General features: G+C 44.9%; 1 protein-coding gene across 1 annotated transcript; it reads left to right on the forward strand.

Moving 5' to 3' along the window:
* The first annotated feature begins 7,176 nt into the window (after positions 1–7,176).
* Positions 7,177–158,007, forward strand: TMEM242 (transmembrane protein 242). Its single transcript, XM_073673352.1, has 4 exons — positions 7,177–7,349; positions 44,084–44,184; positions 76,163–76,300; positions 157,618–158,007. The coding sequence occupies exons 1-4, from the start codon at positions 7,250–7,252 to the stop codon at positions 157,729–157,731; spliced, it is 453 nt and encodes a 150-aa protein (XP_073529453.1). The 5' UTR covers positions 7,177–7,249; the 3' UTR covers positions 157,732–158,007.
* The last annotated feature ends 130,351 nt before the right edge of the window (positions 158,008–288,358 follow it).

The following is a 288,358-nucleotide window of genomic DNA, read 5'->3' on the forward strand; positions in this document are numbered from 1 at the left end:
CTAACCTGCCTGTTCATGTATTCCCCGGTGTGGGTCAACAGCAGTGTCTGGGGTCTGACCTGGAGTCGCACCTGGTCCCTCTGCTCGGTTCCTCCCTGGTGCACGGCGTCGTAGCCGTCGTGCGACCTGGGTCGGATCGGGTTGATACTTAGTTACGCCCCTCCAGGCACTCTCTGGTTCATGGCACAGTGGGATCACTAATCATGCACACGCCAGTCAGTCCGGACGTGTGCATAACACCAGGCATTTCTCAGTACTGCCTGGACCTTCAGCAATAGGGTTCCCCAATCTGGGCTGAAAATCATGGACATGTCAGCATGTGGAGCACACAGACACACAATCCCACAATCCGTGGAAACACACTGGCATGTGCACAGACCCATTCGTTTGTCAGTTTCTCCAGTACGTGTGGAAACTGTCACCACACGTATTGGAAACACGGACGTGTGAAAGAGCACTAAGTCAGTGTCTGAAAGAGGAAGAAGCACTGGCTCCAAGTGAAAACTTTCTGGTAATGCCCACTTGGACTTAATTTTTTTAACCGTTTAGATGCCAAACACTTTGATAAAAAGGAGAGCCAAAATTAGAAAAAAAAAGTTTGATTCTGCTCTGCAGCCACTGTTGCACTGAATGTCCAGTTCAACATAAAAAATTTGGTGAAAAGTCCTCTTTAAATTGCGCTGTCAGTCAGTGACAGTGGAAGTAAAATGCCAATGGGCTGTTGTGGCAGCTGGGGGCCTTCTAAAGGACAATATGGCTGCCATTTTAGTCCTCCATTTTGACTATATACATCAATACAATAGTCATATGGACACTAAAAATGATATAAAAAATATAGTGTTATGATATATGATCACACCCCCCCCCCCCCCGCTTTTTGACAAAAAGAAAAAAAATCCAAAAATAACACAGTTGAAACCAGAAGTTTACATACACTATATAAAGAGACACAGATGCATGTTTTTCTCAATATCTGACATGAAATCAGACTAAACCCTTCCCGTTTTAGGTCAATTAGGATTACCATCATTTTTAATATTTGTCAAATGTAAGAATAATGAGAGAGATAGAATGTTTTAAGGTATTTTTATTACTTACTGCAAAGTCAAAAGTTTACATACACTAAAATTACTATGCCTTTAAACAATTGTGGACTGCCCATATGATGATGTCGTGTGTTTGGAAGCTTCTGATAGTTTTTTTTTTTGCAACATCTGAGTTAATTAGAGACACACCTGTGGATTTATTTTAATGCACACCTGAAACACATTGCTTCTTTGTGCAGCATCATGGGAAATTCTAAAGAAATCAGCCAAGATATCAGGAAGATAATTGTGGACTTGCACAAGTCTGGCTCATCCTTGGGTACAATTTCAAGATACCTGAAGGTGCCTCATTCATCTTTACAAACAATAATAATAATCTTTTTACTTAAATAGCGCCAACATATTCTGCAGCGCTTTACAATTCAGACAATTTACAGACATTATCGGCACTGTCCCCATTGGGGCTCCCAATTTATATTTCCTATCAGTATGTCTTTGGAGTGTGGGAGGAAATCAAAGGAAACCCACACAAACATGGGGAGAACATACAAACTCCTTGCAGATGTTGTCCTTGGTGGGATTTGAACCCAGGACCCCAGAGCTAGAAGGCTGCAGTGCTAACCACTGAGCCTCCGAGCTACAAGTACAAACAAGATGGGAATGTTCAGCCATCATACCGCTCAGGAAGGAGATGGGTTCTGTGTCCCAGAGATGAACGTGTTTTGGTCCGACATGTGCATATCAACCCAAGGACAAAAACAAAAGACCTTGTGAAGATGATGGCGGAAGCTGGTAAGATTGTGTCAATATCCACAGTGAATTGAGTACTGTATCAACATGGGCTAAAAGGCCACTCTGCCAGGAAGAACCCATTACTTCAAAACACAAAACATAAAAAAGCAAGATTAACGTTGGCAAATGCACACAGGAACAAAGACCTTAATTTTTGGAAACATGTCCTGTGGTCTGATGAAACTAAAATTTAAATTTTTGTGCATATTGACCATCTCTACGTTTGGAGGAAAAAGGGAGAAGCTTGGAAGCCTAAGAATACCATCCCAACTGTGAAACACTGGGGTAGCAGCATTATGTTGTGGGGTTGTTTTGCTGCAGGAGGGACTGATGCACTTCACAAAATAGATGGCATCATGACAAAAGAAGATTATGTGGCAATACTGAAGCAACATCTCAAGACATCAGCCAGAAAGTTAAAGCTTGGGCGGAAATGGGTCTTCCAAATGGACAATGACCGGAAGCATACTGCCAAAATGGTAAAGTGGCTTAAGGATAACAAAGTCAATGTTTTGGAGTGGCCATCACAAAGCCCTGATCTCATTCCTATTGAAAATTTATGGGGAAAGCTGAAAAGGCAGGTGCGAGCAAGGCGACCTACAAACCTGGATCACTTACACCAGTTTTGTCAAGAGGAATGGGCCCAAATTCCGACCAACTATTGTGAGAAGCTTGTGGAAGGATATCCCAAATGTTTGACCCAAGTCATTCAATTTAAGAGCAATGGTACCAATTACTAATGAAATGTATGTAAACTTTTGACTTTGCAGTAAGTAATAAAAATGCCTTAAAACACTCTCTCTCTCTCATTATTCTGGCATTTGGCAAATATTAAAAATTATTGTAATCCTAATTGACCTAAAATGGGATAGGTTTATTATTATTATAGTTATTGAAAAAAACATGCATATGGGTCTTTTTATATAGTGTTTGTAAACTTCTGGTTTCAACTGTATCTGGCACTGTTGCATCCGTAAAAAGTCCCATCTCTGAAATTATAAAATTAACCAGTATCATTTTCAGTGAATAGTTACCGCATTTTTCGGACTATAAGACGCACCGGACCATAAGACGCACCCCAAATTTTTGGGTGGAAAATAGGAAAAAAAATAATTTTTATAAGATGGGGTCCGTCTTATAGTCTGAATAGGTACGGTATCTTACCTGGGGGGTGGTGGAGCGGGGGTCACAGGAGACAGGGTCCTTTAGGAAACCGGCCCGGAGGAAGTGGAGGAATGTTGCGGACACTGGATACATGAAGCTGGTGCTCCAGCAGCTGTGAGTTGCAGTGGTAGTGCAGCAGGATCGCAGGTCCCTCTGTTCCCTACCTCAATAACCCGGCGGAGGCAGCAGAAGAGGTGAAATGCTGTGGGGCTGGAGTCTGACTGGGGCCTGTCACCTGCTGGGGCCCTGTCTCCTGCTGGGGCCTGTTAGAAGTCTGGGGCCTGTCAGAAGTCTGAGGCCCTGTCACCTGCTGGGGCCTGTCAGAAGTCTGGGGCCCTGTTACCTGCTGGGGCCCTGTCACCTGCTGGGGCCCTGTCTCCTGCTGGGGCCTGTCAGAAGTCTGGGGCCCTGTCACCTACTGCGGCCCTGTCACCTGCTAGGGCCGGTCAGAAGTCGGGGGCCCTGTCACCTGCTGGGGCCTTGTCTCCTGCTGGGGTCTGTCACCAGCTCGGGCCTGTCAGAAGGCTGGGGCCCTGTCTCCTGGCTTTAAGCGGCGTCCGGCGGTGAGGCAGAGGAGCCGGGGCCTGTGCCGGGCTGTGAGCGGCATCCGGCGGTGAGGCAGAGGAGCGTGTGCAGCTCCTGGTGGCCGCGGCCATCTTCCTGAGGCCATGAACTACAGGAAAATGGCCGCCGAAGCTCCCGGTCGGCGCAGTTAAGCTACTGGTACATTATATTAGGCCTCAATGAGATGTCTTGAAATTTTCTCGTACGCAAAAAAGCGATCCAAGTTTCATCAGTGCTTGGGATCAGGTTTTCATCACAGTTCGGTCATTTTCAGTTTTTATCAGTTGTCACATTTTCTCTCAAATGAAAAAAATAAGATGGAGGTGTCTCCTATCAAGCAGCCCATGAGACACACACAGATTTTTTTTTTCATGGATTTGCATTAGTGAGATTGATCAGAGACTCGGGTAAAAATCAGACGTCTCATATTTTACGTGAACTAAATGGTCTGAAAAAATACCCAGACATGTGAACAGTGCCATAGACTGCAGTAGATACAATTTCTGGCTGTGGTAAATTAGGCTATGTGCACACAGTGCATTTTTTCCGTGTGGAAATGGGCCAAAAACGATAGGGAATCCTTGTGCCAGCTAATGCAATGACAATCCTGAAGTGCTGTACATGATCAGGAATTTTCCTGTGAGGATTGTCATTGGGTTTAAATCTGCAGCATGTCTTGTACGTTTTTCACCCATTGACTTGAATTGAGTCAGTCAAATCCGCAGCAAAAACGCAGGTATAAAAATATTTGCAGATTTGCTGTGAATTTTGCAGCATATTTGACTGACTCAATTGAAGTCAATGGGTCAAAAACGTGGCAAAAACGTACAAAGAACTGACAGTGGGTGACAGACATCGGCTGATGAGAGACTCCTCCTCCCATCAGCAGCTGTCAGTAGTGAGAGGAGCTGCGGCTGATGGAAGCTGTCATCAGCCGGAGTCTGTGCTTGCAGAGAAATAAAAAAAGTTAAGATAAATGAATGTTAAAATAAAAAGACATTATACTCAACTATCCGCCTAATCCCGAGTGTCCCACAGCGATCCGATCACTCGGCAGCACTCTATACAGTGACAGGAGCGCAATTGCTTCCGGCAGTGTACAGCGCTGAGCTGCCGGGAGAGTTCATCAGCTAGCGATCTCCGGTGACCTCATTTACTGCGCTGATTCTGCATGAGAAAATTCTGTGGGCTGTTATTAATAGCAAGAGAACATTTTTTGGCTCATGGCCCCTTCCCTGGCTAGTAATATCAGCCCCCAGTGTTTGGCTTTCCCTCTGCTGGTTATGAAAATGACGTGGGAGTCCAAGCCATTTTTTTAAATTTTAGGCTATGTGCCCACGATCTGGATGTAGCAGCGCTTTGGACGCAGCATATTTTTGCTGCGTCCAAAACGCTGCATTCATTGAACGCAGGTAAATCCGCATGTGTTCACTGAACCACGCGGATTCACAGCATTTAATACATTCTAGTGGTCAAATTTCTGTTGCAGAGACTAGCGATTACTCAAGGAAAATTGACATGATGTGGTCCTGAATGACACTCCGCATGCTGGTGTCCGCAGGTGACCCGCAGCCTCAGATGAACGCATAGTGGACATGGGATTTCTAGAAATCCCATCCAGTACGCTGTAACTTCTGGCCGCTGCGGGTTTGACGCTGCATAAATATGCGTCAAACCCGCAGCATTTCCTGATCGTGGGCACGTAACCAAACTCACCCGCAGCATGTCAATTTCTGTAGCGGACACGCTAGTCTGCATTGCAGGTTTTAACCGATTGAAATATTGATATATGCAACGTACTGTACATGTACTGACATAACAAGTGGGGCATTAGGAGTAATGGGATTAGGTGTTGCTGACACCTAACCCTAGCTTTTCTAATTGCTGACACATAACCCTAGCTTTAATAATGAAGAGGTGTCAGCCAGACACCTTCATTACTAAACCTGTAAAGAGTTAAATAAACACACACACTGAGAATAAAACAGACATTCTTTAATCACTTAAATTAACCAATATACTCACCCCAGGTCCAATGGTAATCCAAGGGTTAAAGCGATGTCCCATGTTTCTTTTTTTCAAATATCTTTATTTAGCTCCAAAACACATTCATTGCTGAACAAAAACGCATCAGAAACTTGGCAAAACTCACATTTTTGCTGCCAAGAGATGTAGAAACCTTCCAGAGCTTTCCGCAATTATATACAAAACGCGCAGCCATAGCCTAATGTCTGAACCAGGTCTTAGGCTGCGTGCCCACGTTGCGGATTACAAGCGTTTTTGCTGCGGATTTTCCGCAGCGGAAACGCTTGTGAAACGCTAGGTAATCCGCACCCCATGGTCCCCAAGGGGATTCCGCATGTTCTATGCACATGCTGCGGATTTTTCCGCAGCGTTTATGCTGCGTACAAAAATCCGCAGCATGTCATTTAATTTTGCGGAAGCGCAGCGGAACTCCCGCCATTGACTTGCATTGAGACGCACAGAAACCGCGACTGTACATTTTTACAAGCGGCTTCTATGCGTCTCTATGTGCGGATGGTACCCAGTTCTGGAGGAGAGGAGACTCTCATCCAGACCTGGGTACCATTGTACCTGTAAAAAAAGAATAAAATAACAAATAAAGTTTATATTCACCTGTCCGGCGGCTTCTCTCAGAATGCCGGCATCGCTTGAGGACCTGCGGTGACGTCACAGTCATGTGACCGCAGGCCCTTCACCGCTGTGTCTCGCGATATGCCGGCAGCCGGGAACCAGACAGGAACGAGCGCTGCTGCACACACCGGGGCCTCGTGGGTGAGTATAGCTTTATTTGTTTTCATTTTTATGGTTCACACTGTATAAATCCATGCTGTTTGCATGGATTTATACAGTGTGACCTAGTTGTCAAGCACTTTCCAAGTGACGCTATCGCCTGGAAAGCGCTTGTCAATCTGCATGTGGAAACGCATGTGAATCCGCATGTGGATCCGCATGTATTCTGCAGGAAAAACGCATGTACAATCTGCATGCGTTTTTTCTGCCAGGGAGATGCAGAAATGCTGCTGAAAATTTCTGCTTCATTTCTGCAAGTCCTCTCCCGGAAAAACACATGCGGAATTCCGCACGCGTTTATCGCGCATTTTTCGCGCGTTTATCACGCGTTTTCCACATGCGGAGTTGCCTTGCGTTTTTTATGCATTGGACAAAGGCAATTCCGCTTGCGGAAACGCAAAATTAATTGACATGCTGCGGATTTTTGAACGCGGCATAAACGCTGCGGAAAAATCCGCAGCATGTGCATAGAACTTGCGGAATCCCATTGGGGACCATGGGGTGCGGGTTACCAAGCGTTTTACAAGCGTTTATGCTGCGGAAAATCTGCATCAAAAACGCTTGAAAAACGCTACGTGGGCACACAGCCTTTGTGCATGTTTAGCCCACAGGACTGCCGCAAAGCCTTTCATTCTTTGTAGTAGGGAAACATATCTTTTCACAAATACAAATCCCGCTACAATCTCCACGTTAGACCTGGCCAAATGATTTCCTCCCCTAAACGAGAGATGAGCCCCTGGAGAGTGGGCTGGTCAGGGAAGCAGCGCCGCTGAGCCCACTGTGCCTCTCGCTTCAGTGTCCTATCCTGTGAGGCGGGCGCAGTACAGGAAGAGGCGGACATGTGCACCTAATCTGCTGCTCAGGCTAAAATGGAGGCACAGGGAGGTGTGCAGGCGGAGGGGAAGCGCCGGGACTCAGGCTCTGAGCAACCGGCTGACGAGCGAGAAGAGAAGCAGCAGCTCATTAGAGGTGCGCGCTCGGGGGTCCTGCGTGCGCTGTCCGGGGGAATACATGTGACCGGAGGGGCAGTGTCACACGTGACCTGCCAGTCGGCTGCTAATTATGGTGTGTGAGACAGCTCCCAGTACAGCTGACATGACGGTGTGGGCTGGAGCTGCCGACGTGTCACACAGTGTAACCTGGGAGCGGAGGCTGAATTTCTAATAGTGTGGCAGTGAGACATAATATGGCTGACAAGCACCACTGTACAGAACATTACACACTTCTGTCATTGGCCATTCTGATTGCCCACCCCAGGAGGCTTCTGTCAGCACCCACCCCAGCGGCCAGGCTCGCCATCCCCCAATGGTGTTTTCCTGCAAGTTGTTTTAGTGCCACAGCGCTGTGTACGTCACCTTTACTAAATACACCTGTACACCTGTCCATAATATCCGGCTGTAGCTTTTTGAGCAAAACTCAAAGGCAGTGAGAAATGGCAGGAAACCACAGCCAGCTGCCGTGTGTGAGTTCACCAAACGGCCTCCCGTAGCTCCGAGTACAGGGGACAGTGGCACTGCGCCACTCCACCCCAGCTGGCATTTACTCCTAACATATAGTAGGACTTTGGTTGGGCTACCACAGATTTAGATGTTGATGACTTGTCCAACCCTTCTTCCTTATTCCAGGGATGCACAACCTGCAGCCTAGGGGCCCCACATGGCCCATAATGTCTTTCTGTGTGGACCCAGCCATCTGGTCATAGATTTGTTTGTTTGCATGTGGCAGCCTATATGTAGAGTAACTTCTATATCAAGGTAAAATGGCACACAATCTTCTAGGTGTCACCCATAAATATTACAAGAATAGGGACAATTCTCGTAATATTTATGACACTCCAGAAAGATGTGCAACAAATAAAAGGTGGTTGTCTATGTATATGGCTTCAGTTTTAGTTAATGATCATTAAAAGGGCTGTGTACTGCTTGGACGCCTTCTGAATCCCTGTTTCCCTCCAGTTAAATAAAACTTGTACTCCCCTCCGGTGCCGTTCCAGGGGTGTTGGCTCTAACTCTCGGGGATCACACGACATCATGTCATGCAATCCCTGCGGCCAATCATCTCTCGCTTCACTCTCTTCTTCTTTGAACAAATCAAGACATCCAGAGGAAGTGAAAGAAGAGCCCCAGCTTTCCCTTCCTCCAGATGTCAATTACGTCCATAGGAGAGAAGCCAGCGCTGATTGGCCACAGGGATCGCTTGACATAACAATGTTATGCAAGCCTCGGGAGAGACAGTGCCGCTGGAACGGCACTGGAGGTGAGTAAAAGTGTAATTATTTTACTGGGGGTAAACATAGGGATACAGAAGGGGTTGTCTCAGTAGTGGACAGCCCCTTTAAATTTATAACTTGGAGTGTCACATACAACCATGACTTCCTCCTTTATGGACTGTAAACTCCGCAAGATGGGGACCTGATAATCTGTCTCCAGAGCTTATTTTAAGGGCATGCTCACATATTCTTTAATGCAAGAGGATCTGGCCGATTATACTAATGACACTCTGCTCAAACTTTGTCATTTTGAGCTGAGTGTCATATTAGTGTTATCCAATTCTCTCGCATGAGAGAATCGTCGCAGTACAGATGCGGAGAAGATGGATAACTTAAAGGGAAGGTACCATCAAGAATTTTTTTTTTTCACCAATTAAAAAAATGTAAAGTATTAATGTTTTGATTTTTTTCAAATATTATCATTTGTTTTTAATGAAGTAAAATATGAAAAATAATTTAAAAAGTTTTGGCATTTCCACTTTTAAACACTAGGGGGAGCAGCTGCTGAACTTTGCCATGAAAACCTCATGTCCAACTAGCTCACATTACTACTTCAGTAAATTGGGGCTGAATCTGCTCTCATGGGTGTGACGTCGCTTCCTCTCCTCCCCTTCTGGGTGTTTGTAACAGGATAAGAGAGGATAAAGTTTAGGATCACAGTGCGGAGCCATTTTGTTGGTGACTGCCAGTGATACTGACAAGTACAGTGTCACCGAGTTGATGCTGCTCGCTGTTTCATAAACTGGGGTTAGATACATGGAGTGTATCACACACTGGGATTATTCACAGCACATGATAAGCTGCAAATATCTAAATACTGAGCTCAGTATATTGTATCGCATGATGGGATTAGATACACCGGTCTAAGGAGTATCGCACATGATGACGGGATTAGATACACCGGTCTAAGGAGTATCGTGCATGATGATGGGATTAGATACACTGGTCTAAGGAGTATCGCACATGATGACGGGATTAGATACACCAGTCTAAGGAGTATCACACATGTTGACGGGATTAGATACACCGGTCTAAGGAGTATCGCACATGATGACAGGATTAGATACACCGGTCTAAGGAGTATCGCACATGATGACGGGATTAGATATACCGGTCTGGGGAGTATCGCACATGATGACGGGATTAGATATACCGGTCTGTGGAGTATCGCCCATGATGATGGGATTAAATACATCGGCCGGGGGAGTATTGCACAGGCTGGGATTAGATACACTGTCCTGGGAAATATTGCACATGATGACAGGATTAGATACACCGCTCTGGGGAGTATCACACATGATGACGGGATTAGATACACCGGTCTGAGGAGTATTGCACAGGCTGGGATTAGATACACCGATCTGGGGAGTATCGCATATGACGGTATTAGATACACCGGTCTGGGGAGTATCACACATGACGGGATTAGATACACCGGTCTAAGAAGTATCGCACATGATGATGGGATTAGATATACCGGTCTAAGGAGTATCGCACATGATGATGGGATTAGATACAACAGTCTGGGGAGTATCACACATGATGATGGGATTAGATACACCAGTCTGGTTAGTATCGCACAGGCTAGGATTAGATACACCAGTCTGGGGAGTATAGCACATGATGATGGGATTAGATACACTGCTCTGGGGAGTATCACACATGTTGACGGAATTAGATACACCAGTCTGGGGAGTATTGCACAGGCTGAGACTAGATACACAGGGCTGGGGAGTATCGCACATGATGATGGGATTAGATACACCAGTCTGGGGAGTATCGCACAGGCTAGGATTAGACATGTGGTGGGCCACTGGGTAGGCGCCAGATGTTGCAGAAGGGCCAGCTGGGGTGTGTAGTCTCACTAGCAGAAGATAATGATGCCACGGTAGCTGAAGTGGGTCCCTTCTCATGACCACTACAATTTCAAAAGCGGGATGTGGCACTTGTGGATGGTATAGGACCCCCCGGGGGCACTCCTGTAGCGGTGGTGTCTGGGTGCAGGTTTTGGAGTGCCTGTGATGTTTGTGCAATCTCAAGCAGCTAGACACGCAGGTGAACTTGTAAACATAACAATTTTACTGAATGAGGTAACAGGGTACAGTCTCTCTTAAAGGCAAAGTTCACAGTATATTGTGCATATGAAAGTTATGGTTTTCTCATGAGACAAGCATTGTTATGGCCTCTCGGGGCAGCTGGAGCACAGTTCTCTTCACTTGCTTGTACAGGAAATGCTATACACAGTCCAGGCAATATTACACTGATGCAGGGACCTTCACAGATTAGCTCTCTGTGGAAACACACTAAAGTGTGGATGCACTCACAGTTTTTATCCCACCGTTCCCTCTTGCAGGGGGTAGGTTTAAACAAAGTTGGTGGCGTGGCAGCCACGTAGATCTGGTCCTGGCTAGATGCGATCAGGATAACCAGAGAGCAGGAGAGTCCATGTACAGCATTCGCTCTCCTGATGGGAAGACACTTCACTCTATTTGTGAAGGAGATTATGTGAGGAAAAATGTCCCCTCAGCGTAGACTGGCATTGAAAACTCTCCTCTGAGAGAATAATGTCTCTCCTCAATCTTCCTGAGGCAGCAGGAATCGCCCACAACTGATTTTTACCAGCGTTCAGTCAGAGTCAGAGCCCTGAACTGGGAGACTCCTCCCAGCCATTGCTATGGCCACCACTTGTTGTGAGGAGAATAATCATTACTTCATATACACACATTGGCCAGCAGATGGCAGGAAAGTACAATTTACAATGCAATGTATTATATCCTCTAACTCAGTACACACAATAGAACAAATCTAATACAACACAACAACTTTCTCATTTAGCAGTAGTAGAACGGGTACCGGGATGCCAGGATACAGCGGGCTGGGGAGTATCGTACAGGCTGGTATTAGATACACCGGGCTGGGGAGTATTGCACAGGCTGGGATTAGATACAGCGAGCTGGTTAATTGGGACTTTCCCAGCTTAAAAATACCAGCCCGCAGCCGCATCAAAAATATCGTATCACATTAGATGCGTCAATTCTGGCTCTTTGCCTGCCTCTTCCCGATTGCCCTGGTGCAGTAGCAATCGGGGTAATGGTAGATAGGGTTGATGACAGCTGTGAATTGTCAAAAATCACATCTGGCATCAAGACCTGTGGCTAGTAACGGAGAGGTGTCTATCAGACACCCCCATTACTAACACAGAAAGAAAAAAAAAATCCACACAGAAAAATAAATTTTACTTGAATAAGACTCCCGACACTTTCCCAGGTTCACCAATTTATTTTTGAAAAATAAAAACCCAAGCAGGTCCATTGTAGTCCATGGCGTTCCCACGACGATCCCCGTATCCGACGTCCAAAGGCTATGGAGCTTTGTTCAGAGAACGACGCTCCGTAGCAGCAGCCACTCCGGGACCCGCTGCTCTCCGCAAGACCCGGCGGCTGTGATGAGCAGTGACTTCAGTACCTGCACCGATCATCAAAGTCGCCGAGCCCACAATCTAATGGCCCCATGTAGTGCCCCACAGTCTTATGGCCCCATGTGGTACCCCACATTCTAATGGCCCCATGTGGTGCCCAACAGTCTAATGGCCCCATGTGGTGCCCCACAATCTAATGGCTCCATATAGTGAACCATACTATAATGGCCCCATACTATAATGTGCCCCACATATTGCTCCACACTATAATGGCCCCATATAAGGCACCACAGTAGAATGTGCACCCTGGTGTATATGGCCCCCCATCATCAGCGTCCTCCTCCCGGCGTGTATGGCCCCCCATCATCAGCCTCCTCCTCCTGGTGTGTGTGGCCCCCCCATCATCCTCCTCCTCCTCCTCTTGGGGTGTATGGCCCCCATCATCATCCTCCTCCACCCGGGGTGTATGGCCCCCCATCATCATCATCCTCCTCCTGGCGTGTATGGCCCCCCATCCTCATCCTCCTCCCGGCGTGTATGGCCCCCCCATCATCATCCTCCTCCCGGTGTGTATGGCCCCCCATCATCATCATCCTCCTCCTGGTGTGTATGGCCCCCCATCATCATCCTCCTCCCTGCATGTATGGCCCCCCATCATCATCATCCTCCTCCCTGCGTGTATGGCCTCCCATCATCATCATCATCCTTTTCCCTGCATGTATGGCCCACCATCATCATAATCTTCCCAGCATGTATGGCCCCCCATCGTCATCCTCCTCCCGGCGTGTATGGCCCCTCATCGTCCTCCTCCCGGTGTGTATGGCCCCCCATCATCATCCTCCTCCTCCCGGCGTGTGTGGCCTCCCATCATCATCATCCTCCTCCCAACGTATATGGCCCCCATCATCATCCTCCTCCCAGCGTGTATGGCCCCCCCATCATCATCCTCCTCCCTGCGTGTATGGCCCCCCCATCATCATCCTCCCTGCGTGTATGGCCCCCCATCAGCATCCTCCTCCTTGCGTGTATGGCCCCCCATCGTCATCCTCCTCCTTACGTGTATGGCCCCCCATCCTCCTTGCGTGTATGGCCCCCCATCATCATCCTCCTCCTTGCGTGTATGGCCCCCCATCCTCATCCTCCTCCTTGCGTGTATGGCCCCCCATCATCATCCTCCTCCTTGCGTGTATGGCTCCCCATCATCATCCTCCTCCTTGCGTGTATGGCCCCCCATCATCATCCTCCTCCTTGCGTGTATGGCCCGCCCATCATCCTCCTCCCTGTGTATGGACCCCCCATCATCATCCTCCTCCCTGCGTGTATGGCCCCCCATCATCATCCTCCACCCCCCCTCTCTGGAGTGTATGGCTTCATGTATTCAATAAATAAATAAAAAAAAACTCTTGTACTTACCTTCCCGGCTCTCCCACAGAGCACTGCGTCCTGTTCAGTGTGTTCAGGGCACAGCAGATAGATGATCTCCCAGCTGTGCCCTGAACAGGTCGGCGGTGATAGCAGCCTGCAGTGTAACACTGACAGGCTGAGATCACCGCCGTTACCGTACAGTGGTGGCCAAAAGTATTGGCACCCTTGCAATTCTGTCAGATAATACTCAGTTTCTTCCTGAAAATGATTGCAATCACAAATTCTTTGGTATTATTATCTTCATTTAATTTGCTTGCAAGGAAAAAACACAAAAGAGAATGAAGAAAAAACACAAAAGAGAATGAAGCAAAAATCAAATCATTGATCATTTCACACAAAACTCCAAAAATGGGCCAGACAAAAGTATTGGCACCCTCAGCCTAATACTTGGTTGCACAACCTTTAGCCAAAATAACTGCGAACAACCGCTTCCGGTAACCATCAATGAGTTTCTTACAATGCTCTGCTGGAATTGTAGACCATTCTTCTTTGGCAAACTGCTCCAGGTCTCTGATATTTGAAGGGTGCCTTCTCCAAACTGCCATTTTGAGATCTCTTCACAGGTGTTCTATGGGATTCAGGTCTGCACTCATTGCTGGCCACCTTAGAAGTCTCCAGTGCTTTCTCTCAAACCATTTTATAGTGCTTTTGGAAGTGTGTTTTGGGTCATTGTCCTGCTGGAAGACCCATGACCTCTGAGGGAGACCCAGCTTTCTCACACTGGGCCCTACATTATGCTGCAAAATGTGTTGGTAGTCTTCAGACTTCATAATGCCATGCACACGGTCAAGCAGTCCAGTGCCAGAGGCTGCAAAGCAACCCCAAAACATCAGGGAACCCCCGCCATGTTTGACTGTAGGGACCGTGTTCTTTTCTTTGAATGCCTCTTTTTTTTTCCTGTACACTCTATGTTGATGCTTTTCCCCAAAAAGCTCTACTTTTGTCTCATCTGACCAGAGAACATTCTTCCAAAATGTTTTAGGCTTTCTCAGGTAAGTTTTGGCAAACTCCAGCCTGGCTTTTTTATGTCTCGGGGTAAGAAGTGGGGTCTTCCTGGGTATCCTACCATACAGTCCCTTTTCATTCAGACGCCGACGGATAGTACAGGTTGACACTGCTGTACCCTCGGACTGCAGGGCAGCTTGAACTTGTTTGGATGTTAGTCGAGGTTCTTTATCCACCATCCGCACAATCTTGCGTTGAAATCTCTCATCAATTTTTCTTTTCCGTCCACATCTAGGGAAGTTAGCCACAGTGCCATGGGCTTTAAACTTCTTGATGACACTGCGCACGGAAGACACAGGAACATTCAGGTCTTTGGAGATGGACTTGTAGCCTTGAGATTGCTCATGCTTCCTCACAATTTGGTTTCTCAAGTCCTCAGACAGTTCTTTGGTCTTCTTTCTTTTCTCCATGCTCAATGTGGTACACACAAGGACACAGGACAGAGGTTGAGTCAACTTTAATCCATGTTAACTGGCTGCAAGTGTGATTTAGTTATTGCCAACACCTGTTAGGTGCCACAGGTAAGTTATAGGTGCTGTTAATTACACGAATTAGAGAAGCATCACATGATTTTTCAAACAGTGCCAATACTTTTGTCCACCCCCTTTTTTAGGCTTGGTGTGGAATTATATCCAATTTGGCTTTAGGACAATTCTTTTTGTGTTTTTTCATTGAAGACAAATTAAATGCAGATAATAATACCAAAGAATTTGTGATTGCAATCATTTTCAGGAAGAAACTGAGTATTATCTGACAGAATTGCAGGGGTGCCAATACTTTTGGCCACCACTGTACATACTCACCCCGCACCTCCGCTGACCGACCACACATTGCTATGCCCAGGGGCTGCTGTAAGTGAGGGTGTAAGTGTCCTTCTCAGACACTTACACCCCCACCAAATGAATATGGCATCCCCCAGTGGCTGAAATAAAAATTTAGAAATAAAAAAATAATTAAGTGGTGCATTTAATTTTGTATTAAAAATAATTAATTACCGTATTTTTCGGACTATAAGACGCACCGGACCATAAGACGCACCTAGGTTTTAGAGGAGGAAAATAAAAAAAATAAAAATGTAAAAAAAAAATGTGGTCATGATGCACTTTTAAGGGGGAGGGGGTCTTCTGCTGACACTGGTATAGGGGTAATGTCCCCCAATTCTGACAATATCCCCCATCCTGATATATAATGCCACCCCCTTTCTTTTATATGTGTCCCCATCCCCATCCTGGTATGCCTGGCATCCCTCCATCCTGGCACCCCTCATCCTTATCCTGGTATGCATGGCACCCCTCATACCTATCCTGATATGCATGGCACCCATCATCCCTGTCCTGGTATGCATGGCACCCCTCATCCCTGTCCTGGTATGCATGGCACCCCTCATCCCTGTCCTGGTATGCATGGCACCCCTCATCCCTGTTCTGGTATGCATGGCATTCCTCATCCCTGTCCTGGTATGCATGGCACCCCTCATCGCTGTCCTGGTATGCATAGCACCCCTCATCCCTGTCCTATTATGCTGGGCACCCCTAATCCCTGTCCTGTTATGCATGGCACCCCTCATCCCTGTCCTGGTATGCATGGCACCCCTCATCCCTGTCCTGGTATGCATGGCACCCATCATCCCTGTCCTGATATGCTTGGCACCCCTCATCCCTGTCCTGGTATGCATGGCACCCCTAATCCCTGTCCTAGTATGCATGGCACCCCTAATCCCTGTCCTGGTATGCATGGCACCGCTAATCCCCATCAGGCTGCACATTAAAAAAAAATAAACACTCCTACTCACCTTTCTTCTCTCCTCCAGCGCTGCGTCCTGTCTGCCTGCACTGATCTCTCCATGTGAGCCGCGCATGACGTCACTGCCATGCGCGGCTCACAAGGAGAGATCAGCTGCTGGAAGTCACTGCTCCCCACGCCGGGACTGATCGGGGAGCAGTGACTTCACTCTCCTTCATAGCCGGCACACAGCGGAGCCGCCCTGCGGCTGCTGCTGCCGGCTATCTCCTGTGCCCACTCATTAAAGGGCATGAATATTCACCCCCTCCCCACGCCCATATTCATGCCCTTTAATGAGCGGGCACAGGAGATAGCCCGCAGCGCGGCTACACTGTATACCGCTATTAAGGAGCATGAATATTCAGTGCTCCCCACACCCCATGGGCGTGGGGAGCACTGAATATTCATTTTCTTTAGCAGCAGGGACGGTGTAGGCTGCAGTAGGCGGCTTCTGCCTCCTGTGCCCCGCCCCTCCACCGATACCGCTCCCCCCACACCCCACATAAATATACACCCCCCCCAACATTCGGACCATAAGATGCACTCCCCATTTTCCTCCAAAATTTTGGAGGAAAAAAGTGCGTCTTATGGTCCGAAAAATACGGTATATAATCAATAATTAATACAAACTTAAAAATCGTGGCACCTTCCCTTTAATTTCTCCATCTTCCCCATTGTCTCTGTGTGCGTACATCGGACTGCACTCCAATGTTTTACACGCACCCATAGATTTGTACGTGTGCTCGTGGTCTGATGTGCGGAGAAAAAAAATCGCAGATCTGCACTGCCCCATAAAATAACATTGAGCTGAGTGCATTGGGCTGATAAAACATTGTAGGCGTAGCACTCGTCCGAGATATACGCTAGTTTGAGCGAGCTCTAAATGAAAGGGAACGTTACCAGTGTGAGATATATAATGACTGACAGTCTGCTCTCCTGACCTACATGTCTCACACTGGTAATGCCTCTTTCATTTAAAATAAGTTCTGGGGGCAAATTCTCATGGAGATCATTGTCTGCCCCATAGCCTGGAACAGCTCATTTACATACAAGATAATGTGGATTTATCTTGAATAAAACATCAGGTCACAGGTATTAAGGCAGGGGTCTCAAACTCGGCTGGGTATATGGGCCGCACATGGAAGAAATTTGAATTTGGGGGGCCGCATTCTTTGCCGGTCAAAGTGACAATTTTAGTCTTACCATTTTGTTTTGTATACACCGTCTGAACATTTTTGCTGTGTTTAATTTATTTATAGCTTGGGTCGGTACAGATGTGGCAATAATAACACTTTTTGTGTTTAGTTTTTATATAAAACAGCATTTTTGGTGGCAAAATATTTTTTCATGCTTTATTTTTAATTTTTTTTTTTTTAATTTTTACAATTTTGTTTCCTCCAATTGGCCACATACAGTAATATTGTTTTACAATTAACACCATATAGTAATTCTGGCAAACCTCTAGTAATGTGCCCCATTCTGGTGGTCCCAATCTTGTAGTAATGTGCCCCATCCTTGTGGTCCCAATCTTGTAGTAATGTGCCCCATCCTGATCCCCACCTTGTAGTAATATGCCCCATTTTGGTGGTCCCCATCTTGCAGTAATATGCCCCATCCTGGTGGTCCCCATCTTGCTGTAATATGCCCCATCCAGGTGGTCCCCATCTTGCAGTAATGTGCCCCCTCCTGGAGGTCCCCATCTTGCAGTAATGTGCCCCAGCCTGGTGGTCCCCATCTTGTAGTAATATGCCCCATCCTGGTGGTCCCCATCTTGTAGTTATGCCCCCTCCTGGTGGTCCCCATCTTGCAGTAATGTGCCCCCTCCTGGTGGTCCCCATCTTGTAGTAATATGCCCCATCCTGGTGGTCCCCATCTTGGAGTAATGTGCCCCCTCCTGGTGGTCCCCATCTTGGAGTAATGTGCCCCATCCTGGTGGTCCCCATCTTGTAGTAATGTGCCCCATCCTGATCCCCACCTTGTAGTAGTGTGCCTGTCCTAGTGGTCCCCATCTTGCAGTAATGTGCCCCATCCTGATCCCCACCTTGTAGTAATATGCCCCATTTTGGTGGTCCCCATCTTGCAGTAATATGCCCCATCCTTGTGGTCCGCATCTTGCAGTAAAGTGCCCCCTCATGGTGGTCCCGATCTTGCAGTAATGTGCCCCCTCCTGGTGGTCCCCATCTTGTTGTAATATGTCCCATCCTGGTTGTCCCCATCTTGCAGTAATGTGCCCCCTCCTGGTGGTCCCCATCTTGTAGTAATATGCCCCATTTTGGTGGTCCCCATCTTGCAGTAATATGCCCCATCCTGGTGGTCCCCATCTTGCAGTAATGTGCCCCCTCCTGGAGGTCCCCATCTTGCAGTAATGTGCCCCAGCCTGGTGGTCCCCATCTTGTAGTAATATGCCCCATCCTGGTGGTCCCCATCTTGTAGTAATATGCCCCATCCTGGTGGTCCCCATCTTGCTGTAATGTGCCCCCTCCTGGTGGCCCCCATCTTGCAGTAATGTGCCCCATCCTGATCCCCACCTTGTTGTAATATGCCCCATTTTGGTGGTCCCCATCTTGCAGTAATATGCCCTATCCTGGTGGTCCCCATCTTGTAGTAATGTGCCCCATCCTGGTGGTCCCCATCTTGCAGTAATGTGCCCCATCCTGGTCCTCACCTTGTAGTAATATGCCCCATCCTGGTGGTCCCCATCTTGTTGTAATATGCCCCTTCCTGGTGGTCCCTATCTTGTAGTATTATGACCCATCCTGGTGGTCCCCATCTTGGAGTAATGTGCCCCATCCTGGTGGTCCCCATCTTGTACTAATGTGCCCCATCTTGGTGGTCCCCATCTTGCAGTAATGTGCCCCTCCTGATCCCCACCTTGTAGTAATTGCCCCATCCTGGTGGTCCCCATCTTGCAGTAATATGCCCCATCCTGGTGGTCCCCATCTTGCAGTAACATGCCCCATCCTGGTGGTCCCCATCTTGCAGTAATATGCCCCATTCTGGTGATCCCCATCTTGCAGTAATATGCCCCCTCCTGGTGGTCCCCAGCTTGCAGTAATGTGCCCCCTCCTGGTGGTCCCCATTTTGCAGTAATATGCCCCCTCCTGGTGGTCCCCATTTTGCAGTAATATGCCCCCTCCTGGTGGTCCCCATCTTGCAGTAATATGCCCCATCCTAGTGGTTCCCATCTTGCAGTAATATGCCCCATTCTGGTGGTCCCCATCTTGCAGTAATGTGCCCCCTCCTGGTGGTCCCCATCTTGCAGTAATATGCCCCATCCTGGTGGTTCACATCTTACAGTAATATGCCCCATTCTGGTGGTCCCCATCTTGCAGTAATGTGCCCCCTTCTGGTGGTCCCCATCTTGCAGTAATGTGCCCCCTCCTGGTGGTCCCCATTTTGCAGTAATGTGCCCCCTCCTGGTGGTCCCCATTTTGCAGTAATATGCCCCCTCCTGGTGGTCCCCATCTTTCAGTAATATGCCCCATGCTGGTGGTCCCCATCTTACAGTAATATGCCCCATGCTGGTGGTCCCAATCTTGCAATAATATGCCCCATCCTGGTCGCCATCTTTCAGTAATATGCCCCATGCTGGTGGTCCCCATCTTGTAGTAATATGCCCCATGCTGGTGGTCCCCATCTTGCAGTAATATGCTCCATCTTGGTGGTCCCTATCTTGCCGTAATGTCCCCCATCCGGTAGTAATGCCCCATTCAGGTCCCTATCTGGTAGAATTGTCCCCTGTGCTGTTCTTCACACACATAAAAAAGCAAAAAAAAGATTCCTCTCACCTGTCCTCCGTTCCCTCGGCTTCCTTTCTGCACATGCAGCCCGCAGGCACAGACCCCTTGATGATCCCGACCTGGTCCAGGAGGAGCCACCGACAGCAGCGCTTCATTGCCGCGCAGAGACCATCTCCCAGCACAGCATTTCCAATGCTAGCCGCCGGCCAATCAGACAAGCAGCTGACATCTGCGCATGGCTGTGACGTCATATGACGCTGCGCTGGGATGCAGATATCAGCTGCTGGCCTCTGATTGGCTGGTGGCTAGCATTGGAAATGCTGTGCTGGGAGACTGTCTGTGCGCGGCAATGCAGGGCTGCTGACGGCGGCTCCTCCTGGACCAGGTCAAGGGGTCTGTGCCTGCGAGCCTCATAAAGCAGCCTCAGGGGCCGCATGCGGGCCGCATGTTCGAGACCTCTGTATTAAGGTATAATTTTATTCAGTTTCCTATGACCATATAGACTGCTTAGGATGGTTGATCCTACTGACAGATTCCCTTTAAAAGGAGGGAGGCGCTGCTACCAAAAGTGCTGTTTGCAGTAAGTGATCAGCAACCCGTGCTCACTGCTCTTCAGTAGCAGTTGTAGTGTTCCAACCAGGGGTTCTTGAGAATAGGATAAAATAAATTATTAAAGGAAATGTCATAGATTATTTCCTAAATACTTTAATCAGCAAATCAAAATTTTTTTTTTTTAGCGAGGTAATCACTATAGAATTAAAATGGTCACCATCTTGATGCACAGATAGAAAGCTGACCTAAAATGTTAGGGTTGGGGCCTCTGAGCAGGTTCAGAAGAAAGTCTCAGCCTCACCCCTTCATGTGTATGAAGAATTACTTCCAGCAGTGGTTGTTAGGAGATACCAAGGGTGCTAAGGTAAGAGGAGGCTGCTTACATTGCTGTCCAATTTTTCTGTCTGATCTAATAGTTGAGATATCAGGGGAGCTGAAGTAACAAGAGGCTGGTCATACTGCTGTCTGCCATGGGGCTGCTTCATTAAGGTGCTTACACCAGAAATCGTCCATAAACACCTTGATAAGTCACAATGTATTTGCGCAACACAGCAGTTGCCCATTCTCGGCCAGCAATTTCAATATGGGCATAGTATGGGTGGGACAAGGATAGGGTGTGGTTACACTAATACGTGAAATTCATCATAAACTACGACTCACTCCAGAAATGTATGCCAGCCCCCAGTGGCGTCGCACGCTGAGTATCAGACGCGCCTGATTCATTAAGCAGTGCATGCCGCTTAACGAATCAGGTCAGTGTACTGCATTGAGCGCTTCATTAAAGGGGCTGTCCGGTCAAAAGTGCTAAGTCACTCTGTGTGACTGCTGACTTATGAATCCCTCCAGCGCCGGTATGAGACCCGGTAATTGTATTGTGTGTATGTGTGATACATACCCCTGGCCAGTGGGCGTGGCCTCAATTTCCCTACACTTGTATTGAGCGAGGCCTTCTAGTCGGACATGCCCACTGGCCGTCCACGTCACTAGACAGGGCGTGGCCTCGCTTAATACAAGTGTATGGAGAGAGGTGGAGCTGTATGGCCTGGGTGTGTATAACACATACATACCCTCTGTTACCAGGTCTCGCCCCACACAGTGCCTGCGCTGGGGGTATTTATAAGTCTGCAGTCACTTATCACTTTTACAGTACCAGCAAAGTCTATGAGATTCCAGAAATCTCATGCACACACCTTGGTTTTTGTGTCATCAGTGTTTTGTGCTTTGCATGTTTTTTTTTGCAGTATAGAACATGTCACTTCTTTCAGCGTTTTTCACCCATTGGAAATAATAGATGTTGAAAAAAACGCATAAAAAAACGCAGGTATCAGGTTTTGGAGCGTTTTTGTGCCAAAACCTGATGGAATAGCATGAGATTTTTTTTTTCACTGAACTTTATGTACATGCATAAAGAGACAGAAGGACAGTGAAAAAAATGCTGCAAAAGCAAGCAAAATCCTGAACAAACCTTCCTGGAAAGAGATCAGGTTTTGCTGCAGGAAAAAAAAGCTGAAAAATATCTAGTGTGAACATAGCCTAAAACTGATACAAAGGAAAGCAGAAGGACCCCATTGATTATTATGGGGTGCATTGGGGTTCCGCTATATTTCTGTATTTATTATGTAAGTAATAGAGCATCACACAGAAGTTTATTTTCAATAATAAAATTGACACATAACAGAACCCAGTTCCTATTAGATGACCATACTCAATATAGCTCTCCCAGCTATCACATACACAACCTACAATATTAGGAGCGCTTTGCAAGTTTCGTAAAAAAAATATTTTTATTAATCACAGATTATTAAAAATAACATATAAAACATCACAGAACAGAGGACCACACTCATGATTGATGACTCAGGAAATATTAAATACTCATTAGAATACAAAAATGTATAAACTGTTGTTGATGTCAGGAAACCCCAATTCACATGGAGTATGTAAGGAATCAATAGGAACAGATTGATTATCAACGTAATCTATGATTGTGGACCCCAAAAGTCCTACAAAATGTATAGCTCTATGGTTTAAGCTAAAGCAGTATAAACAACTAAAGCAATGTTGCATCACAGAAAAACATCCTATTGGGAATACAGCTAGTAAATTGTGTATCCATGACAAGACAAGTGGCAATGCAAGTAACCATATAAAATATGCAACAGAGAGTCAAGAAAACCTGTATGAGGGCCGTAGGAATTGACTCTCAGTTGTTTATACTTCTTTAGCTTAAACCAATGAGCTATACATTTTGTAGGACTTTTGCGGTCCACAATCATAGATTACCTTTATGTTCAATCTGTTCCTATACCTGTAGACTGTGAGCCCTCGCGGGCAGGGTCCTCGCTCCTCCTGTACCAGTCGCCGACTTGTATTCAAATTTATTTTAATTGTTTGTGCTATGTATATCCCTTTCACATCTAAAGCGCCATGGAATGAATGGCGCTATAATAATAATAATAAATAATAATATTGATTCCATACATACTCCATGTGAATAGGGGTTTCCTGACATCAGCAACAGTTTATACATTTTTGTATTCTAATGAGTATTTAATATGTGTGTGGTCCTCTGTTCTGTGTGATGTTCTTTGTTATTTTTAATAATCTGTGATTAATAAAAATTATTTTTTTACTAAACTTGCAAAGCACTCCTAATATTGTAGGTTGTGTACATAACAGAATTCAGATGCACCCCAAAATAATCAATAGCACTCCACGGTTTCCATTTATGTTAGTTATTTGACTATTCGACTGAAAACATTCTGTTTGCTTCTAAAAAGAGAGCAAAAAGAATTTACATATGTAGGTGCGAATGCGATCTAACAATGATCATCCCCTTACATTCATGTTTTTTACTAACACGATGCACAAAGTGGAAAGGATTTACAATACAATGCACTTTTTTTCAACATATTGTGTTTACCTTTGCATTTTGTTTTAGTTCTGTTGCTGCCTATAATCACTGTTAAAGGGAATCGCAGGTTTCTATTGCGCAGGCGCCGGAAAGTGACAGTGACTCCCCGGCGCCTGCGCAATAGAACCCTGCGGCGCAGAGCACAGAGAGACGGGGCCGGGATGAGGCAAAGCACGCTCTATGTGACCGGAGCTTTCCGTATGCCCGGAAGTCAGGGAGCACAGTGCACGTCACAGGACCTGTCACAGGGCCCTGTGATGTGCAGGGGAGGGGGGATATATGATAATTAAGCAGGGAGGCGGAGATTTAGGGGAATAGTAAGGAGATAGGCGGGGATAGCTTGGCAGATTGAGGACTTCTTATCAGATGCGATCGATCAATGAGTATATCATGATATTCTTAGAAAAAAAGTATTGATTTATTCTTAGATTGTCCATTAAAAAGAATGATTGCTGTAGTTACATAAAATAGTTAAATAATTACAAAGTGATTGTCCCTTTGTCCATAATTAGCTTAATAGTTGAGATTCACCCATCTTTTCTTGGGATTCTGAATGGTTGATTGCGCCTGTCTGTGTCCAGCACGTGTGTCAGGATGACACCATGTGTCCGGTTAAAGCACGTGTCTCTTTGGGTCTACATCGGCAGCTGTTTCCTTCACACATAGATCCTTGTCCAGTGTCCTGAGAAATGGCAAAAGCGGCCCCCCCTGTCTCTAATATGGGTTATATAGGCCGTTCATACCAGCTGTTCTTTTACTTATGGTACTAACTAAAAATACACAAATAGCGCATGTCATCTAGAAACCCTAGCATGATGGCTAATGCAGTCTTATGCAATATATGGTACAGAATTCAGAATAAAATGAATATCCATAATTAATATTTAACAATTCCCCCTTTTGAGGATGACAGACATCAACTGAAATCCAACAAAGTAGATAGGTTCATCATTAGGATAACAGGATCATTTTTCTTTTCTTCTTCCTTGGCAATATCATTTAATGTCCATAATAATATTAATAATAATAATAGTAATAATAATATCAATATTGGATTATTGTAAGGCTGTGTGCCCACTATGCGTTTAATCGTTTCCGCAGCGGCAATTCTGCCGCAGAAACGCTTAAAAAACGCTTGGTAGAAGGTCTGCAATGTTCCCCAATGACAATCCGCATGTGCTGTGCACATGCTGCGGAAATTTCCGCTGCGGATTATCATTGCGGAAAAAAACACAGCACTACCAATTATTTTGCGAAAGCGCGGCGATTTTGCCGCCATTGACTTGCATTGAATCGCTTAATATCCGCATGACTACATGTGCACATGCGGATATTAAGCAATTCAATGTGCGGATGGTACCTGGGTCTGGAGAAGAGGAGACTCTCCTCCAGACCCGGGTACCATAGTACCTGTAAAAAAAAGAATTTAAAATAAAAAAATACATTAGACTTACCTTCTGATGGCCCCCGGTCTCCATAGCGATGCTTCCTAGCTCCCCAGCAGCTCGCGATAATCTAAAAGGACCTTTAGTCATGTGATGGGTCACGCGACCTCTGACGTTGGCGGTCGCATGACCTGTCACATGACTAAATTGACGTCATGGAAGGTCCTTTTACACCACCGCGCGACATTGGGGAGACCGCGGACGCATCAGATAAGGAGACCGTGGGCCATCGAAGGTGAGTATAATTTTTATTTTTTACCATTTTTATTCTTTTTTTTAACTAACTTGGTCACACTATATTAAATCCATGCCGGTTGCATGGATTTATATAGTGTGACCAAGTTGTCAAGCACTTTTCAAGTGATGCTAAAATCGCTTGAAAAGCGCTTGACAACCCGCTTGTGAAATCACATGCTAAAAACGCTTCACATCCGTATGTTCCTGGCTGAAAAACGCATGTAAAATCCGCATGTACAATCCGCATGCGTTTTTTCTGCCAGGGAGTTGCAGAAATGCTCAGGAAAAATGCAGAGCATTTCTGCATCGTGGGCACATAGCCTTACTTGTATTCAATAGCATAATGATGTAAATTCATGTTATGGTAAGCCGTGACTAATATTCATTTAACATGTATAATTATACTTCCCTAAATCTAAATCGAAGTAATCACGTGTCCAATAGTCATCATCTGATGTCATCGGGTCTCCATCTCCTCTTCTTCTTGGTTCTTTTAAAACACAGTCTTTAGATGAAAATTCCTTTGAAATAAATTATAGCGTGTAGATATTATACAGTCCATAAACTGTACTCTTTATTAGAAGTCCATTGATGAAATGAAGCTTTAATATCTGTGCAGTGTCACCTGGACATACGTTGGATTGTCTTTGGATAATTCTGGAATCCTCCGTGTCATCCGCCCTGGTCTCGTGTCTCTTTTGGAACAGATGTGACGTCTTTGGTCAGCAAAGCAAGGGTTAACTTGACACTTGCCTGCTTTATATAGCACCATAACCAGTACTTAATCCTTAATGTACAGGACACATATGTCAGGTATTATCTATTCACTGGCTTTCATTGAAGCGTTGCAGGTGATAAGAAAAACACTGGAACGTGATGAAAACTTGAACACAACCCAGTTCATTTAGGATCATTGTCCTCTGTTGTCGTGGTTATCAGTGGTGTGAATGTATTGTATTTGACACAGTCTAGTATAACACTCAGGATTCACAACTTCTTTACTTTCTGGACTTAGTCTTCCTTAAACCTTAAAACTATGTTCTGAGACTTCCGGATATCGGTTGCTTCTTCTTGTAACTTTTGAGAATCTCTTTGATTTATAAATATGAAAAGTCTTTATTAAGATTGAATTCATAATTGCGATGTCTTGATTGAAGTCTTCATTCCCTAATCTGATACCAAATCTGGCAATTTTCCTAACTTATAATATCACAGCGTACCATAGCAATCAGTAATATCCATCTAATTATTATCAAAATATTAAAATAAATTATGTTTGGAATAATAAAACAATAATAGATAGTAATTCATTTTTAATCAAGTTCTTCATGTGATAGAATATTTATATGTTATAGGTGTAATTACCTTTCCCAACCCATAGGTGTCAAGTGTGTTTTGAAACAAGTGTTTATATCTTTATTAAACCAATAATACCAAAGAATGTATACTCAGATACCAAAATGAATAAATATATGAATGCAAGAATGACTTGTTGTGTTTACAAAATTGAAACATTTTTCTTCTTATATTGGAACCATATCATTATATTTAATAAAGCAATATTCTTATACTACACATTACTTTATTAAATATTAATGTGTTTTCTCAATTGAGATATTGAACTGAAATAAAATTAAAAAATGAGAATTAAAAATGAAAAATGGAAAAATAAGAAGAAAATAAGAAGAAAATGTAAAAATGAAAAATAAAATTAAGACTAAAAAATAATAATAATAATAATAATAATAATACCTTTATATGTTAATGACAAATGCAGAGTAATTATATTCTCCATAAAAATACCCTTATATTTCCATTATCTGGATGATTTCATATATGTCATAACCTTGTATTACCAAAAATGATTAAATGATGCAACTTTGCATGTGATACCCTTCTTAATTATACCATTGTACCTTATTAACCCCTTTACAACCCAAGGTGGTTTGCACGTTAATGACCAGGCCAATTTTTACAATTCAGACCACTGTCACTTTGTGAGGTAATTACTCTGGAACGCTTCAACGGATACCCCTGATTCTGAGATTGTTTTTTCGTGACATATTGTACTTCATGATTGTGGTAAAATTTCTTCGATATCACTTGCATTTATTTGTGAAAAAATGGAAATTTGGCGAAAATTTTGTAAATTTAGCAATTTTCAAAATTTTAATTTTTATGCCCTTAAATCAGAGAGATATGTCACACAAAATAGTTAATAAATAACATTTCCCACATGTCTACTTTACATCAGCACAATTTTGGAACCAAAATTTTTTTTTGTTAGGGAGCTATAAGGGTTAAAAGTTGACCAGCGATTTCTCATTTTTCCAACAAAATTTACAAAACCATTTTTCTAGGGACCACATCACATTTGAAGTCACTTTGAGAGGTCTTTATGACAGAAAATACCCCAAAGTGACACCATTCTAAAAACTGCCCCCCTCAATGTGCTCAAAACCACATTCAAGAACTTTATTAACCCTTCAGGTGCTTCACAGGAATTTTTGGAATGTGGAAGAAAAAAATGAACATTTAACTTTTTTCACAAAAATGTTACTTTAGACCCAATTTTTTTTATTTTCGCAAGGGTAACAGGAAAAAATGGACCCCAAAATTTGTTGTGCAATTTCCCCTGGGCACGCAGATACCCCATATGTGGGGAAAAAACACTGTTTGGGCGCACGGCATGGCTCGGAAGGGAAGGAGCGCCATTTGAATTTTCGATTGGAAAATTTGCTTGAATAATTAGCGGACGCCATGTTGCGTTTGGAGAGCCCCTGATGTGCCTAAACAGTGGAAACCCCCCAGAAGTGACCCCATTTTGGAAACTAGACCCTCCTGGGAACTTATCTAGATGGGTGGTGAGCATTTTGAACCCCCAGGTGCTTCACAAATTAATCCGTAAAAATGAAAAAGTATTTATTTTTCCAGTTTTTCATTTTTACGAATCAATTTGTGAAGCACCTGGGGGTTCCAAGTGCTCACTATGCATCTAGATAGGTGCCTTGGGGGGTCTAGTTTCCAAAATGGGGTCACTTGTGGGGGAGCTCCAATGTTTAGGCACACAGGGGCTCTCCAAACGCGACATGGTGTCCGCTAACAAATTGAATGGAAAATCGGCTCAAATTGTTAGCGGACACCATGTTGCTTTTGGAGAGCCCCTGTGTGGCTAAACATTGGAGCTCTCCCACAAGTGACCCCATTTTGGAAACTAGACCCCCCAAGGCACCTATCTAGATGCATAGTGAGCACTTGGAACCCCCAGGTGCTTCACAAATTAATCCGTAAAAATAAAAAAGTGTTTTTTTTCTCACTTTTTAATTTTTACGAATCAATTTGTGAAGCACTTGGGGGTTCCAAGTGCTCACTATGCATCTAGATAGGTGCCTTGGGGGGTCTAGTTTCCAAAATGGGGTCACTTGTGGGGGTGCTCCAATGTTTAGGCACACAGGGGCTCTCCAAACGTGACATGGTGTCTGCTAACAAATTGGAACCATGTCGCGTTTGGAGAGCCCCTGTGTGTCTAAACATTGGAGCTCCCCCATAAGTGACCCCATTTTGGAAACTAGACCTCCCAAGGCACCTATCTAGATGCTTAGTGAGCACTTGGAACCCCTAGATGCTTCACAAATTGATTCGTAAAAATTAAAAAGTATTTTTTTTCCACTTTTTCATTTTTACGAATCAATTTGTGAAGCACCTGGGGGTTCCAAGTGCTCACTATGCATCTAGATAGGTGCCTTGGGTGGTCTAGTTTCCAAAATGGGTTCACTTGTGGGGGAGCTCCATTGTTTAGGCACACAGGGGCTCTCCAAATGCAACATGGTGTCCGCTAACAATTTGAGCCGATTTTCCATTCAATGTGCTAGCGGACACCATGTCGCGTTTGGAGAGCCCCTGATGTGCCTAAACAGTGGAAACCCCCCACAAGTGACCCCATTTTGGAAACTAGACCCCTCAAGGATTTTATCAAGGGGTATAGTGAACATTTTGAACCCAGAGGTACGACAGAGAATTTGATAACATTAGGTCATCATATTGAATAAGTTGTCATTAGTCTTGAGCGCAAGTGCTTGCTACTTGAGTTTGCATCGGGTACTCACGTATGCACCATGTACTGCGTGTGCTCGAGTGACATGCTCGAGTCCCTGCCCCGCATGTTTCACGGTTATTAGACACCCAAAAAAAACCATGCAGGGATCGCTCATGCATGGCAGGCAATCCCAGCAAAGTTTTTTTGGCCGCGAAGCATATGGGGCGGAGACTCGAGCATGTCACTCAAATACCCACGATACTCAATGCATACCAGAGCACCCGATGCAAACTCAAGTAGCGAGCACTTGCGCTCAACACTAGTTGCCATATCGTCATCTTTTTTTCTTACTTTTGAAAAAAATCCCAACCCCAACCCTAACCCCAACCCCAGCCCTAACCCTAGCCCAACCCTAACCCTAGCACAACCCTAACCCTAGCACAACCCTAACCCGAGAGTTTATTTTTTACGCCGTTCCTCGTGCGGTATAAGTGATTAGACGACTTTATTCTTCGGGTCGGTGCGACTACAGCGATACCAGAATCATATGGGGTTTTTATGATTGACAGCTGTCACACACTAAAAGACTCATTTTTTGTAAAATCTAGTTTTTGCATCGCCATATTTTGAGAGCTATAATTTTTCCATGTTTTGGCAGACAGAGTCATGTGATGGCTTGTTTTTTGCTGGATGAGTTGACGTTGTTATTGGTGCCATTTTCAGGAACGTGACATTTTTTGATCGCTTTCTATTCCGATTTTTGGGAGGCAGAATAAACAAAAACCAACAGTTCAGGAATTGTTTTTTTTTTTTTTTTATTCTGTTCCACGTGTGGTAAAATTGATAAGGTAGCTTTATTCTTTGGGTCAGTACGTTTACAGCGGTACCACATTTATATTGTTTTTCTATGTTTTGGCGCTTTTACATAATAAAAGCTATTTTATAGAAAAAAATATATTTTTGCATTGCTTTATTCTGAGAGCTATAACTTTTTGATTTTTCGGATGATGAAGCTGTATGGCAGCTTGTTTTCAACGGTAGCATTTTTATTTATATTCGTCTTTTTGATCGTGTGTTATTCCATTTTTTGTTTTTCGGTATGATGATAAACCATTGTTTTTTGCTTCGTTTTTTATTTTTATTTTTTACCGTGTTCACTGAAGGGGTTAACTAGTGGGACAGTTTTATAGGCCAGGTCGTTCCGGACGCCGCGATACCAAATATATGTACTTTTATTGTTTGTTTGCTTTTTTTCATAGTAATATTTATTGATGGGTACATTATATTTTTATTTTTGGTGGATTATTTTTTTTATTTTTTTTTTCAATTTCTGGGATTTTTTTTACTTTTTTACTTTGTCCCACTCTGGGACTTTAACTTTTTTTATTCTGATCGCCTGCACAGCATAGGGATGGAGCACCATCCCTGTGCTATGCAGGCAGTCAGCGCTGCACAGTGAGAACAGTGTGTGGTCGTGCACTGCGCATGACCAAACAATGTTCCTGCTGCCTGGTGACCCGGATGTTGTCATGACGACATCGGGTCATCATGGCAACACCCGGGAAGCCGCGGCAGACAGCGCTGGAGGCCGGAAGAGGAGGTGAGTATACCGATCACCTCCCCTTGCCACCGCAATGCTGCGATCGACTTCTATCGCAGCATTGCAGGGGTTAATGTGCTGGGAGCGGTGCGGGACCGCTCCCTGCACATAGTACCGGGTGACAGCTGTGACAATCAGCTGACACCCGGCGGCGATCGCGCCCGTACAGCCTGTGTGCGTGCGCGATTGTAATGACGTACTAATACGGGTCAGGCTCTTAAAGACCAGGGCACTGACGCGTATTAATACGTCATGGGCTGTAAAGGGGTTAATATTCCTTCATTAAAATGTGTGAAAAATTAGTATTGATCAAAAGTGATTATGTAATCAGGATCACACATTTTTTCCCCCTTAATGCCAAAAAATATTATTTTATAAAATAATTTATATATCAGAACCAAATTAAAAGTAATTATTCTTCTATAAATATTTTGCATAAATTTCATATCAATTTGTTGATTATATTTGTCTGAAGATGTATGTACTCATCTCGGTAACCATAAAAAAATAATAACCTTGAATACTAAAAAATATAATTTGGAAAAATTATTCAAAATGTAAATTTTCTTTATAAACCATTTTGATGTGTGGTGAAATATACTTTATGTAGATAATACTTAATGATGTATCATATTATTCTCAGAATTAAATGTATTTTGTAACTTCACATAAAGAAATGTTTTTTTTTCAAACATACATGAGGCCTCTGTCACACAAATCACACTTAGCAGCTGCTCATTTATTTCATCTGTCATTTCACTCCGACATTCACAGATTTGTTGAACCATACATTCCACATACAAAGGTATGAATACATATATATATTTAACCCAGAATTATTGTAGCCTAATTATCAATGCTCATTGTTAACTATTAAGTTTAATATCTTAATATTTCTTTGAATATTCCCCAAGTACATATAATATAATATAATATTTTTCTGAAATTTAAGACGCTTGAAAAAAATGCTCTTGACTTGCAAAAATAGAAATGTCTTAGATTCTTTTTTTACCGGCTACCAGGTTTAAATTACACCAACTAAAGATAGGATGAATGGAATCCATATCATTTGCTCAAAGTTCAAAGGCTGCAGCTGTCACATGTCATGCTTTATAAAGCAGAAACACTTCATGCACAGAAAATATTAGCAGCACAAAATAATTAATAAGTGTTACACATAATATAGTACAACTAGTCATATTGTTATTATGTTAAAATGTTATACACATAAAATCATGCATTTTTTTTCAACTTCCTGTGTGAATAAAGAAATAAATCCATTTTAGAGTTGTTTGATCAGATCCTGCTTTGGAATGAAAACTGTAAGGAAACATAAAAGATAAGTTTAAATATCCAATTCATACAGAAACAGAATTATTTAACTATCTTATACATATATTGGTTCTAATGTAATTCTAAATATTGCTACTTTAATTTATATATGAGTTTCTAATTTATAATTTCATTTTTAATTATTACTATAATATATAAATACAATTATACACAATCTCTACTGTATACAAGTGTGTATATATATATATATAAATCTACAAAACCTATATAACTTCACAATTTTACTGTATAAAATAATAAATAATTATCGATACATTTTTTTCTATAGTTTTTTCTTAGCCACTCCCTAAACCAAATCGTATGTATCTGTCAACAATCTCCAGAAAAGCTGTATTTAGAAAAGACATTTTTCTATCCTTCAAAAGCTCAAATAATTGCCTGTTTTCAGTCTACATTCCATGCTGTCACTGTGAGCTGGTCTCACCTGCCTCTGTCCATCAATTTCAGCCATTTTGTTTTTTAGAGAGAAGTCACAGTTTTGAATTTTTAACTATTTCTGTGAAGAAATTGACTTTTGAATAATCTGATATGGCTTATAACATATATGAAATCTTCTACGTACTTCATAGATTTCATTTCGAGGATGACTCCGTTTGGGAGATTTTGATACTCGCTTTTGTTAAGATTTCACCTTATCTGGTTTTACAAATTTAGCTTGATTTATTTTCTTTTCACAATTTTCATGTTTTCTAACAAAATCAAGCAACTGCGCACATTTAAATAAAGATACTTTTTGTGACTTTTTGTAACTCGAGATACTGGATTTAAGAATTTGAATTTTTGTACAAAAGTTGTTATCATTTGTTTTAATTTTCCATTTTTGATGAGAGCTTTGTACAACCGTTCAAATATGGACATGAATGTGTATGTACATTCTTTCCTACCAATCCTTAATTTTTGCAGATCATCTATGTCGGGGAAATCCTTTGTTGCACAATAAATCAAATGATTTAATCTGTCCGAATAATTTTTCCATTCATTAGGAGAGTCATTTTCACAGGGCATTAAAATTAAACGTCTGCAAATTGTTACAGGAATCCACATTTTAAATAGTTGATTCCTCTCCTTATTGGATAAATCAAACTTATTAGCAAAGCTCTCAAATATCTCTGAATTTCAATAGACATGGATTTTGACATCATATTTTGGCATGATTTTGTATAATTTCAGCAGATTTTTCCTAACTGTAATTTGAAGTTGGGCCCCTGTAGCTTCTAAATTCTCTGCTATTTTTAGTGGCCTTTGAAGGTCCGTTCCTACTACTTCACTCATGTCTCCTCCCAAATCATTTAATATGTCAGTTTCTCGTATGTCAATCATGTCTCCGCCCATGTCAGTTTTGTATGTCCGTCTCTTCGTCAGACCCAAGGTCATCTGTTACAGACACCTGTCTCAAATATTGCTCAATTTCCAAATCACAGTCAGAATCAGTATCACCATTTGACACTATTTCTACACAATTGGCCTGCTTAGACTTCTCTAACACAATACTATGAAATACATCAACCAACTGTAGGATATTTCTCAATTTTTCTTTGTCTCTATGAAAACTTAGAATCTAACTGTAAATTCTCCAATTCACATTATCTATATAAGCTAAGTCACAAAACATCTAAGTCAGTTTCGTCAGTTACTTTGAATTTAAGCTTACTTTGTTTATATCCATATTTTGCTTACCTTCGGATTTCTCAGCTTTGGTGATCATCACCAGTTCGTCTGATTCTGATCCTTGTAGTACTTCTGGTGCCTGTCAATCCATCTGGAGAATATATCAGTCCTTAATCTGTAGGTTCTTTCTGATTCTTGAAGTTAGTGGATTTCCTGACACTTGAACAACAGCTGTTCACCTCGTCTCTTCCCCCTTTGTTCAAGAAGGAAATTCACTTGAAAACACGAAAAATCAGGACTGGATGCTCGCCAATGTAAAAAAATACTTATTTCCTTATATTTTTCTATCGAGGACTTCTTATCAGATGCGATCGATCAATGAGTATATCATGATATTCTTATAAAAAATGTATAGATTTATTTTTAGATTGTCCATTAACCCCTTTACAACCAAGGTGGTTTGCACATTAATGACCAGGCCAATTTTTACAATTCTGACCACTGTCACTTTATGAGGTAATTACTCTGGAACGCTTCAACGGATCCCCCTGATTCTGAGTTTGTTTTTTCATGACATATTGTACTTCATGATGGTGGTAAAATTTCTTCGATATCACTTGCGTTTATTTGTGAAAAAAATGGAAATTTGGCAAAAATTTAGAAAATTTTGCAATTTTCAAAATTTTAATTTTTATGCCCTTAAATCAGAGAGATATGTCACACAAAATAATTAATAAATACCATTTCCCACATGTCTACTTTACATCAGCACAATTTTGGAACCAACATTTTTTTTTATTGGGGAGCTATAAGGGTTAAAAGTTGACCAGCTATTTCTCATTTTTCCAACAAAATTAACAAAACCATTTTTTTAGGGACCACATCATATTTAAAGTCACTTTGAGGGGTCTTTATGACAAAAAATACCCAAAAGTGACACCATTCTAAAAACTGCACCCCTCAAGGTGCTCAAAACCACATTCAAGAATTTTATTAACCCTTCAGGTGCTTCACAGGAATTTTTGGAATGTGGAAGAAAAAAATGAACATTTAACTTTTTTTCACAAAAAGGTTACTTTAGACCCAATTTTTTTATTTTCGCACTGGTAACCGGAAAAAATGGACCCCAAAATTTGTTGTGCAATTTTCCTTGGGTACGCAGATACCCCATATGTAGGGAAAAAACACTGTTTGGGCGCACGGCAGGGTTCGGAAGGGAAGGAGCGCCATTTGACTTTTTGAATTTATAATTTGCTTGAATAATTAGCGGACGCCATGTTGCATTTGGGGAGCCGCTGATGTGCCTAAACAGTGGAACCCCCCACAAGTGACACCATTTTGGAAACTAGACCCCTCAGAGAACTTATCTAGATGTGTGGTGAGCACCTTGAACCCCCAGGTGCTTCACAGAAGTTTATAACATTGAGCCGTAAAAATAAAATTTTCACATTTTTCCCACAAAAATGTTTTTCAGCCCCCACTTTTGCATTTTCATAAGGGTAACAGGAGAAATTGCACCATGCAGTTTATTGTGCAATTTCTCCTGAGTAAGCAGATACCCCATATGTGGGGGAAAACCACTGTTTGGGTGCACGGCAGGGTTCGGAAGGGAAGGAGTGCCATTTGACTTTTTAAATGTAACATTTGCTTGAATAATTAGCGGATGCCATGCTGCATTTGGGGAGCCCCTGATGTGCCTAAACAGTGGAAACCCCCCACAAGTGACACCATTTTGGAAACTAGACCCCTCAGGGAACTTATCTAGATGTGTGGTGAGCACCTTGAACCCCCAAGTCCTTAACAGAAGTTTATAACATGGAGCTGTGAAAATAAAAAAATCTAACTTTTTCCACAAAAATAATGTTTTAGCCCCAATTTTTTTATTTTCACAAGGGTAAGATGTGAAAATGGACCCCAAAAACTTTTGTGCAATTTCTCCTGAGTACGCCAATACCCCATATGTGGGGATAATACAGTGTTTGGGCGCATGGCAGAGTTCAGAGGGGAAGGAGCACTTTGTGACTTTTTGAACGCAAAATCGGCTGGAATCGAGAGCGGACGCCATGTCGCGTTTGGAGAGCCCCTGATGTGCCTAAATAGTGGAAACCCCCCACAAGTGATCCCATTTTGGAAACTACACCCCTCAAGGATTTTATCAAGGGGTATAGTGAACATTTTAAACCCAGAGGTACGACACAGAATTTGATAACATTAGGTCATATTAAATAAGTTGTCATTTGTCTTGAGCGCAAGTGCTCGCTACTTGAGTTTGCATCGGGTACTCAGGTATGCACCATGTATCACGGGTGATCAAGTGAAATGCTCGATTCCCCGCCCGCATGTTTCACGGTTATTAGACTCCCCAAAAAACATGCGGGGATCGCTCGTGCATGGCAGACAATCCCCGCAAGGTTATTTGGCCGCGAAACATATGGGGCGGAGACTTGAGCACCCGCGATACTCAATGCATACCCGAGCACCCGATGCAAACTCAAGTAGCGAACACTTGCGTTCAACACTAGTTGCCATATCGTCATCTTTTTTTTTTTTTTTACTTTTGAAAAAAACCCCAACCCTACCCCAACCCTAACCCTACCCTAGCCCAACACTAACCCCAACCCTAACGTTAGCACAACCCTAACCCCAACCCCAGCCCTAGCATTTATTTCTTATGCCGTTCCTAGTGCGGTATAAGTGATTAGATGACTTTATTCTTCAGGTCGGTGCGACTACAGAGATTCCAGAATCATATCGGGTTTTTATGATTGACAGCTGTCACACACTAAAAGACACATATTTTGTAAAATCTAGTTTTTGCATCGCCATAATTTGAGAGCTATATTTTTTCCATATTTTGGCCGACAGAGTCATGTGACGGCTTGTTTTTTGCGGGATGAGTTGACATTTTTATTGGTGTAATTTTCAGGCATGTGACGTTTTTTGATCGCTTTCTATTCCAGCTTTTGGGAGGCAGAATAAACAAAAAACAATAATTCAGGAATTGTTTTATTTATTTATTTTTTATTCTACTCCGCATGTGGTAAAATTGGTAAGGCAGCTTTATTCTTCGGGTCGGTACATTTACAGCGGTACCACATTTATATAGTTTTTCTATGTTTTGGCGCTTTTACACAATAAAAGCTATTTTATAGAAAAATTATTTTTTTGCATCACTTTATTCTGAGAGCTATAACTTTTTGATTTTTCGGATGATGGAGCTGTATGGTTGCTTGTTTTTTGCGAGACAAGATGACGTTTCCAGCGGTACCATTTTTATTTATATTCGTCTTTTTTATCGCGTATTATTCCATTTTTTGTTTGGCCGTATGATGATAAAGCATTGTTTTTTGCTTCGTTTTAAATTTTTTTTTTTAATCGTGTTTACTGAAGGGATTAACTAGTGGGACAATTTTATAGCTCAGGTCGTTCCGGACGCGGCTATACCAAATATGTGTACTTTTATTGTTTGTTTTTTTTCCCATAATATTATTTATTGATGGGTACATTATATTTTTATTTTTGGTGGATTATATTTTTATTTATTTATTTTTTATATTTTTTTCACTTTCTTACAGTTTTTTTACTTCTTTACTTTGTCCCACTATGGGACTTTCATTTTTTTCATTCTGATCGCCTGCATAGCATAGGAATGGAGCACCATCCCTGTGCCATGCAGGCAGTCAGCGCTGCACAGTGAGAAGATTGTTTGGTCATGCACTGCGCATGACCAAAAAATCTTCCTGCTGTCTGGTTACCCGGATGTTGTCATGACGACATCGGGTCGTCATGGTAACACCTGGGAAGCCGCGGCAGACAGCGCTGGAGGCCGGAAGAGGAGGTGAGTATTGCGAGCACCTCCCCTTAGCCACCGCAATGCTGCGATCGACTTCGATCGCAGCATTGCGGGGGTTAATGTGCCGGGAGCGGTGCGGGACCGCTCCCTGCATATAGTATCGGGTGTCAGCTGTGACAATCAGCTGACACCCAACGGCGATCGCGCCCGCACAGCCTGTGTGCGCGTGCGATCGCCATGATGTACTAATTTGGGTCAGGCTCTTAAGTCCCAGGGCACAGATGCATATTAGTACGTCATGGGCTTTAAAGGGGTTAAAAATAATGATTGCAGTAGTTACATAAAATAATTAAATAATTACAAAGTGATTGTCCATTTGTCCATAATTAGCTTAATAGTTGAGATTCACCCATCTTTTCTTGGGATCCTGAATGGTAGATTGCGCCTGTCTGTGTCCAGCACATGTGTCAGGATGACACCATGTGTCCAGGTAAAGCACATTTCTCTTTGGGCCTACATCGGCAGCTGTTTCCTTAACACATAGATCCTCGTCCAGTGTCCTGTGAAATGGCAAGAGCAACCCCCCCCCCCGTCTCTAGCATGGGTTATATAGGCCGTTCATACCAGCTGTTCGTCTACTTATGGTACTAACTAAAAATACACAAATAGCGCATGTCATCTAGAGACCCTAGCATGATGGCTGATGCACTCTTATGCAATATATGGTACAGAATTCAGAATAAAATGAATATCTAATTAATGTTTAACAAGTGTACACATGCAGAAAAAACACTGCGGTAAATAAACAGCATTTTGCACGTGTAAACTACTAGCTTAAGGCTATGTGTGCACGTTGAGATTTTATTGCAGAAATTTTTACAAGGTTTCTGCATCTCTTGGCCTCAAAAATGCTGCAGAAAAAAAAAGTGTTTTTGATGCATTTTTGCACAGCAATGAATGCTTTTTGGAGCTAAGTAAAGATATTTGAAAAAATTAACACGGGAAATCGCTTTAACCCTTGGATTACTGGGGTAAGTATATTGGTTAATTTAAGTGATTAACCTCTCTACCCCTCAAGGCTGTTTGCACGTTAATAATAAGTCCAATTTTTACAATTCTGACCACTGTCACTTTGAGGGGGAACTCTGGAACGCTTCAACGGATCCCACTGATTCTGAGATTTTTTTCGTGACATATTGTACTTCATGATAAAGTGCAGTCCTTAAAAGTGACACAGTGCAGTGACCAATATGCACGACAGGCAAAAAGTGAATGCCAAGCCGATATGCAAACACAGCTAAGGAGGAGGTATCCTGATCAATAAACAAAACACCCCAACTGCCTGATTATCCTGGTTATGTGTTTACTAAGAGGAACACTAATGACCACGATGTGGTCACTGAATCACTAATATATACAATTGCGGGATACATATGAGGAGTGTATCATTCTTGTCTAACACAATCAAGATTGTAAGCGAGATAACAGATAAGATTAGAGGTAACCGTATGTATTCCCATGTATACAATGTTAGGTATACAATGTTATAGTTATAACCCCCATGGTGTCAGGTCCTCCTGTTCAGACACTATATAAAAGAAGCCAGCAAATGATGGCATAACGCCTAACCACTTAGGCAATGTGAATATGAATAAGGGAACACTCCTATATACACAATCATAGATAAATACAAACAAATCCCTGTCTGGGGTTAACGGTCAGATAATCACCGTGCTGTACGCAACAGCTACAACTTAGTCATGCTCAAATCGGATAAAATATAAGATAGCCCAGGTTACTTATCACTTTTTTTCCACAAAAATGATCTTTTAGCCCCAATTTTTTATTTTCACAAGGGTAACAGGAGAAATTGGACCCCAAAAGTTGTTGTGCAATTTCTCCTGAGTATGATCATACCCCATATGTGCGGGAAAACCATTGTTTGGGCGTACGTCAGGGCTCGGAAGGGAAGGAGTGATGGTTCGGATTGCAGACTTTGATGGAATGGTCTGCGGGCGTCATGTCACATTTGCGGAGCCCCTGATGTGCCTAAACAGTGGAACTGCCCAACAAGTGCCCCCTTTTTGGAAACTATACCCGCGCAATGAATTTATCTAGATGTGTGGTGATCAGCTTGAACCCCTAGGTGCTTCACAGAAAATTATAACGTTGACTTGTGAAAATAAAAAATATCACATTTTTCCACAAAAATGTTTTTAGCCCCAAAAAAAATATTTTCACAAGGGCAACAGGAAATAAATAGTCCTCCTTAAAGCATATAGAAATCAGCCTATAAGTAGTTCTGAGATAACATAATTACCCAGGGTCAGGATTGGTAACCGGAAGAACACCCCTAACGCGCCTTTCGCGTCTGGCTTCTTTGGAGGAGTTTCCGCTACAGAAATTGACATGCTGTGGGTGAGTTTACGCAGCGTGAAAAACAAGCACAGTGGGCATGGGATTTCTTATAAATGAAATAAAATGAAGAATTAAATAAAAAAATTGTGTGGGCTCCAGTGTCATTTTCATAACCAGCAGAGAGAAAGCTGACCTTTGGGAGCTGATCTTGGTAGCCGGGTAAGGGGCCATTAGGCCAACATTTTCATGGCTATTAATAACAGCTCACAGGTGTTTGATTAGCGTTTACTGGCTAGATTACAAGGGGGACCCCAGAAAAAAATTGATTTAGGGTCTCCCTATAATATCTAACTAGCGAAGGCTAAACAGACAGCTATCAGCTGATATTAATAGCCAAGCCAGGGAAGGGGCCATGGATACTGGCCCCCTCAGAGGCTAATAATATCAGCCCTCAGCAGCCGCAGAAATGGCACATCCATAAGGTGTGCCGAATCTGGAGCTTAGCCTCGCTTTTCCCACTTGCCCGTGTGCGGTGGCAAGTGGGGTAATAGGGTTGGGGTTAATGCCAGCTTTGTATTGGCAGTTGACATGAAGCCCAGGCTAGTAATGGAAAATGTCTATAAGACACCCCCATTACTAACCCCATAGTAAAGGTTTGGAAATAAACACATGGCCTGAAAAAAATCCTTTATTTGAAATAAAACTTCACACAGTTTTAATCAGTTATTTAACAATAAAAAACACAGTATACTCACCTAACACCTAATCCGCTGAAGCCATTGTCCCCTGTTAAAAAAACAGAAAATTTTATAAGCAACAAAAATACCTAACGCCCATTCCATTTGAAGCCATTTTCACCTTTAGGATTGTCCTTGTATTAGCTGGCACAATGATTCCCTAGCGTTTTTGGCCCAATTCCGCTCAGAGAAAATGCACTATGTACACACAGCCTAAAACTTCACTTTCTCATTCTTGCTGCTACTGAAAAGGTATTGTTGAGTTCCTGTTATGAATGGAGTTATGAATTATATCAATCAAAGGCTTAGGTCATTTTAACACTGGCATCGCCCCCCTATGTGAGCAGGTAACTGCAGCTTGCAATCCCCAGGTAGATCACACATTGTGTGTGTATATAGATTAATTAGCAACTAGCTGTTAATTCAAGGTAACTATTTGGTCCAGCAGATGTTTCCCACATGCTTCCTTGATAGGTTCTAAACCAAAGCTTTTATGCCAGTATTCTAACAGAAAAATCTTTGAAAATTTGCAGAATTTTGCCATAACTTGAGGGTGTGCTAAAATGTAGCTACTTTTGGCATTCTCATGCCTTTTTCTCTCATCTCCAACAAAGTAAACGGAATGGGGTCATGGCAACTGATGCTCTTCAAATTCATGACAAATAGTGGCAATTGCTACTCCACAAATCTTATTCTAGCAGGAACGTAGGATTTGTGGCGAGTTGCACATTGAGTTGTACACCACTCGTCCGATGCGCCTGATGCAGCACATCTCCTCAAGACCGGCGTGAATAATGGCGATCTTGATGAATTGGGCCCTATGGCTCCATAGCTACATGGGGTTCTCCTGTCTTAAGGAAAAAACAATATTTCGCTGTTATCTTTATTATACAGTTAGGTCCATATATATTTGGACAGAGACAAAATTTTTCTAATTTTGGTTCTATACATTACCACAATGAATTTTAAACTAAACAATTCAGATGCTGTTGAAGTTCAGACTGTCAGCTTTCATTTGAGGGTATCCACATTAAAATTGGATGAAGGGTTTAGGAGTTTCAGCTCCTTAACATGTGCCACACTGTTTTTAAGGGGACCAAAAGTAATTGGACAATTTACTCCAAAGCTATTTCATGGACAGGTGTGGTCAATGCCTTCGTTATGTCATTCTCAATTAAGCAGATAAAAGGCCTGTAGTTGATTTGAGGTGTGGTGCTTGCATTTGAAAGGTTTTGCTGTGAAGTAAACATGCGGTCAAAGGAGATCTCCATGCAGGTGAAGCAAGCCATCCTTAAGCTGCAAAAACAGAAAAAACCCATCCGAGAAATTGCTACAATATTAGAAGTGGCAAAATCTACAGTTTGGTACATCCTGAGAAAGAAAGAAAGCACTGGTGAACTCATCAATGCAAAAAGACCTGGGCGCCCACGGAAGACAACAGTGGTGGATGATCGCAGAATAATCTCCATGGTGAAGAAAAACGCCTTCACAACAGCCAACCAAGTGAACAACACTGTCCAGGAGGTAGGCATATCAATATCCAAATCTACCATAAAGAGAAGACTGCATGAAAGTAAATACAGAGGGTTCACTGCACGGTGCAAGCCACTCATAAGCATCAAGAATAAAAAGGCTAGACTGGACTTTGCTAAAAAACATCTAAAAAAGCCAGCACAGTTCTGGAAGAACATTCTTTGGACAGATGAAACCAAGATCATCCTCTACCAGAATGATGGAAAGAGAAAAGTATGGCGAAGGCATGGTACAGCTCATGATCCAAAGCATACTACATCATCTGTAAAACACGGGGGATGCAGTGTGATGGCTTGGGCATGCATGGCTGCCAGTGGCACTGGGTCACTAGTGTTTATTGATGATGTGACACAGGACAGAATCAGCCGAATGAATTCTGATGTATTCAGAGCCATACTGTGTGCTCAGATCCAGCCAAATGCAGCCAAACTGATTGGTCGTCGTTTCATACTACAGATGGACAATGACCCAAAACATAAAGCCAAAGCAACTCAGGAGTTTATTAAAGCAAAGAATTTGAATATTCTTGAATGGCCAAGTCAGTCACCTGATCTCAACCCAATTGAGCATGCATTTCACTTGTTAAAGACTAAACTTCAGACAGAAAGGTCAACAAACAAACGGCAACTGAAAACCACGGCAGTGAAGGCCTGGCTGAGCATCAAAAAGGAGAAAACACAGGGTCTGGTGATGTCCATGAGTTCAAGACTTCAGACAATCATTGCCAACAAAGGGTTTTCAACCAAGTACTAGAAATGAACATTTTATTTACAATTATTTAATCTGTCCAATTACTCTTGGTCCCTTTAAAAACAGGGTGGCACATGTTAAGGAGCTGAAACTCCTAAACCCTTCATCCAATTTTAATGTGGATACCCTCAAATGAAAGCTGAAAGTCTGAACTTCAACTGCATCTGAATTGTTTTGTTTAAAATTCATTGTGGTAATGTCTAGAACCAAAATTAGAAAAATGTTGTCTCTGTCCAAATATATATGGACCTAACTGTAATTCGAGTTTGACACAACCCATGGATATATCCATGATCAGGGAACATATTGGCATGTGTGAATAAAATCACCGAAGTGCTGGTAGCTGGCAACCCACGGGAACACTATCTCCCCGAATGATGGATATATAATAATCATGTTTGATAGAATTCCCCTTTGCAGTAGTATCCGAGGCATGTGCTATGCGAGTGGTGTTCGTGAACATCTTGTATTTCACACTTTTTTGCTTGGTCAATACTGCTGTCAAAATGATGGAATTTTTTTTTTAATCTATCTGATGCAAAAAAGTTGAGAGTTGGCCATGTAATGTTCATTCATATGTTGGTGTTAGATTTTGTTATGTCCTAGTGCAAGTGCAGATAAGAAACTTTGTAATCTATCTAATTCATGAAAAATTCGTTTTACCCCTCCTAGACTGATCATTTAATTAAAAGTCACTGGTAAAATCAGTAAATAATGACAACGGAAGGGCGGAAGAGTTAGAAGCAGACACCAACAAGTTTTGTGTAAGGTCACTTGAAAAGTCCGCTACAATTTAAATGGGGCCTGTCATCTCAGGAAAACTTTATTTAGCTGCAGATATAGGGTTTATCTGCAGGTGTTATAATGCTTCCCGGAAATCTTTCTGACATTATAGTGAGTGATGACTGTAGCCACTCTGTGCATGCCCCCTAGACTGAAAGCCGGCGACTCACGAGAAGAAATAAGTTAAGTTTCTCCCGTTACCCGCACTTTCAGGAAGGCAGCCGGACAGCATTGTAATGCTATTTACCTATAGATTAAACCTATATCTGAATGTAAATAGTGCTTTCCAAGGTGACAGGTTCCTTTTCAAACGGTTATTATTTAAAAATTAATATTTTAACCTAACTTCTATGTGTATCCATCAGGTGGAATTTTTCTTGGGACAGTTGCAACAGCAGGGATGTTTGCAGGTTTTGGTACAGCATTGTCCCTTGCGAAGAAGAGGAGTCCCAATTGGTTTAATAAGGTGAGTGATACTCAATTCAATAATTTCCTCATCTATGTTTCTATATGCAACTGATTAAAGAGTAACTGTTGTTTTAGGAGAACATGCAGCAGCAAGCCTACATTTCACTCTTCTCCACCTCCTCTCTGTAAAACTCTATATGAAAGTCTGTATTCACTAGAGACAAATTTTACCCGTGAATTGATACTGAGAATGAAATGTCAGTTCAGAAAGAGAAAGAAGCAGATTTCTTTGATAAGAAATATTGCATAGCTTCATATTTTCACACATACTATTAATTTATTAAAAAAAATTAAAACAATGGTTACTCTTTAACCCCTTCATGACCTATGTATAGGTACGTCATGGGTCGTGTCCTTGCATTTGACAGCTGATTTAATCAGCTGTTATGTGCCCCTAACTGCCATGGGTGGATTCGCAATCCACCTGTGGCTGTTAACATGTAAATCTCTGACAGTGGCATTTAACTCGCGCTTGCAGGAAGCGCTTCACAAACCCCACCTATCTGCACGTGGGGTGTCGATGGGTTGGCATGACAACCGGGGGTCTGCAGAAGACCCCCATGCTTGTCATTACAGGCAGGGAATTTAGATAGAACCACCAGCAGTTGTGTCAACCGGAAGTACGGGGGACCTGATAGGTTCCCTATGGGTGCAGATTTTTCCCTACTCATTAGTATGAGTGAAATCTGCAGCAAAAATGCTGAAAGAATTGAAATGCTGCAGATTTAAATCTGCTGCAAATCTGCAAGGAAAAAATAAGCAACGTGTGCATGAGACTTCAGGAATTCATTTTGCTGGCACTGGGTTTTGTGACAAATCTGTGCAGAAAAAAACACGAGAAAACTCCCAACATGTGCACTAACCCTTAGGCTGTATGCACACTTGTTTGTTGTAGATATATCTGTGGCACGCCAGGGGTCTGGTCTCCACAATAATAGCAATATTATGTCTGAGAGCAGGTGGGAGGTCTCTTGGTCAGGGATCTTATGCATGCCACACCTCCTGCCCAGTCCTGGGAGGGGAAGAACTTCCCCTATATAAACCTGGGGCTGAGGCAGGGTTAGAGTCAGACAGAACAAGAGTAGAGAAGAGAAGCAGCATAGGAAGAAACAACAGGAGCTCTGTGGGAGCAGTGCTACAAGGAGTCAGGGGCTGGCAGCTGCAGAGCTCGCCCTGACTGAGAAGTATCACTGGACCCGGAGTCCGAGGCTGTGGGGACTAATCTCTACCCAGCAGCAGAAACCGACCGGCAGGGGATTGCAGGTCCTCTGGCCCAGAAACCTGAAGGCACGGTCACACGCGTGGGACCAGCACCGCCATCGTGGAGCGGAAGCCATTAGAAGGCCCCGAGTCACCGGCCATACGGGTGAGCACCACACGGTACACTCAGGGACGTGGGCTACTTTTACCCGCCTCTAGCAAGGTAGCCAGAAGAGTACAGTTAGTTGGGAAGGCCTACAACTCCGCCTGGCCAGGGGAGATCCCATCTGCTCAAGGACTGACCAGGTCCCGATCGCTAGCAAGTACTCCGGGAGGGTCTATCTTTGTCACCAGTAAAGACCCTGAACTACACCGCATCGTCTCTGAGTGGTTCCTGCTACCCCCATCATCCACGTCGGCTGCCCTGAGGCCATACCCCTCCCGTTGGGGGTTATACCATCCACGCTGCACCATCCTTCCACCGGCCTCAGCGGTCTGCCCTGCAGCGGCAGCTCCATAGCTGCATTCAACGGGTGGCGTAGTCATCCACCATCTACTGCTAATAGACTGCCACTTAGTCTGACTCCCTGGGCACGGACCGGGTCACCGCCACGAGACTACTACCCCCATCTGATCCGGCTCCGGGTAGGCTCCCGCGTGCGCAACGCTGCGCGACTCAGGCCCAGGGGCGCGTCATATCATTGTTTTTTTTTCTTTTTTAATAAGGACCTTTTACTGGATTTAATAATTTAAACTGAGCATCTCATCCAATTGGCGCTGCTCCTCTGATTCTGGAACAGTATTTCTTTTGTGCCCCTATGTTCCAAAGTTATGCCCCCTGGTGGTAATGATGGAATTTGCTCTTCAACAACTGGGTGTATACCTTAGGCATGGCCATGTTCTGGCTGGCCAGCATCAGAGGAGAAAATGGAAACACCCACAGAGAAGTTCTGTGGTATATGTCCTGTTGATTTAAGAGAATATTTGCACTATTATTACTTGGGGGGGCTATAACTTTGGAACAGAGGGGCACAGAAGAAAAAAGAAAATCAGAGGCTGAGTGGCAAGTGGAGAAGGTACTCAGTTACAGTTTTTTTTATTTTTGAAAGTAAAATAAAGTTTAAAAATAATTTTTTTAAGAGGAAATTTGATCAAATTTTTATGTTGTCATGTTGAACGGGACATACGATGTAATAGTACCTGCAGAGCACCGTAATTGTTTTTTAATTTTTTTTTTTTATTTTTCTTTTGCCTCTGTATTGCGAAGAAATTGGCAGCCAAAGTATTTGACACCTATTACGTACCTGTCCTGGATCCGTGCTTTGCTTCTTTCACCCCAGTCTGCTAAATTTTGTAGTGCTCCATAACAGGTTTTGCAGATGGCCCGGCATGCCCCATGTGAGCAGCAGCCTGCGCCTATATAAGGCTCACTGAGACTTATCCTTGTGTCTTAGCATTGCATTAAGACTTCTGTGTTGCTGGCCCTTGGTTTCCTGCACTCCGCTTGCCTACCTGCGGTTTCCTGACGTCTTCTGCCTGTTTGTCTGCGGTTTCCTGGACCTTCCGTCTGCCTGCGATTTCCTACATCCTGCCTACCTGTCTGTGGTTTCCTGTCCCTCGGCTTCCACGCGTCTCTACCTAGCTGCTGCACCAACGCACATGTGCCCACCCGGACCTTGGGCTTGGTGGATTCACCTCACCTAGTGAGCCTAACAGAATACCAAGACCATGGATCCCAAAGGTGCAGCAACAACAACACTGTTGCCATGGGATACGGATGACTTACCTGAAATTGTGCTGCAAGTCAACGGGAGCTTGTCCACGTGTCAGGATTCCTTTTGTCCTTCTACAGTTTAACCCTAGTGACTGGTATTATTCACCTTAATAATTGTGCTGCAATTTCACTCCTTACTGCTGCTGTTGTGTTCTGCAATTGCCCTTTACTAAGATGGCAGATTCTGAACCTGTGGAATCCATCATGTTTCCTGTTTGGGCCTACTTAAAGCCACATGGATCTCTCACTCATTGCTTCAGTATTGGGTCTAGCCGTTAGTCTAGTTCCAGTCTCCAGCTCCTGAACTTTCTTACCCAGATTGTTCTCATTTATCTCTGGATTGTTTTCTTACAACCCTTTGGTATCTCCAAGAACATCTATTACCACTTGCTGATCCTGCAGTGCTACTCCAGTATCTTAACACCAGGCTGTATGTGGGATCTCACAGCCCGTGTGGACGCTCTGTCCCAGATTCCTGCAGCTTCACCACCAGCTTTTCAACACTTGCAGCAGCTTAGTGCCTACTTGCAACACTCTGCTTGGAGACATCTCCACATTTGTCCACTCCTGCATGTTTTGATGGCGACATTAAGGTCTGCCGGGGCTTTGTGAATCAGTGCACTGTTCACTTTGAGCTGTGTCCCCAGCATTTTTTTCGGACCGATCCAAAGTGGCCTACTTTTTTTTTTTTGTTGTCTGATGATGCTTTGCCATAGGCTGGGTCATGTTTACTCAACTGCCGATTCCATTCTGTTTCTCAGATAAGGGACTTGCTCTGTGGGACATAATGCCATCCAGTTCCACACCCTGTCTACTGGATTGAAAATGACGCTCTCCTGGCCTTCTTCTACGCCAGCCTGTCCAGTCGTGTCAAGGATGAACTTGCGGTTAGAGACTTGCCATCTTCACTTGACAAATCAATTTCCCTCGCTATTTGTGTGGACTTAAGTTTTAAAGAAAAGTCTAGGGAGAAAACTATGGATTCTGATATATTTCTCCCCCAAGAGAATCTTTAGCTTTCCCTTCTAGACTGGCTGCACAGGAACCTATGGAGATCAGTCAGATTGACTCCAGCTGAATAATCACGACGAATTTTCACCAGTATTGTGGTGAATGGGATCATTATCACTTCAACTGTTCCAAATTGAAGGCCAAACAGGGAGAACCTGCTATCCTAGGCAAAGGAGGTATTGCTCTAGGATTAACTCTTTCCTCCACTAAAAATAAATTACTCCTGCGTATGACAAGCACTTATTGATTTGAGCAGCTGAGAATTTTATGGACTTCTCTCTGGCTGAAAGGCTGAAAATCTATTTGGTTTCTTTGCAGTCACTCCAGAAGCTAACCTCTGTGAATGGCTCTAGAATTCTAGGTGGTCGTATCCAATTCCGGACAGTGAAGGTAATGCTCCAGATTGGTGCACTACACATGGAGGACATTTCTTTTTTAGTTTTACCACTCTCTGATGTACCGGTTCTTTTGGGACTTCTGTGGATACGGCTTCATGCTCTGGTCATTGACTGGTGGTCTACCCGGATCGCCCAGCGGAGTCCATCTTGCTTTTGCAATTTTCTCTAAACTCTACCTCAACCTCCTCCTGTAAAACTCTGCTCAGCATCTACTGCGTCCGTAACTACTAATGTTCCTGCCTCCTACCAGGACTCCACAGATGTCTTCTCCGGGCATGGGGCCAAAGAGAACCGTAGGGAAGACATGACTGAGCCTGAGTGTGTCCTTGCTTCTACAGTTATGGACTCATATGGGAGGGGAAATAAGATGCTGTTAAAGGGCAAAAAAAAAAACTCTTTAAATCTTTTTCCTTAACGAGTGTGAACGAGCTGAGTGTGACTGGAGCGTAAGTGCAAACGGAAGTAAGTGTATGACTTGTGATTCACTAACTTTGGATTCAGGGAGTTTGGAAGGGAGGAATTTGGACTGAATTGCTGTCTGTATTTTATTAATTCTTTACATTTATTTTTACTTACCATTTCTGTCTAGTGCAATACCCATTATTAAATGAGCTTCATTATTGACAATGCTATCCTGTGTACTTCTTGCCACATGTATGCATACTGCTGTGCGAGATGTGTGCGTTTGGAAGCCCAGGTACTAGATCTAAATGAGCAACTGGCAACACTGAGATCCATAGACAATATGGAAAGGAGTCTGCTGCTCACTGAGCAGCTGCTCACTGGGGTAGATGTGGGGGAGGGTGGTAGTAGGGAGCTGCAGGACAGTGAGGCAGTTAGCTGGGTGACAGTTAGAAGGGGGGGTAGAGGGAAGAGTGCCAGGGAGGCTAGTCCTGATCTGGAACACCCCAATAAGTTTGCAAAGTTGGCAGATGAGGGGGGATGTCAGTACAGGGGTAGCACTGCTGCAGCAAGGCATGTCCTCTGAAAGCCGGAGGAGTGTCAGCTCCAGTAAGGGGGGAAATAGGAGAGCAGGGCAGGCCAGGCAGGTGCTGGTAGTGGGGCACTGAATTATTAGGGGAACAGATAGGGCAATCTGTCACAAAGACAGGGATCGTCGAACAGTGTGCTGCCTACCTGGCGCTCGAGTCTGGCATATCGCTGATCGGGTTGACATTACTGGGAGGGGCTGGTGAGAACCCAACGGTCATGGTGCACATTGGCACAAATGACAAAGTAAGAGGTAGGTGGAAGGTCCTTAAAGATGATTACAGGGAATTAGGCTGCAAGCTTAAAGCAAGGACCTCCAAGGTGGTATTCTCTGAAATGCTGCCTGTACCACATGCCACGCCAGAGAGGCAACGGAGATTAGGGAGATAAATAAGTGGCTCAGGAATTGGTGTAGGAAGGAGGGGTTTGGGTTCCTGGAGAACTGGGCTGACTTCTCAGTTGGTTACAGGTTCTTCTCTAGGGACGGGCTGCACCTCAATGGGGCGGGTGCAGCTGTGCTGGGGGAGAAAATGGCAAGAAGGTTGGAGGAGTGTTTAAACTGGGGATTGTGGGGGAGGGTATTCATTTTATAGGTGGGGAAGATAGTGCAGATAGTGACCTGGGCACAAATAAAGAAATTGGGGGTGGGGTTAGAACAGTCAATATAGTAAGAAGGAATAGAGGTACATAAAATACATGTACACTAATGCAGCCTCTCAAACAAAATGGAGGAATTAGAATTAATTTTGTTGGAAAATAATTATGACATAGCTGAACGAGAGCCATGACTGGGCAGTTAATTTACAGGGCTATAGTCTGTTCAGAAATGACCATACAAACAAGCGAGGGGGGGGGGGGGGGTTTGTGTTTATATGTAAAATCATCCTTAACCCCTTTACCCCCCCAAGGTGATTTGCATGTTAATGACCAGGACAATTTTTACAATTCTAAAAAGAAAAAGGGAAAGGGCGCATGTGTAGACACACAGGGCTGTTTGTATAAATTAAAAGTGCCAGTGCACTCACCTATAATGGTTGTGTACGTCTACACAACCAAGATTAAGCATGTAGTTGGAAAGGGCTCTGGGTCGCCTCTCACTGTTTGTAATGCCGTCCTGTCAGTGTTTATGTCGCAACTCCGTGCTCCTCGGATGGTCACACGATCCTGCCGGACCGGATACCACATCACCGCAAGTTTTTACAATTCTGACCACTGTCAATTTATGTGGTAATTACTCTGGAACGCTTCAACTGATCCCCCTGATTCTGAGATTGTTTTTTCGTGACATATTGTACTTCATGATTGTGGTAAAATTTCTTCGATATCACTTGCGTTTATTTGTGTAAAAAATGGAAATTTGGTAAAAATGTTGAAAATTTAGCAATTTTCAAAATTTTAATTTTTATACCCTTAAATCAGAGAGATATGTCACACAAAATAGTTAATAAATAACATTTCCCACATGTCTACTTTACACCAGCACAATTTTGGATCCAATTTTTTTTTTTTATTATGGAGCTATAAGGGTTAAAATTGACCAGCGATTTCTCATTTTTTCAACAAAATTTACAAAACCATTTTTTTAGGGACCACATCACATTTGAAGTCACTTTGAGGGGTCTTTACGGCAGAAAATACCCAAAAGTGACACCATTCTAAAAACTGCACCCCTCAAGGTGCTCAAAACCACATTCAAGAACTTTATTAACCCTTCATGTGCTTCACAGGAATTTTTGGAATGTGGAAGAAAAAAATGAACATTTAACATTTTTCACAAAATGTTACTTTAGACCCAATTTTTTAAATATTTTTGCAGGGGTAACAGGAAAAATAGACCCCAAAATTTGTTGTGCAATTTCCCCTGAGTGCGCAAATACCCCATATGTGGGGAAAAACCACTGTTTGGGTGCATGGCAGGGTTCGGAAGGGTAGGAGCGCCATTTGACTTTTTGAATGTAAAATTTGCTTGAATAATTAGCGAATGCCATGTTGCGTTTGGGGAGCCCCTGATGTACCTAAACAGTGGAAACCCCCCATAAGTGACACCATTTTGGAAACTATACCCTTCAGGGAACTTATCTAGATGTGTGATGAGCACCTTGAACCCCTTGGTGCTTCACAGAAGTTTATAACATTGAGCCGTAAAAATAAAATTTTCACATTTTTCCTACAAAAATGTTTTTCTGCCCACAATTTAGCATTTTCATAAGGGTAACAGGAGAAATTGCACCATGCAGTTTGTTGTGTAATTTCTCCTGAGTAAGCAGATACCCCATATGTGGGGGAAAACCACTGTTTGGGTGCACGGCAGGGTTCGGAAGGGAAGGAGCGCCATTTGACTTTTTGATTGTAAAATTTGCTTGAATAATTAGCGGGTGCCATGTTGCGTTTGGAGAGCCCCTGATGTGCCTAAACAGTGGAAACACCCCATAAGTGACACCATTTTAGAAACTAGAGCCCTCAGGGAACTTATCTAGATGTGCGGTGAGCACCTTGAACCCCCAGGTGCTTCACAGAAGATTATAACATGGAGCCGTGAAAATAAAATTTTCACATTTTTCCCACAAAAATGTTTTTCAGGCCTCAGTTTTGCATTTTCATAAGGGTAACAGGAGAAATTGCACCATGCAACTTGTTGTGCAATCTCTCCTGAGTAAGCCGATATCCCATATGTGGGGGAAAATCACTGCTTGGGCATACGGCAGGGTTCGGAAGGGAAGGAGCACCATTTGACTTTTTGAATGTAAAATTTGCTTGAATAATTAGAGGATGTGTCCCTGATGTGCCTAAACAGTGGAAACCCCCCACAAGTGACACCATTTTGGAAACTAGACCCCTCAAGGATTTTATCAAGGGGTATAGTGAGCATTTTAAATCCAGAGGTACGACACAGAATTTGATAACATTAGGTCATATTGAATAAGTTGTCATTTGTCTTGAGCGCAAGTGCTCGCTACTTGAGTTTGCATCGGGTACTCAGGTATGCACCATGTATCGTGGGTGCTCGAGTGACATGCTCGAGTCCCTGCGCACATGTTTCACGGTTATCAGACACCCCAAAAAAAAAACATGTGGGAATCGTTCGTGCATGGCAGGCAATCCCCGCAAGGTTTTTTTGGCCACGAAGCATATGGGTTGGAGACTCGAGCATGTCACTTGAGTACACGCGATACTCCGTGTATACCCAAGCACCCGATGCAAACTCATGTAGCGAGCATTTGTGCTCAACACTAGTCGCCGTATCGTCATCTTTTTTTTTTACTTTTGAAAAAAATCCTAACCCTAGCCCAACCCTAACCCAACCCTAACCCCAACCCTAACCCTAACCCCAACCCTAACCCCAACCCTAACCCAACCCTAACCCCAACTCTAACCCTAGCACAACCCTAGCCCTAACCCTAGAGTTTATTTTTTACGCCGTTCCTCGTGCGGTATAAGTGAGTAGGCGACTTTATTCTTCGGGTCGGTGTGATTACAGAGATACTAGAATCATATCAGGTTTTTATGATTGACAGCTGTCACACATTAAAAGACGCATTTTTTTGTAAAATCTAGTTTTTGCATTGCCATATTTTGAGAGCTATAATTTTTCCATATTTTTTCGGCTTGTTTTTTGCGGGATGAGTTGACGTTTTTATTGGTGCCATTTTCAGGCACGTGACATTTTTTGATCGCTTTCTATTCCGATTTTTGGGAGGCAGAATAAACAAAAAACAAAAATTCAGGATTTTTTTAATTTTTTTTTTATTCTGTTCCGCGTGTGGTAAAATTGATAATGCAGTGTTATTCTTCGGGTCAGTACGTTTACAGCGGTACCACATTTATATCGTTTTCTATGTTTTGGTGCTTTTACACAATAAAAGCTATTTTATAGAAAAAATTTTTTTTTGCATCGCTTTATTCTGAGAGCTATAACTTTTTTATTTGTCGGCTGATAGAGCTGTATGGCAGCTTGTTTTTTGCGGGACGAGATGACATTTTCAGCAGTACCATTTTTATTTATATTCGTCTTTTTGATCACGTGTTATTCCATTTTTTGTTTGGTGGTATGATGATAAAGCATTCTTTTTTGCTTCTTTTTTTTTTACCGTGTTCACTAAAGGGGTTAACTAGTTTTGTAGGTCAGGTCGTTCCGGACGCGGCGATACCAAATATGTGTACTTTTATTGTTTTTTTTTATTTTTTATTTTTTCATAATAATATTTATTGATGGGTACATTATATTTTTATTTTTGATGGATGATTTATTTTTATTTTTTATTTTTTTTACAATTTTTTACTTTTATTCTTTGTCCCACTATGGGACTTCCACTTTTTTTATTCTGGTCGCCTGTATAGCATAAGGATGGAGCACCCTCCCTGTGCTATACAGGCTGTCAGCGCTGCAGATGCAGAAGATACTTTGGTCATGCACTGCGCATGACCAAAGTATCTTCCTGCTGTCTGGTGACCCGGATGTTGTCATGACGAGAGCGGGTCGTCATGGCAACATTCGGGAAGCCGCAGCAGACAGCTTTGGACGCCGGCAGGAGAGGTGAGTATCGCGATCACCTCCCCTTGCCCCCGCAATGCTGCGATCTACTTCGATCGCAGCATTGCGGGGGTTAATGTGCTGGGAGCGATGCGGGACCGCTCCCAGCACATAGCACGGGGTGTCAGCTGTGATAATCAGCTGACACCCAGCGGCGACCGCGCCCGCACAGCCTGTGTGTGGGCGCCATTGCCATAACGTACTATTCCGTACCTGACTCTTAAGTCCCAGGGCACAGGTACTTATTAGTACGTCTTTGTCTTTAAAGGGGTTAAAATGAGAATATATGTGAATCTAATGAGAATATAGAGTTCTTGTGGGTGGAGATAAGGGGAGGGGGAAAATATCATAAATTACTGATAGGGGTTTGTTATAAGTCTCCAAAAATAATGGAAGCAGCGGAGAATATCCTCATAAAGCAAATAGATGAAGCAGCGATTCAAGGAGAAGTCATTATTATGGGGGACTTCAACTACACTGAAATACATTCGGGAACAGAAACCTGTAGTTCCTGCAAAGGTAATAGGTTTTTGACAACTATGAGAGACAATTACCTTTCACAACTGGTTCAGGACCCAACAAGAAGGGGGACACTGCTAGACCTAATATTAACCAATATTCCAGACCGCATATCAAATATACGAGTTGGGGGTCACTTGGGTAATGGTGATCACAAAATAATAAGTTTTCATGTAACCTTTAATAAGATGTGTAGTAGAGGGGTTACAAGGACACTAAACTTCAGGAAGGCAAATTTCCAACGGTTGAGAGATGATCTTAGTGCAATAAACTCATAGCACAGGAGCATTTCTCCTGCATACAGGCGATCTGCTCGTCGCCTGTATGCTGTAGAAACGATCAGGAAACTGTAAATAAAAAAAAATATAAAAGTTTAAATTGCCCCCCTTTCGCCCCATTCAAAATAGAGTAATAAAAAAAAAATCCCACATCCATGTATTTGGTATCTCCACGTTCAGAATCACCCAAACTATAATATAAAAAAAGAATTAATTCGATCGGTAAACACCGTAACGAGAAAAAAATTCTAAACGCTAGAATTACGTTTTTTTTGGGTGTCGAAACATTGCAATAAAATGCAATAACGGGCGATCAAAACATCGGATTTTTCCCAAAATGGTATCAATAAAAACGTGAGCTCGGCATGCAAAAAATAATCCCTCACCCGGCCCCAGATCACGAAAAATGGAGACGCTACGTGTCTCGGAAAATGCCGCCATTTTTTTTTTCCTATCAAACTTTGGATTTTTTTTTTCACCACTTAAATAAAAAATGACTTATACATGTTTAGTGTCTACGAACTCGTAATGACCTGGAGAATAATAATAGCAGGTCAGTTTTAGCATTCAGTGAACGTGGTAAAAAAAAAACAAAAAAAACAACAACTGTGGAATTGCATTTTTTTTTTTCAATTTCACCGCAGTTGGATTTTTTTCCCCGTTTTCCAGTACACGATATGGTAAAACCAGTGATGGCGTTTAAAAGTACAACTCCTCCCGCAAAAAATAATTCCTCACAAGGCCATATTGACCAAAAAATAAAAAGGCTATGGCTCTGGGAAGAAGGGGAGCAAAACGAAAACACAAAAACGGAGAAACCCAAGTCCTTAAGGGGTTAAAAGAGGCATAGATGCTCATGAATCCAAAGGCGGTGAAGGTAGAGATATATGTCCGCGCCGCTGAAAAATCATCAAATCAGGAACATATAATAAAATCCTTGTTTATTGGTAAATGCCTACGCGTTTCTGGGTGTTCCACACCCCTTCGTCAGGGCCCAACAGATATAGATACAGATACAGGACGATTTTATTATATGTTCCTGATTTGATGATTTTTCAGCGGTGCGGACGTATATTTCTACCTTCACTGCCTTTGGATTTATTCTGGTCCTGTGAGACACCTATTGGAGATCCGCTGCAGCTGCATTTTATATGTTATGGTAGTTGTGTCCTCACACAACCAAACCAGGTGAGAACCACCTTTTTACTATTATTCCCTATGTCTACAGGTGTAACCCGATTGGGCTTTGCGCTCTCTCTCTCTTTGTATTTATAGATGCTCATGAGGAGAAGATAATTTTACCTCTATACAAGTCATTAGTGCGACCACAATTAGAATACTGTGTACAGTTCTGGTCTCCGGTGTGTAAGAAAGACATAGCTAAACTAGAGCGGGTGCAGAGAAGAGCGACCAAGGTTATTAGAGGACTGGGGGGTCTGCAATACCAAGACAGGTTATTACACTTGGGGTTATTTACTGTGGAAAAAAGAAGGCTTAGGGGTGATCTTATTACTATGTACAAGTATATGAGGGGACAGTACAAAGACCTTTCTACTCATCTTTTTACTCTGAGGCCTGAGACGGGGACAAGGGGGCATATTCTACGTCTGGAGGAAAGAAGGTTTAATCATAATCACAGACGCGGATTCTTTACTGTAAGAGCAGTGAGACTATGGAGCTCTCTGCCGCATGATGTTGTAATGAGCGATTCACTACTAAAATTTAAGAAGGACCTGGATGCCTTTCTTGAAAAGTATAATATTACAGGTTATATATACTAGATTCCTTGATAGGGCGTTGATCCAGAAAAGTAGTCTGATTGCCGTATGGCAGGGGTCCTCAAACTTTTTAAACAAGGGGCCAGTTCACTGTCCCTCAGACCATTGGAGGGCCGGAATATAATTTTTTAAAAAAAACTATGAACAAATTCCTATGCACACTGCACATATCTAATTTTGACGTAAAAAAACAATACAGGAACAAATGCAATATTTAAAATGAAGAACAAGTAAAGTTAAATCAACCGGTATTTCAATAGGCAGCATAGGTCCCCAATAGGCAGGTAAATATCCCCAATAGGCAGCATAGGTCCTCAATAGGCAGCATAGGTCCCCAATAGGCAGGTAAATGTCCCCAATAGGCAGCATAGGTCCTCAATAGGCAGCATAGGTCCCCAATAGGCAGGTAAATGTCCCCAATAGGCAGCATAGGTCCTCAATAGGCAGGTAAATGTCCCCAATAGGCTGCATAGGTCCCCAATAGGCAGGTAAATGTCTCCAATAGGCAGCATAGGTGCTCAATGGGCAGGTAAATGTCCCCAATAGGCAGGTAAATGTCCCCAATAGGCAGGTAAATGTCCCCAATAGGCAGGTAAATGTCTACAATAGGCAGCATAGGTCCTCAATAGGCAGCATAGGTCCCCAATAGGCAGGTAAATGTCCCCAATAGGCAGCATAGGTCCTCAATAGGCAGGTAAATGTCCACAATAGGCAGCATAGGTCCCCAATAGTCAGGTAAATGTCCCCAATAGGCAGCATAGGTCCTCAATGGGCAGGTAAATGTCCCCAATAGGCAGCATAGGTCCCCAATAGGCAGGTAAATGTCCCAAATAGGCAGGTAAATGTCCCCAATAGGCAGCATAGGTCCTCAATGGGGAAGTAAATGTCCCCAATAGGCAGCATAGGTCCTCAATGGGGAGGTAAATGTCCCCAATAGGCAGCATAGGTCCTCAATAGGCAGGCTGTTTCCCCCTTATAATGCCCTATACAGGCTGTTCCCCCTTATAATGCCCTATGCAGGCTGTTCCCCCTTATAATGCCACATGCAGGCTGTTCCCCCCCTTATAATGCCCCATGCTGGATGTCACCCCCCATATAATGCCCCATGCAGGATGTCCCTTTCTCCCACCATATAATGCCCTATGCAAGATATCACTCCCCTGTCTTTATAATGCCTCATGCAGGATGTCACCCCCCCATATAATGCCCCATGCAGGATATCACTCCCCTGTCTTTATAATGCCCCATTCAGGATGTCACCCCCCATATAATGCCCCATGCTGGATGTCACCAGCCCCCCATATAATGCCCCATGCATGATATCACTCCCCTGTCTTTATAATGCCTCATGCAGGATGTCACCCCCCCATATAATGCCCCATGCAGGATATCACTCCCCTGTCTTTATAATGCCCCATTCAGGATGTCACCCCCCCATATAATGCCCCATGCTGGATGTCACCAGCCCCCCATATAATGCCCCATGCATGATATCACTCCCCTGTCTTTATAATGCCTCATGCAGGATGTCACCCCCCCATATAATGCCCCATGCAGGATATCACTCCCCTGTCTTTATAATGCCCCATTCAGGATGTCACCCCCCATATAATGCCCCATGCTGGATGTCACCCCCCATATAATGCCCTATGCAGCATGTCACCCACCCAATATAATGCCCCATTCAGGATGTCAGCCCCCCCCCATATAATGCCCCATGCTGGATATCACTCCCCTGTCTTTATAATGCCCCATTCAGGATGTCACCCCCCCATATAATGCCCCATGCTGGATGTCACATCCCATATAATGCCCCATGCAGCATGTCACCCCCCCATATAATGCCCCATTCAGGATGTCACCCCCCCATATAATACACCATGCAGGCTATCACCCCCCTCTCTTTATAATGCCCCATGCAGCATGTCACTCCCCCATATTATGCCCCATGCAGGATGTCACCCCTAATATTATGCCCCATGCCTCAATACATAAAAAAAAAAAAAATAAATAAATACTCACCTCACTTCTCACCTGCTGCCGCTGCTCGGGTCCGGACTCCAGCGTTGCCGGCGTCTTCCCGCTCTGCACTGCCTGTGACGGCTCAGGGGAGGGCGCGGTGGAAAGACGTCACCGCACCCTCTGACCTGCATGATAATGCCCCGTCTCATGCTGCACATAACACATCTGCATCTCTGGCTGCTGTGGGCATAAAAGGGGACAAACTTATGGTGTGACCCCCATGCTCCCCTTACCTCAACCCCATTGAGAACCTCTGGAGCATCATCAAAAGGAGTGTCTATGATGGCGGGAGGCAGTTCACATCTAAGTAACAGCTCTGGGAGGGTATTCTGTCCTCATGCAAAACAACTGAAGCAGAAACCATCCAAAACCTGACAAATGCAATGGACGAGAGAGTTCAGAAGCTCCTTTCGAACAAGCGGTCCTATGTGCAAATGTAACATCACCTAGAATAAAGTTTTGAGTTGAAAACTGTTTGACTTCAGTTTGTAATAACCTGCTAATGCTTATAATTTCAAAAATGAACATTTTTTTGTTCTTTATTAAAATGAAAAGGTTGAAAACTCTGCTGTGCATAATAATTTGGAACATGCATTTTGAGTGCAGTTTGAGTGTTTTATTTGTTTAAAAATATACTGTTATCATAGGCAGTTTGTACAAAAACCTTTCAATTGTACTCTAATAGTTATTTGACTGGAAAATTACAATGACTGCAATTCATATAGGTAATTTGGGAAAATCTGAGAAAATATTATTTGCATAATAATTTGGAACACAGTGTAGATCTTGGACTAATAATAATTTCCACAATTGGATGTGTTTAAATAAAATGTTTCTGCTCTGAGATAATCTTATAAATGTCCCTGCTGTGTACTGTGTAATGGATGTGTCTGACTGTGTACAGGAACATGGTCTGATCATACCACATCTCCTGGGCAGGGGGGAGCAAAAGAGTATACAGACATTACAGCACGGGATTGCAGCTGATTCTTTTTGTGAGGTAAAACTTTTCACTTTCTATTTCTTTGAAGTAAAACATTGTTTTTAAACAATCATGTGTGATCCCCTGCTGTAATGTCTGTATATTCTTTTGCTTCTCCCCTGCCCAGGAGATGTGGAATGATCAGACCATGTGCTGTACACGGTCAGACAGAGCCATTACTCAGGGGCACATTTATAAGATTATCTCAGCACAGGGACATTTTATTTAAACACATCCAATTGTGGAACTTATTATTCAAAGATCTGTTATTGATTAAAATGAACTTTTGTTCGTGAGAAAACCCCATTAAGTCCAACAAAGAAAGTACAAAATTTGATTCAATTAGCCATTTACTGATAACTTTTATAATGCTTGCTTGTCGGTGCCAATTGCCCTGACAGGCCTGGGGTCTTTTATTAGACCCCTCTGCTACCATTGCCACCAATACTTCCCCAACCTCCTCCCTTATTGACTATATCATTTAGGGGGTTAATGACGTTACATCTAGTGGTGGTCACATTAGTCTATGGTCGGTGAATGGGAAGCACAAGGAGAGGAGCAGCAGGGAATTAGAGCAGTATATTTTTATTATTCTTTTACAACATCACTTGACTATCCGGATCTTAGATCTTTTTCAGTGCGGCCCGGGGTCATTTTTTCATTCATTCATTCCTTTGGCTTGCATAGAGTAAGTGGCTTCCAGTCCATGGTGAAGACGCTGTGATCTGTATATTCATAGGGAGGGTCATGTGGTTCCGCTGAGGCTTGGAACAAAGCTGGTAATCACAGAATGCAGCAACCTAAGACAACTAACAAGTATGTACAGGACCTACATGATAATCAGAGAAAAGTATAAAACCTTTTCAGAGTGATGTTTTAAAAATTATTTCATCTGAAAAAATACCCAAATCAGATGCTGCAACTGTAGTTTAATAATTATTTATTTTTATCTTAGAATAATATTCTCATGTTTTTATGATTGCATTGGCTGTGTGTGCACATAACAAAACATGCAGTTACTGTATATCCACGGTCATCTATGCATTAGATTCTCAGAAAGTGATTGTAACTGTCAGCCTCATCAATAAAAGCAAGTGTACAGTTTTACCATCTGTTTCCAAGAAGTAACCAATAAGGCTATGGTACTTTTTACAACTGTATGGCTATTTTTTAACGTTTTAGGTGCAATAACCTTCAATTACTTCCTAGAGACTTGTGTAAACTCTGTTTTAACATGTAGCAGATTAGATTGTAAAGCTCATCAATATTTGTGTATTCCCTCTAGGGATTTTTATTTAGGCCTTATACATGATGTCATAGCTTCTGGTAGTTTCTTGTGCAGCTTTGTTCAGATGTCTCATTGATGTCTCATTGTTGAACAGTCGGACCAACTTTTGACATGTTTTCAGGGCTGCCATCAGGGCTTTACTGCCTTTACTTCTGTTTGGCGCCCGGTGAGTAGAAGTACAGAAGAGGGGCCCGGCTAGTCAAGGCCCCCCCTCTTGTGTTTCTGCTCACCGGGCCCCAGGGTGTAACAAAGTGCTGTGCACCGGGGCGGCGCACACATTGGTGCTGGGGGCTTTCCCGGAGTACCACGGCCGTCAAAGTACCTGAACGGCTACGCAGCTCCAGCTACCTCTGCCTTTTCTGGACATCTGTTTAGGTGATGGCGCGTACTCGATGACATCATCGCATACGCGCAGTCATGTACGCGCGCCACTGGCCCTTGTCAGGACAGCAGAAGCGGAGCTGCGCCTGCAGGGGAACGTAAGTCAGGTAAGTATGAAAAACTTTTTTTCTTTATAAAATGAATTGAATGGGTGATGGGGGGAGGGGGGCTGCAAATGATGAAGTGGGGGCGAGAGGGGGACTGCAAATGATGAATGGGGGAGGTGGGACTGCAAATGATGAAGTGAGTGAGGGATGGGGACTGCAAATGATAAATTGAGGGGGGAACTGCAAATGATGACGTGAGGGGGGGACTGCAAATGATGAAGTGAGTGGGGGACTGCACATGATGAAATGAGGGGGAGACTTCAAATAATGAAGTAAGGGGGGAGAGGGAGACTGCAAATGAGGAAGGGGAGGGGAATGGCAAATGATGAAGGGGACTGCAAATGATGATGAAGTGAGGAGAAGAGGGGGGCTGCAAATGATGAAGGGAGTGGAACTACAAATAATGAATGGGGAGGGGGACTGCAAATGATGAAGTGAGTGGGGGAGGGGGACTGCACATGATGAAGGGGGAGGGTGAGACGGGACTGCAAATGATGAAGCGAGAGTGTGAGGGGAACTGCAAATGATGAAGGAGGAGGAAGACTGTAAATGATGAACTAAGGGGGGGTGGGGACTGCAATTGAATTGAAGGTGGGGGGGTGAGGGGAGAGCAAAGGACGACTTGAAGCGGCTGGGGGAAAGCAAATAATGATGAATTTTGAGGGTGGGGGATTAAATGATGTATTGAGACTGGTGGATGGGGGACAGTAAATGATTATGAATTGAAGGTAGGGGAGAGCAAATGATGATGAATCGGGGTTGGGAAGCAAATAATGATAAATTGAAGATGGGGTAGAGTAAATGATGTCTTGAATGTGGGGGGAAGCAGTTAATAATGAAATGAAGGTGGGGTGGGAGAGAGCGAATATGACATAATGAATTGGTGTGGAGGGGGGGCATGTCAATATAATGAATCGGGAATGCGGGAGGTACAGAGTGGGGGGCGTTGAGGATGATAGAGTGTGACTGGTAATGAATTGGGGGAAAGAGTACAGGTACTAATAAATGTATATATTTACTGGGTGGGCAAAGTGGCTATTTATAGTTAGTGGGGGCGCACTGGTGGTTTACAATTTATATTTGGAATGGTGGATTCCATAATAACTAATTATATATTAATGCATGTCTATATTCAGCTCTGTAGAAGAAGGGGGAAAAAGTGGGGAATGTGATCTGGAAGCAGTGTTCTAGATAACTGTGTGTTATTTTCTGCAGAGACGAGTCCTGACTGGAAGAAGTGATGGCGGTCTGTGAAAAATCCCTGGCAGCGTGCTGGCATGGCTTACCATCTCCCACCATGCAAGACCGCCAACTTACCTACCAGTCCAGGCTGCACACTTTGCTCCATTACTTGCTGTGTGCATGTCTCTTGTCTGATTGCTTAGGGCGGCAGCGCTGTTGCTTCCTGTTTCTTAACGTTACAGCGTGCGCAGTCCTAATGCGTCCCCAGCCTATTGCTGTGAGTCACTGGATACTTAAACCCCCTCTACCCAGTAGGAGGTGCCTGAGCAACACTTTTTTTCAGTGTGCTCTGTGCAACTGAGTTGCCAGGTCCTGTCCTGTATCTTGTCTGTTTCCGCCACCCTGGGGGCTGTATACCCAGGCCTGTTACCTGTATCTGTGACTTCTAGTCTGTTTCCGCCACCCTGGGGGCTGCGTTCCCAGGCTCGTTCCTGGTTCAGTTCCTGTCTGAACTGTGTCCTAGCTCATTACCTGTTTGTTTCTATGTCCGAACCTTCCCTTTTCCTGCAGTGTCTGAACCTGCACCTAACTCCAACTCATTGTCTCTGTACTTCTGTTTGTGAGTTTTGTGTCCACTCGCTACTTCATTGCAAGTACCTTGTGTGCATCTGGTCCTACTTGTCTCATTTCCCTTCCTCCTTATCTACCTCCTGTGTTCTAGCTATCTTCCTGTGTTTCCCAGTCTGTTCCATGTGAACAGTGCCTTGTCATGTCTGCCTGTCCCTTCTGCTATGCTTGTCCACCGCACCTGCGGTTTTGCTCTGCTCGTCCACCGCACCTGCGGTTTTGCTCTGCTCTGCTTGTCCACCGCACCTGCGGTTTCGCTCTGCTCTTCTTGTCCACCGCACCTGCGGTTTCGCTCTGCTTGTGCACCGCACCTGCGGTTTTGCTCTGCTCTGCTTGTCCTCCGCACCTGCGGTTTCGCTCTGCTTTGCTTGTCCACCGCACCTGCAGTTTCACTCTGCTGTACTTGTCCACCGCACCTGAAGTTTCGCTCTACTTTGCTTGTCCACCGCACCTGCGGTTTCGCTCTGCTCTGCTTGTCCACCGCACCTGCGGTTTCGTTCTGCTCTGCTTGTCCTCCACACCTGCAGTTTTGCTTTGCTCTGCTTGTCCTCCGCACCTGCGGTTTCGCTCTGCTCTGCTTGTCCTCCGCACCTGCGGTTTTCCTCTGCTCTGCTTGTCCTCCTCACCTGCGGTTTCGCTCTGCTTGTCCTCCGCACCTGCGACTCTGTTCCTGTATCCTAGTCTGTACTAGTTCCTATCCAGCCTGCGTTCCTACCTGCCATTATCTCCCTGTCTGCATACCAGCCGTGTCTGCCAGTACCCGCCTGTCTGCATACCAGCTGTGTCTGCCAGTACCCGCCTGTCTGCATACCAGCCGTGTCTGCCAGTACCCACCTGTCTGCATACCAGCCGTGTTTGCCAGTACCCACCTGTCTGCATACCAGCCGTGTTTGCCAGTACCCACCTGTCTGCATACCTGCCGTGCCTGCTCGTTCCTGCCTTCGACGGTGTGGGTCAACAGCTGTGACCGGGGTCTGACCTGGAGTAGCACTTGGGCCACCTCCCACGTCCCTTCTCAGACCACGGATAAGCCGCCTTTTGTTCGTGGTCGGATCTGGCGAGGCCCCTAGTCACGACCCTCCAGGCACTCCTCTGTTCGTGGCCCAGTGGGACCACTAACCACACTCACGCCAGTCAGTCCGGGCGTGAGCGTAACAGTCTGCGCTGGAAGAAAATCGAAGATGAATATTTTCAACTAGAGACATCACTGGTGTTCACTGTATTACCTGTACACTGACACTTTACAGAGTTCCTGTGTATAATGGCACTTAGTATTGTGTTTTTTTTTAATAGTGATCAGTATTGTAATATTCAGTCACTATGTGGTGGCAATATGTGGTCTGGTCATGGTGTGGCAGTACAAACAGCTGTGAGCTGTTATTAATAGCCATGGAACATGTTTGCCTACTGGCATCTTCCTACAAAATTTCAGCTCTCAGCTGCCCCAGAAATTACATGAATGAGAATGCTAACGAGATTGGGTTTATGGCACTAGCTGACAACACACACACACACACACACACACACACACACACACACACACACACACACACACACACACACACACACACACACACACACACACACAGTAAAACACTTTATTTTTAATACAACAGACACATTCTTTAATCATCTAAATTAACCAATATACTCACCCCAGGTCTGCCGGTAATCCAAGGGTTAAAGTGATGTCCCACATTTCTTTTTTCAAATATCTTTATTTATCTCCAAAAAGCGTTCATTGATGTTTAAAACTCATAAAAAAGCGTCAAAAACGCAGGCAAAACATGCTTTTTTTCTGCAGCATTTTTCCTGCAAAGAGATGCAGAAATCTTAAGGAATTTTCTGCATTCAAATCCCGAATGTGTGCGCATAGCCTAAAAATGACACCCATAGTGTTCTCATTACTGCCTCTGGTCTGCAGAAACAGAAGTTTAATTTATTATGCTTGGGAAACTCCTGGAGTGGCTCAGTACACTATTCTATTCAATGGTTTTGCATGTACCCGCCTCCTTCAATGACGATTGACAGCACTGACTTGCCTGAGCCTTCTCTGCAAATATTGCTCACTCCCGGAAACCAGAGATGTCAGTCATTTGTGACTGCCAACCTAAAGGGCGGAACAGTCCGCTGAGTCTCTGTCATGGGTGTGTCAGGTGTTATAGACAGTTGCTCTGGATCTGGCTGTAGAAGGTCACTGCGCTTGGCATTGTAGACACCTTCTTAATACTTCTTCCTTTAAGAACCAGCGGTGAACTCCCTTCTTCTGTTAATTGACACACCCTTGCATGGGAGTTAAAAACTCTCAGTTTGCTGTTGGGAATCATCGGTGATACTTCTATGTACCTTTGTGCATGCTTGGATCACTAGCTGTTGGCTGTTTTCTTCTCTGGTGCCCTTGGAGGACAGTTGGGGTTACTCCTCTGGTGTCTGCTCAAGCTAAGTTTATCCCCTTTGTTTGTCTAACTTGTTGTCTTTAGTTTGTAATGGTGGCCTGACCAGTGCTCACCCCCTCCCCCTCTTTATCTAGGGCCAAGCTCTAGGTATATACAGGGTTTAGGATCCTGCTCGGCGATATGTGTGGAACCTATTTAGGGTCGGTAGAATAGGCAGGGTGATATTAGATCTGCCTAGGGGTCTCTACTCCCCCTTTCCCTAGTGTATGGGCTTCCTCCCCCTCTTCCCTCCGTGTTGAACTTAGTCTTTCCAACACCTCGCGCGACAGACTCCTGTCCACACCAAGGGTGCACCGAGTACATTAATTAGCATATTTGATTAAACTGCAATTTCTGCAGAATGGAGGCAGCAATTACAACATTAATAGTATGATTTTTATATGAGCTATATACCCTACAAGGTTATGTGCTTAACTTATATTGTCAATTTGGGCTGACAGGTCCCCTTTAGAGTAAGTGCTCACAGTATGTGCGCACAATCAGGATTTGAAGCAGAAATTTCATGAGAGTTTCTGCATCTCCTTGGCAGGAAAAATGCTGGGTGTTTTTAATGCGTTTTTGATGCGGTTTTTGAATCGTTTTTGTACATCAATGAATGCTTTTTGGAGCTAGTAAAGTTATTTGGTGGGACATTGCTTAAGGCCTTGGATTACCATAAGAACTGGGTGAGTATATTGGTTAATTCGAATGATTAAAGAATGTGTCTGTTGTATTTTAAATAAAGTGTTTGCACTGTGTCTGTTTGTATATTTAACTCTTTACTTTACTTTAATTAGCTTTGGTCATGAAAAGGTATGATTGACACCTTGTCATAACCAAACAAAAGAGCTGGGTGTCAGCTAGTCCCATTCACCCAATCTTCATTAGCATTGCTATTCATGTAATTTATGTGGCTGCTGTGAGCTGGTATTTTTAGTCTGGGAAGGTGCCCTTTGCAAACCTGGTCCCTGGCCATTAAATAACATCTCACAGCTGGTTCGTTAGCAGCTACATCCTTTCGATCAGCACTCAGCAGCACTTTGGGCGCAGCGCATTTTTGTTGCGTCCAAAAGCGGTGTTCTAATGCCGCACTTTTGTTGTCGGTACATGTGAATCCACCGCATATAATGACACTTCAATCAGTCAGAATCTGCAGTGGAGACTAGCTTGTCCGCTACAGAAATTGACATGCTGAGGGTGAGTTTGGGTGCGTTACCACGGTCAGGAGCTGCTGCAGGTTTGACAATGCATGTTTATACAGCGTCAAACCCGCAGCGTCCATATGTTACGGCATAGTGGATGGGATCTCAAGAAATCCCATGTCCGCTATGCTTGCATCTGAGGCTGCGGATCACCCGTGGACACTGACAAGCGGCGAGTCTTTCAGGACCGCAGCATGTCAAATTCTCCTGCAGAGTCGCTAGTCTCCTCAGCAGAAATTTGACCACTAGAATGTATAGAATGCGGTAAATCCACATGGTTCATTGAACACATGTGGATTTACCTGCGTTCAATAGAATGCAACGTTTTGGACTCAGCAAAAAATATGCGTCCAAAGCGTTTCTATGTCTGGATCGTGGGTACAGAGCCTAAAATTAAAAAAAAAAATGGCGTGGGCTCCCACGTCATTTTTATAACCAGCAGAGGGAAAGCCAACCGCTGGGGGCTGATATTAGTAGCCGAGGAAGGGGTCATTAGCCAACAATGTTCCCTGGCTATTAATATCAGCCCACAGCTGTTTGTTTAGCCTCTACTGGCTAGATTACAGGGGGACCCCAGAAAACATTTTGTTTGGGATCCCCCTATAAAATCGAACCAGCAAAGGCTAAACTAGACCGCTGTGGTCTGATATTAATAGCCAGGGATGGGGCCATGGATATCAGCCCCCTCCGCGGCTATTAATATCATCCCTCAGCAGTCACAGAAATCCATAAGATGCGCCAAATCTGGCGCTTAGCCTCCGCTCTTTCCACTGCCCTGTAGCGGTGGTGAGTGGGGTAATGGGGTTGGGGTTCACGTCAGCCTTGTATTGGAGACTGACGTGAAGCCCAGGTTAGTAATGGAGGACGTCTGTAAGACGCCCCCATTACTAACTGCGTAGTAAAATGGTCGCTGCTTTTTCAATAAAAGACATGGCCAGACTAAAGTATTTTAATGAAATAAAAAACACACGGTTCTACATTTTTTTTTATTACACTCCGTCTGCGAAGCCCTCGATCTCCTGAAAAAAATGTAAAATAACAAACAACCATATCCCTCACCTGTCCACCGTCAACGATGTAGTCCACATACCGCCAGCGATTGTCCCATGGCGATCTGGGTCACTTCTACAGCAGTGACATCAGCCATCACTGATGTCACTGCTGTAGAAGACAGCACTGTATACTGACAGAGGTGTAAAATCACCCCTTTCAGTATACATGCTGCAGGAGGTCACTGGGGTTGATCAGCTGAAGATCAGCTGATCAGCCCCGGTGAGCTTACCACCCTGGGAATATTCTTGCGAATGTTCCCGGGGTCAGGTGAGCATCAGCTGATGCTCACATTACCGATCAGCTGATCGCTGACGTCACCGATCAGCTGATGGTCATGAGACCGCTCAGCTGATCGCTGACGTCAACGCAGGTCCTGGAAGCACAATTTGCTGCGGGGAGCGAGCCCGCTCCCCACAGCATACCGCCGTCCGCCGGGAGGAGAGGATCGCCGCCGGGGCCCACCATACAGGTAAGTATAGAGGTTTATTTTTACTTTTTTTTTTTTTTACAGCGACACGCAGGCTGGGCAGAACAGACTACTGCTCCTCCCATCCACGGAGCTCTCGCTGTTATCAGTGAGAGCGGCGGTCGGATGAGAGGAGATGTAGTCCTCCTCTCCCGACCCGGGTACCACTTGCAGCGCATTTCCGGCGCCATTTGCGCCCGTTGACTTTCATTGAAACTCAGCATATCTGCAGGTATAGATATTATACCTGCGGGTTTGCTGCGATTCAATACAAGTCAATGGGCGTGAATTCACGGCAGAAACGCCCAAACAATGGTCATGCTGCGGTTTTTACCGCAATATGAATCCGGAGCGGAAATTTCCACATCATGTGCACAGCACATCCGGATTCGCATTGCTATACCTGGCAGACCTATTAACAAGCTTTTTCACAGTGTTTCTGCAGTGGGAAAACCGCTGCGAAAACGCATCGTGTGAACTTAAACCGGTTGTCTCAACATTTTAAGGTTAAGGCTTCTAAAATAACGTACTATGTGCTTAAGTTAACAGAGAGGAAAAGCATATGAATTTGTTGTTGCATAAAAATAATTATTTTAAAGGATAAACCATCTAAATACTTGAAATGCTCTTTTCTCATCTATAGTAACTAATGAAAAAATTCAGAGAGGTTTATAAAAGGGTTATAGTACTCTGATCAAGTAAGGAAGACTGCTTTATCATATGATTGGGATACTAGACACATCAGTTCTATGGCAAAGACGGTGTGGAATTTCTCAATTCAAACATTTACAGAAAAAGATCTCGTTGATGTAATACTGGAAACTACAGGCAGATGATGCAGAGCAAAACATGCAGGACTGCCACCTGGAATTTCAAGGCCCCATACTGGCAAAATTTTCGGGCCCCCTTGAGACTCTGCCTAAGGTCCGGCTCCACTTCTCGAACCTTCCACAGTCCCACAGCTCACTCTTGGAAAAACTCCACTTCTGCACCACTTCCTCACCAATCACACATTAACAGTTCCCGTCAAACACCATATCACATACATAGCCATCAGATTTTATTTTGGCCAAATGATTTTTTAAGCCGCCCCCAACGTCTGTCAGGGTCCTACTCTAACCTCTTAAACATTTATTAAAATATCCAATACTATTGTTAGGTATATTTTTATTTATTTTTCTTTAAGGGAATGTGTCACATACATTTTTAAAAAAGTGACCAATGATATCACATACAATGAACAAATACCGTTACACAATGGCCGAACCACATATTACCACCACATAGTGACCGAGTAATACCACATACAAGGAATACCGCCACACCATGACCAGACCACATATTACGACCACATAGTGACCGAATATCACCACATGCAAGACAGAAATATTTGTATAGCCGATACATCCCCACAATCAGCAACCAGCAGCGCTTTGGACTCAGGGTATTTTCGCTGCATCCAAAACACTGTGTTCTAATGCCACACTTTTGTTGTAACACCAGTGCTGTAAGTGAGGTCCCGAAGCTCTCAGCTGATCTTCAGCTGATGAACTCAGCCACAGCAGCGCAGCGATGTACACTGGCGGGAGCGATCGCGCTCCTGTCATTGTATTGCCGGGTGATCGGGTCGCCAGGGGACATCTGGAGGACGGCGGACTGGTGAGAATGAAAGGTGTTTTTATTTTAATACAGATTTTTACATTTTTTTTTAAACACTGTTCACAGATGCCGGCTGAGGAAACTGCTTCTCCCCTAAGCCTCACCTGCTCCCGCTATTGTCAGCGGTCAAATGATGGGAGAAGTATTCTTCCCCAGCCCGGGTACCATTCTTTGTGTTTTTGCTGCTTTTTTGAATTGAGTCAGTCAAATACGCAGTGAACATCCGTAGCAAATACGCAAATATACCTGCCTGTGTTTTTGCTGTGGATTTGACTGACTCAGATCAAGTCTATGGGTGAAAGATGCTGCAGAAACGCACGAAGAATTGACATGCTGCAGATTTAAACGCATTAACAATCCTGACAGGAAAATTCCTGATCATGCACAGCACTTCAGGATTGTCATTGCATTAGCTGGCACATGGATTACCTAGCGTTTTTGGTGCATTTCCGCGCGGAAAAACCGCTGTGAAAACTCCTAAAAAACGCACAGTGTGCACATAGCCTTATAGTGCTATATTCCCTACAAGGCGATGTGCTTAGTTTACATTGTCAGTTTGGGTAGATAGACTCTATTTTAAATGGGTAAAATTGCAAAATGGTTGTAGAACTTTGTAATTTACTTCTTGTTAAAAAATAGTCTCTTTTCTCAAAAACTGAGTGATTTTTAGTTTTATAATTTTCTGTTCCTTGCCTAGGTTACTGGCCGCTACTGCAGTTTTTTAGCGGTGGCCTATCTCCTAGATCTCCTAGGCAAAGAGCACAGCGCTGCCTTGAAGTTGACCGAATTTACCCAACTACAGTTCTCCCATACTACAGAGGCAGAACTGCCTATGCTTACAGCAATTGGGAGTGCATAGTTAAGGCTAGTGGACAACTATGCTGTTGATCTGAACTATGAGTTCTGAGGAGTGCGCTACCCTGGCAAGCAGAAAGATGGGTGACTGGAGGGTGGGACACACTTAAAAACAGAGCACTGGACAAATTACGTTCTTTCCTGACATGTGACGTATACGATGCCGCTGTACAAAGTGGACTTAGGAGCTGGCTCTGCTCCATATCTGCAGCTATTGGCGCTAACTCCACTTACTGCAATTGAATTCCTTTTATGCTATACTCAATTGTGACAGTGACATTTAAGTGATTAGACACAGATGGCTAACCTTTCTGTCACCCTTTGCCTCGCACACTGCTCCATTGATGGTTGATGATTTTGAGTCTCAGAAAAAGGCGACTAATTTTTTAAAAGTAATATTTTCTATAAAAGATAAGTGAAAATTGGCAATGAAGGGAAGGAGTTAATAATCTTCTAGAATGTGTTAAAATAAAATGAATTTTTTGAGTTTTTAGTTTTAGAAACCGTTTCACTTGCCTTTCCCACTCCCTTTGCTTATCAAATCTGTTCATCAGTTTTTTATTTTTGAAATACATGTTTAATACATGTCACAGGGAAATATGGTACAAGAAGATTCTGTATGCTTGAGGAAAGATACTCTTTGTTCATGCTTATATCATGCCAATACCTAGCTAGATCTCAAATATAGTCACTAAGTAAGACAAGTCTAATTCGATTGAAAGATCAACAGTGCTTGTGGCAAAGCATAAAGGATCTGTTATTAGACTTTTCTGCTCTGCTCAATGTGTTGACTGCTCTCCTTTTTATCCAAGTGCACAAATAAATATTGTGCCTTTGGTTAATAAGAGTAAGACCTAAACAGACACTTTAAATTGTATAGCTCTTTTCCAAGAATGGTCCAATTTGTGAACCAAGCAAACAAATTTCAATTAGCATTTTCGCAAGAAACTTCTCGCTGGTGGTGGTTTCAATTTGCAAAGCACACAAAAGCCCAAAATGCATCAAATTTATTAATGTGTTTGGCTCATTTTATTCCAACAGACGGAGGTGTGAAAAGCCTGTCTTAATTCATTTTCCCCAAAGTACTGTACGTTCCTCAAGGTTTTATTAATGTTGAGATTTTTTTAGGATATATAAATACTAGGTAAGTTCTGTGGAATATGTTGGCGCTATAAAAATAAAAAATATTATTATTATTATCGGCATACTCCGCTCCTAATGTCAAATACATTGTACTGAGCGATTGTATTTGACTTTAGGAGCTGAGAATGCCTATTGCAGCCCTATACATGTTCTTTACAGGGTTATATGCTACAATATAAGGATTTAGGATTGAGGTATTAGACTCCTGTTGAGGTGCATTACTTGTTGCATTTGCATATCAGAGACACAGATCATCTATTATCAGAGTATTACCATATTTTTCGGACTATAAGACGCACCTAGGTTTTAGAGGAGGAAAATTAGAATAAAAATTTAAGCAAAAAATGTGGTCATGATGCCCTGTTAAGGGGGAGGGGATCTGCTGTTGACACTGTTATAGGGGTAATGTCCCCCAATTCTGTTATTATCCCCCATCCTGATATATATGGCTCCTTCCTTCCTGTTAAATGTGGCCCCCATCCCCATCCTGATTTGCATGGCACCCCTCATCCTGATATGCATGGCACCCCTCATCCCCATCCTGATATGCATGGCACCCCTCATCCCCATCCTGATATTCATGGCACCCCTCATCCCTATCCTGGTATGCATGGCACCCCAATCCCCCATCCTGATATGCATGGCACCCCAATCCCCCATCCTGATATGCATGGCACCCCTTGATCCCCATCCTGGTATGCATAGCACCCCTTGATCCCCATCCTGGTATGCTAGGCACCCCGCATCCTGCTATGCATGGCTGCCCTCATCCAAGTATGCATGCCCCCCGTCATCCTAGTACATGGCACCCCTTGATCCTCATCGTGGTATGCTAGGCACCCCTCATCCTGGTATGCATGGCACCCCTCATCCAAGTATGCATGCCCCCACTCATCCTGGTATGGATGGCACTCCTAATCCTGGTATGCATGGTCCCCCTCATCTTGGTATGCATGACACCCCTCATCCCTCTTCCTGGTATGCATGGCACCCCTCAACCCTCTTCCGGGTATGCATGGCACCCTTCATCCCTCTTCCTGGTATAGATGGCATCCCTTATCCCTCATCCTGGTATGCATGGCACCCCTGATCCCCATCCTGGTATGCATGGCACCCCTGATCCCCATCCTGGTATGCATGGCACTCCTGATCCCCATCCTGGTATGCATGGCACCCCTTGATCCCTATCCTGGTATGCTTGGCACCCTCTGATCCCCATCCTGGTATGCAATGCGCCAATCCATCCTGGTATGCTTGGCACCCCCTGATCCCCATCACACTGCACACATAAACATAAGCAATTATACTCACCTCCTCTCTCCTCCAGCGCTGCGTCCCGCTCTGCTGCCGACACTCTCACTGTGTGATCTGTACATGGCGTTACTAACATGCGCCCTCACACAGTGTGAGATTCTGTGCCGGAATAGTCACTGCTCGCCATGCCAGAACTGTATGCGTGGGGAGCAGTGACCATTCACTCTCCTTAATAGCGCATACACTGTACCCGCAGCGCGGATCCTGCTGCGGCCGACGGTCTGTGTGCCTGCTATTAAAGACCATGAATATTCACTACAACCCATGGGAGTGAATTGTAGTGAATATTCATGGTCTTTAATAGCGGGCACACAGACCGCAGAGCGGCAGCAGGAGCCGCGCTGCGGCTACAATGTGCGTGCTTTTAAGGAAAATGAATATTCATTGCTCTCCACACCCATGGGCATGGGGAGCAGTGAATATTCATTTTCTTTAGCAGCGGGCGCAGTGTAGGCATCAGCAGGCAGCTGCTGCCTCCTGTGCCCCGCTCAACCCCGCTGCCGCTCCCCCCACAACCGCACCACCCTCAGCCATAGGTATATACAACCCCTGGCAAAAATTATGGAGTCACCGGGCTTGGAGGATGTTCATTCAGTTGTTTAATGTTGTTGAAAAAAAACAGATCACAGACATTGCACAAAACTAAAGTAATTTCAAATAGCAACTTTTTAGGGCTTTAAGAAACACTAAAAGAAATCAAGATAAAAAATGTGGTACTCAGTAAGGGTCATTTATTTCAGACCAAGCAGAGGGAAAACATTATGGAATCACTCAATTCTGAGGAAAAAATTATGGAAGCTCCCTGTAAATTTTCATTTCCAAAACTAACACCTGCATCAAATTAGATCTGCTCATTAGTCTGCATCTAAAAAGGAGTGATCACTCCTTGGAGAGCTGTTGCACCAAGTGGACTGACACGAATCATGGCTCCAACACGGAGATGTCAATTGAAACAAAGGAGAGGATTATCAAACGCTTTAAAGAAGGTAAATCATCATGCAATGTTGCAAAAGATGTTGGTTGTTCACAGTCAGCTGTGTCTAAAATCTGGACCAAATACAAACAACATGGGAAGATGGTTAAAGGCAAACATACTGGTAGACCAAGAAAGACATCAAAGCGTCAAGACCGCAATATGTCTCCAAAACAGGAAATGCACAACAAAACAAATGAGGAACGAATGGGAGGAAACTGGAGTCAATGTCTGTGACTGAACTGTAAGAAACCGCCTAAAGGAAATGGGATTTACATACAGAAAAGCTAAACAAAAGCCATCATTAACACCTAAACAGAAAAAAACAAGATTACAATGGGCTAAGGAAAAGCAATCGTGGACTGTAGATGACTGGATGAAAGTCAAATTCAGTGATGAATCGTGAATCTGCATTGGGCAAGGTGATGATGCTGGAACTTTTGTTTGGTGCCTTTCCAATGATATTTATAAAGTCATTGATGATATGGGGCTGCATGTCAGGTAAAGGCACTGGGGAGATGGCTGTCATTACATCTTCAATAAATGCCCAAATTTACATTGATATTTTGGACATTTTTCTTATCCCATCAATTGAAAGCATGTTTGGGGATGATGACATCATTTTTCAAGATGATAATGCATCCTGCCATAGAGCAAAAACTGTGAACACATTCCTTGAAAGAAGACACATCAGGTCAATGTCATGGCCTGCAAATAGTCTGGATCTCAATCCAATTGAAAATCTTTGGTGGAAATTGAAGAAAATGGTCCCTGACAAGGCTCCAACCTGCAAAGCTGATCTGGCAACAGCAATCAGAGAAAGTTGGAGCCAGATTGATGAAGAGTACTGTTTGTCACTCATTAAGTCTATGCCTCAGAGACTGCATGCTGTTATTAAAGCCAGAGGTGGTGCAACAAAATACTAGTGACGTATTGGAGTGTTCTTTTGTGTGTTTGTTTTTCATGATTCCATCATTTTTTCCTCAGAATTGAGTGATTCCATAATTTTTTCCCTCTGCTTGGTCTGAAAAAAATTACCCTTACGGAGTACCACATTTTTTTATCTTGATTTCTTTTAGTGTTTCTTAAAGCCCTAAAGTTGCCATTTGAAATGACTTTAGTTTTGTGACATGTCTGTGATCTGCTTTTTTTCAACAACATTAAACAACTGAATGAACATCCTCCGAGCCCGGTGATTCCATAATTTTTGCCAGGGGTTGTAGTATGGGGCACAGTTCGGACTATAAGGCTCACCCCCCCCCTTCCTCCAAAATTTAGGAGGAAAAAAATGCCTCTTATAGTCCGAAAAATATGGTACTACGTTCACTTTTTTTCTGTATTGTCTACTATGAATGAATTGTTGGTCCAGTTCTGAATAATTAATTTATTGATTTCTTTGATTTAACATATATTGGTGATTTACTACACTTGGATCTGATCTTACCGTGGAGCCCTCTAGAAGCATTGTCTGTTTTTTTTTTTATATTCTTATTGAGATCATTTTTCTTTGATCCTTTGTTAATGAATTGTGAATAAAGATTATATTCTTTTAACTTCATGTCGAACACTTAATTTTTCTGGGGGTTAATTCCCCTGGAGAAGGATATTAATAATATGTTCACATCTCGTATAATAAAAACATAGTCGAGTGCCCCAAATAAAAAAAAACATTAGCAAACCGCAATATGAGCATGTTAAGAAAGGACTAAGATACTCCATATTTTGGTATCAATATTTTATTATATTTACTCTTGGTTTTGTGGATTGTTACATGTAAAAAATTCACCTGATCATTTCATTTTCTTTAGGGATCCACTGCAACAGCTGCCTTGCCAGAAAGTGGTTCATCTCTTGCACTGAGGGCGTTAGGATGGGGCTCTCTTTATGCTTGGTGTGGAGTTGGACTACTCAGTTTTGCTGTATGGAAAGCACTAGGAGTACATAGTGTGAGTATATAACTTAAGTGGTGGAAGGTAAATATTGAATATAAAGAGCTCTCCAGATATGTCTGTTTCAGGACAGGCCTAGTCAAAGTGCGGCTCGCTGGCCACTTCTGGCTCTTTTGCTGTCCTTGTCTGGCTTACGGATAAGGACAGCTAAAGAGGTGGAAATCAAATGCTGCAGAGTTCAGAAGACCACAGCGTTAGAACACTAAAGCTCAGATATCTGTTATTTTCACGGATAAAACGTGTACCTATTATAGTCTATGGGGCCTTTCACATGTTTTTTGGGCAGACAATGTGCCCATGCAAAAATCATGCAGATATGTCTGCTTTTTACCAACATCACAAATGAAAAGTACCAATGCAAGTCTATAGGTCCATGGAAATCATGAACAGGACACGGTTGACACCCGTGTGCAGTCTGTGTGCTGTCCGTGATTAAAATTGCAATGGATAGGAGAACCTTTGTAATTTATTTATCGATGCATGAAAATCACTGATGAAACGCTGATGGTAAAAACTGACACACCAAACATTGATGATACTCAGATCTAAAAGTGATGACACTCGTACCATTTTTTTTTGCGTATATAAACAAACACAAACGTCTGAATGAACCTTTAGTTGTAATGTAATGTTAAGCAATTATCGCCATTTTAGCATCCATGGAAAGCTAGTGTCAAGTAAGCCGAGCGAGGTTTTACTGTTGTTCCATCTAGACGCAACTACAGTAAGCATGTAAATCTTATTCAACAACCCTTCCTGGGATTGATTATTGGCTACTTCTCCATGCGGGTTTGAATCTGTTGAATAGGGTGTATAGCGCAGAACCACTAGATAACAAATAAAATATAGTGCTGTATTGGTAACACTCACAAAAGGCGTATTAAAAGCGCTTATTATAAAAACAGGAAAGTAGATGGGAAGGTACATTTAACCCCTTCACAACCTCAGACGTATCCATACATCCAGGTTGGTAGGTACTTACTGACCTTGCCCGTATGGTTATGTCCAGGCTATTTTGTGCGCACAGAGACTGTGTACGCGCGATCAACGCGGGGTGTCATCTGATTCTGACAGCTGACAACCGACACTCAGTGCCATAAGTGCTTCTTGCTCCCCCATACCGGATGTGATCGCAACATTTAGCGAGCAGGCAGAGGGACAGAAGCACCTCTGCTTTTGGATCGGAGACCAGCGACATCATCGCGAGGCCCGATCGTTGCTATGGTGACCCGATGTTGTCATGACAATATCTGGGTCACCAGAGCTAGCAAACATTGTAGAGCATGTGCAGTGCATGATCTAACAAGTTTGCCTGTCAGTGCAGCTCTGACAGTTTGTATAGGATAGGAATGCTCCTGCATTCCTATTCTATACAAGTGATCAGCCTGAAAAAAATGAAAGACCCATAGTGGGAAAAATTGAAAAAGTAAAAAAAGTGAAAAAACTTTTGGAAAAAAAAAAATATATATATATATATAAATATATAGTACAGACCAAAAGTTTGGACACACCTTCTCATTTAAAGATTTTTCTGTATTTTCATGACTATGAAAATTGTACATTCACACTGAAGGCATCAAAAGTATGAATTAACACATGTGGAATTATATACTTAACAAAAAAGTGTGAAACAACTGAAAATATGTCTTATATTCTAGGTTCTTCAAAGTAGCTACCTTTTGCTTTGATGACTGCTTTGCACACTCTTGGCATTCTCATGATGAGCTTCAAGAGCTAGTCATGAAAATACAGAAAAATCTTTAAATGAGAAGGTGTGTCCAAACTTTTGGTCTGTACTGTATATATTTATATATATATATATATATATATATATATATACGGTATATATAAATAATAAAAGAATAAAAATATATTGTACTCATAAATAAATATTTTTATGAAAAAAAAAAATGAACAAAAAAAGTACAGTATCGCCTCTTCCGGAACTACCCGACCTATAACACTATTCCACTAGTTAACCCCTTTAGTGAACACCTTAAAAAAATAATTAAATCAGAAAACGAGGCAAAAAACAATACTTTATCATGATACCGCCAAACAAAAAGTGGAATATAATGCGATGAAAAAGACGAATGTAAATAAAAATGGTATTGCTAAAAACGTCATTTTGTCCCCCAACAAACAAGCCGCAATACCGCTCCATCAGCCAAAAAATAAAAAAAGTTATAGCTCTCGGAATAAAGCGATGCAAGAAATATTTTTTTCTATGAAATAGTTTTTATTATGTAAAAGCGGCAAAACATAAAAAGAGATATAAATGTGATATTGCTGTAATCGTGCTAATTCTGAAGTATAAATCTTCCTCATCAATTTTACCACACGCAGAACGACATAAAAAAAGACCCCCCAAAAAACAATTCCTAAATTGTTGGTTTTTGTTAATTTTGCCTCCCAAATATCGGAATAGAAAGCGATCAAAAAATGGTACCGCAAAAAACAAGCACTCACATGACTCTGTCAGCTGAAATATGGAATAATTATATCTCGTAAAATATGGCAATGCAAAAACTAGTTTTTGCAAATAAAAGCTTCTTTTACTGTGTGACAGCTGCCAAACAAAAAAACAGCCCATATAAATCTGGTATCGCTTTAATTGCATCGACCCGTAGAATAAAGTCATCTAATCACTTATACCGCGCGAGAAACAGCGTAAAAAATAATTAAATCCAATTCTTCACCTGCTGTTGATTTGTTCATTCTGCCTCTTAAAGATCGCAGTAAGGCTCAACTCACATTTATCCTGTGCTCTATGCTGAGTGCTTACACCGGGGTTTCCGCGTAAATCTCTGAAATACGTGATTCAGACGAATCCCCCGGCGGAAGATTTCCTATAATGAGGCAGATGAAGGCACTGTGGACACTGTCTGGCCTATGATACGGCGGTGTACGTCTTTTTAGGCGTGCATAAATGTGTCGTCGGCCATAGTTTTGTACAGCTCTGAAAAAAAGGACACTGCTGAACAGAGACCAGACGGAGTCCAGAGTAACTCTGTTGCCTCATTATAGTGAATGAATTCCTAGGGGGTTTCATCTGAATCGCGTCACTCGGTAATTTAGATGAAAACCTCTATATAAGTGCTCAGCGTAGAACACAGGATAAATGTGAACCAAAGTGTTATATAAAATGTTCTCAACATTACTGGTAGTACAAAGGCTCTGAAAAAGCCAAATGGGTCCTTCTCCTCCCCTTCACTCCCAAATCCAAATGTCCCCCTCCCTTTACAATTCTGACCACCGTCACTTTATGAGGTAATTACTCTGGAATGCTTCAACAGATCCCCCTGATTCTGAGATTGTTTTTTCGTGACATATTGTTCTTTATGATTGTGGTAAAATTTCTTCGATATCACTTGCGTTTATTTGTGAAAAAAATGGAGATTTGTCAAAATTTTTAAAATTTTGCAATTTTCAACATTTTAATTTTTATGCCCTTAAATCAAAGAGATATGTCACACAAAAGAGTTAATAAATAACATTTCCCACATGTCTACTTTACATCAGCACAATTTTGGAACCAATTTTTTTTTTATTAGGGAGCTATGAGGGTTAAAAGTTGACCATCGATTTCTCATTTTTCCAACAAAATTTACAAAACCATATTTTTAGGGACCACATCACATTTGAAGTCACTTTGAGTGGTCTTTATGACAGAAAATACCCAATAGTGACACCATTGTAAAAACTGCCCCCCTCAAGGTGCTCAAAACCACATTCAAGAACTTTATTAACCTTTCAGGTGCTTCACAGGAATTTTTGGAATGTGGAAGAAAAAAATGAACATTTAACTTTTTTCACAAAAGGGTTACTTTAGACCCAATTTTTTTTATTTTCGCAGGGGTGACAGGAAAAAATGCACCCCAAAATTTGTTGTGCAATTTCCCCTGGGCACGCAGATATCCCATATGTGGGGAAAAACACTGTTTGGGTGCAAGGCAGGGTCCGGAAGGGAAGGAGCGCCATTTGACTTTTTGAATGTAAAATTTGCTTGAATAATTAGCGGACACCATGTTGCGTTTGGAGAGCCCCTGATGTGTCTAAACAGTGGAAACCCCCCACAAGTGACACCATTTTGGAAACTAGACCCCTTAGGGAACTTATCTAGATGTGTGGTGAGCACTCTGAACCCCCAAGTCCTTTACAGAAGTTTCTAACATGGAACCGTGAAAATAAAAAAATCAAACTTTTTCCACAAAAATGATGTTTTAGCCCCAATTTTTTTATTTTCACAAGTGTAAGAAGAGAAAATGGACCTTAAAAACTTTTGTGCAATTTCTCCTGAGTACGCCAATACCCCATATGTGGGGAAAATACAGTATTTGGGCGCACGTCAGAGTTCAGAAGGGAAGGAGCACTGTGTGAGACTTTTTGAACGCAAAATTGTCTGGAATCGAGAGCGGATGCCATGTCGCGTTTGGAGAGCCCCTGATGTGCCTAAATAGTGGAAACCCCCAACAAATGACCTCATTTTGGAAACTACACCCCTCAAGGATTTTATCAAGGGGTATAGTGAACATTTTGAACCCAGAGGTACGACATAGAATTTGATAATATTAGGTCATCATATTGAATAAGTTGTCATTAGTCTTGAGCGCAAGTGCTCGCTACTGGAGTTTGCATCGGGTGCTCAGGTATGCATTGAGTATCGCGGGTGCTCGAGTGACATGTTTGAGTCTCCGCCCCATATACTTTGCGGCCAAAGAAACCTCGCGGGGATTGCCTGCATTGCATGAGCGATCCCGCATGGATTTTTGTGTGTCTAATAACCGTGAAATATGCGGGCGGGGACTCTGAGCATGTCACTCGAGCACCCGTGATACATGGTGCATACCTGAGTACCTGATGCAAACTCAAGTAGCGAGCACTTGCGCTCAATACTAGTTGCCATATCGTCGTCATTTTTTTTTTTACTTTCGAAAAAAACAACAACCCTAACTCTAGCCCTAGCCCAACCCTAGCCCAACCCTAACCCTAACCCTAGCCCAACCCTAGCCCAACGCCAACTCTAACCCCAACCCCAGCCCAACCCTAGCCCTAACCCTAGCCCAACCCTAACCCCAACCCTAACCCTAGCACAACCCCAACCCCAATCCTAACCCGAGTTTATTTTTTACGCCGTTCCTTGTGCGGTATAAGTGATTAGACTACTTTATTCTTCGGGTCGGTGCGATTACAGAGATACCAGAATCATATCGGGTTTTTATGATTGACAGCTGTCACACACTAAAAGACGCATTTTTTTGTAAAATCTAGTTTTTGCATTTCCATATTTTGAGAGCTATAATTTTTCCATATTTTGACCGACAGAGTCATGTGACGGCTTGTTGTTTGCGGAATGAGTTGACGTTTTTATTTGTGCTATTTTCAGGCACGTGACATTTCTATTCCGATTTTTGGGAGGCAGAAAACAAAAACCAACAATTCAGGAATTGTTTTTTTTTTAAATTTTTTATTCTGTTCCGCGTGTGGTAAAATTTAGTGTTGAGCGAGTATGTTCTATTAACCCTTTCGCCGAGTATGCTCGGGCCGAGCTCCGAGTATTTACAGCTGCTCGGTGATAAGGTTAAATTGCTCCCGTGTGCATGATTTGCAACTTTATTACATGTGAGGAATGTCTATTTCTTACACATTCCTCACATGTAATAAAGCTGTCAAACAGTTGCAAATCATGCACTTCGATCGCAGCATTGCAGGGGTTAATGTGCCGGGAGTGGTGTGGGACCGCTCCCTGCACATAGTACCAGGTGTCAGCTGACACCCGGTGGCAATCGCGCCCGCACACAGATCGCAAAGACGTACTAATACGTATAAGACTCTCAAAGCCCAGGGCGCTGATACGTATTAGTATGTCTTGGGCTTTAAAAGGGTTAAAGGGGAAGAGGACTGAAACTCCAGCACCACCTATTGGATGTAGCAATCCTAAAAGTCACTATCAACCCTTAACCCCTTTCCGACCTGGACAGTAATAGTACGCACCACATCGGAAAGGCCGGTTCAGCAGTGGCTCCGGCACTGAGCCCGCACTCAACCGGGCACATGTTAGCTGATTTATACAGCTGACATGTGCCCGCAACAGCCACAGGTGGAATTGCGATCCACCCGCGGCTTTTAACTAGTTAAATGCCGCTGTCAATCTCTGACAGCGGCACTTAACAGCGCTGCGCCGGAAGCGCGTCACTTACCCCGCCCATCGGTGACCCCATCACATGATTGTGGGTGACTGATGGGTGGATATCACAACCCTGGTTCTGCAGCAGATCCTAGTGGTTGTCATGTAAAGATTGCTATGAGCGCCACCTAGTGGTCGGCGCTCATAGCACAAGAGCATTTCTGCTATATTGAGGTGATCTGCTCATCGCCTCTATATAGCAGAGGCAATCAGACTGCTGCTGCTTCTAGTCTCCTATGGAAGCAAGCAAAAAGTTTAAAAAAATGTTTTTAAAAATATAAAAAAAAATTAAAAAATAAAAAAGTTTAAATCACCCCCCTTTTGCCCCACATACACATATTTGGTATCACTGCATTCAGAATCGCCCAATCTATCAATATAAAAAAAGAATTAATCCGATCGGTAAACGACGTAACGAGAAAAAAATTCCAAACGCCAGAATTACTTTTTTTGGTTGCCGCAACATTGCAATAAAATGCAATAACAGGCGATCAAAACATCGGATCTATCCCGAAATGGTATCAATAAAAACGTCAGCCCAGCGCGCAAAAAATAAGCCCTTATCAGCCCCAGATCCCGAAAAATGGAGACGCTACGGGTCTCAGAAAATGGCACCATTTTTTTTTTTTTTTTTAGCAAACTTTAGAATTTTTTTTCACCACTTAAAAAAGAACCTATACATGTTTAGTGTCTACGAACTCATAATGACCTGGAAAATAATAGTGGCAGGTCAGTTTTAGCATTCAGTGAACATGGAAAGAAAAAAAACAAAAAACAACTGTGTAATTGTATTTTTTTTTGCAATTTCACCCCACTTGGAATTTTTTTCCCGTTTTCCAGTGCACGATATGGTAAAACTAGTAATGGCGTTTAAAAGTACAACTCGTCCTGCAAAAATTAAGCCCTCACACGGCCATATTGACCCAAAAATAAAAAGGCTATGGCTCTGGGAAGAAGGGGAGCAAAAAACGAAAACTAAAAAACGGAAAATGTTCCGATCATGAAGGGATTAAGGAGCCTTGTCAAATGACTTAGGACAAGATCCAAAGCTATAATTCCATTTACAACAGAAATACTGATAAAAATCTCGCCATAAATGAAACTGGATTACTGTTGTGAATATTTTTGAAATGTGCTGAAAGGCTATGGGTACTAATCATTTTCTAATGTTTTTACAGTTTTTCCTCAATCAAGTTTTAGGTTTGCACCCAGAGTGCACTATATAGAAACTATAATACGCTACATAAGCGGTACTGCAGGAAATGTGTTGGTTAATGATGAATGTTTTAGAATTGTCAATAGTGTAAAAAGAGTACACCAGCCTTTTATGTTATAGTACACCAGCCTTTTATATTCCTTCCTGACAAACCCGCTTATGTTATTTTATATTTAGGTATGTGTGAAAAATGTGCAATTGTATTGTGCATCTTCTCATTTTTAGGCAGTCACTCGTTTGGTGCTATTTTACATTGATATTACAATGATTGAGGTAACGTTCCAAAATTCAGCGGGTATATAAAGTTTTTGGAAAATTACATGCCCATTTTTTATATAAAATGTTGAATCAGCAGGATTGAAATACAGTTTGAAAGACATGTTATTTAATTTACAATTTATGTTTCAGCAGTTTGCTGAATGTTGACCACACCCCAGAAGAAGCTAATATTGTTGGTGAAACCATGGGTCGGGCAAAGTGGTTGGCGTTGCCACGAGATGGCTACTTGTGGCTGTTTTTCATATAAGTGCTTTAAGACTTTTTTGTATTAGTAATAAAGCTCTGCATTTTTTTTTTGGTATCTGGTGGTTTTGCACTGTCCACTCTGTTCATCAGACAGGTAACAGCTTTCTAAACTTGCATAGAGTAGTAGCCAATATTTGATTCCTGGCAGGGTAGTTCATTTGGATCTATATGCTGACTGCGGGGTTGCGTTTGGATGGCACAACAGTAAAACCTGGTTTGGCTTACTTGGAACTTGCTTTCCCTCTATAGTAAAATGGTTGTGACATCACCGAACTTTGCCAATTTGTTATAACTTGGTGTTGAAGCGTCTTTTGAACATGGTTGCACAGTCTCTGGATTTTGAGAACTATCCCATTTCCATTTGCCCACAGCAGCTCTCCAAAAACTTACAAATTCATACAGCACTACAGTCATATGTATCTCTGGAAATCAAATAATGTGACAGTGTTGGCAGTGTGGAGGGGGCGATGCTGGGGGTTTTATGGTACAGTGTGCAACTGACTTTCGTAGATGTAGAGACACAGGTCAGGTGAACACTGTATGTTGTGCCTGAGCAGCACGGACAATAGTGAAGTCTCCGATGCACTACTGCCACTTAAACAAAAGAGGTCCTGCTTCCATAGTAAGAATCCAATTAAAAGAATTCTGTCCGCACAAAATGACTGTTCAAAGTAAGTCATTGCTTCAATGCTTCATGGCGGAGCCAATCATTTAAGTACACCTTCACACCAGCTTGTTGTCTGTCAATCTCCACCTCCCCCTTATTTGATTGACAGCTTTGGTTTCATAGACCAGAAAAGGGAGGAGGTAGATGGAAAATATGCAGGTGGGAAGGTGAATATAAATGATTGGCCCCACTGTGAAGTACTGAGCGCCTGTACTTGGTTTGAACAGCTATGCTGTTCTGACAGTTCTTTTAATTACACCTTCCCACCTGCCTGGTTTCAATCTCTTAACGCCTTTCTCTGACTCTATCAAGCTAGAATTGTCAATCAAAGAAGAGGGGGGGGGTGGAGATGGATGGAAAACAAGCAGTTGGGAAGGTGTAGTTAAATGTTTGGCCATACCATAATGCACCGAACGCCTGTACTTGGTTTGAACTGTCATTCTGTGCTGATGTAGCACTTATAACCCCTTCATGCAATGTGCTGTACACGTACCGCGCACGTCGTGTCTCTCCCTTTGGCGCAGGCTGCGGCGATGAGCCCGCACCTTTCCGGGGACATGATATCTGGGTCAGTCAGCGCTCATAGCAAGTCAGCATTTTTGCTACACACAGGCGATCTGCTCATCGCCTGTGTGTAGCAGAGGCGATCTGATAATCGCAGCTTTTAGTCTCCCATGGAGACTATTGAAGCAAGTAAAAAGTAAAAAAAAAGTTTTTAAAAATATTAAAAAAAATCTAAAAGTTCAAAAATCCCCCCTTTTGCCCCATTCAAAATAAAACAATAAAAAAAAAAACAAATATACACATATTTGGTATCGCCTCATTCAGAATAGCCCGATCTTTCAATATAAAAAAATAATTAATCCGATCAGTAAGCGGCGTAACAAGAAAAAAATCAAAATGCCAGAATTATGTTTTTTTGGTCGCCGCAACATTGCAATAAAATGCAGTAACGGGCGATCAAAAGATCATAACTACCCCAAAATGGTATCAATAAAAACATCAGCTCGGCGTGTGAAAAATAAGCCCTTATCAGCCCCAGATCACGAACAATGAAGACTCTACGGGTCTCGGAAAATGGTGTTTTTTTTTTCTTTCAAACTTTGGATTTTTTTTCACCACTAAATAAAAAATAACCTATACATGTTTGGTAACTACCAACTCGTAATGACCCGGAGAAGCATGATGGCAGTTGTAGCATTTAGCGAACATGGTAAAAAAACAACTGTGGAATTGCCCTTTTTTTGCAATTTCACCGCACTTAGAATTTTTTTCCTATTTTCCAGTACACGACATGGCAAAACCAATGGTGTCATTCAAAAGTACAACTCGTCCTGCAATAAAACAAGCCCTTACACGACCATATTGACCAAAAAATAAAAAAGTTATGGCTCTGGGAAGAAGAGGAGTAAAAAACAAAAACGGAAAAAGGCCGGGGCGTGAAGGGGTTAAATTTTACATTTTAATTGGAAACTCATTTAATGGCCCAAATATTTTTCCCCCAGGCCTAAACTGTTTTCTGAAACAATATGAAGCATATCCCATTCCAGAAGCACACTTTAGCCATGGTGAAAAGAGATTTGGGTCTTATACACATGTGACTTGTGAATTCATGCGTGTGAAATGAATATAACACATATTTATTCCACATACATGAATCCACATGTGGCATGTGTAGCTTTTATTAGAAGAAGTTGAATAATGTACATTCACATCAATTACTTAATCCTAATGTGTAAACCCACCCATCACTACTGGACAACCTCTTTTAACCCCTTCACGTACGAGCCTGTCTTCACCTTCCTGACCAGACCAAATTCAGCAATTCTGACCAGTGTCACTTTATGAGGCAATAACTCTAGAACGTTTCAACATATCCCAGGGATTCTGAGTTTGTTTTTATATGACCCATCGTACTTTATGACAGCGGTAAGTTTAGGTCAGTATTTTTTGCGTGCGTTTGTGAAAATATCAGAATTTTAGATAATTTAGCAATTTTCAAACTTTTAATTTTTATGCCATTAAACCAGAGCGTTATGTCACACAAAATAGTTAATAAATAACATTTACCACATGTCTACTTTACATCAGCACAATTTTTGGAACTTTTTTTTGTTGTTGTTAGGAAGTTAGAAGGGTTAAAAATTGATCAGCAATTTCTAATTTTTCCAACAAAATTTGCAAAACCAATTTTTTTTGGGACCATACCACATTTGAAAAGACTGAGGGGCCTATATGACAGAAAATACCAAAAAGTGACACAATTTTGACAGGTTATTAACCCTTCAGGTTCTTAACAGACGTTAAAGCAGTGTAGAAGAAAAAATTAAAATGTTACTTTTTTCCACAAAAATGTTTCTTTAGCCCCAAATTTGGCATTTTTACAAGGGTAACAAGAGAAAATGGACCGTACAGTTACCCAATATGTAGTTGAAAACTACTGTTTGGGCGCATGGCAAGGCTCGGAAACGAAGGTGCACCATTTGACTTTTGGAGTGCAAAATTGGCCGGAATAGATAGCAGACATTATGTCATGTTTGCAGAGCCCTTGATGTCCCTAAGTAGTGGAAATCCCTACCCCCCTTCATTTTGGAAACTACAGTCTTCAAGGAATTTATTTCCAGCTGTGGCGAGCACCTTGATACTGGTGCTTCACAGAATTGTATAATGTTGAGCTATGAAAATGAAAAAATAAATTTTTCCGCAAAAATGTTGCTTCAGCCCCAAATTTTTCATTTTCACAAGGGTAACAGGAGAAATTGCACAACAAATTGGATGGTACATTTTTTTCTGAGTAACCGATACCCCATATGTGGCGTAAAACTTCTGTTTGGGCACCTGGCAGGGCTCGGAAGGGAAGGATTACCAGTGGAATTCTGGAGCGCAATTTTGTCTGGAATCGATTGCGGGTGCCATGTCACATTTGAAGAGCCCCTGACATACCAAAACAACAGAAACCCCCACAAGTGACACCATTTTGGAAACTACACCTCTTGAGCAATTCATATATGGGTGTAGTGAGTTTTTTTAAGCCTCAGTCAAATCACAGAATTGTGTTACATTGGGCTGAGTCAATGGAAAATTACCAATTTTTCCACTAAAATATTGCTTTGGCTCCTAGTTTTTTTTAATTTTTTCAAAAGGGATAATAGGAAAAATTGAACAGTACAATTTGTTACGCAATTTCTCCTGAGTATGCCAATACCCAATATGTGGTCAAAAACTACTTTGGAAGCACAGTGCAAGGCTCAAAAGGGAAGAAGTGCCATATTGGAGTTCAGATTTTGCTGAGCTAGTTTGATGGTGCATGTCACATTGGTAGAGCCCCTGAGGTGCCAGAACAGCCGAACCCCCCCATAAGTGACCCCATTTTTCAAACTACACCCCCCTCCCCAATTAATTCATATATGGGTACAGTGAGCATGTTGACACGTGTTCCTCACAGAATCTTAAAACATTGGGCGGTGAAGAAAAAATAATTGTATTTTATACATTGATTCACCCATGACAGTACCACAAGAGAGGGGATCCGCCCACCAAGGACAGGAAACCTACAGATTAAAAGTGCGGCACCGCTCTCTCGCCTCAGTTTGATTTTCTGTCCTTGATGGGAACCCCTGCAGGCTTACCTGATGAAAGAAGAAGAAAGCTTCCTGTCCCAGGCCAGGCCGGCCGGTCCCAGCGGGGGAATATCTTCTCCGCTTCGGTCGGTCTGGATCCCCTGTAGACTCCACGGCAGAGCTCAGGTGGGCTGCTCTGTGTGCGTTGGGGTAAGAGCGGCATCTCCTGCTGGGGTCGGCAGCTCGTGCGTGGTGGAGACCGTGGGAACCGTGAGGCGCGTTCTGGAAAAAGATTCCCCCCTTCTACACGTGCAGGAGGTTCGGGCCGCGCCGGCGGGTGACGCGGCAGGTGACGAGACAGAGGCGTGACAGTACCGGTGGGTGTGCCTGGATACAGTCCTGCTGGAATGATGTCACAGCCGGAGACACACTGGGGGCGTGCGGCGTCAGGTAGTAGGGATGTTCCCCACCGGGGGGGGGTGGATCTTCACTCCACGCAAAGGTCAATTGACCAGGTACCGGGGGCAGGTATAAAGCTTTGGGGCACTACTACCAGAGTGCTTCTCAGCTCTTCTAGCAGAGGAGTGATGGCGGATAGTGAATAGCAGCAGGGAGATCAGCTGTTCTCTGGTGAGCCCCAGTAGCCTGTAGAACATCGTTCTCATTCTAGTGGAAGCCGTTCCACAGAAAAACATGGATCTTCAAGGTCCAACCAAAAAGATTCAAGCAGGAAGAAAGTTCCTGCAGTTCAGAGGCAGGACCCTCCTTTCGGAGTAGAATCTGCAAACCTGATATCTTATATTTGAGTGGGTAAGTGGATCTTCGGATATGTTCACTTGGTAATGGTCTTCCTTCTGACTAATATTTTTCAGAGCAAGAAATGTATTTTCAAAGTAAAGCACAAGGAATGTGCATTATGTAAGACCCCTCTGCCTGATACCCATGGGAAAAGACTTTGTCAAGATTGCATTAACCAAACTGTAGCAGAGGAACCCCCAGTTTTTCTTCAGGATTAAGATCTTTAATTAAAGAGGAAATTGACAAAGCCCTTGTTAAAAACACAAAGGGTAAACGGAAAAGAATTCCTTCCCCAATATCTGAGGATTCCTCCCTATCCATGGTTACCGAGGATTCAGATGATCGTTCCCTCTCATCTTCCTCCTCAGATAGTGACTCAGGTCGGCAGTGTTTCCCTATGAGTGAGGTGGACGCGTTGATCAAGGCTGTGCGGTCCACTATGGGTATTGTAGATACTAGATCTAATAAATCGGTAGAGGATGTTATTTTTGGGGGCCTTGATAATAAAAGAAAAGGTGTTTTCCTATGAATAATAAAATTCAGGGTCTAATCGACAGAGTGGAAAAAAACAGAGAGAAAAGGTTCCCTACCACCCTCTTTTAAAAGAAGATACCCCTTCGAAGATAACCCATCTTCCTCGTGGTCTAAGGCGCCAAAGCTTGATGTTGCCATAACTAAAGCTTCTAAAAAAATCCTCCTTATCCTTTGATGACATGGAGCCCTGAAAGATCCACTCGACAGGCTGATACCTTTCTTGAGGGGAACCTGGGAAACAACTGTAGGTGCCTTGAGACCAGTGGTAGCATCCACCTGTACCTAGATCCCTAATATGGTTACAGCAGTTAGAGACCCAGCTGAAAAGCGATGTAGCCAGAAACAAAATCCTGTCCTCAATTCCTCTTGCCCAGGGAGCTGCGGCATTTCTAGCGGACGCCTCAGCCGACTCGGTCAGATTAGCAGCAAGATCAGCGGCTCTTTCTAATTCTGCCCTACGGGCTTTGTGGCTCCAGTGTTGGCCGGGAGACATACAGGCCAGATCTAGACTGTGTTCTATTCCCTGTGAAAGACAGTATCTGTTCGGTCCCACCATGGACGATTTATTAGAAAAAGCCGGAGACTCTAAGAAAGGGTTTCCCTCTGTAGGCCTACCTGCTTATAAGTGGTCTTTTAGGAAAAAGAAGTTTGTCCCAAGAAGACCAATTAAAAAACAGTGAAAATATGAAGCCCGTAGCCAGAAAGGTAGAGGTCTTCTTTTAGGCACATCTTCCCACGGCACACGAAAATCGAGACAATGATGGTCAACCCAGGTGGGAGGAAGATTATCTTCCTTTCTCCCAGCCTGGGAACGTATAACTACAAGTGGCTGGATCCTCGGCCTGGTGTTGTCAGGACTAAAATTACAGTTCCAATCACTTCCCCATAAGAGGTTCATGTTTACTCCCTCTGGTTCTTCCCCTGTACAATGGTTGGTCCTCTAGTCAGAGATTCATGACCTAGTTAGAAACTCTGACCTGGTTGAGGTCCCGGAGATAGAGAGAGGTTGGGCTTTCTACTCCCCTTTCTTTTTAGTTCCCAAGCCAGACAGATCTTTTAGGACCATAATCAATTTGAAATCACTGAATAGACACCTAACTGTACGTATGTTTAAAATGGAGTCCTTGAAAGCAGCAATTAAACTTCGTTTTTCCGGTTGTTTTATGGCTGTTTTGGATCTTAAAGACGCGTATTATCACGTACCCATTCACAAACATTACCAAATATACCTAAGGGTAGCAGTAAGGATGGAGGCCGTAATTAAACATTTTCAATATACTTCCCTTCCTTTCAGTCTAGCCGTCACTCCAAGGGTTTTTACTAAAGTAGGGGCGGAAGTCATGGCCCATGTTGGAGAAAAAGACATCTTTATTATCCCCTACCTCGATGACTTTCTTATCGTGGGTCGCTCCTTCCATCAATGTGAGTCCCATCTAGGGGGAGTAATGTCCATCCTAGAAGGCCTCGGGTGGTTATTAAACCTGACAAAGTCTAAATTAATTCCCACAAGAGCCCAGCAGTTTTTGGGGGTTATTCTAGTTTCGGAAAAACAGTTGTCACGTCTTCCAGTCCGGAAGGTTGAATTAATCCAGAGTCTTGTGGAAAAAACCATAGGTAAGCCCTCCATTACTCTCAGTAATGCGATGTCCCTATTAGACACATTAATGTCCTGTTTTCCCGCTATCCGATGGTCACAATTCCACTCTAGGGCACTTCAGTGGGATGTATTATATAATGAGTCAGTCCTTGGGGGCTGTCTAGATCATACTTTAACCTTATCCCCTCGTTCAATACAGTCCCTTAGATGGTGGTTGGAGACAAGGAACTTAGTTCAGGGGGTGCCCTGGGAGGTAAGGCTGCGTGCCTACTATGCGTTTTCAAGCGTTTTTGCCGCGGAATTTCCGCAGCGAAAACGCTTAAAAAACGCTTGGTAATACGTGCCCCATGGTCCCCAATGATAATCCGCATTTGCTGTGCACATGCTGCGGAGATTTTCGCTGCAGATTATCATAGCGTAAAAATACGCAGCATGTCCATTAATTTTGCGGACACACAGCGTAATTGCTGCCATTGACTTGCATTGAAATTCATATTATCCGTGTCATCACATTTGCACACACGGATATTATGTGATTCTATGTGCGGATGGTACCCGGGTTTGGAGAAGAGGAGACTCTCCTCCAGACTCGGGTACCATAGAACCTGTTAAAAAAAGAATTTAAAATTATACTTACCATCTGATGTCCCCCGGTATTTTTTCCGCCCCGTCTGGTCTGTTGTATTGGTCGCGGTGGTGTGAAGGACCTGCCATGACGTCATTGAGTCATGTGACCGGTCACATGACTGCTGACGTCGGCGGTCGTGTGACCTGTCACAGGACTCAATGACGTCACCGCAGGTCCTTTCCCACCACCGAGACCCATACAACAGACCAGACGGAGTGGAGAAAATACCGAGGGCCATCGGAAGGTAAGTATAATCTTTATTTTTAATTTTTTACCATTCTTATTCTTCTTTTTTTTAACTATTACTTGGTCGGTTGCATGGATTTATATAGTGTGACCAAGTTGTCAAGCACTTTTCCAAGTGATGCTAAAATCACTTGGAAAAGCGCTTGATAACCCGCATGCAGAAATGCATGCAAAAACGCTTGACAAACGCTTCTATCTGGCAGGAAAAACGCATGTAAAATCCGCATGCATTTTTCCTGCCAGGGAGAAGCGGAAAGAATATGCAGCATTTCTGCATCGTGGGCACTGAGCCTAAGACCTACCCACGTGTTAACCACAGACGCAAGTCCCATAGGGTGGGGAGCTCACTTAGATGGTGATATAATTCATGGACTATGGACAGAATGCGAGTAAAGGTTTTCCTCTAATGTCAAGGAACTATTGGCTATAGATCGGGCAGTAAGCGGGTTCCTTATATCTCTATAGGGTTGGGACGTCCGCCTATTGTCAGACAATCAAGTATCGGTGGCCTATATAAACCATCAAGGCGGTACAAAGTCAAAAAATCTAATGAGAGTGACGGACAAACTATTAAAGCAGAAGGTCATTTACTTTCCCTTACTGCCCTAAATTTTAAAGGGAAAGAAAACATCATGGCAGACTTCCTGAGCCGCAACGTTCTGAAAGAAGGAGAATGGGTGCTGAGTAGTGTTGAGCGATACCTTCCGATATCGGGAAATATCGGATCGGATTGGATCGGACCGATACCGAAAAAGTATCGGATATCGCCGATTCCGATACCGGAAACCAATGCAAGTCAATGGGACATAAATATCGGAATTAAAATAAACCCTTTCTTTCCTTGTAGGTTATTTCTACATGAAGGAAAACAACTAAGAATAATGTAGAATGTATTGGGGGAGGTGGGGGAGACAATAAAGGCATAGAGGTTTAGCCCAGTCAAATGGAATAGCAGGAATTACTATTTTTTTATTATGTTCTGAGTTACGGAAATATTAACTATGTTAAGTATTTTTATATTTTGTCAGATATTTGTGTCACTACTTCCATGCTCTTCACCTTCTTTTTTACTTCTCCCACACTTTCTCCTTCATCATCCTCAGCATCTTTTTCATCCACTTCTTCTTCACCTTCTTCTTCTTCACCTTCTTCGTATTATTCTTTTTTTTACATTCTTCATATTCTACTTCTTCATCTTCTTCATATTCTTCTTCTTCATCATATTCTTATTTGTGACAGGCATTCCTGTAGTTGTTATCTATAAAAGGTTGGTCATTACACCTTTCGTTCTGCCCGTCACAAAAGATTTACAACAGGATTTGTCCGCGTTCAGTTTGGCCTGCAGCAGCAGGTCTTTTCCAGGGGCACCACGAGGAGGAACGGACTCACCCCCATACACTGCTTAGTCATCTTCTGCTTATAATTTAGATATTATCTTTTGCTCTGATTTTTAGTCTTATGCTTAATGTTCTTCCGCTTTTTGTTCTGCAGCTTCTTGTATTTCTGCTTCTTGGTTTTCTGTCTCTTGTTCTTCTGTATCTTGGTGCTTGTCTTCTCTTCTTTGTCTTCTTGGTCAACTTCTTCAGGGTCATCTTCTTGGTCTTCTTCGGGGTGGTCTTCAGGGTCGTCGTCTTCGGGGGTCCTTGTCTTCGGGGTCCTCGTCTTCTTCGGGTTGGTCTTCTGGGTCCTCGTCTTCGGGGTCCTCGTCTTCTTCGGGGTGGTCTTCAGGGTCCTCGTCTTCTTCAGGGTGGTCTTCAGGGTCCTCGTCTTCAGGGTCATTGTCTTCGGGGTCCTCGTCTTCTTAGGGTTGGTCTTCAGGGTCCTCGTCTTCAGGGTCCTCGTCAGGGAGATCCAGAGTGATTACCAAGAACCATTTCAAAAAGCTTGAACTTGGAAATGTAGCAGAAGGTACAAGAAAGCTGAGGAACTACCGAGGAACAGCTGATGTTACTGGAACTCGGTTACTAAGCATGAGGTACCTGTGCCAGAAAGCACTACCAAGGACCAGCAGACGTTGGTGGAACTTGGATACCGAGAAGGAGGCACCTAATCCAAAGGCACTGCCGAGAACCAGCTGACGGTACTGGAACCCGGATGGGTAGCAGAAGGTACCCATGTAAAAAAAAGTTCAAGGCCGCGAGCCGGCCGCAGTTACCAAAACTCACAGTCCTACAGGGGGTGCTTGTCCTATTGGCACTATGGAACCAGCCTTCATTGCCAGATCCCGCAGCCCACATAGGAGTCACCTAAACTGCAGGCACCATAGAGTCGGCTAACCCGACCGCAACACGACAGGGCAATGCATTGGAGGCAAAGTGACGTTGACACTACCCGGAAACAACTGGCGTGCTGGAACCAGGCTGGGCAGGAGGGAGTACCCGTGCCAAAGACACTGCCGAGAACCAGCTGACGGTACTGGAACCCGGATGGGTAGCAGAAGATACAAGAGCAAATGGAACTACCGAGGACCAGCTGACGGTACTGGAACCCGGATGGGTAGCAGAAGGTACAAGAGCCAATGGAACTACCGAGGACCAGCTGATGTTACTGGAACTCGGTTACTAAGCAGGAGGTACCTGTGCCAGAAAGCACTACCAAGGACCAGCAGACGTTGGTGGAACTTGGATACCGAGAAGGAGGCACCTAATCCAAAGGCACTGCCGAGAACCAGCTGACGGTACTGGAACCCGGATGGGTAGCAGAAGGTACCCATGTAAAAAAAAGTTGAAGGCCGCGAGCCGGCCGCAGTTACCAAAACCCACAGTCCTACAGGGGGTGCTTGTCCTATTGGCACTATGGAACCAGCCTTCATTGCCAGATCCCGCAGCCCACATAGGAGTCACCTAAACTGCAGGCACCATAGAGTCGGCTAACCCGACCGCAACACGACAGGACAACGCATTGGAGGCAAAGTGACGTTGACACTACCCGGAAACAGCTGGCGTGCTGGAACCAGGCTGGGCAGGAGGGAGTACCCGTGCCAAAGACACTGCCGAGAACCAGCTGACGGTACTGGAACCCGGATGGGTAGCAGAAGATACAAGAGCAAATGGAACTACCGAGGACCAGCTGACGGTACTGGAACCCGGATGGGTAGCAGAAGGTACAAGAGCCAATGGAACTACCGAGGACCAGCTGATGTTACTGGAACTCGGTTACTAAGCAGGAGGTACCTGTGCCAGAAAGCACTACCAAGGACCAGCAGACGTTGGTGGAACTTGGATACCGAGAAGGAGGCACCTAATCCAAAGGCACTGCCGAGAACCAGCTGACGGTACTGGAACCCGGATGGGTAGCAGAAGGTACCCATGTAAAAAAAAGTTCAAGGCCGGGAGCCGGCCGCAGTTACCAAAACCCACAGTCCTACAGGGGGTGCTTGTCCTATTGGCACTATGGAACCAGCCTTCATTGCCAGATCCCGCAGCCCACATAGGAGTCACCTAAACTGCAGGCACCATAGAGTCGGCTAACCCGACCGCAACACGACAGGACAACACATTGGAGGCAAAGTGACGTTGACACTACCCGGAAACAGCTGGCGTGCTGGAACCAGGCTGGGCAGGAGGGAGTACCCGTGCCAAAGACACTGCCGAGAACCAGCTGACGGTACTGGAACCCGGATGGGTAGCAGAAGATACAAGAGCAAATGGAACTACCGAGGACCAGCTGACGGTACTGGAACCCGGATGGGTAGCAGAAGGTACAAGAGCCAATGGAACTACCGAGGACCAGCTGATGTTACTGGAACTCGGTTACTAAGCAGGAGGTACCTGTGCCAGAAAGCACTACCAAGGACCAGCAGACGTTGGTGGAACTTGGATACCGAGAAGGAGGCACCTAATCCAAAGGCACTGCCGAGAACCAGCTGACGGTACTGGAACCCGGATGGGTAGCAGAAGGTACCCATGTAAAAAAAAGTTGAAGGCCGCGAGCCGGCCGCAGTTACCAAAACCCACAGTCCTACAGGGGGTGCTTGTCCTATTGGCACTATGGAACCAGCCTTCATTGCCAGATCCCGCAGCCCACATAGGAGTCACCTAAACTGCAGGCACCATAGAGTCGGCTAACCCGACCGCAACACGACAGGACAACGCATTGGAGGCAAAGTGACGTTGACACTACCCGGAAACAGCTGGCGTGCTGGAACCAGGCTGGGCAGGAGGGAGTACCCGTGCCAAAGACACTGCCGAGAACCAGCTGACGGTACTGGAACCCGGATGGGTAGCAGAAGATACAAGAGCAAATGGAACTACCGAGGACCAGCTGACGGTACTGGAACCCGGATGGGTAGCAGAAGGTACAAGAGCCAATGGAACTACCGAGGACCAGCTGATGTTACTGGAACTCGGTTACTAAGCAGGAGGTACCTGTGCCAGAAAGCACTACCAAGGACCAGCAGACGTTGGTGGAACTTGGATACCGAGAAGGAGGCACCTAATCCAAAGGCACTGCCGAGAACCAGCTGACGGTACTGGAACCCGGATGGGTAGCAGAAGGTACCCATGTAAAAAAAAGTTCAAGGCCGCGAGCCGGCCGCAGTTACCAAAACTCACAGTCCTACAGGGGGTGCTTGTCCTATTGGCACTATGGAACCAGCCTTCATTGCCAGATCCCGCAGCCCACATAGGAGTCACCTAAACTGCAGGCACCATAGAGTCGGCTAACCCGACCGCAACACGACAGGACAACGCATTGGAGGCAAAGTGACGTTGACACTACCCGGAAACAGCTGGCATGCTGGAACCAGGCAGGGCAGGAGGGAGTACCCGTGCCAAAGTCACTGCCGAGAACCAGCTGACGGTACTGGAACCCGGATGGGTAGCAGAAGGTACAAGAGCCAATGGAACTGCCGAGAACCAGCTGGCGGTGCTGGAGCCCAGGGTAAATACTAAAAACAGAGGAGCCAGAGGTGTATTTGGAGCAAGTTTTAAATCCGTAGTACAGTGGATGTGGACAAAGCAGGAGAATTTGCCGGACACACAGCTGGGGATCAGCTGACGTTACTGAACCCCAATAACACTGGAGCAAGCGTTGACTGTGCAGACGGCACTTCTGAGCAGCAACTAGCGGTATTGAAGCCCAGGGTAAATACTAAAAACGGAGGAGCCAGAGGTGTATTTGGAGGAGGTTTTAAATCCGTAGTACAGTGGATGTGGACAAAGCAGGAGAATTTGCCGGACACACAGCTGGGGATCAGCTGACGTTACTGAACACCAATAACACTGGAGCAAGCGTTGACTGTGCAGACGGCACTTCTGAGCAGCAACTAGCGGTATTGGAGCCCAGGGTAAATACTAAAAACGGAGGAGCCAGAGGTGTATTTGGAGGAGGTTTTAAATCCGTAGTACAGTGGATGTGGACAAAGCAGGAGAATTTGCCGGACACACAGCTGGGGATCAGCTGACGTTACTGAACCCCAATAACACTGGAGCAAGCGTTGACTGTGCAGACGGCACTTCTGAGCAGCAACTAGCGGTATTGGAGCCCAGGGTAAATACTAAAAACGGAGGAGCCAGAGGTGTATTTGGAGGAGGTTTTAAATCCGTAGTACAGTGGATGTGGACAAAGCAGGAAAATTTGCCAGACACACAGCTGGGGATCAGCTGACGTTACTGAACCCCAATAACACTGGAGCAAGCGTTGACTGTGCAGATGGCACTTCTGAGCAGCAACTAGCGGTATTGGAGCCCAGGGTAAATACTAAAAACGGAGGAGCCAGAGGTGTATTTGGAGGAGGTTTTAAATCCGTAGTACAGTGGATGTGGACAAAGCAGGAGAATTTGCCAGACACACAGCTGGGGATCAGCTGACGTTACTGAACCCCAATAACACTGGAGCAAGCGTTGACTGTGCAGACGGCACTTCTGAGCAGCAACTAGCGGTATTGGAGCCCAGGGTAAATACTAAAAACGGAGGAGCCAGAGGTGTATTTGGAGGAGGTTTTAAATCCGTAGTACAGTGGATGTGGACAAAGCAGGAGAATTTGCCAGACACACAGCTGGGGATCAGCTGACGTTACTGAACCCCAATAACACTGGAGCAAGCGTTGACTGTGCAGACGGCACTTCTGAGCAGCAACTAGCGGTATTGGAGCCCAGGGTAAATACTAAAAACGGAGGAGCCAGAGGTGTAATTGGAGCAAGTTTTAAATAAGTAGCACAGTGAATATGGACAGAGCAGGAGAAATTGCCGTGAACACAGCAGGGGAACAGCTGACGTTACCGAACCCCAATAACACCGCAGCAAGTGTTGACTGTGCAGACGGCACTTCCGAGCGCCAACTGGCGGTGCTGGAGCCCAGGGATAAGAATGAAAACAGAGGAGCCAGAGGTGTAATTGGAGCAACTTTAAAATGTGTAGTACAGTGGATGTGGACAAAGCAGGAGAAATTGCCGTCCGTACAGCAGGAGAACAGCTGACGTTACCGAACCCCAATAACACAGCAGCAAGTGTTGACTGTGCAGAAAGCACTTCCGAGCGCCAACTGGCGGTGTTGGAGCCCAGGGATAAGAATGAAAACAGAGGAGCCAGAGGTGTAATTGGAGCAACTTTAAAATGTGTAGTACAGTGGATGTGGACAAAGCAGGAGAAATTGCCGTCCGCACAGCAGGGGAACAGCTGACGTTACTGAACCCCAATAACACCGCAGCAAGTGTTGACTGTGCAGACGGCACTTCCGAGCGCCAACTGGCGGTGTTGGAGCCCAGGGATAAGAATGAAAACAGAGGAGCCAGAGGTGAAATTGGAGCAACTTTAAAATGTGTAGTACAGTGGATGTGGACAAAGCAGGAGAAATTGCCGTCCGCACAGCAGGGGAACAGCTGACGTTACTGAACCCCAATAACACCGCAGCCAGTGTTGACTGTGCAGACGGCACTTCCGAGCGCCAACTGGCGGTGTTGGAGCCCAGGGATAAGAATGAAAACAGAGGAGCCAGAGGTGTAATTGGAGCAACTTTAAAATGTGTAGTACAGTGGATGTGGACAAAGCAGGAGAAATTGCCGTCCGCACAGCAAGGGAACAGCTGACGTTACCGAACCCCAATAACACGGCAGCAAGTGTTGACTGTGCAGACAGCACTTCCGAGCGCCAACTGGCGGTGCTGGAGCCCAGGGATAAGAATAAAAACAGAGAGGAGCCAGAGGTGTAATTGGAGCAAGTTTTAAATAAGTAGCACAGTGAATATGGACAGAGCAGGAGAAATTGCCGTCCGCACAGCAGGGGAACAGCTGACGTTACTGAACCCCAATAACATGGTAGCAAGTGTTGACTGTGCAGACGGCACTTCCGAGCGCCAACTGGCGGTGTTGGAGCTCAGGGATAATACTGAAAACAGAGGAGTCAGAGGTGTATTTGGAGGAGGTTTTAAATCAGTAGTACAGTGGATGTGGACAGAGCAGGAGAAATTGCCGTCCGCACAGCAGGGGAACAGCTGACGTTACTGAACCCCAATAACACGGCAGCAAGTGTTGACTGTGCAGACGGCACTTCCGAGCGCCAACTGGCGGTGTTGGAGCTCAGGGATTACAGTTCAGGTGGTAGAAACATGAACAGAACAGGAGACCTGGATACTGTTGCCAACCAATTATTTATTCTGGAAGAGGACTGGCAAATTCATGAGAGATCCAGGCCTTGTTCATTTTGAGAAAAGTAAGCCGGTCAATGTTATCGGAGGATAGTCGCATGCGACGGTCTGTTAGTACACCACCTGCGGCACTAAAGACGCGTTCCGATAATACACTAGCAGCAGGGCAAGCTAGCACCTCCAGTGCATACTGACTAAGCTCTGGCCATGTATCCAGCTTACAGACCCAAAACTTGAAGGGAGAAGAGCCGTCTGGGAGTACACTAAGAGGGCAAGACATGTAGTCTGTCACCATCTGACGGAAACGTTGCCTCCTGCTGACTGGAGCCGTCTGTGATGGTGTAGACATTTGTGGCGGCGGGGACACAAAACTTTGCCACATTTCGGCCATACTGGTCTTGCCTTGTGCTGAGGCGCTGCTTCTGCTCCCTCTTTGTGCAGAGCTTCCTCCACTGCCTCGACGCACTGAGCTGCTTTGTAAAGCACTAGCAGCACTGCTCTCGGTTGGAATGGAGAACATGATGGAATGCACCAGTGCGTCTTGGTACTCCCGCATTTTACGCTCCCGGTTCAACGGTGTTATGAGGCTTTGTAAGTTGTCCCGGTAGCGAGGATCTAGGAGGGTGGACACCCAATAATCAGCCGTGTTGAGAATATGGGCGATGCGGCGGTCGTTTCTCAGGCACTGCAGCATGAAATCAACCATGTGCTGCAGACTGCCAACTGGCCAAGAAACGCTGTCCCCTGCTTGAGGCGTGATCTCTGCCTGCTCTGCATCACCCCACCCTCGCTCTAGATACTGACTACTAGAGCATTGTGTACCTCCCTCCTCTGGACAGATGTCTTCCTCATCCATTGACTCCTCCTCATCCTCCTCACAAAGTGTCCCCTGCCTAGGCCTTTGTGAGGAACCACGTTGCGCAGACTGTAGAGAAGCAGATGGCATTTGTGACTCCTCATCCTCCACCTCTTCCAAAACCTCGTCCCTTAGTGCTTGCAGTGTTTTTTCAAGCAGGCAGATAAGGGGGATAGTCATGCTGACTAGTGCATCATCTGCACTCGCCATCCGCGTGGAATAATCGAAGGCACGCAAAACGTGGCAAATGTCCTTCATAGAGGCCCACTCAGTGGTGGTGAAGTGTGAACGGCGCGCACTGCGACTTGTTTGCGCCTGCTGCAGCTGATACTCAATTACTGCTGCCTGCTGCTCACACAACCTCTCCAACATATGTAACGTTGAATTCCACCTGGTGGGTAGGTCACATATGATGCGATGTTCCGGAAGACATAATCGGCGCTGCAGAGCTGCAATGCGTGATCTTGCATTGCTGGAACGCCGCAAGTGAGCGCACTCTATGCGGACCTTGTGAAGCAGTGCATCAAGATCCGGATAGTCCCTCAAAAAACTCTGCACGACCAAGTTGAGCACATGTGCCAGACATGGGATGTGAGTGAGGTTGCCTAGGCCCAGAGCTGCCACCAGATTTCGGCCATTGTCACACACTACCATGCCTGGCTGGAGATTCGCTGGCACAAACCACACGTCACTCTGCTGCTTGATGGCATTCCAGAGCTCCTGCGCTGTGTGGCTTCGATTCCCCAAAGAAATTAATTTTAATACGGCCTGTTGACGTTTGGCCACGGCTGTGCTCATATCGGTCATCATAACAGGTAACCCTTCACGGGTCGATGTGGAGGTAGACCGTGACGGCTCCTGCAGCGCTGATTCAGAGGAACTGGAGTATGAGGAGGAGTCAATGTGTACAGACTGGATTCCTGCAATCCTTGGAGTTGGCAGAACACGTACAGCGCCACTCTCAAGATCTGTACCCGGCTCCACAACATTTACCCAATGGGCAGTGAGGGAAAGGTATCGTCCCTGTCCATGCTTACTGGTCCACGCATCAGTGGTCAGGTGGACCTTGCTACTGACGGCGTTTTGTAGCGCATGTTTAATTTTTCCCTCCACATGATGTTGCAGGGCAGGGACGGCTTGCCTGCTGAAATAAAAGCGGCTGGGCACGTTGTATTGTGGGACTGCCAATGCCATAAAGTTACGGAATGTGTCAGTCTCCACCAGCCTGAATGATAGCATTTCAAGGGCCAGTAGTTTAGCAATGCCAGCATTCAGAGCCTGTGCTCGGGGGTGGTTTGCCGAGTATGGGCGCCTTTTCTCCCATGCCTGTGCTAATGATGGCTGTAGACTGGCCTGGGAGTGTGAGGATGACTGGGAAAGTGGTGCTGTGGGTGGAATTACACTGTGTCTCTGTACAACAGTGCCAGAGATTCTTCCATGGCGATCCTGTGAGGAAGCCGAACCAGCTGTGTGTGAGCTGGAGGAAGAGGCTACAACACGAGCTGAAGAGGTGGTAGGTGGCGCTGTAGGTTGGCCTAGGTCTTCAGTGTGTTTTTGTAACTCCACCACGTGCTTGGTCCGCACATGTTTCCACATATTTGTGGTATTGAGGTTGCTGACACTTTTCCCTCTTTTCACCTTCTGATTACACAGCTTGCATTTGACAAAGCAAATGTCATCTGCAACTGTGTCAAAAAAGGACCAGGCACTGCAAGTCTTGGGAGCGCCCGCTTTGGATTTTGGAAGAGCCATGCTCCTAATGGGTGCCGAAGTGGAGGCTACAGGCAACCAAGTCTGCCCCCTCCCTCTCCCTCCTTTTTGGGCCGTTCGGGGAATCTCTTCCTCAGAGCTGCTCCCACCACCTTCCTGTCCCTCACGCCATGATGGGTCAAGGACCTCATCATCTACACCACCCTCTTCAAACAACTGCTTCTCCTGGGTAGTCTCGACAGCACAGTACGCACCAGAAAGTGGCACCTGAGTCTCATCATCAGATGCGTACTGAGGTGTGCTGCTGACCATAGGCACTGGCCCACCCGCCTCTTCAGATTCAGAGAGACAAAACGGTTGCGCATCACTGCATACTACCTCTTCTTCAAATTCTCGAATTCTGCTTGGCTGGCCCCCTCTTTCCAAGCCAAGAGATTCAGAGAACAGAAGTAGAGATTGCTCCTGTCCAGGGCTCTCTGACTGCCTGGGCAATTTGGCAGGTGGTGAAGAGACAGATGGGTGCTCTTCAGTGCTCAGGACCTTAGAGGATCTGGAACTAATTGAAGTCGATGCGTTAGCTGCCATCCATCCGACAACGGCTTCAATTTGGTCCTCGCGCAGCAGTGGGGTACGGCTAGCTCCTACAAAGCTGCGCATAAAGGACTGTTCCCTGGTAAAACTGGGGGATGCTGAGTCACTGGTGCCCGCAGCAGGCACAGAATCCCCACGTCCTCTCCCTGCAGGCACAGAATCCTCACGTCCTCTCCCTGCAGAAACTCCACGCCCACGACCACATGCCTTAATCCCTGCCTTCTTCATCTTGGTAGACTGATAAAGATAGGCAGAAAAGTACTAAGGGCTTAGTGTGCTTATTCCTGAACAGCTGCTAACAGGTATAAGAAACACTAATTTTATAAAGTGTGGACTAGACTTTAATATGAGCTAATGTGGCCTACACAACTGTAAAGTGGAGTGTTTGGTGAACTTTATTTAGGTTTTTTTTTGTCACAAAAAGACACTGGATGTGCCTAAATATGTAATAACGATAGTATCACAAACTTTTTGTAGCTATTACAATGTAGGAAGGTAACCTACAATGCAATAGATGAGGCTGCAAAAAATAGGCTAATACTAATCTGGCTGGGGCTGCAGGGCCCAATGCTGCAGAAAGGCTCCTCTATCTACTCCTATATAGTGTGTTTGGAATCAATTTAGCTGAATACGGATGGAACCACCACACTAATAGGAGATATCAGGAAAAATTATGAATTGGCAATAAAGGACAATGTATGAGGCAGTGACACACACTGAGTGCACTACAACCAGACGGGGTTGAAGCACACACTACAGGGTGAGCTGCACTCACACACCAGACCTTGCAGACAGCGGTGAACAGTACAGATGCAGAGCACTGTGCACTAGCGCTGCAAGACCAAAAAAATTTCTCTATCTACTCCTATATAGTGTGTTTGGAACCAATTTAGCTGAATACGGATGGAACCACCACACTAATAGGAGATATCAGGAAAAATTATGAATTGGCAAAAAAGGACAATGTATGAGGCAGTGACACACACTGAGTGCACTACAACCAGACGGGGTTGAAGCACACACTACAGGGTGAGCTGCACTCACACACCAGACCTTGCAGACAGCGGTGAACAGTACAGATGCAGAGCACTGTGCACTAGTGCTGCAAGACGGAAAAAAATTTCTCTATCTACTCCTATATAGTGTGTTTGGAACCAATTTAGCTGAATACAGATGGAACCACCACACTAATAGGAGATATCAGGAAAAATTATGAATTGGCAAAAAAGGACAATGTATGAGGCAGTGACACACACTGAGTGCACTACAACCAGACTTGGCTGAAGCACACACTACAGGGTGAGCTGCACTCACACACACAGACCTTGCAGACAGCGGTGAACAGCACAGGGAACTGTGCACTAGCGCTGCAAGGCACAGTGATTTAGAAAGTAGCTTGGGTAAAGCAGTATAGAGCAAATAGGTAGCTAAAACTGTCCCTCAGAACAACAGCATCCTATCCCTAACTGAATTCACAGCAGAGTGAGCTCAAAATGGCGGCGGCGGCTTTTATAGTGCATCATGACATCATTTCAGCAGCCAATCACAGCCATGCCATTAGTTAAGATGCCTACATGCCTAACAGGATGTGCCCACACTTCTTAGGATCCTCATTGGCTGAATAAAATGAAAATGGCTCATTGCATTATGGGAACTTCCGATTCCGGTATACGATATTGCAAAAGTATCGGAATTAAGTATCGGAATTCCGATACCGCGAATATCGGCCGATACCCGATATTTCAGTATCGGAATGCTCAACACTAGTGCTGAGTCCACAGATCTTTTCTAAAATAGTTCAAATGTGGGGCCTTCCGGTAGTAGATCTGTTCGTCACCAAACAGAATCGGAAGGTTCCGGAGTTCTGTTCCCTGAATCCCAGAGAAAATCCTCTGGTAGTAGACACTCTCCTACTTCCCTGGAAGTTCAGTCTGGCATATGCGTTTCCTCCCTCTGTACTTGTTCCAGTAGTCGTAAGAAAAATAAGAACGGACAGAGCTCGGGTCATTCTCATAGCTACCTTCTGGCCCAAGAGACCTTGGTTTTCCTGCCTAAAAGAAATGTCAGTGACCGCTCCTTGGATCTTACCAGAGATCCCGGATCTCCTTTCTCAAGAACCGATTGTTCACCCTCCCACGCCGGGACTCCACCTGACGTCGTGAAATTTGAAAGGCAGTTATTAGCTAATAGAGGCTTCTCATCAAACCTCGTGGACACCCTTCTACATAGTAGAAAACAAGTTACTACACGCATTTATGCTAGGACTTGGAAAAAGTTCTTATCTTTTTCAGGGAGTAAGGTGGAAAAGGCTGCACCAATAGGGAAAATATTAGAATTTTTGCAAAAGGGTTTAGAGTTGGGATTATCCACCAGTACCTTGAAGGTCCAGGTATCAGCTCTGGGGGCCTTATTTTCCTATGATTTAGCAGCAAACTACTGGATCTCCTGTTTCATCAAAGCATCATTTAGATCTAGACCAATTGTAAAACCAAGACTGATGCCTTGGGACTTAAACCTGGTTCTTTCAGCAGCAGAAGGGAAGGAAGGGAGACACAGATCCATTACTAGTGGGTAGGCGGAGCCCCACAGGATAGTTCACCTCAGATTTATAAAAAGTGATGACCGGCCCCTCCAGCTTAGGCTCCTCCTACTCCCATGTTCCTCAGTTTTAAATTTGAGGTCGCATAGGATAGTCGCTGCCTTAGCAGCTCCTCAGAAGATTTTCTTATTTTTTTTCCGGAGACCTGGACCCCCCGTGGTCTAGAGGTCTCAGGGGGTCTCAGCGCTGCTGGGACCCCTGACCCTCCCCTGGCGGATCTGCGTACTCCCTAAGGAGGTCCCCGCAGAACCCTGCTGGCCCCGGGGGATCTTTTGTTGAAGCTATACAGGAAGCGTTACAACTGTCTGAAGAGGTGACGGGGTGCCCTGGCAAATCGGCCCGGCTGTATCAGAAGTCGCGTCGGGCTCGCTCGACGCTGCCGATGCACGAGGAACTTAACAAGGCGGTGGAGAAAGAACGCCTGTGTCCGGATAAACGTTTCCAAGGGTTGCGGTTGTTTGATGACCAGTATCCCTGTTCCACGTAAACGATCACTAATTGGGTCCCCTCTCCTGAAGTGGATGTGCCATTGTCTCAGCTGAGCAAATCCTCTTTGCTTCCTGTTAAAGGGAAGGCGAGTCTTCAGGACCCGCTGGACAGAAGGACGGAGTTAGCGGCAAAGTCCATCTACGAGGCCGCGGGTCACGGATTCCAAGCGGCCTTGGGAGCCATGTGGGCTGGTGAGGCTTCGCTGCGGTGGTTGGATCAGCTGCGGACGGCATGGCAAGATGGAACTCCGCTGTCTGAAGTGGAAAGGCTCTTCCAGCTCTTGGAAGAAGCGGCCCGATATGGCAGGGACGCAGTGCTGGATACTACTTCGGTGATGTCCAGGGCTCAATCCTCGGCCATCTCTGTCAGGAGAGCACTGAGGCTTAAACAGTGGACCGGAGATGCAGTATCCAAACAAGGTTTGCTGAGTCTGGCGTACAAGGGCGGTCAGCTATTTGGTTCGGACCTCACGGAGCTAATAGCTAAGGCCAAGGCCAAAGATACGGCCTTGCCGCAGTGAAAGGCAGCGGTTTCTACGTCCGGCAAGTCAAGTGCCGGTAGTGGTCGTCGGTCCTTTCGGCCCAGGGGTCAGTTCGGTCAGCCTTCTTGGAGATCGGATCGTCCCTCGTCTTCCGGAAAAAAGACCTCCCAGAAATCCTGTACTCCCTGGAAACAACATTTCCGTCAGGACAAGCGGGAGGTTGACAAAAAGCCCGCTAAGGCGGACTGACGCCAGGAACCCTCTCGAGGGCTCTCGGGTGGGAGGTCGTCTGCTACAATTCGGGTCTATTTGGGCGTCACACGTATCGGACGCCTGGGTGATGCGGGTTATGTCGGAAGGTTATTTCATAGAGTTTCATTCTCGACCCCCGGACAGGTTTCGTCATTTGCGCATCCCGTCCGAGCCCAGGCTTGCTGCCGCACTAATGCGGGAGGTCGACTCTCTTCTGCAGCAGGGTGTGGTGATTCTGGTTCTGCCGGAGGACCAGGGAAGGGGGTTTTACTCCAACCTTTTTGTGGTTCCCAAAAAGGAGGACAAGTTTCCCCCCATTCTGGACCTCAAAGAATTGAATTTTGCATGTCCGGACCCGGAAATTCTGTATGGAGTCTCTTCGCTCCGTTGTGGTGGCCCTGTCGCAGCACGATTTTTTGGTGTCGATCGACATCCGCGCCGCCTATTTGCATGTCCCTATCGGCAGGGCTCACCAGCGCTTCCTGCGGTTCGCCATAGGTCAGGTCCATTACCAGTTTGTGGCCCTACCGTTCGGGTTGACCTCGGCGCCCAGGGTTCTTACAAAGATTCTGACGCCGCTCATGGCGCTCCTTCGAAAGCAGGGAGTTACGATTCTCCCCTACCTGGATGACCTGTTAATTGTGTCACCCACAGCGGAGGAGGTGGTGACGGCTCGCGATCTCTCCCTTCAGCACCTGGAGGACTTCGGGTGGCTGGTCAATTGGAAGAAGTCATCATTGGAGCCGTCGCAGTCAATCCTGTTCTTGGGGATGCATTTCGACACGGTACGGGCAGTGGTATCCCTGCCTTCGGACAAACAAGCGATCCTTCGTCACCATGTCCAGGCTATGAGGTCGGAGATGACGATGTCTCTTCGGAGGTGTATGCGCCTTCTGGGTCTGATGGTGGCGGCAATGGAAGCGGTACCGTTTGCACAATTTCATTCCCGGGGTCTTCAAGATCTTATTCTGACCCGTTGGGACCGATCGCCGGCTTCGCTGGATCGCTGTTTCGGTATCTCCCGCAAGGTGCTAGAGTCTTTTGGATGGTGGTTACGTCCGGAGACTTTATCCCTGGGGAAATCCTTCCCCCTCCCACGGTGGTCAGTCATTACCACTGATGCCAGCCTGACTGGCTGGGGGGGGGGGGTTGGAACGATCTCTGGGTTCAGGGGGTCTGGTCGTCAGAGGAGTCGTCTCTGCCGATCAACAGCTTGGAGTTGAGAGCGATATTTCTCTGCCTCCGACATTGGACGGTCCCTTTGAGCGGTCTGCCGGTCCGGATTCAGACGGACAATGCGACAGCGGTTGCATATATCAACCATCAGGACGGGACGAGGAGTTCCAGAGTCATGATGGAGGTCTCTCGGATCCTGGTTTGGGCCAAATCCAGGGTTCCGGCCATATCCGCGATTCACATCCCAGGAGTGCTGAATATCACGGCGAACTTCCTCAGTCGCGAGCAGGTGGATCCCGGGGAATGGGGTCTTCATCCGGAAGTTTTTTGCACTGCTGTGCTCCCGTTGGGGGACTCCCCAAGTGGACTTCCAGATACAGGGACCCGGAAGCTGTGGCGGTAGATGCTCTGGTGGCCCCGTGGGACCAGTTCGAGCTGATCTACGTGTTTCCGCCAGTATCCTTACTTCCACTGGTGATCCGGCGGATCAAACTAGAGCGTATTCCGACGATTTTGGTGGCGCCGGATTGGCCGCGGAGGGCGTGATATTAAACGCTGGTGTCTCTTCTGGCGGTGCCTCCGTTTCCACTGCCTCTTCGCCCGGACCTGCTAACCCAAGGGCCCATTCGCCATCCGAACCTGAAGTCACTTCGTTTGACGGCATGGTTCTTGAGACCGAGATCTTGACCCGTCGTGGGTTTTCGGCCGAGGTCATCACCACCTTGCGGGCGGCCAGAGGTCCGGCTACGACCAGGATTTATCACAGAACTTGGAAGGCCTTCTATTCATGGTGTTCTGGATCGTCAAGGAACCCGAGGGTTTTTTCCATTCCCAACTTCTTGGCTTTTCTGCATTGTGGTTTGGCCAAGGGTCTGGCGGTTGGTACCTTGCGGGGTCAGGTATCTGCACTATCCGTGCTTTTTCGGAAAGCTATTGCTTCGCGCAGGGATGTGCGTTGGTTTTTTCGCGGGATTGCACGTCAGTTCCCTCCCCGGAGGGCGTTTGTGGCTCCTTGGCGGCTCAATCTAGTCTTGGAGGCTCTTCAGCACGGGCCTTTTGAGCCTATGGATTTAGCTACGCTTTACTTGCTTTCTTGGAAGGTGGCCTTCCTGGTGGCGGTCACCTCTTTGAGAAGGGTTTCTGAGTTGGCGGCATTGTCTTGCTCGCCCCCTTTTCTGGAGTTCAACTCGGATCGCGTGGTGCTTCGTACCCGTTGCGATTTTCTGCCCAAAGTGGTGTCGCGTTTCCACGTCAATCAGGACATCGTGTTGCCCTCCCTCTGTCCGAAACCAAGGAATCCAAAGGAACGGGCCTTGCACTCATTGGAATTGGTGCAGGCTTTGAAGTTCTATCTTACCATCACGCAAGGGTTTCGGAAGTCAGACTCTCTTTTTGTGATTCCTGCTGGTCGTCGGCGTGGTCAGCGGGCTTCCAAGGACACTATAGCTCGGTGGATACGTTCGGCTATCCTGGAGGCGTACCGGCTCAAGGGCGAGCCTTGTCCGGTTAAGGTTCGAGCTCATTCCACGAGAGCTGATGGTTCGTCGTGGGCTCTTCATCAGGGGGCCTCGGCAGCGCAGCTCTGCTGGGCGGCTACCTGGCATTCCGTCCACACTTTTACTAAATTTTATAAAGTGGACGTCAGTGCTTCCGCCGATGCGGCCTTGGGACGCAGGGTCCTGCAGGCGGCGGTGGTTTAGGTTATCTCTTTATCTAGTTTTGGCGCTTGTTGCGCGCTTACCTAAGTTGTTGGGGTGTTGGCAATTCTGCCACTGTTTCCCACCCTTGAGTTCTGGACTGCTTTGGGACGTCCCACTAGTAATGGATCTGTGTCTCCCTTCCTTCCCTTCTGCTGCTGAAAGACGGATTTTGGTAAGACCTTACCTGTAAAATCCTTTTCAGCGAAGGAAGGAAGGGAGACACAGCACCCTCCCATGGCAGAAGTGTGTTGTTGTGTTTTCAGATGCGGCGTGACCCTTCTCTGATGGCGGTCTTCTGGGCGGAGGTCAGTGCGCTAGGGCTCTGTTCCAGCATTGCCAGCTCATCGCAGTTGTCAGGTCCAGTGAGTAGTGCCTGGGACTGTGTGTTTTTTCTGTTATATGCATAACCTGTTCTCTCGCATTTCTGAATTTTCGGAAGGGGTTGTGTTGTTCCGCTGGTGTTATCTGCTCTTCCTTAGCTTGTGTACGGACTGAGGAACATGGGAGTAGGAGGAGCCCAAGCTGGAGGGGCCGGTCGTTACTTTTTATAAATCTGAGGTGAACTATCCTGTGGGGCTCCGCCTACCCACTAGTAATGGATCTGTGTCTCCCTTCCTTCCTTCGCTGAAAAGGATTTTACAGGTAAGGACTTACCAAAATCCGTCTTTCCGCACTAACTAACCTTCCCTTTGAACCTTTAGAGTCGGCATCCCCTAAACTCGTCGCTATAAAAACAGCCCTGTTAGTCGCTTTCACATCAGCCAGGAGAGTCAGCGACATTCAAGCCTTATCCATGGCCCTACCATTTACCCAAATCTTAGATGATAGGATAATCCTTAAACCAGACCCATCATACCTTCCGAAAGTAGCCTCTCGTTTTCATAGAACTCAGGAGATGGTTCTTCCCACCTTCTGTTCCTCTCCCAAGAACGAGAAGGAGAAAAAATTACATACTTTAGATGTGAGAAGATGTGTTATTTAATATCTTTCGGTAACAAGAGCCTATAGGGTAGATAGATCCTTCTTCACCCTTTTCATATGTCACCAATGTATTAGGAAGGGGTATAGAGCTTCAAAACCAACTATCGCCAGATGGATTAAAGATGCTATCTCCCTTGCCTATTCGTCAAGCGGCAAGGAGATTCCAGAGGGTCTGAAAGCTCATTCTACCCGGGCCATGGCAACCTCATGGGCGGAGAAGGCGGAGGTCTCCATCAATGATATATGTAAGGCTGCCACCTGTTCCTCACCTTCCACCTTTTATAAACACTACAGACTAGACATGGGTGTTTCTACTGACCTCACTTTTGGTAGGAGGGTGCTCCAGGCTGTGGTCCCGCCCTAGGAAAATTCTTCTCTGTAATTCTCTCGTGGTGCAGTCATGGGTGAATAAATAAAGTCTTAGTTACTTACCGGTAATGTGATTTTTCAGAAACCATGACAGCACCCTTATATTCCCTCCCTTCACTTTGTAGGAGCACTCCCGTTAATTATTATTGCTCACTTTTATACGGTGTAAAAAAAAAGGGTATATAGGAAAAACTCGTTACATACATTGTTATGCTTGGATTGTTGTTATACTAACCCTGGCGGTCCTCTCAGAGAGAGGTGCCGCTCTTTTAACCGGTAGGTTTCTTGTCCTTGGTTGGCACCCCTCTCTCTGGTGCTGTCATGGGTTCCAAAAAATCCTGTTACCGGTAAGTAACTAAGGCTTTTTACTACTAAATTTTGTTTTAGCCCCAAATGTTTAATTTTTCTAAAGGCTAATAGGAAAAAATTGATTTCACAGTTTGTTGTGCAATTTCTCCTTAGTGCGCCAATACCCTACATGTAATCGGGAACTACTTTTCAGGCACAATGAAAAGCTGGGAAGGAGCGCCATATTATAGTGCAGATTTTACTGTTATGATTTGTGGGTGCCATGGCCCACTGGAAGAGCCTCTGATGTGCCAGAACAACAGAACCCCCCCACCTCCCATAAGTCACCCTATTTTACAAACTACAGTTTCCCAATGATTTCATCTAGGAGTGCAGTGATCACCATACACCACAGGTGTATCAGAATTTTATACCATTGGGTAGTGAAGAAAAAATTAATACAATTTTTTCCACCAAAATGTTGTTTTAGCCCCAGATTTTACATTTTCACATGGGAAAATGGGTAAAAATGGCACCAAAATTTGTCACACATTTTCTGCTGAACATGTCAATACCCCATATGTGGCTGTACAGTACTACTTAACCACATGGCGAGACTCGGAATGGGCGGAGCGCTATTTACCTCCTGGAGCTCATATTTTCCTAGAATAGTTTGCAGACTCCATATACAGAGCCCCTAAGTGCTAGGAGAGCAGAATCCCCCCCTCAAATGACCCTATTTTGGAAATTATACCCCTTTGAGAATCAACTGTGTAGTGATGATTTGACTCCATGGGTGTTTTCCAGAAACAAGCAGCAGTGGATGTTGCTGAGTGAAAATTGCAAATCTGATATTGTAGTGACCAGTACATTGTAGTGCCTAGTACATTATGTCTAGCTCATTCTTCTGGATACTTGCACCCGCACATTAAGCGGGCCCTCATTGCTATAGAAATGCCTAACATGTGGACACTAAATGTGGTTTAGGCACACTGGGGCTTAGAAGGGAGGGGAACATTTGGATTTGGGAGCAAAGAATTGTCTGAATTACTTTTGTGGGGAGCCTTTTCACTTTTCCAGAGCCTTTGTACTACCAGTAACGTGAAAGCCCCTATATTTCTGAGCACTTATATCGGGATTTTCATCTAAATCTCAGAATGACGTGATTCAGATGAAACCCGCGATGGATCCAATCATTATAATGAAGCAACAGAGTTACTTTGGACTCTGTCTGGCCTCTGTTCAGGGGTGTCATTCTTTTCAAAAGGGTACAAAACTGTAGACTGACCGTGTTTTTATGCACACCTAAAAAGGCAGACAGTGCCAGATCATAGCCCAGACACACTGTCTCCATCTGCCTCATTATAGGGAATCTTCCGCCGGGGATTCCGTTTGAATCACGTATTTCAGGGATTTGCATGGAAACACCGGTGTAAGTGCTCAGCGCAGGATAAATGTGCCTTACTGCTATTTTTGGGAGGCAGAATGAACATATCAACAGCAGGTCAACAATTTGTTCTATTTATTTTTTATGCCAATCCTCGTGCGGTATAAGGGATTAGACGACTTTATTCTTCCAGTCGGTGTGATTACAGCGATACCAGATTCACATTTTTATGTTTGGCAGCTGTCACACACTAAAAGACGCTTATTTTTTGCAAAAACAAGTTTTGCATCCCCATATTTTGAGAGCTATAATTTTTCCATATTTCTGCAGACTGAGTCATGTGGGGGCTTATTCTTTGCCGAACGAGTTGCCTTTTTTATTGGTACCATTTTCCTGCACATAACAGTTTTTAATCGCTTTCTATTCTGATTTTTGTGAGGCAGAATGAACAAAAACCTGCAATTCAGGAGTTGTTTTTTTTTAGATTATTTATTCCGTACTGCATGTGGTAAAATTGATAAGGTGGCTTTATTCTTCGGGTCAGTACGATTACAGCGATATCACATTTATACTGTATAATTTTTTTATGTTTTGGCACTTTCACACAATAAAAATGATTTTATATAAAAAAGAATTGTTTTTGCATCGCTGTATTCTGAGAACTATGGCGGCTTATTTTTTGCGGGACAAGATGACATTTTCAGCGATATCATTTTTATTTACATTCATCTTTTTTATCGCATTTTATTCCACTTTTTGTTTGGCGGTATGATGAAAACGCAGTTTTTTTGCCTTGTTTCTTATTTTTTTTATGGTGTTCACTAAAGGGGTTGACTAGTTGTAACCATTTTATAGATCAGGTCGTTCCAGACGTGGCAATACCATATATGGATACGTTTTTTGATTATTTTTGTTTTTACATAAAATTATGTATTTATGGTTATAATATTTTTTCATTTTTTTCTTTAAATATTTTTACCATTACTTTATGTGACTTTAACTTTTATCTCTCTGATCGCTGGTATAATGCATTTTAATGCAGCAGCATTGCAATGCATATTATACCTGTCAGTGCTACACTGACAGAAGCCTCTTAGACCATGCTGTCAGCATGGTCCAACAGGCTTGCCTTAGCTGACAGACCTGTAGGTCGTCATGACGAGCTCGGGTTGCCATGACGACAATCGGGCCCTCGTGATAATGTCGCGGGGGTGCCAATCGCATGGGAGAGGGAGTACCCTCTATCTCGCTGCCTCCTAAATGTGCTGTGTGGCTGCCATTGCTGGTGTGGTGTTGTGCCTGTGGGGCGCTGTGGCCTGGAGTCATTTTTGTCTAGCGGCATTAGATTAACATATAATTTTTGGATGTGTAGTCCATGTTTTTTTTTCTACAGTTCTGGCATCAACATGTTTCCTGGTGTTGTTAAAAAACTTCATTCTGGGACAATTTGCAGGAATGGTTATAGCACTGTTTCTATGACTGAATCATTGTAACTTTGAGCTGTAATTGTACTTCGCATTGAAACTGGAGGGGTCCGGCTACCGTATGTTATCCCACCCCACACCATGATCCTGGGAAGTGGACCAGCATGACATTCCCTAATGAAGGCCACTTCATTGCATTACCCATATGTACTGCGGATAAAATAAGTATTAACCCCTTTACCCCCAAAGGTGGTTTGCATGTTAATGACCAGGCCAATTTTTACAATTCTGACCACTGTCAATTTATGAAGTAATAACTCTGGAACGCTTCAACGGATCCCACTGATTCTGAGATTGTTTTTTCATGACATATTGTACTTCATCATAGTGGTAAAATTTATTCAATATGACCTGTGTTTATTTGTAAAAAAATCGGAAATTTGACAAAAATGTTAAAAAATTTTCAATTTTTTTTAAATTTGAATTTTTATGCCTTTAAATCAGAAAGATATGTCACACAAAATAGTTAATAAATAACATTTCCCACATGTCTACTTTACATCAGCACAATTTTGGAACCAAATTTTTTTTTTGTTGTTAGGAAGTTATAAGGGTTAAAAGTTGACCAGCGATTTCTCATTTTTCCAACAAAATTAACAAAACCATTTTTTTAGGGACCACATCACATTTGAAGTGACTTTGAGGGGCCTTTATGACCCTCAAGGTGCTCAAAACCACATGCAAGAAGTTTATTAACCCTTCATGTGCTTCGCAGGAATTTTTGGAATGTGGAAAAAAAAATGAACATCTAACTTTTCTCACAAAAATGTTACTTTAGACCCAAATTTTTTTATTTTCGCAACGGTAACAGGAAAAAATGCACCTCAAAATGTGTTGCACAATTTCTCCTGAGCACGCAGATACCCCATATGTGGGGAAAAAACACTTTTTGCTCACTACTTGAGTTTGCATTGGGTACTCGGGTGTGCATCATGTATCGCGGGTGCTTGAGTGAAATGCTCGAGTCCCCGCCCTGCATGTTTCACGGTTGTTAGACATGCAGGGATCGCTCGTGCATGGCAGGTAATCTCCGCGTGTTTTTTTTGGCTGTATAACAGCCGTGAAACATATGGGGCGGAGACTCGAGCATGTCACTCGAGCACCCGCAATACTCGGTGCATACCCGAGCACCCGATGCAAACTCAAGTAGCGAGCACTTGCTCTCAACACTAGTCATCATTTCGTCATCATTTTTTTTTTCTTTACTTATGAAAAAATCCCAACCCAAACCCTAATACAACCCTAGCACAGCCCTAACCCTAGAGTTAATTTTTTACCCTGTTCCTCATGTGTTATAAGTGATTAGACGACTTTAGTCTTCAGGTCGGTGGAATTACAGTGATACAGTGAGATTCATATCGGGTTTTTATGTTTTGCACCTGTCACACACTAAAAGACGCTTTTTTTGCAGTGTTTTTGCCATCATTTTTCAATATTTAGGCCGACAGAGTTATGTAAGGGCTTGTTTTTTGCGGGACAAGTTGACGTTTTTATTGGTACAATTTTTGGGCATGTGACATTTTTTGATCGCTTTCTATTCCGATTTTTGGGAGGCTGAATAAACAAAAACCAACAATTAAGGATTTTTTTTAATTTTTTTTATGCCAGTCCGCGTGTGGTAAAATTGATAAGGTAGCTTTATTCTTCGGATCAATACATTTACAGCGATACTAGATATATATAGTTTTTTATGTTTTGGTGCTTTTACACAATAAAAACTATTTTATAGAAAAAATATTTTTTTTTGCATCGCTTTATTCTGAGAGCTATAACTTTTTTATTTTTTGGCTGATGGAGCTGTATAGCTGTTTTTTTGTGGGGCAAGATGACGTTTTCAGCTATACCATTTTTATTTACATTGGTCTTTTTGATTGCGTTTTATTCCATTTTTTGTTTGGCGGTATGATGATAAAGCATCGTTTTTTGCTTCGTGTTATATATTTTTTTTTTACCGTGTTCACTAAAGGGGTTATCTAGTGGGTCAGTTTTATAGGTCAGGTCGTTCTGGACTCGGCGATACCAAATATGTGTACTTTTATTGTTTGTTTTTTTTCAGAATATTTATTTATGGGTACAGTAGATTTTTATTTGTTCGGGATTATTTTTTCTAAATATTTGTACTTTTTTTTTCTGACACTTTCTTTTACTTTTACACTTTGTCCCACTATGGGACTTTCATTTTTTGCAGGCTGACCGCTTCTATTGCATAAGATGGAGCAGCATCTCTGTGCTATGCCGGCTGTCAGATCTGTACTGCGCACAATCTATCTAACTTCCTGATGCCCGGTGACCTGGATGTCGTCATGACGGCATCGGGTCACTATGGAAACGATCGGGACCCTGTGCACATATCGCGGGGTCTCCGGACTCTGATCCAAAATAAGAGGGGCGCTCTTATCTCTGCTTGCCCCGGAAATGCTGCGATCGACTTCGGTCACAGCATTTTGGGGGTTAGTGTGCTGGGAGCAATGCGGGACTGCTCCTGGCACATAGTACCGGGTGTCAGCTGTTAGAATCAGCTCACACCCGGCAGCAATTGCGCACGCACAGCCTCTGCTACGGGACGCAATAATACGTACCTTGTCAATAAGGCCCAGGGCGCAGGTACATATTATTACGCCCCACGTCCGAATGGGGTTAAACACGTCATCAATTTTCCAATATATTTTTAAACGTGCTTTTGAAATGAAGTTATCACCAGATGTCGGTAACAACTAGTGACGAGCGAGCGTGCTCGCAACTGCTTGGTAGTTGCCCGAGCATCTCACTGCTTGAGATGCTCAGCGAGTACTTCCGCGATGCTCGGGCGGGAGCTTGGATCCCCGTCCCACATGTTTGGTGCTCTTTAGACAGTGAATAAACATGCGGGGATTGCCTGCCACTCACTATAATGCCGTAGCCATGTTGGTTGTGGCATTACAGTGATTGGCTGGTCTCAGTGATCGTCATCGCGTGTATATAAGACCCGGGACCCTATGCTCGTCACAGTCTACCCTGGAAACAGGCAGAGTAGGGAGAGGTGCTGCTGAGTGAGAGAGTGAATTGGCGGTTTATTAGTGAAGTATTAGGTATTCTACAGCAAGATATATATCCATCTGAACTAACAGTCCTTCTAAGGACTAATCCAGCAGCATATATTAATCCTGGTGATAGCAGGAGTTAGGAAGGCAAAGTTTGTGGAGAGCGCATACAATAGAATTGGGTCCATTGCGCGTTCGTTCTACTGCTGTTTCTCATATCCAGAGCCCTAGATATCAGGGCTAATAATCTTTTTGCTCTTAATCCTGATTATTTTGTTGAAAAGCACTATAATATATAATTTTTACTGCTCCATTTGCTTGTTGGCAGAATACAGCCAGATTTTTTTTCAGTTTATTCGTATTGCTGTATTGTGGAAGCAGAGAAACTTGTCCACCATAAAACGTGATCCGATATTACTATGGTAATAATTGTCACATTTTTTGGAGCTTGCCAAATATTACACTCCAGTTAAAGTCTGACAGTTGTGTGTTGTTCAACCTATTCACATTTAGTCGCTGACCAATACCATATCTCTAACGCCACTGCCTAATACCGTGGTCATCACACATGATTCCATATTACTGTGGTAATAATACAGACATTTAGTGGAGCGTGCCAAATATACTCCATTTCAAGTCTGCCAGCTCTGTGTTGTTGAACCTATTTACACTTGGTCGCTAACCAGTACCACACTACAAGGCCACTGCCTAAAACCGTGGTCATCACACATGATCCCATATTACTGCAGTAATAATACAGACATTTAGTGGAGCGTGCCAAATATTATAATTCATTTAAAAATTGGCTACGGAACACCACTCTTGAAGCCAGAGCAGTATGAAAAGGTTGTTGGTTTGATAGCAGATAATGCTTCCAGTCAGTTTACCACCATAATCACCCTGTCTTCCACATGGTTCAGTCCCAGTAGCCGTGAGTCTGGACCACATATTTCTCACCCTGATCCTCCGGCTTCCCACCATGCTGAGTGCCCGGAGATAAGTTATCCCACACTTGGACACTCCGAAGAGCTGTTCACTTTTGCATTTATAGATTCGGGCCTCTCGCCCGGCCCGCTTCAAGTGGGGCAAGAGGATACTGCATGTAGCGATGCCCAAATATTTGAGCAGCCACGGTCACACAAAGGCATGTTGCAAGAGGTGGATGATGATGATGAGACACAATTGCCACCAAGTCAGGAGGAGGCCCAGGGTGCGTACGTGGAAGATGAGGTGGACGATGAAGTCACTGACGCAACCTAGCAAGGTAACATGCATAGCGAGGACACCAGCACAGAGACAGAGGGAGGCGTAGCACCACATCAGGCAGGAGCAAGCAGTGGGGTGACCACAGACCCAAGGCAGGCAACTGTTCCCCAGAACACCAACACAAGGGAAGTTGCCAGTCCAACTGTTAGGTCTTACAGAGTCTGGCTCTTTTTTTAAAGACTGTCCAGATAACCTCAAAAAGGACATTTGCAACCTCTGCAATTCCAGCCTCAGCAGGGGCAGCAAAACTACCAGTCTGACCACCACTAGCATGCTCAGGCAAATGACAGCATGGCACCCGAGTAGTTGGGCCGAACGCCAGTGTCCAGAAACATTGTCTGCGAGTGACACCAGTGCCTGTTCTGCTGTTGTGCGTGCACTCCAATCCTCTGTCCATGTCGCAGGCGAAGATGCTTCCCGCCCTGTGCCTGTCGTTGCACACTTGCAACCATCACCGTTAGCAAACACGTCCTTGACCCAGCGCAGTGTTCAGTTGTCCCTAGCCCAGTCCTTTGAACGCAAGCGCCAATACGCAGCCAACGCCCCACAGGCCACAATACTAAGCTCCCACATTTCTCAAATGCTTGCACTTGAAATGTTGACTTTTGAGCTCGAGAAGATCTTTCCACAACCTGATGGCGGCGGCAATTCCTTGGTACTTGATCCCCAGCCGCAACTATTTCTCCCTTTGTGCCATCCTCACATTAGACAAGCACGTGCCCAAGATCACTACCCGTGCCCTCAACAACACAGTTAGTGGGAAGGTCCACCTAACCACGGACACATGGGCAAGTGCTTGTGGCCCGGGTTGGTACATCTCGCTGACCCCACACTTCGCTAATATAGTGGAAGCCGGGACCCAGTCGGAGTCTTGGAAGGAACTTCTGACGCCGAGGATTGCAGGCACTGGGTCAATTACGGTTACCCCACATTCTGCGGCTCCTGAACCTCCTCCTCCTCAGCCTCCATCTCCGAAATGACCACATCAGTCGTAAGCTGGAAGCACTGCCGCACTGCCTCGACCAAGCGGTAACAGGCTGTGCTGAAGCTAATATGCTTAGGTTACAAACTGCACACCACTGCAGAGTTGTTGACAGCTGTAAAAGAGCAGGCTGATCTGTGGCTGTCACGCTGAACCTACAGCCAGGCATGGTATTGTGTGACAATGGCCGGAACCTGGTGGCGGCTCAGAAGCTGTACCATGCCTGGCCCATGTGCTCAACCTAGTGGTTGAGCGGATTTGCCTGAGCTGCTTGCTAAAGTATGCCATGTGTCTGCCCATTTTCAAAAGTCACCTACAGCTTCCACCGCCCTCGCCGTGCTTCAGCAGCATTTGCAGCTTCCAGCTCACTGACTGGTGTGCGATGTCACCACACGTTGGAACTCTACACTGCAGATGTTGGGAAGGATTTGTGAGCAGCAGAGGGCAGTTGTTGAGTACCAGCTTCAACACGCCTATCATTATTCAGGTCAGCCTCCGCACATAAGAGCTGATGAGTGGACATGGATGTCAGACATCTGTGCCATCCTCAAAAACTTGGAGGACTCCACCAAGATGGTGAGCGGCAATGATGCCATAATTAGCATGTGTGATTTTGGCCCATTCTCCCACACAAACACTCTTCAAATCCTGAAGCTTCCGTGGGTTCCTTCTATGAGCTCTGAGCTTTAGTTTCTTACAAAATTTTTCTAACTATTTTTACTTAGAAAATTGGTGACATACAGTGGCATGTAAAAGTTTGGGCACCCCTAGTCAAAATTACTGTTATTGTGAACAGTTAAGCAAGTTTTAGATTAAGTGATCTCTAAAAGGCCTAAAATTAAATATGACACATTTCCTTTGTATTTTAGGCAAAAATATATTTATATTGTCATTTTTTATATTTTATAAATTACAAAAAGGTAAATTGGCCACTGCAAAAGTTTGGGCACCCTAGCAGATTTATGTGCTCAGATAACTTTGACCAAGGTTCCAGACTTTAATTAGTCTTTTAGGGTTATGACTTCATCACTATCAATATCATCGTTAGGAAAGGCCAGGTGATGCAAAAAACCCAGCCTCCTCTAACCTTGTGCCAAAGAACAGAAGCCACAGAAGCCATAGGTTCTTCTAAGCTTCTGGCTTGCACTCTGAAAATGAAAATGGTGGAGGCCCTCAAAGCAGGAGAAGGCTATAAGAAGATAGCAAAACGTTTTCAATTTGCCCTTTCCTCAGTTCTAAATGTAATTTAGAAATGGCAGTTAACAGGAACAGTGGAGGTCAAGATAAGGTCTTGAAGACCAGGCAAAAGACGGATTTTTGTAAGAACTTACCTGTAAAATCCTTTTCAGCGAAGGAAGGAAGGGAGACACAGACATTACTAGTGGGTAGGCGGAGCCCACACAGGATAGAACACCTCAGATTACAAAAAAGTGTTGGCCGCCCCTCCAGCTTGGGCTCCGCCTACTCCAGCTCCCCAGTCCGTACACAAGCTAAGGAAGAGCAATTAACACCAGCGGAGCAACACAGCCCCTTCTGAAAAACTCAGAAAAAAGCAAGAAGACAGGTTATGCATATAACAGAAAAAAACACACAGTCCCAGGTACTACTCACTGGACCTGACCACTGCGATGAGCTGGCAATGCTGGAACAGAGCCTTAGCGCGCCGACCCCAGCCCAGATAACCGCCATCAGAGAAGGGTCACGCCGCATCTGAAAACACAACAACACACTTCTGCCATGGGAGGGAGCTGTGTCTCCCTTCCTTCCTTCGCTGAAAAGGATTTTACAGGTAAGTTCTTACCAAAATCCGTCTTTCAGCAGCAGAATGGAAGGAAGGGAGACACAGACATTACTAGTGGGACGTCCCAAAGCAGTCCAGAAATTAAGGGTGGGAAAAAAACAACAGAGGCAGATTCCCAACAACTTAGATAAATGCGCAACCAGCGCTAAACACAAGTTAAAGAGATAACCTAAACTACAGCCGCCTGCAGGACCCTACGTCCTAAGGCCGCATCAGCGGAAGCACTGACGTCCACCTTATAAAACTTTGTAAAAGTGTGGACGGAGCGCCAGGTAGCCGCCCGGCAGAGTTGAGCTGCCGAGGCCCCTTGATGAAAAGCCCATGATGAACCCACAGCTCTCGTGGAGTGAGCTCGAATCTTAATTGGGCAAGGCTCACCCTTAAGTCGGTAAGCCTCTAAAATGGCCGACCGAATCCATCGAGCTATATTGTCCTTGGAAGCTCGTTGACCACGACGACGACCTGCTGGAATCACAAAAAGTGAGTCCGACTTCCGAAAACCTTGAGTAATAGACAAGTAGAACTTTAACGCCCGCACTAAATCCAATGTGTGCAAGGCCCGTTCCTTTGCATTCCTCGGTTCTGGACAGAGCGAGGGCAACACAATATCCTGGTTAACATGAAATTGTGACACCACCTTAGGTAGAAAGTCGCCCCGTGTGCGAAGCACTACGCGATCCGGGTGAAACTCCAGAAAAGGAGGCGAGCAAGAAAGAGCCGCCAACTCAGAAACCCTTCTCAAAGAGGTGACCGCCACCAGGAAGGCAACCTTCCAGGAAAGCAATGAAAGGCTAACAGAGTCCATAGGCTCAAAAGGCCCATGTTGAAGAGCCTCCAAGACAAGATTGAGCCTCCAAGGAGTCACAAGTGCCTTCCGCGGCGGAAACTGACGGGTTACCCCGCGAAAAAAGAAACGTACGTCCCTACGCGAGGCGATAGCCTTCCGAAACAGCAAGGATAGAGCGGAAACATGACCCTTCAGGGTGCTAACTGCCAAACCCTTGTCCAGCCCATACTGCAAAAAGGCCAACAAATTGGGAATGGAAAAAATCCTGGGGTTCCTTGAAGAACCCGAACACCGCGAGAAGAAGGCTTCCCAAGTCTTGTGATAAATCCTAGTGGTAGCAGGACCTCTGGCCGCTCGCAGAGTGGCAATGACTTCGGCTGAAAATCCTTGAAAACGAGGGACGACCCGATCCCCAAGAGGGCTGACCGAACCGTCCCCTGGGCCGAAAGGGCCGCCGACTACTACCGGCACTAGACTTGCCAGACGCAGAAGCCACAGCTCTTCGCTGCGGTAAGGCCGTTTCTTTTGCCTTGGCCTTAGCAATCAGTTCCGTGAGGTCAGACCCAAACAGCTGACCACCCTTGTAAGCTAAACACAGCAAACCTTGCTTGGAAACCGCGTCTCCGGTCCACTGCTTAAGCCACAGTGCTCTTCTGACTGTGACAGCCGAGGATTGCGCCCTGGACAGCAGTGACGTAGTATCCAGAACTGCATCTCTGCCATATCGCGCTGCCTCTTCCAACAACCTGAAAAGCCCTTCTACCTCGGATAGCGGGGATCCATCTTGCCACGCCGTCCGTAGGCGGTCCAACCACCTCAGGGAAGCTTCACCAGCACACATGGCTCCTAACGCCGCTCTGAATCCATGACCCGCGGCCTCGTAGATGGATTTAGCCGCCATCTCCGTTTTTCTATCCAGCGGATCCTGCAGACTCGCCTTCCCTTTAACAGGAAGTAATGAAGATTTGCTAAGCTGGGATAAAGGGACATCCACTTCAGGAGAAGGAATCCAATTAGCAATCGACTCCGTAGAACACGGATACAGTGCCTCAAAAATCCGTGTCCCCTGAAAACGTTTATCCGGACACAGGCGTTCCTTCTCCACCGCCCCATCAAGTTCATCCAGAGATGGTAACGTTGACCGCGACCTATGCGACTCCTGAAACAGCCGGGCCGACTTACCAGGGCGTCTAGTTACCTCCTCCGGTAACTGTAACGCCTCCCTCATAGCTCCAATAAAAGCATCCACACGGCCCAAAAGAGAGGCAGAGCACCCCTGCCGACCCTCTTTATCCGAATCGGACATCTCCCCAGCAGAGCTTGAAGGGGAACCCTCCATATCAGAGATCTCCGAGTCGCTGCGCAGGGAGGACAGTACCGGCCTGTGGCGCTTCCTGCCATGAGAAGACAGTTGGGATCTAGCTGACACCCAATGACCTAGAAGGTCAGACAGGCTATCAATAGAACGAGTGAGAGCCTCCATTTTAACATCACTGAGCCCCCCGACCTGCGCTACACTTGACGCCGTCGAGGACTCCTGCGAGTCAGATACGCGAGACTGATCCTGTAGCGGACCTGGGAGACGGTCCGCGCCTCCTGGACCCTGATCTGACATGCCCTCACACAGTATATAGCAGGCTTAAACCTGTCAGTAACTAGGACAGTGTGGCTTCTAAAAGGAAAGAAACGAACGCTGAAGGGTTAAAGCTCTTAAAGAGAGAGCTACCCCAGCTGTCCCCCAATTAAGGGTTAACCGCCTACCAGGAGGTTAATGCAGCAGACTCCCCACAACCTCTGCTAAATGAAAGAGGTGTGCGAGTCCCAGACAAAAAAACCTCTATATGAGGTAGTAGCTGCAGGGCAGCACAGTCTGACACCTAATTGTGCCGCAGAAAGGTGCCCTGCGCTGTGGGGATCAGGAGGTTAAGCTTCTGCCCTGACAGGCAGAAGCGACTCACCCAGCTGGCCACGGTGCAGTGTTCCTTCGGTTCTGACGGGAGGAGAGGAGAGTGAGGAGCCGGAGGAGGCCGTCAGCAATGGCCGCCGCGCAGTGAGAGATAGAAGCCGGAAGGGGAGGGACAGGAGAAAGCGCGCGCTCAGAGCGCTACCTGCCCGCGAAAAGACCGGGAAGGCGCGAAGCCACGCCCCCCGCCGGCATTCAAAAAAGCGCGCGACTCCTCCGCTCTCCGCTCCTGCCCCGCTTCACATGTTCTGCAGGGATCCACCTGCGGACAAAAAACACACAGTCACCAACAGTACACATGTAACAGCGGCCGCTGCAGCAGCTGCTGAAGCACTCAAACACATTTACCAATGCTGAGTACTCACCCAGCTGAGCGCCACAGGGACCCCTAGGGATTTGTGGCGCTGTGGCCCTTAGCTTCCCCCCAGGGCGGAGCGTGCAGGGACCCCAATGGCGTGGTTTGCATCTCCACCGGGAAGCGTCCCTCATCCCCCGGGGCCGGCAGGGTTCTGCAGGGACCACCATAAAGGGTATGCAGATCCGCCAGGGGAGGGGTGGGGGTCCAGCAGCGCTGAGACCCCTGAGACCTCTAGACCACGGGGGGTCCAAGTCTCCGTCCGATTAAAAATAAAAAAATTTCTGAGGAGCGACTATCCTCTGCGACCTCAAATTTTAGACTGGGGAGCTGGAGTAGGAGGAGCCCAAGCTGGAGGGGCCGGTCAACACTTTTTTGTAATCTGAGGTGTTCTATCCTGTGTGGGCTCCGCCTACCCACTAGTAATGTCTGTGTCTCCCTTCCTTCCATTCTGCTGCTGAAATGTCAGTGAGAGCTGCTCGTAGGATTACTAGAGAGGCAAATCATAACCTCCGCTTGACTGCAAAAGACCTTCAGAAAGATTTAGCAGACTCTGGAGTTGTGGTGCATTGTTTTACTGTTCAGAGACACCTGCACAAATATGGCCTTGATGGAAGAATTATCAGAAGAAAACCTCTCCTGCTTCCTCACCATAAAATTGAGCATCAGAAGTATGCAAAAGAACATCGAAACAAGCCTGATGCATTTTGGAAACAAGTCTTGTGGACCAATGAGATTAAAATAGAACTCTTTGGCCACAATGATCAAAGGTATATGTGGAGAAAAAGGGCACAGAATTTCAGGAAAGAACATCTATCCAACCATTAAGCATGGGGGTGGATCAATAATTCTTTTGGGTTGTGTTGCAACCAATGGCACGGGGAACATTTCACGGGTAGAGGGAAGAATGGATTCAATTAAATTTCCACAACTTCTTGATGCAAACATAACACCATCTGTAAAAAGCTGAAGTTTAAAAGAGGATGGCTTCTACAAATGGATTATGATCCTAAACACACGTCAAAATCCACAATAGTCTACCTCAAAAGGCGCAAGCTGAAGGTTTTACAATGGCCCTCACAGTCCTCTGATCTAAACAGCACTGAAAATCTGTGGCTCGACCTCAAAATAGCAGTGCATGCAAGGCGACCCAGTAATCTCACAGAACTGGAAGAATTTTCCAAGGAAGAATGGATGAAAATCCCTCAAACAAAAATTGAAAGACTCTTGGCTGGCTACAAAAAGCGTTTATAAGCTGTGACACTTGCAAAAGGGGGTGCTACTAGGTACTAACCATGCAGGGTGCCCAAACTTTTGCTTCGGCCCATTTTCCTTTTTTTAATTTATAAAATGTAAAAGAGAAATATACATATATTTTTTGCCTACAATACACAGGAAATGTGTCATCTTTAACTTCAGGCCTTTTAGAGATCATTCCATCTTCAGCTTGCTTAACTGTTCACAATAACAGTAATTTTGACCAGGGGTGTCCAAACTTTTACATGCCACTGTATTCAATACTTATACGTAATTACATAAAACATATACAATTGTGTTTATTAAAGCTGAGCCCATGCCATCTATCTTGCGGCTAACACCATGTTGCAGTTCTGGTCGTTTAAAGGAACCTGTCACGTCCTAGCTACTATGTACACTGCCCCCATAGCATTGTTAGTGATGCAATGTGCATCACTAACAAGCTTTTTTCATTAAAATTGGTGCAACTATAATGATTTTATAACCTTTAATATACTTAGATCCTACCTGCTCCTTCAGTCATAGGGGTGTGATTCTCATATTTAGTTATGGGCGGGCGCCACATTCAGTCAGGGCTGGCGCCGCCCATGTATTTGAATATTGCTTCCGGCAAGCGCTATTACTGTGGAGCGCATGCGTATTTGTCCATGTCAGGCCGCTGGTCCCACGCCTACGCAGTGAGGCTGTGTGATATGTGTAAATATGTGTACTTTCACTCACTGGTTAAAGGGAATCTGTCACCCCCTGGGAGATATCAGACCTCTACTATGGGCATACAGGTTATAGAAAAGTCAATCTATACATACCTGTATGACCCATAGTAGAGGTTTGATTGCAAAGAAATCTGTTTTTATAAACTCCGTTTTGCACTGGTTTGGCATACGGGGACGCCAAGAAATTCCCGCCTACCTGTTTATTATTCCCTGAAATACCCGCCTATATGCTTAGTTAGAATATTCCCCCCCCTCCCCTGCACGTCACAGGGCCCTGTGACAGGCCCTGTGACGTGCACTGTGCTCCCTGACTTCCCTTCACATAAAGCGCGCTTTGCTTCATCCCGGCCCGTCTCTCCGTGCACTGCGCCGTAGGGTTCTATTGCGCAGGCGCCAGGGAGTCATTATCACTTCCCGGCTCCTGCGCAATAGAACCCTGCGGCGCAGAGCACAGGTAGACAGGGCCGGGATCAAGCAAAGCACGCTCTATGTGAGCGGCGCTTTGCGCATGCCCGGGAAGTAAGCGAGCACAGTGCACGTCACAGGCCAAGTGATGTGCAGGGGAGGGAGAGATATGGTAACTAATCATATAGGTGGGGATATTTTGAGGAATAATAAACAGATAGGCGGGGATTTCTTGGCGTCCGGGGGACGCCAAGCCTGTTCAAAACGGAGTTTATAAAAACAGATTTCTCTGCAATCAAACCTCTACTATGGGCCATACAGTTATGTATAGATTTAATTTCTATCACCTGAATGCCCATAGTAGAGGTCTGATATCGCTCAGGGAAGACAGATTCCCTTTAATATTGGTTTTACCATGAAAGGCAGTGTCAGGAAAACGACACCCACTTTTGGGTCAGACCTTGCAGCTCTCTGGCGCCCCCTTATCCTGCTGGTCAAACACGGTATTGACCGAGGATAAGCACGGGTGCAGCTGCTCTAGTTTATGTCGACTATTGCGGCACGTGATGTGACAGGACGTATATATACCACCAGTTCCTTCCAGGAACGTATATATACCTCCGACCAGCCACCCTCAAACCACAATATCACATAAATACTGGTATACTGCCACCACCGATCGCTTAACAGGTGGATCGGGTACCTGGTAGGTAACGTGAATTAGCGGGTGAGGAACGTGTTTGCTCGACATAGGACAAGAAGGACGAAACTGGTAAATAATTAATGATTTACTCCCAAAAGGGGGGCAGTGTTTACAAAATATATACAAGATATTATAAAGGAGACAATTTACATGTATGAATAAACAGTTATTTAAAATAAAAGGGATAAGTAATAGCAAAACCTGCGCCACGAGGTGATGGTCTCAGATTAGACGTGATTCTTCCGCGCAGCGCGTCTGGTGTCCCTGAGAAGAATGACCTGAAAATGGCCGATTTGCTTTTTAGTAACAGGGCCAAATTATTAGGAACCGCCCATTTTGTCTACCTCACACGGGGGCTCGGTTTTGTGAAACCACCCAGCTGCATAGAACATAGAAACCTTCAGATTTCATATCTTGGTGTGGGGGGGTCCCACATCCAAGATGGAGACATCATGTTGGACGTCACTAATTTTCATGCAGATGGATATTAACCCCTTACTTACCAGGGACGTACTACTACGCATATTTGCGTACCCTCCGTTCAGTGAGGGCTGCTGCGCTGAGCCCTCACTGAACGGAGCACATGTCAGCTGATTCTTACAGCTGACATGTGCCCGCAACAGCCGCGGGTGGAATCGCGATCCACCCGCGGCTGTTAACCAGTTAAATGCTGCTGTCAATCTCCGACAGCAGCATTTAACGCGCGTTTCCGGGTAGCGTGTCATAAGCCCCGCCCACCGGCGACCCCGTCACGTGATCGCGGGTCGCCGATGGGCGTGCATGACAACCCAGGGTCTGCAGCAGACGCCTGTGGTTGTCATGATCTTGTTGCTATGAGCGCCACCTAGTGGTCGGCGCTCATAGCACAGGACCATTTCTGCTGCATGCAGGGGACCTGCTCGTCCCCTGTATGTAGCAGAGGTGATCGGATAGTTGCTGCTTCTAGTCTCCTATGGAGACTATAGAAGCATGCAAAAAGTAAAAAAAAAAAGTTTTTAAAAATATAAAAAAAAAATATAAAAGTTTAAATCACCCCCCTTTTGCCCCATTCAAAATAAAATATATATAAAAAAACCCCACATACACATATTTGGTATCGCCGCGTTCAGAATCGCCCGATTTATCAATATAAAAAAAGAATTATTCCGATCGGTAAACGGCGTAGCGAGAAAAAAATTCTAAACGCCAGAATTACGTTTTTTGGTCGCCGCAAAATTGCAATAAAATGCAATAACCCCAAATGTTATCAATAAAAATGTCAGCCTGGCACGCAAAAAATAAGCCATCAACCAGCCCCAGATCACGAAAAATGGAGACGCTACGGGTCTTAGAAAATGGCGCTATTTTTTTATTTTTTTTTTACCAAATTTTGGAATTTTTTTTCACCACTTAGATATAAAAGAACCTATACATGTTTGGTGTCTATGAACTCGTAATGACCTGTAGAATAAGAAGGGCAGGTCAGTTTTAGCATTCAGTGAACATGGTAAAATAAATAAATAAAAAACAACTGTGGTATTGCACTTTTTTGCAATTTTACCGCACTTGGAATTTTTTTCCCGTTTTCCCGTACAGGATATGATAAAACTAGTAATGGCGTTGAAAAGTACAACTCGTCCCGCAAAAAATAAGCCCTCACATGGCCATATTGACCAAAAAATAAAAACGCTATGGCTCTGGGAACAAGGGGAGCAAAAACGAAAATGCAAAAACGAAAAATGCTCCGGGGCTTAAGGGGTTAAACAGGACCTCTCTATGATGCTCAGAAGCTAAGAAACCAATTCCTTGATTTCTGGGGGTATCCCAGTTATGAAAAATATATCATTGTAACCAGGAAAATGTGAACATTCCAAAACTCTGGTCCCTGGGTTAGTGACCGTCATGTGCGTTTTTAAATTCTACATTAACTCTTTGTCCAGCTAAACAATAGAATTTTGGAGGGAATAACTATTTTGAACTAGAAGCTGCTCTGCAATGAGGCTTTACGACGATAATAAAAATTCTTAGGGTGGGGACCAGCACTGCAGTTCTATGTCTTCTCTTACAAACGGATAGGGGGTGGGGGGTTTTCTTTTTTGAAACATCTCTCATTTTTAAAATTAGGGAAAAATACCTTTTGCCTGACAGGCAGTACTGTGGCAGTCCTTATTTCTTTGCTCACATTTGAACTCTACAATGAAACAAAGAAACCACACATTTCATATGGTATAAAATGCAAATATCCTGTTTAGGCCATGGCTCCACTATTAGTATTTGGTCAGTAATTTTTCTCAGGGGTGGGAACCAAAACCAGGAGTGGGTGATAAATGCAGAATTGGTGACTTGTTTCTATTACACCTTTTCTCTGATTGTTCCTCACCAGGTTTTGGCTCCCACTCCTAAGAAAAAATACTGATTGAATACTGACCAAACACTGATAGTGGGGCCGTGGCCTTAGAGAGAGAACAGTAACTCTAGTGCCACCTATTGGATGTAGTAATGCTTGCTGCATGACTTAGGATAAATTCGCAGGAGAGCATTGCATGTCCTTGAAGTCTCCCTACTCTGAGTTTGCACTTTCCAGGATGAGAAACTTTACCACTTAAACCTCTCGCCCAGCTAAACCAGTTTTCCTCCTGTTTGCACTGATGAAGAGCAAATACTCAGCAAATAGAGTTTCTGACTTGGCTTCTTATTTTAAGTCATCTGGCAAGAGTCAATAAATGGTTAGGATTTCTTCCCCGATAGGTGGCACTAGAAACCCTCTTCTCTTCATCTCTGAAATGGCAATTTACATATTTTAAATTCCCAGGAGATCATTATAACACCCGTTAGACTATGGCTACACTGCGACCTTTGTCGCAACAGTACTTCGATCTGTACCTTTGCTATATTGCAGTGCTATAGAAGTGAATGGGGTCGTATTGCGACACGTACACTACCGTGAAAAGGTGCAAAAATATCACTCAGTTGAACTTTTTACAACTTACGGTGCTTGTCTCAGTACTGAGCGAACTTTGATCACACGACAACTGTAGCAGCCAAAGTTGCCGTGTAGCTCTTGTCCAAGTCTCCCTATGCCAACTTGCCGTTCTCCTCAAGGAGATATAGTACACACAGACTCCAGACTGGGGAATGATGTCTCATTGTCACAAGGTGAGAATTTGAACCTTTCAGAGCATAAATCATCTATTAAACCTGTCAAAATTCTTGCAAGTAAAATCTTCATGCAAGTTCCATCTGGAGGCCAATGATCATTGTATTATGCTGCAGCAGAGAGGTTTTCCACTGGTTAGAATAACATTAATGGTTTTCCCTCTCTATGTTCTACTTATCTTTGGGTGTATGATATTGCAGCTGAAAATATCTCATTACAGGGTACTTGAGGCATGAAAACAAATGTCCTAAGTGAACTGTGTTTATCACAGATCCCAGGCAGAAGTGTTTATTTTGATGTCATGGTTACTTCTAAGAACAGAAGGAGAATAAATTACACTTTATTTGTTAGTTATTTACCCTTGGTTTAAAAACAAAAATGAGACACTAGTTGTCCTAGGCTAAGAATATTACACATGCTGACTAGTGTTGAGCGATACCTTCCGATATCGGGAAATATCGTATCGGATTGGATCGGACCGATACCCAAAAAATATCTGATATCGCCGATTCCGATAACGGAAACCAATGCAAGTCAATGGGACACAAATATCGGAATGAAAATAAACCCTTTCTTTCCTTGTAGGTTAAGTCTACATGAAGGAAAACAACTAAGAATAATGTAGAATGTATTACATGAAAAGCCGGCAATTCATCAGCGCATACATCGGTACCCGACAATTTACAACAGAAAGAATAGAACATCACACATAGATTAGATAGATAGAAACATGTCAGTCACATATATATGAAGTACAGTGACAGTGTTGGTTACCGTACTTGTCATTTAGTGTTAAAGGATTTATTAAAAAAAAATAATAGTGTTTTCATGCACCGTCTCTTTAAAAAAGCCGGCCGGCAATTCAGCAGCGGTACCCGACAATTTATAACAGAAAGAATAGAGCATCACACATAGATTAGATGGATAGAAACATGTCAGTCACATATATATGAAGTACAGTGACAGTGTTGGTTACTGTACTTGTCATTTAGTGTTAAAATAAAGGATTTATTATTAAAAAAAAATTGGCGTGGGGTTCCCCGTAATTTTAGTCTCTAGCGGAGGTTAAGCAGACAGCTGGGGCAGATGTTTGAAGCCTGGGAAGGGGGTAATACCCATGGAGCTTCCCAGGCTACTAATATCAGCCGCCCAGCTGAATACCTAGCCTTTACTAGCTATTAAAATGGGGGACCCCCAAAAAAATGACGTGGGATCCCCCCTATTTTAATAGCTAGCAAAGGCTAGGCAGACAGCAGGGGGCTGATATTAATAGCCCAGGAAGGGTGCCATGAATATTGGCCTCCTCCCAGGCTAGAAACACCAGCCGTCAGCCGCCCCAGAAATGGCGCATCCATAGGATGCGCCAATTCTGGCACTTAGCCTTGCTCTTCCCACTGCCCTGTAGCGTTGGCAGTGGGGTAATAGGGCTGGGGTTGATGTCAGCTTATAATGCCAGCTGACATCAAGCCCAGGTTAGTAATGGAGAGGCGTCTATAAGACACCCCCATTACTAACCCCATAGTCAAAGTTAAAAAAAAAACACAAACACCCAGAATAAAGTCCTTTAATTAAAATAAACACACAATTCTTTATTGTTCTAAATTAAACCATACTTACCATCACGCCCATTCCAGCTGAAGCCAACGATCTCCTGCAATAAAAGTAAAATAATAAAGCAACATCATCCTTACCTTTCCATGGTTCCCACGACAGCTTCAGCTCTGCTACATTCACATGACAGGCTGGACCGCAGCCGAAAGCTGCCATCCAGCTTGCCATGCCGCAGACACTGAGAAGTGCAGGCATGCTTGCGCTCCTCAGTGTCTCGCTCTGACGGCATAAAGATGAGCCGAGGTCATGTCCAATGAACTCAGCTCACCTCATGCACGTCACTGACAGCGTGGGAAAATTCTCTTGCGCATGCGGTGAGTGCAGGAGAACTTTCCCACGCTGTCAGTGACGTGCATGAGGTGAGCTCATGTCCAATGAACTCAGCTCACCTCATGCACGTCACTGACAGCGTGGGAAAATTCTCAGCGCTTCAGCAGGAGAATTCTCCCACGCTGGGATGGCATTGAGATGACAGGCTGGATGGTAGCATGCCTGCGCTCTGCAGTGTCTATGAAGGATGACATGCTGGATGGCAGCGCCATTTCTGGGGCGGCTGACGGCTGGTGTTTCTAGCCTGGGAGGGGGCCAATATTCATGGCACCCTTCCTGGGCTATTAATATCAGCCCCCAGCTGTCTGCCTAGCCTTTGCTAGCTATTAAAATAGGGGGGACCCCACATCATTTTTTTGGGGGTCCCCCATTTTAATAGCTAGTAAAGGCTAGGTATTCAGCTGGGGGCTGATATTAGTAGCCTGGGAAGGTCCGTGGGTATTACCCCCTTCCCAGGCTTCAAACATCTGCCCCAGCCGTCTGCTTAACCTCCGCTAGAGACTAAAATTACGGGGAACCCCACGCCAATTTTTTTTTTAATAAATCCTTTATTTTAACACTAAATGACAAGTACAGTAATCAACACTATCACTGTACTTATGATATATGTGACTGACATGTTTCTATCTATCTAATCTATGTGTGATGCTCTATTCTTTCTATTCTAAATTGTCGGGTACTGCTCCTGAATTGCCGGCCGGCTTTTTTAAAGAGACGGTGCATGAAAACAGTATTATTTTTTTTAATAAATCCTTTAACACTAAATGACAAGTACAGTAAGCTGAGCCCTGCCATCCAGCTTGTCATCTTTCAGAGACACTGCAGAGCGCAGGCATTATGGGAACTTCCGATTCCGGTATTCGATATTCTAAAAGTATCGGAACTCCGATACCGCGAATATCGGTCGATACCCGATATTTCAGTATCGGAATGCTCAACACTAATGCTGACTAGATAGAGTTAGGGTACATAATTCATATCTTTATTGCTGCAGCACGGTGTGTCTAAAAATGTTTAATCCTTTATCCCCTACATGATCGGGCGATTTTTCGTTCTTGCGCTTCTGTTTTTTTTTCTCCCCCTTCTTCCCAGAGTTAGAACTTTTATTCCTTTTTTTTCTTTTCAGTTGGCTTAGAAATATGACGGCTCATTTTTTTGCTGGACTAGTTGTAGTAAAATGTACTGGAAAACATGAAAAAAAATCCAAGTGCAGCGAAATGGTGAAAAAAACGCAGAAATTCACCATTATTTTTTGGGTTTTGTTTTTGCGGTGTTTTTGTGCAGTAAAAATTACCTGACATGATTTCCCAGGTCAGTATGATCATGCTGATAACAAACTTGTATAGTTTTTATTGTAAATTTGTAAAAAATAAAAAATGTGGTTTGATGCTATTTTCTAACTTTTACATATTACTGTTGCAACATTTTTATTAATACCGATTTGGGGTACGTATGACATTTTGATCTTTATCACCGTTTACTAGGGAGGTGAATTGACCCAAAAAAGCCCGCAATTCTGGCATTTAAATTTTTTTTATAGTGGAAAAATTAAATTTTCATTTTTGAAGATTGGGCCCTTTTTTTTTTTTTTTTTTTTTTCTTTTGCTCATTTAAGAACTTTCTTTTTCACTACGAAGTAGCATCTGACTGTTATGGTAAAATACATTATGATTTGTTTTTAATTATATTTATGACTCTTGGCACATCTATGCCACCCCATAGCACACGTGCTCTCCTTATGTGCTTTAGGTAAAATGCTTGGAAAGTAAATTATGTGAAGAGAAAGGAATTTGAGAGCATAGCTTTCCAAAAAAACAAAGCAGTTATGGTAAAATGAAAACTACTGATTGGTTGCCATAGGAAACAGACAGTTTTTCTATTAGACCATTTGATAAATCTGCCCCATAATGATAGGTTAAATATGCTGCCTGTGGATCGGGCACTGCGTATCAGGCACTGGCTGCATGATTTTAACCATACATGTTTAACTCTGAAATGCTGCAGCATTTCAGAGAAAACTATAGTTTAATAACCACCAAGGGCCAAGCGGTTCGATAACTAGCCTGCTGCCCTGGAGTGACCGGTTTCTCTATCCGTGTATAGAGATTTGTCACTCCAGGGCAGTGGGTGGGGAGAAGTCGCCAGGAACCCGGCTGTCTGACTATTCCTCTGTGCAGCTCGGTCCTCAGTGGCTATTAAACTATGTTTTTCTCTGAAAAGCTGCAGCATTTCAGAGTTAAGCATATGTGGCTTAAAATCATGCAGCCAGTGCCTGATACATGCTGCTCATGGGTTGGGCACTATGTATCAGCTGTCAGGTTCCCTTTAAGAATTGGCCCATATGTATGCGTCTTGGAATCTGGGAATGATGACAAAATCCGTACAGTGTAGAGAATATCTTTTCTTTGTGATAAGTATTGGACATAAATATACAGTAGGGAAAATAAGTATTTGGAGGTCTGTAATTTTTATCATAGATACACTTCAACTGTGAGAGACAAAATCTAAAAATAAAAATAGAAAGATATTCACTAGCACCCTGAGTATGGGGGTAAAATAGACGAGGGAAAAGTGCAGAAGCTGCAGACAGATACACGGATCCTGTGTGAAAGTCCTTAAAGGGGTAATCTATAATAATAATAAAGTGAATTTCTGTCGCCCTGACTCACTGAGCATATAAGGTAACAGCGGTCGTAGTTAAAATGTAACCCACTGATCTGTCTATAACGGAGTACTGATTGCCTTATGGAAGAAAATTAGAACATACAGGAGTAAATATTGCAAATATATTTATATGACATAAAAATATGATACATAGATATTTCGGAAGAGTATGTTATAATACTAAAATTAATTTCTGATGCTCTTACTCACTGAGCACATAAGGTAAGAGCACTTCGTATTTGGAGTGCAACTTACTGCCTTGTCTATGACTAAGTGTTGATTGACCTATTGAAGATTAGAACATAAAGGAGTAGGTATTGCAAATATATTTATATATGGAAAAAGCTGTGCGCGTAGAGCCAGGGGTGGCCTGGCTCGAGGTACGGAGACCTAGAAAGAACAAAAAGCAAACCAACGCATTTTGGGGAATACACGGTTCCCCTTCGTCTGGGTGTATACTTCTGGTGGAACAGGACAATGCTTTATAGTCAGTTGCCCTGCCCCTTCTCCAGAAAAAAAGGGAAAAAGTCAATTAATCCATTATGCATTTCCCAAAACGCGTTGGTTTGCTTTTTGCTCCTTCAGTGGGTTACATTAACTACGACTGCTCTTACCTTATAAGCTTAGTGAATAAGCCCGACAGAAATTCACTTTATTAGAATCTAAAAATAAAAACCATAAAATCACATTATATAATTTTTACATAATTAAATTGTATTTTATTGCATGAAATAAGTATTTGATCACCTACCAACCAGCAAGAATTCTGGCTCTCACAAACCTGTTAGTTTGTCTTTAAGAAGCCCTCCTACACATACATATAAAAATATAAAGTGACAAATAGTTATGGATAAGTAAAAATCTATCAATTCCACAAGTCACTCATATAACTAGGGTATACAAACAGCCCACAGCTATGTACAGTGGGAAAAAAAGTATTTAGTCAGCCACCAATTGTGCAAGTTCTCCCCCTTAAAAAGATGCGAGAGGCCTGTAATTGACATCATAGGTAGACCTCAACTTTGAGAGACAAAATGAGAAAACAAATCCTGAAAATCACATTGTATGATTTGGAAAGAAATTTTTTTCAAATTTTGGTAGAAAATAAGTATTTGGTCACCTACAAAGAAGCAAGATTTCTGGCTCTCACAGACCTGTAACTTCTTCTTTAAGAGGCTCGTGTGTCCTCCACTAATTACCTGTAGTACTGGCACCTGTTTGAACTTGTTATCAGTATAAAAGACACCTGTCCGCTACTTCAAACTGTTACACTCTAAACTCCACTATGGTGAAGACCAAAGAGCTGTCGAAGGACACCAGAAACAAAATTGTAGCCCTGCACCAGGCTGGGAAGACTGACTCTTCAACAGGCAAGCAGCTTGGTGTGAATAAATCTACTGTGGGAGCAATAATTAGAAAATGGAAGACATACAAGACCACTGATAAACTCCCTCGATCTGGGGCTCCACACAAGATCTCACCCCATGGGTTCAAAATGATCTAAAAAACGGTGAGCAGAAATCCCAGAATCACACGGGGGACCTAGTGAATGACCTGCAGAGAGCTGGGACCAACTTTTCACAGGCTACCATCAGTAACACACTACGCCGCCAGGGACTCAGATCCTGCAGTGCCAGATGTGTCCCCCTGCTTAAGCCATTACATGTCTGGGCCCATCTGAAGTTTGCTAGAGAGCATTTGGATGATTCAGAAGAGTATTGGGAGAATGTTATATGGTCAGATGAAACCAAAGAAGAACTGTTTGGTAGAAACACAACTCGGCATGTTTAGAGGAGAAAGTATGCTGAGTTGCATCCAAAGAACACCATAACTACTGTGAAGCATGGGGATGGCAACATCATGCTTTGGGGCTGTTTCTCTGCCAAGGGACCAGGACGACTGATCTGTGTACATGAAAGAATGAATGGGGCCATGTATCGTGAGATTTTGAGTGCAAACCTCCTTCCATCAGCAAGGGCATTGAAGATGAAATGTCGCTGGGTCTTTTAGCATGACAATGATTCCAAGCACACCACCGGGGCAACGCAGGAGTGCCTTCGTAAGAAGCATTTCAAGATCCTGGAGTGGCATAGCCAGTCTCCAAATCTAAACCCTATAGAAAACCTTTTGGAGGGAGCTGAAAGTCTGTGTTGCTCAGCGACCGCCCCAAAACATCACTGCTGTAGAGGAGATCTGCATGGAGGAATGGGCCAACATACCAGTAAGAGTGTGTGCCAACCTTGTGAAGACTTACAGAAAACGTTTGACCACTGTCATTGCCAACAAAGGATATATAACAAAGTATTGAGATGAACTTTTGTAATTGACAAAATACTTATTTTCCATAAAAATTTGAAAATAAATTTCTTTCCAAAGTAGACAATGTGAGCTCAGGATTTGTTTTCTCATTTTGTCTATCATAGTTGAGGTCTACCTATGATGTCAATTACAGGCCTCTATCATCTTAAGTGGGAGAACTTGCACAATTGGTGGCTGACTAAATACTTTTTTCCCCCACTGTATAACAGGTATCATTCAGCATTGCCATGTGTAACCATACTCACCCACCAACACCCAACGCACATTTCACAAATGCTTCGTCAGTATTTGTGGACATGCATTGGGTGTTGGTGGGTGAGTATATACACTGCTCAAAAAAATAAGGGGAACACTGAAATAACACGTCCTAGATCTGAATAAATGAAATATTCTCATTGAATACTTTTTTCTGTACAAAGTTGAATGTGCTGACAACAAAATCACATAAAAATCATCAATGGAAATCAAATTTATTAACCAATGGAGGCCTGGATTTGGAGTCACCCCCAAAATTAAAGTGGAAAAACACACTACAGGCTGATCCAACTTTGATGTAATGTCCTTAAAACAAGTCAAAATGAGGCTCAGCATTGTGTGTGGCCTCCATGTGCCTGTATGACCTCCCTACAATGCCTGGGCATGCTCCTGATGAGGTTGCGGATGGTCTCCTGTGGGATCTCCTCCCAGACCTGGACTAAAACATCTGCCAACTCCTGGACAGTCTGTGGTGCAACGTAACGTTGGTGGATGGAACGAGACATGATGTCCCAAATGTGTTCAATCGGATTCAGGTCTGGGGAACGGGTGGGACAGTCCATAGCTTCAATGCCTTCATTTTGCAGGAACTGCTGACACACTCCAGCCACATGAGGTCTGGCATTGTCCTGCATTAGGAGGAACCCAGGGCCAACCGCACCAGTATATGGTCTCACAAGGGGTCTGAGGATCTCATCTCAGTACCTAATTTCAGTCAGGCTACCTCTGGCGAGCACATGGAGGGCTGTGCGGCCCTCCAAAGAAATGCCACCCCACACCATTACTGACCCACTGCCAAACCGGTCATGCTGAAGGATGTTGCAGGCAGCAGATTGCTCTCCACGGCGTCTTCAGACTCACGTCTGTCTCATGTGCTCAGTTTGAACCTGCTTTCATCTGTGACCTGTAGAATTTATATACTTATATTTATCTACTCTTATTTATTTGTCACTCCCTGTATTTATATATTAATGATCAGGGCCTCCCATAGCGCTCACCTACCAATATGTTTGTGTCTTTATCTTGGAATGTTTTTTATGTACCTTTTATGAATTTTTAATCCTATTGTGTTCAATAAAGATTATCTACTTTTTATCTTCCATATGTGTGAGTATTTTTGGTCTGAGCACACTTTTTGGTTTTGGTTTCTCTAAATGCTATATAAGCATCAACCACCTATTTGGCATGCATTTTTTAATGTATCTTGGGAAATGTTTTCCTTTGTGCCTTCAAAAGACCGGCTTGTATCAAGTTTACTTGAGTTACATTTAGATAATCACTTTCAAAACAAGCCAAAGGAAACGGTGTGTATTTTTTTCCAAAGCTGTTTCTGTCCCAGTGAACCTTAAGAGACATAGAAAAAAAACAGGAACATGCCTGTTTCAGATCGCCTCCTTCCAAAGCTAATCCATGTAATTCATTACCAGCGAGTCAGCATCCTATTCCCTGCAGTCTTACATGAAAGACATGGGCAAGATAGAGACGAGTCTCAATTGGTCCACATGATGCTGTTGCCACTCAGTGTTCTACTTCAAAGGCATAATCACTAGTTCCCACATGAGCTGCGTTAAAGCATTTCCACCAGTTACAAGACCAAAATAGAAAGCTAATAGACTTTGGGTCTGGATTCTGTTTTTTTTTCTCTTTCTATAAAAGTTGAGGCTTAAAGGGAACATGTCATCTGATTCATGCAGTCCAAACCACGGATAGCATGAATCAGATCGTAGGTGAATGATTGCAGCCAGGTATATTTTTCTCAAAAACTCTCCATTGTTTCAGAGACAATAAACTTTAAAGATTCATGTGTAGATAGGGAGAGACTAATCCTACACCACCAGACAGCTCTTCCTATCTCAGTAGTGATTAACAGGTCTCTCCCTAATGTAAACACTGATCTTTAAAGAGACTCTGCCAGCCCAAAATGGCTTTTCAAAGCAAGTACAGGCACAGGTGCTTCACAGCAGACTAATCATTTATATACACCTTCCCACCTGCTTGTTTACTGTTATCTCTACCCTTCTCTGGTCCTATGAAGCCAGGGCTGTCAATCAAAGAAGAAGGGGTGGAGATAGAGGGAAAACAAGCAGATGAGAAGGTGCATTTAACCCCTTCCCGACATTTGCAGTATATATACATCATTGTCGGGAAGGGCTTCTCGACCAATGCAGTATATATACGTCGTGGCGTTCGCCCGCGCACAGCGGACTCTGCGCAGGTGATTGCCACTGGGTGTCAGCTGATGCTGACATCCGGAACTCAGTGCCAGGAGCTGTGCTTGCACCGACTCCAGCACTTTAACTTGCTAAATGCTGCCATCGCAGCATTCAGCGTGCAGACAGTGGGAAGAAAGTCCCTCTGCCCTTGGATCGGACACCACGCGAGGCTCTGATGACCCGATGTCGTCATGATGACATCCGGGTCACCAGAGCTAGCAAAGTTGCTATATCATGCGCAGTGCATGATCTAACAACTTTGTGTGTCAGTGCTGCACTGACAGTTTATAAGGTATAGGAATGCTGCTGCATCCCTATGCTTTATAAGTGATCAGCCTGAAAAATAGAAATCCCATACTGGGACAAAGTAAAAAGGTAAGAAAAAATCTATAAAAAAAACACATTTATAATAAAAAAATATATATATATATATATATATTGTTCCCATAAATAAATATTTTTATGAAAAAGTAAAAATAAATAAAAAAACAAAAAAAATTCACATATTTGGTATCCGGAACGATCTAACCTATAAAACTGTCCCACTAGTTAACCGTTTTAATGAACACCATAAAAAAACCTAACAAACCAAAAAACGATACTTTATCATGATACCGCCGAGCAAAAAGTTGGATAAAACGCGATCAAAAAGACGAATGTAAATGAAAATGGTATATCTGAAAACGTCATCTTGTTCCGCAAAAAACAAGCTGCCATACAGCTCCATCAGCAGAAAATTAAAAAGTTATAGCTCTCAGAATAAAGCGATGCAAAAATAATTATTTTTTCTCCAAAATACACTGTTCAAAAAAATAAAGGGAACACTCAAATAACACATCCTAGATCTGAATGAATGAAATGTTCTCATTGAATGCTTTGTTCTGTACAAAGTTGAATGTGCAGACAACAAAATCACACAAAAATCATCAATGGAAATCAAATTTATTAGCTAATGGAGGCCTCGATTTGGAGTCACCCCCAAATTTTAAGTGGAAAAACACACTACAGGCTGATCCAACTTTGATGTAATGTCCTTAAAACAAGTCAAAATGAGGCTCAGTATTGTGTGTGGCCTCCACGTGCCTGTATGACCTCCCTACAATGCCTGGGCATGCTCCTGATGAGGTTGCGGATGGCCTACTGTGTGATCTCCTCCCAGACCTGGACTAAAGCATCCGCCAACTCCTGGACAGTCTGTGGTGCAACGTGACGTTGGTGGATGGAGCGAGACATGATGTCCCAGATGGGCTCAATCGGATTCCGGTCTGGGGAACGGGCGTGCCAGTCCATAGCTTCAATGCCTTCATCTTGCAGGAACTGCTGACACACTCCAGCCACATGAGGTCTGGCATTATCCTGCATTAGGAAGAATCCAGGGCCAACCGCACCAGCATATGGTCTCACAAGGGATCTGAAGATCTCATCTCGGTACCTAATGGCAGTCAGTCTACCTCTGGCGAGCACATGGAGGACTGTGCGGCCCTCCAAAGAAATGCCACCCCACATCTTTACTGACCCACTGCCACGCTCTCCACGGCGTCTCCAGACTCACGTCTGTCTCATGTGCTCAGTTTGAACCTGCTTTCATCTGTGAAGAGCACAGGTCGCCAGTGGTGACTTTGCCAATCCTGGTTTTCTGTGCCAAATGCCAAGCGTCCTGCACGGTGTTGGGCTGTGAGCACAACCCCCATCTGTGGACGTCGGGCCCTCATACCGCCCTCATGGAGTCTGTTTCTAAACGTTTGTGCAGACACATGCACATTTGTGTCCTGCTGGAGGTCATTTTGCTGGGCTCTGGCAGTGCTCCTCCTGTTCCTCCTTGTACAAAGGCGGAGGTAGCGTTCCTGCTGCTGGATTATTGCCCTCCTATGGCCCCATCCACGTCTCCTGGTATACTGGCCTGTCTCCTGGTAGTGCCTCCAGCCTCTGGACACTATTCTGACAGACACAGCAAACCTTCTTGCCACAGCTGCATTGATGTGCCATCCTGGATGAGCTGCACTATCTGAGCAACTTCTGTGGGTTGTAGAGTCCATCTCATGCTACCACGGGTGTGAAAGCACAACCAAGATTCAAAAATGACCAAAACATCAGCCAGAAAGCATTGGTACTGAGATGTGGTCTTTGGTCCCCACCTGCAGAACCACTCCTTTATTGAGTTGAGTTTCATCTGAATCACGTCACTTGGAGATTTAGAGGGAAGCCCCGATATAAGTGCTCAGCGTAGAGTGCCGGATAAATGTGATCCAAAATGTTATGTAAAATGTTCCTTGAAAAAGCTTCAAATCAATCCACAAAAAAAAGTAAGCCCCAACTCAGGCCTGTCATCTGTCAATGGAAATATAGGAGCTTTCACATTACTGATAACACAAAAATTCTGTGGCTCCTCGCCCCTCAAAAGAAATTAAGCTAATTCTGGGCTTCCAAATGCAAATCCCAGCTCCCTTCTAAGCCCCACAGTGTGCCTAAACCACATTTAGTGTCCACATGTTTGACATTTCTGTAGCGATGAGAGCTTGCCTAATTTACAGGTGTCTGTCCCCAGAAGCACGAGCTGGTCACTACAACGTACTGGTCACTACAATGGCAGTTTGCAATTTTCACTCAGCAACATCCACTGCTGCTTGTTTCTGAACAGGACCCATGGAGTCAAAATCGTCACTATACCTGTAGCAGTACTCTACAGTCACATATGAGGTATTTCTACATTCAGCCGAAATTGCGGGAAAAATTTTGCTGCCATTTGTACCCATTTCCCAGTGAGAGAATGTAAAATCTGGGGCTAAGTTTTGGTGGTAAAAATTTACCGTATTGTTCGGACTATAAGACGCATCAGACCATAAGATGTACCTAAGTTTATAGGAAAATAGAAAAAAAATTGAAGCAAAAAATGTGGTCATGATACTCTGTTATGGGGGAAGTCTGCTGCTGACACTGTTATAGGGGTAATGTCCCCCAATCTGATATACGTGGCCCCCATCCGCACCCTGGTATACATGCCTCTCCATCCTGTTATATATGCCCCCGATCCTGGTATATATGGCATCCTGGTGTTAATGGCACCCCCATCCCCATCCTGGTATTCATGGCACTTCCCCATCACCATCCTAGTATATATGGCACCCCCCATTCCCATCCTGGTATTCATGGCACCCCCCTTCCCCATCCTAGTATATATGGCACCCCGCATCCCCATCCTGGTATTCATGGCACCCCCCATCCACATCCTGGTATTCATGGCACCACCCATCCTGGTATTCATGGCACCCCCCCCCATCCCCATCCTGGAATTCATGGCACCCCCATTATCCCCATCTTAGTATTCATGGCACCCCCCCCATACCCATTTTGATACTCATGTCACCCCATATCCCCATCTTGGTATTCATGGCACCCCCATACCCATTTTGATATTCATGACACCCCCTATCCACATCCTGGTATTCATGGCATCCCCCATCACCATCCTGGTTTTCAAGGCACCCCCCCATCCCAATCCTGGTATTCATGGTCCCCTCACCCAGCACACATGAAAATAATAAAGGATTCTACCAACCTCCCCTCTGCTCCAGCACTGTGTCCTGTTCTGCTGCTAACAGTTCACATCAGTGTGTGAGCAGCACATGACGGCACAAACATTCGCCCTCACATGCTCAGGTCAGCTGCCGGAAGATTCACTCCTCCCCAAGCCCGGTACTATGGGCGTAAGAAGGAGTGAATATTCATGCTCTTTAATAGCGAGCATACTGTTAGCCGCAGCCGCGGCTCCTGCAGCTGCTCGGCTATCTTGTGCCTGCTACTAAAGCAAATTCATATACACTGTTCTCCACTCCCGTGAACAGTGAATATTCATGCACTTTAGTAGCGGGCACACTATATCGCTGAGCAGCTGCAGGAGCCGCAGCAGCGGCTAACAGTATGCCCGCTTTTAAAGAGCATGAATATTCACTGTTTTTCACACCTATAGCCTCCCCGTCCCTCACCAGCCGCAGCCGGACAACCATCTACTAACGTATATCCGGACTATAGGATGCACCCCCACTTTCCTACAAAATTTTGGAGGAAAAAAGTGCGTGTTATATACCAAAAAATATGGTAATTAATTTTTTCTTCTCTGCCCAATGGTATAAAATTTTGTAAACCACCTGTGGTGTCAATATAATCACTGCACCCCTAGATGGATTCATTGAGGGGTGTAGTTTCCAAAATGTGGGGTCATTTGTGGGGGTTTTTCCAATGTTTAGGCACATCAGGGGCTTTCCAAATGCGATATGACTCCCGCAGACCATTCCATCAAAGTCTGCATTCTAAAATGTCACTCCTTCCTTTCTTAGCCCTGTTGTGCGCCCAGACAATAGTTTTTCCCAACATATGGCATATCTGCACACTCAGGAGAAATTGCACAACAAATATTGGATCCATTTTCTCCTGTTATCCATTTGAAAATAAATTTTGCATTCAAAAAGTTAGTTGGCACTCCTTCCCTTCCGAGCCCTGCCGTGCACCCAGATAGTGGTTTTCCCTCACTTATGGGGTATCAGCGTGTCTAGAAGAAATTGCACAACAAATTTTGGGGTCCCTTTTCTTTTGTTACCCTCTCTGTCTGTACAGGATGACTGATCAAACGAAGTCCTTCCGCTCGGTGCTTCACGGCTGGGCCAATCATTTAAATATGCCTTCCACCTGCTATTTTTCCATCTATCTCCAGCCCCTTCTTTGATTGACAGCTCTGGCTTCATAGAGCCAGAAAAAGGTGGAGATAGATGGAAACCAAGCAGGTGGGAATGTGTATTTAAATGAAGCCACACCTGTCACAATGTCACAGAATACTGGAGGTAGGGGGCCTAAGCTGACCCTAAGCTGGGGCCCTGACTAATCCCTCATCCTGGAGGTACTGTTAAAGGTACAGAGGTCCAGGCCGCCAGCGTAACCCCTACCTCCTGAGGATCCCTGCACCACAGTAATCTAGTCCTGAGAAGGACCCCGATCACAACAATTGGGAACCAGCGATAATATGCCCACACACAGTATTTAGACGAACGAGACAGTACAAGGGAAAAACCAAAACCACCTTGCATACAACTTCAACAAAACTACAACAGAGGGAACACCAACGGGAAAGGAGATAAATGATAAAGCGAGGAAAGGGAAATAACACTTTCAAATACACTTATCTCAGCAACTCCAAACACCACGATCCGCTCTGTAAGTCTGAATGAAAAGCTTTCACCGACACCTCACAAACAGACCTGCAGGAATATAAAGGAGTCTCACTAACGAAGCATTGATTGCAGCTGGGCGAGGCTGGACCTCAGCTAGCCCAGAGAGAGAGAGAATTAACTCCTTCACTGCCGAGAAAACACAAAGCACCAACAAGTCAGCTGCGAGAAGTCAGGCTGTGTACTCGTGACGATCTTCGTGGCAACACACCCGTGACAGTACCCCCCCTTCTACGAGGGGCCTCCGGACCCTCAGGGCCAGGTTTATCCGGGTGAGTCGTGTGGAAGGCCCGAACTAATCGGTCTGCGTTAATATCCGACGCAGGAACCCACATCCTCTCCTCAGGACCATACCCCTTCCAATGAACCAAGTACTGAAGGGACCGGCGATTAAAGCGTGAATCAATGACCCTCGATACCTGGAACTCCAAGTTACCATTGACAACCACAGGAGGGGGAGGTAAAGGTGACGGTACCACCGGCGCCACATACCTCTTAAGCAATGATCTGTGAAACATGTTGTGAATTTTAAACGTAGGGGGGAGGTCAAGACGGAATGCCACCGGATTAATAACAGAACTGATTCTGTACGGCCCGATGAACCTGGGACCCAGTTTCCAGGAGGGAACCTTAAGTTTAATATTCCTGGTAGACAACCATACCTGATCGTTCACACTTAGGTCCGGACCAGACACTCTCCTCCTATCAGCCATACGTTTGTATCGGTTCCCCATAGTATTCAGATTCTTCAGCACCCCTCTCCATACTGAAGCGAGAGATGAGGAAAATCGTTCCTCCTCCGGAACCCCCGAAGAGCCCCCCCTACTGAAAGTACAAAACTGGGGGTGAAAACCATATGCCCCAAAAAACGGGGACTTACCAGTGGACTCGCTTCGCCTATTATTGAGAGCAAACTCTGCCAGAGGTAGGAAAGAAGCCCAGTCCTCCTGGTTCTCTGACACAAAACACCGAAGATATGTCTCCAAGCTCTGGTTCATACGTTCCGTCTGACCATTGGTCTGAGGATGAAAAGCCGACGAGAATGACAAATGCATCCCCCGCCGTGCACAAAACGCCTTCCAGAACTTGGACACAAACTGAGACCCCCGATCAGACACCACCTCGGAGGGTACCCCGTGAAGCCTCACAATCTCCCCAATGAACACCTGCGCAAGAGTTTTAGCATTAGGGAGAGCCGGAAGAGCGATAAAATGTGCCATCTTGCTGAACCTGTCCACTACAACGAGTATGACCGTTTTACCCGAAGACGGAGGGAGGTCCGTAATAAAGTCCATAGACAGATGAGTCCAAGGACGCTCCGGGATCTTCAAAGGTAAGAGGGCCCCAGACGGACGGGTATGTGAGGTCTTAGAGCGCGCACAAACCCCACAGGACGCGACAAAAGTTACCACCTCTTTATGTAAGTTAGGCCACCAAAACCGACGCGAGAGGAGATCCACAGTTGCTTTACTCCCCGGGTGTCCTGCAAAAACTGAGTTATGGTGTGCCTCGATCACCTTTTGTCGCAACTGATCTGGAACGAACAGTCTCCCCGGAGGTCCAACAGGGGCGTCCCCCTGAGCCTCCAATATCTCCTCCTCCAGCTCAGAGCATACTGCCGAAACCACCACCCCCTCCTGAAGAACAGGAATCGGGTCGTCCGTATTCCCGGCCCCAGGGAAACTACGAGATAAGGCATCCGCCTTTACATTTTTAGACCCAGGACGATATGTAACGACGAAATTAAACCTGGTAAAAAACAATGACCACCTAGCTTGTCTGGGATTCAGACGTTTAGCGGACTCCAGATATAGCAGGTTCTTGTGATCGGTGATGACGGTGACCGGATGAACTGCCCCCTCCAAAAAATGGCGCCACTCCTCAAAAGCTAACTTAATGGCCAGGAGTTCCCTATTGCCGACATCGTAATTCCTCTCAGCGGACGACAATTTTTTAGAGAAAAAGGCGCACGGATGCCACTTACCAGGGGACGAACCCTGTGACAATACTGCTCCCACCCCTACCTCGGAAGCGTCTACCTCTACAAAGAATGGCTGAGACGCATCAGGTTGAATGAGTATGGGTGCCGAGGCAAAACATTTTTTCAAGGAGGAGAATGCTTGACAAGCCTTGTCAGACCACCTAGAAAAATCCGTCCCCTTTTTAGTCATGTCTGTGAGAGGCTTAACCACGGACGAGAAATTACGAATGAACTTCCGGTAATAGTTAGCAAACCCCAGGAAACGTTGTAGTGCCTTAAGATTCTCCGGCCGATCCCACTCAAGAACTGCCCGCACTTTCCCAGGGTCCATACGAAAACCGGACGCAGAAACCAGGAAGCCTAAAAACTGGAGTTCCTGTACGGCGAACACACACTTTTCCCACTTGGCATACAGTTTATTATCCCGCAAGATCTGTAACACCTGTCTAACATGCTCCTGATGAGACACCAGATCCGGCGAGTAAATTAAGATATCATCCAGATATATGACAACAAACTGTCCCACCAGGTGGCGAAAAATATCATTAACAAAGTGTTGAAACACCGCCGGGGCATTAGTCAGACCGAATGGCATGACAAGGTTCTCATAATGCCCCTCCGGAGTGTTAAAAGCCGTCTTCCACTCATCCCCCTCCTTCATCCTAATCAAATTGTACGCCCCCCTGAGATCCAACTTAGAGAACCATTTGGCGCCCACGATCTGATTAAAGAGATCGGGAATAAGTGGGAGCGGATACGGATCTCGGACCGTAATCCGATTAAGTTCACGGAAATCCAGGCAAGGGCGTAGGCCTCCATCTTTCTTCTTAACAAAGAAGAACCCCGCGGCCACCGGTGAAGATGAAGGTCTAATATGCCCCTTAGCCAGACTTTCAGAAATATAATCCTTCATGGCCTGCCTCTCAGGACCAGAAAGGTTATACAACCTAGCTTTAGGTAACTTGGCCTCAGGGAGCAGTTTTACAGAACAGTCATACTCGCGATGAGGAGGTAGTTCCTGACACCCATTCTCCGAGAATACATCCTCAAAGTCTGCCAGAAATGGAGGTAAGACCCAAGGAGTAACCGCACCGATGACCGTGTTCATGCAGTTTTTATTACAGAATTTACTCCATTGGCTTATCTCTCTGGTTTGCCAATTAATAACAGGGTTATGCTTAGCTAACCAAGGAAGGCCCAACACTATAGGAGTGGGAAGACCCTCCAACACGTAGCAAGACAACAGTTCTTTATGTATTGCCCCCACTTGAAGTTTTACGCCATGCACAGCTTGCAAAAAACTTCCCTGACCGAGAGGCCTGGCATCGATCGAGAATATGGGGATGGGTTTAGCCAACTCACTCAATCGCATACCTTGAACCCGGGCAAACCGAGCATCAACCAGATTAGCCCCGGCCCCACTATCCAGAAGAACAGATATCCTCTCAGTTCTCGTACCCACCACCACCTCCGCCGGTACGAGAAACTGAGACGAACCTAGGGACGAAATACCTACTCCCAGATTGCCGTCCACCACACAACCTGGGATCAACAGTTTTTTCGACGACTCTTTACTCAGCAAGGGGCGGGATGGACACCCCCCAATAAAATGTCCCTTTTTCCCGCAGAGGAAACACCTTCCTGTCTTATGGCGCACCACCGGTCCCCTTCCCCGAAATGATGTCCCTCCTAATTGCATAGGCTCCTCCGGACTGACCAGGGGAACCACCATATGAGGGGACCTTGTAAGAGGTGGAGACATTACAGGGGGTAGAGTTATCCCGCACCTCTCCCGAAGCCGTCTGTCAACGCGAATAGCAAGGGCCATAGCGGCTTCCAGTGACGCGGGAGAGTCATACTGTGCCAACACATCCTGTAATTTGTCGGATAAACCATGACAAAACTGGCTCCTAAGAGCCGGGTCATTCCACTGGGTGTCCGTGGCCCACCTACGGAACTCCGAACAGAATTCCTCCGCCGGACGATCTCCCTGCTGAATCCTACGTAACTTAGACTCAGCAAGGGAGATCCGATCTGGGTCATCATATACGAGTCCCAAAGCAGCGAAAAACCTATCCACTGACTGGAGAACTGGGGAGCTAGGGGGAAGAGAGAACGCCCAAGATTGTGGGTCCCCTTGTAGGAGCGAGATGACAATTCCCACCCTTTGTTCTTCACTGCCCGATGACCGAGGCCGCAGCCGAAAGTACAATTTGCATGCCTCCCGGAAAACAAAAAACTTGTCCCGCCCCCCAGTGAACCTGTCAGGGAGAGCTACTTTAGGTTCTGGTCCGGCTTGCTCCAGAGGATGCAAAACCTTGGACCTAACGTCCGCCAGCCCCATGGACAAACTCTGCAACTGCTGAGCTAGACCGGCTACTGGATCCATGGTAGCTGGAGAAAAACTAAGTTGGTCGGTGAAAATGTCACAATGTCACAGAATACTGGAGGTAGGGGGCCTAAGCTGACCCTAAGCTGGGGCCCTGACTAATCCCTCATCCTGGAGGTACTGTTAAAGGTACAGAGGTCCAGGCCGCCAGCGTAACCCCTACCTCCTGAGGATCCCTGCACCACAGTAATCTAGTCCTGAGAAGGACCCCGATCACAACAATTGGGAACCAGCGATAATATGCCCACACACAGTATTTAGACGAACGAGACAGTACAAGGGAAAAACCAAAACCACCTTGCATACAACTTCAACAAAACTACAACAGAGGGAACACCAACGGGAAAGGAGATAAATGATAAAGCGAGGAAAGGGAAATAACACTTTCAAATACACTTATCTCAGCAACTCCAAACACCACGATCCGCTCTGTAAGTCTGAATGAAAAGCTTTCACCGACACCTCACAAACAGACCTGCAGGAATATAAAGGAGTCTCACTAACGAAGCATTGATTGCAGCTGGGCGAGGCTGGACCTCAGCTAGCCCAGAGAGAGAGAGAATTAACTCCTTCACTGCCGAGAAAACACAAAGCACCAACAAGTCAGCTGCGAGAAGTCAGGCTGTGTACTCGTGACGATCTTCGTGGCAACACACCCGTGACAACACCATAAAGCACTGAGTGCCTGTACTTGGTTTGAGCAGTCATTCTGTGCTGACAGAGTCCCTTTAAACTTTATAGTCTCTGAAACGCTGGAGCGTTTCTGAGAAAGGTATACCTGTCTGCAGCCAGGCTCTGATCGTATAGCCAGGCTTTGATTACGGTAATGCTACATGTGGTTTGGGCAGCATGTATCCAAAACTTCCAAACAGTATATCCAAGCATTTAACCATCAAAATTGACTATTCATGACCTCAATTTAAGCCTTAATTTATTTTTTAAGGTCTCAAATGCACATGTTGCTTTAATAACCATAATACACAGATCGCATGTCAGTTGAATCCATAAATTAATTAACAACCTGAGATGTCGATTGCACTTTTCAAATTAGATACCATATTCATGGTAATTCCATCTTCAAGTAAATACTGACATTTGATTAGTGCAGAGTTAAATGTCTTATATAGGTCACAATAGTAGACCAATTAAATTGAGATTAAATGATCATAGATCAGATCTTAGATTGCTTTAAAAAATGCAAAAAGCTGTAATGGATCAAAAAGAGATAAAATATGGGGAAATTAGCTTATTGCATTTAAAAAAAACAAAAAAAACACAATGGCCAGAAAACGGTCTTAAAACACTTTGAAAAGTGGCATAAATTTTGTGCAATGCATAGTTGCACAAGAATTATGCGACTTTTGCAGTTTTCACGCTACTTTTGGGCTGGAGCGCCAAAATGGGTAGAGCTGGGGAGGAGCCCGTGCGTCAAATGGCTGTAATAATATTTGGCATATCTTATTCCTTCATGCCCCTCATTAAGACTGGTGTGTAAAATGCTAGTCTTAATGAATCTGGGCCAATGTGAGCAACTTGCGTTGGCAAATAATGCAAAAAGTGTATTATGATGGAAGAGAATGTGGTAGCACTTGGTGGCACCTGCCAAGGGAAGTTTTTTGGATACTGAGGTCTGAGACACTTGGCCCAAAAGGGATGAATGAAAAATGAAAATGTAATGTATTTTTATGAATTAGATATCATTGTGACACTTACAGGTTAACATATATTGTTTTTTCAAAAATGTAAATAATTACAAATGTTATAACAGTAAATATTCATGAGTACATGAAGTCAGCATGCTTGAGAAAGGGGTAATGGCCTCTGAAATGTTGCAGGATAGTGCTGTTCCTCCTGTGCCATCTTAATTCATGTCTTTGGAAAGTCTTTGACTCTGCACTTATCAGATGTCAGTATTTGCATGAAGATGGAGCGATAGTGAATATGGTGTCTGAAGAGAAAAGTGCAATGGACATCTCAAGTCTCATGTAATGAATTTATGGATTGAACTGACATTAATCTATGTACTACTGTTTTAAAGCTACACATGCAATTGAGATCTTCAAAAATTAAAGGAAGACTTGAAAGTCAATATCATGAATTGTCAGCTTTTATTATTATTATTTAGTATGATAGCACCATTTATTCCATGGTGCTTTACATGTGAAAAGGGGTGTACATAATAAAAACAAGTACAATCTTAGACAATAGAAATCGCTGACTGGTATGGGAGGAGAGAGGACCCTGCCCGCGAGGGCTCACAGTCTACCAGATTTTATGGTTAATGCTGGTATGTATTGTTTGGAAATTTTTTAATACTATGAGTTTCTGGTGGACTCTGAAAAATCCCAATAGAGTTAGTCACTCTTGATGGTCACTCTTGATTACAGCATGAATCAGATCAGATTCCGATTTAAAAAAAAAAAAAAGGACAATATGGCTGAATTATGCTACCCGAGTAGAATTTATGTGTCACCCCAGGCCTGGATGCCACAAATATTAAAGGCTGTGTCTGAGAGCAGGAGGAGGTTCCCTGGTCAGGGACCATTAGCATGCAGCACCTCCTGTCCCAGGCCAGTAGGGGGAGCAGGCTGCCCCTATAAAAGCTGGAACTGGGGCAGGGTTAGAGAGACCAGAACCCACTTCTGAAGTGTCCAGAAGGGGTCTCAAGGAAGAGGGACAGGTCAGCAGCAGCTGAGGAGTCCGTGAGGCAGAGGAGGATCTGTAAGCCAGGGACAGAGGTGACGAGAGCCGGTCCTGGCTGAGAGAACTACAGTACCGGACATTGGGGTCCGAGGCTGTCGGGGTTGCCGGCCCAGCAGCAGAGAACCATCCCGCAAGGGAATTCAGGTCCCTTGGCCTAAGAAGCCTGGAGGCTCCGCCACACAGAGGGACCAGTACAGCACGGAGAAGCTAAGGTACCCAAGGCCTGAGTCGCAAGCCATACAGGCGAAGTACACGGCCAGCTCAGGGACGTGGGCTATCACACCACGAAAAGGGGGATAGTCAGCAAGGGCAGAGAGAGAACGGTAGGCCTTCACACTCACCCTGACCAGTGGGGCTCGCCCGAATGCTCTCAGATACCCAGCCCCATTACTTCATACACTTGAGTACTATGGGTATAAAAAGGACAACATAGTGTTACAGCAGGTCAACAACTCGAAGCATACGTCGAGATTGGTAACAAAATGGTTCAATGACAATAATAGAGGTGTTGGTTGACCCCCCGCAGTCCCCAGAACTCAACCCAATCGCAATCGAACACATGTGGGTAGAGTTGATGAAAAAACTGTATACATACCCAAGTGAGTCGAACAGTATGTACCAACTTTGGAAATGTGTAGAAGAGACCTGGAATCCGATTTTGGTCGAGACATGTTTGAATCTGATCAAGAGCATGCCCAGAAGGATTCCAGCAGTGTTGAAAACCAAAGGTGGATTTACAAAATACTAACAAAAAATAAGATTTTTATTTTTAGGATCAAAACCGTAACAATGCAGTGACATGACAAGAATCTGCATAACTAATCATATGCTAAATACTTGCAATTCAAATTTATGTATGAGATAGCAAAGATGATTGTCTATAAAGTGATGGTAGTCTCATGTTCGAAGCAGTAGTGGATGATGAGATATGGAACCTGAAATTCAAAAGTTGAAAACATTGTTTCCCTTTTGCTCATCACTGTAAATATCATTTTGAACTTTTAATGTAGTTTTCCTTTTTTTTTGCGGGAATCAAGGCAAAATATATCCAATGCAAACAAGACTGCATATACCGTGAAGAAGTGTTTGTCCTGCTGGAGTCCCAAAACTTTAGGAATGGCTTTATAACCTTTTTTAGGACTGATAGATCTCAATTACTTTGTTTCTCATTTGTTCCTGAATTTCTTTGGATCGCAGCATGATGTCTAGCTTTTGAGGATCTGTTGGTCTACTTAACTTTGTCAGGCGGATCCTATTTAAGTTATTTATTGATTGAGAACAGGTGTAGCAGTAATCCGTCCTGTGTGTGACCAGGGAAATTGAACTCCGCTTCCCATAATAATAATAATAATTTTTATTTTTATAGCGCCAACATATTCCACAGCACTATACAATTTTCCCATGTGATAAACCACACTTAATTTATGTTTTAAGGTGGGGGAATCACTTTTTCACACGGGGCTCTGTTTGGATTTCTTAATAATAAAGACCTTCATTTAAAAACTGCATTTTGTGTTTGTTATCTTTGTCTAATATTTAAATTTATTTTGTGGTCTTAAACATTTAAGTGTGACAAACGTGCAAAAGAATAGGAAATCAGGAAGGGGGCAAACACTTTTTCACACCACTGTATATGTTTGCATCTGTAGGTGCAAAACATCTTGTGTCTTAAAGGATTATTCCGATCTTCATAGATGGATATTGTCAGACTGCTTGTAAAAAGCAGGCACAATTGAAAATGACTGCTAATCTTTGCAGCTGTTCTTGACATACGGTCACTTTTTTTTCTTTTGTTTCCAACCTGTTGCTTAGGAGACCAACCACCTCTGCTGTCTAGTTTGTAAGCACTGTGCTGAAGCTAGCTGGGATTGGGAAGTTACAATGCGCTCAAGCAATCCTGACCAGCTTTAAGACAATATTCATCAGGTCAATTGAAAAGACTTATAAAAATATTAAAATATTAGTTTTATTGCTAGTTTCCCCTGAAATTGGGGCTGGTATAATAAACTGCATTACCAAGGATATTCAGCCTCCTGCCTGGCAGAACTGACTGAGTCTGCTGGTTCAGCAGCTAGTGTATACAGTGATCCAGAAATTAAACCTGGTAATAAACTACATTTACCTTCTCTGTCTGGAGGGAGATTCCCTCCCCCACAGCTGCACAATCTTGTGTAAGCGAATCACTCTGAATTGATGTTTTAGATTGTCCGCACAGCTGGTAAAGTGGGGACTGACTGTATGTTTGTAATCTATAGGTACTTACATTTTAATAATGTTTTTTAACCCCTTCCTAACAAAGTAATTTTCTGTTTTTGTTTTTTCGTTTTTTCCTTTCCTTATTCCAAGAGCTAGAACTTTTTTTTTTTTTATCTTACTCTTGACATAGACTTATGAGGGCTATTTCTACAGGATAAGTTGTAATTTTAAATGACAAAATTCATTTTATTATGTGATACTAGAAATCGGAAAAAAATTCCAAGTGCAAGGAAGTTGCAAAGAAAATCGTATTTCTGCCATTTTTTAGATATTGTTTTTACAGCATTTATTATTATTATTGTACAAATGACCTGGCAAAATGATTCCTCAAGTCATTATGATTACAGTAATACCAAACATGCATAGGTTTTTTTAAATTATTTAAATGGGGAAAAAAATATTGGAAATTTGTTAAAAAAAAAAAAAAATCACTTGTGCTGCCATTTTCTGAGACCCGGAAGGTTTTCAAATTTTGATTGATGGAGCTGTCTGAAGGCTTTTTTTTTGCTCCTGACATTTTTTATTGGTAACCTGTTGGTGTTAATGCAGTATTTTGATCACTTCTCACTGCAGCTTGTGGTGTTGCTGCATCTGAAAAACTTCAATTCTAGTGTTTATATACAGTACAGACCAAAAGTTTGGACACACCTCATTTAAAGATTTTTCTGTATTTTCATGACTATGAAAATTGTACATTCACACTGAAGGCATCAAAACTATGAATTAACACATGTGGAATTATATACTTAACAAAAAAGTGTGAAACAACTGAAAATATGCCTTATATTCTAGGTTCTTTAAAGTAGCCACCTTTTGCTTTGATGACTGCTTTGCACACTCTTGGCATTCTCTTGATGAGCTTCAAGAGGTAGTCACCGGAAATGGTCTTCCAACAATCTTGAAGGAGTTCCCAGAGATGCTTAGCACTTGTTGGCCCTTTTGCCTTCACTCTGCGGTCAAGCTCACCCCAAACCATCTCGATTGTGTTCAGGTCTGGTGACTGTGGAGGCCAGGTCACCTGGCTTAGCCCCCCATCACTCCCCTTCTTCGTCAAATAGCCCTTACACAGCCTGGAGGTCTGTTTGGGGTCATTGTCCTGTTGAAAAATAAATGATGGTCCAACTAAACACAAACTGGATGAAATAGCATGCTGCTGCAAGATGCTGTGGTAGCCATGCTGGTTCAGTATGCCTTCAATTTTGAATAAATCCCCAACAGTGTCACCAGCAAAGCACCCCCACACCATCACACCTCCTCCTCCATGCTTCACAGTGGGAACCAGGCATGTAGAGTCCATCCGTTCACCTTTTCTGCGTCACACAAAGACACGGTGTTTGGAACCAAAGATCTCAAATTGGAACTCATCAGACCAAAGCACAACCTTCCACTGGTCTAATGTCCATTCCTTGTGTTCTTTAGCCCAAACAAGTCTCTTCTGCTTGTTGCCTGTCCTTAGCAGTGGTTTCCTAGCAGCTATTTTACCATGAAGGCCTGCTGCACAAAGTCTCCTCTTAACAGTTGTTGTAGAGATGTGTCTGCTGCTAGAACTCTGTGTGGCATTGACCTGGTCTCTAATCTGATCTGCTGTTAACCTGCGATTTCTGAGGCTGGTGACTCAGATAAACTTATCCTCAGAAGCAGAGGTGACTCTTGGTCTTCCTTTCCTGGGGCGATCCTCATGTGAGCCAGTTTCTTTGTAGCGCTTGATGGTTTTTGCAACTGCACTTGGGGACACTTTCAAAGTTTGCCCAATTTTTCGCACAGACTGACCTTCATTTCTTAAAGTAATGATGGCCACTCATTTTTCTTTGCTTAGAATTTGTATTATGGCAAGAAAAAAGCAGCTAACAGTTAATTCAGTAGGACTATCAGCTGTGTATCCACCTGACTTCCGCACAACACAACTGATGGTCCCAACCCCATTTATAAGGCAAGAAATCCCACTTATTAAACCTGACAGGGCACACCTGTGAAGTGAAAACTATTTCCGGTGACTACCTCTTGAAGCTCATTAAGAGAATGCAGAAAAATCTTTAAATGAGAAGGTGTGTCCAAACTTTTGGTCTGTACTGTATGTCTGATTTAACGGCATGAAAATTCAAAGTTTGAAAATTGAAAAATTTTCAAAATTTTTGCCAAATTTCCGATTTTTTTTCACAAATAAACGCAATTCATATGAATACATTTTACCATTATCGCACTTGCACTTTATTCATCATACATATAATCACTTGCTTTTCTCTATTTCCCTTAAGGGATTATTTGTATACCTTATTATACCTCCATGATCATATATGTACATCTATTTGTATCTATGCTGCTTATATTCTTATTTATTATTCAGGGTGAGTTATTGACTTTGCACTCAAAACTTTATACATATTCACCCCTATTTAGTAATAATATGTGTACACCATATAGATATATATTTTTCTATTTTCATTAGTATCAGGTTATTATTATTATATATTGTTTTTTTTCTTGTTTTCATTTCTTCTTTTTTTGGTGGGATAGCTAGATCTAATGATATTTTATATTTCTCTGTAGGTCACATCTTATTGGCCTTAGTGTGTTGCCAACTGCCCCAAGCCATTGTACACGCTTACAGGCTTCATCCTGTGTCATTTAGTATCCATATATTAAGTACTAAGCATGTATTCTGCAAAGTCTCTATATACATGCCTTCTACCATCCAGCTGCAAGCACTTCCACCGTCCGCTACGCTTCCGATCTGTCAATCAAAGAGCGGTGCAGGAAGAAGCCAGCTAGGGCGGTGATGGACTAGTCTCTCCCTATAGTCCCCGGTCAACTTTTTGAATTATGTTTTGTTTTAAACACTGAAGCATTTCATATAGAAATTTACCTGGCAGCATTCATTCAAAGATTTATTTAATAATACCCGCTTCGGATTTTATTTGCTTTATTTCAGTGGCGTTGTTCATGATTCTGCTATAGCTTTTACTTGCTGCCGTGAAAGAAAGATGAAATCCACTTTAAAATCTGCATGTTGCATTTACTTGTTTTAGACACTGTTAATTTTTTAAATTAATGCATTTTTTTCTTGTTTTTTTCTTATTTAGCTCAAAGAATTCAGTGAGAAAATGAATTCAATGTTTCCAATTGTTCCTAAAAACAAACCACAGACATCTGATAGTGAAGCATTTAATTGGGAAGATTTTCTAAAGTCTAAGTAATGGAGCATCACACATCTGTAACATGATCATTGTTTGGGTTATCTGGATGAACTTGCACTTTTTGGAGGCTCTACAGAACATTTAGCAAGTGAATGGTATCAAGACTTAAGTCTTCAAATTGTACACCTAGGTGATTTTCCAGTGTCTTTTACTAGTAGATTCTGGTACAGTGGCTTAAACAAGCACTAACTGCTATCATTTTTTGGATTATGAGAACGTATTGTATAAATACTGTACATTATTTAGATCAGATATAAACATTATTTTGTGATTCAAGTTAAAGAGACTTGTGTTTTTTTTCCTTTCCACTGCTTAACCAAGCATAGTGGCACAACTTTTGTCAAGGAGAGCCTCTGTGTGCCCCATACATTTTAGTAAGTAATTATATTCCACTTTAATTTTGGTGCATCATTTTGTTAGATCTCCACACTGTGCTGTTTTGTCTATTATTCATTCTAGACATCTACGAGTATGGGGAGGGTGCAGCGGTGCTGGGGAAGAAGATGGCTAATTGGTTGGAGGAGTATTTAAACTAGAGACGGGGGGCGGGGGGACCAAGGAAATAGGTGGGTTGTGAGGCAAGCAAGGGGGAAGGGGAGAAGTGAATATAATGAGGGTGGAGAGGGGGGTGGGGATAGTACAGTTAGATCGTTAGAGAAGAATAGGATGCTAAATAACCCCAAAGTTTTATCTTGCATGCTGACCAACGCAAGAAGCCTGACCAATAAGGCGGATGAGCTGCGGGCGCTTATATCGGAGGAGAGGTATGACATCGTAGGTATAACAGAGACTTGGCTAGACGATAGCTACGACTGGGCGGTAAATTTATTAGATTATAGTTTATTTAGAAGGGACCGGAAACAGGGGAAAGGCGGAGGAGTCTGCTTATATGTAAAGTCATGTCTAAAGCCCAGACTAAGGGAAGATATAGGAGATGGAGAAGAGGGGGTCGAGTCCATGTGGGTAGAGATAGAGGGGGCTAAAAATAATAATAAAATATTACTGGGGGTCTGCTATAAGCCACCCAATATAACAGAGGAGAATGAGAATCTGCTATTAGGACAAATAGACAAAGTAGCAAAACATAATGAAGTGATTGTAATGGGGGATTTCAACTACCCGGATATTGACTGGGAAACAGAAACCTGTAGATCTCAGAGAGGAAAAAGGTTCTTGACAAATATTAAGGATAATTATCTCTCCCAACTAGTGCAGGAACCAACGAGAGGGAAGGCCGTGTTGGACTTAATATTGACTAATAGGCCTGATAGAATAACTGAGGTACAGATAGGGGGGCACCTAGGTAATAGCGATCATAATATTATTGATTTCAAAATGCCCTTCAGTAGGGTTATCAATAAGGGAATAACTAAAACATTAAACTTTAGGAGAGCGAAGTTTGATCAGCTGAAAGAAAACCTTCAACTTATTGACTGGGACAAAGTACTTAATCAATGGAATACGAATAGTAAATGGGAAACCTTCAAAAGAATTCTGAATACTCAGTGCGAGAGGTACATACCGTATGGGAATAAAAGGGCCAGAAATAAGAGGAAACCAATATGGTTGAACAAGAACGTAAAAGGGGCGTTAAATAGCAAAAAAGAGGCATTCAAGAGATTAAAACAGGAAAACAGCAAGGAGGCACTAATGTGTTACAAGGAAAAAACGAGAACCTGCAAAAAACAAATAAAAATAGCGAAGGAGGAAACAGAGAGACGTATTGCTAGGGAAAGTAGATCAAATCCCAAACTGTTCTTTACGTATATAAATAGTAAAAGGATTAAATCGGATAATATTGGACCGATAAAAAGTGAGGAAGGCAAAATCATAGAGAAAGATGAGGATAAAGCTAATCTATGAAATAATTTTTTTTCGACAACTTTCACAAAGTAAATAGAACTAACAGGCGAAATGAGAAGGGACAAGCTTAATCCTCCACTAAGTATGACTAATCTAACCCAAGTTGAGGTACAGAAATGCCTCAGTAACATTAAAATAAACAAATCACCAGGACCTGATGGCATACACCCACGGGTACTAAGGGAACTAAGTAATGTGATAGACAGACCGTTATATCTTATATTTAAGGACTCTGTTGAGACTGGGTCTGTACCACTTGATTGGCGACAGGCGAATGTAGTGCCAATATTCAAAAAGGGAGCGAAAAGTGACGCCGGAAACTATCGGCCGGTGAGTCTGACGTCCGTTGTGGGCAAAATTTTTGAAAGCTTCATTAAAGAGGCAATTACGGAGCATCTTGATGCTAATAATCTATTAACCCCGAACCAACATGGATTCATGAGGAATCGCTCCGGCCAAACAAACCTGATTGACTTCTACGAGGAGGTTAGCTCTCGATTAGATCAGGGGGAACCAGTGGATGTCTTGTATCTCGACTTCTCAAAAGCGTTCGATAGCGTGCCACATAATAGGTTGGTATACAAAATGAGAATGATGGGGCTGGGGGAAAATGTCTGCAAGTGGGTAGCAAACTGGCTAAGGGATAGAAGGCAGAGGGTGGTTATAAATGGAATATACTCAGATTGCGTAAGCGTCACTAGTGGGGTACCACAGGGATCTGTACTAGGCCCAATGTTATTTAATATCTTTATTAACGACTTAGTCAACGGCTTAAATAGTAAAATATCAATATTTTCAGATGACACAAAGTTATGTAAAACAATTAATACAAAAGAGGATAGTGCAGACCTACAGAGGGATTTGGATAAGCTGGGTAGGTGGAGCATTAAATGGCAAATGAGGTTTAATGAGGAGAAATGTAAGGTCATACATATGGGAAGGAAAAATGGAAGTCACCAGTACTCACTGAATGGGAAATCATTGGGGAGTTCAGAGATGGAAAAGGACTTGGGCATCTTAATTGATAGCAAACTAAATTGGAGTGCCCAAAATCAGGCCGCTGCTGTAAGGGCAAACAGGGTAATGGGATGTATCAGAAGAGGTATAGCTGCAAAGGATGAGACCATTGTTCTTCCACTGTACAAAGCACTGGTCAGACCACACTTGGAATACTGTGCTCAGTTATGGGCCCCAATATATAGAAAGGATATAAACGAGCTTGAAAAGGTACAAAGGAGGGCAACAAAATTAATAAAGGGAATGGAGGGACTGCAATACCCAGAGAGGTTGGCAAAACTAGGACTATTCAACCTGGAAAGGAGAAGGTTGAGGGGGGACATAATAAATGTGTACAAATATGTTAGGGGACAGTATAGAGACCTTGCCAGGAATTTGTTCAAAATGAGGGATATTACGGTAACAAGAAGGCATTCACTAAGACTGGAAGAGAAAAGGTTTCAGAACCAGCATAGGAAGGGGTTCTTTACGGTAAGAGCAGTGAGAATATGGAATTCACTGAGTGAGGAGACGGTAATGTCGGATTCACTAAACCAGTTCAAGCGGGGACTGGATGCATTTCTAGATACCAGGCAGATTTCAGCATATACTTAAAAATAGACTAAAATAGTAAGTTGATACAGGGATTTATTCTGACTGCTGGTTTCAGAGTCGGGAGGGAATTTTTCCTCAGGTGAAGATTGGCTAAATCATTTGGGGTTTTTGCCCTCCTCTGGATCAACTTTAACAATTTCAGAACTAACAGGTCGAACTTGATGGACGCAAGTCTTTATTCGGCTTTACAAACTATGTTACTATGGTATCGTTTGACCCAACATGGTCTGACACCTTCAACATTGATTGCATAGTGTCAAAGTGTGTAGAACACATTCCTAATTGATATCGCTTAGTTGTCAATTTTTTTTTAATAAATTCTTACTTTTAATACATCCAGCTTGTGAACTGTGTGCATGCTATGTTGCTTTTGCATGTACAGTATGAGACAAGCTTAAGAGCTGAGCTCATACCATACCTTGCAGAGCAGATGCAGGCTCTGATCGCTCCTGCTTACCCATTTAATGCCACTTATAATCTCTGACAGCGGCACTTAAAGGGAAGGTGCCATCATAAATTTTTTTTTCAACAATTGGAAAAATGTAAAATATTTATGTTTTCATTATTTTTTTAAATATTATGATTTATTTTTAAGTACCGTATATTCCGGCGTATAAGACGACTTTTGAAGACTGAAAAATCTTCTGTCTAGTCTGGGGTCGTCTTATACGCCGGTAATGTTTTTGAACTTTCAGAAATTGACATGCGGGGATACTCTGGGGGTGTTAATAAGCTGCCGTGGCCGTATCCCTGCCATGTGGGAGTTAATATAAGGTGGAGGGAGTTAAAATACGGCGACGGTAGGTCCAGACAGTCAGCGCTTCTGTGCTGAAACTGACACATCGCTGCGCTGTGTCTTCTCAGGCCTGGGACACAGCGCAGCGTATTCCCAGCAGCGGAGACAGACAGAACCTAGCGAACTTTTCTGACACATCGCAGTGTCTTCCCAGCTCCGGACACAGCGCAGGGCTTCTGTGCCGACAGCTTTCACTTGTCACAGAAGCGCTGCGCTGTGTCCGGAGCTGGGAAGTTTTAAACAATCACACAGCCCCATACTGCTTCCCCGCAGCCTCCCACCCTGATCCTCCGCTCCCCTCGCCACCTCCCATCCCGATCGTAAGTTAGGACCGGGCGGGGAACGCAGCACCAAGGAGCGGTGAGCGAAGGACCCGGGCGGGGAAGCCGGCAGTGAAAAGACTTCACCGCCGGCTTTCCCGTTCTGTGCTGCGCTTTCCCGCCAGTTATTTCAAATGAACAGCTGAGGTATCAGGTGATGTCGATCAGCTGTTCATTTGAAGTCGCCGCGGTGCCCTCAGAGGGTTCATGTGAGTTCATGCTTGACTGCATTGCATGAACTCACATGAACTTTCCCACGGTCGCACAGGTCAGCCTCACCTCCCAAACCCGTCATGATTGGTGTGTGCGGGTGTCTGTGCGTGTGTCTGCGAGTGTGTGTGTGGTGTCTGTGCGATGTGTGCGGTGTCTGTGAGATGTCTGCGAGTGTGTGCGGGTGTGCGCGGTGTCTGTGCGATGTGTCTGTGCGATGTCTGCGAGGGTGTGCGCGGTGTCTGTGCGATGTCTGGGGGTGTGAGCGGTGTCTGTGCGATGTGTGCGGTGTCTGTGCGATGTCTGCGGGTGTGTGCGTGCAGGCAGACATAGGCCGATGTGACACTACTACTCCCATCGGCCTATGTCTGTCCCCCGTCCACTCGTGCCAGCAGGATCAGCTCGATGGGAGCAGTAGTTCCCATCAGCCTGATCCTGCTATATAAATTGCCCTACTGTGTCCCCAATAAATGTTAAATACATGTCATTGGTGGCCAGTGGTTACCTACAATAAATTAGTTCATACATTACCTGTCCCCGCCGATCGCCACCTAAAATAAAGTAAAAAATAAAAAACTACCTATACTCACCTAGACACCTAATTCCCCGAAGCCATCGATCTCCTGTAATAAAATATAAAATAATAAACCACAACCTTATCCTTACCCCTCCGTAGTAGTCCACGAGTGTCCCACGAAGATTTCAGTTCAGAGCAGCCACATAGAATGTGACCGCTCTGAACCGCTGCCGCCGCTAGAATGACGGGGCCGTAAAGCAGCCCCGTCATTGCATAAACGGGTTCGCCGGAGTTCAGGCAGCGCTGCTCCGGTTAGCTGCTTTACGGCCCTGCTGTATCGTGAGAAATTCCCACGGTACAGCAGTGCCGTAAAGGAGGTCTCCGTAGCTGCACTGCCTGAATGCACTCCGGTGACCTCAGTCAGTGGCTCCCGCTGCCGGGAGTGGACGTGTTCCCGGCAGCGTGAGCTTACAGCAGCCATGCACAGCTGTCACCATCTCCAGATGTGACAGCTGTGCATGGGAGATCAGCGCAGGAACGTGGACAGGTAACTATTTTTTTTTTAGTAAACTAAGAATTAAATAAAATGGTGTGGTTTATTTCAAATAAATTATTTTTTTCTTGGTGTAGTGTGTGTTTTTTCTTTTTAACACTTTGTAGGTTAGTAATGGGGGTGTCTTATAGACGCCCATCATTACTAACCTGGGCTTCATGGCAGCTGGCGCTGACATGAACCCCAGCCCTATTACCCCCTGCCACCGCACCAGGGCAGCGTGGAAGAGTGAGGCTAAGTGCCAGAATTGGCGCATCCTATGGATGCGCCATTCCTGGGGCGGCTGACGGCTGGTGTTTCTAGCCTGGGAGGGGGCCAATATTCATGGCACCCTTCCTGGGCTATTAATATCAGCCCCCAGCTGTCTGCCTAGCCTTTGCTAGCTATTAAAATATGGGGGACCCCACGTAATTTTTTTGGGGGGGTCCCCCATTTTAATAGCTAGTAAAGGCTAGGTATTTAGCTGGGGGCTGATATAAGTAGTCTGGGAAGCTCCGTGGGTATTACCCCCTTCCCAGGCTTCAAACATCTGCCTCAGCTGTCTGCTTAACCTCCGCTAGAGACTAAAATTAAGGGGAACGCCACGCCAATTTTTTTTAAAATAAATCCTTTATTTTAACACTAAATGACAAGTACAGTAATCAACACTGTCACTGTACTTCATATATATGTGACTGACATGTTTCTATCTATCTAATCTATGTATGATTCTCTATTCCTTCTATTCTAAATTGTTGGGTACAGATGCTGAATTGCCGGCCGGCTTTTTTAAAGAGACAGTGCATGAAAACACTATTATTTTTTTAAATAAATCCTTTACACTAAACGACAAGTACAGTAAGCAACAATGTCACTGTACTTCATATATATGTGACTGACATATTTCTATCTATCTAATCTATGTGTGAAGCTCTATTCTTTCTGTTGTAAATTGTCGGGTACCGGTGTATGCCGCTGATGAAAATGGATGATAGTAATGTTGTTGTTGTATGCCTTATGTTTATGAGTGACAGTTTTCCTGCTATATACCTGCATGTCATAAGAATTTAAATTAAAAAAGGACCATGTTAAATTCAAATCTGTTTTTTTTTTATTTTTACCGGTGTTTGGTATGCGTTGGAAAAGGGGTAGTCTTATACGTTGAATATATCCTAAACTCTATATTTTAACAGGAAAGTAGGGGGGTCGTCTTATACACCAGGTCGTCTTATACGCCGGAATATACGGTAAGTAAAATATGAAAAATAATTTGAAAAGATTTAGTATTTCCACTTTTAAACATTAGTGGTAGCAGGTGCTGAAATTTGCCATGAAAACCTAGTGTACAACTAGCTCACATTACGACTGCAGTAAATGTGGGCTGGATCGGCTCACGTGTGTGGCATCACTCCTTTCCTCCCCTTTTGGGTGTTTGTAAAAACATAGGAAAGAATGACGTTTAGTATCACAGTGCGGAGCCATTTTGTTGGTGACTGATACTGACAAGTAGACTGCGTCACAGTTGATGGCAGACAGCGCAGATTCTGTTAGTTGGTGCTGCTCGCTGTATCATAAGCTTGGGTTAGATCCATGGAGTGTATCATGTCCGTGATTAGATACGCTTAGTGTAACACTGGGATTAGATACAGGGCTAAGTGTAGTATATCATATGATGGGATTAGATATTGAGCTCAGCAGAGTTTATGACACAGGATGGGATTAGATGCGCAGTATCTAATGTATGTAAGATGTGACCCCCGCTCCGTCCACTACATTACTATTCCCATAGAAGTAGACAGAGCAGGGTCATACATTACACCACTGCTCCCATAAAAGTGGACGGAGCTGGGTCACACATTACACCACTGCTCCCATAGAAGTGGACGGAGCGTGGTCACACATTACACCAATGCTCCCATAGAAGTGGACGGAGCGTGGTCACACATTACACCAATGCTCCCATAGAAGTGGATGGAGCGGTATCACACATTACACCACTACTTCCATAGAAGTGGATAGTGCGGAGGTAACACATTACACCACTGCTCCCATAGAATTGGACGGAGCGGAGTCACACATTACACCACTGCTCCCATAGAAGTGGACGGAGCGGGGTTCACACGTTACATCACTGATCCCATAGAAGTGAACGGCGCCGTGGTCACACATTACACCAATGCTCCCATAGAAGTGGAGGGAGCGGTGTCACACATTACACCACTGCTCCCATTGAAGTGGATGGAGCGGTGTCACACATTACACTACTGCTCCCATAGAAATGTGTAACCCTGTTCTCTGTCCACTTCTATGGGAGCAATAGTGTAATAGAATAAATGTGTGGTAGATATATAGTTTCACATGTCCCTCCTACATATAATAAACTTGCAGCCTTTAGTGCCTTTTATATGATACTAAAGAGTGTTTACCCTAATAAATAAATGAAAAAAAAACATGATGTGGTTTCCTCACTATTTTTGGTAACCAGGCAAGGTAAAGCACAGCTGCGGGCTTATATTATCAGTCTGGAAAGGTCCCTGTTTTTTGGGCCCTTTGTAGCTTAAAAATAGCAGCTGACAGCCACCCCAGAATTGGCACATCACATTAGGTAGGCCAATTCTAACTCTTTGCCCGTCTCTTCCCGATTGCCCTGGTGCGGTGGCAATCAGGGTAATAGTATTTGGGGTTGATGAATGTGAATTTGTAATTTGTTGACATGTCTTTCTGGTAATGAGCTCATATTTATGACAGTGTAAATTTCTCCTGCAATGACTCAGTCCGGCCATTAGGGGTCAGCAAAGAACAAGTAAAGAAAAAGCCCGGGAATCTGTGAAAAGACCGGGAAACACAGAACCAGGAAGTTCTCTAAAGAAGGCTACATGCGTGCTGGTGCTGTTTGGACTTGGAGACCTTGTACAGTTTGGAGCCAGATGGGGTGTCCAAAAAACAAGCTGTGCCTTGTGAGTAACTGAAATATGTGACCGGTCACCGACTGTGTAGTCAGTTAGGGAAAGCTTGTTAGTGATTCCAGTGTGCTGAGAACTGCCTGGTGTATATCACTGCTGATGGACTGAGCAAGCTTGATCCAGAGGTTGTGGAGGATCTGACATACTAAGACTGTGCATGTGGATACTACAAAGGAGCCCTGTTGTGAACTACACTTTGAGACTGAGATTGATTCTAATTCTTGCTTACACCTGGATGTGCTGGAGAGCTTGGTGAGAAGGAGAAGGAGAAGCAGATCAGACCCTGTGGCCGGAGATGAGGGTCTAGTTAAAGGTTTCGTTTGTTAACTGTTTGTATATGTATCAAGTCTGAGAGATTTCTCTTTGCACTTGTAAGAAGAGAAACTGTACACTGTATAGGTAACACGTTGGTAAAATACATATGAGTGTTCTCAACACAAGGGTACCCAGATCTCATTGTATTAGTGTGGGAGGGGGGTGTAAGGTTATATTCCTGTTAGGACCACGTGCCACGGCCACGGTAACGTCCTGGGTAGGCCCTGTACTGAATAAGGGTTGGAGTGGCATAGCCCAGGGGTAGTTTGGCTCATCCCCGCGAGATTGGCACTTTGGCTCTCTCGGGCTGCATAACTTGTATTTTATGTTATTGGCTGTTGTGGCCCATATTTTGTAGAATTGTTTAACCTTGTCATTCTTGTGTTCAGTAACAAAAGAAAGTGTTCTGCCACTATACAAGGTCGGAGTCATTCATAGCAGCGCCGTATTCCTCATACACATTCGACCGGCCTTCCGGTCGTTACAAATTGTCAAAAATCACATCTGGTATCAACTTGTGGTTAGTAATGGAGAGGCGTCTGTCAGACACCCCCATTACTAACCCAATAATGAGAACAAACTACACAGACAGAAAAATAAAATTTATTTGAATGAGGACTCCCCGACACTTTCCCTGGTTCACCAATTTATTTGAAAAAAAACCCAAAACATGCAGGTTCTATGTAGTCCATGATGTTCCTACGACCCCCAAATCAGTCGTCCAAAGGCTATGAAGCCTTGTTCAGAGAACGAGGCTGTGACGGGAGCTAGTTACCCCATCCGCAGGTGTCAATCTTCTTCTGCAGGCCCCTGACATGGAAAGGCTTTTCTTACACTGGGATATATAAAATATGACTATCGCACAGTGTCTCCAAGATGAACTTAACTTTTATTCTCACAAGCAGGTTTTATAGAGCATCACACAGGCTATTTTTAGCACCCATTGTTCTCACCAGATAATACCCACAGTAGGCTCCCAGACAGCAGTTAGGCAACAACCCATTAATCAGCACATTGTCTGTTTGCCACTGCTAAGTGAGCCCAGGAAGGTGGGGGCCAAGAGTGCTTCGGTTACATCACAGAATGTCCAACAATATGCGATCCACAATATTCACCCCACTTTATAACATTATGTCCCATTAGCTGCATAGGCGCTACGACAACCCCCATGTGGCAAAATCTTGGAGTACGGGGTTGATACGTCACAGAGGCTCCATAGGCTGTAGCAGCAGCCACTCCGGGTCCCGTTCCGCTCCACGAGATGCGGTGGCTGTGATGAGCAGTGACGTCTGTAATTACACCGCTCATCAGATTCGCCAAGTCCTCTGTATAATGGCCCCATATAGTGCGCCACAGTATAATGGCCCCGTATAGTGCCCCACAGTATACTGGCATCATATAGTGCCCCACAGTATACTGGCATCATATAGTGCCCCACAATATACTGGCATCATATAGTGCCCCACAGTATAATGGCCCCATATGGTGCCCCACAGTATAATAGCCCCATATGGTGCCCCACAGTATAACGGCCCCATATAGTGTCCCACAGTATAATGGCCCCATATAGTGCCCCACAGTATAATGGCCCCATATAGTGCCCCAAAGTATAATGGCCCCATATAATGCCCCACAGTATAATGGCCCCATATAGTGCCCCATAGTATCATGGCCCATATAGTGCATCCTGATATTTGGCCCCCATCCTGGGTATATAGAATATGGTCCCCATCCTGGGTATATGCTCCCCATCCTGGGTATATGGTCCCGATCCTGGGTATATACCCCCATCCTGGTATATGGAATATGGTCCCCACCCTGGGTATAAGCTTCCCATCCTGGTGTATGGAATATGGTCCCCATCCTGGGTATATGGTTCCCATAATGGGTATATTGTCCGCATCCTGGGTATATTGTCCCCATCATAGTATATGGAATATGGCCCCCATCCTGGGTATATGGTCCCATCCTGGGTATATGGAATATGACCCTTATCCTTAGTATATGACCCCCATATATTCAATGGAAAAAAAAACAATAAACGCTTATACTTACCTTCCTTGCGCTCCCACGCAGCACTGTGTCTTCTGTGTGCTCTGAAGATGTCGGCGGTGTGCGTTGATCACAGCTGACAGGCTGAGATCCCCGCCGCAGATACTCACCTGGGATCTCCGCTCCTCGGCAGCTCTTGTCATGGCAAACACTGACTGAGCAGTGTGTACGATGACAGAGGGAAAGTGCAACTCACAGCTTACACTGTGGGCTCCACAAAGATGGCCACAATCTCCTCCCACCGCTGCAACCTGGACAGCCGAGGGGACATGCCCAGGTCGAAGCTAAGAGGCAGGAGATGCTGTCGCCCTCCAACCACAGTCTCTTATGCCCAGGGCTGCCGTAAGTAAGGCATGTAAGAGTCCTGCTTAGACTCTTACACACCCCAAAATTAAAATGGCAGCCCCCAGTAGCTAATGTAAAAATGAATAAATAAAAAACTAATAAAGTGGTACATTTAATTTTAAATTAAAAATAATTGATTATATAATGAATAATTCTTAACACAAAATTAAAAATTGCGGCATCATCCCTTTAAATGGACCAATTGCTGGTGCTCTTTTTCCAAGAGCCTTAGCTTATTTTACTTTTTAGTCAACATAACCACATGAGGACTTTCTTTTGCAGGCTAAATTGTAGTTTTAAATCTTACCACTCATTTTAACATTCAATGTTCTGGAAAGTGGGAAAAATTCCAGTACAATTGCCAGAAAAAAGCAATTCCGACATTTTTTTTGAAAGTTTTTGTTTTTACACGCTTCATTATGCTATGAACATGACTTGACAATATAATTCTCAAGGTCAGTACAATTACAGAGGTACCAAACTTGTACAGGTTTTTTTTTTTTTTTTAAAGTAATTAATTAAATTTCAATTTTTAAAGTAATAAAAAACTGACTTTTATTCATACAATTTTGGGGTGCATACAATGATTTGATTGTTTTTTATTACATTTTTTGTGGAGTTGTGTCCACTAAAGTACTGCAATTCTTGTGTTTTTGATTTTTTTTTCTTTACAGCATTTACAGATTGGTTCATTATTTTTAAATCCTGGTATATCATACTTTCACAGATGCAGCAATATTACACTTTTTTTTTTCTTTCTTTTTTTAATGGAGGTAATGTTGGTTGATTCAAATTTTTATACATACAATGGATACGGAAAGTATTCAGACCCCTTTAAATTTTTCACTGTTTGTTTCATTGCAGCCATTTGGTAAATTCTAAAAAAGTTCATTTTTTTCTCATTAAAGTACACTCTGCACCCTATCTTGACTGAAAAAAAAGAAATGTAGAAATTTTTGCAAATTTATTAAAAAAGAAAAACTGAAATATCACATGGTCATAAGTATGCAGACCCTTTGCTCAGTATTGAATAGAAGCACCCTTTTGAGCTAGTACATCCATGAGTCTTCTTAGAATGATGCAACAAGTTTTTCACACCTGGATTTGGGGATCCTCTGCCATTCTTCCTTGCAGATCCTCTCCAGTTCCGTCAGGTTGAATGGTGAACGTTGGTGGACAGCCATTTTTAGGTCTCTCCAGAGATGGTCAATTGGGTTTAGGTCAGGACTCTGACTGAGCCAGTCAAGAATGGTCACAGAGTTGTCCCAAAGCCAGTCCTTTGTTATTGTAGTTGTGTGCTTAGGGTCATTGTCCTGTTGGAAGGTGAACCTTCTGCCAAGTCTGAGGTCCAGAGCACTCTGGAAGAGGTTTTCATCCAGGATATCTCTGTACTTGGCCGCATTCATGTTTCCTTCAATTGCAATCAGTCGTCCTGTCCCTGCAGCTGAAAAACACCCCCATAGCATGATGCTGCCACCACCATGTTTCACTATTGGGATTGTATTGGGCAGGTGATGAGCAGTGCCTGGTCTTCTCCACACATACCGCTTAGAATTTTCGCTAAAAAGTTCATTCTTCATCTCATCAGACCAGAGAATCTTATTTCTTATAGTCATGTGTTTTTGAGCAAACTCTATGCAGGCTTTCATATGTCTTGCACTGAGGAGAGGCTTCCGTCTGGCCACTCTGACATAAAGGCCCGACTGGTGGAGGGCTGCATTGATAGTTGACTTTGTGGAACTTTCTCCCATCTCCCTACTGCATATCTGGAGCTCAGCTGCAGTGGTCTTGAAGTTCTTCTTTGTGAGGTCTTATATAGACAGGTGTGTGCCTTTCCATATCAAGTCCTATCAGTTTAATTAAACACAGCTGGACTCCAATGAAGGAGTAGAACCATCTCAAGGAGGATCACAAGGAAATGAACAGCATGTGACTTAAATACGAGTGTCAGTCAAGATGGGGTGCAGAGTGTACTTTAATGAGAAAAAAATGAACTTTTTAGAGTGAAAAATTTAAAGGGGTCAGAATACTTTCCGTACCCACTGTATATTTTTTTTCATATTTTTAAAAACTTATTATTTTTTTTACTTTATTTTTCAGTTACTTTTGTGAACTTAAATCTGCTGTTCTTCAATCAATTTGATTATATACTATTACAGTAATGCTGTATATAGTTAAATTATGGTTCTGATTGACTTCAACATTTAAACATTAGACCCAGGCCGCTGCTGTTCCCGGAAGATGTTAGCTTTGTAAAACAGCTGGCATCTTCCAGTATGGTGTGGACTTTGCTCCTGAGCCTGTTCTATACACAAGGACCTGACCTGAGACCTACTCTTACATCTCATGTCAAGAGGACTACTAAAGCACCATTAATTCCAGGGATTACATACGTGTACAGTATGTTCATTCATTTTAGATGGATGTGGAAAAAAGGCTGCAAAGTAAGAATGCTTCTAAAAATAAGTGTTAACATTTTTAAACAATTAACAAAATGTGAAGTGCAAAGTGAATGAACAAAAGCGAGCTCTAAATCAAATCAATATACAGCAGTGAAATAAGTATTGTATACTTCACCAATTTTCTTAGTAAATATGTATTTTTAAAGGTGCTATTGGCCAGGACCCTGCCAATGTGAACTCCTCTCTAAGAGACAAAAGTCTGCCTGTGTGTGGAAAAGCAAGATCCTGCTGCAATTAAAACCGCCTGTCGCCTAGAGGCGGAGTGCTCAGTCAAAGCACTGAGCTGCTGCAGGAAGTGGCAGCTGCGACTCACACTGCGCTATTAAGGAGAATGAATATTCACCCCTCTCCACTCCCATGGGCAGCGGGCACATGTGGTAGCAGTGACTAGTGCTCCGCAAGCGCCGCAACCCTCCACCACAAATATATGCTCTATATAGAAATATATATAAGTATATGCCCGAGTATAAGCCGAGGGGGGCTTTTTCAACATAAAAAAATGTGCTGCAAAAGTCGGCTTATACTCGAGTATATACGGTAACGTATGCACATCTATGGTTTGATTTCTTTGCCTTTATGGATTGGATGGGTTGTTATCGACATCTGGTGGGAATTTCATGTCAATAACACCTTTAGAAATATATTTACTTAGAAAATTGGTGACATGCTCAATACTTATTTCCCCCACTGTATGATATTCTCATCCTTTGCCTTCACAACAGCATCAGTTCTTTTAGGTACACGTGCACACAGCTTTTGAAGGAACTTGGCAGACAGATTGTACCACACATCTTTGAGAACTAACCACAGAACTTCTGTGAATGTAGGCTTGTACAAATTATTCTCTCCCTTTATGTAATTCCACACGGACTTAATGATGTTAGGATCAGAACTCTGTGGAGGCCATATCATGACTTCCAGGACTTTTTGTTCTTTCACTTCACAGGTCATACACTAAGACAAGAAGGAACTCAGCAACCAGAAACAAGCTAGTTTTACATCATCTGCAAGGTCTCTCCCAGAAGTAGCAGCAACCAATTGAACCCAGGTTCACTCATTTACTGTGCGGAGAGGTCTGAGAAGAAGTGACCTGGATTCTGGGCAGTGTATCATTTGGTCCTTTTGCAATGGCATACGATGGGTAGCATATGTAATATCTTTTTATTTATGAAATATACGACACACCAGCGCTTCACACAATGTAGGTGGAGAAGCTGCTGGTAGTTGGCAGGCCCTGTCTGTGGCTGCCTGTAAGGGACAGGAATATAAAGAACAACAAGCACTACCGTGTTAAAAGGAAAGTGGATTCCACAGCCTGCTCAAATGGATGCAGGAAAGGTTGAACAGAGAAAATGCTGGTCAATGTTACCTGCACATCCAATAGAAGAATATATACCAATAGTAAAATGCAGTAGGTGGAATTAAGTGCCCCAAGCCAGTTGATAAAAAGAATATTTGCTATAGGATAATAAATTATAGCCAGCTGGTGTGATAAAATAAGTGCCAGATGAATGGTACAACTACTGACAGTAAGTGGACCACTTACTCTGAGAAGTCTGCTCGGTTCCAATGTAGAGCTATAGCAACCAGCAGGATCCTGATGGAGCGGAGGGCTGCCGGGTCAGACGATATTTTCTGCACACGTAGGTAGTTTGCACTGAGCCCGTGCAGGTCTTGATTGAGCAGGAAGTGTGTAGCCGGAGCATCCTCACGTTGATGTTCCTCCTTGCCGCTTGCGAAATGTTCAGAAGCAGCGCACTCTGGCCGGAAGCGCTGACACAGGATCGCGAGGCTGGTGTGGGGCATGGCAACGTGAGGTCACAGCCAAAAGTACAGAGGCTGGATAGAGCCACAAAACAACCGATGTGTTTCGAAGGACACAGTCCTTCTTCCTCAGGGTGTGGCATACCCAGTTGGTCCGCTTTTATATAGTCTTGTTCATAAGGATTACCTGCTGTTGCCCAATGGAGCCTCAAAGCAGGGAAAGAAAGCTCATACAGCCCCATGGAGAACCTTAAAGGGGACAGTGGACGCACACAAGAAGACAAACACTTAGAAAATAAAAAATAGAAAAAGGATGTGCAAAATCCCAAAAGAACCAAAAATATAATTAAGGTTAAAAACAATGCTTATTAGGTTAATTAAAAAAGGGTGCATTTTTATGTATACTCAATGGGAATGGAATCTGCCTAAATGGTATTAAATCACTTGACACCTTTTTTAAGGTAAAAATACATATCCTTATACACTGCTCAAAAAAATAAAAGGAACACTCAAATAACACATCCTAGATCTGAATGAATGAAATATTCTCATTGAATACTTTGTTCTGTACAAAGTTGAATGTGCTGACTACAAAATCACACAAAAATCATCAATGGAAATGAAATTTATTAACGAATGGAGGCCTAGATTTGGAGTCACCCCAAAAATTAAAGTGTAAAAACACACTACAGGCTGATCCAGCTTTGATGTAATGTCCTTAAAACAAGTCAAAATGAGGCTTAGTATTGTGTGTGGCCTCCGCGTGCCTGTATGACCTCTCTACAATGCCTGGGCATGCTCCTGATGAGATTGCAGATGGTCTCCTGTGTGATCTCCTCCCAGACCTGGACTAAAGCATCCGCCAACTCCTAGACAGTCTGTGGTGCAACGTGACGTTAGTGGATGGAGTGAGACATGATGTCCCAGATGTGCTCAATCGGATTCAGGTCTGGGGAACAGGCGGGCCAGTCCATAGCTTCAATGCCTAATGGCAGTCAGGCTACCTCTGGCGAGCACATGGAGGGCTGTGCGGCCCTCCAAAGAAATGCCACCCCACACCATTACCATGACAAAGAAGGAGAGTGATGGGGTGCTATGCCAGATGACCTGGCCTACACAGTGACCAGACCTGAACCCAATCGAGATGGTTTGGGGTGAGTTGGACCGCAGAGTGAAGGCAAAAGGGCCAACAAGTGCTAAGCATCTCTGGGAACTCCTTCAAGATTGTTGGAAGACCATTTCGGGTGACTACCTCTTGAAGCTCATCAAGAGAATGCCAAGAGTGTGCAAAGCAGTTATCAAAGCAAAAGGTGGCTACTTTGAAGAACCTAGAATATAAGACATATTTTCAGTTGTTTCACACTTTTTTGTTAAGTATATAATTCCACATGTGTTAATTCATAGTTTTGATGCCTTCAGTGTGAATGTACAATTTTCATAGTCATGAAAATACAGAAAAATCTTTAAATGAGAAGGTGTGTCCAAACTTTTGGTCTGGACTGTACTGTATGTAAAAGAGTTGTGTCAATAACCAACATAGGCTACGTATATATAAAATTCCCTATATTCACCTGTTGAGTATGTGAAATCGCAGGTGACCATGCATTTGTAAGTGGGGTAAAGGCATTCCCATATCAGTTGCAAATTCCTGAGAGGCTGAAAAATTCCACCAGGAACATGCATAGCTGACCAAATTCCTTAATGAATCAACCTCTCAATCATTCAATTGATTGTGAAGTAATTCATTAAGTGCAATTCTCCCCCACCCCCTCATGATTAGAAAGCATATACAGTAACTCGATTTCATGGTTTAAACCTTTTGAGGCCAAACTGTCCAATGTGAATATCCATTTGGACTCCACGCAGAACATTTGTCTTAGGAAATCCCCTCCTCTCCAGTTTCTTCAGACTACTTGAATGCCACAAAAATGGACCCCCTCACACGACTGTGTTTTTCGGAAGAATATCGTGATAATGGGTGCCACCTATAACCTTTACTGATGTTATCAAGATGTTCCTTGATTCTTTTTGATAGCTGTCTTTTGGTGCAGCCAATGTAGATTTTGCCACATGGGCACCTAATAATATTAATAACTCCCATTGTGTAACATCTAATCGCCTCCTTTTTAGTGAATTTGCTGGTGCCACTTGAGTTGGTAAAGCTTGTTTGGCGAGTTTTCTTAATTTTGGTGCGGACGCAGCAAGAGCACTTTCTGCACGGGATAAATCCTATGATCGATGGTAGGAGGTTACTAATGACCAGTGCGACTGGGAAGCGGCAACATAATCCTGTAGTTTTAATGTGAATACTATGTGTCCTATAAGTTCGGTATAATTGATTTGTGATACATTTTTTGTACTTCATGTTTCTATGATTTGTGATTTTATATATTATATTTTCTCAGTAAAATTTTACATTTGTAATTGTTAATATCATGACGGGTAACTTTTTTGTGCAGTTAGAATTATATATTTATTGTGTATAGTTATTTTATAAGTGATTACATAATACTATGTTTGGACTCTTTGTGTGACCATATTGACCCAATTAATTTTAATGTGGTATTTTTAATATATTTTCTTTGGCGTTTATATAAATAAAAATTGTAATTTTGCATCAATAAAAATTTATGGCAATTTCAATTCTATTATATTTGTTTTGGGCTTTAGAGTGATTTGTAGGGTTTTACTGTTCGGAGAAGTCTTACTAGAAGTGATACTCATGGAAGAATTGCAGCCAAAAATCCATACCTTTGACAGTGAAGCAAGGTCAAGCAAGTCAATTTTCCACAAAAACATAGAAATTTGTGTGCACAAAAAAGTGGAAGCAAGTGTTGTGGACTGATGAGTTAAGATATGAAATATTTGGCTGTAACAGAAGGTATTTTCTTCACCAACGGTCTGGAGAGTGGTACAATAATGAGTGTCTACAGGAATTCGTGAATAAAGGAGGGAGTTGCTTGCAATTTTGGCACTGCATCTCAGCTAATGAAGTTTGGTCAGGATTAATAATCCCCTAAATGCTGAGAAATACATTCATATACCTACCCATCATATAATCCCATCATGGAGGCATCTGATTGGTTCCAAAGTTATTCTGTAGCCGGACAATGACCTCAAACATACAGCCAATGTTATTAAGAAGTATCTTCAATCTAGAGGAGAAAAAATAATCCTGGAAGTTACAATAGAGCCCTGACCACAATATCTAGTCTGTCTTGGATTACTTGAAGAGATTGAAAGATTTGGGCAAGCCTACACCCACAGGTTCCTGAGATGTTTGGAAAAAAACTTTCTGTGTATTTCCTTCAAAAACTATGTGCAAGTGTAAGTAAAGGAATTGATGCTGTTTTGAAGGCAAAGGGTATGTGCCTTCAAAACACTTCATATTTTATTAATAGTTTATTTTTATTGATTAACATTTTTATTTTTGAAAGCTTTTAGTTTGTAGCATTTTTTTCTACACCTGCCTAAAATTTTTGTGTAATGTACATGGTAGTGGAACCATTGTCGCATGTTGACTGAGGAGAGGCTGGAGGGGTGTGACTAAGCGAACACCTGACTCTTTGCTAGAGCCCCTGATGGTGTGGTTAGACTTGGCTCCAGATGGACGCCAGGTGCTACTCCAGGACAGACCTCGGACATATGACAGCTGACCTCCAAAGGGGCTGGAACAACTAGGAATGGAAAATCTCAGCTGGTACAGGCAGGCACGGCTCATATACAGGAACAGCAGATGCTGGAAGTTACGGCTAGTATACAGGCAGGCAGGCAGGCAAGTGCTGGCGGGTACGGCTGGTATACAGGGGGGCACGGCAGATGCAAGCAGGTACGATTGGTATATAGGCAGGTAGGGCAGATATACAGGTAGGCACGACAAGTGCTGGCAGGCATGGCTGGTATACCGGTAGGCACGGCAGATGCTTGCAGGGCCTGCTGATATACAGGCTGGTGCTGGCTGGTATACAGGCAGGTGCTGGCAGGAACGGCTGGTATACAGGCAGGCATGGTAGATGCAGGCAGGTACAGACTGGTATACTAGAATAGGGGACCTGAGAACTAGCAAATAAGCGAACGCATTCCTCAGCCACCTCCCAACATGTGGAGGTGCCTTAAATAAAAAGTGTCTCCCAGCCATTGACTGGAGATACTTTAGGATAGTGTGCACTGTCTCTTTAAGAGACTGGGACTGCATTCCCTAACTGCAGTGTTCTGGGATCTGCAAGTCATACACAGACCCTGGGAGACCGCAGCAGGAAGAAGTGAGAGATTGGACAATGAGTAAGTCAGCATCCCTGCCCGAGGAGAGGAGGATGGGGATCACGCAGGGACATAGGCATTACAGTACCCCTTCCTTTTACGCCCCTTCTTCTTCAAGCCCACAAGAAATCTCTCTATGATGAGACAGGCATGGGTGTTCTCTTTTGGCTCCCTCGACCTCTCCTCAGGACCAAACCCCTTTCATTCCACTAGAAATAGGTTTTCCCTCTTGCCCTTTTAGTGGCCAGAATATTCTCTACCTCAAAGACATCCTCAGAGCTGCCTGAAGCAGGAGTGGAACCCAGGTCCTTGAAGAAGGAGCTTAAGATGACAAGTTTGAGGAGAGACACGTGGAATTAGTTGGGGATACATAAAGAGGCCTGGATCTTGAGCTTGTAGGATATGGCATTAGTCTGTTTGAGAACCTCAAAATGAGGATCCAACTTGTACAAAGATATCTTGAGGTGGACAAACTTCGAAGAAAGCCAAGCCGTATCCCGAGGACGAAAGAGAGGCGGGTCTAAATGCCTCTTGTCTGCGTGTCTCTTCATCCGTACTGAAGATTTCACCAATATGGCCTTGGTGTCCTCCCAAATTCTAGAGAAGCCCTTGGTGATGTCATGTCAGAGGTAGTAGCTACAGGGAATTGAATATTGGGTTGTTGACCATACACAATAAAAAATGGAGACTTAGCAGAGGACTCGCTTGCATGTTTACTGTAGGAGAATTCGGCCCATTGCAGGAGTTTGGCCCAATCACTGTGGTGAGCATTGACGAAATGCCGTAAGAAATTGGTTAGGATTCGGTTTACCCGCTCTACCTGACCAATGGATTGTGGATGGTAGGCTGAAGTGAAGTCCAAGGTTACATTTAGTAGCTTAAAAGTAACCCTCCAGAACCAAGATGTGAACTGGACACCTCTATCAGAAGTTATATGAAGAGATAACTCATAAAGACGGAAGATATGATGGACGAACTTCTCAGTGAGCACAAGAGCAGAAGGAAGACCGGACAAAGGAGTAAAGTGGATCATCTTTGAGAAACGATCCACAACTACCCAAATGACAGTCCTGGAGGAGACTGGAAGATCGGTGATGAAGACCTCGATGTGCTGTCAGGGAGCTGATGATACAGACAAAGGAAGTAACTGTAACATACCTGGCTGCGACCTTGCATAGTGGTCCATCTCCCACTGTGCAAGAGCGTGCACTTGATCTCAAATCCAGAATGTCTCTCTGGCTTCCCTCCATGCTGTCTGTTTGCTTCTCTTTCTGCTGCTTAAGGGCGGCGCCCGATCACTTCCTGCTTTTTGTACCTGCTGCAGGCACACCCCTTGTGCGTCCTCAGCCTATTGCTGTCTGTCTCCTGGTATTTAACCCAGCTGCTCCAATGAATCCCTGCCTGAGCATTGTGTTTCATTCAGTGTGTTCTTTCACTCTGAATGTGCCAGGTCCCCTTCTGTGTTTGCTTGTCTGCCTATCCTGGAGGCTGTATTTCCAGGCCTGTCTTAACATGCTCCTGGCCTGTTCCTCCCGCCTTCTAGGGGCTGCATACCTAGACCCACTCCTGTATCTTGTCTGTCCTGTCTGAACACGCTCCTGGCCTGTTCCTCCCGCCTTCTAGGGGCTGCATACCTAGACCCGCTCCTGTATCTTGCTACTGTGTCTGTTCTTGTCTGTATACTCTTCTAGCCTGTTTCCTGTGTTTCTCTATGTCCGTACCTTTCCTTTTCCTGCAGAGTCTGAACTCGTACCTAACTCCTGCTCGTTGTCCCTGTACTTCCGTTTGTGAGTTTGTGGTCCACTCGCTACTTCACTGCAAGTACCTTGTGGGTATCTGGTTCTGCCTTTTCCTTCCTGTCTGTTCCATGTGAACAGAGCCCTGCCCCCCCTGCTCTGCCTTTGCTCACCGCTCCGGCAGTTCTAGCCTGCTCTGCCTTTGCTCACCGCTCCGGCGGTTCTAGCCTGCTCTGCCTTTGCTCACCGCTCCGGCGGTTCTAGCCTGCTCTGCCTTTGCTCACCGCTCCAGGCGGCCTCTCCTGCTCTACTGTTGCTCACCGCTCCAGGCGGCCTTGTCCTGCTCTAATCTTGCTCACCGCTCCAGGCAGCCTCGTCCTGCTCTACTCTTGCTCACCGCTCCAGGCGGCCTCGTCCTGCTCTACTCTTGCTCACCGCTCCAGACGGCCTTGTCCTGCTCTACTCTTGCTCACCACTCTAGGCGGCGGCGTCCTGCTCTACTCTTGCTCACCGCTCCAGGCGGCCTCGTCCTGCTCTACTCTTGCTCACTGCTCCAGGCGGCCTCATCCTGCTCTACTTTTGCTCACCGCTGCAGGCGGCCTCGTCCTGCTCTTCTCTCGCTCACCGCTCCAGGCGGCCTCGTCCTGCTCTACTCTCGCTCACCGCTCCAGGCGGTCTCGTCTTGCCCTGCTCTCGCTCACCACTCTGGGCGGCCTTACTCTGCTGTGTTTGTCCGCCACATCTGTAGTTCTGTTCCTGAGCCCCAATGTGTACTAGGTCCTATCCCGCCTGTGTTCCTACCTGCTAGTGCCTCCCTGTCTGCACTCTAGCCGTGCTTGCCTGTACCCCCCTGCCTGCATACCCGCCTGCCTGCATACCAGTCGTGCCTGCCTATACCCACCAGTCTGTGTGCCAGCCTAACCTGTCTGTTCCAGTATTCCCCTGTGTGGGTCAACAGCCGTGTCCGGGGTCTGTCCTGGAGTAGCACCTGGTCCCTCTGCTCGGTTCCTCCTTGGTGCACTGGCGTCGTATGCCGTCGTGCGACCCTGGTCGGATCTGGTGAATACCTAGTTACGCCCCTCCAGGCACTCACTGTCCGGCACGGTCCAGTGGAATCACACGCACACGCCGCTCAGCCCGGGCATGTGCATTACAGTAACCAACCAGACCAAAGCTGTTTTGGAGTCTTATTCTGAGCACATAGTGGACAGACCGAGATGAAATCTGCAATATCTTTGTGCAGGGATGGTCCACAATAATGCTGAGAAATGAGAAGAGCTGTTTTTTTCTGTCCGGCATGACCAGCCAATTTAGATGAGTGAACCCACTGAAGAACCTGCCTCCTGTCTGGTTCAGCGTAGAAGGTCTTTCCAGATGGGACCCAAGACAAGTCCAACAGAGTGATAGTAAGCATCTTGGCGGACTCAATGATGTGTCAAAGCTCCTCCTCCTGGTCAGAAGACAGAAAGGACCTAAAAAGCCTTGATGTTCTTGTCTGCTGATCGGAAATGGAGAAAAAAATCAAAGCGGGCGAAGAACAAAGACCACCTGGCTTGATGTGGATTTAGCCGCTGTGCGGATTGCAGATAGGCTAGGTTCCTGTTGTCAGTATAGATAATTACAGGATGAACTGCTCCTTCAAGTAGAAAGGAGCTCCTCCAAACCAATTTAATCATCAACAGTTCTTGATTACCTATCAAGTAGCTGCATTCTGGAGCTGAGAAGACTTTGGAAAAGAAACTGCTGGTCACCATACATCCGGTAGAAGACTTCTGAGTAAGAACGGCACTGGCCCCAAAAATAATAGCTTATTACTGGCAGGTCTATGCAACACTGGAGCTGAAGAGCGTTTTAGGGAGGCAAAAGCACTTTCAGCCTCCGGAGTCCATACCTTAGGTTACGGGTTGAAGTAGAAATTGGGGTGGTCCGAGAGGAGAAATGTGGAATGAATTAGCGGCTGTAATTTGTGAATCCCAGAATCTGCTGCATAGTTTTCAGACCAACAGGACGGGGCCACTTCAGGACGGCAGACACTTTCTCTGGATCCATTCTCATGCCGATCTCAGAGATGATGTATCCTAGGAAGGGAAGAGAGGTTTATCCGAAGACTCACTTCTCAATCTACTAACGGTTCTTCCTCAACCTCTGCAGGACCTGACGGACATCCCTCCTGTGCGTGGGAAGATTGGGGGAGAACAATATGTCATCCCGGTAAATCACAACACAAGAATAGAGTAGGTCCTGGAAGATATCGTTCACTAGTTCTTGGAAGACTGCTGGGGCATTGCAGAGCCCAAACTGCATTATACGATACTCATAATGGTCATCCTGGGTGTTAAAGGTAGTCTCCCATTCATCCCCCTGGCGTATTCGGATCAGGTTATATGCCCCCCTCAGATCAAGTTTAGTATAGACTCTGGGACCTCTGAGACGATCCAACAACTCTAAGATGAGGGAAAGGGGGTACTTATTCTTGATCATTATCTGGTTGAGGCCGCTACTATCAATACAGGGAGGAGGATGACGTCCGGATAAATCTGACTAGGTTCTCCTTGATATATTCGGACATAGCTCGGGTCTCTTACTGGGACAATTGGTAGATACGGCCTTAAGGAGGAGAACAACCAGGAAGAAGATCTATAGGGCAGTCGTACGGCCTATGTGGTGATAGTATCTCCACCTCCTTATTGAAGATGTCTGTGTAGGCCCAATAGGTGGGAGGCTAGCCAGGTAAGTTTGATGGAATAGTCAGAGGTCAAGCAGATCGAATGGGAAAAAGACATTTCTCGTGACAGGTATGACACCAATGCAGCACATCGCCGGATCTCCAATTTAAGACTGGCTCATGTGTTTGTAGTCAAGGGACACCCAGGAGCAGGGAATGGGACAGACCTGGTAGCAAATAAAAGGAAATCTTCTCCGAGTGCAATATTCCTACCCGAAGTTCTACAGGCTCGGAAACTAAACAAACGGCTTTGGATAGAGGTCTCCCATTCACGGAGGATACCACCAAAGGACTCTGTAGAGGTTAGATGGGGATCTGGTACCGACCCACCGCAGTTTGTTGAATGAAATTTCCTGCGGAACCAGAGTACAGATAGGCCAATTCAATGAAATGGGTGTTGCAACAGGAAACAGACAATGACAGAGTCAGCAGGAGAGAGAAGTAGTTCTCACCCAGGGTAGCCTGTTTCCCAGCTCTTTAGGACAGGAGCGAATTAAATGTTTGGGACTGCCACAGTAGAAGCACCTCCCCTTGGCACAGTGGACTTCTTGACGATGCTTGGCCAGCTTCACCCGGTTGACTTGGATGAATTGAGAAAGAGTGTCGAAGCTGAGGTCTGCAGCGTGATCGGCCTTTGAAAGGTAGGGGCAAAGTGCATAGGTCTTTTCTCTCAGATAACCCTATGAGTGCTCCTGAAACCGGAGGTTGATCCGGCTAGCCAGGGATACCAGGTCATCAAGAGAGGTGGGAACATCTCAACCAGCCAGCTCATCCTTAATTCTCCCCAACAGGCCCTCCCAGAAGGAGGCTACCAGTGTCTCATTCCAGACAAGCTCTGAGGACATGGTACGAAAACGGATGGCGTACTGGCCCACAGAGAGATTTTCTAGGCGTAATCTGAGGAGGGAGGGTGCTGCGGAGTAAACATGACCTGGTTCATCAAAGATCATGCTGAAGTCTTCTAGGAAAGGTTGGAGGTTGGAGACTAGGGGATCCCCTCTCTCCCATTGAGGGTTGAGCCACACAAGGCACGGCAGATGCAGACAGGTACGGCTGGTATACAGGCAGGCATGGCAGATGCTGGCAGGGATGGCTGGTATACAGGCAGGCACAACAGGTGCTGGCAGGTACGACTGGAATACATGCTGTCACAGCAGGTACTAGCATGTATGGCTAGTATATAGGCAGGCACGTTAGATGCAGGCAGGTACAGACTGGTATACTAGAACAAGGGACCTGAGAACTAGCAAACATGCAAATAAGCAGAGTGATCACTTTGCTCAGGCACCTCCCAACAGGTGGAGGTGCCTTTAATAATAAGTGTCTCCCAGTCATTGGCTGGGGACACTTTAGGATGGTGCGCGCTGTCTCTTTAAGAGACCAGGAGTGCACGCCGTAAGTGCAGTGCTCAGGGATCTGCCAGCCATGCGGAGACCCCGGGAGACCGCAGCAGCAGGAGGAAGTGCGGGCTGAGGGGTGAGGAGTAAGTTGGCACTCCTGCCGGGGGAGAGGAGGATGGGGATCACGCAGGGATGTCGGCGCTACATTTTGAACAGTATTCTATAAAATACAAGAAAGTACACTAAACACAAATTAACAGTGACAGACTGGTACCGAGGACATGGACTCTGCCCACATGGTTTTTAGGTAGCAGACAGTAGGTTAAAGGGACTGTTTAAACTAAGTTCAAGCTTTAGGTGCATGCTTGGCTTGGCCAAACATTTAAGTGTACCCTCCCACCTACTTGTTTTCCATCTATCTCGGCCCTTCTCTGACTATATAAAGCAAAAGCTAGTAAATCCAATAAAGAAAAAATGCCAGGACCAAAAGTACAACAGGATTCTTAAAAAGGTATAAATTTAGTGAGTTAAAAATAAATATTGCTGTAAAAGATCCAATATACAGACAGTAATGCAGACAGATAAGTGAGCACGGAGGAAGCAATTGCGAAATTCGCATTGGGTTTTTGGTGAGCAAGTGATTTCACTATGGAGTGGTCATGAATTGTTTATAAGCTGTTAACTGAGGGACTTTACCTGATCATGTATTTTCTCTGTAATCATGTTGGTTTATAAATTTTGAGAATTATCTATAATTATCTATTTTCACATTGAAAATGCATGTATTTATTGCATATGGTTGATATATACTGTATATTCTTTATGATTTACAAGCACTGTATCACTTTAATTATATGAATTGAGAGCTCCCTCAGTGCTCACTCATCTGTGTGCATTACTCTGTCTGTATATTGGAACTTTTACAGCAGTATCTATTTTTAACTCAATAAATTTATACCTTTCTTGTTGTACTTTTGGTCCTGGCATTTTTTCTTTATTGGATTTACTTAGTTAAATATTCCCTTTGGGACATCATATACGGTATATACCAGGGATTTGTTGCAGTTTTTTAGTAATAAAGCAAAAGCTGTCAATCAAGGAAGTGTCAGAGTGGAGATTAGATGCAAAACAAGCATATGGGAAGGTGTAAATAAATGTTTGACTACACCAAAAGTGGACCGAATTCCTGTACTTCTCTTTCTGTGCTGACAGACTCCCTTTAAAGGATTGGAACAGCTCAATTAGTAATTTGATGGTAGCAGGGCTATTGAAGGTTTTCCTGAAAAGCTTTGATTTTCAAGTTGTGCCTGATGGCTTCAGCTATGGAAGACAATCTGACATGCTGGGGTAATAAGTTCCAGAATATGGGGATTCTCGTGAGGAATCTTAGAGACTGTTGTGTGCGGAAGATACAAGGGCACAGGAATGAATAAGATTTTATTAAAGTCAGAGTTTAAGTGTGGGAAGGTATTGTAAGATTAGGTCAGTGATACTTGGGGGAGACAATGTCTCTGTTAGTATTTTAAACTGAATTCACTTGATAGTTGAAGCCAAAGAAAAGGTAGACTAGTCTGTAATCCTATTTAAAGGGAAAGTTTAAATTCAAACACCCAATCAATAAGATGGGATCGTACGATATCCCCATCCCTGTGCATCCTACCTTTACACTGAACTCAAAAGCATATTGCATGCTGGGGTACAATAAAAGCTTAGGAAGGGTTGATCTCTCTATCCATGCTCAAAATTAAGCGTCATGCAGTGGCTTGTGAAAGTATTCAACCCCTTGGCTTTTTACCTAATTTGGTACATTACAACCTGTGTTTAAATATTTTTCAATGTGATTTGTATCTAATGCATCAGCACTAAATTTTCTAAGTGGGTGAAGTGAAGTGAGAAAATATAAGAAATAAATTCAATTTATGTAATCCAATAACTAAAAATTGGCATCTGCATATGTATTTTATGTCTTTTGCGATGAATCACCTAAATATTTCTGGTGCAATCAATTACTTTCATGTCACATGCTTAGTGAAAGGAAGTTCACCTGTGTGCACTCTAAGATTCACATGGTCTGTCAGTATATACAAACCTTTTCTGAAAGGCCACAGAGGCTGCAACACCATTAGGCAAGAAGTACCACTAACCAAACAACACCAAGAAGACCAAGGAGATCTCAACAAGTCAGGGCCAAAGTTGTTGAGAAGCACAAGTCATGTTGAGTTATAAAAAAAATCCCATTCTCTGATCAACCCCCGGAGTACCATCAAATCCATTATTATTAAATGGAAAGATCATGGTACTGCAATAAACCTGCCAAGAGAGGGCTGCCCACCAAAACTCTCACCCAAGGCAACGAGGGCATTAATCAGAGAGGCAGCTCAGAGACCAAATGTAACCCTGAAGGAGCTGCAGAATTCCCAAGCAGAGACTGGAGGATCTGTCCATATGACCACAATAAGCTGTACACTCTATAGAGGTGACCTTTATGGAAGAGTGGCCAGAAAAAAAGCCTTTACTTATACACAAAAAATTGTAAGGCTCATTTTGAGTTTGCCAAAAGACACGTGGGAGACTCCCCAAATGTATAGAGAAAGGTGCTGTAGTCAGATGAGATCAAAATTAAACTTTTTGGCCACCAACGTAAATGCTGTGTCCAAACCAACACAGCTCATCACCCCAAGAAATTCATCTCCACAGTGAAACGTGGTGGCAGCATCATGCTGTGGGGATACTTTTTTGTAGCAGGAACAGGGAAAATGATCCGAGTCAAGGGGAAGATGAATGGTGCGAAATACAGAGATATTCGTGATGCAAAGTTTGACCCATCCCTAGCCACACCATTTCTTTTTACCCTGGTAGGAGGAGATGTCCGAGGGGCAGTGGAAATGAGGGATATTCATCAGATTGTCTAGTACTGCAGGGCGTAGACCCAAATTCTGCACTATCCCACTGTATACGGGATGATTAGGACTGGAGGTATGTGACGCGCCCCTGGGCCTGTGTCGCGCTGCGTTGCGCACGCGGGAGCTTACCCGGAGCCGGATCTGTTGAGGGTTGTAGTCTCGTGGCGGTGATCCGGTCCGTGCCCAGGGAGTCAGACTAAGTGGCGCTGTTTTAGCGGTAGATGTTGGACGACTACGCCACCCGTTGAGTGCAGCCAGGGAGCTGCTGCTGCAGGGCAGACCGCTGAGGCCGGTGGTAGGATTGTGCAGCGTGATAGTATCACCCCCAACGGGAGGGGTATGGCCTCAGGGCAGCCGACGTGGATGATGGGGGTAGCAGGAACCACTCGGAGACGGTACTGTGTAGTTCAGGGTCTTTACTGGTGACAAAGATAGACCCTCCCGGAGTACTGGCTAGCGATTGGGGCCTGGTCAGTCCTTGAGCAGATGGGATCTCCCCTGGCCAGGCGGAGTTGTAGGCCTCCCAAACTAACGATACTCTTCTGGCTACCTTGCTAGAGGCGGGTATAAGTAGCCCACGTCCCTGAGTGTACCGTGTGGTGCTCACCCGTATGGCCGGTGACTCGGGGCCTTCGGGTTTCTGGGCCAGAGGACCTGCAATCCCCTGCCGGTCGGTTTCTGCTGCTGGGTAGGAGTTAGTCCCCACAGCCTCGGACTCCGGGTCCGGTGATAACTTCTCAGTCAGGGCGAGCTCTGCAGCTGCCAGCCCCTGACTCCTTGTAGCACTGCTCCCACAGAGCTCCTGTTGTTTCTTCCTATATTTGCTTCTTTTCTCTGCTTCTTCTCTACTCCTCACCCTGCCTCAGCCCTAGGTTTATATAGGGGAAGTTCTTCCCTCCCAGGACTGGGCAGGAGGTGCGGCATGCATAGGATCCCTGACCAAGAGACCTCCCACCTGCTCTCAGACATAACATTGCTGTTACTGTGGAAAACCAGACCCCTGGGGTGCCACATTCCCCCCTAGTGAAATTTAGTACTCCGGGACTAAACATATTTTAGAAAAACATAACAAGATATAACAATAACAATAAAGAAACACATAAAGGTGGTCACGGCATGTCCGTAACCGGGTGCAGTCTTTGAAGAAAGCAAGGTGTCCATTTCACCAAAACAGGGAGACGTAACCAGGTAGGGGTCTGTCCTGCCCCGAGTCCTTAACAGTCTTTAGTCCGTCCTGGGTTACGCTCCAACTATGTACAAAGGATTCCCGGTAAATCCACCAAGGACTCCTAAAAATAACTAGAAACACATAATTATACACAAGCAACAATAAACAGGTAACCACAAATAAAACAATTTATACACTTCAAATCCTCCAACGTGCGGGTAACTGGCCCCTAGTGGCCCTAGTGGACCTACGGAGCTGACTGTCTGGCCCTGAACTACAGGGTGTAGGAGCTGTTAAGGGTAAACTGGGCAGCGGTCTACGGGCCCTTTGGCTCACTAGGGATATGGCAGGCTCACTGCAAGCAGAGGGTTGATCCTCCTGGTCTGCTGGTGTGGGGTCTTCTGCCTCCTGGACCGGCTGTTCTTCCAGCTCTACCTGTTGCTCCGTAGGTGCTTGGGATGCTGGTTGGAGGAAGGTGAGTACGGGTACCACAACTGCACCATTGACTTGAGTCCAAGACCGAGGGAAGTCTCCGAGCACAGTATTAACCATGTCTTCCCTTACCTCTACGGGTCGAGGGTCTTCTTGTTCCTCTTCAGGGTTCCGTAGCTGTTCGGGACACTTCTTCAGGTGATCCCGGGATACAATGGTTGTGGTTTCCCCTCCGTCTTTACTGATGGTACAGACCTTTGGGTTGTCGTGGCTTGAGGGCAGTACGGTGTACGGGTCCTTCTCCCACTGGTCGTCCAACTTGTGGAGCCGTCTTTTTCTCTTCAAGACCTGCTCTCCGGGTACCAGGGGAACAGCGGGAGCATACTGGTTGTAAGTTTTCTCTTGTCTTTCCCTAGCCTGACAGAGACTTCGCTCCACGCTCTCCTGTACTCTCCGGTACTGCTGCTGCCTCTCTGTGTCCCAGTCTGCTTCTGGTGAAGTGTCCTCAGGTGTCAGGACTCCCATTTCCAGGTCAACAGGTAACTTACCAGGTCTCGCCCTCATTAGGTAAGCCGGGGTACAGTTGGTGGAACCTACCGGGATGTGGTTGTATAGGTCCACCAGATCGGGCAGCTTCTCAGGCCACAGACTGCGTTCTTCCAGGGGCAACGTTTTCAGAAGATCCATTACCACCTGGTTCATTTTCTCACAAAGTCCATTAGTTTGCGGATGATAGGGTGTCGTCCTTATCTTCCGGCAGCCATACAGAGTGCAGAATTCTTGGAAGACCTCCGCTTCAAAGGCAGGTCCCTGGTCTCTCAACACTTGGTCCGGGTACCCGTGTGGACGGCAGAAATGCTGCTGGAAGGCTCTCGCTGCTGTTCGAGCTGTTAAGTCCTTGACGGGGACGACAACCAAGAACCGGGAGTAGTGATCCACGATGGTTAGTGCGTAGACGTAGCCACTTCTGCTTGGGGTCAGTTTTACATGATCCAAGGCTACCAGTTCCAACGGCTGCCGGGTGACGATGGACTGCAGGGGAGTCTTCTGGCTGGCACGGTCCTTCCTTCTTAGGTTGCACGGGCCACAGTCTCTGCACCACCTCTCGATGGTTCCCCTCATGCCTACCCAGTGGAACCGCTCGCGCAGCAGGAACTCCAGCTTCTTCCATCCGAAGTGTCCAGCCCCGTCGTGGTATGCCTCCATCACCATGGCTGCGTCTCTTCGTGGCACCACTACTTGCCAGATTAGTTCATGCGTCCGGGAGTTAACCATTCTGCGGCACAACTTCCCCTTATAAAGGAACAGTCGACTCTTCTCAGCCCACAGTTGCTTGGCTTCCTCCGGAGCGTCTGGGTCAAGGCGAGCCTCTGGCCGAGTCAGCATCTCCTTCACCAGTCGGACGGCAGGGCCACTGTCTTGCGTTTCCTCCCAGTTGTAGTGAGGCAAGGGGTTAAACGTAGCGGCTTGCTTACTCCTTACCCGGTGGGAATACTGGATAGTCCCATGCCGGTGGAACGCAGGGAGTTCGACTTCTTCCAGTCCCTCTGGATCTTCTCCTACGTCCGGTAGGTTTGGCATCCTGGACAGGGCGTCCGCGTTGGTATTGGAGCGTCCTGCCCGGTATTTGATTGTGAACTCGTAGTTGGACAGACGGGCCATCCATCTCTGCTCTAGGGCACCGAGTCTTGCTGTGTCCAGGTGTGTCAACGGGTTGTAATCCGTGTACACGACGAACCGGGAAGAAGCGAGGTAGTGCTTAAAGCGTTCGGTGACTGCCCACACCACTGCCAGGAACTCTAGCTTAAATGAGCTGTAATTCTCAGGGTTTCTCTCGGTGGGTCGCAGTTTTCGGCTGGCGTAAGCGATTACTCGTTCTTTCCCCTGCTGGATCTGGGACAGCACGGCTCCTAGCCCGATGTTACTTGCGTCGGTGTAGAGGATAAAGGGCTGGCTGTAATCCGGGTACGCCAGGATTTCATCCCCCGTGAGGGCCATCTTCAGCTGGCGGAAGGACTCCTCTTCCAACTTCTCCCATCTGAAGGGCGGCTTCTGGTTCTTGGCCTTCCGGGACTGGCCTATCAGGAGGTCCTGCATAGGAGCTGCCTTTTTGGTGAAACCGGGGATGAACCTGCGGTAGTAGCCTACCAACCCGAGGAACTGCCGCACTTCCTTTACACTGGAGGGACTTGGCCATTCCTTAATTGCGGTGATCTTATCAGGGTCGGGAGCCACTCCGTCAGCGCTCACCACGTGTCCCAGGTACTGCACCTTTGGTTTCAGGAGGTGACACTTGGAGGGTTTCACCTTTAGGCCGTAGCTTGCCAGAGCTTCGAACACTTCCGCCAGGTGTTTCAGGTGGTCCTCATAAGTCTTAGAATATACGATGACATCGTCCAGGTACAACAGGACCGTCTCGAAGTTTCTATGGCCCAGACAGCACTCCATTAATCGTTGGAAGGTTCCTGGTGCGTTGCAGAGTCCGAACGGCATGCAGGTAAACTCGCTAAGTCCCATCGGGGTGGTGAATGCGGTCTTCTCCCGGTCCGCCTCTGCTACAGGAACCTGCCAGTACCCACTAGTGAGATCCAAGGTAGAGAAGAAGTTAGCAGATCTTAAAGCAGCCAAAGACTCCTCTATCCTTGGTAAGGGGTACGCATCCTTGTGTGTGATACGGTTGATTTTCCGGTAATCTACACACATCCTCATGGTGTTGTCTTTCTTTTTGACTAAGACTAGTGGAGCTGCCCAGGGGCTACAGCTATCCCTGATCACCCCAGCCTCCTTCATGTCTCTAAGCATCCCCTTGGCGTGTTGGTAGTGTGCAGGGGGTATGGGTCGATACCTCTCTTTTATGGGAGGATGGTCTCCCGTGGGGATGTGGTGTTCTACCCCCTTGACTCGCCCGAAGTCTAACGGGTGTTTACTAAACACTCTCTCGTACTCTTGAACCACCCGATAGACTCCCTGTTTCTGATGTGAGGGAGTGGAGTCAGTACCCAAATGTAGTTGCTGACACCAGTCCTCCATTGTTTTCTTAGAGCCGTTACCTTCCTCCGGGTGAGATGGAGGCAAGGGTTCCACAGATTGTATAGCATTTTGGTTAATGGTATATAATTTGGCTAGCGTGGCATACCGGGGCAGGTACACTTCCCTCTTCCCGATATTGATTATGCGAACGGGCACCCTCCCATGGCGTACATTAACCACCCCCCGTGCTGTCAAGATGGTGGGCCTACTGTCTGAGTAAACTGGTTCTACCATTGCCTGGTAATCTCTACCTCTCAGACCAATAGATGCCCGGCACCAAATCATCATTTCACTTTTTGGGGGCATGGCAATAGGGAAAGGGTCACACATTCTCACGCTACCAATCTCACCTCCGGAGAGTTCCACCTGTTGCCGTCGCATCAGTGCCCGGATCTCTTTTTGGAGCACTCGCTGCTCGCCGGAGCTGGCGTTCTTGGCAACCTGCTGTAAAAGGAAAATCACCTCTGCAAGACAAATTTCAATTACATTAGTTCCTAGAGTTATCTTTGGGTGACTCTCGCGCTTGTCAATGTCTACAATGATCAGTCCCTGTGCTGCCAGTTCAACTCTACCAATTTTAATGGTCACCTCTTTAAATCCGATCTGTGGCACGGGCTGACCATTGCTGGCGATGATACTCAAGTCGTCGTCAGGGTAGCGGGTAATATCCGAGTCATTCCAGTACTGCTTGAAGAGCACGTACGGGATGGTGGTGACCTGTGACCCGGTGTCCAGTAGGGCACTCATGGGAATGCCATCCAGTACCACAGGCAAGACTGGACGTCCTCCCACATATTTGTCGCGCCAGTTTGATGGGCCTGATGATCTTTTTCCTAGGGGTTGGCCCTCTACCCTAGGTTGTGCCAGTTTAAAGGACAGTACCTTGCCATATGTCCGGGTTGATTACAGCGGCGGCAGATGGGTCGTCCGTCCTCGTTGTATCGGTCGCTGGGTCTTCCTCTGGCCGGTGGGGTCCTCCTTGGTCGACGCCACGGGATGTCCTCCGGTCCGGATGCCAGCTGGATCTTCCCTGGAGTGGAAACCTGTAAAGACTGCACAGTTCGGGTTAGCGCAGCAACGCTTTTAGCTAGCTCTTGGACCTGATGGTGCAGGTCTGGAGCCGAGTCATTGTTCAAAGCCTGCGCATCAGCTCCCACAGGCCCTGCCGACAAGGGCGCCGCCTCCTGGTGGTAGGTGGTAGTGGGGCGTCTGTGGGTCACAACGCCACCTGGTGCCGGTTCTCGGAGCACCCGGATGGCTCTGTCCTTGAACTGTGCAAATCCCAGATGAGGGTCCTGTAAGGCCATTGCCCGCAACTGGGTTCGGTGGGCATTGCAATATAAACCCTCTATAAATTGTTCAGTTAACAGCCTGTCCTCATCTCCCACGCCGTCAGGGTCGGTCTGCTTAATGGCTCTCAGGGCCTCTTGTAGGTTCAGGGCATAGTCCCTTATACTCTCATGTGCCCGCTGTTTGCACCCGTAGAATCTAAGCTTGATCTCGGCTGAGGTGCGGGTATCAAAGGTGTCCCTCAGCCGGGTTAGTATCCCTGCGACAGTCCTCCCCCCAGGTGGCCAGGACTTTACCTCCCTTTGGGCTGCCCCGGTTAATTGGGCCACCAGGATGCTTACTTTTTGCTCTTCTGTGAGGGGGTACACCTGGAAGAGGCTATCCAGTTTTTCTCTAAAGTCCTGCAGGGTATGTGACTCCCCTGAGTACTGGGGTAGCCAGGCTGCCCCCGGGATATAGGGCATGGTGAAAGGCATGACCGCAACAGCGGTGGCGCTGGCGGGGGTTAGAGCGGTGAAGCTCTCCTCCGTATCCGACATCCTTCTCCCCCCTAGTGGACCGTGGCCTACCTTGCGATGATCCTCTTCCGTAGGCCGCGGCTCCGCAGTGGATCGTCAGGGTTGAGGACCTTCCGTCGCGCTCCTGTGACGTCGGCGTCTGCTGGGCTCCTTCCAGGACCTTACGCAACGTCCGGACGTGAGGCGGGGCTTCAGTTCTCGCGCGTTTTCGGAGTCCACGCCCCTCTTCTTCCCGCGCGGCGTCCTCAAGATGGCGTCCAATGGCGGGAAAACTCCACGGATGGCGGGAAGAAGGCCGAAGATGGCGCCGGATGGCGGGAAAACTCCACCGATGGCGGGAAGAAAGCGAAAGATGGCGCCGGATGGCGGGAATCTTCACCACGGGTAAGTTTTCACAGTCTTTTTCAGGCACGCAGTACCCGGTGGTTGCGGGCACGAGATCCTGCCGACTACGCCAAAAGTTGACGCGCCCCTGGGCCTGTGTCGCGCTGCGTTGCGCACGCGGGAGCTTACCCGGAGCCGGATCTGTTGAGGGTTGTAGTCTCGTGGCGGTGATCCGGTCCGTGCCCAGGGAGTCAGACTAAGTGGCGCTGTTTTAGCGGTAGATGTTGGACGACTACGCCACCCGTTGAGTGCAGCCAGGGAGCTGCTGCTGCAGGGCAGACCGCTGAGGCCGGTGGTAGGATTGTGCAGCGTGATAGTATCACCCCCAACGGGAGGGGTATGGCCTCAGGGCAGCCGACGTGGATGATGGGGGTAGCAGGAACCACTCGGAGACGGTACTGTGTAGTTCAGGGTCTTTACTGGTGACAAAGATAGACCCTCCCGGAGTACTGGCTAGCGATTGGGGCCTGGTCAGTCCTTGAGCAGATGGGATCTCCCCTGGCCAGGCGGAGTTGTAGGCCTCCCAAACTAACGATACTCTTCTGGCTACCTTGCTAGAGGCGGGTATAAGTAGCCCACGTCCCTGAGTGTACCGTGTGGTGCTCACGCGTATGGCCGGTGACTCGGGGCCTTCGGGTTTCTGGGCCAGAGGACCTGCAATCCCCTGCCGGTCGGTTTCTGCTGCTGGGTAGGAGTTAGTCCCCACAGCCTCGGACTCCGGGTCCGGTGATAACTTCTCAGTCAGGGCGAGCTCTGCAGCTGCCAGCCCCTGACTCCTTGTAGCACTGCTCCCACAGAGCTCCTGTTGTTTCTTCCTATATTTGCTTCTTTTCTCTGCTTCTTCTCTACTCCTCACCCTGCCTCAGCCCTAGGTTTATATAGGGGAAGTTCTTCCCTCCCAGGACTGGGCAGGAGGTGCGGCATGCATAGGATCCCTGACCAAGAGACCTCCCACCTGCTCTCAGACATAACATTGCTGTTACTGTGGAAAACCAGACCCCTGGGGTGCCACATATGCAATGGCTAGAAAAGAGGCCTGCAAATCAGTTACTTTTCAGAGTCCTGGACACGGCTTTTGATTAGCCAAATCCGGCGCGATATCATCTGTGCATCATGTCGCACAGATGTCGTCGCTCCAACCTTGACATCCAATTTCCTCATTAGGGACGCCGGAACTGAAAGGTAACAATCTTTGTCATAAGCTTCACTATACGGCATCTTGCATTTTTGTGTCTGTAATGCCATTTTCACACATTGCGCAAATGCTGTGTTTTTTGTTTTCTGCGGATGTCTGCACTAAAGTACGAAATGACAATCTTGTATGGTAATTGCATTTTTGCTGCATTTTATCTGATTTGAAGCAGCGATTTTAATGTGTTTTTTTATAATACAGAAAAGTTTTGATTTTTGACTTAAAAAGGTAACTGCATTTTATGTACGCATTTTTTATATGCAGTTATTACACACATTTTTTCGGGCTCCCCATTGAAGCCTATTGAGAAAAAAAAAGCCACACAACTGCACAATTTAACAGCGTCTTTAGATGCAAAGTGGGTAGAGTTTTCGTGAAATCACTCCCAATTTGCTTGGACAAAAAAAGCAGCAGAAAAAATGCAGCATAGATGTGATTTCATGAAAACTCCACCCATGGTACATCTAAAGACAATGCTGAACTGGGCAGTTTTGGTGCTCTTTTTCTCAATAAGCTTCTATGTAGAGCCTGAAACAATGCATGTAAAGAATATGTTGTTGCATTTTTAAGTGCAAAATCAAAGTCTTCCTCTCCTTTAAAAAGCATTAAAAACATTGCTTCACATCTGTGCCAAAAATGCATCAAATAAGTGGGAAAATGCATAAAAAATGCAATAATCAGAGAAGATTGTTATTGTGTCGTGGGTGCAGACACCTGCAGAAAAAAAGCAGTCTAAAGAATGTAGCATTTACGCAACATGTGAATATGGCTTATAGTTTTGATGTATTTTTTATGTGTTTAATGGAGAAAAAAATCAATTACGCCATTTTTTCCGCTATTTACCTAACGCTGGTAGGTATGGACCCATTGCACCAGGGGCCCGGGCTTACCCTTGAGGGGCATGACTAAGCAATTAGCTGGTGTTCACTAAAGCCTATGGTGGTGAGGTAAGGCTGGGCCTCAGGTAGTCACCAGGTTTCACTCCAGGGCAGTCTCCAGGACTGCTGCAGCTAATCGAAGGGTCAGAGGCACAGATACGCGGTACGTGGGGGCGAGACAGAGTCGAAGTCAGATGGTCCGAGGTCGAGGCAGGCAGCACAGGATCAGAAAATGTAACCTAGGACAAGAGTGGTGAAGTCAGTCCGGATGGGTAAAACGGTCGGATCTTAAACTGGAATCTGGATACAGGAGGTTGCATGCACATAGACGGAGGGAGCAAAAACCCCATTATAGCAAGGAATGGTGAGTGTAGCTGCCTAAAATAGGCCCTGCTGGAAGGAGATAGGCCAGGGAACCAAATCTCTGCTGCATGTGGAATCCATTTGGCCTTAGTGGGGCGTGGCTGGTTTCTGCAGGAATTTAATACTGCTGTGTCCTGCAGAGAACCTGCACGCCCCACTTAGGCCAGATTGATTCCACATGCAAGAGCAATACAGAGGAGTCCAGGAAGAAAACAATTCAGTGGCATGGCCTGCCACAAGGAGAAACCACACAATGAATGAGGTGGCACTGAGGGTACCCGCTAGTTGCTGCCGCTACACAATTACAGGGGTATCATGCATTTACTGATTTGTAATGTTTATTTAAAAATATGACATTTTTGTATTGTTTTTCATTATTTTTAAGTAAGAAAAAACTCATACTTTTCTTTTCCCTCTAGAATACTAGGCAGATCTGACAACACCCTGTCTCCTTTAACGTCCCTAAATAGGTTCATAAATAAAGGTCCCTAAACATCGCCAAGCAGGAAACCTAATCCCTGACTGCCCCTAGTGATAGGCCCTAGATAGGGAGAATAGGTGTTAAGGGAATATCTAGTGCCCCGAGGGTTCGGTCGCTACAGAGGTATTGCATCTCACCCAGAGGTGTGATATCTCATTTCCAGGTAAGGATGGAGTGTGGCTCAGTACCCTAACACCCACATGCACTACACCACATTTCCGGGGGACAGGGCGACATTGCTCCCAAGAGTGAGCACAACAGTAATCCGGCTGAGGACTGGGAGCAGCCAACCTCTTTTCTATCCGGCTGAGGACTGGGAGCAGCCACATCTGTAAATAGTTGCACTTCTTAAAGTGCCCTCTACTGGTTTTATACACACCTACCTCAAAAGATACCTAAAGGTGTTTGTTGCACTTAGAAGAATTGCACCTTGTTGGGTGACATGGACACCTGGTCGCAGCAAGGACTGTGACCTGCTAAAGAGACTTCGTCGCAAGAATGCTGCTGAAAATAATTTGTGTTTTCTACTTGAAGAAATGTTTATATACATATATATGCAAAGAGTTAGATATAAAATTTTCTTTCAAATATATATTAAAAAGTAACAGGAGAAGTTACCTCCCATAAAGGGGAAGAAAAATGTTGAATTGCTTTTGTATGGTTGCATTTAAAAATGTTTTTGCATGTCTTTTGCTCTGTTCCAGCCCGCGGACGTGCTGTGTTTTACCAGGGGGGAATATAGTGCCCCGAGGGTTCGGTCGCTACAGAGGTATTGCATCTCACCCAGAGGTGTGATATCTCACTTCCAGGTAAGGATGGAGTGTGGCTCAGTACCCTAACACTCACATGCACTACACCACATTTCCGGGGGACAGGGCGACAATGCTTCCAAGAGTGAGCACAACAGTCCCTGTCCCTTGCTGGAGTGGGGGGAGTGAACACCTAGAAAGGGGGAACCCAGTAGTGTGTGGGTGGGGAGAGTAGATCCCGGATACACTGTATAGGGGAGTATATATGGTGGGCACCATCTTAGAGTCAGTGTAGAAAGAAGTAGAAGGCAGAAGAAGCAGAAAGTGAGAGGGAGCAGAGGCTCTGCATGGGCTCTGCTCCGCAGGCAGGCCAAGTCTCAAGGCCTGGTCCTGGAGGAGAGAAACGGAGAGAAGAATGGAGGAAGCTCTAAGAGAAGACTGAAGGGACCCCAGGGGTGCGGACTGGCCAGCCACCACTGCACACCCACTGCTACCAGAGTAGGGGGGTCAGGCCAAGAAAAGGGAACCGGATCCCTCATCTAGTGGAGGAGAGCAACTACCCTCAGCTAGTAACCGGAGGCCGTGGCATTATACATGCACGGCCCCTCACTACACCCATTAGGAAGGCACCATATAGGACCCAGGGAAACGGAACATACGTTTGCCCGCCAAGGCCCGAGGCAGCTGGACAGAAACGTGGTCAATTGTGGGGTACGACAGGCCAGAGAAAGGACACATGAAGGGGGTTCTGAAAAGCGCTCCAAAGGTACCTGGGAGTTGGCCGAGCCCCTCACCGGGTGATCACATCACGACGTGGGCAGCCATCATCTGCAGAAGTGGCTTGGAGTGTAAAACTGTGAGTAAAGACCCTGAATTGCATCACTGGACTCTGAGTCATCACTGCTGCTCCCGCGCACCATCACCCCCATCATCTGCACTCACTGCCCTGAGGCTATACTCCTCCCGTGGTGAGTTATACTACCCCCTGCTGCACACACAACATCAACCTCAGCTGTCTGCCCGCAGAGGTGGTTCTCAGTGACCGCAATCCACGGGTGGCGTAGTCGGACATTTAAATATCATAAAAACCACATAAATAGACTGCCACTGTTTTAACCACCCTGAGCCACGGGACCGGGTCGCCGCCATGGAGACTACAACCCCCAGCATCCACAAAAAGGCCCGGTTCCGGGTATTCCCCTTACACACACAGCCCAGGGGGCGCGTCAAATACACTACACTACACAGATGAAAAGATCAAAAAGGTGCCTGCAGAGCCAAGTGCAATGACCTTCTACAGCTGGATCCAGAACCACTGTCTGACACACCAGTGACATAACCCCCCCCTTCTGCGAGTGGCCTCCGGACACTGAGAACCAGGTTTCTCATGATGAGAGGTATGGAACGAATGATCCAGCCTAGGGGTGCAGCAAAACCTTTCCAGTGCAGCAAATACTTCAGGGAACGACGCTGGAGACGTGAATAATTCTTGAAATTTGGACCTCCAAATTACCACCGACCATGATTAGGGGTGGGGGGGGGTGGATGGGGAGAGGACTCAAGAGGTTCTATATATTTCCTGAGCAGAGACCTGTGAGACACATTGTGGATCTTAAGGGCCTGCCGTAGCTCAAGACGAAACGCTGCTGGGTTAATGACAGTGGTTATTTTTAAGGGACCAATAAATTTAAGTCCCAGCTTCCAGGAAGGAACCTGCAACTTGATATTCGTGGTAGACCACCACACAAAGTCATTCACACTCAGGTTAGGACCTGGCAAGTGTTTCCTGTCAGCCATACATTTGTACCTGTCTCCCATAATCTTCAAATTACTCAGAACCACCGCCACACAGAGGAGAGCGACGAAGCAAATCGTTCCACCTCCAGAACTCCCAAAGCCCCTCTCTCACTAAAAGTACCAAACTGTGGATGGAAACCGTATGCACCAAAGAACAGTGACCTGCAGGTAGATTCTTGGCTATGATTATTAATAGCAAATTCTGCCAACGGTAAGTAAGATGCCCAATCATCCTGGTTTTCGGAGACAAAACACCTGAGGTAAGTCTCTAAGTTCTGATTAATGCGCTCTGTTTGTCCATTCCATGGAAGGCAGAGGTAAAGGACAGCTGCACCCTCAGTCGAGTATGAGTCAAGTACAGTCCCAATCAGGTACAGCATGGACCTTTCCCGGAACCATCCAAAAATCTGAAGATGACAACAGGTACCCCAAAAACTGCACCTCCTGGACAGTGAAAACACATTTCTCTAGTTTGACATATAGTTTGTTATCCCTTAATATCTGTAGCACCTATTTAACATGCCCCTGTTGTGTCACAAAATAAGGTGAGTAAACCAAAATATCATCCAGACAGACCACCACAAACCTGCCCACCAAATGATGAAAAATATAATTTATGAAATGCTGGAACACCGCAGGTCAGATCAAAAGACATAACCAGACTCATGGTTGTCCCTCAAGGGTATTGAACGCCGTTTTCCATTCATCCCCTTCTCTGATTCTAACCAGCTTGTAGGCCCCCTTTAAATCCAACTTGGAGAACAGCTTAGCTCCCACAATGTAGCTGAATAAATCTGGAATCTCGGATGGTAATTTGATTAGATTCCCAGAAATCTAAGCAGGAATGGAGACCGCCATCTTTCTTCTTCACGAAGAAGAACCCTGCCACCACGGGCGAAGATGAGGATCTGATATGTCCCTTCAGACTCTCAGCAATAAAATCCTTCATGGATTGTCTCTCAGGGCCAGAAAGATTGTACCGTCTGAACTTCGGTACTTTAGTTCTGGGGGTCAGGTTAATAGGACAGTCATATGCACAATGAGGAGGCAAATCTTGACACCCCTTCTCAAAAATTAGTCCTCAAAACCAGACGAAAACGCAGGTAAGGTCTCCGTAGAGACTGCAGAGAGGGAAATGTTTAAGCAGTTCTCATGGCAGTAATCTCTTCATTCAACAATCTCCCTGGATTGCCAATCCACTATCGGATTATGTTTCACCAACCAGGGTAAACCCTGTACAATTGGAGTGGGAAGACCCTCCAGGACATAACAAGGAATTACCTCATAATGAAAAGACCCCACCCTCAGTCTTATATTATGTACAATCTGAGTCAAAGCTCTCTGCGCAAGTGGTGCTGGGTTGATGGCATTAATAGGAATGGGCTCAGCTAAAGTACAGCAAGCAACCCATGAGTTCTTGCAAACTCAGCATCAACCATGCTGACTCCAGCTCCATGCTGACTCCATGCTGACTCCAGCTCAGTCCTCCTCTCTAGCACCACTTCTGCCATCAGACCGAGAACTGCTGGTTGAAGACAAACATACCCCTTGATTATCCACCTCCATACTCCAAACGGTTAACCGAGTCTCTTTTTGCTTAGGAATCAAGGGACAGGCCCCAATAAAATGTCCCTTTTTTCCACAAAAAAAACACACTCTCTTTTTCTTGCGGATCTCAGGAGAAACATATGATGCAGAAGCACCCCCTAACTGCATGGGTTCCTCTAACTCCACAAGTAATGGTTCACCCCCAGACCACCCCCCTACAAAGGGGCATTGCCCCAGAAAGTGGGCTTAGGAGAAGGTGGTGTCACCCACCTATCCCACAGGCGTCTATCCACATGTATAGCCAATGACACGGCATCCTCCAAGGACTTCAGAGTTTCGTACACTGCCTAAGCATCTTTCAACCTTTCTGTAAGGTCCTGACAAAACTGGCTTCTAAGAGCCAGATAATTCCATTTGGTATCAGTTGCCCACCTATGGAATTCAGAGCTATAAGTCTCCTCTGCTGAAGGCGACACAGCCTGGATTCAGTCAAGCATATTTGGTCAGGATAATCATAGATTTACAGCTGGTGATAATGTCACACAAGGTGCGGGAAAGACTAAGTGCAACACGATTGGTAGAGGGGGAGGAAGCCCAAACACCAGGGAAAGGGGGAGTGGAGACTCCTAGGCTGATTGGTCAACACCCTGTCTCCTATGATGTCCCTAAATAGGTTCTGCACCTATTGCTGAGCAGGAAACCTAATCCCTGACTGCCCCTAGTGATAGACCCTAGATAGGAAGGGGACAGGATGAGCTCTAGTCAGCCCCCACTGCAACTAAAGACAAACAGGTAAACAGACAAGAGAATACACTTAGCTTGAGAAGACACCAGAGAGATCACGCCAACTATCCCCCAAGGGAACTCCAAGAAGACACTAGCCAACTACTAGTACTTGAAGCCTGGACAGAGGAGAATAGCGCTATCACCGGTGACTCTCTGGAGAGACTGAAGGTCATTCAGCAACGGTGTGTCAATTAGCAGATCGTGGAGGTTGTTGCTAGGTCATAGAGGAAGAAGGGTATCACTACAATACAGAGATGAAAAGTTCAAGAAGGTGCCTGCAGAGCCAAGCGCAATGACCTTCTACAGCTGGATCCAGAACGACTGTCTGCACACCTGAAAGACTCGTGACACAAAGTGAGTGGAAGTTGAGGCATAGCCCTGACCTCCCAGGACAGTGGGACTGCTCCTTCCAATCGGGACAGTCCTTCTGGCTCTGGGACAGTTGGAAGCTATGCCACAAATTAACAAAATTGGAGAGAGATTTCTGGAAGAGCTTCCTTCCTTTTCCGTGTAAGTGCAACCAAAACCGATTGCAATGGGCATCCAATTGTGGTATTCGTCCGGAGGATTAAACCATCATAAGCAAGGTGAGCATGTAGAACTTGATGATTTACTAGGATAAAATTGCAAAACATTTAAATTCCACACTCAGGAATCTTCCTCAGGCATAAAAATATATTAGTTTGATTCTAAATATAAACTAACTAATATCTAACATGTGTTTCATGGAATTTTGCCCCTCTAACAGTGGAAATGTACTGCAGTCCAGTGCACAGATTGAAAAGGAAATGTTGCTAGTAGTGTTGAGCGAGCACTAAAATGCTCGGGTGCTCGAAGCTCGGGCCGAGCTCACCCTGATACTTGGGTGCTCGACCCGAGCAACCAGCCCAATGTTAGTCTATGGGAGACCCGAGCATTTTTGCGGCGGCACTCCCGGCAGTCTGTAGAAAGCCTAAAATGTGCCCAAAACGATAGTGACAGTGCTCAATGACATGGGGACAGCATGGGGATCGCCCCTGGAAGCATTTATGACCCCCAGGTCACTGCTGTCAACAACGTGATCAGAGGTATTAAGCCACTTTTACGGGCTCACAATAAAACATACAAAAACGAAAGTGAAACTGCTTTCCTGTGAAATATGCAAAGGAACATCCTTTCCAGGGTAAAGACTTGTGTATAAGGTAAAATAAATAACCAAAAGCAAAAATACTCCTCCACACCTTGGGCTATGTTCACAAGTAGCATTTTTTATGCGTTTTTGCACTTTTTTATTGCTTTCAACCGTGACAAATGCATTCACCGGGAAATGTTATTTTAACATTTTACAACCTTATCTGGCCATGTGCTGTGTGACACATGCATACAGTGCTGAAAAGACATGGGAACAGCATGGGGAAGACCCCTGGAAGAATCTCTGACACCCAGGTCACTGCCTAAAAGTGTGCCCATCAGAAGTGATCCTTGCCGCATCAAAAGATGCAGACTTGCAACTATCCCTGTGCAAGTCCTTGTTCCAGGGCAGTGCTCAATTCTACCTCCCCCTTTCCTTGCAATGCAAGCGCAAGTATGCAGCCTGCCACCCACCCACCCCCAGGCTGCAATACCATACTGCTTGCTTGCACTTGAAATGGGGCCTTTAAGGCATGTGGAAGCGGAATCTGGCCACCACGTCATGGCTGCGTCGGCGGCCTGGTATCCATGCTCAGTCCCCAGCTGCCTGGTGGCTGGGTGTCCACGCTTGGTCCCCAGCCGCCAGGGGGCGGCCAGGTGTCCATACTCGGTCCCCAGCCGCCCCTATTTGTCCCAGTAACCTTCCCCACACTTTTCTTAGTCTGGCCTGCTTTAGGGCAGCATTGACCAAGCCCACCAGACAACCAGACTCCTCTGGCGGGCCCTGGCTTCTCCATCAGGGGAGTTGAGAGTTCCAAGTTGAGGAGCATGATGATAGAAGTTAGCATCTGCTTTGTTTTCTTGGAATGGAAGCGGAAGTGTGCAGCCTGCCACCCACCCACCCCCAGGCTGCAATACCATACTGCTAACTTGCTTGCACTTGAAATTAGGCCTTTTAGGCTTGTGGAGGCAGACGCAAGCCACCATGTCATGGCTTCGTCGGCGGCCTGGTATCCATACTCAGTCCAGAGCCGCCCAGCGGCCGGGTGTCCACACTTGGTCTCCAGCCACCACGGGGCGGCCGGGTGTCCATACTTGGTCCCCAGCCGCCCCTATTTGTCCCAGTAACCTTCCCCACACTTTTATTAGCCTGGCCTGCTTTAGGGCTGCATTGGCCGAACCCACCAGACAACCTGACTCCTCCGATGGGCCCTGGCTTCTCCATCAGGGGAGTTGAGAGTGGCAAGGTGAGGAGCATGACGATAATGATAGAAGTTAGCATCTGCTTTGTTTTCTTGGAATACAAGCGTAAATGTGCAGCCTGCCACCCACCCACCCCTAGGCTGCACACCATACTGCTAGCTTGCTTGCACTTGAAATGAGGCCTTTTAGGCTTGTGCAGGCAGACGCCGGCCACCATGTCATGGCTGCGTCAGTGGCCTGGTATCCATACTCAGTCCCCAGCTGCCCAGCGGCCGGGTGTACACAACAGGTCCCCAGCCACCAGGGGGCGGCCGGGTGTCCATACTCGGTCCCCAGACGTCCCTATTTGTCCCGGTGCGCCTTATACACATGCGTGCATACCAAAACATTATCTGTGCCCTCCCCAGTGCATTTAGTGGGAAGGACTGCATAACCACAAACACGTGGACAGGTGAATGTGGCCAGGGATGGTCCATCTCACTGACGCCTTCACACTGGGTTAATATTGTGGAAGCCGGGACACAGTTGGACACTGGGATGCAACATGTCCTCCAGACATAGAGGATTGCGGGTCCTGGGTCAATCATGCTTCAACACAAAGTTCAGAAGCTAAACAGCAGCAGTGGTCAGCCTCCTACACAATGAGTAAATTATTCATGATCATGAGGCCATCCATCTCCTTAGCTTTCTGTTCCTTGGAATGCAAGCGCATGTATGTAGTAGCGGCTAGGCCTGAAGTGGTCAGCGTTTTGGCGCATATCCTACCTCCTCTGAGGATTGCTGGATGTTTTCCTGCTACTATCCCAGTTCTATGACTCCCGTTAAAACAAAGCTTCAGGTGATGAATGATGGATGAGGTGGTGGCAAAGGAGAAAGAGCAGGAGGAACAGGGACCATTCACATCAATATCAGGCCAGTCAACCACACATGTCTTGTAGTATATATTTCTATACCAAAAGGAGCAGTTCGGCTACACAGTTATAGGGCATACAGTGAGTGCAATGCCTACCAAAAATTTCGAAGCACTCCAATGCCCCTTGGAAGTGACATGGAGGTCAGAGGGCCCTAACTAAACTGTTTTTTCCATTTATAGCAACTGGGTCTTCTGTACACTGTTGGCCTAAGCAGTGAATGGAAGGCTTTCCAAAAATTATGAGGAACTGCAATGCCCCTTGAAACAGACGTGGATTACAGCGTACTAAAAACCTTCAACCCATTATTGGGGAGTGGGTCTCCCTTAGTGTTCGCCTATGCATTGAAAAGCAAAAGCTCACTAAAATTAGGAGGAAAAGCAATGCCCGTTGGAAGAGTCGTGGAGGTTAGAGGTAATTAAAAACAACATTTCAATGCCACTTGGAAGAGCTGTGGAGTTCAGAGTGGTTTAACGAGACAGTTTTAATGCCCCGTGGAAGAGACGTGGAGGTCACAGTAGCTTAACAAGGCCGTTTTAATGCCCCTTAGAAGAGTGGTGGAGGTCGCAGTGGAATAAAAAGACAATATCAATGCCCCGTGGAAGAGACGTGGAGGTCACAGTAGCTTAACAAGATGGTTTTAATGCCCCTTGGAAGAGTGGTGGAGGTCGCAGTGGAATAAAAAGACAATATCAATGCCCCTTGGAAGAGTGGTGGAGGTCGCAGTGGAATAAAAATACAATATGAATGCCCCTTGGAAGAGTGGTGGAGGTCGTAGTTGAATAAAAAGACAATATCAATGCCCCTTGGAAGAGTGGTGGAGGTCGCAGTGGAATAAAAAGACAATACCAATGCCCCGTGGAAGAGACGTGGAGGTCACAGTAGCTTAACAAGACGATTTTAATGCCCCTTTCAAGAGCCATGCAGTACAGCATATTAAAAACATTATTTCCATTATTGGGGAGTGGGTCTCCCATAGTCTTTGCCTATGCCTTCCAAGCAAAAGCTGCCAAAAATTAGGACGGAGGAACTTGCAATGCCCCTTACAAGAGCCATGCAGTACAGCATATTAAAAATATTATTCCCATTATGGGGGAGTGGGTATCCCATAGTCTTGGCCTATGCCTTCCAAGCAAAAGCTGCCAAAAATTAGGACGGAGGAACTTGCAATGCTGGCAACATGGACCACGGTCACCCTGGTGATATAGTGGTGGTGGAGGCTGAGGATAAGGAGAAGAGCAAAAAACAGCATAAATAAGGAAGCGTATACCCATGTGTGGGTGTGAAGCGGTACATGGGAATACACCTCCCGAAAAAACACAGTGGATTTGATTTTATGTTACTCTGCTGTCATTTGGTGGTGATGAGAAGTCTGGCCCAATCCAGACCTTGTTAATTTTGATAAGGGTCGGCTTGTCAGCATTGTCAGTTGACAGGCGAGTGCGCTTATCAGTTATAATTTCCCCAGCGGCACTGAAAACACGCTCCGATAACACGCTAGTGGCAGGGCAGGCCAGGACCTCCAAGGCGTACAGAGCGAGTTCATTCCAAGTGTCCAGCTTGGTTACCCAATAATTAAAAGGCACAGAGGAATCAAGGAGGACGCTGGTACGGTCGGCAAGGTACTCCCTCAACATCTTTTGAAACTTTCCACTCCTTGTGAGAGTACCCCGCGCCTCAGAGTCTGTAAGCTGGGCGGGTCTCAGAAAACTGTCCCAGAATGTTGATAGTGTTCCCCTGCCTCTGCTGGATTGGAGTTGCGTCTTTCTCGCCTTTACGCCTTGGTTGGTCAACGAACTTTGACCTCTGCAGCTAGCGTGCTCAGATGGGAATTTTTTTTAACAGTTCTTCAGCAAGGGCCTTCTGGTACAGACCCATTTTTGTAGACCTCTCCACCTCAGGAATAAGAGAGTGAAATTTCTCCTTGCAGCGGGGGTCTAAAAATGTCACCAACAAGTAATGACTGTCACTCAACAGTTTGACAACTCAAGGGTCACGGTTAAGGCAGCGTAACATAAAGTCAGCCATGCGTGCCAGACTGGTAACGGGCAAGACTTCTGTGTCCTCACCAAGATGATGACTGACCATGCTCTCCTCCTCCTCCTCTTCCTCCTCCCCCCGGTCCTCAGGCCACCCACGCTGAACCGACGGTATGACAGTTGTACAGGTACTACCGTCTACAGCGCATGATACCAGCTCCTGTTCTTCCTCCTCCTCCTCTCCCTCATTGTCCCCCAATGCACGTTGGGATGAGATGAGGCTGGGCTGTGTGTAATCGCCTCCTACGGCTTCTTGATCCATCTCATCATACTCTGACTGTAATGCCTCCTCTTAAATTCTCTGCAGAGAGCGTTGCAAAAGACAGACAAGTGGGATGCTGACGCTAATGATGGCGTCATCGCCACTAACCATCTTGGTAGTCTCCTCAAAGTTTGTCAGGATGGTACATATGTCAGACATCCAGGTCCACTCCTGAGGTCTTATGTGTGGAGTCTGACCTGAATATTGACGGCCTTGTTGCATCTGGTACTCCAAAACTGCTCTCTTCTGCTCACAAATACTTTGCAACATGTGGAGGCTAGAGTTCCAACGTGTGGGGACATCACACATCAGTCGGTGTGCCGGAAGCTGCAAACGCTGCTGCAACATGGCAAGGGCGGCGGAAGCTGTAGCCGACTTCCTAAAATGAGCTGACAGGCAGCATACTTTGACGAGCAGATCTGGCAACTCGGGGTGCGATTTAAGAAACCGCTGATCCATGAGGTTAAGCACATGAGCCAGGCATGGTACGTGTGTGATCTCGCCTCGCCTCAGAGCCGCCAACAGGATTACGGCTATTGTCACCAACGACCATGCCTGGATGTAGGTTCAGCGGTCTCAGCCACAGATCTCCCTGCTTTTTCACAGCTGTCCACAACTCACAAGCAGTGTGAAGTTTATCACCTAAGCTTATGAGTTTCAGCACAGCCTTTTGCTGCTTGGCTGAGGCAGTACTGCAGTTCTTCCAGCTTGTAAATGATGTGGTGATATCTGAGATGGAGGCTGAACATTAGGAGGAGGAGGAGGATGATGAGCAGGAGCTGTACACTGTGGGGGCAACTCTGACTGACATAGGGCCCGCAATCCTCGGTGTGGGGGGATGTGTTCCGTCCCAAGGTCCGACTGGGTCCCGGCTTCCACTATGTTTTCCCAATGTGCCATCAGGGAGATGTACCGTCCCTGGCCACAAGCACTTGTACACGTGTCCGTTGACAGGTGGACTCTCCCAGTAACTGCGTTGTTGATGGCACGGCAGATGTTTTGGGACACGTGCTTGTGTAGTGTGGGGATGGCACACCGAGCAAAATAGTGTCGGCGGGGGACCGAGTACCGAGGGACGGCCACCGCCATAAGGTTGCGGAAGGATTCCGTCTCCACCAGCCTAAAAGGCAGCATTTCCAATGCAAGCAGTTGTGAAATGTGCGAATTTTGGACTGTGGCCTGTGGGGCGTTGGCTGCGAATTTGTGCTTATGTTCAAAGGTCTGGGATATGGACAATTGAACGCTGCGGTGGGACGTGGACGTGGACGTTGATGCTGTTTCTTGAGAAACTGCCATAACAAGTGAAGACTGAGAGGAGGGGGCATCTTTGCATGCAGTTTGGACAGGGGATTGCCTTGCATGCACAACAGGGGTTCTCATACACGCACAACAGTGGACGAAGCAGTGGTGACACCCGCTGACACTGGTCGTGGACCCTGGGGTTCACCCCACAAAGTCGCGTGCTTTGCTGACATGTGCCTGATCATGCTGGTGGTGGTCAGGCTGTTAGTTTTGACACCCCTGCTGATGCTGGCCTGGCAGGTGGTACAAATGGCCTTTTTGGGGTTATCAGCTGAGTCTTTAAAAAATTCCAGACTCTGGAAGACCTACCGGTTGTACTGGCAACGTCCCTCGTGTTGGCGTTACGGGGAACGGTTGCCCGCCTTCTGTCTGCGGCCACCACACTGCTTCTTCCTGCCTGTTGGGGTACTCTGCCTTCCTCCCCCTGTGTGCTGCTGGCTTCGCTCTGCGTGTCCTCTTGCCACGTTGGGTCAGTTACTAGATCATCCACCACCTCCTCCTCTTCCACCTCCACACCACGGTCCTCCTCCTCACTTCGTGGCAATTGTGCCTCGTCATTGTCCACCTCTTGTGACAAATTGCCAGCGTCGCCTTCCTGTGGCCGTGGCTGTTCAAATATTTGGACATCGCTACATGGGATCTCCTCTTCCATCACTTCAAGCGGAGCAGGCGAGGGGCCCAAATATGGAAATGGACCAGGGAACAGCTCCTCAGAGTGTACAACTGTGGGATCAGTTGCAGTCTGACGACACTCGGCATGGTGGGAGGTAGGAGTATCAGGGTGAGGAGGAGTACGCAGTCGAGACTCATGACTACTAACACTTGACCGTGTGGAAGACAGACCGGTGGTGGTGGTGCCCAGGTGAGTGGAAGTATTATATGCTATCCATTTAATAACCTGTTCACACTGATCTGTTCGCAATAGTGGTGCTGTTGTGTGCTTCCCTAGTATTTCGGTCAAGAACTGGGAGCGAGAAGATGTGGCTGATTGGTTGTGGCACATTTTCACCTTGGCCACGGTCCCGTCCTCTGCACGCACCATCACCAGAACGTCCAGTTCCACGTCACTTGCCACGCGCCTTGCCCATTGTAAATGAAGTAAAATAGCTTACACTCGCACTATCAATGGCAAAAGGGTAATAAAAAGGAGATTTGAACCGTGTAAGAGGAAAACCACAGTTCTAGTTATCTGGCCTACACTAGAATCTTTTAAACAGATATATTTGTGTCTGAACATTTAGCGAGACACTGAAACTGTTTTTTTTGTATGCAAAAAGGTGGATTACACCCTGATTTGAACTGTGGAAGAGGAAAACCACAGTTCTAGTTATCTGGCCTACACACAAATCTTTTAAACAGATATATTTGTGTCTGAACAGTCAGCAAGACACTGAAACAGTTTTTTTTTAATGCAAAAAGGTGGATTACATCCTGATTTGAACCATGGAAGAGGAAAACCACAGTTCTAGTTATCTGGCCTACACCAGAATCTTTTAAACAGATATATTTGTGTCTGCACAGTCAGCGACACACTCAAACTGTTTTTTTTTTATGGAAAAAAGGCAAAAAGGTTGATAACACCCAGATTTGAACTGTGGAAGAGGAAAACCAAAGTTCTTTTTCTCTGGCCTACACCAGAATCTTTTAAACAGCTATATTGGTGTCTGAACAGTCAGCGAGACACTGAAAATGTTTTTTTTTAAGGAAAAAAGGCAAAAAAGTGGATAAAACAGAGATTTGAACCGTGGAACTGCAATACCACAGTTATAATTTCCTGGTGTATACCAGACTTGTTAAAATAGAAATATTTGTGTCTGAACAGTCAGCGACACACTCAAACTGTTTTTTTTTTTATGGAAAAAAGGCAAGCAGGTTGATAACACCCAGATTTGAACCGTGGAAGAGGAAAAACACCTTTCTATTTCTCTGGCCTACACCAGAATCTTTTAAACAGATATATTTGTGTCTGAACAGTCAGCGACACACTCAAACTGTTTTTTTTTATGGAAAAAAGGCAAGCCGGTAGATAACACCCAGATTTGAACCGTGGAAGAGGAAAAACACAGTTCTATTTCTCTGGCCTACACCAGAATCTTTTAAACAGATATATTGGTGTCTGAACAGTCAGCGAGACACTGAAAATGTTTTTTTTATGGAAAAAAGACAAAAAAGTGGATAATACAGACATTTGAACTGTGGATCTGCAAAACCACAGTTATAATTTCCCGGTGTATACCAGACTTGTTAAAATAGAAATATTTGTGTCTGAACAGTCAGCGACACACTCAAACTGTTTTTTTTTTATGGAAAAAAGGCAAGCAGGTTGATAACACCCAGATTTGAACCGTGGAAGAGGAAAAACACAGTTCTATTTCTCTGGCCTACACCAGAATCTTTTAAATAGACATATTTGTGTCTGAACAGTCAGCAACACATTCAAACTGTATTTTTTTATGGAAAAAAGGCAAGCAGGTTGATAACACCCAGATTTGAACTGTGGAAGTGGAAAGTCACAGTTCTATTTCTCTGGCCTACACCAGAATCTTTTAAACAGACATATTGGTGTCTGAACAGTCAGTGAGACACTGAAAATGTTTTTTTTAATGGAAAAAAGACAAAAAAGTGGATAACACTGAGATTTGAACCATGGAACTGTAAAACCATAGTTATAATTTCCTGGTGTATACCAGACTTGTTAAAATAGATATATTTGTGTCTGAACAGTCAGCGACACACTCAAACTGTTTTTTTTATGGAAAAAAGGCAAGCAGGTTGATAACACTCAGATTTGAACCGTGGAAGAGGAAAAACACAGTTCTATTTCTCTGGCCTACACCAGAATCTTTTAAACATATATATTTGTGTCTGAACAGTCAGCGACACACTCAAACTTTTTTTTTTATGGAAAAAAGGCAAGCAGGTTGCTAACACCCAGATTTGAACCGTGGAAGAGGAAAAACACAGTTCTATTTCTCTGGCCTACACCAGAATCTTTTAAATAGATATATATTGGTGTCTGATCAGTCAGCGAGACACTGAAAATGTTTTTTTTTTATGGAAAAAAGACAAAAAAGTGGATAAGACAGAGATTTGAACTGTGGAACTGCAAAACCACAGATGTAATTTCCTGGTGTATACCAGACTTGTTAAAATAGATATATTTTGTGTCTGAACAGTCAGCGACACACTCAAACTGTTTTTTTATGGAAAAAAGGCAAGCAGGTTGTTAACACCCAGATTTGAACCGTGGAAGAGGAAAAACACAGATCTAGTTATCTGGCCTACACCAGACTCTTTTAAACAGATATATTTGTGTCTGAACACTCACAGACACACTAAATTTTTTTTGAGGGGGGGGAATACCAAAAGGTTAATAAGACGAGTATTTGTACAGTCTGACTGAGGAAAAAAGCAAACCAACAGGATTTAGATGATAGAAAAAAGGATTTTTCCTGGCCCCTGAGACCTTGGGATAAGTCTAGCAATTTGACCAGCAGGAGCACACAGGACTGTAATGCAGTGTTTGTTGGTATAACCACTGCATCTCTTATACAGCCTGCCTGCCTGATATCTGGGATGGATATTAGTCCTGAGAAGGACTGTTTGTTTGATTTTGCAGGCTTTAGAGATCCTACACTACCTATTTCTTAGTATAAATCTCTCCCTAGCTCAGCAGCACTTTCCCTACACTGTCTGATCCGGAGCGACTGTGTCCAAGATGGCGGCGCCCGGTTTTAAATACTCGAGGTGACGCTGTGCGGCCAGCCAATCCCTGTAATGCCCACAAACAACATGGCTGCGGCATTACAGTGACTGGCTGGCAATCCCTGCATCTTTATTGGCTCTGTAAAGAGCGCCAAACATGCAAGGTGGAGACCCGAGCTCCCGCCTGAGTAACCCGGAAATGCTCGGTGCTCGCCAAACATCTCGAGTAGTGAGATGCTCTGGCGAGTACTGAGCAGTGTCGAGCATGCTCGCTCAACACTAGTTGCTACAGATGAGCGTTCAGGCAAAATTTGAATTTGCATGTTTGTGCTGACTTTCCCTGGACATTCGATTCTCAGAAAAGTTATTCCCCACAAATTTAACCTTCTGTTCATTGCAACAAATTACTTACACTAGTAGTCCATGCGACCCCAGTCAACAAATTGAAAAAGAAACATCTATTAAAGAAGAATTTTTACTTTATTTAAGAACTTAAGGGGTTATCCTACCAGACCAACCCCTTCTTGATCTATATGTTTCACCCTGGTAAATTAAAAAAGTTTACACTCACTCCAGTGCTGGTGCCACTACAGCGGTATGCCTGCTGAGGGAGCACAAAAAACACCCACAATGTGTCGAACTACCTTCCTGTCCCAATTTCTAGTGGGCTGCACTATTGAAGCCAGAGCAGTGTGAAAAGGTTGTTGGTTGGATAAAAGATAAAGTTTCCAGTCAGTTTGCCACCACCACCACCCTTTCTTCCATACTGTCCAGTCGCAGTAGCCGTGAGTCTGGACCACATTGTTATTATTACTATAGCGCCATTTATTCCATGGCACTTTACTTAATCATAGAATCATAGAATCATAGAATGGTATTGTTGGAAGGGACCTCCTGGGTCATCTGGTCCAACCCCCTGCTCAAAGCAGGATTCACTAGATCATCTCAGACAGATGTCTGTCCAGCCTCTGTTTGAAGACGTCCATTGAAGGGGAACTCACCACCTCTCGTGGCAGCCTGTTCCACTCATTGATCACCCTAACTGTCAAAAAGTTTTTTCTAATATCTAATCTGTGTCTCCTCCCATTTAGTTTCATCCCATTGCTTCTAGTCTTTCCTTGTGCAAATGAGAATAAAGATGATCCTTCTACAATGTGACAGCCCTTGACATATTTGTAGACAGCTATTAAGTCTCCTCTCAGTCTTCTTTTTTGCAAGCTAAACATTCCCAAATCCTGCAACCGTTCCTCATAGGACATGGTTTGCAGACCAGTCACCATTCTGGTCGCTCTTCTCTGAACTTGCTCCAGTTTGTCTATGTCTTTTTTAAAATGTGGTGCCCAAAACTGTACACAGTATTCCAGATGAGGTCTGACCAAAGAGGAGTAAAGACCGATAATGACTTCACGTGATCTAGACTGTATGCTTCTGTTAATACATCCCAGAATTGTATTTGCCTTTTTTGCTGCTGCATCACACTGTTGACTCATGTTCAGTCTATGATCTGTTAGTATACCTAAGTCTTTTTCACATGTACTGTTGCTTAGCTCTATTCCTCCCATTCTGTATATGCTTTTTTCATTTTTATTGCCCAGATGTAGTACTTTGCATTTTTCCCTGTTAAAAACCATTCTGTTGGTTGCTGCCCACTGCTCCAGTTTATTTAGGTCTTTTTGAATCCTCTCTCTCTCTTCTCTAGTATTAGCTATCCCTCCTAGCTTTGTGTCATCAGCAAATTTAATCAGTTTACCCTCAATTCCTTCATCTAAATCATTGATAAAGATGTTGAACAATACAGGTCCCAGGACGGAGCCCTGTGGTACCCCACTTGAGACATTCATCCAGCTGGATGTGAAGCCATTTACAACCACCCTTTGAGTCCGATCACTAAGCCAATTATGAATCCACCTAACAGTTGCCTGGTCCATTGCATACTTGGTCATTTTTTCAATAAGGATGGTGTGAGATACTTTGTCAAATGCTTTGCTGAAGTCAAGATATACTATATCTACAGCATTTCCCTGATCCACCCAGTCAGTGATTCTGTCATAGAAGGAAATTAAGTTAGTCTGACATGACTTGTTAGTTACAAACCCATGCTGACTCTGGTTAATCACTTCATTCTTATCCATGTACTTGTGAAAAGGGGGTATATATTGCAAAAACAATTACAATAATCTTGAAAAAAAATGTGACATTGACTGGTACAGGAGAGGAGAGGACCCTGCCTTTGAGGGCTCACAGTCTACAAGGGATGGGTGAGGATACAGTAGGTGAGGATATAGCTGTTTGTGCTTTGGTATGGTGGAGTAAGGGTTGCTGCAGGTTGTACACTTGTCGGAAGAGGTGGATCTTCAGGTGTCTTTTGAAGGTTTCAACAGTAGGTGAGAGTGAGAAATGTTGGGGTAGAGAGTTCCAGAGTAGGGGGATACAAGGGAGAAATCTTGTATGCGATTGTGGGAAGAGGAGATAAGAGGGGAGTAGAGAAGGAGATCTTGTGAGGATCGGAGGTTGCATGCAGGTAAGTACCAGGAGACTATGTCACAGATGTATGGAGGAAGCAGGTTGTGGATGGCTTTGCCAAGGTTAGGGTTTTGAAGTGAAGTCTCTGGGCAATGGGGAGCCAGTGAAGGGATTAGCAGAGAGGAGAGGCCGGGGAATAGGAAGGGGACAGGTGAATTAGTCGGACAACAGAGTTTAGGATACATTGGAGGGGTGTGAGAGTGTTAGAAGGGAATCCAAAGAGCAGGAAGTTGCAGTCGTTGAGGCAGGAGATGATGAGGACGTGCACTAGTGTTTTTGTAGATTCGTAGTTGAGGAATGTGCGGATCCGGGAGATTTATTTTACTTGGAGTCGACATGTTCCTCATCCTGATCCTCCTTCCTCCCACCTTTCCGAGTGCCCTGAGACAACTGATTCCACACTTGGACACCCCGAAGAGCTGTTTTGTTCATCTTTCTATTTATAGATCCTGGTCTCTCGCTCGGTCTGCTCGGAAGTGGAAAGAGCTTGGATATGTGGTTTGAAGGAGAAATTAGATTCCAGGGTTACCCCAAGAGCTGTTCACATTTCCAGTTATAGATTAGGGCCTCTCGCCCAGCCAGCTTCAAGCTGGGCAACAGAACATCGCATGTAGCGATGCCCAAATATTTCAGCAGCCATGGTCACCCAAAGGTGACGGCGGGAAAGTGCAATTATTGTTACAAGAGGTGGATGATGATGAGACAGAATGGACAGAAAGTCAGAGGAGGACCAGGGTGCGGAAGTGGAAGATGAAGCGGTGGACAATGAAGTCACTGACCCAACCTTGCAAGTGAACATGCAGAGCGGAGACAGCAGCACACAGGGGGAGGAAGGTGTAGCATAACAACAGGCAGGAACAAGCAGTGTGGTGGCCACAGACACATGGTGGGCAACTGTTCCCCGGATCATCAACACTACGGAAGTTGCCAGTACAACTGTTAGGTCTTCCCGAATCTTGTTTTTTTTAAAGACTGTTTAGATAACCCCAACATCTTCCAGGCCAGCATCTGCCAGAGCACCAAAACTACCAGCCTGACCACCACCAGCATGCTCAGGCACATGACAGCAAAGCACCCAACTAACTGGGCTGAACGCTAAGGTCCAGAAACAGTGTCTGCGTGGGACACCACTGCTTCTTCCGCTGTTGTGCATGCACGCCAATCCCCTGTCCATGGAGCATGCAAAGATGCCTCCCACCCTGCACCTGTCATTGCAAACTTGCAACCATCACTGTCCATGTCCTTGTACCAGCACAGCATTCAGTTGTCTCTATCCCAGTCATTGGAATGCAGGCGCAAATATGCAGCCAGCCGCCCACCCACAGGCCGCAATTCTAAAGTGTCACATTTCTGAACTGTTTGCACTAGAAATTTTGCCTTTTAGGCTCGTAGAGGTGGAAGCTTTCCACAACCTCATGGCGGTGGCCGGGGCTCAGTCTCCATCTGCCACCATTTCTCTTGGTGTTGTCCCCGCCTCACACAAGCACGGGTCCCAGAACATTACCCATACCCTCCCAAGTACAGTTAGTGGAAAGGACACGTGAACAAGTGCTTGTGGCCAGGGACGGTATATCTCACTGACGCATTTAACTGGGTTAATATTGTGGAAGCTGGGACCCAGTGGGACCCTGGGACGGAATACGTCCTCCCGATGCAGAGGATTGTGGGTCCTGGGTCAATCAGGGTTGCCCCACATTCTACAGCTCCTGCCCCTGCCAGCACCTCCTCCTCCTCCTCTTCAGCTCCATCTCCATCACTTGATTCATTTTTTTCAGGAGATATTCCAGATTATGTACTTAAACTTCATGGGTGCCAATAACAATAAGCAGGTCTGTAGGACTGTATGCTTAGGGGACAAACCGCACACCGTTGCAGAGTTGGTGAAAGCTGTATCAGAGAAGTCAGATCTGTGGCTCTCACCGCTGACCATACAGCCTGGCTTGGTCGTGTGTGACAATGGCCGGAACCTGGTGGCGGCTCTGAAGCTAGGTAAGCTTGCACATGTACCATGCCTGGCCCATGTGCTCAACTTAGTGGTTCAGCGATTTCTCAAAACCTACCTGGATCTGCCAGAGTGGCTTGTGAAAGTATGCCGCATGTGTGCCCATTTCAGAAAGTCAGCTACAGCTTCCGCAGCCCTGGCAGGGCTTCCGCAGTGTTTGCAGCTTCCCACTCACCGACTGGTGTTCGATGTGAACATGCAGTGGAAATCAATGTTGCAGGTGTTTGGAATGATTTTGAGCAACAGAGAGCAGTTGTTGAGTACCAGCTTCAACACGCCCATTGGCATTCAGGTGTCACGGGTGTGTCAGAAGTGACAGACAGTCACCCTGCATTTTATTGCAGGAGATCTCTGCGTTTGGCATTACAGAAATCTTCTTAGAGGCTGGCTGTCTCTAGGACCCAGCAGATACCTCCCTCTGGCTAATTAGCTTCCTGGCCTGGGTGTATAAATACCTGGTGTGTCTGAGAGGGAGGTGCCGCGATATTCATTACTATTTGTGAGGCTTTAGCAAGAGCAGTTCTTCGTCCTCTCTGGAGCTTGAGGCTGTGTGCGCATTTGTTTGGAGTCATCTAAAACTAAGCAATTCCCCCCTATTTGTCTACCTCTGTTGTCTATTGAGTTTAATGAAGATCAACTAGTGCTCATCTCCTTCCTTCCCTAGCCTTAGCCATACACCAGGGAAAGTTAGGGCGAGGTACAGTACAGACCAAAAGTTTGGACACACCTTCTCATTTAAAGATTTTTCTGTATTTTCAAGACTCTGAAAATTGTACATTCACACTGAAAGCATCAAAACTATGAATTAACACATGTGGAATTATATACTTAACAAAAAAGTGTGAAACAACGGAAAATATGTCTTATATTCTAGGTTCTTCAAAGTAGCCACCTTTCGCTTTGATGACTGCTTTGCACACTCTTGGCTTTCTCTTGATGAGCTTCAAGAGGTAGTCACCGGAAATGGTCTTCCAACAATCTTGAAGGAGTTCCTGGAGATGCTTAGCATTTGTTGGCCCTTTTGCCTTCACTATGCGGTCCAGCTCACTCCAAACCATCTCAATTGGGTTCAGGTCTGGTGACTGTGGAGGCCACGTCATCTGGCGTAGCACCCCATCACTCTCCTTCTTGGTCAAATAGCCCTTACACAGCCTGGAGGTGTGTTTGGGGTCATTGTCCTGTTGAAAAATAAATGATGGTCCAACTGAACGCAAACTGGATGGAATAGCATGCCGCTGCAAGATGCTGTGGTAGCCATGCTGGTTCAGTATGCCTTCAATTTTGAATAAATCCCCAACAGTGTCACCAGTAAAGCCCCCCCACACCATCTCACCTCCTCCTCCATGCTTCACGGTGGGAGCCAGGCATGTAGAGTCCATCCGTTCACCTTTTCTGCGTCGCACAAAGACACGGTGGTTGGAACCAAAGTTCTCAAATTTGGACTCATCAGACCAAAGCACAGATTTCCACTGGTCTAATGTCTATTCCTTGTGTTCTTTAGCCCTAACAAGTCTCTTCTGCTTGTTGCCTGTCCTTAGCAGTGGTTTCCTAGCAGCTATTTTACCATGAAGGCCTGCTGCACAAAGTCTCCTCTTAACAGTTGTTGAAGAGATGTGTCTGCTGCTAGAACTCTGTGTGGCATTGATCTGCTCTCTAATCTGAGCTGCTGTTAACCTGCAATTTCTGAGGCTGGTGACTCGGATAAACTTATCCTCAGAAGCAGAGGTGACTCTTGGTCTTCCTTTCCTGGGGCGGTCCTCATGTGAGACAGTTTCTTTGTAGCGTTTGATGGTTTTTCCAACTGCACTTGGGGACACTTTCAAAGTTTGCCCAATTTTTCAGACTGACTGACCTTCATTTCTTAAAATAATGATGGCCACTCGCTTTTCTTTACTTTGAATTTGTATTATGGCAAGAAAAAAGCAGCTTACAGTCTATTCAGTAAGACTATCAGCTGTGTATCCACCTGACTTCTGCACAACACAACTGATGGTCCAAAACCCATTTATAAGGCAAGAAATCCCACTTATTAAACCTGACAGGGCACATCTATGTGGTTTAAACCATTTCCAGTGACTACCTCTTGAAGCTCATCAATAGAATGCCAAGAGTGTGCAAAGCAGTCATCAAAGCTAAAGGTGGCTACTTTGAAAAACGTAGAATATAAGACATATTTTCAGTTGTTTCACACTTTTTTGTTAAGTATATAATTCCACATGTGTTAATTCATAGTTTTGATGACTTCAGAGTGAATGTACAATTTTAAAAGTCATGAAAATACAGAAAAATCTTTGAATGAGAAGGTGTGTCCAAACTTTTGGTCTGTACTGTATGCGTGCAGCGATTGGTGAAGAGCCAATATAGGGATGGAAGTTGAGACAGGGTGACACTAGACCAGACTAGGAGGTCTCCACTCCCCCCTTTCCCTAGTGTCTGAGTTCCCTTTCCCTCTTCCCCCTGTGTTTCACTAAATCTTTCCCACACCCTGCGTGACATTATCGCTGGCCGATCATGTTTTGAAAAGAAAAAAAAACTGACATTTTTTTTTTCTCTCTGTGTGTTTTTGAGTGTGGACCTTTTTTTTCCTTTCTCCTTTGGTATGGGTTCAGTTGCAGAGCTTGCAGAGCGGCTGCACAGGCTGTCTCTGGAGGTGAATGTCCTCCGCTGTGAGGTACAGCAGCAGTATCAGTGGCTACAGGTCACCATTATGGGGACTCTGCAGTTAGGCCTGCCCAGCCTGAACCCAAGGTTGCCCTCCCGGACAGGTTTGAGAAGCAACGGGTTGGAATTGTGATCTCTCTACTGCAGGGCTATCTTCAATCCTGGGCTTCTATTTTACCTCAGGACTCGGTTTGTCTCCAGTCTGTGGAGGGGAATTTCGGGGCTCTGGCCCTTTTCTATAATGACCCTGACCGAATTGCCTTGGCTGAGTCTAGGCTACGTCACCTTCAGCGGGGAACTCGGACAGTGGAGATGTACAGTTCGGAATTCCGCAGATGGGCTACGGATTCCAAATGGAATGACTCAGCACTTAGAAGTCAATTTTGTGAGGGGCTTACTGAAAGGTTAAAAGATGCCTTGGCAGTATATGAAACCTCTCAGTCCTTGGAGGCTGTCATGTCTTTGGCCATACATCTCGATAGACCCCTTCATAAAAGATGGGTGAGACCATCTTCTCCGGGACCTTCTTGTTGGAGTTGTGTACCTCTGCCAGGGTAGTGGTCTAGGGGTGGACCAGTATTGGGGGAGGTGGAGGAACCCATGATGTTGGGGGGTGTCTCTGCATCATACTTCTCCCCGGAGATTCGCAAGAATAAAGGCGTATTTTTTTGTGTGGGAAAAAGGAACATTTTATTGGGACCTGTCCTTCAATTCCTAAACAAAAGAAGACTCAATTAACTCTTGGTAGTCTGGAGGTGGATAAACAAGGGGTGCATTTGTGGCCAAACTGTAGTTTCCGCTTTGTCCTCACAGCAGAGGTGGTGCTAGAGAGCAAAACTGAGAAAATTTCTGTGTTGGTTGACAGTGGAGCCAGCTTGGTGGATGCTGAGTTTGTGAAAACTCATGGTCTTACTTGCTGTACTTTAGATAAGCCTATTTCCATTTTCGCCATCGACATGGCGCCACTTGCACAGAAAGCATTTACTCAGATTGTACATAATGTAAAACTGAGGGTTGGGGTCAGTTCATTGTGAAATAATCCCTTGCTATGTTCTGGACAATCTTCCCACACCGATTGTCTTGGGTATTCCTTGGCTTGTTAAACATAATCCGTTGGTGGATTGGTAAGCCGGGGAAATTATTGAATGGGAAAATTACTGCCATGAGAACTGTTTAGATATTTCCCTTGCTACTGTTTCTACGGAAATATTACCTGCTTTTCTGTGTGGTTTTGAGGACGTTTTGTCTGAGAAGGGGTGTCAGGATTTGCCTCCTCATCGTGCTTATGACTGTCGTATTAACCTGACCCCCGGAGCTAAACTACCGAAGTCCATACTGAATAATCTTTCTGGCCCTGAGAGACAAGCCATGAAGGATTTCATTGCGGAAAGTCTGGAGAAGGGACATATCAGACCCTCATCTTCGCCCATGGCGGCAGGGTTCTTCTTTGTGAAGAAAAAAGACGTCCCTGTTTAGATTTCCGGCAATTAAATCAAATTACCATCCGTGATTAATACCCTCTTCCTCTGATTCCTGATTTGTTCAGCCAGCTTGTGGGAGCTAAGGTATTCTCCAAGTTGGATTTAAGGAGAGCCTACAACCTGGTTAGAATCAGAGAAGGGGATGAATGGAAAACAGCGTTCAATACCCTGGAAGGACATTTTGAGAGTCAGGTTATACCTTTTTTGTTTGACCAATGCACCTTCGGTATTCCAGCATTTCATAAATTACATTTTCTATCGTTTGGTGGGGAGGTTTGTAGTGGTCTATCTGGACAATATTTTGGTTTACTCACCTGATTTTGAGACTCATGTGAAGCAGGTGCTCCAGATATTAAGGGATAACAAACTTTATGCCAAACTAGAAAAATGTGTTTTTGCTGTTAAGGAGGTGCAGTTTTGGGGTACTTGTTGTCATCTTCGGGTTTTCGGATGGATTCGGAGAAGATCTGTGCAGTCCTTGACTGAGAACATCCCAAGAACCTGAAGGCTCTTTTTGGGCTTCACTAATTTTTACCAGAAATTCATCCAAAATTACTCTGTTATAGTGAAACCCCTTACTGACATGACTAAGAAGGGGTCTGATTTTTTCAAATGGTTGGATGCTTCCCTCCAGGCTTTTTCTTCCTTTATATTGCCACTGCACCTATGCTCAGCCAACCGATGTTTCTCAACCCTTTATTGTGGAGGTTGATGCGTCGGATATCGGGGTTGGGACTGTGTTGTCTGTAACATCCCTGGCGGCGTGCTTGCATAGGGCACCACCTCCCGCTATGCAAGACCACAATCTTACCTGTCAGTCCAGCCTGCAAACAGTGCTATTGTTCATGCTGTGTGTGACTCGCCCAGGGGAAATGGGAATTACTCGGTTACCCGGGCCTTTGGCCTTAAGGAGGTCGCGGTGGTCGGCTCCCGGGCCCGTACCCTGGGGTCCCTCTTTAAAAAGGCGTTGATAAATGTTAAGTTTTATTAAAGAGTTCGTGACACCACCTGTGGTTTCTGATGATATTCACCAGCGCTGCGGCAGTCCACTGAGGCCGATGATAAGGCAGCTAGATGGTATGGCTCCCCACAGGTGGAGCTAGGCTTCAGGGCAGGGTATGAATGGGGAATGCAGGACGGAGAGACTTGGCCGGGTCAGAGCAAGAACGGGGACGGACACGACAGTCACTTCATTACCTTTTACTGGTGGAAATTTAGGCACATCCCGGAGCACTGTAGGGTGAAGGGTGCATGTCAGGATCCTCCCCAAAGAGCAGGTGTTAGGCCTCCTGTTTCTTGCTTCTGCGTAGTAAGTTTCTGACCTGCCTGGAGCTAGGCCTAACTTTGTCTCTGTCCTGCGCTGGCTGACCTTGTGGTAGGGCCTTCTCTTGGAGCGCACGCTCCCGACTTACGGGGCCTATGTGTCTCCTGGCTCTGTTACGTATCAGCACTTTAGCGATCCTGGGACTTGTAGTTCTCCAGGGATTCCGGTTTATCTTACTGGGTCATAGAGATCCCGGTAAACTTCGGACCCGGTGTCCGGTAGCTGCTTCTTCTTTGGGGTGAGCTAGTTAAGCTCCTCTGCCCCCTATGTACTAACTCGCTCTACTCGCCTTCGGCCTACTCGGGCCCTCAATAGGCTACTCACACTAACGGCAGCTTTCCGCGCTTCACTGATCTTATGGCGCCGGCACACCTAAAGCTCACCTCTCTGAGCTACACCGAGTCTTGATCGGAATAAGCTCCACTGCAGGATAGCAATTGCAGGAGCTAGAACAGGCTTTTGTCCTCTGAGGTAACTCTTCTCAGACTGCACTGGACTCACTGCTAAACCAGACTGAACTTGATTCTAGCCACAGCTAGACTCTCACTGCCTGCTGCGTGGCTCCACCTTCCCTTTTATATCCCTAACGGGCTGCCTCTGGTGGTCTGAGGTGGAAGGTGGAGATGTGTGAATGGTTATGGGGGCCTCTTGTGGAGGAATCCTTCAATACACCCTTCTAGGATTTGTGATACCAAGCGCAGCTGGGAGTCATATGTGCATGTCACTTGACTGACTGCTTAGGGCGGTGGCCCGGTTACTTCCTGATTCTTATAGCTGCTGTGGGCGCACCCCTAATGCGTCTCCAGCTTATTGCTGTGAGTCACTGGATATTTATACCCCCTCCACCCAGTAGGAGGTGCCTGAGCAACACTAACATTCAATGTGCTCCTTGTCTCTGAAGTTGCCAGGTCCAGTTCTGTGTCTTCTTGTCTGTTTCCGCCATCTCTAGGGGCTGCATACCCAGACCTGTTTTCTGTGCCTTCTTGTCCGTTTCCGCCATCTCTGGGGATTGTATACCCAGGCCTGTTCTTGCATCTCTTTGCAGTTGCAGTTCCTGTCTGAACTGTATCCTAGCCTGTTATCTGTTTTTTTCTATGTCTGTACCTTCCCTTTTCCTGCAGTACCTAACTCCTACTTGTTGTCTCTGTACTTCTGTTTGTGAGTTTTGTGTCCACTCGCTACTTCATAGTAAGTACCTTGTGTGTATCTGGTTCTGCTTGTCCCTTTTCCCTTCCTCCATATCTTCCTGTATTTTCCAGTCTGTTCCATGTGAACAGAGCCCTGTCCTCTCTGCCTTGTCCACCACACCTGCAGTTTCGCTCCGCTCTGTCTTGCCCACCGCTCCAGCGGTTTCTCTCTGCTCTGACTTGCATACCGCTCCGGAGGTTTCTCTCTGCTCTGACTTGCCCACCGCTCTGGCGGTTTCCCTCTGCTCTGTTAGAACCTTGCTGTTAGGTTTTTTTTTTCCTTTGCTGGTCACATGACCTTGTTGGCCTATTTAGTCCTGCTCCGCCCTTCTGGCTTTGCTGGACTTCATTGTATATCTACTTTCTAGCTAGCCTGTGCTCTGTATCTAACTCTGTTAGTTTGCTTGGTCTACGGACCTCTATGTTCTATCTATTTTGTTTGTTCGTCTGTCTGCTACTATTTCTGTTAGGAGGTGTCCCATATTCCTCCCAGTCCTTAGTACTTGTAGGGATTCCCTCCCCACATCTATAGGTCTCCGTACAGACTAGATTAGGACTTTAGCAGGTCTGATCGCAGGATCAGGTTCCCTGTTACATCGTAGGGATTCAGCTGAGTCCTATAGTAGGGACAGATCTCCTCTCTTTCCTTAGCTTTGGTAGCAGAACATAACAGTAAGTCCAGCCAGCAAATTCTCTAAGGAAAGATTTTTCTGTTCCATCATGGTGTCGGTTCAGGATTTGGCTCATCGCCTGCAGGGACTCTCTCTGGAGGTGGCCGAGCTCCGTCAGCACGTGAGTAACTGTCCTGGAGCACATTTCTTGGAGCCTAAGGTATGTTTGCCGGATTTATTTTTTGGTGAACACCGAGAATTTTTTTCATTTAAAAATGCTTGCTTATTGTATTTTCGTTTGAGACCTAAGTCCTCTGGGGATGAATCCCAGCGCGTAGGGTTCATAATGTCACTTTTGCGCAAAGAGCCTCAGGAGTGGGCCTTTTCTTTGCAACCTAGTGATTCATGCTTCAGATCAGTGGATAGTTTTTTTTCTGCTTTGGGACTATTATATGATGATCCTGACCGTGTCGCATCAGCTGAGACTGAGTTGAGACGTTTAAAACAAGGATCGGGTAATGTGGAAAAATATTGTACACATTTTCGTCGTTGGTCCACTCAAACAGGGTGGAACGATTCTGCTCTGAAAAGTCTATTTCTTGCTGGGCTCAGTGAAAGGGTTAAAGACCTGCTAATTGCTTATCCTACACCTGAGGATTTGCAACAGGCTATGCAATTAGCTATACGGGTGGATAGAAGACTGCGTGCTAGGGTTAATGAGAGCAAATCCTCTGCTATGTCAGTTTCTGGTTATGATAATGTGTGTATTAACAGTGGTGAACCGATGGAGATTGGATCGGTGGCACCTCGCTCTCAAGAAAAAGACCGTCGTTTTTCGGAAGGCTTGTGTTTCTATTGCGGAAAATCTGGTCATTTGATTAAAGGCCGTGAGCTTCGTATGAAGAAAGAAAAAAAAATGGTCAGTCACGCCCGTATTGCCTGTTTAAATTCCAAGGGTATATTTTTAGCTGCTTCCACGATTGCTCAGGAAAAATTGATGGAATTTCGGGTGTTTGTTGATTGCGGGTCTACACTGAATGTAATTGATGGGGGATTCGTGGAAAAACTCAATTTAAAACCTGAACCTTTATCATCCCCCATTGCTGTGGTTTCTGTGGATGGCTCCCCTTTGAAGAATATTACTCTCAAGGTCAGTGAATTTCCTCTCACTATTAATGGTGTTCACCATGAGAAATTGGATTTGGTAGTGTTGAATAACTTGCCTTCTCCAGTAATATTGGGTTTGCCCTGGTTAAAATTTCACAATCCTGTACTGGATTGGTCTACCAGTGAAATTAAATCCTGGAGCCATAAATGTTATGACACGTGTTGTAACGGGCGTATTGCAGCTTTGGATAGGGGAGAATTGCCTGTTCCTATTCAGGATTTTTGGAGAGTTTTTTCTGAGAAAGAATCGCAGGTTTTGCCTCCCCATAGAGACTATGATTGTTCTATTGAATTTGTCCCTGGAGCGACTCTTCCTAAGAGTCGTTTATTTAACCTTACTATTCCTGAGAGGAAGGCTTTGGAGGAATACATACAGACAAGCTTGGCCGCCGGTCACATTAGGCCCTCTAAGTCTCCTGTGGCGGTTGGATTTTTTTTTGTAAAAAAAAAAGGATGGCGGTTTACGTCCTTGTCTGGATTTTCGTGAGATTAACAAAATTACGGTACGCAATCCTTACCCACTGCCATTGATTCCTGATCTGTTTAACCAGTTATTGGGGGCCAAGTGGTTCTCTAAAATTGACCTTAAGGGGGCATACAATCTGTTGCGCATGAAGGAGGGTGATGAATGGAAGACTGCTTTTAACACTCCTGTGGGTCATTTTGAGAATCTGGTTATGCCTTTTGGTCTTACTAATGCTCCTGCATTTTTTCAGAATCTGATTAATGACATCCTTAGACCTTTGATCGGTAAAAATGTGGTTGTGTATTTGGATGACATTTTGATTTATTCGCCAGATCTGGAGTCTCATTGGCGGAGCGTGCGTGAGGTATTACAGTTATTAATGGACAATTCGCTTTTTGCTAAGCTGGAGAAATGTGAGTTCGCTGTACAGAGAATTAGTTTTTTGGGCTACATTATCTCCAGCAAAGGTTTTGAGATGGATCCGGTTAAGGTTCAGGCTGTGCAGGAATGGCCTAGGCCTATTGGTTTGAAATCGATACAGAGGTTTTTGGGTTTCGCCAATTACTATAGAAAATTCATAAAAAAATTTTCTAGTATTGTCAAACCTCTGACTGATCTCACCAGGAAAGGTGCTGATGCGGTTCAGTGGTCTTCTGAGGCCATTGAAGCTTTTGTGTGTCTCAAGGAGAGGTTCACCTCTGCTCCCATCCTTATGCAGCCTGATGTTACTAGGCCGTTTTTGGTTGAGGTTGATGCTTCCTCTGTGGGGGTTGGCGCAGTATTGTCTCAGGATAACGGTGATGGATTACATCCCTGTGCCTTTTTTTCAAAAAAATTTTCGGAGACTGAACTGAATTACGATATTGGTAATCGGGAATTATTGGCTATTAAACTCGCATTTGAACACTGGCGCCACTTCTTGGAAGGTGCGGAATTTCCCGTTCAGGTTCTTACGGATCATAAAAATCTGATATATCTTGATGCTGCCAAGCGCCTGAATGCCCGTCAGGCTAGGTGGGCACTGTTTTTCTCGCGGTTTAATTTCTCCGTTACTTACATCCCTGGTACTAAGAATGTTAAGGCGGATGCCTTGTCTCGCAGTTTTTCTCCCATAGTCGGTGGTGAGAAAGAGGAGAACATTTTACAAGAAGGTGTTGTGATAGCTGTTTTAGACTCCGTTTTGGAAGATGAGATTCTTAAAGCTCAGGAGAATGCCCCATCTAACACTCCTCATGGGAGGTTGTTTGTGCCTGGGACCTTTAGGAGAGATTTGTTTGTTGAGTGTCACGAATCTCGGTTGGCAGGTCATCCCGGAATCTCTGAGACCAAGAGACTGGTGGGTCCCAAGTTTGTAGGGCCCTTTAAGGTGCTTCAGGTTGTCAACCAATCTGCTGTTAGGTTGGAGGTTCCTACCTCCTGGAGAATTAATCCGGTCTTTCATGTCTCTCTGTTAAAAAAAGCTGTTGTGTCGGATGGTGACGCCTCTGCCTCTGTTCCTCCGGTGGTGGAGGACGGGGAATATGAAATTTCTCGCATCCTTGACTCTAGACGGTATAGAGGTAGTTTGCAGTATCTTGTGGCCTGGAAAGGTTTCGGACCCGAGGATAACTCTTGGGTGAGGTCAGATGATGTTTCCGCGTCCAGACTTATCAGAGCGTTTCACAGGAGATTTCCTGATAAGCCTGGTCCTAGGGGATCCGGAGGATCCTCTTAGAAGGGGGGGTACTGTTAGAACCTTGCTGTTAGGTTTTTTTTTCCTTTGCTGGTCACATGACCTTGTTGGCCTATTTAGTCCTGCTCCACCCTTCTGGCTTTGCTGGACTTCATTGTATATCTACTTTCTAGCTAGCCTGTGCTCTGTATCTAACTCTGTTAGTTTGCTTGGTCTACGGACCTCTATGTTCTATCTATTTTGTTTGTTCGTCTGTCTGCTACTATTTCTGTTAGGAGGTGTCCCATATTCCTCCCAGTCCTTAGTACTTGTAGGGATTCCCTCCCCACATCTATAGGTCTCCGTACAGACTAGATTAGGACTTTAGCAGGTCTGATCGCAGGATCAGGTTCCCTGTTACATCGTAGGGATTCAGCTGAGTCCTATAGTAGGGACAGATCTCCTCTCTTTCCTTAGCTTTGGTAGCAGAACATAACATGCTCTGCTTACCCACTGCTCCGGCGGTTTCTCTCTGCTCTGACTTGTCTACCGCATCTGCGGCTCTGTACCTGTCTCCCGGTCTGTACTGGACCATATCCAGCCTGCGCCCCAACCTGCTAGTACCTCCCGGTCTGCATACCAGCCGTGCTTGCCAGTGCCCACCTGTCTGCATACCAGCCGTACTTTCCAGTACCCACCTGTCTGCATACCAGCCGTGCTTGCCAGTGCCCACCTGTCTGCATACCAGCCGTACTTCCCAGTACCCACCTGTCTGCATACCAGCCGTACTTGCCAGTACCCACCTGTCTGCATACCAGCCATACTTGCCAATACCCACCTGCCTGTATGCTAGTCTACCTGCCTGTTTCTGCATTCCCAGGTGTGGGTCAACAACTGTGAATGGGGTCTGACCTGGAGTCGCACCAAGTCCCTCTGCTCGGTTCCTGCTTGGTCCACGGAGTTGACTATGCCACCGTGCGACCTTGGTCAGATTGGGTTGATGCTTAGTTACGCCCCTCCAGGCACTCCTCAGTTCATGGTACAGTGGGATCACTAATCACGCTCACGCCAGTCAGTCCGGGCGCGAGTGTAACATTGTCTCAGTGTTCGTCCCCTGGTAAATGGCGTCCATGCGCCTTCTTTTCTAAAAAATTGTCTTCCTCTGAGAGAAATTATGACGTGGGTAATAGGGAACTTTTGGCGATCAAATTGGCATTCAAGGAATGGCGACATTGGTTGGATGGGGCTGTCCATCCTATTACTGATGTAACTGACCATAAGAACCTGTCATATCTCCAGTCAGCTAAATGTCTCAATGTTTGGTGGCCGGGGTTGCATCGGGATGTATTTGAACACGCAGCTGCTTGTAGTATTTGTGTGTGTTCTAAGATTTTGCATACCTGTCAGTCTGGTACTCATCTTCCGCTACCTATTCATAGTAGGCCATGGACACACTTGTCCATGGATTTTATTACTGACCTACTGGTTTCTGCAGGCAAAACAGTGGTTTTGGTGGTAGTAGATAAGTTCCGTAAAATGGTTATTTTTTTCACATTGCCTGCGCTTCCAAATGCAGTAACACTTGCTCAGGTGTTCATAAATCAGATTGTGAAGCTTCACGGGGTTCCCTCCGATGTGGTGTCAGATCGGGGGACCCAGTTTGTTTCCAAGTTATGGAAGGCATTCTGTTCTCGACTGGGGGTGCAGCTGTCCTTTTTCTTTGCCTTTCACCCTCAGTCGAATGGACAGACCGAGCGTGTCAATCAGAATTTGGAGACCTACCTCAGATGTTTCGTTTCTGAAAATCAGGAGGATTGGGCATCATACCTACCACTGGCAGAATTTGCCAGTAATAATCATCGTCAAGAATCCACAGGCAGATCACCGTTCTTCGGTGCATAGGGTTATCACCCACAGTTTGGTACCTTTAGTGGGGGAGAAGCTTCAGGAGTTCCTGAGGAAGAATGGTTTGCTTCGTCGCTCTCCTCGGTATGGCAGTGTGTGCTGAATAATTTAACCCCTTTATGACATAGGGCGTATTAGTACGTATTTGTGCCCTGGGACTTATGGACCAGATACATATTTATACGCCCTGTTGATTTCGCCCGCACACAGGCTGTGTGGGTGCGATCGCCGCCGGGTGTCAGCTGATTGTCACAGCTGACACCCGGTGCTATGTGCAGGGAGCGGTCCCGCACCACTCCGGGCACATTAGCCCCCGCAATGCTGTGATCGAATTCGATCGCAGTCGATTGCAGCATTGCGGTGGCAAGGGGAGGTGACCGCCGATACTCACCTCCTCTTCCGGCCTCCAGCGCTGTCTGCCGTGGCTTCCAGGATGTTGCCATGACGACCCAATGTCGTCATGACAACATCCGGGTCACCAGACAGCAGGAAGATTTTTTGGACATGCGCAGTGCATCTCCAAACTATCTTCTCCCTGTCCAGCGCTGACAGCCTGCATGGCACAGGGATGGTGCTCCATTCCTGTGCCATGCAGGCGATCAGAGAAAAAAAAGTGAAAGTCCCATAGTGGGACAAAGTAAAAAAGTAAAAAAAGTGTCATAAAGTGAAAAAAAAAAAAAAAATTGTAAAAATATAAAAAAAAAAAAAAAAAAATAATCCACCAAAAATAAAAATATAATGTACCCATCAATAAATATTATTATAGAAAAAAAAGCAAAAAAAACAATAAAAGTACACATATTTGGTATCGCCGCGTCCAGAACGACCTGACCTATAAAACTGTCCCACTAGTTAACCCCTTCAGTGAACACGGTAAAAAAATAAAATAAAAAACGAAGCAAAAAACAATGCTTTATCACCATACTGCCAAACAAAAAATGGAATAACACGCAATCAAAAGACGAATATAAATAAAAATGGTAACGCTGAAAACGTCATCTCGTCCCGCAAAAAACAAGCTGCCAGACAGCTCCATCAGCCAAAAAATAAAGAAGTTCTAGCTCTCAGGATAAAGCGATGCTAAAAAATAATTTTTTCCATAAAATTGCTTTTATTATGTAAAAATGCAAAACATAGAAAAACAATATAAATGTGGTACCGCTGTAACCGTAGTGACCCGAAGAATGAAGCTGCCTTATCAATTTTACCACACGCGGAACAGAAAAAAAAAAAAACAATTCCTGAATTGTTGGTTTTTGTTTATTCTGTCTCCCAAAAATCAGAATAGAAAGCGATCAAAAAATGTCACGTGCCTGAAAATGGCACCAATAACAATGCCAACTCATCCCGCAAAAAACAAGCCATCACATGACTGTCTGCCAAAATCTGGAAAAATTATAGCTCTCAAAATATGGCGATGCAAAAACTAGATTTTACAAAAAATGCGTCTTTTAGTGTGTGACAGCTGTCAGTCATAAAAACCCCATATGATTCTGGTATCGCTGTAATCGCACCGACCCGAAGAATAAAGTCATCTAATCACTTATACCGCACGAGGAACGGCGCAAAAAATAAATTCTCTGGTTAGGGTTGTGCTAGGGTTAGAGTTGGGCTAGGGTTAGGGCTAGGCTTAGGGCTGGGTTTGGGGTTAGGGTTGTGATGGGGTTGGGATTTTTTTCAAAAGTAAGAAAAAAAGATGACGATATGGCGACTAGTGTTGAGCACAAGTGCTCGCTACTTGAGTTTGCATCGGGTGCCCTGGTATGCATTGAGTATCGTGGGTATTTGAGTGACATGCTCGAGTCTCCGCCCCATATGCTTCGCTGCCAAAAAAACTTTGCGGGGAGTGCCTGCCATGCACGAGAGATCCCCGCATGTTTTTTTTTGGGTGTCTAATAACCATGAAACATGTGGGGCAGGGACTCGAGCATGTCACTCGAGCACACGCAGTAAATGGTGCATACCTGAGTACCCGATGCAAACTCAAGTAGCAAGCACTTGCGCTCAAGACTAATGACAACTTATTCAATATGATGACCTAATGTTATCAAATTCTGTGTCGTATCTCTGGGTTTAAAATATTCACTATACCCCTTAATAAAATCCTTGAGGGGTATAGTTTCCAAAATGGGGTCACTTGTGGGGGAGCTCCACTGTTTAGGCACATCAGGGGCTCTCCAAACGCGACATGGTGTCTGCTAACAAATTGAATGGAAAATCGGCTCAAATTGTTAGCGGACGCCATGTTGCGTTTGGAGAGCCCCTGTGTGCCTAAACATTGGTCAAGGAGATGGTCTATTCTCATCAGATCTATATCCACAGGTGTACACCACCAAAAATAATCATGTTAGATAGGGGGAAGGGGAAGTAGGAGAAGTGAGGATATATAGAAAAATTTAAAATTCATAACCTTTATTAATTTATTAAATCTTTAAAATACAAAATATCTAATGCATCTATAGATGCATATAAGGTAACCATCTATTAGAGTATAAAGATGGTACCCACTAATAAGTCTGGCTAGATGCAGTGTAGGGCAAATTAGGGATGCCTCTGTCCAGTCCCTCTAATATAGGACCGAGGTTATACAGTTATATGAAAAAGCACCCCTTTTAATCTTAAGCTTAATGTTTTATAAAAATTGGTGTTTTTGCAACAGCTATTTCAGTTTGATATATGTAATAACTGTTGGACACAGTAATGTTTCTGCCTTGAAATGAGGTTTATTGTACTAACAGAAAATGTTCAATCTGCATTCAAACAAATTTTTACAGGTGCATAAGTATTGTCACCTCACCAGAAAAGTGACATTAATATTTAGTAGATCCTCCTTTTGCAAAATAACAGCCTCTAGTCGCTTCCTGTAGCTTTTAATGATTTCCTGGATCCTGGATGAAGGTATTTTTGACCATTCCTCTTTACAAAACAATTCCAGTTCAATTAAGTTTGATGGTCGCCGAGCATGGACAGCCCTCTTTAAATGATCCCACAGATGTTCAATGATATTCAGGTCTGGGGACTGGGATGGCCATTCCAGAACATTGTAATTGTTCCTCTGCATGAATGCCTGAGTAGATTTGGAGCGGTGTTTTGGATCATTGTCTTGCTGAAAGATCCATCCCCTGCGTAACTTCAACTTTGTCACTGATTCTTGAACATTATTGTCAAGAATCTGCTGATACTAAGTGGAATCCATGCGTCCCTCAACTTTAACAAGATTCCCGGTGCCGGCATTGGCCACACAGCCCCAAAGCATGATGGAACCTCCACCAAATTTTACTGTGGGTACCAAGTGTTTTTCTTGGAATGCTGTGTTTTTTTGCCGCCATGCATAACGCCTTTCTGTATAACCAAACAACTCAATCTTGGTTTCATCAGTCCACAGCACCTTCTTCCAAAAAGAAATTGGCTTCTCCAAATGTGCTTTTGCATACCTCAGCCGACTCTGTTTGTGGCGTGCTTGCAGAAACGGCTTCTTTCGCATCACTCTCCCATACAGCTTCTCCTTGTGCAAAGTGCGTTGTATAGTTGACCGATGCACAGTGACACCATCTGCAGCAAGTTGATGCTGCAGCTCTCTGGAGGTGGTCTGAGGATTGTCCTTGACTGATCTCACCATTCTTCTTCTCTGCCTTTCTGATGTTTTTCTTTGCCTGCCACTTCTGGCCTTAACAAGAACTGTCCCTGTGTTCTTCCATTTCCTTACTATGTTCCTCACAGTGGAAACTGACAGGTTAAATAGCTGAGACAGCTTTTTGTATCCTTCCCCTGAACAACTATGTTGAATAATCTTTGTTTTCAGATCATTTGACAGTTGTTTTGAGGAGCCCATGATGCCACTCTTCAGAGGAGATTGAAACAGGAGAACAACTTGCAAGTGGCCACTTTAAGTAGCTTTTCTCATGATTGCATACACCTGGCTATGAAGTTCAAAGCTCAATGAGGTTACAAAACCAAAAAAAGTGCTTTAGTAAGTCAGTAAAAAGTAGGTAGGAGTATTTAAAACAAGAAAGTGATAAGGGTGCCCATACTTATGCACCTGTCAAATTTTGTTTGAATGCAGATTGCACATTTTCTGTTAGTACAATAAACATCATTTCAAGGCAGAAACATTAATGTGTCCAACAGTTATTACATATATCAAACTGAAATAGCTGTTGCAAAAACACCAATTTTTATAAAACATTAAGCTTAAGATTAATAGGGGTGCCCAAACTTTTTCATATAACTGTATGTAAATGATATCCCCATATATTGGAATAACCTCAATGCTGTGCTCGTTTGGCACAGCGGGCTGCTCCTCAGTGTCATAAGATTTATGATCGCTTGGCAGTGAGGTTTTCCTCCTGCCAAAGATTTCAAGTGGTGCCGGCTCCGTTATTACAAGCACTAATACACACACAGTGCACTTTATTATGGACTACTGCGGTATTGGGCAGAGTTAGTGATTATAGCTGACATCTATCACTACCATAATATTACAAACCTCTAGACTAATGTCATCTAATTTTTATGGGATAATCAGGGGGTGTACAGTTGTGTCCCAAGGCAGATTTATACATGACAGTGAAATAATTTGCCAAGATAACAATTAATTTTCCTATTCATTGGATTTGTATAACTGCTCCACCTGATATTAGCATTGAGGCTATTCCAATATATGGGGATAACGTTTACATATAACCTTGGTCCTATATTAGAGGGACTGGACAGAGGTGTCCCTAATTTGCCCCACACTGCATCTAGCCAGACTTATTAGTGGGTACCATCTTTATACTCTAATAGATGGTTACCTTATATGCATCTATAGATGCATTAGATATTTTGTATTTTAAAGATTTAATAAATTAATAAAGGTTATGAATTTAAAATTTTTCTATATATCCACACTTCTCCTACTTCCCCTTCCCCCTATCTAACGTGCCTAAACATTGGAGCTCCCCCACAAGTGACCCCATTTTGGAAACTAGACCCCCAAAGGCACCTATCTAGATGCATAGTGAGCACTTGTAACCCCCAGGTGCTTCACAAATTGATTCGTAAAAATGAAAAAGTGTTTTTTTTCCACTTTTTCATTTTTACTAATCAATTTTTGAAGCACCTGGGGGTTCCAAGTGCTCACTATGCATCTGGATAGGTGCCTTGGGTAGTCTAGTTTTCAAAATGGGGTCACTTGTGGGGGAGCTCCAATGTTTAGGCACACAGGAGCTCTCCAAACGCGACATGGTGTCCACTAACAAATTGGAACCATGTCGCGTTTGGAGAGCCCCTGTGTGCCTAAACATTGGAGCTCCGCCAGAAGTGACCCCATTTTGGAAACTAGACCACCCAAGGCACCTATCTAGATGCATAGTGAGCACATGGAACTAGCAGGTGCTTCACAAATTGATTAGTAAAAATGAAAAAGTGAAAAAAAAAACACTTTTTAATTTTTACGAATCAATTTGTGAAGCACCTGCTAGTTCCACGTGCTCACTATGCATCTAGATAAGTGCCTTGGGTGGTCTAGTTTCCAAAATTGGGTCACTTGTGGGGGAGCTCCAATGTTTAGGCACACAGGAGCTCTCCAAACGCGACATGGTGTCCGCTAACAAATTGGAACCATGTCACGTTTGGAGAGCCCCTGTGTGCCTAAACATTAGAGCTCCCCCACAAGTGACCCCATTTTGGAAACTAGACCACCCAAGGCACCTATATAGGTGCATAGTGAGCACTTAAAACCCCCAGGTGCTTCACAAATTGATTCGTAAAAATGAAAAAGTGGAAAAAAAAACACTTTTTAATTTTTACAAATCAATTTGTGAAGCATCTGGGGGTTCCAAGTGCTCACTATGCATCTAGATAGGTGCCTTGGGTGGTCTAGTTTCCAAAATGGGGTCACTTATGGGGGAACTCCAATGTTTAGGCACACAGGGGCTCTCCAAACGCATCATGGTGTCCTCTAACAATTTGAGTCGATTTTCCATTCAATTTGTTAGCGGACACCATGTTGCATTTGGAGAGCCCCTGTGTGCCTAAACATTTGAGCTACCCCACAAATGACCCCATTTTGGAAACTAGACCCCCCAAAGCACCTATCTAGATGCATAGTGAGCACTTGGAACCCCCAGGTGCTTCACAAATTGATTCGTAAAAATGAAAAAGTGGAAAAAAAATACTTTTTCAATTTTACGAATCAATTTGTGAAGCACCTGGGGGTTCCAAGTGCTCCAATGTTTAGGCACATCAGGGGCTCTCCAAACGCAATATGGCATCCGCTAATTATTCAAGCAAATTTTACAATCAAAAAGTCAAATGGCGCTCCTTCCCTTCCAAGCCCTGCCGTGCGCCCAAACAGTGGTCTTTCCCCACATATGGGGTATATGCGTGCCCAGAGGAAATTGCACAACAAATTTTGGTGTCCAGTTTTTCATGTTACCCCTGTGAAAATAAAAAAAATTGGGTCTAAAGTAACATTTTTGTGAAAAAAGTTAAATGTTCATTTTTTTCTTCCACATTCCAAAAATTCCTGTGAAGCACCTGAAGGGTTAATAAAGTTCTTGAATGTGGTTTTGAGCACCTTGAGGGGTGCAGTTTTTAGAATGGTGTCACTTTTGGGTATTTTCTGTCATAAAGACCTCTCAAAGTGACTTCAAATGTGATGTGGTCCCTAAAAAATTGGTTTTGTAAATTTTGTTGGAAAAATGAGAAATCGCTGGTCAATTTTAACCCTTATAGCTCCCTAACAAAAAAAAAATTGGCTCCAAAATTGTGCTGATGTAAAGTAAACATGTGGGAAATGTTATTTATTAAGTATTTTGTGTGACATAGCTCTCTGATTTAAGGGCATAAAAATTTAAATTTTGAAAATTGCAAAATTTTCAAAATTTTCACCAAATTTCCGTTTTTTTCACAAATAAATGCAAGTGATATCGAATAAATGTTACCAAAATCATGAAGTACAATATGTTACGAAAAAACATTCTCAGAATCAGGGGGATCCGTTGAAGCGTTCCAGAGTAATTACCTCATAAAGTGACAGTGGTCAGAATTGTAAAAATTGGCCTGGTCATTAACGTGCAAATCACCCTCGGGGGTAAAGGAGTTAAATATCATGGGAGACAGGTACAGTATAAACGTATGGCTGACAGAAAACGTTTGCCTCGACCTGAATGTGAATGACTTTGTGTGGTTGTCTACCAGTAATATAAGATGGAAAGTTCCTTCTTGGAAGCTGGGACCTAGGTTTATTGGCCCCTATAAAATAACTGCCGTCATTAACCCAGCAGCGTTTCATCTTGAATGCTCTCAAGGGCTGTCACATTGTAGAAGGATCATCTTTATTCTCATTTGCACAAGGAAAGACTAGAAGCAATGGGATGAAACTGGATGGGAGGAGACACAGATTAGATATTAGAAAAAACTTTTTGACAATTAGGGTGATCAATGAGTGGAACAGGCTGCCACGAGAGGATGGACGTCTTCAAACAGAGGCTGGACAGACATCTGTCTGAGATGATTTAGTGAATCCTGCTTTGAGCAGGGGGTTGGACCAGATGACCCAGGAGGTCCCTTCAAACTCTACCATTCTATGATTCTATGATTCTATGATTCCTCAGGCCCTTAAAGTCCACAACGTGTTCCATAGTTCCTTACTTAAAAAATATGTGGAACCTCTAGAGCCCTCGCCTCTACCACCGCCCCGAGTAATTGTTGATGGTAATCTGGAGTTCCAGATTTTTAGGATTGAAGATTCTCGTCTCCAACGTCGTTCTCTACAATACTTGGTGCACTGGAAAGGCTGTGGTCCAGAGGAGAGGATGTGGTTTTGTTTTCAGCATCAGAGGTGAAAGCTCCCAGATTGGTTTGCTCATTTCACATCTATTTTCCTGAGAAACCCGGTCCTGAGTGTCCGGAGGCCACTCGTAGATGGGGGGAACTCTCACGGGTATGTCAGAGGTGACAGACAGTCGCCCTGAAGTTGGTTGCAGGTTATCTCTATGTTTGGCATTACAGACATCTTCTTAGAGGCTGTCTGTCTCTCGGACCCAGCGGCTACCTCCCTCTGGCTAAATAGCTCCCTGGCCTGGGTGTATAAATACCTGGTGTGTTCTAGAGGAAAGTGCCGGCGATATTCATTACTACTGGTGAAGGCTTTAGCATGAGCAGTACTTCGTCCTCTCTGGAGCTTGAGGCCTTGTGCGCATTTGTTTGGAGTTGTCTAAAGCTAAGCAATTCCCCCCTGTTTGTCTACCCTTGTTGTTTATAGAGTTTAGTGGAGATCGACTAGTGCTCATCTCCCTCCTTCCCTAGCCTTAGCCATACGCCAGGGAAAGTCAGGGCGAGGCACGCGTGCGGTGGCTGGTGAAGAGCCAATATAGCGTCGGTAGTTGAGACAGGGTAACACTAGACCAGACTAGGAGGTCTCCACTCCCCCCCCTTTCCCTAGTGTCTGGGCTCCCTTTCCCTCTTCCCTCTGTGTTGCATTAAGTCTTTCCCACACCCTGCGTGACATCAGGTCAGCCTCCGCACATAAGAGCTGATCAGTGGGCATGGATGTCTGACATCTGTGCTGTCGTCCAAAACTTTGAGGACTCCACCAAGATGGTGAGTGGCGATGATGCCATAATTAGCATCACCATCCCGCTTCTCTGTCTACTGAAACACTTGCTGGTCACAGTTAAAGAGGAGGCATTGCAGGCGGAGAAAAGTAGCTATACAGGGTGATGCTACTCAGCCCAGCGTCATCTCATCTCAATGCGGATTGGGTGATAATGAGGAGGAGGAGGAAGAGAACATGGACCGTCGTCCTCTTGGTGAAAACAGGGAAGTCTTGGCTGTTGGCTGTCTGGCACACATGGCCGACTTTATCTTCTGCTGCCTATACCGCGACCCTCACGTTGTACACATTTTGGGCATTACAGGAAACTGGGGTGGCACGAGAGAATTCTTGGAGACAGATGTGTGAGGTTCTTATTAAGGAGGATGTCAGTTTTAGATCAGCTGCAGAACGTCCTCCGTGATTTCTCTGTGCCTTATAATTATTGGGTATCCAAGCTGAACACATTGAATGAACTGGCTCTCTATGCCTTGGAGGTCTTGGGCTGTCCTGCCGCTAACGTTTTATCAGAGCGGGTTTTTAGTGCCGCTAGTGGCGGGTGACAATCATGCCATGCCCACATAATTTTTTTAAGGGTATTTCTGAAAAGACACCATGTATTTGTCAAATATTGCCGAAAGCCATTGGATTCAATGGGGGCCAAAACCAAATGCATACACAACAAAAGGGACCAAAAGTTGCCAAAACACATCAATTTAGGGTCAGACACCAGGAAAGTGCCATCAATTGATCCAGAGTGCAAGTAGTAAAATTATTATTATTTATTATTATAGCGCCATGTATTCCATGGTGCTTTACATGTGAAAAAGGTCACCGACTGGTACAAGAGGAGAGAGGACCCTGCCCGTGAGGGCACACAAACAGTCTATTAGGGATGGGTGAGGATACAGTAGGTGAGGGTACAGCTGGTCGTGCAGCGGTATGGTGGAACGAGGGTTGCTGCAGGTTGTAGGCTTGTCGGAATAGGTGGGTCTTCAGCTTCCTTTTCAAGGTTTCATCAGTAGGCGAGAGTCTGAAATTTTTGGGTAGAGAGTTCCAGAATAGGGGGGGGGGATGCACGGGATATATCTTGTATGCGATTGTGGGAAGAGTAGATAAGAGGGGAGTAGAGAAGAAGATCTTGTGAGGATCAGAGGTTGCATGCAGGTATGTACTAGACTAGGTCACAGATATTTGGAGGAGACAGGTTGTGGATGGCTTTGCATGTCATGGTAAGGGTTTTGAACTGGAGTCTCTGGGCAATGGGGAGCCAGTGAAGGGATTGGCAGTGAGGAGAGGCCGAGGAATAGTGGAGAGGGGCAGGTGGATTAGTCGGGCAGAAGAGTTTAGGATAGATTGGAGGCGTGCGAGAGTGTTGGAAGGTGCAATAGTGTTGGAAGGGAGGCCACAAAGCAGGAGGTTGCAGTCATTGAGGCGGGAGATGATGAGATGATGAGGGTGTGCACTACTATTTTTTCAGATTCGTGGTTGAGTAATGTGCGGATCTGGGAGATTTATTTTACTTGTAGTCGGAATATCCCTCACCCTGATCCTCCTTCCTCCCACCATTTCGAGTGCCCTGAGACAAATGATCCCACACTTGGACACTCCAAAGACCTGTTTTATTCATTATTCATCTTTTCATTTATAGATTCTGGCCTCTCGCTCGGTCCGCTCGGAAGTGGAAAGAGCTGGGATATGTGGTTTGAAGGAGAGATTAGAGTCCAGGGTTACCCCAAGAGCTGTTCACTTTTCCATTTATAGGTTCGGGCCTCTCACCTGGTCCACTTCAAGCAGGGCAACGGTAGATTGCATGTAGTGATGCCCAAAAATTTCAGCAGCCGTGGTCACCTTTGGGTGACGGCAGGAAAGTGCAATTACTGTTGCAAGAGGTGGATGATGATGAGACACAATGGACAAAAAGTCAGGAGGAGGACCAGGGTGAGGAAGTGTAAGACAAGGTGGTGGATGATGAAATCGATGGGTCAAACGTCAGGGTCCAGAAATAGCCTCCGTCCATGATGCAGTCGAAAATGCCCTGCACCTGTCATTGTACTCATGCAACAGTCACATCAGCAACCACGTCCTTGTCCCAGCGCAGCGTTCATTTGTCCCTACCCCAGTCCTTGGAACACAAGCACAAATATGCAGCCAACCACCCACAGGCCACGCTATAAAACTGCCACATTTCCTGACTGCTTGCACTAGAAATTTAGCCTTTTAGGCTCATGGAGGTGGAAACTTTCCGCAACCTCATGGCAGCGGCTGGCCCTCGGTCCCCGGCCACCACTATTTCTCCCGGTGTTGTCCCCACCTTCTACAAGCACGGGTCCCAGAACATTACTTGTACCCTCTAGCGCAGTTAGTGGGAAGGACCACCTAACCACAGACACGTGGACAAGTGAATGTGGCTAGGGACTGTACATCTCACTGACGCATCACTGGGTTAACATTGTGGAAGCCGGGACCCAGTGGGACCCTGGAATGGAACACATTTTCCCGACGCATAGGATTGCGGGCCCTAGGTCAATCAAGCTTCAACACAATATTCACAAGGTAGACAGCACCAGTAGTCGGTCTCCTAGTCAACGAGCAAGCTATTCATGATGATAGAGGCCACCATCTCCTTAGCTTGCTGCTGGTACTTTTCTGTGGGAATCAGCTTGGCTCCAACCAGCCTGGAATATTTCTAGTGAACTATGGCATGACGCCATGGTATTAGCAGTGCACCCAGTACCAGTAGCGAAGTCATCCACAATTTCCTTTTCAGGACTGAGTGGCTGGCCAAATACATTAGTTTCTCACAAAAGAGCTGAAGACACTGAGTGGCAGTAGGTGCAAGTTTCTCCAGCATGTTAGATATCATAGGGAGAACAGAGAAGGCAGCACAGTGGTTCAGTGGTTAGCACTGAAGCCTTGTAGCACTGGGGTCCTGGGTTCGAATCCCACCAAGGACAACATCTGCAAGGATTTTGCATAGGTTTCCCCCTCAGTAAAAAAGCAGCCATAGAGTGTCCAGGAACTTTCACACAGACCTTTCTTGGCCCGGGCTGCTTCTCGGCAGGGATGGACAGACCCACCAGAGAACTAGAGAATCCTCCGGTGGGCCCTGGCTTCTCCATCAGGAGAGTTCATAGAGCAACTTTTGCAGCTGCTATGGGACTCTTGACTGAGGGAGAAAGGTGGGCCTTCAGAATCAAATCCTCTGGTAGGCCCAATGTTTTTCAGTCTGACACTTCTCGGTGAGAGTTGCATTTCACCACAGCCATATTCTTTAGCTCAGTGAAAGGACTGGCATAGAGGGAAGCCATGTCTACTCCGGCTGTCATTGCTCCACCACCAGGTTCCGGACATTGCCACACACGATCATACCTGGCTGTATGTTCAGCAGTGAGAACCACAGATCTGTCTGATGTGTTACAGCTTTCAACAACTCTGCAGCAGTGTGCATTTTGTCACCTAAGCATAAACATATTGTCTTCAGCACAGTCTGCTGTCACTTGTCTGAGGCAGTGCTGCAGTGCTTCCAGCTTGTGACTGATGTGGTCATTTCGGAGATGGAGGCTGAACAGGAGGAGGAGAAGATGCAGGAGCTGAACAATTTGATTACATTGAGGTTATATTGGTGAGTCTCTTTTTTATACTAAAGATCCAACTGTGTTTTTAAATTTTTCTTTTTTTTACGTCTCTTCAAATGTGTATTGGAGTGCGTCCTAATTTTTGAAAGCCCTTGAACTTGCTGCATATGCAATAACAGTATAGGAGACCCACTCCTTAATAATGGGAAGGACAATTCAAACAGATTTTATATTCTAGAATATTAACTGTGTTATCTGAAATTCGTTCACGGGTGAGGTGTCGCAGTATGGATAGCCTATTACACTGATCCAGCCAGGTATTATTGCCTTATACTGCGTGCTGCTGGTGCTGCCCAAAAAAATGTAAAATCTATTCTATTCCCTATCGATAACGCTGTTAAATGCATTTACAATAGGGCAGGGGCGGACACTGACTGCTTGAGGCCTCTGTGCAAGAAATGTGTCTGGGCCCCCCACCTCTTATGGGGTCAAATCTACACATGTATATATAGCCACGCACACACATATACCTCTTACATAGCCTCCTTTATTATGTATATTGCCTTCCCTTATTACACAGTGCCCTCTCTTGTTATGTACAGCACCGCACCTTACATATTGGATTATTTATAGCCCCCTGTCTTTATTACATACCGTCCTCTTTTGTTAGATATGTAATGCAATAACAACTGATGGAGCATGGGAAAGATTCTTTTCTGATGGAGGAGCTGATGGACTGGTCTTCTGGTCACTGGCTGCTCCATCAGCAGTCATTATATATCTAACAAGAGACGACTGTTTAATAAAGAGAGGGCGCTGTGACTGACAAAAATAACAAGAATACGCTATGTAAGGGACAGCACTGTACATAACAGCAGAGGAAGCTATATAATAAGAGACGGATCCATATATAACTAGACAGTATGGTAGGTAATAAGAGAGGGTGTTATACATAATAAAAGAGGAAACTATATAACTAAGGATGGCGCTATACATAATAAGTGAGTACACTATATACTAAGGGACTGTGCTATACATAATAAGGCTACATTCCTGTATTCGTGTGCAGTGTCAGTGTGCTGCCCGCTTTTACAGACGCATTCATCATGTCCTATTCTAATCCTCAAAATCAGATCAAAACAGTCATTCTCTGACCCTCACAGATCTCATTCTCAGATCCGTGATTTTCATGGATGTGTGAATGGATCTATAATACTATGAGTTCGTGGACTATCCGATAAAAAAATCTGGCAGCACACGGACATTTCACACAAATGTGAGAATGCAGCCTAAGGGATTTTACAGATAACATTATCACTCCAATTCACACAGTGCAGATACAGAATAATATTTACATCTGCTGCTTCTTCTCCATCTGGTCAGACCTTCATGTCGACATCTCCCAGCCTAGAAAATAACAAGGCCACATATATTGTATATATACATGTGGCTCCCCCGCACTGTGCCCCTGAATACAGATATATACCCTCCCATTAATATACTAATGAGCCACTGAGTAATCAAAATATAAAGTGATAAGCAGCACTGAGTCCCCCATTAACTATAATCTCCACCGGCCAATAATATAAATTATTCAGTGTCTGTGACTCTCTTCAATTAACTCTAAAGCTATGTGCACATGAAAAATATACAAGGCTTTACTGTACAAGCAAAGTGAAACCCCCATTATTGCTCTCTCCCAGCACCCCCATCATTGCTCTTTCCCAACACCTTCATCATTGCTCACTCCCATCACCCCCATCAATGCTCTCTCCCAGCACCCCCATCATTGCTCTCTCCCAGCACCCCTGTCATTGCTCTCCCCATCCCCACCGTCCTCACCATTGCTCTCCCCATCCCCACCATCCTCATCATGGCTCTCCCCATCCCCATCATTGCTCTCCCCAGCCCCATCATTGCTCTCCTCAGCCCCATCATCTTCATCATTGCTCTCCCCAGCCCCATCATTGCTCTCCCCATCCCCATCATTGCTCTTCCCATCCCCATCATTGCTCTTCCCATCCCCACCATCCTTGTCATTGCTCTCCCCATCCCCACTATTGCTCTTCCCAGCCCCATCATTGCTCTCCCCAGCCCCATCATTGCTCACCCAAGCCCCACCATTGCTCACCCCAGTCCCACAATTGCTCACCCCAAGTCCATCATTTCTCTCCCCAGCCCCTTCATTGCTCTTCCCAGCTCCATCATTGCTCTCCCCAGCCCCATCATTGCTCACCTCAGCCCCATAGCATTGCTCACCCCAGCCCCATCATTGCTCTTTCCAGCCCCATCATTGCTCTTCCCATTCCCATCATTACTCTCCACAGCCCGATCATTGCTCTCTCTAGCCCCATCATTGCTCACCCCATCCCCATCATTTCTCCCCCATCCCCATCATTGCTCACCTAAACTCCATCATTGCTCACCCCAACCTCATCATTGCTCTCCCCAGCCCCGTCATTGCTCACCCCAGCCCCATCATTGCTCTCCCCCCACCTTACTTCATTCTCCTGTTCCTCTCCCAGCATTTCAGTATAAAAAAAAAACACAAACAACTTACCTCTCAGCCCGCTCCCCAGCAGCATCCTCCTCATCTCCGGTAACTTTCTCCCTGACACAGGCTCACGCTGCATGATGACATCATCAAGAGCAGGCCTGTGTCAGGGAGGAAGCGCCAGGCAGGAAGCAGAGGTGAGGACGGATCCCTGCAGCTCAGCTCGCTGCCATTTTCCTCCTGTCAGCAGCAGAGCGGAGGGATCTCTCCCTACCCGCCGCATATGATGAGGGCAATCTGGCCATAGGCCCCCCAGAGCCTGGGGCTCCGAGAAGCAGGCCAGATTGCCCTCATCATTAGCCGCCCAGCAAGGGCCCCCCTGCACCGCCGGCCCCAGTGCAGTTCCACTGGTGGTAAGTCTGCCTCTGCAATAGGGACAGGTGCTAGGTGGTATCATCAGGTCCAGATGAGTGTTCATTCTGGTCGCATAAATGTCTTCCACAGTCCATAACTTTTCTTTTTATTATTTCTTTGGCCTTATATAGAAGTCATTACCTTGTAAAGAAACATTTCTTAACATTTTTTCCATTTTAGCTTGTTTTTTATATATTTTTTTATTGTCAGTCCGTAAAAGTGGCATGATACTCTGACAACATTGTTCACAGATATGATATTTGTCAGCGACAAACTGTGAATAAGTTTGAACCCACAACTGCAATACTTTAAATGGAGTATAATATTTGACACGTTCACAAAAATTGCTAGATTATTAGGGCAGTCATATGGAATCACATCTGATGACCACGGTTTCAGGCAGTCACCTCATAGTATAGTATTTGTCAGCAACCAAGTGTCAATAGTTTGGAACAACATACACCTGGCAGACTTTAACCCTAGAACGCATGACCATAAAAATCTACACTTTCACATACCTGGGGCCTTTAAGTCCCATGTGCAAATAACATGGAATAACACAAACAAAAATGACAAACAACTATATACCTGAGGAATACCTAGAGTTTCAAAATTCTAACTAAAGTAATCTTGCAGAAAAGAGAAAACAATTAACAGGGCGGGCCTGCGAGGCCCCAGGTATGCGTTCTAGAGTTAAATGCAATGTAATATATGACACATTCCCCAAAAATTCTGTATTATTACAGCAGTAATATGGGATCACGTCTGATGGCCACTGTTTCAGGCAGTCGCCTAATAGTATGGTATTTGTCAGTGACCAAATGTCAATTGGTTCTACAAAACACAGCTGGATGACTTTAAATTCAGTGGAATATTTGGCACGCTCCCCAAAATTTCTGTATTATTACGGCAGTCATATGAGATAATGTCTGTGTCACGGGTGTGTCAGACATGACAGACAGTCACCCTGCAGTTGGTTGCAGGAGATCTCTATGTTTGGCATTACAGACATCTTCTTAGAGGCTGTCTCTAGGACCCAGTGACTATCTTCCTCTGGCTAATTAACTCCCTGGCCTGGGTGTATAAATACTTGGCATGTTCTAGAGGGAAGTGCCGGTGATATTCATTACTGCTGGTGAAGGCTTTAGCAAGAGCAGTACTTTGTCCTCTCTGGAGCTTGAAGACGTGTGTGCATTTGTCTGAATCGTCTAAAGCTAAGCAATTTCCCCCTGTTTGTCCTTCCTTGTTGTCTATAGTGTTTAGTGGAAATCAACTTGTTCTCATCTCCTCCCTTCCCTAGCCTGAACCAAACGCCAGGATTTGCCTCCTCATCGTGCTTATGACTGTCCTATTAACCTGACCCCCGGAGCTAAACTACCAAAGTCCAGACAGTATAATCTTTCTGGCACTGAGAGACAAGCCATGAAGGATTTCATTGTGGAAAGTCTTGAGAAGGGACATATCAGATCTTCATCTTCGCACGTGGAGGCAGGGTTCTTCTTTGTGAAGAAAAAAGATGGCGGTCTATGTCCCTGTTTGGATTTCCGGGAATTAAATCAAATTACTATCTGTGATCCATACCCTCTTCCTCTGATTCCTGATTTGTTCAGTCAGGTTGTGGGAGCTAAGGTATTCTCCAAGTTGGATTTAAGGGGAGCCTACAATCTGGTTAGAATCAGAGAAGGAGAAGAATGGAAAACAACGTTCAATACCCCGGAAGGACATTTCGAGAGTCTGGTTATGCCTTTTGGTTTCACCAATGCACCTGCGGTATTCCAGCATTTCATAAATGATATTTTCCATCATTTGGTGGAGAGGTTTGTGGTGGTCTATCTGGACGATATTTTGGTTTACTCACCTGATTTTGAGACTCATCGGGGGCATGTTAAGCAGGTGCTGAAGATTTTAAGATATAACAAACTTTATGCCAAACTGGAAAAATGTGTTTTCGGTATTCAGAAGGTGCAGTTTTTAGGGTGCTTGTTGTCATCTTTGGGTTTTCGGATGGATCCGGAGAAGATTCGTGCAGTCCTTGATTGGGAAAGTCCCAAGAACCTAAAGGCTCTATAACGTTTTCTGGGCTTTACTAATTTTTACTGGAAATTCATCCAAAATTAATCTATTATTGTGAAACCCATTGCTGACATGACTAAGAAGGGGTCTGATTTTTCCAAATGGTCGGATGTTTCCCTCCAGGCTTTTTCTTCCTTAAAGAATCATTTTGCCACTGCTCATACACTCAGTCAACCCAATTTTTCTCAACACTTTATTGTGGAGGTTGATGGATGACGGGGTTGGAGCTGTGTTGTCTCAGGGCTCGTCCCCTGGTACATGGCGTCCATGCGCCTTCTTTTCTAAAAAATTGTCATCAGCTGAGAGAAATTATGACATGGGTAATAGCGATCAAAATGGCGTTTGAAGAATGGCGGCATTGGTTGGAGGGGGCTGTCCATCATATTACTGTTATTAATGACCATAAGAACCTGTCAAAGCACCTGTCAGCTAAACGTCTCAATCCTAGGCAAGCCAGATGGTCTCTGTTTTTTACTAGGTTCAATTTTGTTAGTCACTTTTTGTCTAGGGGTCAAAAATGTCAAGACTGGTGCTTTGTCCCAGAGCTTCTCTAGTGGTGACCATGAGAATCCTCCCCCGATTTTACAGAAAGGGGTAGTCATTTCGGCACTGTATCCTCAACCGGAGGGTGAGGTGTTAGAGGCTCAGGGGGACGCCACTGTCTCCTGCCCTTTAGGAAGGTTATTTGTACTATCTAATCTGCGCCGCAAAGTTATTGCTGGGCATCCAGGTGGTAAGGCAACCGCGGAACTCCTCTCTCGTCGTTTTTGGTGGCCGAGAAATGAAGTAGCTGCTTGTAGTATTTGCGCGCATTCTAAGGTTTTGCATACCCGTCCGTCTGGTACTCTTCTTCCTCTACCTATCCCTAGTAGGTAGTGTTGAGTGAGTATGTTCTGTCCGAGTATGCTCGGGCTGAGCTCCGAGTATTTATAGCTGCTCGGTGATATGCTTGAATCCCTCCCGTGTGCATGATTTGCAACTGTTTGGCAGCTTTATTACATGCGAGGAATGTGTAAGAAATAGACATTCCTCCCATGTAATAAAACTATCAAACAGTCACAAATCATGCACACAGGAGTGATTCAAGCATATAAGATAAGATAAGATAAGATATACTTTATTTATCCCGTAGGAAATTGCGGTATCACAGCAGCAGAACACAGATCTCGAACATGACACATATGATAACATAACATTTGGAATACTTTAGACATTGCTTTTCAGACATTTGTTAAACACCCCCATAGCTGTTGGAACAAACGATCTCCTGTATTTTTCCTTTTTACACCTTAGTTGTATTAGGCGATTGCTGAATGTGCTCTTCTGTTTCGCAAACAGTTCATAAAGCGGGTGTGTGTTGTTGCCCATTATAGCTCTGCACTTCTTCTTAATCCTTTCCTCTACCACCTCTTCAAAAGTCCCAAGCTGTAGGCCCACCGTCGCGCTAGCCTTCTTTATAAGTTTGTTGAGCTTGTTGGCGTCAGCAACACGCACACTGTTACCCCAGCAAATTATTGCCGCAAAGGTGGCACTAGCCACAATGGATTGGTAGAACACCTCAAGCATTTTGCCACACACATTAAAAGACCTTAACTTCCTTAGGAAGTACAATCTACTCATCCCCTTCTTGTAGACCTTCTCCACGTGGCACTTCCAGTCTAGCTTGCTATCCAGGTAAACCCCCAAATATTTGAAACTGTCCACCATCTCCACATCCTGACCGTCAATGGTAACAGGTAGGCATACCTTCTTGCACCTTCCATAGCTCATCACCAACTCCCTGGTTTTCTTAACATTTAGTTCTAGATGGTTAGCCTGGCACCATACTACAAAGTCCGCAACCACCCTTCTATATTCCTCTTCATCCTGGTCCTTCCCAATACCGCCAACTATCACAGAGTCATCCGAGTACTTCTGGAGGTAACAACGGTCTGATTTATACTGAAAGTCAGCTGTGTACAATGTAAAGAGGAATGGCGACAGCACTGTTCCCTGCGGGGCTCCGACACTGCTCAGTACACTATCTGATGTAGCCGTCCCCCACCTAACAAACTGTGGCCTATCCGACAGGTAGTCAATTATCCAATTCACAAGTCCCTCATCCACCGCCATTTTAATCAACTTTCCACGCAGTAAGAGTGGCTGTAATGTGTTGAACGCACTAGAGAAATCAAAGAACAAAGCACGCACTGTGGTTCCATCATTGTCCAAAAAGGAATGTACTGTTTGTAGCAGAGACGCTACAGCATCGTCCACCCCCAGTCCCTGCCGGTACGCAAACTGAAGAGCATCAGTATGCGCCATCACCCTCGGACACAAGTGAGCAAGTACTATTCTCTCTAAGGACTTCATCGCATGCGATGTTAAGGCCACCGGTCTATAGTCCCCCGGGGAAGTCGGGAAGGTAGTCTTGGGAACCGGCACCAGGCAGGAAGTCTTCCATAGCACTGGTACTCTCTTTGATTGTAAGCTCTGGTTAAAGAGATGCTGGAAGACAATATCACCGAGCAGCTTTAAATACTCGATGCTCGCCAGAGCGCACTCGGCGAAAGGGTTAACAGAACATACTCGCTCAACACTACTAATGGGCCATGGACACAGTTGTCCATGGATTTTATTACTGACCCACTGGTTTCTGCATGCAAAACGGTGATCTTGGTGGTAGTAGATCAGGTTCAGTAAAATAGTTCACTTTGTCGCATTGCCTGCACTTCCAAATGCCAAGACACTTGCTCAGGTGATCATAAATGAGATTGTGAAGCTTCACGTGGTTCCCTCCGAAGTGGTCTCAGATCGGGGGACCCAGTTTGTTTCCAAGTTCTGGAAGGCATTCTGTTCTCGACTGGAGGTGCAGCTGTCCTTTTCCTTTACCTTTCACCCTCAGTCGAATGGACAGACTGAGCGTGTCAATCAGAATTTGGAGACCTATCTCAGGTGTTTCGTCTCCGAAAATCAGGAGGATTGGTCATCCTACTTACCGCTGGTAGAAATTGCCATTAATAATCATCGTCAAGAATCCACTGGCAGGTTACCGTTCTTCGTTGCATAGGTTTATCACCCACAGTTTGGTACCTTTAGTGGGGGAGGAGCTTCAGGAGTTCCTGAGGAGGAACGGTTTGCTTCATCGCTCTCCTTGGCATGGCAGGGTGTTCTGAGTAATTCAAAGATCATGGGAGACAGGTATAAACGTATGACTGACAGAAAACGCTTGCCAGGTCCGGACCTGAATGTGACTTTGTGTGGTTGTCTACCAGGAATATAAAATTAAAAGTTCCTTCTGGAAGCTGGGACCTAGGTTTATTGGTCCCTATAAAATAACTGCCGTCATTAACCCAGCAGCGTTTCGTCTTGAACTTCCTCAGGCCCTTAAGGTCCACAACGTGTTCCACAGGTCCTTACTCAAAAAGTATGTAGAACCTCTTGAGCCCTCACCTCTACCACCGCCCCCAGTAATGGTTGATGGAAATCTGGAGTTCCAGATTTCGAGGATTATAGATTCTCATCTCCAATGTCATTCTCTACAATACTTGGTGCACTGGAAAGGCTATTGTCCAGAGGAGATGATGTGAGTTTCAGCATTAGAAGTGAGCGCTCCCAGGTTGGTTTGCTCATTCCACATCTCTTATTCTGAGAAACCCGGTCCTGAGTGTCCGGAGGCCACTTGTAAAGAGGGGGGTACTGTCTCGGGTGTGTCAGAAGTGACAGACAGTCGCACTGCAGTTGATTGCAGGAGATCTCTACGTTTGGCATTACAGACATTTTCTTAGAGGCTGTCTCTCGGACCCAGCGGCTACCTTCCTCTGGCTAATTAACTCCCTGGACTGGGTGTATAAATACTTGGTGTATTCTAAAGGGAGGTGCCGGTGATATTCATTACTACTGGTGAAGGCTTTATCAAGAGTAGTACTTTGTTCTCTCTGGAGCTTGAGGATGTGTGCGCATTTGTCTAAGTCGTCTAAAGCTAAGCAATTTCTCCCTGTTTGACCTTCCTTATTGTCTATAGTGTTTAGTGGAGATTCACTTGTGCTCAAATCCTCCCTTACCTAGCCTGAGCCAAACGCCAGGGAAAGACAGGCGAGGTACGCGTGAAGAGCCAATACAGGGACGTTAGGGGAGACAGGGTGATGCTAGATCAACCTTGGAGGTCTCCACTTTCCCCCCTTTCCCTAGAGTATGGGCTCCCTTTCCCTCTTCCCTTTGTATTGCACCTTGCGTGACAGTCTGATGGCCATGGTTTTAGGCAGTCGCCTAAAAGAATGGTATTTGTCAGAGACCCAGTGTCAATTGTTTCAAAAAAACACAGCTGGCTGACTTTAAATTCAGTGGAATATTTGGCACACTTCACAAAATTTCTGTATTATTATGGCAGTTGTATGGGATAACATCTGATGGCCACGTTTTCAGGCAGTCGCCCAATATTATGGTACTAGCAATTGAGCCCATTCTACGCCCGGGTGGAGAGCAATTTTATTGGTATATGGTCTCCCATGCTGGTATGTGCTGCCCCCATCCTGGTATTTCTGCTACCCCCATCCTGATACTTGTGCTCCCCAATCCTGTTCCTCCATCCTGTTATGTGCTGCCCTCATCACTATCCTGGTATGCATGGCATGCCTCATACCTATCCTGGTATGCATGGAACCCCTCACCACTAATCCTGGTATGCATGGCACCCCTCACCCCCAATCCTGGTATTCATGGCACCCCTCACCCCAAATTCTGGTATGTATGGCACCACTCACCCTCAATCCTGTATGCATGGCACCCCTATCCCCAATCCTGGCATGCATGGCATCCCTCATCCCCAATCCTGGCATGCATGGCGCCCCTCATGCTGGTATGCATGGCTCCCTCATACCCAATCCTGGTATGCATGGTACCCCATCCCTCATCCCTATCCTGGTGTGTATGGTACCCCTCATCCTGGTATGCATGGTACCCCTCATCCATATCCTGGTATGCATGGCCCCTCATCTGAATCCTGGTATGCATGCCCCCCTCAGATCCCTATCCTGGTATGCATGGTACCTCTAATCCCTATCATGGTATGCATGGCACCCCTCATCCCAAATCCTGGTATGAATGGCACCCCTCATCCCCAATCCTGGTATGCATGGCACCCCTCATCCCCAATCCTGGTATGCATGGCACCCCTCTTCCCCAATCCTGGTATGCATTGCACCCCTCATCCCCAATCCTGGTATGCATGGCACCCCTCATCCCCAATCCTGGTATGCATGGCACCCCTCATCCCCAATCCTGGTTTGCATAGCTCCCCTCATCTCCAGTCCTGGTTTGCATGACACCCCTCATCCCCAATCATGGTATGCATGGCACTCCTCATCCCCCATCCTGGTTTGCATGGCACCCCTCATCCCCAATCCTGGTATGCATGGCACCCCATCTCTCATCCTGGTATGCATGGCCCCCTCATCCCAAATTTGATATACATGGCACCCCTCATCCCAATCCTGGCATGCATGGCGCCCATCATCCTGGTATGCATGGCTCCCTCATACCCAATCCTGGTATGCATGGTACCCCATCCCTCATCCCTATCCTGACATGTATGGTACCCCTCATCCTGGTATGCATGCCCCCCTCAGATCCCTATCCTGGTATGCATGGTACTTCTCATCCCTATCATGGTATGCATGGCACCCCTCATCCCAAATCCTGGTATGCATGGCACCCTTCATCCCCAATCCTGGTATGCATGGCACCCCTCATCCCCAATCCTGGTATGCATGGCACCCCTCATCCCCAATCCTGGTATGCATGGCACCCCTCATCCCCAATCCTGGTTTGCATGGCGCCCCTCATTCCCAATCCTGGTTTGCATGGCACCCCTCATCCCCAATCATGGTATGCATGGCACCCCTCATCCCCAATCCTGGTATGCATGGCACCCCATCTCTCATCCTGGTATGAATGGCCCCCTCATCCCAAATTTGATATACATGGCACCCCTCATCCAAATCCTGATATGTATGGCACCCCTCATCCCCCAATCCTGGTATGTATGGTACCCAATCCCTCATCCTTGTATGAATGGCTTCCTCATCCCCAATACTGGTATGCATGGTACCCCTCATCCCCAATCCTGGTATGTGTGGCCCCTTCATCCCCCAATCCTGGTATGTGTGGCCCCCTCATTCCCCAATCCTTGTGTGTGTGGCCTCCTCATCCCCCAATCCTGGGATGTGTGGCCCCCTCATCCCCCAATCCTGGTATGTGTGAAGACACACTGCAAATATGTCTTCAGTAAAACGGTGCCGGATAGCAACATGCGCAAGTGCCGATTCCGATGCCTTCACTCCTGCCCCGGTCTCCGGCGAGAAGAAAGGCACCGCGGCAAAGCTCCTCACATCAGGTAAGTATGTAAGTATGGCGCCGAAGATTGCGGTATGCGTTCAGTGCCTACACATGCCGCGATCTCTGGCACCATACACACTCCTCTTACCTGTAACGGCTCCATGCGTTCTTCTGTCTGGAGCCAGACTGCGCAGGCTTGTCGCACTTGTGCAGTCTATAGAGGCTTCAGACAGAGGGACGCTTGAAGCATTATATTATAGATTTGTCAGCGACCATAATTTCCCTAGAGTATGGGCTCCCTTTCCCTCTTCCCTTTGTGTTGCACCTTGCGTGACAGTTTGATGGCCATGGCTTCAGGCAGTTGCCTAATAGTATGGTATTTGTCAGAGACCAAGTGTCAATTGGTTCAAAAAAACACAGCTAGCTGACTTTAAATTCAGTGGAATATTTGGCATGATCCACAAAATTTCTGTATTATTACAGCAGTCATATGGGATAACATCTGTTGGCCACAGTTTCAGGCAACCTGTAAATACTCAGCGAGCACCGAGCATGTCGAGCAGTGTGATGCTTGGGTGAGTGAGGAGCAGTGGCAAGCATGCTCGCTCATCACTAGCACTTAGCACATGAATTGGCCAATGTATATGAGCCCAACAGCTAACATCAAAGCGTACCTAGTTGTTGGATACCTGTCCTGATAAGAAACCTCTCTTGGACTAAAAAGCCTACAATTTATAAGGCAGGAAGAAACCAGCTAATTAAAACCACCTCGAACTGATGGGAATATTAGTGCACATGTCACTGTTTTTGTATTTGTAGCATTCCTGTGACATCTGCACTTCTATTCCCATCAGCCAAAGGTGGCTTTAATTAGCTGGTTCCTTCCTGCCTCATAAATTGTAGGCTTTTTAGTCCAAGAGAGGTTTCTTATCAGTACAGGGGCCCAACAACAATGTACGCTTTGACGTTAGCTGTTGGGCTCCTATACATTGGCCAATTTGTGTGCTAAGTACCTTCCTTCTGCTGTACATTTTTCAAGAGCAATATTGCAGTTACATTTTTCCAAAAATCCATATGTACATTATATAGCTCTTCTGTATTTTTCATGGCAGTAATGTAGTTCCAATTGCCAAAAATATTTAGATTTGAGAGTCCTCAGTGGTTGATAACCTTTTAATGGCTAACCGAAAAGATGGTAACAAATTGCAAGCTTTCGAGACTAACTCAGGTCTCTTCATCAGGCATAGTATACCACAAAATCTGAAGAGTCACATATTTATACACAATAAGACACAAAAATAAAGCATTTTGGTTCATCCCTGTACCTTCACACCCCGGTGTTTCCCTCTGTTATACAGTATGTGTGTGAATATTTTGTGTGCCTGTAGTTTTCTGTTAACCCCCATCTGTGTTGCCCTGTTTGTCGGGTTGATGTACTATGATGCACACTAGTGCCTCTTTTCCCTGGGGGAGGGAGGAGATCAAATGGAGAGCTAACTCAAGAGTTAGAGCGAGGGCGGACGCCACGGCATCCTCACCTTCAGAGGTATTTTGTGGACTAGGGCAAGCTAGGGCACCCCTAGTGTTAGGGTCAGGGTAGGTGCCCCTGATCCCTGGTCACCTGACAGCTGTGTGGTGACATTATCTCTGAACAGAACCGTTTCAGCTCCATTATGCATCCTATCACTGCTTTAACGGGGCAATTGCAGTAGCTCAGTATGGAGGTGGCGGATTTGTGTATGATGGTTTTGCAGCCCCCTAATACATCTGGTGTGGGTGTCTCTCAGGCAAACCGTAGTGGAGCCTAAGATTGCATTGCCTGACAGGTTCTCTCGGGGGCGGGACAAATTTGTGGTTTTCAGAGAGGCCTGTAAACTGTACTTCAGGTTTCGTCTTGTTTCCCCAGATTCAGAGGAGCAGTGTGTGGGCATAATAACCTCGCTCCTTCAGGGGGATCCACAAGCATGCGCGTTTTCCCTCCCGTCGGACTCACAGTCCCTCCAGATGGTGGAGAGTTTTTTCGGGCTCTGTGCCTTATATATGATGAGCCCGATCGTGTCTCCTTAGCTGAGTCCACACTGCGCCAACTGCAGCAAGGAGACCGTCCGGCGGAGGAATATTGGTCCAAGTTTCGGAGGTGGGCCACAGATACCATATGAAATGACCCTGCACTCCGTAGTCTCTTTTGTGAGGGGCTCTCGGCAAATTTGAAGGATGCCTTGGCCCTGTATAAGACTCCTGACTCCCTTGAGACAGCCATGTCTCTGGCAATACGGGTTGATCAACATCTTCGCCAGAGACATAGGGAGTCACCTCCGTGTGTGGGGGATCCGGGGTCAAGGGAGGTCAGCATTAAGCCTACTGTGGAACCCATGCAGGTGGGAGCGTCATCCTCCGCTGGTAAGGTGTCAGTATTCCGGTGTAAGGGGGGGAGTATTTTTTGTGTGGGAAAAGGGGACATCTCGTAGCCACGTGTCTTTCCCTACCCCAGTGTAAGCCACTGCTGGAGAAATTTGATAGCCCGGAATGCAGGGAGGTTAGCAACCCAGGTGTATTCATCACCCCTGTGGGTAAGGCACAATTTTTGCTACCTGCCGCTGTTCAGGTGGGTGGAGTTAAGGTGAGGTGTCTGCCTTTCTGGACAGTGGGGCGGGGTTAAATTTGATTGATTCGAGGTTCATCCAGGTCCAAGGTTTCATCCCACATACGCTGTCCAGACCCATACCCATTATCGCTATCGACTCCGCCCCTTTGAGACAAGGGCACTTTACTCAAGTTGTCCGTGACGTGCGGCTTCAGGTGGGGGCTATGCACACTGAGGTGTTAGACTGCTACGTGTTAGAGGGTCTGCCCTCACCTGTAGTACTGGGACACCCTTGGCTCGCCCTGCACAATCCTGTGGTCAATTGGCAGACTCAGGAGATTATTAAATGGAGTTGGTATTGTCAAGAGCACTGCTTGGGTACCCAGTTAGCCAGGATGGATACCCAGTCTGTGCCTAATTACTTGTCAGATTTTGGGGATGTGTTCTCAGAGCAGGAGTGCCAAGAACTCCATCCCCATTGTCCTTATGATTGCGCCATAAATCTTGTTCCGAGGGCTAAGCTGCTAAAGAGCAGACTCTATAACATATCTGGTCTGGAGAGACAGGCCATGAAGGACTACATCACAGGCTAAGGGTCATGTCAGACCATCCTCTTCCCCCATTGCCGCTGGTTTCTTTTTTGTGAAGAAAAAATATGGGGGGTTAAGCTCTTGCCTGGATTTCCGTGAACTCAATGCGATCACTGTCCGTGATCCTTATCCACTTCCTCTCATTCCTGACCTCTTTAATCAAATTGTAAGCGCAAAATGGTTCTCTAAGATGGACCTCAGGGGGGCATATAATCTCATACGCATTAAAGAGGGAGATGAGTGGAAGACCGCGTTTAATACGCCAGAAGGACACTATGAGAATTTTTGTGATGCCTTTTGGGCTGGCTAACGCGACCGCCATATTTCAACATTTCATAAATTACATCTTTAGCCACCTTATAGGCAGGTTTGTGGTTATCTACCTTGATGACATATTAATTTATTCACCTGACTTGGAGTCACACCACGTACACGTCAGGCAGGTGTTACATATACTTCGAGATAATAAAATGTCAAACCTGAGAATTGTATGTTTTCAGTTGAAGGCTATGTGCTCACATAGCAGTTTTGATAAACAGCGTTTTTGCCTCTCTGCATGCAGATTTACATGCGTTTTTTCTGCCAGACAGAAGCATTTTTTCAGTGTTTTTACATGCGTTTTCGCATGCGTTTTTTCAAGCACTTTTCCAAGCGATTTTGAGCATCACTTGGAAAAGTGCTTGACAAGTTGGTCACACAATATAAATCCATGCAACTGGCATGGATTTAGAATATTGTGTGACCAACTTAGATGCTTTAAATGCTGCATCTACAGTAAAAAAAAAAGAATTAAAAAGTTAAAAATAAAAAAAAACCCTGTATACTCACCTCTCCAGTCTCCTCCCGGTGGCGATCCTCTCTCCTCGGCGTCCCGCGGTGTACTGGCAGGACCTGTGGTGACGTCATTTAGTCCGCTGATGGTCACGCGACCATTACCTGACCGCTGACGTCAGCAGTCGCGTGACCATCAGCTGACTAAATGACGTCACCGCAGGTCCTGCAAGTACACCGCAGGACGCCGAGTAGTGAGTATACAGGTTTTTTTTATTTTTAACTTTTTTATTTCTTTTTTTACCATGTGGTAGCCTGGATGAAGAGAAGTTGTAGTCTCCTGGGTTCCACACGCACCGCGATTACACCGCAAATTCGTAGATTTAATTGAAACGCAGAAAATCCACATATACCTGCGGGTTTGCTGCGTTTCAATGTTCCTCAATGGCCGCGAATTTGCTGCGTAATCGCGGTAGAAATGGTCATTGTGCGTTTTGCAACGCAATGCAAATTCGGCGTACTAATTAGCGCATCATGTGCACAGCACATCCGAATTCACATTGCTTTGCATGGCAGACAGTTTTACAAGCGTTTTCACTGCATTTTCGTGGCTGTAAAAACACCGCAAAAACTCTACAAGAACGCTACGTGGGCACATAGCCGAAGAGATCCCTTTCTTTGGATACATATTGTCCTCCACCGGTTTTCACATGGATCAAGCGAAAATCCGGGTGGTATTGGATTGGGCTCGTCTGGAGAATTTGAAGGCATTACAAAGGTTTTTAGGTTTCGCCAACTACTGCCGCAAGTTCATAAAGAATTTTTCAGTAGTAGCTAAACCTCTAACTGATATGACCAAGAAGGGGAGGGACTTCTCTAGGTTGTCCAGTCCTGCCAGTGAGGCATTTGATACGTTGAAAAGGTGTTTTGCTTCTGCGCCAATTCTTATACAGTCAGACGTCTCTCAACCTTTTATACTGGAGGTCGATGTGTGTGAGGTGGGGGCTGTATTGTCGCAGGGTGAGTCTCCTGGTAAATGGCAACCTTGTGCTTATTTCTCTAAAAAACTGTGACCTGCCGAAAGAAATTATGACATTGGGAACAAGGAACTCTTGGCTATCAAGTGGGCTTTTGAGGAGTGGCATCATTTTTTGGAGGGGGCGGTCCACCCTGTGGTGGTAATCACGGATCATAAAAATTTGATATACCTGGAATCGGCGAAGCGTCTAACACCTCGTCAAGATAGATGGACGTTGTTCTTTACCAGGTTTAACTTCTTTGTCACGTATAAACCAGGGGACAAAAACATTAAGGCAGATGCCTTTTACCGTTGTTTTCCTGGGGGAGGAGAGAGGTGTGAACTGGTACCTATTCTTCAAAAGGGGGTGGTTATGGCATCTATATGCTCCGATTTGGAAAGAGAGGTTGTTGACGCTCAGGTGCACGCCCCTGCTGCCTGTCCACTTGGTAAACTGTTTGTTCCTGTAAATCTCCATCTTAGAGTCCTCAGCAAACATCATGATTCGGTGTTAGCCTGACATCCTGTTAATAAAGTCACTGCGATTCTGCTTACTCAGCGGTTCTGGTGGCCAGGTGATCATAAGGATGTCCGGGAGTACACTACCGTTCAAAACTTTGTGGTCATTTAGAAATTTCATTATTTTTGAAAGAAAAGCACATTTTTTTCAATGAAGCTAACATTAAATGAATCAGAAATTCACTCTATACATTGTTAATGTGGTAAATGACTATTCTAGCTGCAAACGTCTTGTTTTTATTGCAATATCTACATAGGTGTATAGAGGCCCATTTCCAACAACCACCACTCCAGTGTTTTAATGGTATATTGTGTTTGCTAACTGTGTAAGAAGGCTAATGGATGTTTAGAAAACCCTAGAAAACCCTTGCACAAGTATGTTAACCCAGTTGAAAACTGTTTGGCTGATTTGAGAAGCTATAAAATTGACCTTCCTTTGAGCTAGTTGAGAATCTGGAGCATTACATTTGTTTGTTCTATGAAACTCTCAAAATGGCCAGAAAAAGAGAATTTTCATGTGGAACTCAACAGTCTATTCTTGTTCTTAGAAATGAAGGCTATTCCATACGAGAAATTGCCAAGAAACTGAAGATTTCCTACAACGGTGTGTACTACTCCCTTCAGAGGAGAGCACAAACAGGCTCTAACCAGATTAGAAAGAGAAGTGGGAAGCCCTGCTGCACAACTGAGCAACAAGACAAGTACATTAGAGTCTCTAGTTTGAGAAATCGACGCCTCACAGCTCCTCAACTGGCAGCTTCATTAAATAGTACATGCAAAACGCCAGTGTCAACTTCTACAGTGAAGAGACGACTCCGGGATTCTGGCCTTCAGGGCAAAGTCGCAAAGAAAAAGCCATATCTGAGACTGGCTAATTAACCTCTTTACCCCCGAGGGTGGTTTGCTTGTTAATGACCAGGCCAATTTTTACAATTCTGACCACTGTCACTTTATGAGGTAATTACTCTGGAACGCTTCAACGGATCCCCCTGATTCTGAGCTTGTTTTTTCGTGACATATTGTACTTCATGACTGTGGTAAAATTTCTTTGATATCACTTGCGTTTATTTGTGAAAAAAATGGAAATTTGGCGAAAATTTTGAAAATTTTGCAATTTTCAAAATTTGAATTTTTATGCCCTTAAATCAGAGAGATATGTCACACAAAATAGTTAATAAATAACTTTTCCCACATGTTTACTTTACATCAGCACAATTTTGGAACCAATTTTTTTTGTTAGGGAGCTATAAGGGTTAAAAGTTGACCAGCGATTTCTCATTTTTCCAACAAAATTTACAAAACCAATTTTTTAGGGACCACATCACATTTGAAGTCACTTTGAGAGGTCTTTATGACAGAAAATACCCAAAAGTGACACCATTCTAAAAACTGCACCCCTCAAGGTGCTCAAAACCACAGTCAAGAACTTTATTAACCCTTCAGGTGCTTCACGGGAATGTGGAAGAAAAAAATGAACATTTAACTTTTTTCACAAAAATGTTAATTTAGACCCAATTTTTTTAATTTTCACAGGGGTAACAAGAAAAAATGGACCCAAAAATTTGTTGTGCAATTTCTCCTGGGCAGGAAGATACCTCATATGTGGGGAAAAACCACTGTTTGGGCGCACGTCAGGGCTCGGAAGGAAAGGAGCGCCATTTGACTTTTTGATTGTAAAATTTGCTTGAATAATTAGCGGACACCTTGTTGCGTTTGGAGAGCCCCTGATGTGCCTAAACAGTGGAAACCGCCCACAAGTGACCCCATTCTGGAAACTAGACCCCCCAGGGAACTTATCTAGATGGGTGGTGAGCATTTTTATCCCCCAAGTGCTTCACAAATTAATCCGTGAAAATGAAAAAGTATTTTTTTTCCACTTTTTCATTTTTATAAATCAATTTGTGAAGCACCTGGGGGTTCCAAGTGCTCACTATGCATCTAGATAGGTGCCTTGGGGGGTCTAGTTTCCAAAATGGGGTCACTTGTGGGGAATGTCCAATGTTTAGGCACACAGGGGCTCTCCAAACGCAACATGGTGTCCGCTAACAAATTGAATGGAAAATCGGCTCAAAATTTTAGCAGACACCATGTTGCGTTTGGAGAGCCCCTGTGTGCCTAAACATTGGAGCTCCCCCACAAGTGACCCATTTTGGAAACTAGACCCCCAAAGGCACCTATCTAGATGCATAGTGAGCACTTGGAACCCCCAGGTGCTTCACAAATTAATCCGTAAAAATAAAAAAGTGTTTTTTTTTTCCACTTTTTCATTTTTACAAATCAATTTGTGAAGCACCTGGGGGTTCCAAGTGCTCACTATGCATCTAGATAGGTGCCTTGGGGGGTCTAGTTTCCAAAATGGGGTCACTTATGGGGGAGCTCCAATGTTTACGCACACAGGGGCTCTCCAAACGCGACATGGTTCCAATTTGTTAGCGGACACCATGTCATGCTTGGAGAGCCCCTGTGTGCCTAAACATTGGAGCTCCCCCACAAGTGACCCCATTTTGGAAACTAGACCCCTCAGGGAACTTATCTTGATGTCTGGTGAGCACTTTGAACCCCCAAGTGTTTTGAAAAGGTTTATGACGTAGAGCCGTGAAAAAAAAGTCATTTCTTTCCCCACAAAAACACTCTTTTAGCCGCAATATTTTTATTTTCACGAGGGTACTAGGAGAAATTGGACCCCAAAAGTTGTTATGCAATTTCTCCTGAACACGCTGATACCCCATGTGTTGGATAAAACTACTGTTTGGGCGCATGTCAGGGCTCGGAAGGGAAGGAGTGACGCTTTGGAATGCAGACTTTGATGGAATGGTCTGCGGGCGTCATGTCATGTTCTCAGAGCCCCTGATGTGCCTAAACAGTGGAAATGCCCACAAGTGCCCCCTTTTTGGAACGGATACCTGATTTGTCAATTTTATAATGTAGTGTTATACGCCAGTTGTGTAGGACAACCTGAAAAACACTACACAACTGAAGTATGACAACCTGACAAACACTACGTCAGCTGTGTAGTGTTCGTCAGGTTGTCATACGTCAGAAATTAATTCAATAGTGCATGGAAGTATGGTACCTTTTGAAGCAGTCTTTCATGCAGAGGCCAGGTTTGTCGGGGCAGGAGTCAGATTGGTAAATGGTGTCCTTGCGTATTCCCCTTCGATAACACACTCGGCACTTCTTTTGTGACTTACCTTTTTTTCCGCTGTGAGGGATCTGCCCCGGGAAATGCTGGCCCGGTACAATTCGAGGTCCTTCAGTTCCAGAAATAGTGGGGCCTGCTCCACCACCGCTGCCAAATATCAGGGCCTTGATAACTGTCTCCTGAAAGTGAAGATACGACGCAGAAGTCTGGACTGCACATTTTGAGCGTTGTGCATTGCCATCTGAACAATGTGCACGGCCAGCTTCTTATACCATACCTTTGCCTTTCTCAAAGCACTGTATGGCTGGAGGACTTGATCGGAGAGATCAACTCCCCCCATGTACTTGTTGTACCCCACTATACAGTCTGGTTTGGCGACCTGTGTTGTGGAACCTCTTACAGTGCTGAGAGTGCTGCCATCACCATGTATGGTGGTCAAGAGAAGGACATCCCTCTTGTCCTTGTACTTGACCACCAACAGGTGGTCGCTACATTGGGCTCTGCTCTCACCCCTTCTGAGCAGCTGCCCAATTAACGTCTTTGGGAGGCCTTTCTGATTTTTGTGGACAGTACCGCAAGCTGCGGTATGTCGCGCAGAGAGGGACTTGAAGAGCAGGATACTTGTATAAAAGTTATCCACGTACAGGTGATAACCTTTATCCAGCAGTGGGTGCACCAAGTCCCACACAATTTTCCCACTCACTCCCAGAACAGGGGGGCATTCAGGGGGTTCAATCCGGGAGTCCTTCCCTTCATAAACTCTTAACTTGTGAGTGTACCCAGAGGTACTCTCACAAAGTTTATACAGCTTGATCCCGTACCTGGACCTTTTACTGGGCAGGTATTGCCGGAATTCAAGCCGCCCCTTAAAAGAAATTAAGGACTCATCCACGCAGATGTCCCTTTGGGGCACGTACACTTCACCAAACTTGTTGTTGAAGTGCTCCATGACCGGCCGAACTTTGAAAAGACGATCAAAGTTCGGGTCATCGCGTGCAGGACACCATGCATTATCTTGGCAATGCAAGAACTTGCGGATGGCCTCAAAACGTGTCCGGGTCATGACCATTCGGAACACTGGAGTGTTATACAAAACGTCAACACTCCAGTATTGCCGAACCTCTGTTTTTTTCAGGATCCCCATATGAAGGACCTGGCCCCAAAACTTCATCATTTCTTCTGCGTCTACAGGAGACTAGTTAGAAAATGATGAAGAGGGGTTTTGTTCCAAAAATTGATGAGCATACAAATTAGTTTGGCCCACCATGAGGTTTATAAAATCCTCAGAGAATAAGACTTTGAAAAAGTCTATTTCTGTGAGGCCGGTGGTGTAAAACTTGATTCCTGATTCAGCCACGAAATCAGGAATCAGTGGCTCAAAATTTTCGAGGGACGAGGTCCATATGGGTTCAGCAGTGGGGGGCGCTGGAACATCTTCTCTCCTGCGACAACTGCGGGCGGTCCAGCAGCACCTGAGGAGGAAGAGGAGGAAGAAGAGGAGGAAGAGGAGGACGATGAGGAGTCGGAAAAGTAAAGAAATGTGGGATCCTCGCCCTCGCTGTCAGTCTGTGTCGGAGGCAACAATAGCGTATGCCTCCTCCACTGAATAGTGAGTTTTGGATGAGCCGGACATTTTTTCTTTCTCGTGTATGTGGTGCGTGTGTGTCAGTACTTTATTTAGAGTGTGTGTGTGTCAGTGTGCTTGGTTTGAACTTTTTTTTCTGAAAAAAAAAAGAGAAAAAAAGGAACTACCGCAAGTGGTGCAAACAGCGAGCACGAGTGCGGATCGGTGAACTATGTCACCAATCAACTCTCGGCAGCTGCTGGGTGTGTGCGCGGATGTGGTGCAAAGGTGGGGGGGTAGAGTTGACAGGGACAAGAAAAAGTCCTGAAAAGCAGCGAGCACGGATGTTGATCAGTGACGTAGACACTGCTCGGCGCTCGGCCGCTACAGGACGCACGAAAAAATTGGGGGTAAAAGGAGGGGGGGGGAGGAGGGGGAGAGGGGTGGATGAGGGGAGAACAGAGATGGACTTACCAAAGTCTTCTCTGTTCTTCTTTCAGCAGGATCAGCAACAGGTTCTGGAAGAGGCTCTGGAGCAGGATCCGCAGCAGCAGGATAAGGAGCTGGAGACCCAGGACCCTGAAGACAGCAGCAGGACGCCGAAGCTGGAGACCCAGCAAGGATACTGGAGCAGGAGATCCCTGACCCTGGAGACCGCAGCAGGATGCTGGAGCAGCAGCAGCGACTGGAGCAGGTAGGAGAAAGGTCTTGTAGTGTAACAGAAGATTCTGTGGCACTACAAGGCCTAGCACAGCGCAGATCATACGTGACCGCTCTGTAGAAATCCTCACCAAGTGTGAGGATCTGCAGGGCGGTCACAGGGGGGTGACAGGCAGGTCACAGGCCGGTCACCTCCCGGTCATGCACTCAGATTGGTGCGATCGATGATGACATCGATCTCACCAATCAGAGATGGCTGGGGCCTGGGCACGCACCACGGAAGGCCACAGGGAGGTGACAGGCAGGTCACAAGCTGGTCACCGCACTGTGACCGCCCTGTCACCTGTGTTTAGGTACTCTGATTGGAGAAATCGATGTCATCATCGATCGCTCCAATCAGAGCTGGCTGGGGCTTCTATGACATCATAGGGGGTCATGGGGAGGTGACAGGCAGGTCACAAGCCGGTCACTGCCCCGTGACCGCCCTGTTACTGCGTGGTCCCGCTGTGATCGGTGCGATCGATTTGATCGGCGATCACACCGATCCTAGCAGTTTGGGGAGAGGGCTGGGGTTACTAGGCAACAGCCTAGGATTGGTGCTCTAAGGAGCACCGATCCTAGGCTGCACATCACTGTTTCTGGCAATCTGAAATGCTGTGATTAGCTGTTCAGAAATGAACAGCCAATCACAGCGATCGTGGGTGTGAAGGGGCGGCGACACACCCCGTGATGCCGGCGCCATCTACCCTAAGGTAAGATGGCACCGGAATTTTAATGCTATCACCGCGACTTCGGTCACGGTGCCGCATGAAAAATAGGGCGTATTAATACGTATTTGGTCCATAAGGCCCAGGGCACAGATACGTACTAATACGCCCTATGTCATAAAGGGGTTAAAGGAAAAGATTAATATGGGCAAAAAAACACCGACATTGGACAGAGGAAGATTGGAAAAAAGTTTTAAGGACAGACGAATCAAAGTTTGAGGTGTTTGGATCACACAGAAGAACATTTGTGAGACGCAGAACAACTGAAAAGATGCTGGAAGAGTGCCTGACGCCATCTGTCAAGCACGAAGCATGGTGGAGGTAATGTGATGGTCTGAGGTTGCTTTGGTGCTGATAAGTGGGAGATTTGTACAAGGTAAATGAGATATTGAATAAGGAAGGCTATCACTCCATTTTGCAACACCATTCCATACCCTGTAGACAGCACTTGATTGGAGCCAATTTCATCCTACAACAGGACAATGACCCAAAGCACACCTCCAAATTATGCATGAACTATTTAGGGAAGAAGCAGGCAGCTGGTATTCTATTTGTAATGGAGTGGCCAGCGCAGTCACCAGATCTCAACCCCATTGAGCTGTTGTGGGAGCAGCTTGACCGTATGGTACGCAAAAAGTGCCCATCAAGCCAATCCAACTTGTGGGAGGGGCTTCAGGAAGCATAGGGTGAAATTTCTCAAGATTTCCTCAGCAAATTAACAGCTAGAATGCCAAAGGTCTGCAATGCTGTATTTGCTGCAAAGGGAGCATTCTTTGACAAAAGCAAAGTTCGAAGGAGAAAATTATTCTTTCAAATAAAAATCATTATTTCTAACCTTGTCAATGTCTGGACTATATTTTCTATTCATTTTGCAACTCATTTGATAAATAAAAGTATGAGTTTTCATTGAAAACACAAAATTGTCTGGGTGACCCCAAACTTTTGAACGGTAGTGTATGTAGCCGTCTGCAGTGTCTGTGCGCGTTCAAATAACAAAGAAAATGATGGCACTTCCACTATAAGAAATAGATGTGAACAGGTGCTTACTAAGAGGAGCTACCTCCATATACAATGAAAAAACAAAGTAGCACTCTGTAACGCTGAGTATGTGAATATGAAGTATGAAATATGAATAGTATTACTGCTGTAGAAAATAGAAATAAATGAAAAATATTTGAAAAATTTTTTGCGCGTGTAAATATGAAGTATGAAATATGAATAGCATTACTGATGTAGAATCTAGAAATAAATGAGAAATCTTAGCGCATAAATTGGCCAATTCATGTGTACCTGACAGCCGCGATAAGGCGTTTCTCGATGTCAGGACCTACCAATGTGAATACCTCTATAAGGGACATCCGTCTGCTTATGTGTGGGAAAGTAAGATCCTGATGCAATTAAAACCACCTGAGGCATGGGGGTGGAGTGCTCAGTCAATGCTTAAATCTAGTAACAAAGAAAATGACGGCACTTCCACTATAAGAAAGAGATGTGAACAGGTGCTTACTAAGAGGAGCTACCTCCATATACATTCTTTGTTACACATGAATTGGCCAATTTAGGCGCTAAGATTTCTCATTTATTCATATTTCATACTTCATATTTACACGCGCAAAAAAATTTTCAAATATTTTTCATTTATTTCTATTTTCTACAGCAGTAATGCTATTCATATTTCATACTTCATATTCACATACTCAGCGTTACAGAGTGCTACTTTGTTTTTTCATTGTGCGCATTCAAAGACGCCTCATACTCGTCCGTCGGGGGCTCCTCAAGCTTTGGAGATTCCCAGTAGACCTTGAACTCACATATTGGTCAGTTTCATTACGGATCTACCCGTTTCAGCGGGGAATACTGTAATCCTTGAGGTGGTTGATAGATTCAGTAAGATGTCTCATTTTGTTGCTTTACCGGCATTACCGAATGACAAAACTTTGGCGCAAGTTTTCATCAGGGAAATAATTTGATTACATGGGATACCGACCGACATTGTTTCAGATCGGGGTGGTGCACCTTGTTTCCAAGTTTTGGAAGGCATTTTGCACCCGTTTGGGGATCCACTTGTCATTTTCTTCCCCTTCTCACTCACAGTCTCATGCGCAGATGGAACGGGTTAACCAGAATTTGGAGACGTATTGCAGGTGTTTTCTGTCTGAAAACCAGGAGGACTGGGTCACTTATTTACTGCTAGTTGAATTCACTGTAAATAATCGGTGTCAGGAATCGACTGGTAAGTCCCCGTTTTTCGGGGCGTATGGATTCCATCCTTAGTTTAGTTCTTTTAATGGTAATCAACCTTCTGGATTACCAGAGGAGGAACAGTTTTCATCTTCTATTTCCACAATATGGCGGGGGGTTACTAGTAATTTGAGGAAGATGGGATCCAAATATAAAAGTGTGGCTGATCGGAGACTTTTGGTGGGTCCAGACCTGTTTGTGGGTGACTTGGTGTGGCTGCCCTCTAGAAACATTAAGTTGAAAGTTCCGTCTTATAAAATGGGTCCCAGGTTTATCGGTCCTTATAAAATCTTGGCCGTTGTTTATCCCGTAACGTTTTGCCTTGCTTTACCATCTACCTTTAGCATCCATAAAGTTTTTCATCTTTCTCTCCTCAAAAAATACGTTGCATCTTCTGTACCGTCACCTCTAGTTCCATCAACTGTCATTGTCAATAGGAATTTGGAGTTTCAGATTGCTAAGATCTTGGATTCTCGTTTTGTTCGTCGGTCGCTTCAGTATCTGGTACACTGGGTACACTGGAGGGGGTACGGTCTTGAGAAGAGGATGTGGGTACCAGCATCTGAGGTCCATGCGACCTGACTGGTCCGGGCTTTTCATGCGGCTCACTCTGATAGGCCTGGTCCTGAGGTTTCGGAGGTCCCTCGTAAACGAGGGGGTACTGTCACGGCTTTACCGCGACAGGTTGGAGCCGGGAGACCTCAACGCCAGAGGGCTCCTGCTCCACCTCCGAGAAGAAGCACTTCTCCATCATTTTAAATGTGTTTATTTTCTTCCAGCAGAACAGGGAATAAGTGGCCATGTTGGATTTCGCTGTCTTTTTTTTCTCACAAAAGTGTAATTTTTAGAATAAATTTTCATTACATAGTGAGAGGTGAAGAAATGAACCCCAAAATTTCCAGAGATATTCCTTTTGTGCACAAACGTAACCCTATGAGTATAGTTTGAACGATCGGACCGAAAAGATATGGAGCACCCTGTATTTTTTAGTTCATAAATTCATATATATGGGGTACAATGTCCCTAGCATCACATTTGCCAGTAAATACCACAGAGCATACCACAGTTATTTCATTAGAGTTGGAAAAAATTGCTTTGAAATATTGAAATGAAAGGTAACATGTTTCATAATGGAGTAGTGTAACAATGTTGCAAAGCTGAGCACGTTCACAGGATAAAAGAACATCCAGGGCTACTGCTACACTTTTAAAAAAATGGACTAGTTGTACAATGTCTCTATAGCACAATCAATCCCTATATGAGGGATGAATGTGCCATGTGACGCTGGCACTCTATAGCAGGTCCCTGCCCGGTAAGGTAGGAACCGCCATGTGCGCATCCTTTTACAGAATATATAAAAAGGCAGCATGCCACAGTACATGAGGGCAGTTTTAGCAGCTATAATGGATTTTAGAACACCCAAATAAAACAATGAGAAAGCCCATTCTTTATAGTCCAGGAACAGCTAGTGTACTAGGTATCCTCCATGAAAAACACCGAGTCTATATACCAAACGGTAGAAAGGTTCAGAATGACTGCTTTAGATGGCACGGCATAGTCAAACTGGAGACAAAGAAAAGCTATGTTATTTCAGCAAATTACCCTCACAGTATTCATCAAGGGGTGTAGTGAGCATTAACTTTGTACTCAAGGGGCGAAGAAGAAATAAAAAGTGAATACAGTAGAGAGAAAATGTCAGAAGGTGACAAGGGTAAAAACCAAAAAATAAAGCCAGTTATTCTAGGGATGTATGTTAGCGACTGAAGCATTCCATAATGCAGAGACAAGGCTTATCAGGACTTGTGTCACACTGGTGGTTGGTTTCCCTCCTAACTCCATCTTTATAACACACCCAGCATCTCTTTTGGGGTCGACCTTTTTTGGCTGTCGGTGGCACTTGTGAGGGAAAATGCTGACCAGGGACAATTCTGCTGGCCGCGCTAGATGATTCTCCCCCCACTCTCCCTTGGTCTTCAAATATTAAATGTTTTATGACTTTTTCCTGGAACTCAATGTAAAATCCTTGGTTCCCATTTTTCCGGTATAGTATAAAGGAATTATATAGGGCCACTTGGATAAGGGGTACCGCAAGAGACTTGCGAACAGTGCTCTAGGGCTGCAGCATCTGGTCCGCAAGGTCCACGCCACCCATAAACTTATTGTAGTCCTGTAGACAGACAGGCTTCTGGACAGTAGAACTTCCCCCGCGTACATAGACTTGGCTGCGTCTGTCAGCATGGATTGATGACAGCATGAAGACATCTTTTTTGTCACAAAATTTGACAAGCAGCATGTCATCATTGCAGAGCGCCTTAATTTCACCTGCCTTTAAGTTTTGGGTGACCAGTTGTGATGGGCAAGCACTAAAATGCTTGGGTACTCGTTGCTCGGGTTGAGCAAATTGGAGTACTTGGGTGCTTGACCCGAGCAACGAGCCCAATATAAGTCTATGGGAAACTCGAGCATTTTTCAGGCGGCTCCCCCCGGCGGTCTACAGAGGGCCTAAAAGTTGCCCAAATTGATGGGAACAGTGCTCAAATGACATGGGAACAGCATGGGGAAGACCCCTGGAAGCATCTCTGACTCCCAGATCACTGCTGTCAGCAACGTGGTCAGAGTATTACGCCACTTTTACGGACTCACAATAAAACATACAAAAACAAAACCAAAATGGATTTTCCTGGGAAATATGTTAGGGAACATCATTTTCAGGGTAATGACTTGTATATAAGGTAAAATAAGTAACCAAAAACAAAAATACTCCTCCACAACTTGGGCTATGTTCACACGTAGCGTTTATGATGCGTTTTTGCACTTTTGGATTGCTTTCAACCAAGACAAATGCATTCACCAGAAAATGTAATTTTAACATTTTACAACCTTATCTGGCCATGTGGTGTGTGACACATCATCAGACACATGCATACAGTGCTGAAAAGACATGGGAACAGCATGGGGAAGACCTCTGGAAGCATATCTGACTCCCACGTCACTGCCTAAAAGTGTGCCCATCTTAAGTGATCCTTGGCGCATGCGAAGATGCCTCCCGCCATGCACCTGTCATTGCAGACTTGCAACAATCACCGTCCACGTCCTAGTCCCACTGCAGCATTCAGTTGTCCCTACCCCATTCATTGGAATGCAATTGCAAGTATGCAGGCAGCCACGCACCCACAGGCTGCAATACTATACTGCCAAATTTTTGACAGCTGCTTGCACTTGAAATGTGGCCTTTTAGGCTCGTGGAGGTGGGAGCTTTTCACAACCTCATGCCAGCGCCGTCTGGGTGTCCATACTCGGTCACCAGCCACCACTATATTTCCCGGTATCGCCTCCGCCTTCCACAAGCACGGGTCCCACAACATTGCACTTAGTGGGAAGGACCGCCTAACCACAAACACATGGACAGGTGAATGTGGCCAGGGATGATGCGGAGCCAGTCCAAAACTTTTTTTTGCTGAGAGTTGTATTTAGCTCGGTGAAAGGACTGGCATAGATGGAAACCGTATCTACCCTGCGTGTCATTTCTCACAGGAAGTCCTCTAAAGCTGCTTGCACTTGAAATATGGCCTGAACATTACTGCTGGTACTTTTCTGTGGGAATTTGCTTGTCTCCTACCAGCCTGGAATTTTTCCAGCAAACTATGGTACGACGCCATGGTATTAGCACTGCCCCCAGTACCAGTAGCGAAGCCATCCCCAATTTCCTTCCCAAATACATTTTCTCACAAAGGAGCTGAAGATAGAGTGGCAGTAGGTGCAAGTTTCTCCAGCCTGTTAGATATTAGAGGGTGAACGGCAGCACATTGGATCAGTGGTTAGCACTGAAGCCTTGCAGGGCTGGGATACTGGGATCAAATCCCAGCAAGGACAACATCTGCAAGGACTTTGCATGTTCTCCCCGTGTTTGCGTGTGTTTCTTCCTCAGTAAAAAAGCAGCCATAGAGTGTCCGGGAACCTTCCCACACACTTTTTTTAGCCAGGACTGCTTCTCGGCAGGGTTGGACGGTCCCACCAGAGAATCCTCTGGTGTGCCTTGGCTTCTACCTCGGGAGAGTTCATGATAGCTCTAACTTTGCAGCTGCTATGGGGCTCTTGAGCAGGTGAGAAAGGTTAGCCCTCAGAATCAAATCCTCTGGTGGGCACAATGTTTTTCAATCTGAAACAGCTTCTCAGTGGGAGTTGCATTTCACCACAGCCATATTCTTTAGCTCGGTGAAAGGACTGGCATAGAGGGAAACCATATCTACCCCGGCTGTCATTTCTCCGTCACCAGGTTCCGCCCATTGTCACACACGACCATGCCTGGCTGTATGTTCAGCAGTGAGAGCCACAGATCAGGCTGCTGTGTTACAGCTTTCAACAACTCTGCAGCGCTGGTTGGTTTGTCAATTAAGCATTAAGCATATTAGCTTCAGCACAGCCTGTTGCCGCTTGGCCGAGGCAGTGCTTCCAGCTTGTGACTGATGTGGTCATTTCGGAGATGGAGGCTGAAGAGGAGGAGGAGGCTGAGGAGGATGAGGTGCAGGAGCTGTAGACCGTGGGGGCAACCCTGATTGACCTAGGGCCGGCAATCCTTGGCATCGGGAGGACGTGTTCCGTCCCAAGATCTGACTGGGTCTCGGTTTCCACTATGTTAAACCAGTGTGCCGTCAGCGAGATGTACCGTCCCTGCCCACAAGCATTTGTCCACGTGTCCGTGGTTAGATGGACTTTATGGTAACTGCATTGTTGAGAGTACGGTTAATGTTTTGGGACACGTGCTTGTGTAATGCGGGGACGACACACAGGGAGATATAGTGGCGGCTGGGGACCGAGTACTGAGGGACAGCCGCCGCCATCAGGTTGCGGAATGCTTCCGTCTCCATGAGCCTAAAAGGCAACATTTCGAGCGCAAGCAGTCGTGAAATGTGAGAATTGAGTAGTGTGGCCTGTGGGGCGTGGGCTGAATATTTGCACTTGCATTCCAAGGACTGGGGTATGGACAACTGAATGCTACACTGGGACAAGGACATGGACGTGCTTCCTAATGCTGCTACTTGAGAGTGTGCAATGACAGGTGCAAGGCAGGAGGCGTCTTCGCATGCACCATGGACAGGGGAGTGGCTTGCATGCACAACAGCTGAAGAAGCAATGGTGCCACCCGCAGACACTGTTCCTGGACCCTGGGATTTGGCCCACAAAGTCGGGTGCTTTGCTGCCATGTGCCTGATCATGCTGGTGGTGGTCAAGCTGGTCGTTTTGCCACCCCTGCTGATGCTGGCCTGGCAGGTGGTGCAAATGGCCTTTTTGGGGTTATCGACAAGTCTTTAAAAAACAACCAGACTCGGGAAGACCTAACAGTTGTACTGGCAACTTCCTTCGTGTTGGTGTTAGGGGGAATGGTTGCCTGCCTTCTGTCTGCGGCCACAACACTGCTTCTTCCTGCCTGTTTGGGTGCTCTGCCTCCCTCCCCCTGTATCCTGCGCTCCTCGCTCTGCATGTCCTCCTGCCAGGTTGGGTCAGTTACTATATCATCCACCACCTCGTTTTCCACTTCCGCACCCTGGTCCTCTTCCTGACTTTCTGGCAATTGTGTCTCATCATCGTCCACCTCTTGTGACACTTTCCCACCGTCTCCTTCGTGTGACTGTGGCTGCTCAAATATTTGGTCATCGCTACACGCGATCTCCTCTTGCCCCGCTTCAAGTGGACTGGGCAAGAGGCCCAAATCTATAAATGGAAAGTGAACAGCTCTTCAGAGTGTCCAAGTGTGGGATCAGTTGTCTCTGGGTACTCGGCATGGTGGGAGGATGGAGGATCAGGGTGAGAAATATGTGGTCTAGACTCACGGCTACTGAGACTTGACCGTGTGGAAGACAGGGTGGTGGTGGCTAAGTGACTGGAAACATTATCCGCTATCCAGCCAACAACCTTTTGACACTGCTCTGGGTTCAATAGTGGTGTGCTGCGGTCCCCTAGAAATTGGGACAGGAAGGTCAGGCGAGAAGATGTGGATGTTTGTTGTGGCTCAATTTCGGCTTGCCCATGGCCTTGTCCTCGGCCTCAGCATGCACCATTACCCTCATGTCCAGTTCCCCGTCCCTTGCCACATGCCTTGCCCATTTTAAATGGAGGACATTATCTTCCACGCTCACTACAAATGACTGAGTTTGGAGCAAACTTATATGTGATCCGTGTGATAGAGAAAACAGAGTTTTAAATACCTGGCCTGTGGGAAAGTAGTTTGAACAGCAAACTGCGGTGAATTTCTTCAATGACGCACTAAAGGAAATTTTTAACGGAGGCCAGGAATGGCAGTATTCTCTGACAACGTATATGTGATCCGTTTGATGGAGAAAACAGAGTTTTAAATACCTGGCCTGTAGGTAAGTAGTTTGAACAGCAAACTGCGGTGAATTGCTTCAATGACGCACTAAAGGAAATTTTTAATGGAGGCCAGAAATGGCAGTATTTTCTGACATCGTATATGTGATCCGTTTGATGGAGAAAACAGAGTTTTAAATACATGACCTGTAGGTAAGTAGTTTGAACAGCAAACTGCGGTGAATTGCATCAATGACGCACTAAAGGAAATTTTTAATGGAGGCCAGAAATGGCTGTATTTTCTGACAACGTATATGTTATCCGTTTGACAGAGAAAACACAGTTTTAAATAGCTGGATTTCTAGCTCTCTAATATGGAAAGGACCTGGCTGTATTCTGCAGTGCCAACAAGCAAATTGCGCAGAAAAAAATGGTGTTCTCTGGATTGCTTTTTAAGCAAATAATGAGGATTAAGATCCAAAGAAAAGTATTCCTGGCCCCTAAGACCTGGGCCTTTGTATAGAAATATCTAACAGCAGCAGAAGGCAGAATTGGAATGGAGCCTATATGCACTGCAGTCTGCTATATACACTGCCTGCCTATACACCCTGCCTGCCTGATATCTCTGCAGATGGATTAATCCTCAGAAGGACTGTTTGTTAAGACTAGTGTTGAACAAGCATGCTCGACACTGCTCGGCACTCGCCCGAGCATCTCAATACTCGGGATGTTCGGCGAGCACCGAGCATTTTCGGGTTACTCGGGTGGGAGCTCGGGTCTCTGCCCTGCACCTTTGTCGCTCTTTACAGAGCCAATGAACATGCAGGGATTGCCAGCAAGTCACTGTAATGCCGCAGCCATGTTGGTTGCGGGCATTACAGTGATTGGCTGGCCGCACAGCGTCACCTTGAGTATTTAAAACCGGGCGCCTCCATCTTGGACACAGTTTCTCCGGATCAGACGATGTAGGGAGAGTGCTGCTGAGCTAGGGAGAGATTTATACTGCATTGTAGGGTCTCTAAAGCCTGAAAAATCAAACAAACAGTCCTTCTCAGGATTAATATCCATCCCAGATATCAGGCAGGTGGGCAGGCTGTATGGGAGACGCAGTGGTTATACCAAAAAACACTGCATTAAAGTCCTGTGTGCGGCTTTTCAAATTGCTAGACTTAGCCCCAGGTCTCAGGGGCCAGGAAAAATCCTTTTTTTTTCATCTAAATCCTCTTTTTTTTTTCCCTCAGTCAGACTGTAAAAATACCCGTCTTATTAACCTTTTGGTATTTTTTCCACCCCCCCTAAAAAAATGTAGTGTGTCTGTGAGTGGTCAGACACAAATATATCTGTTGAAAAGAGTCTGGTGTAGGCCAGATAAAGAGAACTGTGGTTTTGTAGTTCCACAGTTCAAATCTCTGTATTATCTACTTTTTTGCCTTTTTTCCATGAAAAAAAACAGTTAGAGTGTCTCGCTGACTGTTCAGGCACAAATATATCTGTTTAAAAGATTCTAGTGTAGGCCAGAGAACTAGAACTGTGGTTTTCCTCTTCCACGGTTCAAATCTGGGTGTAATCCACCGTTTTGCCTTTTTTACATAAAAAATTACAGTTTGAGTATCTCGCTGACTGTTCAGACACAAATATATCTGTTTAAAAGATTCTGGTGTAGGCCAGAGAACTAGAACTGTGGTTTTCCTCTTCCATGGTTCAAATCTTAGTGTAATCCACTTTTCTGCATAAAAAAACAGTTTCAGTGTCTCGCTGACTGTTCAGACACAAATATATTTTTTTAAAAGATTCTGGTGTAGGTCAGAGAACTAGAACTGTGGTTTTCCTCTTTCACAGTTCAAATCTAGGTATAATCCACCTTTTTGCATAAAAAAAAATAAGTTTCAGTGTCTCGCTGACTGCTCAGTCACAAATATATCTGTTTAAACGATTCTAGTGTAGGCCAGAGATCTAGGACTATGGTTTTCCTCTTCCACTGTTCAAATCTGGGTGTAATCCACCTTTATACATAAAAAAAACAGCTTGAGTATCTCGCTGACTGTTCAGACACAAATATGTCTGTTTAAAAGATTCTGGTGTAAGCCAGAGAACTAGAACTGCGGTTTTCCGCTTCCACGGTTCAAATCTGGGTGTAATCCACCTTTTTGCCTTTTTTGCATAAAAAAAAACAGTTTGAGTGTCTCGCTGACTGTTCAAGCACAAATATATCTGTTTAAAAGATTCTGGTGGTAGATCAGAGAACTAGTACTGTGGTTTTCCTCTTCCTCGGTTCAAATCTGGGTGTAATCCACCTTTTTTCATAAAAAAAACAGTTTCAGTGTCTCGCTGACTGTTCAGACACAAATATACCTGTTTAAAAGATTCTGGTGTAGGCCAGAGAGCTAGAACTGTGGTTTTATTCTTCCACGGTTCAAATCTGAGTGTAATCCACCTTTTTGCATAAAAATAACAGTTTCAGTGTCTCGCTGACTGTTCAGACACAAATATATCTGTTTAAAAGATTCTGGTTTTGGCCAGAGAACTAGAACTGTGGTTTTCCTCTTCCACGGTTCAAATCTGGGTGTAATCCACCTTTTTGTATAAAAAAAACAGTTTGAGTGTCTCGCTGAGTGTTCAGACACAAATATATCTGTTTAAAAGACTCTGGTGTAGGCCAGAGAACTAGAATTGTGGTTTTCCTCTTCCACCGTTGAAATCTGTGTGTAATCCACCTTTTTGCATAAAAAAAAACAGTTTGAGTGTCTCGCTGACTGTTCAGACACAAATATATCTGTTTAAAAGATTCTGGTGTAGGCCAGAGAACTAGAACTGTGGTTTTCTCTTCCACAGTTCAAATCTGGGCGTAATCCACCTTTTTGTATAAAAAAAACAGTTTGAATGTCTTGCTGACTGTTCATGTAACATGTTTACATGTCTTTGTGGTAATGAGCTCATATTTATGACAGTGTAAATTTCTCCTGCGATGACTTAGTCCGGCTATTAGGGGTCAGCAAGGAACAAGTAAAGAAAAAGCCCGGGAAACACAGAACCAGGAAGTTCTCTAAAGAAGGCTACGTGCGTGCTGGGGCTGTTTGGACTTGGAGAGCTTGTACACATTGGAGCCAGACTTTGTCTTCCAGGAGAAGATGTGACTTGTGAGTAACTGAAATATGTGACCGGTCACCGACTGTGTAGTCAGTTAGGGAAAGATAGTTAGTGATTCCAGTAGTACTGAGAACTGCCTGGTGTATATCACTGCTGATGGACTGAGCAGGCTTGATCCAGAGATTGTGGAGGATCTGACATACTAATACTGTGTATGTGGATACTACAAAGGAGCCCTGTTGGGAACTACACTTTGGGACTGAGATTGATTCTAATTCCTGCTGACACCTGGATGTGCTGGAGAGCTTGGTGAGAAGGAAAAGCTGATCAAACCCTGTGGCCGGAAATCAGGGTCTAGTTAAAGGTTTAGTTTGTTAACTGTTTGTATATGGATTAAGTCTGAGAGATTTCTCTTTGCTCTTGTAAGAAGAGAAACTGTACACTGTATAGGTCACACGTTGGCTAAATATATATATATATATGAGTGTTCTCTAAGGGGAAAACAAGGTACCCAGATCTCATTGTATTAGTGTGGGAGGGGGGTGTAAGGTTATATTCCTGGGAGGACCACGTGCCACGACCGCGGTGACGTCCTGGGTAGGCCCTGTACTGAATAAGGGTGGGAGCGGCATAGCCCAGGGGTAGTTTAGCTCATCCCCGCGAGATTGGCACTTGGGCTCTCTCGGGTTGCATAACTTGTAAATTGTGTTAGTGGCTGTTGTGGCCCATATTTTGTAGAATTGTTTATCCTTGCCATTCTTGTTATCAGTAAAAAAAAGTGTTCTGCCACTATACAGGGTCGGTGTCATTCATAGCAGTGCCGTATTGCTCATACACATTCGACCGGCGTTCCGGTCGTTACATCTTGGCGTAGTCGGCAGGATACGGTGCTCGCCATGAATAGTGACAGTAGCGCGGAAGGTACTGCCGCGTCCGCTGTAGTACTCCACCCCCCTTCTCCTGTTGTGATTGGTAGGGATCGGTTAGTTGGTTGCTCTGCAACGGGCGCACTACTTAACCACCTGGCCAAGTTTGATGGGTATAACTTGCTGTTCAGTGATTGGGTAGGCAGGTTGAAGAATGCCATTGCCTTGCACGGTGTCAGCTCCCAGCTGCAACCGGAAGTCGCGCTGAATGCTCTGGAGGGGGATGCCCGTAAAGTTGTCTTGTTAAAACCTGAGGATAGGCGAAAGACGGTTGACGACATCATCTGGATACTAGGGAAAGCTTTTGATCATGTGGCAGCGGCAGGGCAACTACGAGTACAGTTTTTCGCCCGGACCCAGAGAGACGGAGAAAGCCTGATCCAGTATGCTATAGCGCTGGAGGAATTGCATCAAGAGATCAAAAAGAAATCACCTGTAACCGTGGGTACTGAAGCCGATGTCGACAGCATTCTTCGGGATCAGTTCATCGAGGGGATACGGAGTGAGGCGCTAAGGAGCGAATTGTTGCTGAAGGCACGGAATACCCCTGGTGTCACCTATGCCGAAATACAGGAAGAGGCGGTAGCACGGACTTTGGAAGTGAAGCCTGCTATTCAGTGGAGTAGCCTGCAAGTGGCTAACACAAGATAGCCGAGACCAGATCCTGTGCAGGCACAGCTGGCTGCTTTGCAGAAAACCGTGGAAAACCTGACGGAACAGGTACAACAGATGCAAGTTTGGGGAACGCCTCCGATATGCTCGGCCTTGATGAATCCCTCTATTCCCCTTTATGATCAACCCCCCTACACCTCAGGAAGGACGCCGACTGCTCCTAGACCTGAGGCACCCTTAGGTATTGCGCATACACATTCGACCGGCGTTCCGGTCGTTACATTCAGACACAAATATATCTGTTTAAAAGAATTTGGTATATGCCAGAGTACTAGAACTGTGGTTTTCCTCTACCATGGTTCAAATCTGGGTGTAATCCACGTTTTTGCATAAAAAAAACAGTTTAGGTGTCTCGCTGACTGTTCAGACACAAATATATCTGTTTAAAAGATTCTGATGTAGGCCAGAGATCTAGAACTATGGTTTTCCTCTTCCACGGCTCAAATCTGGGTGTAATCCACCTTTTTACATAAAAAAAACAGTTTTAGTATCTCGCTGACTGTTCAGACACAAACATATCTGTTTAAAAGATTCTGGTGTAGATCAGAGAACTAGAAAAGTGGTTTTCCTCTTCCACGGTTCAAATCTGGGTGTAATCCACCTTTTTGCCTTTTTTTGCATAAAAAACCCAGTTTGAGTGTCTCGCTGACTGTTCAGACACAAATATATCTGTTTAAAAGATTCTGGTGTATGCCAGAGAGCTAGAACTGTGGTTTTCCTCTTCCACGGTTCAAATCTGGGTGTAATCCACCTTTCTGCATAAAAATAACAGTTTCAGTGTCTCGCTGACTGTTCAGACACAAATATATCTGTTTAAAAGATTCTGATGTAGGCCAGAGAACTAGAACTGTGGTTTCCCTCTTCCACGGTTCAAATCTGGGTGTAATCCACCTTTTTGCATAAAAAAAAACAGTTTAAGTGTCTCGCTGACTGTTCAGACACAAATATATCTGTTTAAAAGATTCTGGTTTTGGCCAGAGAACTAGAACTGTGGTTTTCCTCTTTGATGGTTCAAATCTGGGTGTAATCCACCTTTTTGCCTTTTTTACATGAAAAAAAAAACAGTTTGAGTGTCTCGCTGACTGTTCAGACACAAATATATCTGTTTAAAAGTTTCTGGTGTAGGTCAGAGAACTAGAACTGTGGTTTTCCTCTTCCACGGTTTAAATCTGGGTGTAATCCACCTTTTTGAATAAAAAAAAACAGTTTCAGTGTCTCGCTGACTTTTCAGACACAAACATATCTGTTTAAAAGATTCTGGTGTAGATCAGAAAACTAGAACTGTGGTTTTCCTCTTCCACGTTTCAAATCTGGGTGTAATCCACCTTTTTTCATAACAAAAAACAGTTTTAGTGTCTCGCTGACTGTTCAGACACAAATATATCTGTTTAAAAGATTCTGGTGTAGGCCAGAGAGTTAGAACCGTGGTTTTCCTCTTCAACGGTTCAAATCTGAGTGTAATCCACCTTTTTGCATAAAATTAACAGTTTCAGTGTCTCGCTGACTGTTCAGACACAAATATATCTGTTTAAAAGATTCCGATGTAGGCCAGAGAACTACAACTGTGGTTTCCCTCTTCCACGGTTCCAATCTGGGTGTAATCCACCTTTTTGCATAAAAAAAAACAGTTTGAGTGTCTCGCTGAGTGTTCAGACACAAATATATCTGTTTAAAAGATTCTGGTGTAGGCCAGAGAACTAGAACTGTGGTTTTCCTCTTCCACGGTTCAAATCTGGGTGTAATCCACCTTTTTGCATAAAAAAAACAGTTTGAGTGTCTCGCTGAGTGTTCAGACACAAATATATCTGTTTAAAAGATTCTGGTGTAGGCCAGAGAACTAGAACTGTGGTTTTCCTCTTCCACGGTTCAAATCTGGGTGTAATCCACCTTTTTGCATAAAAAAAACAGTTTGAATGTCTCGCTGAGTGTTCAGACACAAATATATCTGTTTAAAAGATTCTGGTTTTGGCCAGAGAACTAGAAATGTGGTTTTCCTCTTCCACGGTTCAAATCAGGGTGTAGTCCACCTTTTTGTACAAAAAAAAACAGTTTGAGTGTCTCGCTGACTGTTCAGACACAAATATATCTGTTTAAAAGATTCCGATGTAGGCCAGAGAACTACAACTGTGGTTTCCCTCTTCCACGGTTCCAATCTGGGTGTAATCCACCTTTTTGCATAAAAAAAAACAGTTTGAGTGTCTCGCTGAGTGTTCAGACACAAATATATCTGTTTAAAAGATTCTGGTGTAGGCCAGAGAACTAGAACTGTGGTTTTCCTCTTCCACGGTTCAAATCTGGGTGTAATCCACCTTTTTGCATAAAAAAAACAGTTTGAGTGTCTCGCTGAGTGTTCAGACACAAATATATCTGTTTAAAAGACTCTGGTGTAGGCCAGAGAACTAGAATTGTGGTTTTCCTCTTCCACCGTTGAAATCTGTGTGTAATCCACCTTTTTGCATAAAAAAAAACAGTTTGAGTGTCTCGCTGACTGTTCAGACACAAATATATCTGTTTAAAAGATTCTGGTGTAGGCCAGAGAACTAGAACTGTGGTTTTCTCTTCCACAGTTCAAATCTGGGCGTAATCCACCTTTTTGTATAAAAAAAACAGTTTGAATGTCTTGCTGACTGTTCATGTAACATGTTTACATGTCTTTGTGGTAATGAGCTCATATTTATGACAGTGTAAATTTCTCCTGCGATGACTTAGTCCGGCTATTAGGGGTCAGCAAGGAACAAGTAAAGAAAAAGCCCGGGAAACACAGAACCAGGAAGTTCTCTAAAGAAGGCTACGTGCGTGCTGGGGCTGTTTGGACTTGGAGAGCTTGTACACATTGGAGCCAGACTTTGTCTTCCAGGAGAAGATGTGACTTGTGAGTAACTGAAATATGTGACCGGTCACCGACTGTGTAGTCAGTTAGGGAAAGATAGTTAGTGATTCCAGTAGTACTGAGAACTGCCTGGTGTATATCACTGCTGATGGACTGAGCAGGCTTGATCCAGAGATTGTGGAGGATCTGACATACTAATACTGTGTATGTGGATACTACAAAGGAGCCCTGTTGGGAACTACACTTTGGGACTGAGATTGATTCTAATTCCTGCTGACACCTGGATGTGCTGGAGAGCTTGGTGAGAAGGAAAAGCTGATCAAACCCTGTGGCCGGAAATCAGGGTCTAGTTAAAGGTTTAGTTTGTTAACTGTTTGTATATGGATTAAGTCTGAGAGATTTCTCTTTGCTCTTGTAAGAAGAGAAACTGTACACTGTATAGGTCACACGTTGGCTAAATATATATATATATATATGAGTGTTCTCTAAGGGGAAAACAAGGTACCCAGATCTCATTGTATTAGTGTGGGAGGGGGGTGTAAGGTTATATTCCTGGGAGGACCACGTGCCACGACCGCGGTGACGTCCTGGGTAGGCCCTGTACTGAATAAGGGTGGGAGCGGCATAGCCCAGGGGTAGTTTAGCTCATCCCCGCGAGATTGGCACTTGGGCTCTCTCGGGTTGCATAACTTGTAAATTGTGTTAGTGGCTGTTGTGGCCCATATTTTGTAGAATTGTTTATCCTTGCCATTCTTGTTATCAGTAAAAAAAAGTGTTCTGCCACTATACAGGGTCGGTGTCATTCATAGCAGTGCCGTATTGCTCATACACATTCGACCGGCGTTCCGGTCGTTACATCTTGGCGTAGTCGGCAGGATACGGTGCTCGCCATGAATAGTGACAGTAGCGCGGAAGGTACTGCCGCGTCCGCTGTAGTACTCCACCCCCCTTCTCCTGTTGTGATTGGTAGGGATCGGTTAGTTGGTTGCTCTGCAACGGGCGCACTACTTAACCACCTGGCCAAGTTTGATGGGTATAACTTGCTGTTCAGTGATTGGGTAGGCAGGTTGAAGAATGCCATTGCCTTGCACGGTGTCAGCTCCCAGCTGCAACCGGAAGTCGCGCTGAATGCTCTGGAGGGGGATGCCCGTAAAGTTGTCTTGTTAAAACCTGAGGATAGGCGAAAGACGGTTGACGACATCATCTGGATACTAGGGAAAGCTTTTGATCATGTGGCAGCGGCAGGGCAACTACGAGTACAGTTTTTCGCCCGGACCCAGAGAGACGGAGAAAGCCTGATCCAGTATGCTATAGCGCTGGAGGAATTGCATCAAGAGATCAAAAAGAAATCACCTGTAACCGTGGGTACTGAAGCCGATGTCGACAGCATTCTTCGGGATCAGTTCATCGAGGGGATACGGAGTGAGGCGCTAAGGAGCGAATTGTTGCTGAAGGCACGGAATACCCCTGGTGTCACCTATGCCGAAATACAGGAAGAGGCGGTAGCACGGACTTTGGAAGTGAAGCCTGCTATTCAGTGGAGTAGCCTGCAAGTGGCTAACACAAGATAGCCGAGACCAGATCCTGTGCAGGCACAGCTGGCTGCTTTGCAGAAAACCGTGGAAAACCTGACGGAACAGGTACAACAGATGCAAGTTTGGGGAACGCCTCCGATATGCTCGGCCTTGATGAATCCCTCTATTCCCCTTTATGATCAACCCCCCTACACCTCAGGAAGGACGCCGACTGCTCCTAGACCTGAGGCACCCTTAGGTATTGCGCATACACATTCGACCGGCGTTCCGGTCGTTACATTCAGACACAAATATATCTGTTTAAAAGAATTTGGTATATGCCAGAGTACTAGAACTGTGGTTTTCCTCTACCATGGTTCAAATCTGGGTGTAATCCACGTTTTTGCATAAAAAAAACAGTTTAGGTGTCTCGCTGACTGTTCAGACACAAATATATCTGTTTAAAAGATTCTGATGTAGGCCAGAGAACTAGAACTGTGGTTTTCCTCTTCCACGGTTCAAATCTGGGTGTAATCGACCTTTTTGCCTAAAAATAACAGTTTCAGTGTCTCGCTGACTGTTCAGACACAAATATATCTGTTTAAAAGATTCTGGTGTAGGTCAGAGAACTAGAACTGTGGTTTCCTCTTTGATGGTTTAAATCTGGGTGTAATCCACCTTTTTGCCTTTTTTGCATAAAAAAATACAGTTTGAGTGTCTCGTTGACTGTTCAGTCACAAATATATCTGTTTAAAAGATTATGGTGTAGGCCAGAGATCTAGAGCTATGGTTTTCCTCTTCCACGGCTCAAATCTGGGTGTAATCCACCTTTTTACATAAAAAAAACAGTTTTAGTATCTCGCTGACTGTTCAGACACAAACATATCTGTTTAAAAGATTCTGGTGTAGATCAGAGAACTAGAAAAGTGGTTTTCCTCTTCCACGGTTCAAATCTGGGTGTAATCCACCTTTTTGCCTTTTTTTGCATAAAAAACCCAGTTTGAGTGTCTCGCTGACTGTTCAGACACAAATATATCTGTTTAAAAGATTCTGGTGTATGCCAGAGAGCTAGAACTGTGGTTTTCCTCTTCCACGGTTCAAATCTGGGTGTAATCCACCTTTCTGCATAAAAATAACAGTTTCAGTGTCTCGCTGACTGTTCAGACACAAATATATCTGTTTAAAAGATTCTGATGTAGGCCAGAGAACTAGAACTGTGGTTTCCCTCTTCCACGGTTCAAATCTGGGTGTAATCCACCTTTTTGCATAAAAAAAAACAGTTTAAGTGTCTCGCTGACTGTTCAGACACAAATATATCTGTTTAAAAGATTCTGGTTTTGGCCAGAGAACTAGAACTGTGGTTTTCCTCTTTGATGGTTCAAATCTGGGTGTAATCCACCTTTTTGCCTTTTTTACATGAAAAAAAAAACAGTTTGAGTGTCTCGCTGACTGTTCAGACACAAATATATCTGTTTAAAAGTTTCTGGTGTAGGTCAGAGAACTAGAACTGTGGTTTTCCTCTTCCACGGTTTAAATCTGGGTGTAATCCACCTTTTTGAATAAAAAAAAACAGTTTCAGTGTCTCGCTGACTTTTCAGACACAAACATATCTGTTTAAAAGATTCTGGTGTAGATCAGAAAACTAGAACTGTGGTTTTCCTCTTCCACGTTTCAAATCTGGGTGTAATCCACCTTTTTTCATAACAAAAAACAGTTTTAGTGTCTCGCTGACTGTTCAGACACAAATATATCTGTTTAAAAGATTCTGGTGTAGGCCAGAGAGTTAGAACCGTGGTTTTCCTCTTCAACGGTTCAAATCTGAGTGTAATCCACCTTTTTGCATAAAATTAACAGTTTCAGTGTCTCGCTGACTGTTCAGACACAAATATATCTGTTTAAAAGATTCCGATGTAGGCCAGAGAACTACAACTGTGGTTTCCCTCTTCCACGGTTCCAATCTGGGTGTAATCCACCTTTTTGCATAAAAAAAAACAGTTTGAGTGTCTCGCTGAGTGTTCAGACACAAATATATCTGTTTAAAAGATTCTGGTGTAGGCCAGAGAACTAGAACTGTGGTTTTCCTCTTCCACGGTTCAAATCTGGGTGTAATCCACCTTTTTGCATAAAAAAAACAGTTTGAGTGTCTCGCTGAGTGTTCAGACACAAATATATCTGTTTAAAAGATTCTGGTGTAGGCCAGAGAACTAGAACTGTGGTTTTCCTCTTCCACGGTTCAAATCTGGGTGTAATCCACCTTTTTGCATAAAAAAAACAGTTTGAATGTCTCGCTGAGTGTTCAGACACAAATATATCTGTTTAAAAGATTCTGGTTTTGGCCAGAGAACTAGAAATGTGGTTTTCCTCTTCCACGGTTCAAATCAGGGTGTAGTCCACCTTTTTGTACAAAAAAAAACAGTTTGAGTGTCTCGCTGACTGTTCAGACACAAATATATCTGTTTAAAAGACTCTGGTGTTGGCCAGAGAACTAGAACTGTAGTTTTCCTCTTCCACAGTTCAAATCTGGGTGTAATCCACCTTTTTGCATAAAAAAACAGTTTGAATGTCTCGCTGACTGTTCAGACACAAATATATCTGTTTAAAAGATTCTGGTGCAGGACAGAGAACTAGATCTGTGGTTTTCCACTTCCACGGTTCAAATCTGGGTGTAATCCACCTTTTTTCCGTTTTTAGATTAAAAAAAACAGTTTCAGTGTCTCGCTGACTGTTCAAGCACAAATATATCTGTTTAAAAGATTCTGATGTAGGCCAGAGAACTAGAACTGTGGTTTTCCTCTTCCACGGTTCAAATCTGTGTGTAATCCAACTATTTGCATAAAAAAACAGTTTGAGTGTCTCGCTGACTGTTCAGACACAAATATATATGTTTAAAAGATTCTTATGTAGGCCAGAGAACTAGAAGTGTGGTTTCCCTCTTCCACGGTTCAAATCTGGGTGTAATCCACCTTTTTGCCTTTTTACATTTAAAAAAACTGTTTGAGTATCTCACTGACTGTTCAGACACAAATATATCTGTTTAAAAGATTCTGGTGTAGGCCAGTGAACTAGAACTGTGGTTTTCCTCTTCCACAGTTCAAATCTGGGTGTAATCCACCTTTTTGCATAAAAAAAGACAGTTTCAGTGTCTCGCTGACTGTTCAGACACAAATATATCTGTTTAAAAGATTCTGGTGTAGGCCAGAGAGTTAGAACCGTGGTTTTCCTCTTCAACGGTTCAAATCTGAGTGTAATCCACCTTTTTACATAAAATTAACAGTTTCAGTGTCTCGCTGACTGTTCAGACACAAATATATCTGTTTAAAAGATTCCGATGTAGGCCAGAGAACTACAACTGTGGTTTCCCTCTTCCACGGTTCCAATCTGGGTGTAATCCACCTTTTTGCATAAAAAAAAACAGTTTGAGTGTCTCGCTGAGTGTTCAGACACAAATATATCTGTTTAAAAGATTCTGGTGTAGGCCAGAGAACTAGAACTGTGGTTTTCCTCTTCCACGGTTCAAATCTGGGTGTAATCCAACTTTTTGCATAAAAAAAACAGTTTGAGTGTCTCGCTGAGTGTTCAGACACAAATATATCTGTTTAAAAGATTCTGGTGTAGGCCAGAGAACTAGAACTGTGGTTTTCCTCTTCCACGGTTCAAATCTGGGTGTAATCCACCTTTTTGCATAAAAATAACAGTTTCAGTGTCTCGCTGACTGTTCAGACACAAATATATCTGTTTAAAAGATTCTGGTGTAGGTCAGAGAACTAGAACTGTGGTTTCCTCTTTGATGGTTTAAATCTGGGTGTAATCCACCTTTTTGCCTTTTTTGCATAAAAAAAAACAGTTTGAGTGTCTCGTTGACTGTTCAGTCACAAATATATCTGTTTAAAAGATTATGGTGTAGGCCAGAGATCTAGAACTATGGTTTTCCTCTTCCACGGCTCAAATCTGGGTGTAATCCACCTTTTTACATAAAAAAAACAGTTTTAGTATCTCGCTGACTGTTCAGACACAAACATATCTGTTTAAAAGATTCTGGTGTAGATCAGAGAACTAGAAAAGTGGTTTTCCTCTTCCACGGTTCAAATCTGCGTGTAATCCACCTTTTTGCCTTTTTTTGCATAAAAAACCCAGTTTGAGTGTCTCGCTGACTGTTCAGACACAAATATATCTGTTTAAAAGATTCTGGTGTATGCCAGAGAGCTAGAACTGTGGTTTTCCTCTTCCACGGTTCAAATCTGGGTGTAATCCACCTTTCTGCATAAAAATAACAGTTTCAGTGTCTCGCTGACTGTTCAGACACAAATATATCTGTTTAAAAGATTCTGATGTAGGCCAGAGAACTAGAACTGTGGTTTCCCTCTTCCACGGTTCAAATCTGGGTGTAATCCACCTTTTTGCATAAAAAAAAACAGTTTAAGTGTCTCGCTGACTGTTCAGACACAAATATATCTGTTTAAAAGATTCTGGTTTTGGCCAGAGAACTAGAACTGTGGTTTTCCTCTTTGATGGTTCAAATCTGGGTGTAATCCACCTTTTTGCCTTTTTTACATGAAAAAAAAAACAGTTTGAGTGTCTCGCTGACTGTTCAGACACAAATATATCTGTTTAAAAGTTTCTGGTGTAGGTCAGAGAACTAGAACTGTGGTTTTCCTCTTCCACGGTTTAAATCTGGGTGTAATCCACCTTTTTGAATAAAAAAAAACAGTTTCAGTGTCTCGCTGACTTTTCAGACACAAACATATCTGTTTAAAAGATTCTGGTGTAGATCAGAAAACTAGAACTGTGGTTTTCCTCTTCCACGTTTCAAATCTGGGTGTAATCCACCTTTTTTCATAACAAAAAACAGTTTTAGTGTCTCGCTGACTGTTCAGACACAAATATATCTGTTTAAAAGATTCTGGTGTAGGCCAGAGAGTTAGAACCGTGGTTTTCCTCTTCAACGGTTCAAATCTGAGTGTAATCCACCTTTTTGCATAAAATTAACAGTTTCAGTGTCTCGCTGACTGTTCAGACACAAATATATCTGTTTAAAAGATTCCGATGTAGGCCAGAGAACTACAACTGTGGTTTCCCTCTTCCACGGTTCCAATCTGGGTGTAATCCACCTTTTTGCATAAAAAAAACCAGTTTGAGTGTCTCGCTGAGTGTTCAGACACAAATATATCTGTTTAAAAGATTCTGGTGTAGGCCAGAGAACTAGAACTGTGGTTTTCCTCTTCCACGGTTCAAATCTGGGTGTAATCCACCTTTTTGCATAAAAAAAACAGTTTGAGTGTCTCGCTGAGTGTTCAGACACAAATATATCTGTTTAAAAGATTCTGGTGTAGGCCAGAGAACTAGAACTGTGGTTTTCCTCTTCCACGGTTCAAATCTGGGTGTAATCCACCTTTTTGCATAAAAAAAACAGTTTGAATGTCTCGCTGAGTGTTCAGACACAAATATATCTGTTTAAAAGATTCTGGTTTTGGCCAGAGAACTAGAAATGTGGTTTTCCTCTTCCACGGTTCAAATCAGGGTGTAGTCCACCTTTTTGTGCAAAAAAAAACAGTTTGAGTGTCTCGCTGACTGTTCAGACACAAATATATCTGTTTAAAAGACTCTGGTGTTGGCCAGAGAACTAGAACTGTAGTTTTCCTCTTCCACAGTTCAAATCTGGGTGTAATCCACCTTTTTGCATAAAAAAACAGTTTGAATGTCTCGCTGACTGTTCAGACACAAATATATCTGTTTAAAAGATTCTGGTGCAGGACAGAGAACTAGATCTGTGGTTTTCCACTTCCACGGTTCAAATCTGGGTGTAATCCACCTTTTTTCCATTTTTAGATTAAAAAAAACAGTATCAGTGTCTCGCTGACTGTTCAAGCACAAATATATCTGTTTAAAAGATTCTGATGTAGGCCAGAGAACTAGAACTGTGGTTTTCCTCTTCCACGGTTCAAATCTGTGTGTAATCCACCTATTTGCATAAAAAAACAGTTTGAGTGTCTCGCTGACTGTTCAGACACAAATATATATGTTTAAAAGATTCTTATGTAGGCCAGAGAACTAGAAGTGTGGTTTCCCTCTTCCACGGTTCAAATCTGGGTGTAATCCACCTTTTTGCCTTTTTACATTTAAAAAAACTGTTTGAGTATCTCACTGACTGTTCAGACACAAATATATCTGTTTAAAAGATTCTGGTGTAGGCCAGTGAACTAGAACTGTGGTTTTCCTCTTCCACAGTTCAAATCTGGGTGTAATCCACCTTTTTGCATAAAAAAAGACAGTTTCAGTGTCTCGCTGACTGTTCAGACACAAATATATCTGTTTAAAAGATTTTGGTGTAGGCCAGAGAACTAGAATTGTGGTTTTCCTCTTCGACGGTTCAAATCTTGGTGTAATCCACCTTCTTGCCTTTTTTACATGAAAAAAAAAACAGTTTGAGTGTCTCGCTGACTGTTCAGACACAAATATATCTGTTTAAAAGATTCTGGTGTAGATCAGAGAACTAGAAATGTTGTTTTCCTCTTCCACGTTTCAAATCTGTGTGTAATCCACCTTTTTTCATAAAAAAAAAACAGTTTCAGTGTCTCGGTGACTTTTCAGACACAAACATATCTGTTTAAAAGATTCTGGTGTAGATCAGAGAACTAGAAATGTGGTTTTACTCTTCCACGTTTCAAATCTGTGTGTAATTCACCTTTTTTCATAAAAAAAACAGTTTCAGTGTCTCGCTGACTTTTCAGACACAAACATATCTGTTTAAAAGATTCTGGTGTAAGCCAGAGAACTAGAACTGTGGTTTTCCTCTTCCACTGTTCAAATCTGGGTCTAATCCACCTTTTTGCCTTTTTACATTAAAAGAAACAGTTTGAGTGTCTCGCTGACTGTTCAGACACAAATATATCTGTTTAAAAGATTATGGTGTAAGCCAGAGAACTAGAACTGTGGTTTTCCTCTTCCACTGTTCAAATCTGGGTGTAATCCACCTTTTTGCATAAGAAAAGACAGTTTCAGTGTCTCGCTGACTGCTCAGACACAAATATCTGTTTAAAAGTTTCTGGTGTAGGCCAGAGATCTAGTACTGTAGTTTTCCTCTTCGACGGTTCAAATCTGGGTGTAATCCACCTTTTTGCCTTTTTTATATAAAAAAAACAATTTG

This window comes from Phyllobates terribilis, unplaced genomic scaffold (assembly GCF_046119375.1).
Source record: "Phyllobates terribilis strain yellow unplaced genomic scaffold, ASM4611937v1 Scaffold_3__8_contigs__length_932513732, whole genome shotgun sequence".
Taxonomy (NCBI): Eukaryota; Metazoa; Chordata; class Amphibia; order Anura; family Dendrobatidae; genus Phyllobates; species Phyllobates terribilis.

Coding starts and splice junctions, on each gene's coding strand:
- TMEM242 (XM_073673352.1), top strand. CDS start 7,250: ATGGAGGCACAGGGAGGTGTGCAGGCGGAGGGGAAGCGCCGGGACTCA. Junction 44,185..76,162: donor GTCCCAATTGGTTTAATAAG/GTGAGTGATACT, acceptor CATTTTCTTTAG/GGATCCACTGCAACAGCTGC. Junction 76,301..157,617: donor AAGCACTAGGAGTACATAGT/GTGAGTATATAA, acceptor TTTCTTATTTAG/CTCAAAGAATTCAGTGAGAA.